We start from the raw sequence: 288,358 nt of genomic DNA on the forward strand, positions 1-288,358 counted from the left end.
CAGAATTAGCAGAGGTTTAAATGAATAACATACAAGTTATACTAAACCTTTTCCCACAGAACTATATATCAATCTGCTCAGCTCTTCCTGGTCTGTAACATACTGCCAGCACGTTCAAGCTGACAGGTTCCCTTTAAACACTGCAGTCCCGACAATGGTACTTGCCCATACTTTAGACTCAGTAGACAGTCTGCATAGGCGGCTATGCCTGGTACCATACTGTAGCCCAGTCAATGCTTTCTGCCGATTGGTGGGGGCCTGACCCCCAAATAAACATTGGTTGTCGTCCATAATAGGATACAATAACAGAAAATGGCCCTATACTTAGACTAAGAAGGGCAGATAGCTGCATCCTCTCATCATACAGGTAGCAGACTACCAGATGAGGGAGCTAATTACACCTGTGAGGGACACCGATGAAACAGCCACTCACACAGCCTCCTAATATAGAAGGGGGTAGCTGCTTGTTGTATACTCCGGCACAGTGTGGATACAAAGTGGCAGATCTTCTGATACATGTAGTGCACCATGCAGGCTAGCAAACTATTAATTGCGCCATAATAGTTCGGCGGGTTGCCCGGCATCCCAAAAAGTGAACCACAATAGTACTGTCACCCTGGGCTACCCCTGGTGTTTTAAAGCCACACTGCATGTGAATAATAGATAATAAATGCAAGGCATTAGTTGGATTTTGGCTAAGAAGCATCAACTCACTAACTGCGTCAAGGTTCCTTGCTTATAGTGAGTCCCTATACTACTATAAATACGTCACAGAAGGGGAAATCTAAAAACACTCACCGAAAATGGCCATATCCTTACTGACTAAAGAGGGCAGATAGCTGCATCCTCTCATCATGCAGGTAGCAGAATACCAAATTAGGGAGCTAATTATACCTATGAGGGACACCGATGAGACAGCCACTCACACAGCGTCTTAATATAGAGGGGGTAGCTGGTACTTGCCCATGCTTTAGTAGGCAGTCTGCATAGGCGGCTATGACTGGTACCGTACTGTAACTCAGTCAATTCTTGCTGCCGATTGGTGGGGGCCTGACCCCCAATTGAACATTGGTTGGCCATCATAGGATAGATCCACAATGTTTGCATCCCTTAAATCTCCTTTAATCAGTTGACTGAGATTGTTCTCAAATGTCTGTGTTTGTGCTTTGATGTCTGTCAACAATATTCTGTATATAGTGGACGAAAGCAGAACAAATAGAAATGGTAAATCAAGATGTCTTCTAGTGGTTGCTTCTTTCATTATATTTCACGCATCTGTTAAATGTTTGTATTCATCAGAATGAACATGTGTTGGGAGAAGCAGTCGTCTGAATATTGCAGACAAGATTTATCCTTTGATTTGTCTATTTCAGTTTTTTTCTAGCTTAGTATTGGCCCCTGACTAGTTTCGGACAAACACATTGCACACTAGTCTAGCAGTGCGTGTTACGGATCTTACACCAAGACCCCCCTTTGTTCCTACTACATAGAACTTCATACATAGTGTTCAAAAGTCAGGAATACGGCGTGTTAAAGATGGTTGCAATATGCCAATCTAAAATTAGCTTTTGGCAAAGAGCTCCATATAAACTATTTCTTTTGTGAAAGCTGAGTTTAAAAAAACATTAGCTGAGAACTGCGGATTTACTCTGCCAGCTCCTTCAGTTGTTCTGTTGTTTCTTTAATCCCTTGAGGATGCGGCCATTCTTCATTTCTGTTTTCTCATCCCTGCTTTAAAAAAAAAAATCATACCTTTTTTTTCCTTTTCCATAGCCGTATGAGGGATTGTTTTTTGCAGGATGTGTTGTATTTTCAATGTACCATTTGATATACCATATAATGTTCTGAAAAACTTTCTAAGGCCGCCTGCACACGGGCGGAAATCCAGCGGCGGGATTTCCGCCACTGAAAGCCTGCATAGGAGTGCATTACAATACGCACTCCTATGCAGACGGCCGCGGTTTGGCCGCGTGAAATATCGCGTGGCAAACAAACCGCGCCATGTCCTATTTTTGTGCGGGGCTCGCAGAGCCTCGCACAGAAACGTCACTCACCTGGCCGCTGGCTCTGGTCTGCGCATGCGCCGGCTGCCCGGCAGCCGGCACATGAAAGAGCCGGGGCCGCTGGGCACGGGTGAGTACGCGCTCGTCTCTGCAGGCGCTCGGTTCGGGTCCCGCGGCGAGAATTCTCGCCGCCGGATCCGCCCGCTCGTCTGCAGGCGGCCTAAGTAGGGTAAAATGGGCAAAAAACACACTTGTGCCATTGTTGGGAGCTTCTTGTTTTTACAGGGAATAGGATATGGCAAAAATGACATGTTTTCTCTATTTTGTGGGGCAGTATGATTACGGTGATACCAAAATTATGTTTTTTTTGTTGTACTACTTTAAAAATAGAATACAGTGACAAAGTGATTTTTTATACATCTATTTTGAGTGCTTGTTTTTTGTAGGACAGCCTGTGGATTCTGCTGGTACCATACAGCTACTTTGATCACTTTTTACTAAATATTTTCATGGAGAAGGCGTAACCAAAAGAAGTGCCATTCTGTCATTGTACATTTTTTTCTGATCGCATTCGCCATGCAGGATTAATAATTTATTATTTTAACAGATTGGACTTTGACAATCAAAATTTAATAGGCAAAAATCCATTACAGTTCTGGGGCCTTCACAGGGTGTCATGACAACCACGCCATGACACCTTGCTACTTCATTTCGGCGGGACCATTTTTGGAGACAGAGGGAGCCCCATCACTCTTTCAGGGCCATTTAAATGCCACTGTCATAATTGACAGAGGCATTTACATGGTTAATGGCCATGTTGTAGTTATCGAAGGTAGCAAAATGGTTAATGTCAATTTATTACACTGTTTCTCTGCTCTTTTTTGTATAATACAGATTTCTGTAGATACTTTGATATTACCTTCTTTGAAGACTACTTGGCCTCTCCATCAAGCATGGTATAAAAGTATCTGCAGAAACACACATAATATGTACATATCTGTAGATAGATATATATTTAAATAAGCAGAGGCATGTTATATTGGGATTCTAAGGAATGTAAGAGAACAGAGTAGTAGGTAGTAGAATAACATCAATTTTCTCTATATTGATGTTAGGTCAAAGACCTGATTGCCCCAGCTATCTCTGGAGTAGGTTTCCCAGGTGTAGTATGCCACAAATCCTTGGGACAGATTCAGTCCTGTGTTCAGTGCATCAAAGATGATTGTAAATTTGTATTCCTGTACCTTCCTCTGTCTTTGGGATTTGAAGTCTTCTTTTAACATAACAGCCCTCATATATTTTAAATTGTGTTGTTCGACACAAAGATGTTTAGCACCGGTAAATGTGTTTTTTGGTCTTGAACTGTATGGCGATGAGAACTTATCCTTGATTTAAGTTTCTGTCCGACTGCTCAACCTAAAGACCCCCAATAGAGTATTTAGTGCACAAGATTGGATATAGAAAATGTGAATGTCTGAGGAGTCTTAGTCCTGTAGTGTGTTATTGAATCATTTTGATTGCAACTGTGTGTCAATAAATACACAGCATTGTGTCAAGCATTGATTTGAAGGAATGCTGCCATCCAATAGGTGGTGCTGTAGAGGTATTGCTCCATCTTCCTTATTTGCATATTTCCCAGAGGAGCATGGATGGTCTTATAAGTCTCTTCACTTACCGTCTTGGTGCTCTCCCTAAGGAGAGATGATACCCTTCCCGACCCACATCACAGGCCTCTCACTAGCCAAGCCAGGGTCCTACTGCACACTGATGAGGGGCAAACCCCCCAGAAATAGCTGTCTGTGTATGGATTTTAGTTTGGTTTTCAATTCCCAAACCTTGCTCTACAGACCTGTATAAAGGGTCAAGGATTGATTGGAAGGAATGCTGCCATCCAATAGGTGGCGCTGCAGCGTTATTGTTCCATCTTTCTTATTTGTAACTAAATATATATACACATAAACATGTGGGGTTACCCAAAAGAAACGGGAATTAATTTATTAAGAATAATCTATGTGTTCATTTCGAAACGTCAGTCTCTGAAACAATACATTTATCCAAACATTTTTTCCACTGCTCAAAGCATTTTTTAGACTCGTCGTTATTGATGTCTTTTAGTGCCGTTTTTGTTTCACTTCTTTAATATCATCAAAACGCTTTTCTTTGAGGACTCCTTTAACCCGAAAAAAGAAAGCTGCATGGAACAAGATCGGGTGAATAGGGAGGTCGAGGCAAGGGTGTCCTGCCATTTTTCTCAGTATAGTGTGATGCAACCTTTTTTAAAAAAAATTAAAATAAAGACTTTGGTTGACTGTTTCACCCCGCGTTACGAATTCTGAGTGCATTATCCCTTTCCCATCAAAGAAACAAATGAGCATTATTTTTACCCTTAACTTCACTTGTATGAATCAGCCTTCACAAAATAGGCAAAAAACTAAAAAGCTTCTTGAACAAAAAAAATTACTGGAGCCGAATGCAACCTTCCCCAACAATGTTTGTGTAACACTTTAGAAGGGTTCCGCAGATAATAACCTAGAAAGAGAAGCCCTTACTGGTAATGTCCCAACCACCAGAAGAAAATTCCTGTACCTTTTCGGTACCCATATAAAATTCCAATTCCAAAAATGTTAGTACACTGTGTAAAATGAAAATATACATACAGAAAAAAAAATACAATTATTTGGAAATCGCATATAACCATGTTTGATCCACAATAGAACATAAAACACACATCAGAAGTTGAAATTGAGATCTTTTTCTAATTCATAAAAAAAGTAACCCCTTTTAGAAATTGATGGCAGCAACACAGCTCAAAAAAGATGGGCCAGGGCAATGTCTACCATTGTGTAGCATCGCCTGTTCTTTTTACAGCAGTCTGTTAACATCTGCGAAGTCAGGAGACCAATTGCTAGAGTTTTGGGAGAGGAATGCTGTCCCAATCTTGTCTGATGCAGGATTCCAGCTGCTCAACAGTTCTGGGTCGTCTTTTTTCATTTCATAATGCACCAAATGTTTTCTATTGGTGAACCTTCTGGACTGCATACTATTGTGATGGATGCAATATGTGGTTTAGCAGTGTCTTGCGGAAATATGCAAGATCTTCCCTGAAAGAAACGTCTGGATGGCAGCATCTGTTCTATGCTTTATATATGCTTAGAATTGATAGTTCCTTTCAGTATGTGTAAAGTGCCCTTCCCATAGGCACAAATGCAACCCTATATGATCAGTGATGCAGACTTTTGAACGGTGCGCTGACACAAGCTAAATAGTTCCTCCCCTCTGGTGTCCGCTGGACACAGCATCTGTGGTTTCCAAGAAGAATTTCAAATTTTGATTCATCTGACCACAGTAAATCTGCAATCAAAAGATACAGATTAGAAAATGAAATGTTTCACTATCTAAAGGGGTTGTGCCAAGATGTAATCCCTTCAAATGCCCTATTAAAGCATATGAATGCCAGAGCGGGTCCCTTGGTTGTGATTCCACCCTATGTCCCAGAACAAGCCGTTGTCTTATCTCAAGAGAGTCATTCATGTGAATGGCTGTCCTGTAATAGTAAATTTCCTCCACAGGGAGATGTCAGGCTGTCTGTGGATTGCCCCGACAAAATTCGTTTTTGCCAGGGGTACCGGCAGCAGAACCCAGGTCGATTGAGCCCCCTAGGAGTTGTGTATCTTGGCACAACCCTTCTAAAACTGACATAGTAACTATCTTGCTACAGTTGCAGACCATAGGAATGTATGTTGCCTGCACAGTGCACAACACTATGTCATCCCATGTATTTCTTACTGATAAAGATTTGCTGAAAAGATCTCAATGATCTGTTTTATGTCAATCCACAAATCAGCCATTAAAAGTTGTGGCAGTGCATTTTGTACTGTAATTGTTTGGAGATCAGTATGCACTGCTATATTCCATTAAAAAAATGGAAACATAATAGAATGGAATAAAACTGAAAGAATTCAATTTTTTTCAAACCCATTGAAATCACTGGGAAAAAACTGAAAAGTTTAATCCCATTTCAGTTCTGTTTTTCTGCTCCACAATCGGAACAGAGAGACGGAAAGCCCTAACTAACACGGATGTGAATTAGCCTTTAGTCTTGTGATGTAAGACCAATACTAATTTGAAAGGTTGGTACATAAAAAGAAAATGCTGTGAATAAAGGATATGTGTAAATTGGTTAACAAACATATGGCTAAGAAACAAAGGGTGGTTATTAATGGAACATACTCCAACTAAGTCACAGTAACCACTGGGGAACAGAGGACAGTATTGGGTGCTCTTCTTTTTAACATGTTCATAAATGACCGTGTAAAGGAGGTGGAATTTCAATTTTTGAAGATGATGGTAAACTCTGTAAAGTAGTCAACACAGAGAAGGTTTGGGGGAATTGCAGACTCGGGTGAAGACCTAACAGAGTTTAATGTGGATAATTGTAAGCTGATGCACTTGAGCCAAATAAGCTAAATGTATTTATATTTCTGGAAAAAACTGTTGTTGGATAATAAACTTAGTGCCTCTGAGGTCCCTAAACTAATGCCCACTTAGTGTTTTCTTGAAGGATATAGTGTACCAAGACAAGATGCAAAATGTGAATCGTCTATAAAATTGTATCAACAAGGGGGTGCTGATAAAGCCTTGGCTTTGACCACAAAAAATTGCCATAGAACAATGAAATTTCACAGTTAATTTAATCTAGATAGTCCCCTCAGATATCAATGTACTTCTGACTGTAGTGTTGCAACTTCTTCAACCCTTCATTTGAACAGCAAACCAGGCATCAACTGCTGCAATTGCATCAGAAATGGAGACTAATTTGTTTGCCTTGAGGTGTTTCCTCAAATTAGAAAAACAGATGATAGTCTGGAGGTTCCAAATCAGGTGAATAAGGAGGATGATCCAGCACCTCAAAGCCCAGGTCAGACAGTTTGCTCCGGGTAATGGTTGTTGCGTGGCATGAGGATTTTGTTGTGCAAGAACGTCACCTACTTTGGATCAACTTTCCATGCTTTCTTGACTCCTAAGCCTCCTTCAGGTTATCCAGAAGTGATGTGTAATACACAGACATGATAGTAGACTCCTTTGGATGGTAGTCCACATGCAGTATGCTATTTCCATCTCAGAAGATAAATTAAACCTAGATGACAACTTCTACCCTCTGAGCTTCTTTGGACGCTAGGAATCACTGTCTTCGTTTTTGTGAGTGCTCTTTCGATTCAAGAGCATGCATAAAAATCCTCATCTGATCCATCATCACCAATCAAGACAGGAAAGCATCAGCATCCTGTCAAAAGTGCTGCAGAATTCCCCGGGAGGCTTGCACTTGGGCACACTTTTAATTTGCTAAGAAATATTTTGGGACCCACTTGCAGACACCTTACTCATGTCTAGGTGATGGTGAACTATGGACCCAACACTTTCTCTGGAAATGTTCAGATCCTTGGATATCGTCTTAGTAGAAATTCAACAGTCTTCCAGAATTATGTCAAGGATGTCTTCTGTGGTTTCAGTAACGGTCATTACTGGAGGTCTTCCGAAACAGTCGTCATTGTCCGTTTTGAAGTGGCTAGTTTTTAAATTTGGCAGCCCAATTTTTCACTGTGGAGTACAGAGGGCACTTGTCTTCTAATGTTGTACCATGTCAGCATGAATGTATTTGGCTGATATCTAGAGATGAGCGAGCATACTCTGTAAGGCGATATACTCGGGAGGGCAACACTTTTTTCGAGTACCTGCTGGTTCGTCCCTGAAGATTCGGGGGGGGGGCGTGGTGGTGAGCGGGGGGTTGCGGAGGGGATCAGGAGAGAGAGGGATCTCTTTCACTCTCTTCCCCGCTGCCCCGCGGCGCCCCCGACCCCGCGGCGCCCCCGAATCTTTAGGGACGAGCCAGCAGGTATTCGAAAAAGGCGATGCTCTCTCTCGAGTATATCGCCTTACCGAGTACGCTCGCTCATCTCTACTGATATATCCCATTCAGAAATTGACACTACACCACTGCTCTGCTTTTCTTTGCAGTAAAATCTGCTGCACATTCTGCCATGTTGTCTTCAAACTTGTATAACATAAGAATGGCACATGAGATCATGCCAAGATTTGCTCACAAAGTATTGCAAATATTGAGCTTTTATTTTATATAACTCTCATTGATGTGAAAATGAAGATCACAAAGTCAAGGTTAAACCCAAAGCCCAGTTTGTTACTTCCCATCTGCTGTTACAATTCACTGCATGACAAAACATCCTTTGCATTTTTTCTAGAATGTTATAAACTGTATAGTCGTACTCCTTTATCCATTTTTGTCTATTATACCAGTTTTTACATTCTTGTCTATCCTGGTACCTAAATTGTCATTTAGTAATGAGATACATTTGGCTTAAAATATTCGTAATCCATTATTACACTATAATATCCTAAAGTCATTGTAAAACATCGTACAATGGATTGTAGATAAGCACATTACATGAAAAGGACGTCTATATAATTTTACCTACATTTATTGCGGACGCTTAGAAAACATCACAGGGTTTCTCAGCTTAAAATGAGGTCATATTAGCCTTTGTAAAGAAATTGGAGCCTTGATAAAGATCTCCCTATTTTTTTTTAGTAGAGTTAATTGAATTAGACATTGTCACTTCAAAACAAGAAATTTGGCAGGGTAATAACTCGATAACATTGCGTTAAACACTAAAGTAATCATTAATTCTCATCCAAGACTCTTCTATTACATACAATGTATTCTCTTTTTTCTTTGCCAAAGGGTATTTCTTTTGCCTCACTGGATAGACTATTATTGGCACATTGTAATACAGCGTATTCTACCTTGTTTAACTTGATTTATAAAAGTTTAAGTTGAAACACAGTGTTGGTAAACAGCATAGGGGCTCTTTAACATGAGCGTATACCGGCCGCGTTTTCACACCTGGCCGATATATGCTGTCCATCTGATACATTGGTTTACAATGCAATAGTTCAGATTGGCGTATTCTCGTGGCGTAAAAGCACCAACCAGCCAAGATGGCACATATGGTGCGCATTCCGGTCGGGCGTTTTTACGCCAGCCAGAAAAGATAGTTCAGGAATTATATTCTGGCCAAAATACCGTGGCGGCTCTCATAGACTCCTATGGGAGCCTATGGGCTCTGCCAGAGAAGGGAGGTGGGAGGAAGTTTAGAATCATATCTTCTAAACTCCCACCCCCTTTCCTCCTCCTTTTCACCCCCTGCCGGCTGTTTGCAGTGGGAGGGGCGGGATGGGAGCTAGTTGCTAAGCTCCCACCCTGTCCCTCCCATTACTGGCAGCCAACAATGGGCAGAGAGGGGACGGGAGCTTAGCACACTAGCTCCCACTCCGTCGCTCCCCCTCCCTTTGCCGAGAGCCAGTAAGGGGGCAGAAAGGGGGAGGCAGTTTAGCAGAGCTAAACGGTCTCCCTCCACCCGATGGCATGCAGGGCTCGGCGTGTACTCGCCACACCCGGGCCATCTGAACAGGCTCACAAATGGGAGATTTGTGCACCCATTCAAGCAATTTTCGGTCACACTGTGGCCATGACAAGGCCGACTGAAAATTTCCTACACCTGTGGGAAAGAGCCCTAAGGGTAGTTTTACATGGTCAGATTTTCTGCCAGTTAACAAGCATTTATTAATAATATAGCATCTTGATTGGTGCTCGTTATTGTCATTTACATGCAGCAGATCATAGCTAGTATAGTATTTCCCCATACAATTTGCAACATATGCTCTGCTTATATAAAAAGATGTGCTTCCTACGAGTGCACGTTTGTTAACCACATAAATTATGTGATCAACCAACAAACAAGTGATTGCTCGTTTGTTAACTAATTGCAGACATGTTTACACAGACCAATCATCAGAATCAATCACTGGCCCATGTAAAAGAGCCTTAGGCCTTATTCACATGGCCGGTGGCGTTTTTATGTGCGCCCACCGGCGGTGTAAAAACGCGTGATCGGGCGCATAAATCTAACATTTGAGCAACTGTTTAGATGGCACAGGCCCGGGCGCATATACACTGAGCCTGCTTTGTCGTCTGGCGGGGGGAGACAGTTTAGCTCTGCTGCTAAACTCCCTCTCTCCTCCCTTCTCCAGTAGCTGTAATTGGCTCCCATAGGAGTCTATGGCAGCGGACATTTTCCTGCCAGGAAAGATTGTTCCAGGACTATCTTTCCTGCGCGACGTAAAAGCTTCTGGTGTCATATTGGCCGGCCAGGCGCTTTTCTGCTGTGGGTATATGCCTGTGTGATCTCATGCAAATTGGACAAAGGGGGACATTATTTCTGAAAAGGGGGTATTAGTGAATGGTGACTAAAAGGGTAGTATTACTGAGTGGAGGCAGGAGGGGATATTGGGTGTACTTTTACTGTGTGAGGTTCACTATAAGCAGCACTTACTGTGTGTGGCCTACAGAGCGCACAAAAATGTGAATAGTATTACTATGTGGGGTACCACAGGTGGCATTATTACTATCTTGGGTGCTATAGAAGGGGTATTGTGTAAAGGTGTAGATAGTGTAGGGAGAGTGTTGGAAAAGAAAGGAGTCAAAGGTGTCTGTGCGTCAAATTTTGCAGAGATGACTTGTGGCTGGGAGAAGTTGTCATGGCGGTCTGGGTCGGTTACAGAGGAAACTGGAAACTGAACAACTCCAGTCAGAGAGGGCATCACCTGTGATCACTGAATATAAAGGTACTGAAATCACTTATATGGTCTGCAAAGCACCTGTGTAGAGCTGGTATCTACCATTATATGGTCATTGTATACACCATTACAGATTTGCTGCTGCATGTGTTGTGACACACTGCAAAGGGGTCCACTGAGCCTCTGTCACCTAAGGGCCTGCATAAACCTGGAGCTGGCCTTGCATTTGTTGAATAAACAGGTTACTATACCTAGAGCTGTAAGAGCCATCACCAGCTAGTATCTATATATGTACAGGTGCATTAAGGTGTAAGAGGTATAGGGAATACAGTGGGATGAAGGGAAATGTAGAAGAGCAGTAGACAGAGAAGAATTATATTAGGGAATGTGGTAGGCTTACCTAAAGAGGCAATAAGTCAGTTCCTGAGAGCCCATGGCTCTTCTGTCAGTTACATGCAAAGGCAAAAAAAGAAAGATAACAGTGATACTTTCTCCTCAAATGCAATTAAGTGACATAAATCAAGTATATCACAGCTATTGTAGTTAGTGAGAGGCCAATGAGCATTATTATTCAGGTTTAAATATATCCTATAGAGTAAATGCTTTTGGTAATGACTGATGCAATAAAAGCAATTTATCAATCTGTTCAGTTTTCAATGCATAATCTGTTGAGGGTATTTGAAGACTAGAGTTGCGAAACGCTAGTGTAGACTATGGACAGACCTCCTAAAATCTAATTTTATAGCTGCATCTTTTGCGAGGGATTGTGGCTTCATACAACAAGAGGACAGTAGAAGACTTGCTAATTACATTGCATTAGTAATTTGTCAACATACACAAAATCCACTGCCCTGCATTTATTATATATAATCTGGCCAACTGCTTTAAAGTGGAATCCCCATCTGAGACTTTAATGCCATGTCCACAAGATATGCCATGAATGTCTGATAGGTCTGGGTCCCAGTGGTTGGACCTACATCTATTGCTATTTCTGGTCCTTCTGCTCTCGGCACAGGTGAATGAGGTGGGTAAGAGTGGCCAGAACCTATGGAAACCATCAAGTGAAGTCAATATAAGTTACAGAAATAGTGTAGTACAGTGAGCTGTGGAAGTAGCATTGCTAGCTAGCTTGTTGTGCTATGCTTTTTCCGCAACTCCCATTAATTTTAAACAACGTAGCACAACCTTCACAGCCATTTTCTATGAGTCCCAACAAACCCCAGCCACCAGTTTCAGATGACTCAGGGCAATTGGGGAGAAAACAAGGAATAGGTCTGAGTTTCAGTGGTGAGACCTGTATGTATTAGACTTTCATAGCATATTCTGTGAATATACTATTGAACTCTCATATGGAAATATCCCTTTAATTCTGACAAAATACATACCCGTAGACTTTTGTTTTGAAAAGAATGGAGGTGTTTTATCTAAATCAGTGGTAGACTGGAAACTCCGCTTAGTGTTACGTGTGCTGCTGGGATCTGTAGTTCTAAGCTTCCTAGTAGCACAGCCCTAACAGGCTTAATTGATTGAGCTGGCTGGGTGTGGTGCTTCCTGCTAGCCAATCTCCTGTGTCTGTGCTCACATATAAACCCAGCTCCTGGTGAGTCTCTGTCTGGTGTTCAGGGTGAGCAGTCATGAATCCTTGTCTGTTGAAGTTTGCTGTGTGTTCTGTGTCTTCCTGGTTCATGTCCGTTTGTTCGTTTATATTCTGTCAGTTTAGGTCAGCTTGCTGTGTGACCTGCTATCTGTGTCCTGTCCTGTTGCAGCGTTCTGTGTGAATTCTGTTCGGTTCTGCTGGACTCCTGGTTAGTGTAGAGACTAGCGGTATAACCAGGAGCTGGGAAGTTTGGCCCGCTAGCTTCCACGTTTTGTACAAAATGTCAACTAATACCTGGTATTTATATTCAGTTTCCTATCTGTTACCAGTGGTTGCATTTTGTCTGCTATATGCTGTGTATTCTGGCTCTGTGTATCCTGTTGTTCTGTCCCTGTCATGTGGCATGTGAATGCATCCTGTTCTGGTGCGTGGTTCCTAGGATCAGCTAGGGCCCAGATCCGAAGACCACTGGGCTGCCCTTATTGGGGCAATGTCCCTGCTTAGGTAGGGCCAGATCAACCTCCCCAGTAGCACAGGGTCAGTTGTCTGAAAGCCGTGTGCACCCGTGTGCATACCCAGTCCCCATTTGGTCATGATCGTGTGGGCCTCTTGCTTAGTTTGCCCACAGGATCGTAACACTTAGCTGGACACACACATGAAATATTGGCTGAACGCTCGTTGGTCCAGCAGCTATTTTTCTCGATTCCACCATGAACATGCATGCTCAGATCAGCTAAGCATACATGTTTATTTCATTTGAGAGTCCAGTCTGACAGCACGTTCTCTTCTACAGGAACAAAGGATCCAAGTTGACATTAAATGTGCATGATTCTCCTTTCTTCAGACATCCACTGTGGGGGAAGATTGCTGGCTAATATTGCTGAAATCAGCCGGTTGTCCAATTTTTGTCTCATGTGAATGCCCATCTTTACTCTTCATAAAAAAGTTTTTACAGCAGCTGAAGTGGTTGTCCATTTAAAAAAAAATGGTTAAGGGGAGGAGGGGAACTGTATAAAATAATAAAAGACCTGTAGGTAGCATCAAACAGGTGGTGGCAGAACAACATGGGTTTAAGAGGTAAACACAGTGGGGCTTATTTAATCTACAAAATCTGATACTTTTCCACTGCAAATTACACCAGAAATCTGTTTTACATGATTTGTGCAACATTTACTATGTATTTTTAGACACTTTCATGGTCTTTTGTCTACGGTAGTACATAAAAGGGACATGGCCTAATTTGCACTAAAAATTGTGCCAAAAGTTTGGCACACTTTTTGGAGCAAACTAAGCCAACTAATAGGTGATCTAAACTTATGCCCTGTTTAGGTGTACAATGTTACCCTCTGAACAACAAGCAATAGAGCATTGCATAGCAGCATCGTTCCTGTGCATACTGAATTTTTCCCTAGAGGTGGTAGTCCGTGGTTTACGATCGACTTCCTTGGGTGATTTGTTTTTTTTTTTAACCATGCCCAATAAGACAAACCATGCAAAATATAGCGGCTGTTTACATGCATTTCCGGCTGTTCAACCCCCAGTGAGCTGTTCCCATCAAGGTTCCTGAGGTGTTCTCCTGGACATACCCATTTTGTCATGAGTGCTTTTTTTTTAATAATGCTCATCTTTTCATGATTTTGAGTATTTTTACAGTACTGCAATTACAGATAACATTTCAAGCTAACTGAAAAAAGAGTTATCTTATCAAGAGTCAATCTAAAGTACATCATTATTATTTTTATGAGTGCAGTTTCTTTTTTTTAATTATAAAAATTTTTTTTAGAAAAAATTTTGTGGGGAAAAAGGTGTTTTAGCAAGTAATATCCGGGGAGCTTGTTTGGATTAAAGATGGAAGGAAAAGAAATGTGGCCCATTGCAGTTCATCTTTTCGCAAAACCCCTATTTCTTTGTTATGGTTAGACTTCATTTGTTTGTTTTTTTGGGTCACATAAAAGTTTAGTTTCCATCGTTTTTCCATTCAGTTCATTTTACCAAGTACTGTACATCACATATTATTTAACGATACTTTCTTTTTTTCAGTTAATACAGACATGTCAACTTGCATGATTACTTTTCACACCACTCAGGTTCACAATGGATATGTCATCACACTGCACTAGTTTTCAAATTCAATTTCATATATAAAAGAATGGCTTCAACAGTTTGGTCAAATTTCAACAAATTTGAGATAACAAGCAATCAAATCAAATAAATTTTGTTCTTTCCACTTCTGAGACGACAATTTTATCATAAATGCCAGCGGTTGCATTGTATGTCAGAATGCTTCACCAACCATTTTTCATCACAAATACATGAAAATGTATCTGAAAGGAAAACGTACGAAAGAAAAAGAGAAAATAACAACATCAACTGAAACATGTTTAATTCCGTAGAACCAAGACAAAATCCATCATTCAAAATCAACCCACAGTCATTTGAATCAGAAGAGTTCCTCTCTCTCCAATCTTGCTTTACTTTTAGAGAGAGAGTTCAATTGGAATCAGCAGTTAAGAGAGCACATTTTCAAAGCACAGAAACTCAACTTGACTTCATCAGTGTAAAATCATATCATTATAGTTCATGCAGAAGCAAAACCTCAGATGTTTGAGAGTGTTAATTCCTGATCAGTCGCCAATCATGCTCCATTCGACCTCATCATCATTTTGTCTTTCGAATTCTAGGTATGTCTTTGAAGAAGACATTGAAAAACCAGAAGTGTGTCAAACTTTAGAAAATAATACAATTCAAAAGGAAGAAATGCTGGAGAGGCTATAGTTATATGACAACCTAAGTGGTATATTTCCCTTTGCTAGTCACCCAGAAGCTTTCCATGACAGCGCAATATGATACATCCTTGGGATTAGAAAGTGGTCCATCAAGCTTGTTTACATGTTTACATGTTTCTAACACAAGATGATGGACCACTTTCTAATCCCAAGGATGTATCATATTGTGCTGTCATGGTAAGGTACCGGTCCTCTGAAAGAAGTGCATTTACAACTTTTCAGCAGTATGAATTAAAATCTGCATATATTTTAGTAGAATCGGATGGCCATAAAATTGTCAATGACCAAAAATGTATCGTGTTTGAGAACAAGCTAAGCTGGTTAATAAAGCTAGTAAAATGGAAAGATGGAGATGGATGTAATCAAACAATAGAAAAAATCAGCAGTGAGAAGAAAGGAAAATGCAGAAGTGGACATAATACTCTCCTCTGGAATACTGTCAGATTCAGTGGATGTACTGTAGATCCACTTTGCTACAAACTGGTTTGTTTCAGGACCAAATACTAATGTGACACTTGAGAAACCCAGGTCTGCACCCTTTTACCTCACCAATCGGGATGTGGACTTCATTGTGGGGTCCCCAAACATTTACTCTGGAAGTGGTCGTAGTAATGCGGTAGGGTTGCAACAGTTCTGGGATTGCTGCCATGCTGATAGTCTGATGCAGGTTTTTTATGTGTTTCACCATCTTCTGGCCCTGGTGGGTGTGGTATTAGGTGAGACGTGTTTAACCACACCTGTGGGTAATTGTCAGGGCTATTTAGTCTGGCTGATGCTGGACTGAATTGCCATTGAATCTTCAGTTTAGCTCTGACTGTGGTCTCATTAAGAGTTTGGTCCTGGACGTATCGTTTGCCTGCTGAATCTCAAAGCTAAGTTTGTGTTTTGTTTTTTTTTTGGTGTTTTTTATGTTATTCCCCTGTCCCTCATAGGGTTAACTAAGGACCGAGGTGTGAGGTCAGGTACGTCCTTGTTAGGGAAAACTGCATGCGTTTAGGCAGATCCCCATCCCTGAGGTTATTTAGATAGGAAAAGAGTTCCCATGTTTTAGTTTATTATTGTTTTGACGCAGGTTGTGTGTTTGTGTGAGATCTGTGGGTTATGGTTCCAGCACGTCCTGAGTGGATGTGGCAGGTAGCTGATGCTACTATAGACCAAGGTGTAGTACCTGAGGGTGCGAACAGAGGCCTAGTCAGACAGCCTGAGTTGGAGCAGGCAGCACAACCTCAGGACAAGAAACAAGCCACACAGAATGAGTTGAGCAAGGCACAATAAGCCAGACTACAGGCAACCGAAACATGGTCCATACAACAAACCAAGGTCAGGAGTTGAGAATTCAATTAAGTCAAGAATAGAGGATGTCCAGAACTGGAGAATTGGAACACATTTTAGAGCACCCTAAGCAGGACCAAAGGACCACAAACTCAACCACACTATATTAGGAGGAGGATGCCTGTGTCAGAACCGGCAGCTCTCGGGGCCTCTGTGCCCACATTGCCAGTCCTACCACCCGGGTTGCAGGAGTGCGGTGCAGGGGAGCCCCGGTTCTAGTGATATCCCCTGGCCGCTGTAACTCTGGTCGCCGCCGGGTTGCTAAGGATGCAGCAGGTGCCGCCCCTCGGTGCGTCCCCATTTCCATGACTACAAGGCATGCTTCCTCGGCATCCGTCTGCTCAGCTAAGCTGTGGGCGGTGTTCCAAGCATCTCCTTGATTGGGTCCTGCTGCTGTCAGGCTCCCTGCCCCAATCAGCTGCTGGGGCGGTAGTTCTGACAGCATTTAAATGTGTTTGTTTCCTTCCTGTATTGTCAGTGTTAGTTTGGTCTTCCAGCTGCACCTGCGTATTGTTTGACTCCTGTTGTGACCCAGGCTTTCTGGACTTGACTTCGTTTTTGCCTGACCCCTTTGTACCATGTACCCTCCTATTGCAGACACGGATAGTCTGACCATTCTACTGTTTGTTTATCTCCAGTGTCTGTTTGTCTCTCCCGTGTCCTGCTTCCCTAGTGAGTGTAGGGACCGCCGCCCAGTTGTCACCCTGGGGGTTAGCCCAGGGGGGCAAGTAGGTAGGGACAGGGGTTGTGGGTTTTCTCAGGGACTTCCATTATCCCGGACCCTGTCCTGACAGCCTGATATAGCCAGAGATCCCTAATGATTGGCACGGTAAGACCTTGCAACCATGTAGGATGCCCTGTTTCTACTGCAAAAGATACAATACACAATTCTGGAAAAAGTAACACAGCATAAAGCAATTTCTTCCTGTACTACAGCCAGGTAGTATGGCAGTTACCCAATGGGAACTTCTTATAGTCAATAGGTTCCTTTGGCCATGACCTATCGCTCTCATTCATGATCCTATTTGTTCCGCTCTTATGACGGAGTTGTACATTGGAAGCCATAATGACAATATGAATGAAGCATATTTTTTACCTTTTATGACTGATTATACTGTTATTGGGTTACATACAGTATATATGTTAAAATGAAACAGATTTTAAAAACTTTTGAGTTTTATGTAAAAAACTTACCAATTCAAATCCTTATTTGATGGAAGTTGTCGGATTTCACCAATCACTGGTATGGATGCATGGATATGTTTACAGTTTCTCTATTTTGACAAAATTGGTTGAAACACATAACAATTCTGTTATACACGTTATTCAGGTTTTCAAGAAATGGTTCAGTGTTCATTATTTCTTGACAGCTGCTTGCTTCCATCACAGTTGACATAGAAATATAATTTGTATTGACGCACGAAACTCAATTTCCTAATCTTCTTTCTTTGTCCAGCTCTGTGTTATCCTCACTTTACGTATCTCGCTGTAAAAGTTTACTGGGAAAGCAATTAATTTCATCATCTGGTGGTCCAAACTTTCACAGCCGACCAATTTTTAACCATTGTAACTACAGAGAAAAATACTACAAATCTACAAAAGGAAAATTTATAGTATGGTAATAATATATATAAATATTTTCATGCATTAGCAGGCAGTGGAGTTTCATTATGTTTCTTCTCTGTGGAGTCCATGCTATTAGAAAATTGTATCTAACACAAAAAAACAATCTTGGATATAAATACAAATACACTGCAGGAACATTTATGTAGCCCACTGTCAATGCTAAAGACCATGTAAAATACAACCGCTCATGAGTCATGACCCCAAGCAACAGGTAATAGTCCAATGACACAAATCGGGGTCCAAGGAAAGCGCTGCAGATCCCGGGGAACTGATAACGACTTTAGAGAAACGTCTGTAAAATGGGAAGAGTTCATGGCTTGTGAAAATTTCTGAACCCCCTGTAGATTGCTGATGGTGGAATAGGTAACAAGTTTTTGGACCTGGGTAGAAGCCCATCGCCTTAAGCTTATTGCTGTAATCTAATTATCAAAGGATTACTGCAAAGCTACAAAAAATGTACTTGCTTGACTTTGATTCATGCTATATGCCCATAGACTAATGTTGCTGTGCAAGGCTCAGTTGCCCAGGATATAATACTGTAGGCAGAGACAAATGCAGCGGTACAAGGGCCTATCACTATACGCCCTGGGGCTAACACTGTATGACCGAGACACAAATGCTGCTATACTACATCCAATCTCTGGTAGCCAAGGGGTAATGCTGTATGCCCAGAGACTACTGATGTACAATGCCAAACTGCTGTATGCCCTAGGTTAATGATGTATGCCCAGGGAAAATTTCTGTTGTGCAAGGGTAATGCTGTATGTCTGAGGGGTAATGCTATACACCTAGGGACTAATGCTGCTATACTATGCCCAATTGCTTGCTTCCAAGGGGTAATTCTATATTTTCAGGGTCAAATGTAGCAAAGCGTAATCACTGTATGCCACTGGGTTTATGCAGTATGCCCATGATCAACTGCTTCTGTAAAAGGGTCATTCGTTGTAAGGCCAAGGGCAAATACTGCTGTATAAAGGTCAATTGCTGTATGCCCAGGGACTAATACTCATATGCAAAGCACAACTGCTGTATGCCAGAAGGGTAATACTGTATACTTATTGAAAAATGCTGCTATACAAGGCCCAATCGCTATATAGACACAAAGACACATTTTGCTATACAAGTTGCCACTCCCTGGATACACAGAGACAAATACTGCTATACAAGGCTCAATGGCTGTATGCTCCTGGGGTTCTGCGGTACGAACAAGGCCAATTCCTACCATACAAGAGTCAATCGCTATGCCCAGGAGGTAATGCTGTATGCACAGGGACAAGTGCTGCTATACAAGGGGCAATTGCTTATTAATGAAGGGATAATATTGCTTTACAAGGGGCAATTGCCTGTTGATAAGGGACAAATGCTGCAAGTCAAGTGGCAATTGCTCGATCCCCAGAGACAAATGCTGCTATACAAGAGGCTATCGCTCATTGCTAAGGGAATAATGCTGCTGCATGGGGACTAATCATTCGCTGACCAGGGACAAATGCTGCAAGTCAAGTGGCAATCACTCGATTTTTTTAGGGGAAAAAATGCTGTTTAACCATAGGCAATAGATCATTGCCAAGAGGGTACTGCTGCTGTACAATAGGCTAATCCTTGTTGTCTGGTGGGTTGCTGCATAAGAGACAATTGCTTGTTACCCAGAGACAAGTGCTGCTATACAAGTGTTAATTGCGTGTTGAACAGAAGCAAACTCTGCAACTCAAGTGGTAATTAGTCATTGCTAAGGGAGTAATGCTACTGTGCAAGGGAATATCGCTCATTTCCAAGAGGCTTTACCTATGGCACAAAGGGCAATCGCTCATTGACCAGGGACAAATGCTGGAAGTAAAGTGGCAACTGCTCATTGCCAGGGTGGTAATGCTGCTGTTCAAGGGGCAATTACTTGCTGCCAATGGGGTAGTGCTGCTTCACAAGGGGCGATTGCTCGTTGCCTAGGAAAAAGTGCTACAAGTCAAGTTATAATCACTTGATACCCAGGGAAGAGTGCTGTTGTTCAAGAGGCAATGGTTCATTGACCAGGGATAAATGCTACAATTCAAGTGGCAATCACTTGATCCCATAGCGACAATTGCTGCTATACAAAGAGTATAATGAAAACAAAGGTTTGGTACCGTGTTAGCCAGTAGAGCTTCTCCATTTTAGCCTGACGAAGAGTCCGAGAGGTTCGCAAGCTCGCTGTAACATCATGTATTTTTGTTAGCCATTAAAAGGTATCATATCTACAAGATTACGTGGTTTCTCTAGCTGGGAACAATCACATTTTGCTTTACAAGGAGTAATCGGCTGCTGACAAGGGGATAATGCTATTATACAAGGGGCAATAGCTTGTTGACAAGAGGGTATTGCTGTTGTACAACATTCAATCTTTCAATGCCATGGGGATAATGCTGCAAGGGGCAATCATTTGATGCCCAAGAACAAGTGCCGCTACACAGAGAAAAATTGCTTAATGCCAAGGGAGTAATGCTGCTCTAAGATGCAATCATTCATATCAAGGAGGTAATGTTGCCATAAGAGGGGCAATCGCTCATTGCTCATGGAGTAATGCTGCTGTAGATCACTCAATGACCTAGGACAACTGCTACAAGTCAAGTGGCAATTGCTTGATCCCTCTGCGACAAGTGCTGCTATACAAGGGGCATGTTAGGTTGTGCTTCTGGGACTTGTAGTACTCTGGGTTTCAGGAGCACATCTGCACAGGTGAGGGTTTATTGAGCTGGCTGGGTGTGGTGATTCTGGTCAGCAGATCCCCTGGGTTTGGGGGTGGATATATACACCAACCCTCTCTGCAAGAGGAAGCTGTATTTCTTCAGTCTTGTCTGCCTGTGTTTGTGTCATGTCAGCTTGCAGCTTGCTGTGTATGTAGTGTCTGGTCAGCTTGCAGCTTGCTGAGTGTTTGGTGTCCTGTGCTGCCTGTTTGTGCCTTGCTAGAGTAGGGACTGCAAGACATGAGGAGCCTTGGTCGCAGCCTTGCAGCTTAAGTTCATTGGCCAATGTATGACCTAATCCCTCGTTTTTATATTCAACTTTACCATCTGCTTTACCGAGTGAGTTTGTGCATTTGGTTTGTCCGTTCTTGTTCTGGTTTCGTGTACCACCTATTATGGTAGAGCCAGGGCTGAGGTTCCAGCGTAGGGCCGCCTTTATTGGGGAGATTGCTCTGCTTGTTAGGTAGGGTCTCGCCATCTTCCCTTCAGCACAGAGTCAGTTTCCCCTTCCGTGTTTTGTATGCCAGTTTTGTTGTTTTCCCCTCAGTCTGTCGGTATGTCAGTTGTTCCAATTCCCTGTCCTTCGGCCAGGTTTGTGTGGGCTTGGTGCTTGTTTGCCCACACGAACGTAACAGGGCAGTCGCTAGTTGTCAAGGGGGTAATGCTGCTTTACAAGAGGCAATCGCCCATTGCCAAGAGAATAATGCTGCTATACAAGGGGCGATCAATCGTTGACCAGGGACAAATGCTGCAAGCCAAGTGAAGTCACGTGGCAATCAAATGTTGCCAATGGAGTAATGGTATCTTACAATGAGCAATCATTCAGTGCCAAAGAGGTAGTGTTGCTGTACACGGGGACTTGTCAGTTGTCAGGGAACAAATGCTGCAAGTCCAGGAGACAATTGCTCAATACCCATGGACAAATGCTGGAAGTCAAGGGGCAATCTCTTGTTGCCAAGGAACTCATGAAAGTGTCCAAGGGGCAATCGCTCATTGACGAGGGACTAATAATGCTGTACAAGTAGGGTTGTCACCAGGCTGGTAAATTACCAACATGGCCAGCACTTTTAATGTGAGTCTAGCACCAGTAATAAACTCTGCAGAGCATGTACAACAGATACTGTACAGTTTATGTGCTGAGATGTAAGTTACATATGTCTCTAGGACAGCTCTATAGGGGGACTATATGCTGCTATAGAGTCAAATCACACTCTGAGCAAAGCCACACTCCAAATCATGTCCCTCTTTTACCTTAGCTGCTATTTCTTTGTGAGAAAGGTAGTAACCCTATGAATAAGTAACAATTGCTCATTGCCAAGGGGTTAGTGTTGCTGTACAGGGGCCAATCACTTATTGCCAAGTAGGTAATGCTACTGTACAAAGAACAATCACTCATGGCAAGGAAAAGATGCTGCAAGTCAACAGAATATTTTGCTCGATGCCCAAGGACAAGTGATGTTATACAAGGGTTATATGTTCAATGCTAGGGACAAGTGCTGATGTACAAGGGGTAATTGCCCATTGCCAAGGGAGTATGCTGCTGTACTGGTGGCAATTGCTTGTTGCCCAGAGACAAATGCTGCAAGTCAAGGGGCAATCACTTGATACCCAGGGACAAACGCTGGAAGATAAGGGGTAATTGATCACTGCAATAGAATAATGCTGCTGTACAAGCGCAATTGCTCATCGCCAAAGGCATAATCCTGCTTTAAAGGTTTAATCTCTTAATGCCCAGAGAAGTGTTGCTATGCAAGGGCAATAGCTCGTTCCCAAGGAAGCAATGCTACTGTACAAAGCGCAATTGTTCAATGAATAGGGAAAAATGCTGCTATACAAGAGGCAATTGCTCATTATCAAGAGAGTATACTGTTGTACAAGGGGCAATTACTTGTTGCCAAGGGAAAATTCTGCAAGTCAACGGCATCAATAACTCGTCACCAATGGGGGAATGCTGCTTTAAAGGGTTAATTGATGCCCAAGCACAATTGCTGCTGTACAAGGGACAATCGCTCATTGCCAAGAGGTTATGCTCCGGTACAAAGGACAATTACTTGATGCCCAAGGAAAAATGCAGATGTACAAGGGGCAATTACTCATTGCCAAAGGAGTATTGCTGCTGGCAATTGCTTGTTGCCAAAGGAAAAATTCTGCAAGTCAAGGGGCAACCAATCAATGCTCAGGGACAAATGTTAAAAGTCAAGGGCAAATTAGTTATTGCAAGGGGTTAATGCTGCTGTACAAGGAGCAATAGCTTCTTCCCAAGGTAATAATGCTTCTGTACAAGGGGCAATAGCTTGTTGCCAAAGGGATACTGCTGCTGTACAAGGGGCCATCACTTCTTGCCCAGGCACAACCAGTGTGATGCAAGGGCATAGAGAAAAAAAACTGAGCTGGCATCAATAGAGCTGCAACTAGGAATCACTAATGAGAGCTCCAGTTTGGGGTGACATGATAGGTCCTCTTCAAATACCATGAATGTGTCAAATAACAAGTAGCAACAAAAAAAAAGCATTTTCAGCATATCTAAAACTTTTCTGATTAGAGTAACAGATTTCAGAATCTGCTTAAATCCCAGTCAGATCTGCAGAATCACCTAGCAGATTGCTAGCAAATCCATACTATAAGAAGAGGAGCATAAGAGAAGTGGAAAACTTGTACTGCACAGAGTCACTGCTGCCATCAGAAGAAACTCTGGGACTTTGCTAGAACTCAGGACAGAAAAGAAAACTTTTGGCTTGTAGCAGCGATGCCCATAGTGCTGGAGACTGGGTGGGACACGTCCACTATGCCCCACCTCCTGGAGGATCAGGGTAGCAAATCTGGAATTTCCTTCTGCCACTCCTGCTGTAGAAATCACTTCAAGCTGCCTGGCAGTCAGAGGGACTGAGCTCCATTTCCGCTGTGTGTGAGCTGCAGCACAATAACAAGACAGTCCCTCCTCATCCTTTGCACATCCCTGCCCTCAGCCTGCAGTCCCACTCCCAGCACAGGACATCTAGGAGGCTGCAGCCGTGGACTGGATTCTTGCTAACAACTTTGGAGCCCCTTATGCCCCCTGCTGAGATGCCCATCTACCCCTCCCTGCCTGCTGTGGGACTTTGAAAGTTTGCAGTGAGCAGGGTGCCTGGGATGCGGATTGAGCCATCGGCTTCTCTGGGTCGGATGGGGATGAGGAGAGGAGGAAAGTTCTCTGGGATGGAGGGAACATGTGTGAGGGAATGGACTCTGCTGCTGCTTAAACACAAGGGGACACCAGGGTCTCACTTAATCTTTGTGGTGATTTTAATGCTTTGCTGTGTGAACTGTGGAAGTGGGCAAGAACTCAATCCTAGAGGAAGGAATGTATGCAAATCTCCAGGGTAAGAGCCTGTACCACTATATTGTACTCCATATGTTCTCTTCTGTATGAGCCATATGTGTTCCTTAAAGGGAAACTTGTATGTTATTGATGCAGTCACTTAAACCAATGCAGAAGTATTCAAGGTAACTGCAAAAACTGTCCTCAGTACTTTATAAGATCCTTTGAAAAAACTATTGACGAAGTTCTGTTGCTTCAACGGATAAAAAAAGATGTTGGTAACTTTGTATTAGTTGCATCCACAAAGCTATTGCAGAAGTATTATGTTCATTTGAAGGGAAACTCTGCAAAAACTGTTATAAGTATTTTATGGGTACATTGAAAACGATGGAGGAAGTTTTGTTACTTGGAAGGTAAAACAAAAGTTGTTGATAACTTTGAATTAGTTGCATCCACAAAGCTATTGCAGAAGTACTGTGTTCTTAGGGAAGCTCCAACCAAGTTGTTTTTATGACTGGCAAGTTTAGAAAAACATTTCAAAGATATTGTTACCTTGAAGCTAAATCCCTGCAGGACTGTTTAGAAGTTGTTGAAGTTGCATTGCATTAAAGGGAAACTGAGAAAGTTTACCATAATGTCTAACTTGTATGTAACTTCTAAAAATAGTTGCCTTTTTGCTAAGTAGTATTTCTGCCTTTCACTGTTGCATCACCACATCACATGTTAGGGAGAAGTGACCACAATAATACACTCAAGCTGAAGAGCCACAGCAGTGGTCATCTTGCTCTTGGATGCCACTGTGGCCAGAGCAGAAGACCTAGATGCCAATGAATAGTAAAATCAAAACCTACCTATAGATCAGACATTAAATGGAAGGTAGTGCTTGCTCAAAATCGTCTGGATTTGTGAAGTCTGAGAATATTCTGAACCTTCCTTCACCATATCCCCTCTTCAAGGTATTAGAGTAGTGCAGATTTATAGAATGGAGCCTGGTATATTAAGTAAGGATGTGGGGGTGGGGGAAGTGTTTGCATTCAATATTTTGAGCATTTCACTAAATAGCACACAGAAGCAATAAGAAGTGGCCAAAGCGAAGAATTTGAATAAGTCACACAGCATTAATAAGTTTCCAACAGGAGGGGCCCTAGGATTGCATAACTGGATTGATTGATTCAGTGTGTTCAACACGTCTAGGCAATAGCACTGACCACAGGAAGTCTGTATCTCCCACGCTAGCTGTGTGCTGCGCTGTTTAATGAAGAGTGACAATGAGCATGGCGAGAATGGATTTATCATTGACAGGGAGATAATGACTTAGAAAGTCATTTCAAAAATTACCGCCAAACAGCAGTCATTTCCAAATGATGTGAATTGCCATTTCCTTTAATTTTTTTTTATAATAACTAGCTGTGCCTGTGACTTTTCTAACAGTTAATTATGTGACTTCTCCTCAACACTTCAATTATATTGCAATATATTGCTTTGGGAAGGCAATAAATCTCAGCTAATGTGATGAATATATCCTTTACCTGAATTCTTTATGGATTCTGGAATGAAATCCTTGAAGGTATAATTGTAACAAGTGGCAGAACTTAATTAGGAGATTAATACTTAGATTTTTGCCTTAATAATTCACGTAGTGACAGTTTTTTTTCCTGTTGGGTATGGTTAAAAGAGTGAATGGAGAGGTCAGGCATAATTAGCAGCTTTGACATTTGTCTACCCCCATTCATATAGATGTTTTCCTTTCTCTAGACTATAACTTTTTTCACCCTGCCATGGCCTCTAGGCCAGAAATGCAGCGCCAATACTATCATGTGGTAAGATTGGTTGGCATTGTATACCCAAGACTACCAGCTGCAACTTATAATCAAAGCCTGTTGTATTATCAATGTCACAGTATTCATTACTACAAGGCTCGATGTCACTAGGTGACGTCCATTGCTCTAGGACATGCAGCCAGAGTGAAATTTTGGCTCCATCCAGCCTTATAGACAGGATCATTTAAGAAGTGACCATTAACAGGAATATCCTTCAGTTGCTCATAGTATATCTTCATCTGTGCCTTTTATACTGCAAAGATGCAAGTTTTTTTGCAAGGTCATGGATTTTTATGATTGAGGGAAAGGCTTGCCTGGTAAAATGCAGAAATTGTTGCTGACGTAAATATAATATTGCTAACCTTTGCGTTTGTGACTTTTTGGCCAGACATGGTGTGTAAGCATGGAGTCATTGTAAAAATGTAGTGGAAGCTTTAATGTCCTCGGGAGGGCCTGCTAAAGGGGAAATACAGAGTGTTAACAAAGTTATTGCTGCCTTTTCCTTACATTGTAGCAGTATACTGGCATTAACTGACAGGCCCAGCATGTTCACTTGTCAACCAGGGGAGTATTTCATCCCTTCTCATACAATGCAGGTTATTTAACTCTGGATTAATAAAAGAATTGCTACTCGTAAGTAATATTAAAGAAGTATTCCGGAACTTTAAAAGTTTTTCTATTGATGACCAACAGGTTTTCTTTTAATGACTGACAGTTCATCAGTAGATAAAAGGTGGGGACTCTTGAACCCCCACCTATCAGCTGATTCCCAGGGCCACTGCTATCAGCGCAGGAAGTAGAAAGCGCTCACCATAGCGCAGCAGTTCTGATTGGCTTCTATTGAATTCAGTGGGAACTGTGCTGTAGTACCAACCCAGGCTGCTACATTCTACTTCCTGCGCTGACCGCAGTGACAGCTGCCCCAGAAATCGGCTGATTGATGGGGATCTGAGTGGTGAGTCCTTATCAATTATCTATTTATGACCTGTCGGTCATCACTTGAAAAAGTTTTAAAAGTCCTGGAATTCCTCTTTAATCTAGTCTGTACTAAGGCAGTGGAGATTTACTAAGAAAATTGCTCCAGAACTGTAGCCAAAATTGTGCCAGAAAGGTGAAATAGAAGGTATGAGCCAAATTCATTATGCACTTTGGACATTTTTTTCACCTCCCTTGACAACTTTGGCAAGTGTCTGAAAATAAGAGGATGCATAAAATGAACCAGATTATTAACAGTATGTGTCATTTTGGCTCAAAATGCCGGTGTAAATTAATCCAACCAACAGGTGGCATAAGAAAGAAAAAAGTGTCTAACCTGTCTAGTAAGAAGCGCTAAAGTTACTACACAACATGAGCCATTGTGGTAAATGTGTTGCCTTTCTGGCTTCGTTTTACCCTATCTAAAATGTATTACAGAATGCGTAAATCCTTTCTCCATTGCGTCCAGTCTATATAAACAGTTTTGACACTTGACCATGCAATAACCAGTCAAGTTGTTTGCCCAAACATCAGGGACATAAATTTGATCTCATGGCCTCCAATGTAAAATCCCTAAAAGGGTCCCCCACATACCATGTGCCATTTATAATACTGTTGTCTTCTTATGCAGCTGTCCGCCAATTTTCTTTTTTAATGTGTGCCTCTTCATAGAATAGGGCATCAGACTATGCTTTCCTGCACAGCGAAAAAGGTAAACTGATGCTTTCCAGTTCAGCGAATGCCAAAAGGACACACTTTTGGCATCCATCAGGTAAATGAGACCCTGTGGATACATTTGACATATGCCTGGGAACTTTCCTGATGCATAAGCAGAATGGAGTGTATAAATACTATGTGAAAACACTTTTACTTGTATAGGGAGCATTGCCAATAAGAAGTATGTATTAGGGAATGCTGATATATCACTGTAGGTTTACCTAAGCCGTGTAAGACATTCCTTCTCATTCAGGCATACCTAAAGGGATTACAATATTAATGGCCTATTCTTAGGCTAGGCCGTCAATATCTGATTGGTGGAGACCCGACTTCTGGCACCCCTTCCAATTAGCTGACTGACGGGGTTACAGGGCTCTCTTCTGTTTACCAGGCAAGCCTTTCCCTCAATCAGATGTTGATGGCCCGTCTTAAGGCTAGGCCATCAATAATGTAATCCTGGAAAACTCCCCTAAATGAAAACCCTGGTTTTAAGCAATTTTCCACAGCATATAAAATATTGAATAATCCTATACTAAATTTGCAATAAATCTAAAGAAAAAATAGAGAACAGAACGCGTCCTTGAAGTCAAGTGGAAATCCACACCAATTGGCCAAAAATGAAAAGGTGCTCACCTTTTTGTGTTGTGTACAGATGTGTGCGGCCATAAACCAGGTGTGCTACGTTCATTGTAGACTGCTTTGGACGACTGTCAAGACTGGATGTACAGGTGGCCAACACCTCAGAACAAAGCAAGGATAATGTGTTACCCTCTAACATGGATCCAAAAAGTTATCTGAATCAAATTTCGCAACACCCCCCCCCCCCCCCCCCCATTCAAGTGAGATAGAACATCAGTGATGCTGTGTTGGGAGAAGAGACCTCAATACTTTCTCAAACTTCTGTGGTGCTTTTGGGGCACTTTCACATGCGATGAAATATTCCGCGGGATGCCACAGAAAAAAAACATGAAAATCTGCATATCTAATAAAAATAGCAGAATTCTGTTAGCAATTTTGGTGCAAAATCTGTATTTAGACCTGCGGATTTTGGTGCACATTTCGACAGTGGAATATTCAGCCGCATCTTGTGAATTATTCTGTCCCGTGTGAAAGCTCCATCATTATTGGTGGGGATTTCAGAAGTCTGACTTTGGGTGGTTTCACATCTGCGTTGAAAACTCCAGACTGAGCTTCTGTCGCAGATTCAGCTAAAAATACCAGAAGAAAAGGCACGGCATGCAGGGCTTTTTCTTCCATCCAGAAGTCTGACAGCTGGGCATAAAGTGTGCAGACCCCATTATAGTCAATGCACCCTCCCCTGTGCTGTTCTGTTCCGTCCAGAGATGGAACCCGTCAGCTGCAAGGATTCCCCTTTTCTGCTTTTTCAAGCGGAGCAGGAAAGTGGAATCCACAGTGCTGATGCGAAAGCTCTCTTTGATTGATCTGACATTTATGATATGTCCTAGCCAGTGATGTATGATATGGAAAGGAAAGAGTTAAAACAAGATTCTATTGAGGTTAGTGAGCCCAATAAAGGGGCTTTCAAATAGGCAGAATATTTCTGCAGTACTGTGGTGTAGAAAATTTCGCACAAAAATCTGCTTGACTAACGTGCATAATTGGATGCAGAATTAAAAATGATAGAATTCTGCTGGCAATTCCGCTAAAGTACCGCATTTAGGCAAGCAGAATTTGGGGCCGAATTTTGTACTCAGCAAATTCCATTGGGTGTTGCAGAAATATTCTGCCCATGTGAAAGGTCCCTTATAGATCTACATGTCTATATAGTGAGGATTTTTAACTCTATCATTTCCAGAGGACGCTTCAGATTAGAGGGAACAGTGATGACGTGCCATCAATATATTTGGTAGAAAAAGCCATTGACCTAAAATTTTAAAGGTTAATTGAAGAATAGGTTCTACCATTATGGTACGTGAACCATTATTTTTTTTACTAACTTATAGCACTAAGAGTTAAGTAGCACTGAGGGTCCCTTTAAACATGATGATTCTCAGGTGCTAAAGTGCCTGACTGTCATCCCAGTGAGTATCGCTCCTGAACTTCTACAGAGTAGCAATGATGGCTCAGTGAATGGCCGTGAGACCACCTCCATTCACAATTAACAGGCAATCGTTCATAGATGAATGACTGGATGCTCACACAGGCTGATCGTCATTAAGTCTTTATCCCTGCCTAAACTGATTGGTGAATGATAAGCAAACAAATTATCGTTCGTCTTTCACTCGCTGGCAGAGTTTACACTGAATGATTCTGATTGTTCAGAGTCCCGCAGTCCAATGAGAATGTGAATGATAATTGTTCTGTGTAAAAGGTCCCTAAAAGCCCATTTACTCATAACGATTATCGCTCAAAATTCATTCAAAGAACGGAAAATGAGCGATAATTGCTACATGTAAATGCGGGCATCGTGCAGTTTTTGCTTGAACGATGATTTTAAGGTGAACTTAAAATCCATCATTAAGCCGCAGAGAGATAATAATCTTTATTTGTATAGCGCCAACTTATTCCGCAGCACTTAAAATAAAGTATCTCTCAATAGACCACATGCTATTATCACCATGGCAGCCAGCAGATAGCATTGTAATCTGCCAGCAGCCGTGAAAATAACAATACAGCTGTTTGCACAGCTGGGCATGTGATTAATCACAAGCTGGGCCCTGCAAACAGCTCCTGGAGACCCTTTTACATCTAAATGAAGATGATAAAGTGTTAATGGCCATTAACACTTTTTGTAAATCGATCGCAAAATCTTTTAGTTTTTCAGTCGTTTGAAAGATTATCTTTGCGTGTAAATGGGCCTTTACTGTAGGCTTGTGACAGCTTATCTAGGGCAGGTATATGTACTACTGTTTTCTTGCTTGAAAAAGTTTTAAGGTAATGAACTTGGTTATGGATACTAGGTGAATGAGTTGGTGAACTCTGAAAAGTACATACACAGATTCTTGCAATCTGTGACCATGAGCGAAAGGTGATTGTTCTCAGTAAGAGCAGCCAAGTAATCTTGTAGATATGATATCTTTTAATGGCTAACAAAAATCATGATGTTATAGCAAGCTTTCAAACCTACTTAGGGTTCTTCCTCAGGCTCAATATAATAGATCCAAAGAAGCATATATACACCAGTCTCTGCTATAGAGTTTCCAATGATGCATGAATCCTCTTGAGATGTTGATGCCTTCCTTGAGTGTCAAAGATGGTTATAAACGTGTACTCCCGAATTCTATGACGTTGAGTCTTCAAGTTGTCTTTTATTATAGTAATCTTCATATATTCTATGTTGTGTCTGTGGCTAGAAAAATGCTCAGCCACAGGTACTTCTGTCTTTTTTTCAATTGTGTGGCGGTGAGATCTCATTCTGACTTTCAGTTTTTCTCCTGTTTCTCCAATATAAAAACTCCCAAGAGGACATTTACTGCACAGGATCCAGGACACAACATTAGACGTGGAACACGTGAATGTCCCAGGCATATTATAGTCACATATGGATTCAATGGATTCACACATATGGATTCAAAATGGAAGCCATCCACTCATTCATCAGCGGTGAATAGAAGTGACAAAATCATGATATGCAAGAACATAGAGGAGCTATAGGAGGGTCACATTAAAAACTTCGGTCTTGGAAAATACTAAAGTCTCACAATTTCTAAAAAGCAGAGATAATCCCCAAAAACAGAGGGATTGTAGAATTTAGATATGCATGACACTCATGGCCCTAAGTAATGGTCTTCCAAATGCTAATGCCACATCCTATTACACATCTTCAACTCAAATATGATGCACAAAGGGTTTAGGATAGTTTCAAATATAGCATTCTATGTGTGTAGGGGGGGGGGAGTGTTTTTTTTTCTCTGTTAGGCTGTTCTCACACATGGCATCAGTAAAACACCGCATGTCACTGCGTTCGACACCACCTTAACGTACCCCAGTATTGGGATGGCTGATGAGGTGCGTTAAAAAGCATGCAAATACACGAAAATAGAGCAGACAGCGCTCGAAAATGGCGGCGTGAAAAATGCCACATTAAAACGCTAGTCTGCAAGGCCCCATTGAAATCACTGTGAGCGTTTGATATAAATATTGCATGTTCTAGGTATGTTTTTATTTTTATTTATTTATTTTTTATTTTTATGGACATTTCTGTAAGAAAAAAGAATGCCTGATAAAGACTCATAAAAAATGTCACCAAAACAAAGACATATAAAACACTTGTAAAAAAACAGCATGACATTCATGCATATTTTTACAAGTGCAAACAAAACTGCTACAAAATAAATGATTCTGTGTGATTTGTTTTAATGTTTTGTAAACTAAGTGACCTTATTTTTAAATATTGTGTAAAGACTTATACCAGTTATTTTCATGATACTTATTAAGTTCTGCTTCTGTCTGCTGCAGCAAACAATCAAACCTTTCCCTGAATGTATTCCTGCGTGAGCTCAGAATGAAGCTGGTTGTGTTGGAGTCTCAACTCCTGAAAAACAAACATTCCAAGTTCAATATTTTCAACAGCAGATAGGCGGTTAGAAAAAACGGCAGAAAACTGGGAGCTCATGTAATGCGGTGTTTACCTGAAGATGCAGCATTTATTGAACATGCTGTATTTGCACATAAGCCCTTGTATTTTGCTTGATATGAGCAGATCATCATGATGTAGCAGGAAACATGGTGAGCACGATACAGCAAGAGAAGATTTTGTGGCCGATAGCGAATAAAAGATTATAAGATAGTAAATATTATAGAACAGGACTCCCTGTATATGTCCTACCACTGTAGGCGCATCTGCATTCAGTATTCTCGATTATGTTGTTTTTGGAACTGGTAAATAAACATGCTAATAGACAGCAAACCCTTACAAGTCACTGAGTATCTCTAATACTTCGTCACATCTATTGGGTTCCATGACTATTCCAGTTTGCCCATTTGACATTTCTGAATGGAATAGGGCAAGAGAGGTATCACCTAGGTGTAACATGAATTATTATATAGTAAGCAGACAGAGAATAAAGAATGAAAGGAGAATGTAGTTTTCTGGCTTTAATACATATAACACTGCCAGATTGTAATATGCTCACTCATAAACCTATAGAATTGTTGGAAATTCTCGCTAGGTCATGGTTCTAATTGCTTTTGGAATGCACTGCAGCAAAGTGTTATGTTGCTGAACGTGTTTAATGTAAAATGTTGTGCATGGCCCATACTAGAACACATTCCATATGGCATATTCTCCTTGCTTTAGAGTAATTTTGAGTATCCCCACATGTTCCTGAATTTTTATGTAAGACTTCATTAAAACAAAGAAGGGGCTGATGGAAACATATTCTCTATTCTAGTAAATGTTCCATTCTGCTTATGGAGATGAAAAGGCAATAATTTAGTATTTTGGGAACCAGGAAAACGCCGGTTCCTACTGAAATGACACTTTAGCTCAGTCAGTTAAGTATAATTCATAGTTTGAGGCTGTTTTATTCGTTTTGCATTTTCTTACTGCCCTTTATTGCAATGCTTTTTGTCAAATAATGCATGCAAAGATATATGACAGGGTATGACAATAAACATTACCAAATCTGCAACGTATGGAACATTTCTGTGGATATGGAGGATGGTCAACAGAATGTGGATCAATTTTCACAGATAAAAGAAAACATTTCTGCATGCACACGTGACCCGGTTTGTTTTTCCAAAACTTAGACTTGTTTAACAAATAGTTTATGGTATTTATAATGTGTGGCAACTTGGGAGTATTAAACGCATGGGATCACCATCTTTCTTCCACCGAGATGGGTGGTCACAACTCAGTAACCCACGTCCAGACCAAATGTTTGTTAGAAGTCCATAAATCCGTCTTTATTACGGTAACATAACACACAGCAAAAGTAACATAACCTTTGCACTGTTACAATACGTCACAGTACACATGTACATATCAACACATCCCTGACGGTCTGGCCCCTCAATAACATACTGCTTTTGGCCTCTCTTAACCTAGTTCTAGTGCTTTAAACACGGAGCAAAAGTCCATTAGCTTTACCCAACGAGGGTGTCAATCTAGGGGGCGTCCTCCCCTGTCAGACTCATGGTAGCACATTGATCTGCAACCAACTACTCTCATACCCAGGCAAGTGTTTCCTGATTAATGAGCAGGTTACACCTTTTCTTTGCAAATCTTTGTTTGGAAAGCTTGCTCCCAGCCCCCTAAAGGCCATCTCTGGTATTGCACTTGTAGAAGTGTTAACAAAAAAAAATCTCTAAATAGACATCGGTCTCCCTCTACTTGACAGCTGAATTAAGAACCCAATATCTTACCTGAAAATCTTGAGAACAGTTAATCATCTTCCTTCTTTAAAGTGATGGCCTTGGCTTAGAAAGGCAGCCCTTTTTTAAATTGAAATTGGCTTTTTTTTGTCACTTTTGTTTACCCAGAAATACTTAGAATACAAAAATATATCTCAGCAGTTTAATTTTGGATTACAGTATTTGACTTGGATAGTATGGATATTAGACATCAGCAGCTGTGTGTCTTTCCACGGCTGTCTGTGTGATAGTAGCATTGCTTCTGACATCTAGCTTGACATTTCTTATGTATATTGAGTATGGAAGTCTTGTTGTCACTTATGCAGAATTGATAACTAGAAATGAAATGGAAGCCACTGAGATGTGTTCTGATGAGAATCAATGTCACCTTTCTACAGCAAAGTCAGCAATGAAAAGCTGAGGCATGTGTATAAAGTCTATCATTCAGAGTTTTAACTATTTCTAAGACTTTAGAATAATTCATACATTTATTTGAGCATATTTGGTCTAATTGGGAGATTCCTTTTAAAATTGCAAACATATACGCTATGTTGACAAAAGTATTGGGACCCCCATCAATCATGCGCTGTCTAGCAAAGGGGATGTACGAATCAGATGTGTGAGCATTGGGTATAAAGGAGAGCATCACACAGGCGTATCCCAGTACAGAAACCATCAGAATGCCACGAGGTATAAAGCTGATAGACTTCCAACTGAGTATGGTGGTGAGATGTCACCTGAGCAACCAATCAGTACAGGACGTTGCAGTGCTTATGGACCTTCCAAAGTCCATTGTTCGCAGTGTTAGTTGAAAATGGAAACTATCTGGTGTGTTCAGTACAGCCATGTTTGTGGAGAACTTGTAAATTGACAGAATCTGGACAACAAAGCCTTGTATGAGCTGTGAAGGCATCACACTCACTCAGGAGGTCCCACAGGGCATTGAAACATCAACCAGCACCATCCATAGGGAACTGCATGCAAATGGTTACCATGGATGAGTGGCCACACACAAGACCAACATCACAGTAGCAAATACATGGAGGCATCTGCGATGGTGCTTGGAGCATTGATCTTGGACTGCAAATGAGTAGAAGCAAGGGTTATGGATGGCTGAAGCAAAGCACACCATCTTCCGATTAAATGGCTGGTTTCTACCGACTGCATCATCCAAACAAAAAATTAAAGATGAGGTGGATGTCAGCACTGCAGCAAAGCTTTATTGTCAAGCAGAAAGTACTCCAGCTTACTTGACCAAGAAAGCTCTGCCGCATGGTGTGCGGACGTCCACCTCATCTTTTCCAATTTGTGAATGGATATAGACTGATCTATCTGGACATCTTCTGCACCTTTTTTATGATGAGGACATTGATGCAACTACTAATTGCTGAGTGAAGAATTATGCATCATCCCAACACAGAAATTTGGAGGATGTTCTTATAAGATGTGGGAGTGTTCCTGTTGGCAAAGACTAGGGTCATTGGTTATAATAAAGTCCACCTTCAAGCCAAGGACATTCCAGACAATGTGACATTACCTCCCCTGTGGCAATACTTTGGTACAGTTCCATGTCTCTACCAACATGACCCAGCATCATGTCATACAACACACACTGTTGAAGCTTGGTTTGAGAAACAGAACATCTGCAAACTTTATTGGCCAGCCCAAAGTCTGAATCTCAATCCCATTGAGAATCTTTAGGATGAGCTAGCCTGTATATCTACCGTAGTAACCACCATATCAGTAATAGATCAGGTTTCATGTTGATTTTTGTCAATTCTGTTTTCTTTAGAGGACCCTGTAGTTTTATTCTCCTTAAAAATGTAAAAAAGCACACTTCTGGCAGCATGTTTTTTTGTATAGTAGTTGGAATTGATGGGACTTCAACTTTCATACAGTTCACTTTAAATGGGTTTTTTAGGAAATGTCTTAGTCTATGCCATCAACATGTGATCGATGAGCCTCCTCTGGAATCTGGCTGGTCATCAGAAAGAATGGGCCATGCCACAGGATCTTCACTACATCACCAGACACTGGTGGCAGTAGAACTTTAGAATCCCCAGCTGATTATAATCTTTCCCAAGGACAGGCCATCAATGCGACATCCCAGGAAAGCTCTTTAGAAGTCAATGGGCAATCCACACTAGCAGGTGAGCAAGAGTGTCATTTCCCATTGACTACTATAAGGTGCAGATCTCACTCCTAAGTTCCAGATCACCTGAAAGTTGCAGTCAATGACAGCTTTTAGTGACTGATGCATGAAATGTACAGTACTGAACAAGAATTTTAGGCAGGTGTGGAAAAAATGCAACAAAGTAAGAATGCTTTCAAAAATAGAAGTGTTAATAGCTTTTTGTCAATTAACAAAATGCAAAGTGAATGAACAAAAGAAAAATCTAAAGCGAACCAACATTTGGTATGACCGTTCTTTGCCTTCATAACAGCATCAATTCTTCTAGGTTCAGTTTTTGAAGAAACTTGTCACTGTGGGTTTTTCAGACATTTGGAGAACTAACCACAGATCTTTTGGGGATGTTGACTTGCTCAAATCTTCCTGTCTCTTCATGTAGTCCTAGACCGACTCGATGATGCTGAGATCAGGACTGTGTAGAGGCCATATCATCACTTCCAGGACTCCTTGTTCTTTTTTTCGGTGAGGATAGTTGTCAGTGACATTGGCTTTATCTTTGGGGCTGTTGTGCTGCTGTGGAAAGAATTCAGTCAATCAGATGCCTTCTATTTAAAAAAATGTATATTTTTAACGGCATTTTTCTCACACCTACCTAAAACTTTTGCGCAGTACAGTCAACTGACCGCTCCTGAAGCGGAAATTGTGTGACAACAGTTGTTGCCTAGCACTAGTCTAAGGCTGTGTTCTCATCTGATTTTGGGAATTCCATTTCCCTGTGCTGCCATAGGTGCAGAAAAAAGGAATCCCTGCTGGGAATAAATCCATTCTATGATGGAACAGTGGTGGCAAACAAATCCCATTGACCATACTAGGGTCTGTCCATCTCTTCACCCCCCCCCCCCCCCATGCCCTCCAGCATTTTTTTCTGGACAAAGTAGCACAGTATACTGCAAAATTTTGGGATGATCTACGCCAAATCCAACACCGATGTGAACAGAGCTTAATTGTGTTCTATGTCCTGATTAATTTAGAATAGCCCCAAATACTTGGCATATTGATTTAGAAAATCCAAAGTCTAAATCCAATGTCTGAAATATTTTCTTTCAATGTTTTGGTATGTTATGGTATGTTAAATGTAATAATGTGGTTCTAGTTTAATCCCCTTAGTGTGATCGGATACCTGGCTAAGAATACAGCATCATAACTAGATCAATGTGAAACATGAGTGCCATTCCTACAGCATCCTCTTCATAACCCTATCTATGGGATAGAGTGTCAGGGCATGGCATTAGGATTATTCTGTAACTTTTCTGAGCATGTTTATTGAATTGTTCTTATGCTTTAATCCAAGCAGCTGCCATATTTGAAAATAGTGTATTGTGGAATGCATTTTAGCATATAGTATTTATAGTATAGTCTGCCTGCTGTCCTCAGAGACTTGCACTCTTATGTGGGGTGTAAAGTGAATCATCCAATCATTCTGCTTGGGGTTTTGTTAGAAAAATGAACATAGGTGCTTGATATGTTTCATATATCAAAACTGGTCTTGTTGCACATAAGAGCTGGATTCAAAATTTTGGAATATTTAGCCCGGGCTCACACGATCGAGTGGGATTCCACATGTGGCCATCCACGTGAAGTCCGCGATAAAATAAAGCATGCTGTAATTTTTCTTCCACTCGCAGAAAACGCAATACGTACCTGCGAGTGTGAACGAAAAGTCAGAAATACATGCCTTTCAATGCCGGCGTTAACTGTGGATCTTCACCACGGATGGCACTTGCAGATTCCGCAATTAAAATCCATTCGTCTGAGATTCCCCGTTACTCTGATTGCTTGATTTGAGCATAAGGCCTCTTTCACAAGGCCATGGGCGTTTTTACATGCGCCCACCGGCTCTGTAAAAGTGCGTGAACTGGCGCACAAATCTAACATTTGTGTGCCCATTCAGACGGCCCAGCGCATATATGCCGAGGCCCCAATGTTGTTATGCATGGGGAGACAGTTTAGCTCTGCTAAGCCATCTCCCCCTTGCCAGCTCACCTCCTCTCTCCTTCCCTTCATCTGTTTCAATGGGAGGGGGCGGGTTGGAGCTAAGGTACCACCCCTTGCCCGCAGCCAGCAATGGGAGCCTCTGCCCCATCCTGCCCCCTTCCAGTGCAAACAGCTGGGGGGGAAGAGAGAAGAGGGAGGGAGTTTAGCAGTCACACTGCTAAACTTCCTCCCACCTCCCTTCTCTGTCTGCTGTCGTTGGCTCTCATAGGAGCCCATGCAGCGGCCGACGTATTCTGGGCAGAAAGATAGTGCCAGGACTATATATTTTCTGCCTGGCATAAAAGTGCCCCGTGCTTTATCAGCCCGGACAGGCGCTTTTACGCCGTGGGAATACGCCTGTGTGATCTGATGCATTGAAATCCAATGCATTAGATGGTAGCCTATATTGGCCGGCCGTGAAAACGATGGCCGATATACGCTCATGTGAATAAGCCGTAAGGGAAATATTTATTTTAGAACATTTTCTTTTGTGAGGATTAATACTTCGTTGTTTTTTTTCCTGACAAGTTCACACATACAGATTTTCTCCTGTGGACTTTCTAATGCAGATTTTGAAGTGAGTACGCAGTAAAATCCATATCTGTGACACACTGATTTGTTATAGATTCTGCTAAGGATTGCACCCTAGACATTGCAGAGGATGAAGTCCGCTGTGAAAAACTGTGGCATAAATTGACACGGTGCGGATTTAAATTCTACACAGATTTTTTTCCAATTTATAAAAATCTCATTAATTTTGCATCTATTGTAATATGCAAATGCAGATGGAAAATCTGCAGCATTTCCATCCCATGTGAACATATACTAAAGCTTAAAGAGGTTGTAGCAGATATGGGATAACTTGCTTATCAGTGGGGGTCTGAGTGCTGAGAACAGGGGTCCCAATTTCCTTGTCCTTCTCACTGCGGGGTTACTGTATATTCTGCAGTTAGGGGGAGACCGAATGAAGTGCTGGTCCCACAAGCACACCAGCGCAGCTTTCACCCTTAGTGGGACTGCCAAGGTACCCGAGTGACCCCCGCTCGGGCATTTACGTCACTCCCCATTGAAATGGATGGAGGGCTGACCACACATGCTTGGCCAAGTGCCCCATTAAAAGTGACGTCATGCAGCCGGGAAAGCAACTCCCACAGTGGCAGGAGAGTGGGACACAGGAGTTCCATTCTCCAGATCAGTGGGCGTCTCAGCAGTAAGTTATCGCCTATTCTGTAGATAGGGGATAACTTGAAATTCTGGTACAACACCTTTAACCTGACATTCACTAGGGCCCTGGAAAATGTCGTTTTGAAGCAGATTAGGTCACCTTTGAGAGATTAAGCTTTTATTAGTGGTTGCCTATGATTTTGTCTTTCTGATAAAATAGTGGCAAGAGTCTAATATATTCTTTTAACCAGTGGAACCACTATTTAGCTAGTCATGCAAAGAAGTTCACTGGTGACCATCATATCTCCACTTGTCTTTCCTAGTTGTGAATGTGTGAGCGTCTCAAGTGGGTGAGGTAGTAATAGGGTGGTAATTGGTTGGAGGTGAGAGATCTGGTGGTGACTACCCCACAGGGAGTGGTGGCACAGCGGAAAATAAACTGGCAGTTATGCAAGTCCACTTGCATATGACTTAACTTCACTTTCTCTGGGGAAAACAAGCTTGATGGTTAGGAGGAATACTGTATATAACCTTAACAGGCTTGGCAGCTGCATTGCTCTTGATGGAGGGCACAAACTTGGTGGTTGACAGGTTGACGGTTTTATCTTTGAAGCAGCACTCATAGGTGATTCATATAACTCTGTTGCAATGGGAGGAGAAATGTTTCTCGATCGGTAGTATGTATAGTTTATATTTCAAGGTCAACAGATGCTCCAATGCAATAAGCAGGAGTCTTTCTCGTCTCTTCTTGTGTCTACTAAACCCAGCTTTGTATAGCATGCTAACCCTTAGGCTAGCACTAGCTTAAGTGTGACTGGACTGCAACACAATCTCTCAGCACCTTAACATTGTAAACTATGCTGAACTCTGAACCCTTACTGTTAGGAAACCAGATGTTTTATTAACTTGCAACAACTCCTAATGACATCACCATGCCCAGACAGTGCATTTCATGTCACTACAGGGCTCTCTCAACTATGGACCCTGACTGATGGGCTTGAACAACATGGTGCTCAGCAGGGGCGTAACTATAGGGGATGCAGTTGCACCCGGGCCCAGGGGCCTTAAGGGGCCAATCAGGTCTCTCTTCCCCATGTAGGGAGCCCAGTATTATGAATAAAGATTATAGTTGGGGGCCCTGTTATACATTTTGCATTGGAGCCCAGAATCTTCAAGTTACACCTCTGGTGCTCAGGGCTCCATATGTGGCGAATGCAATAGTGTTTGCAGCCCACCATTACATAAACTGTTATCAACCGCCATTGCAAGTGTAATATTCAAGCATATGTACAGGGTAGATAATATACATCTGTAACAATGCTTCACTGCACTTCAAAAATGAATATAGGGCTTTCTGGGCATTACCTCCTGCATTCAATTTCCTATGGATATTGTGTCCAACAATTGACTCAACATAAATATAAATGAAAGTAAAATTTTAAAAAGTCCCATTTTGGTTCAAAAGAAACCCAAACACATTGCAACTCTTAACATTCACATTTTCTTTTAAGCTGGGGTTTCTTTTAAAGGGTTATCCCGCTTCTAGCTGTTTTTCTGCAAGAAGGAGACAGCTCCGTACACTGAGCAGTGGCCCAGATTGGTACTGCAGGCTGAGACCTATTGAAATGAATGGGATTCAGTCTGCAATACCAATCTGGGCTACTTTGTAATGTACAAAGCTATCTGCTTCCTGCAGTGGGACAACCCCTTTAAAGAAACTGAAGAATGTGGGACAACTATTTCCGAAAAAGCTTCTGAAGGGTATAATTTGCAATTGGCCTATCCAGCTTTTACACTGTCAGACCTTATAGTCTTTGACTTCACAGAGCTACTTCTTAGTAGAAAGTTTAACAGGAGCCAAAGAGGCACTGTGCTTTGAAGAGTGCTACAGCTCCTTCATTCTAGTAATAATGGCGATCTTACCACCTACATCCCTGGTGAAAGTCTTTTCTGACATGTTTCGGGATATAGAAGATATGGTTTGGAACTTCTGACTTGACATTCATGAACTACGAGATTCAGGATGAGCAATACTTTGTGTCCCTGCCAGAGAAGGGATTAATGCTATATATCCAATTGTGGAAGTGTATAATAAGATGTAACCATTTTTTAAAAATAAAATCTACAATTATGCGTAAAGAGTGGCGAGCCTGTAGCTGTGGTATATAGGATGCTTCTGGATAAGCATTAATGAGGCTTTGGTTCTACCGATGTTTTGCATTACTTTTACTATTCACTTTGTAAAGCCTGAGAGACGGAAGGTTTGTAAAATGTAAACATTTTACATTGAGTTGTACCTCAGATTTCCTGCTACCCTCCTATTCTCTGTGGACCTCGCTGGAGCTGCAGAATAATTGTAGCTGACAGCATAGGCTGGTTGCACACACATCAATATTTATGTACAGCTTGGAACATTCGCTTCCTGCATCTACTTGTATTGTTAGAACTCTTCTCTACTTTTACAGAAGCATGTGAATGAAAAGTTAACTTCACTCTCAGCAGAGTAACACACACGACTGTCTGTGACTGAGGCCATGTTTCTTCTCACTCTTAATAAACTCCTATCCAGAAATGCTAACACACTTATACAACTCTCAATTGCTTCTTTTATGGCACTACGAACCACTGTGAGCTATCTGATGGCCTATGCATATTCATATACTATGTAAGTTCACCGGTCTTCCATACGTTCCTTATGACTGCTGGCGTTGTGCGTGTAAATTAATTACTGGCATAGGACAAAGGTAGCACACAGAAGGAACTTGTTTCCAGCTTGAGAAGTTATTTAAAATACAGGCAGGCTGTGGATTAATGGAGAACTGTTACCTGGCCAAAACTGAAGGGTTGTCCGATTTTGTAAATCTCCTTTCATGCTGTGGGACCCTAGAGACAAGCCTGATCATGGGGGTTCAGCGGCTGGAAAGCACATGATCGGCTTGGGAGACACTTTACAAGTATTTATATTACCTGCATGGAAAAGGTAGACTATTCAGCACAAATGAAATAAATGGCCTCTTGCCATAAAGTTTCCACTTCACTCCGTTTTATTATTTGATTTTGAGATTACTTCTCTCTATTGCTACTTCTGGTGAAATTTTGTGCCATCTAGAATATAGTGGTGTCTGATTGGTGGAGTCCAAACTCTTCAGAGATGGTTTTGTAATCTGTAGCAGCCCGATGAGCATCAACAACTCTTCTTCTGAGGTCCTCAGAAATCTCCTTTCTTCATACCATGATAGACTTCCACAAACGTGTTGTGAAGATTAGACTTTGACAGATCTCTGTTCTTTAAATAAAACGGGTCATCCACACCTGATTGTCACCCCATTGATTGAAAATACATGATTCTAATCAGAGGCATAACTTGACACTCCCAATGCAAAATCTGTAAAAGGGGCCCAAACTAAAATTCTTTATTCATAGTACTGGGCTCCCTATATGGAGAAGAAAGGCCTTATGGGCCCCCTAAAGCTCCTGGACCCAGGTGCAACCGCATCCCCTGCATTCACTATAGTTATGCCCCAGTATTGGATCATTTTCCTCAATCAATAAATGACGGACTAATATTTTTGATTTTTTTGTTTGATTTGGTTCTATTTATCTACTTTTAGGACCTTTGTGAAAATCTGATATAGTTTTAGGTCAAATATAAGCAAAAATATGGAAAATTCTGAAGGGTTCACAAACTTTCAAGCACCTCTGTAACTGCCACGATGCTTTCCTGCATGTGTATTGAGGTGGAACTTTCTAGGAAGTATGGGTCTCATATTTTGCACTAAGCATCTAATTCATTTTTTTTTATTATGAAAGTGTTTTTGTTTTCCTTAAAACCATTTCATGGCCCAGTATGTGAAATGTTAACTTTATTTCCAGTGAATTCTAACATAAGTATGCCGAGGTCATTTTTAAGCATTTTTGCTAAATTTTAAGTCTATTCTGGAGATTCCCTATCTGTCTTCTACTAGGCCACAGCTGAAGCCTCAGCTAGCCATAACGATGGAGCAGGATACAAGAGGCAATAGTAAAATAGGAGAAATAGATGCTCAGTCAGTGCTGGGGCTGATAGCCAGAACTGTTATGGTAAGGAAATAATAACTTACATATACAGGGACAGAGTAATAATCCCCTATCCACACAACACCACCACTACAAGTCCACAAATGAAGACAGAGAATCTTCATTACTAGAATACCAACGCCTTTCAAGGATATTACAAAAGAATCACTTTACTCAAGGATATACAGAACCATATCCTTGAGAAAGAGGATTCTTTTGTATATCCCCAAAATGCATCGGTGTCTTAATAGAGAGTCTCCATCTTCATTTGTGGACTTGTAGTGGCGGTGTTGTGGGGATAGGGGATTATTAGTCTGCCCCTGTATATGTAAGTCATTATTTCTTTACTTTTATTCCTAAAGGTTATTGCTATTAGCTCCAACATTGACTAAGCATCTATTCCTCCTATTTTCCTATTGTCTCTTGTATCCTGCATTCATTATGGCCCCTGTTGGTATTGTAATAATTAAGATTCTCTGTCTTCATTTGTGGACTTGTAGTGGCAAAGTTCTCTGGATAGGGGGCTAAGGTATTACTCCTCTGTGCCTGTATATGTAAGTCATTATTTCCTTACCATAACAGTTCTGGCTATCAGCCCCAGCACGGACTGAGCACCTATTACTCCTATTTTCCTATTGTCTCTTGTATCCTGCATTCATTATGGCCCCGGTTGGCCCATTGGAGGTGGCTTCAAGTCCGATAGTGGTATGGTTTGGTATCCATGCTTCTGGATGTGATCCTATTGGTTGTAAGGCTTCAGTGGATTTGGGTGTGGTACCAATGAGTACCACACACTTGATACATATAAAACATTTGTCTCACCACCATATTTCCGTGGCACTGTTACTTGGACATATTTTGAATTTTGCATAGCACTGTTATCATCTGGTGTGAGTCACCATTGGAAACATTCATGAAAACTGTCAACTGCATAACAGTATGATAAGTGCTTAGAGGTGTCCATCGGGAGCCACATGCTAACAGTGATCCCAGATCTTGTGATAGAATGGTCTATAGTGTTTATACGCTGCCTCTCTGAATACATTATCAGCCACCTGAGCAAAAGACCACATGACATAGTAACAGAGATGTATGCAGAATGCTATATATTGAGGCAGATTTTCATGATTTAATACATTTTTTAAAATCCTGAATTCACCGACAAAGCAGAGCTGCAGGACCCGACACCGGGTTACAGGAGGTTCCCAGGATGAATAATGCAGGCAATAAATAAAAAACGAATCCGTGCTCCTTATGTGGTGATAGAGATGTGTAAAATGAACATATGAAAATCACTACTTCTGAGGGAGCCTTCACCGTGAAGGCCCCCAACAGTGTGAAGAAGGCTCGCTCAGAAGTAAGTGATTTTCATATTCTATAGAAAGTCCTATGAAAAAAATGCCTGAAAGGATGCCATACTCGGAGCTCGCTGGATTTTTACAAAAATATCACAGATGCCAAAAATGCAGCAGAAACAATATTGCTGTGTATGTAGACCTTCTAATAATTTGCTATAGACTTTAACATATGACCACAGCATTTATGACCTATAAAGAATGCCATTAAAAACAGCAACAGACTCTGCAAAAACATCTTACGCCCAGCAGAGGGATGAAGACTTGAAGAGGGATTTCTGTTTTTTACAATCCCATTTAATATTTCTTCTGATAGTCTCCTACCCTAATAGAGAGTACCTCTTTACAGTATTCTTCATGAGCTAGAACTGAGAGCAGGGTAGCTCCCCCTAGAATAAAGCTAATCATGGAGGCCTCTAACAAGGGGAAGGACCCACAAAAATTTTAACTTTTTTGTGCATATGTAAGAGCTGTTTTTAGCTTACATAAGGTATTAAGTTCCATTGTTCTTTACAGGAGTATTCCAGGCTTTTACTGTTGATGACCTATCCTCAGGATAAGTCATCAGTAGTTGATTGGTAGGGTTCTGCCGTTTTGGATTCCCAGCTGATCTTCTGTCCCAATGACAGTGCAACAAGGTTGGACATTCACAATGGTGGTCAAGACTGGAAGTTTAATAGACCGCTTAACTCCCATTAAAATTAATGGGAACGATGCCTTCTATTACACTTCTGGCTCTGACCACAGTGAGGAGCCGGAAGTGTAATAGGAGGCATCACTCCCACTAATTTCAATGGGAGTGAAGCCGTCTATTACACTTTCAGCCTTGACCACTGAAAGATCAACTGATCAGTGGGGATTCTGCTTGACAGATCCCCTCCAATCAACTATTGATGAACTATTCTGAGAATACATATCAGTAGTAAAAGCCCAGAATACCCCTTTAACTTGTTTCTAAACCTGACATATCCCGAGATGTATGGTGCTAAACAAGAGTGAAAGTCTAATCAATAGCTAAGGAAGCCATGTTTCCACTAATCTGTGGGTAATTGCTGTTAGCGACAAGTAGCCTGTGTCCTACAAACTGTCACATGGTCGGTTAATGGCCTCATTGTTGAATATACCCAGGTTTCTGGATATTAAAGACTTTAGTGAACTGTGGCATTACTGATATGGCTTTAACTGCCAATTTGCATATTGCATCATTAATAAAAGTTCTCAGCATTCAAGATTTTGGGTGATAATAAATATATTGAGTGTTCCAAACAATATAAAGCTATGGAAATGAGCTGTCGGGAGTTACTGATGAAAAAGTATCTAGCATGCCCTAACTTGGAACCACCTGAACCAGGGCATGAGGCCTATTGTAGTCTTTTACCACAAACCGCAGATAAAAAATATATATTTAGATATCTCAGAGAGTGCCTGAATTATCCGCTACTCCTGCAACTCCCCTGGTGGATAGGGGGCTGCCTTAGCCTGCCCCTTATCCCCACACAGCTACTAGAGTTTCCTCAAATGTAATTTTCAATTCCTGCACTGATATCAATGTTCAGTCTGGGAACAGACAATGCAACTGCCTTCTAATGACTGCACTCCATTCTCTTTATCAGCAACTTCTTTTTGATATCCATGTATTTCTGAACCATCAGGATGTAAGCTGAGCTCAGACTCACCAACTGGGCCAGGGAAGATGGGACTGGCAACCTCTGCAATGACAGGACTACTCAGGGCAACTGCAGGTGAATCCAACTTCATGAACCTACATTGGTCATTGGTTGTATCTCGCGATGCGAGGCAGCTTGGTAGTGGCGGGAACATATAAGCTCATATAGTTTTGCTTGAACATATCTTTACTGAAAAACTTAAACCACAACAGTCTCTTTACTTAACAGCACAGCAATACAGGTGCTCTGTGGTTGGTGGCAGTGGTGCATGGCTAATGGCATTTAGTTGGCTTTGCAAAACATCCATGATCATCCTTCCCAGGCAAACGCTTCTAGTGGAGTTCAGCTTGTTTACAGATGTATGGCTCGGCACTCTCAAGGGATGAAGCCACAATGCCAGCTGTGTCAGCACACATACAGCTCTTAGCAATGCCACTGGCAGAAGCACAGGTCAGCCGTTCCTCCGCGTCCAGAATCCTCACTGCAGGAAAACACCCATTTATGGAACTCCCAACTGGCATGCATCAGCCACTCCTACTCATATGCACAGACACCCCTGCCATACACCTATGCACGCTATTACAATGCTTAGCCATATTCTTATAGTAACAGTCCAACAATTACAGACTTTGTAATCAACTTATTATTTGAACCTCCAGAAGTCCCATATTTGCCGTCCCAAAAGATTAAGCATATATTCTGCTGAACTAAATAATAAAGTAGCAAACATGTTTGGAATTCAGTCTGTTTGGGAAAACTCCTTCAAGGACACCTACAAGCATGTGCGTTTCCTGATGGTTGGAGCCAGAATGGCACTGTTTGCTGCATATGGGTCCTGGACCATAGGTTGTATATTACTGCGGTACAGTGAGGGCACAAATGGGATGTGTTACACCCATAACCCCTTTGTGTACACCCATGTGCCGATGTAGAGGCTCCCATGAGGTTCTGATTCTCCTTACGAAGATGTACCTACTAGGTAGTGTTTGGCTTCATAACGTAGCTCAAGTGTTATGAAAAGTAAAAAAGAAAAGAATCCACACCACCTGCTTACTAACGCTTTAGATCAGTCGTCTCCAACCTACGGCTCTCCACCTATTGTGAAACTGTGATTGGCAGGGCATGCTAGGAGTTGTACTTTCGCAATAGCGGGAGAGCCACTTGGAGACCACTTTCTCAGATGAAAGCCTGTTTCATAAAAAAGGAATTTTACATCGTACAGGAAATGCAGTATTCCCCTTTAATTGAATCTCATTGCTTTCACATGACACACAAAGGATACAAACACAGACATTTTTATTCAATTCAGGTATTTTCAGTCCTGGTTAGAAAGTGTAGTCTGGACAGCTCTGTACAGACCTCTTAATGTAAACTGGAAAGTTTCTGCTGCGCACAATGTGAATGTTTAAAAATAGCCGGCTGTGGATGGGATGACTAATGGGCACTTCTGTTTTGCAAAGCTTTCTTTATTTCACTTTGGAAGGATTGTAGGGACGAATAAACTTTTAGATTGAAACCAAATGGTCTCTACTTTTAAAGGGAAAGCGCTTAAAGTTAGAAAATTAATATTTTTCTAAGTTAGATAAGGATGTAGACACGTTAGACTCCTCCACTAGTGAAAATTAGCATATTTGGGTAAAACTGTGTCGTGGGTACCTAAGTGGTTGTTAAAACTGCACTAACAATACTATTTGACATACACTGCTGCACAGACTATCAGCTATTATGTTGGACAGTCTTGTCATGACAGCACTATACTTGGGGGCTAATGCATAGGTGTCATTAGTGTCACTGTATGAGTGCTCAGAGAAGATGGTATTGTTTAGAGTCTGGGGAGTTAGTTACATTGAGGACATGTGCTTCTGTGCTTCCAGGATTGAGGCTCTTCAGTGCCTGACATTTTGTGATTTACCTACACATTCTAATACTGCAGGTCTTTGCTAATCCCATAAGAATAAAAAAAATGTTGCCATATAACATGAAAGAATACTGTATCCAATTAGGTGCAACATGGCCAACTGAACTCCTCTCGTTTGCCAAGCTTAAAAAAAGCAAAGAGAATACTACACTATATCATGTGGAGAATATTACATTGAATAAGTTAATTACAGATTCTGCCATAGAACATGGAAGATATCCTGTGAGAAAAGCCTCATTATACACATCAAGCAACCTCTGCAATAAAATTGGGCCATATCAATACATACAAAAGTGAACATTTATTTGTATATTTGTTCCTTTGTTCTTCCTAGGCTCCTACATACCTTGATGAATTTCAACCAAATGTGGTACACATAGTCTTCATGATCCACTTTTAAATACCGGGGGAGGGGTGGTTCAAGTGTTTGTTGCTCATAGCAACCAATCACAGCACAGCTTTCATTTTACTAGAGCAGCTTGAGGAATAATAATTGGTTGCTATGAGCAACAGACCCAGTTTTTTTGCACAGTTTCAATAAATAAGTCCTATAGTATAATCTATGGTAAATTAAGATACTTTGTGATTCAGTGTGGTGAATAATTTAGACATGTAATGGATCTGAAATGCCTCCAAAAAACTGGAAACCCATCAGACAAGTCCAGCCGAAAGCAAAGCAAGTAAAATCGCTGCAAGCAAGTGAGGCAAGGGACCAACATGGCCAATGACTTAAGAATGAGGGGAAAAGAGCCAGGACATCAAGGGCTGCAGAGACAAGGGAGCAACATGGCCAACGACTTAAGAATGAGTGGGAAAGAGCCAGGACATCAAGGGCTGCAGAGACCTTGGAACATCATGAGGCCCATGGAACAGCGTGAGGCCTGACTTCAAGTATTGTGGGAAAGAGCCACTACATCAAGGGCATCAGAAATAATGCACAGCGTGAGGCCTGAATTTAAGTATTGCGGGAAAGGGCCATTACATCAAGGGCTGCAGAAACCCTGAAACAGCATTAGACCAGAATTCAAGAGAGGGAAAGAGCCAGGACATCAAGGTGTACCTGGACAATGCTGAGTATATAAGCTAGTTCTCTATAAATTTCATTAGGAAAACCATCAGAGCCTGGAGACAAATTCCCTGAGATCCCCTGTAACACTTTTTTTTAGCTCCTTAATTGTTATAGTGCATTTAGAAGTTTTCTTCTTTCAAGGAAGGAAATAGAATGCTCTGTAAAAATAGATCCGCTTCCTCTTCTCTATGCTCTGCCGTGGAAGTACATAGACTTGAATAATAGGTCTCAAAGTCTGTCTCCATAGCCTGATGCTCACCACTGAGCTGGCCATGGTGTAACCTAATAGTAGATATTATATTAATAAACTGTACTTTGTGGTTTTTATGATGCTGCAATATAATTTTCTATAGTTCGAATGTTCTAGGAAAATTTCACTGCAAATATTTCCTTTCCAGAACAGCAAGAAGCCCTCATGTATTTTCATAAGTTTTTGCTACACCATTACCTCTCTGTGTGAATGTTCCCTTGCGGCTTTAGAGAAGATTCACAGTAAATAATAATCATTATTGCCCTTCCATAGTGAGAAGGATCTATGATTTTCCATCTAGCTGAGGTTTATTCCCCCCTCCTCTTCTCTCTCTGACAATCTTTGTACCTGGCACTGAGCAGGCACTTATTAGTTGTAACCTTTTCTTCTTCATTTGAATAACTGTCTTGCTTACAGCGGGGCCTCTGCAGGACGATTAATACAAATTCTGTGTGCTATTCATCATTACACTTGCATAGTTTTCCCAGCTGCCCCATAACACATGGCTTCTGTACAGAAAGACAAACAGCTGCATCCTGTCAGACCCTGCTCTTATTTTATAGATGGCTGCTTATAGAATCAAATAAATATTTCCTCAAGGTTGAGTATTAAGAATTGTCACCGTGCTTCAGATGCCACACTATGAAAAGCTTCACCATAAATTCTGAGATTTCAGGCCCAGCACAGAAGAAAATATGGACAGCTGGCATACATAATGCAGATTTTAGGATTAATTGTAGTCACTTCCTTTCTTCTACAGTTTTAGGTAATCAGAGGAAATCAAAGCAATGCTATAAATATTACCTTTTTTTTTCTTTTAGAAGACAGGCGGAAGGGCTGTCTTGTTGGAAATAAGATCATTTGAGCTGCTGTATATTGTATGCTAATACATGAGGAGGCTAGGAGAAATGGAAACAGCTTTGTTGTGTAGCATTCCTTTTATACCAATGCATTAATCATATGTATATAACAACCATATCCTCATGAATTTTTCCAATACTAAACAAGAAAAAATATACAAACATGAGATTCAAGGTCAAATAAGGACATCGTGTATGCAAGGAATGGGTGAAATAATGTAAACACGAGGAGGCAGGCGATGTATAATGGAAAGGGCAGGCAATATACAAACATGCAGATATTTCATCTTTTTGGTGGCTAGGAAGATATTTTTTCATTGACTTTTAGGGGTTGTCTGATGAAAAACTATTTATTTTTAAACAAGTGGCCATGTCATAAAATAGCAAACCATACTCATCTCTATTTTTGCCCCAGGAAATGCTGCAGCCGATCTCTTGTCGATGCCGATCTCTGTTGACAGTAGAAGATATGAGACTGCTGCAGCCTATTACAGGCCCCATGTTGCCACTCGTTCCACTGGCACCAACACTCACATCCTGGGACTATGGTGCCAGAAGTTCTGAAGGGTGACACTGCAGCCTCCTATTGGCTGCAGCAGTCATGTGACTTCCACTGTCAACAGAAATCGGCATCTTCGTAGGAGGACCTGCTACAGGGTTTCCTGGAGGGAGAAGGGGTGTGGATGTGAGGTAAGTATGTTTTTTTTTTTAATTTTACAACGTGGTCAATTGTTTAATTTTTTTTTTTAGGCGAATAACCCCTTTACCGGAAAGGAAGTAGTTATTATCGTAAGTGAATTGACTTCACAGATCCAGAGATTTGTCCAACTGACAAATGACTTTGTGCAACATGAACCTAATGACCTTGATTTATCAAGACAGGCATTTCTTACGCTTGTGTTGGTATAAACTTTGCTGGAGTTTGAGTCCTTTTACATCAGCTGAATTGTCAGTTCAGTATAACAAGTGCTGATCCACATGTACATCACTCAGCGCTCATTCACTTTTGTTTAACGCAGAGCAAGAATCAATCACTAGAAAAATTGTTTGTCCCCATCGGCCAACTGGGCATCGCTCCGTTCACACAGCGAGATGTTATATTTATGCCTGAATATCAGGCCCATATAAAAGGACATTAATACGGGGCAAATTTTCAAGAGGCAAACATGTTAGAAATGTAGTACAATTTAACGGCAGTCTATGCGGCAAAAATCAAATCATAGAATGGTAGAGTTGGAAGGAACCTCCAGGGTCATCTGGTCCAACCCCCTGCTCAGTGCAGGATCACTAAATCATCCCAGACAAATATTTGACCAGCCTTTGTTTGAACACTTCCATTGAAGGAGGACTCACTACCTCCTGTGGCAACCTGTTCCACTCATTGATCATCCTCACTGTCAGAAAGTTTTTTTCTAATATCTAATCTGTGTCTCCTCCCCTTCAGATTTAAATCTAATTATGGTAAATATGTTGAAGCATGGGAGGCCATGCCTCCTTCTCTATGTCACACACACACTTTTTGAAAAAGGTGGTAAGCGTGGCTTATAGAGCTAAACTGTTGAGTTTTTTAGCCAAAAAAGTAAGTACTAAAATTTGTGACTTTTTAACATCAGAAAAGTGGCGCAAGGGCATTGATAAATCAGGACCTCTGCATGACTCGAAAAGGGAGCAGTGTTTCTGCTGACTTATCATCGTGAAGTTGCCTATTTAGTGAAAGCAGCTACACTATTCTTTTGTATAGTGGGGTCTTATGTTGTAATGAGTGGATGAAGTACATTATGCTGTATCTAATGCCAAATTGGCACTTATGCAATAGTGTTAGCTTTAAACCTACTTAGGAAAGAAAATCAGTGGGTCATGAATATGGCAGACATATAACTCGGAGTGCCAGAAGCAGGATAATTGTCGGAGGTTGTCCAGAATTATTTTTGTCTACAAAGATTTATATAATAAAAACTTTTCAACACAATGCCTAGGGCCTCAAAGATACTATATCAGCTGAGACCACCCCATAACCTAAAGTAATGAGTGAATAGTAGAAAAGACGCTGAGTTCAAATCTGAAATGTGTATACTTACGCTCAGTCTCATTCCCCCACCAGCAAACCGTCCTTTCGCAGCATGTTGAAACAGAAGAGTAAGGCCTCATGCACACGGGGACAATTGAGCAGCGGCTTCCGCGCCTGTCAGCAGGTGTGGGTGATCCACTGTTCATTGTGCTCATTGATGTGTGTGGAGATTTCTCTCTCCAAGCACACCAGCAGATTTTATTTGCGGGGAGATCTGTACTGCGCATGTGCGCTGGCGGCACATCCACATATAGAAGAAGATGATTTTCTGATAGGTACGCAGGGTTGCAGGCAGCAGGTACAGGAGGATCCCGTGCGGGATTTTCCACACGAAATTTGTGCGTGCCCGGGTGCATGAGGCCTAATAGTTCTGTTCATTATGTGCGAGCACTCAGTAGTTCACCCTATGCAGTGAATGCCTGGTTTGCAGGTGCACTGTTGGGGGAATGAGAATAAGTATAGTAATTACAGATTAGAAGTCATTAGGGAAGATTGATCGTAGCAGTTTTAATGTAAACAAATCACAAAGCTTAGTGAAAGCCCAACTTGTGCAACAATTTAGTGACTTTTTGACAATTATGCAGCTCTACCCCAAGATGGGGGCACGACTTGTCAGGAGGAGGCGTAGTCATCCGAGACTGCCACATTTATGTATAATTTATGTCAGTAACTGGTTTAAAGTATACCATAAATCTATTCCAGCTCCTAGCTGGCATAGATTTGTCTTTGGATGCATGGAGGAGCCGAGATGCGCCTAATATATGAGACGTGCACCTCTTCATATATTAGGCACATGTTAGTAGATCTCCTCCATTGTCTCTTAAACTATTCACTCATTCAAGTTATGGGGGTTGTCCTCTTTAAAGGGGATTCTCTGTTTCAGCCAATACCTACCTGTAAGAGAGGTCCGTTGACAAAAAACAGATCACAAGTGTCCCCCTACTGAGTCCACCAAGGCCAACTAGGCAACGAGATTTTTGTGTCTAAGAAAAGTTTATTTGTTCCTGTTAGCTTATTGTAAAATATAATGGAAAATAACTTTAATTTCAAAAAAAGTTTACTCTTGTGGTCAGGACATCGATATCAAAAAATTTGATTTTGAGTTTCGAATGTTTCAAGGGCATACGCAGTGAGAAAAGAAATTACTTATAATTGTGGGCCAAAGTCATTGTACAATGCAGAGTATGTCCATACAGTTCAAAATCAATGAAAATGTCTGGTTGTTTTCGATTGACGATTGTGTACTTAGTCACTTTCACGTGCCGGCCCCCAGTTGTAGTCGCCCATCATATTCTCGTTGTATTGTCCTTGATAGCGACGCTCAATCTGCGGTATATCTTGGTGGAACCTTTCTCCTTGTTCCTCGGCGTATGCTCCCATGTTCTGCTTCAATTTATGTAGATGATAATCCAGAATATGAACCTTGAACGACATCCTGCAGCCCATAGCGTGGTATTTCTTCACCATCGTTTCCACCAACTCCACATAGTTGTCTGTTTTGTGATTTCCCAAGAACCTCTGAACTACAGCAACAAAACTGCTCCAAGCTTCTTTCTGTGAGCATGTCAGGAAAATTCGAACATTCTATGATCCTCTTGATTTGTGGTCCCGCAAAGATGCCAGCTTTTACCTTGGCCTCAGTTAGCTTCGGGAAGAAGTTTAGTAGTTGGTTTCAATACTGTAGATTCTTTATCTAGAGCTGTGACAAACTGTTTCATTTGTAACACTTTTTAATGCAGGTACTGGTGCTATCTTGTCCAGTATCCAGAAGAAATTTCAATACTTTCCTCATCCCATGTGTCCTCACCAGGCATCCTTTTAACCTTTAGGAACATATTCCAGAATTTGCATGTGGAAATGGAAGCAATTATATATTTTACTAGTTGTAAGCTGTTAGGAGCACCTTGTCGGAATAATTGCTATGGTTTTTAGAGATCCAACTAATGTGATGTAACATGTTATTCTTATGTCCGCTCTTGGCTGATGTAGACGTATAAATCATATATAACATTTTGTATAATGTGACTGAGGTCTTAAAGACACAGGAAACAATGTGGTTAAATTCTATTGTCCGGTGAATTAACTCTGCAGAGTTCAAACAACATCTGGAAAATAAAAAGAGCTCATGGCAAAATTCCAGCTTATTCTAATAAAGCAGTGGCAAAGATTGATCCCCTTGTCATGTTAGAAATAAGCAGTCTCTCTAATGCATTACCGCTAATAGCTAGCTCCAATGGTGCTAGAACCGACGCAATTAACACAGAAGGATCTGGCACCGCCATAAGCTTGATCAAAATGTCCATTTTTATTCCAAATGTGTAAAAAAAAAAAAAACAATGCATGCGATAAAAAAAAAAAAGTACCAGGAGATAAATAAGTTATGTGTTTCAAAAAAAAATATCCATCTTCTACTTCTTCCTGTCAAATAGTCTTGGCTTGATTGACTTTTCAAAGGGCTGGATATGTGATTACAAGCCAGCTCTGGTGAAGCATGGCCTACTGGTATGCACCAGACGCCATCAGCGCTGCCTTGTAATGACATATCCTAGCCTGTGGGACATCGATCAAATCAAGTCTGCATGACTCATCAGGGGACCCATACCACCCCCATGACTCTTCTCACGTAATTTACATACAGCACAGGCAGTATTAGAAGTTCTTTCTTAAGTTTCGAAAGTTGTTCCCCAGCAGCATAACAATATGGTGGTAGTCTTGCGGCCAAAAATGTAATGACAGGGTTCCTTAAAAGGGGATATTTTACATATATATTATTAATTGGAATGTGCCTGTATTACACTGTATGCGTTAACTAGATGCTTTTAGTTGCTCTCTTGGACTACAACTACACAGATAATACTGTCATTGCAAAGCTGATTTATGAATGTATTGTATATAACACTGTCACCTACCTATTTGAATATCTACAGGAGTTATATTTCAAGCTTCACGTGCTTCTTTGAACTTATTCTGTACAAAACCTGCACTGAGTTTCCATGCTTTAATGAAAGGAATTGCGATAAAGTCCACATAGTATTATAGTCCACATAGTATTATAGTCCACATAGTATTATAGTCCACATAGTGCATTTTTCCATTGGTGTCACACTTACGTAACAGGATGCAAAGTATTAGCATATCGTCGGAATGAAGCCAAAACAGTGAGTATCATAGTCCTTTCCTACAGTCAACTTAGTGGACAAGTTACTGCCATCCAAATAGTGATGAGTAAACTTTTGAAAATTGAGTTTGGCTAATTTGCCGAACTTTTACAAAAATTCAGTTTGGTCCGAATTAGTTCAAACTGAGCTGGAAGTTCAATAAAACCTCTAAAACTGGTGTATAACACTGTCTAAGAGCCATAAAAGCCCCGTATAGCATACTGAGCCTGTTATACAGGGCTTTTATGGCTCTTAGACGCTGTTATACACCAGTGTTTAGCACTAATATTGAGTGAACCATGTTTCGAATAGGACTAAGCTAAAAGCTCAGTTTGTGTATTGTACTGAACTTTTAACAAATTTCAACCTGAAACCGTATTCTACTGGTTTGCTTCACTCAACACTAATCTACACTATCAAAACACGTGACTCTTAAATGCTTGGTGCAGGAACATGTATACTTTCTGCTTTTGACAAAGCAGGTTATTGCAATACGGACTATTATAGAACTTCTATCACTTCTATGACAATAGAGAATGTATTTTGTACTCTGCCATATGATAATAGTAGTGGATTATATACACTCTTCTCTGTATCCTATATGCTTTTAGAATGTATTTCACTTTGGGATACAGCAATGGATTAGGATGCGTATTGCTACTAGCATGCTTGAATGCAATGACACTTATGTGCTGTTCTGGCATATACAGAATTATCAAACACTGATTTATTAAGCTTGTGTTTGTAGACTGGACTGTGGGGGGGTGACTTGTCCCATCCCTGAAACAACCCAGCTCAGGAGCCTTTTTAATGAATGTTTAAAGCAGGAACATGTGCACATATGGACCTAGAGATCATAATTTACAGTTTCCTGTCTCACACACTCAGTTTCATGCTGTGAGCACCGCTTAGTTAATGAAACCAAATCCCGCTCAGAGTTTTTGGTTATTAGCACAGTTTTACCTCAAAGCAACAGTCCTGGGCTAAGATTGCCTGAGTTTTCAATTTCAGCAGTGTGTGGAGCTTGCCGAAATAATTTGAGTTGGCATCCCTCCAGCGCTGATAAATTGGCCTACAGTGCTGACTTCATGCTGTTTCAGTCTAGGTGCAGTTAACTCCTGGTGCAAAGCCCAAGTCATTGTGGATTTTCACTGGTGGGATCCAGGGAGCTTTTCAGGGAGGTTGTCACTATAATGTGGTTTAAACACAGCATTCACAGTAATATGGAGCATTTTAATTATTGCATTAAAAGGATTGACGTAGACAACATAAACAGCGAGTCATTTAAACAACATGCAGAATTAATTGTCTTTGTAGAGAGAGCTACAGTATTACAATAGTGCCTCATTTATTGCAGATCTAAAACTCCACTTAAAGGGGTAGTCCCGTGAAATAATGGTGTTTACTAACCACAAAACACAAGATAATGATCTGATTGGTGAGGTTCCAATTGCTGGGGCCCTCAAGATGATGAGAATGGGGTTTAGAAAGTCCCAGAATTAACAGAGCTAGGAAATAGAGAGGATACGGTGGAACTATCCTATCCTACAAGTGACCTATGTGAATTTTGTAGGAACATAGAACAGGATGGAGTTGCAATGGAGTTACTGCCCAACCAGACAGACGCTCTGGAAGTAGCAGGTATAATAGAAGGTACTAAATGCAAATAAAAGTGGCTGGAGAAAGGTGCAACACTCCAAATTATAGCAAAAAGTTCACAAGGGATATAATCCTACTTTTTTTTTTTTTATTCGCCGAATCACCAGAGCATTTTGGGGCTCAAGACCTCTTCATCAGTGATGCTGCGTACAATACTGTGGCACTGCCTGGCTCCCCTCACTCATCTATGGCAGTACCCGGTATTGTACTTTCCTCACCTGCCGGGCTCTTTCCCCCTTACCTGTCGCACCATTCATTTCTATGAGACTGCCAGAGGTAGCTGAGTTGAAGCACTTGGCTATCCCCAGCAGTCCCATTGAAATTAATGGAGCACCTATGCTCATGGGTGTCCACCGCTACATTCATTTGAGGATCTTTGGCATCCCCATTCTCGGTGGGAGTCCCAGCAGTCAGACCCCCATCAATCAGATAGTTTTCCCTATCCTATGGGGATAACCTTATTTTGTGAAACAATCCATTTAAAGGGGACTGTCAGCTCTCCTGCAGTCCTTGTAAAACAACTATTTAGAGCATCTATTTTTGAAACTCTCTGTTGTGCCATTCCTCTATTATTCCTCCTGGAAATGTATGCTTCAGCTATAAGTTCTCTTTTCAGTGGGACAGCACTGCTCTTTATGGACTTTATAGACTGTGTGGGGATACAATTTATTGACAAAGTCTGCATTTAAGAAGTCTATCAAAAAACAGTGGGAGTTTCAATCAAGTCTATTCAGACAGTTGCTTCACTTTTGCAATAATTTTTAGTGCTTCGCCATATCAAAAGTGCACCTATTATGTTATGAGGGACACATAGACCGCAGTCACAAAAACATAAAATTCCTGTGTTTATTTTTCCCTCAGAACTCTGTAAACTGTAGCACAGTTCCAGATTTTCTTTGTGCATGAATAGAATGCAAAAAAAAAAAAACACAGTAAAGACTGACACTTTTAAGGATGGAATATCAGGCAGAAGTGCTGCAACTTTATAGCAGAGTAGACCTATCTACTATTCTGAACCCAAAAATTGTAATTAAGGGCATCAGCGGTTGTCTGTTGGGCAAAGATAACTCCAAATACAATTTTACACAAGACTTGGCACAAGAGGACAACATGGGACTTCTAGCACTTACTGTGTGTCTTCCATACTTTATAACATTGCTGCTTTCTGTACTCTGCTTTAGTAAAGCTCCGACTACTAAATGTAATTTTCTAGATTGCGGAATGTCTTGTAGATAAATTCCTGTATTGTAATTTCTGGACCTTTAATTACAGAGCTGTGCACTGCAATTACCTTTCCTAGATAACTCAAATGATGAAGGGAAAGGGAATAGTGTCCCAAAATGCTTTGATCCTTTTTTTTGTCACTGTATGATTGTCAAACACACACAGTAAAAATGAAATATTACAGTAATAATTACTTTAATCTAGCGCTAGCTGTGACCTGAATAAGTCATTTTTGAATGTCTGCCATTGAAATATGATGTGGAATTCTCTGCATTTTTAATACTACATTAGTTTGTCACAGTATTTCAGTGCAACAAAACAATAACGGTGCTTTATTACAGCTCTACAAGATATATCACTTAACAAAATGTATGAATGACTTCTAAAAGAGCGGCAATTTCATTAATTAATTTCCCAAAGAATTCTGCGCTACTCCCATTGGACAGCCTATTTCTATCCGTGAGCAGCTTCTGCCGTGTCCTAATAATAATGATGCAATTTTACAGGCATAATGAGAACATCCAGCACACAAGAATCATATCTTCAATTAGGTTGCTTTCCCATTACTGTCTAGTTTTCAGGAGGATGATACCGGTATGGCCTACTGGGAGAGAGATGTAGACTTCAATGAGATGTCTGGTGTTTAGAAAAGGGTTCACTTTTTTCCACACTTGCGCATACCATTCAACAGAAGGTATATAAATTGCAAAAAACAGATTCAGCAAATTGCACTTTTTCTGGTTAAAAAAGAATGGTCTATTGATGGTAAATATGGGATAAAATGGGCTGCGGACTGTATAGAAATATTAGATGATTTGGCACACGCAGCATGTAAGTGTGTAGAAGTTTTATAGAACTGAGTGGGAATGCATCCCCATGTAGCAGTTATACTTCACTACAATATTACTATTAAATCTTCTATTGCCTCTTGCGGTATGTGTATTAGCGAATTCCTAGCAGTGGGCAGCCACACACATCAATTGAAGGCATGTATACTAAAAAGTTAGATTTTGTTGTTAAATGACTTGCCTCACTTAAGGTGCAAGCACCGAGTCATGACAGACTCCCAGGGTAACATCACAATGTGATGTTTTCTCAGCAGACTGTTTTTGCGGGGTGGTTTGCCACTGCCTTCCCCAGTCATCTTTTACTCCCCACCAAGCTGGGTACTCATTTTACTGATCTTGGAAGGATGGAAGGTTGAGTCAACCTTGAGCCGGCTACCTGAACCACACGGGGATTGAACACTCTGTGCCATACGAATGGATTGTTAAATGAATTGCCTCACTTGAGATAACCCTTTAAAAGGCCACACCAGCAAAAACACATTTTTCCATCCCTGCACCCCTCACCTAATTGCCTGTCACACTCTGGATGCCTTCTATGTATATTACAGTCATTTCCCCAAAACACATCATCTTCTCTGATACTTATCCGAAACCATTTTGACTTTTACATTTCTTTGTGCTTTCTTTTCCTTTCTGCTGTGCCAGCAATCCTATGATGCATCAGCACAGCATCACATGACCAGCTAGAGCCAGTACCATCTCCGCCTGCTGGAAGAACAGTGTTATCATTACCTTCTCTGTTTATCTAAATAAGTTATAGACCATAGGTACACAGTGAGGAGGATGAATTATGATGTTCTTCATTGAAAGGGGACACTAACTGTGATAGGAGTTTTTATCTCCCCCTGTGATAAGCATAAAGAAATGTAAAAGTCAAGATGATGCCTGCTAAGCATCAGATAGGATGCTGTGTTGCAGGGAAGTGACTTGTGTGGTACATTACATCTATTATTATCATGCAGCAATTATGCTGACTGAAAAGTGATGTCTTCGGAGGGCACAAAGCTAAGTAATTCCCAGGTAATCACAATGAGATCACATGACCACCTGAGGAGAAGGACTCAGGAAGTTTCAGATACAAAGGAATAACTAAACAATGTAATACTGTAGTGACCCAGTACATGCTTTCCTGGCCCCCTCCATAATGTTATACATGTCATGTCTTTTGTTGGTGCACTGTGCAAATCTGTCTAGTCATTCTGTTATATGTATTGCACAGCTGCAGTGTGTGATGGATTAAGTGTTTGCAAAACCCTGCAGAATGCCTGTGAATGTATCAGTTTATGCCCTGTCATGTGGTATGAGTGAGGCTATAAATGTGAGTGCTTGAGAGCGGGAAAAGAAGTTCTATGCCTTCTGGGTTCCTGATCAAGAGTGCCGGCTGCATGAGGGTACCTTTAACCCTCATGCAGTGAAGGATGGAAAAGGAGGAGAGGTTCCCTGGATTACCTGTTCAAGCATGAGAGAGGAGTAAGTCCCAAAGAGAGAGAGCATTAGTGAAACGTGAGTGTTATTCTTCAAAGCCCAGCGCAGAGGTACACTTTGTCATTTGTTCACACCCGAGCGTCCTCAAGTCTGGGACCGCCGGGTGGAGGTACTCTTCTTCAATTGTTCACGCCCAAGCGTCCTGAAGTCTGGGACCGCTGGTTGGAGGTACCCATCTTCGGTTGTTCACACACGAGCGTCCTGAAGTCTGGGATCACCGTGTGGAGGTACTCTACTCCTAATCAAGTCTGTCTAAATGCCTGTACTTGGAATATTGTCTACTTTGCCTTCTACCATTGGAGTTATATTAAAGTAAAGTTTTGCCAGGCCCTGACCATTCCCAGGTATCTGAGGTTTGTTATATCTGTCTACGGCTCCTTTATTCTCCGCTGAAGGTCATTTCGGTATGTGACAGAATGGTGGCGTCACCCGTGACAACTACTATCCCTGTTCTACCGTTTATTGGGCATCCCTCTCCTAGGGGTGTCCGGAAAAGGCCCAGCGGTGCCCTGGCCGAGGCTATGTGCGTCCCTCCGTTAGGGAGCCTGGTATTTGCCGCCCTGACAAGCCAGTATCTTACCCTCCCCACTCCTCAATGTATGCCCTGTTTCCGGGCTCACCCTCTTGGACGCTGCAATACTAGTTGACTTTTATATAGTGAGAGACTAGTTACATAATGAATGAAAAAAATCACTGGAATGCCCCTTTAAATCAGTTCCCTTAGAATCTGGCTTCTTAGACCCTTGCATACACATTTTGCTCGGGGAAGACATGTTCAGCTGCTCATGAAATGTAGTATTACAGAGCAGTCCACCAGAGAATGGCATTCATACACCTTAGTAAGGTATATAGGACAACCTCTGTAATGCTGCCCATCTGCTGACAGCTGCCACTTGAGGGAGTTGTCTTCTTCTTGTCTCCAAACATATTTTGTGCCCCAGACCTGTCCTTGAATTCCACCCACCATTACGCGTAAAAACACTTTACAGAATATATATTAAATCCTTCCTTTGTATAGTAGTACCTCTGTTCAGTGTTACCTTATCATCGTAAATCATTATCCTTAATTATCATGATATGCCATCACACATCTGCACTGCCAATAATAGCACGGCTGTCTTCTTACGTGAGAGAGGAGCCTTTGGGCCCCCTCAGGCACCAGGCTCCCTAACAGACATTTATCATTTCATCCAAATACACATCTCAGACTTTATTCTTGCAGACAACATATAAAATACATTATTAATAAAATATAGTTAGACTTCAGAAGAAATATCACAAATTAACATTTTGCCATTCTATGATCTACTTTATATTTAACATATATCTCAGTCTATATGCCTTAAGTTATTCTGCTAATGTGACCTAAAACTAATTTCCATTCGCTTTCTTACTAGCGTTACTTTTTTATGCTTCGTTGCATAATCGCATTGGAATTAATTTGGTTATATTTGACACTGGTCAAAATTACTGCTGGTTGATCCATAGTCTTAGCAGTTGCATAACCCTGGCAAAAATGACTAGATAATCACAAAAACAATTCCATGACATGGTAACTGAAAAGTGCCAGTCAGGGAATGAGGAGAAGTTCTACTTTATTCAACAGCCCATTATAAAATGGTCTGTGTCTTACAGAGGGCTCTTATGACCTGACGATTGCAAGTTCAATCCCCGCATGGTTCAGGTAGCTGGCTCAAGGTTAACTCAGCCTTCCATCCTTTCAAGGTCAGTAAAATGATTACCCAGCTTGGTGGGGGTTAAAAAATAAATTACTCAAAAATGCTGCGGAATAATTTGTTGTTTTTTCCAGTTTTTTTTATTTGCATCAGTGCGTTGATTCCCATTTTTAATGGAATAGAAATCAAAATGGAATGAAAGTGGAAGAAATCAAAAATCATAATTTCCATTTTTTAACAGATCCAGTAGAGGGTTCCATTAAAATAAGGTCCATCAGTTTGTTTCTGTTTGCTTCCAAATACATCCATTTTACCGGATCCATTTTGTATCTTTTTGTCTTTGTAATCTGAGCATGCTCATTAAAAAGCAGATCTTTTAAACAAACATCTAAAGCGGAACCAAACAGAAAACTTTCCATTTAGTTCTGTCACCCACTGACTATTATGTAAAAAAATAATGGAAGTGTCCTTTCTGTTTGATTTCCTTTTTTTATGGAGAAAATAGCGCAGTAGTCTGCAATAATATTTCTATCTAGAACACGGAAATCAAATAGAACGGAGACAAACGGAACTGCAGCACTTCAGTTGGCATCGAAATCAATGGGGTCTTAAACAGAACCATTGTTTTCCGTTTCGCTCCTCCTCAGACAGAACAACCAAATGGAAAACAAAGGTTCAGATGTGAATGAGCCCTAAGCTACCAACTGAAGAATGTATTTCCCCCATTCTTGCTATGTTCTGCCGAATTTCTCCTTTTTTGTCTTCCCTTATTGCCTCCATAGAAGTGGCGGGATTTCAAAGTAATTGTCTGGCTATTGCTGTATGATTATTTTCATAAACCATAAAAAAGTCTACCCTTTCCCAATGCCCTAGGCATCGAGCTGTGGGTGCCTTTACATAAGTAGGAACATGCTCTGCAGATGTATATCCATTTTATTCCTGATATACTATAGAGTTGGCAATAGAACAATGCTTGTAAACAGGCTGCATATATAGTTTGCTTATTGATCTGTTGACCAACAGGAACTATTGAATTTCAGTTCACAATAGCACCAATGAATAGGGGGCAACAGGGCCATGAAAGCTAGAAGCAGAACACATGCTGAGAATTGTAGTTTCACATTGGTAGTACCTAAATAGATGCTGCACTTTTAACATACTGTGCTTTTGTGATAGCCAATGTGATAGCTAAGAAAAGTGCAAATCAATTTATTTGCCTAAAATGATGGTTTTGTGCTGAAAAATCATTCTAAAGTGGGTTCTTGGTCCCTTATTTCTAATTAGCAGTCTGCTGTCTGTTTTCATGTGAAGTCTGTCTCTAGAAACAGAGCTACTGAGACAGATTAGATGAAGTGTGGTGGGTCTTATCTCATATTGCCAATAGTCTATCGAGAGAGGAGCTGCTAGAGGGAGAGAGAAACAGACTCGTAGACATGCTGCTGCAGTTAATAGTAAATGCTTACTACATAACAGCTACTGCAACCACATCTACACTCCTCAGTACTGCTGTAAACTATCTTCCATGCTGCTGTTACTTCTGAGGGCTACAGAGAGACAGAGAAAAATATATCCTACTGTCCTATCTGTGCAGCATATGGGAGACATCATAACAGCTAGTTTTGTGTGCCCAACCATCCCAGATTCAGCGGAACAGTCCCAAGATTTGGCGGCTGCCCAGCTGTTGTGCAGGGCATAGCACATGTCCTGATGCATTCAGCAACAGCAGTGACTTCGAGCTCTATACAGAGCATAACTTGACTTCTCTCCCTCTCCAGTTCTGGGTATAGTGTGTCTGAAGATGAGGGAAGAGTCAGGTTTTGCTCTGTATAGGGGGCAACATCCACTAGTCCTGTGTGAGGGGTGGAGATGATTTCACTACTGCTGCTGGAAGGACTGTTCAGGGACCTTGAAATAAATCTTGGGGGAAGGGGCATTTTAGAAAATGAAGCAACAGGGGGAGCAATATTAAGTGGGGTCACAGAGGGGTGCACTATTAAGTGGGGCCACAGAGGGAAGCATTATAACTGAATGGAGCAGCGGAGGGGGCACCTTAAGTGGAGCCACAAAGGGGGTACCATTAGTAGGTTGTTTTATGGAATTTATCTTTTTTTTTGCAAGGGGGGTAGCAGGGGCTGGGGGAGCCCAATTCTAAGTTCTATTTATGCCCCTGTTGTGACTTCTGCTGTATGCAGTATGTATTAGCCTGCGACAATGTTATGGTGCTCTACTACTAGGAGTCACTAGCGTGCTTTAATGCCAAGAGAGGACACAAAAGGTGTGGCTTAACGTAAAAGGGGCATGGCCTAATGTAAAAAAAATGACAGAATTGTCCTTTTTGTTGTCTGGAAGTTTGGCTTTTTTCTACCCATCAGTTCAAGGTATACTGACAATTAGATATAGAGCCTGTAGTGGGAGGGGGGGTGATGAATGCAATATACCGTAGAAGCCATATAATGGCCAAAAACAGTGTTATACCGCAAGTACACACGTGGCAACTTATTCTGAAAAGTCACCTGGATATGTAGGTATACTTTAACTACCAATCTGTGGGCAGGTGTTTCCTTCTACCACTTCTTCAGAGTAAAGCAGTGCTCAGTATGATGTTATACAGCATCACAAGAGTGGGGGGTCACTTTATGCCTGCCATCTGAATCTGAGGTCTTCAGACTGTGTATGTTTTGAGAACCAAAATGCACAATATTGATCTTGGAGGCTATTGCAGTAGAAGCTGCTATTTCTGACAGTATTATTGGTGGAACCACACTTACGTAAGATGACTGAATAGAAAGCAATTTCTATAAACACTGTAATATTCGGCCAGCAGAATACAGGCTGTCACTTCTATCAAGTTTCTAAGAAGTTGTCAGGCTGCAGTGATGAATTTCTATTCCCTTCAACTTTCCTGCTACAAATGGGATGATTTCAGTAGCAATTCCACAATTGTTATTTTGTCATTCTCCTTGGTGGACCTGTATAACATCTCCAAGAGAAACCACATTTTATATTTTCTATCAAGCATGTGACAAAAGCGAAGAGAGTAGACTTTTGTAAGGATTTTGTTCCTTTTCATCAATAATATTGAGGAACCTTTTTTTTTCATTTTATGGTGCATATTTTTGATTGTATTCACTTCTTTTATTCCCATTGTTATGAAAAGTAGGCTTTTGTGTATTCTTTTTCCTACAATGCTTTCTAAAGATATAATTCATTCCGATATGAAATAATACGCATTGTGTCACACAGGTTGGACAATGGTACTTGTAAACAAGCGTAGGATAGTGCTCCAAGAATGCCATGTAACACAATATAATAACAGGGATGATGGATGTGAAAACTATTGTTGTTAAAATGCCCTTTTAGTTGAAATTTCTCTGAGATAGGATTAGAAAATGCCCTTACCTTGGCACTCAGCAAGCGAATATTGTAGTTATTCACTTTATACAAAGAGAATTTGTAAGGCTTACTGCTGCTTGGCATCAACGTGGCAGTGAGCCAGCATCTCTTACTTGTGGGCTTCCAGTGCTGGCATTGACGCTCTAAAAACACTTGGTTGATGGAGCGTGGCCAATGGCAGAATGCCACAGCATCCTCCTAAGCCTACTGCTCCACCCACCTCTTTTGTACTACATCAGTTTGGGAGACACAAAGTCATATACTCAGTTGCATTTAATCACATAGCTCATACAATATATGCTCATACAGTTGTGTTTGTGAATGCAGTAGAGGTGGTTATGTGTTTCATATTACATGTCGTTTTGTATTGAACCATCGGTAACTTATTGAGTTATTAACATGAAGCAAGCAAATAGGTGACAAGTTCAGTTCTGCTACATTTTAACATTAAAACCAGAAAAGTTGCATTCTAAAAATAATCACTAAGGGAAAACGAAAATAACAGGGCCCGCCATAGCGTACACGGAGTGCTAATTCAAAGACACGCAGACAAACCGCCGGTTATCTGCTCTCCTGATTAGATGTGCAGTGTGAGCACAATATTGCTGCAAGCTTAATACAGAGCCTTAAGGCCATCTATGCAGGCCAATGATTGAGGACCAACGTTCACCCAAACGCTTGATAATTGGCTATTCCCAATGTGCAAATATCAGCTGATCTGCTCAGTTATGCAAGCATCAAAATATTTGCTAATTGGCTGTATATCTCAAATGACAGTGACAAATGGGGACAAACAAGGGCTTCCCCGTAAAGCTGATCATTTGCCGAGTGTGAGCATGCTTTGTTGATCAGTACGCATTACAGTGGGCTATTCCTCAACCTATGTAAATGGACCTATAGTCTGAAATCTAAAGCTGCACAGCCCACTTTCTGGAACAGTAGCAGATTTCGTCCTTATACCAAGTAACAGGGAAATCAAAATTGGTGGTTACCTTTAAAGTTGATGGATGTACAAGCCCAATTCCAGAAAAGTTGGGATGTTATTGTTATCAGTACACAGTTCAAAAGCCTGCATCTCTGATCAGAGGCAAAACTTGAAGCTCCTGGGCCCCAATGCGAAATCTGTAACAGGGCCCCAACTGTAATGCTTTATTCATAGTACTGGGCTCCCTATAGGGAGAGGAGAGGCCTTATAGGCCCCCTAAGGCTCGTGGGCCTGGGTGCAACTGCATCCCCTATAGTTACGCCCCTGTGATGGTATGTGGTTGCATTAGAGCCTATAGCTTGGGCTTCTTCCACTCTTGAAAGGCACTATCAATGCTCAGCAATACGTAGAGGTTATAGAACAGTGGTGGTGAACCTGCTGGTACGTGCCGCTGTCGGCCGCTCACCACGTTGGTGAAAACCGGCAGGGGCCGTGGCTCCCCTGCCGGTATTCACTCAACAGCACTGCGCACACCGTGACGTCAGTGTGCAGCCGGGATCCTCCTCCCCTCTCCCCTGACGTCTCCTCTTAGGTTCTGCGAGAGCAGGGGAGGAAGCGTCTGGCAGCACACTGACGTCAGTGTGCACCTGGGATCAGCCCTGCTTGCAGCACCAAGTAGATGAGCAGCGACGCCTCCATGAGGAGGAGGGGGTAAGCATATGGGTCTCAGGGGAGCACTATTACTACTGGGGGTCATTGTGGGATGTTACTATTACTACTAGGGCCTGCTGTGGGATTTCACTATTACTACTCGTCTGCTGTGGAATGTCACAATTACTACTGGGGGCCACTGTGGGATGTCACTATTACTACTGGGGGCCGCTATGGGATGTCACAATTACTACTGAGCTGCTGTGAGGGGTCACTATTACCGCTGGGGCTGCTATGGAGGGGTCACTATTACCGCTGGGGCCGCAGTGGGGGAAGTCACTATTACCTCTGTGGGGGAGTCGCTATTACTGCGGAGGCTGCCGTGGGAGGGGGTCACTGTTACTGCTGGGGCTGCCGTGGGGAGTCACTGTTACTGCTGTGGCCACCGTGAGGAGGTCACTATTACCGCTGGGGTATGTTTACAAGTGGCTGAAATGCTGCAGAATTTCCTCAGCGGAAATTTCTGTGGCAAATTCTGCAGCATTTCCGCATCCAAAAAATCAAAATCTGCACCCCGTCTATTTTTAAATGGCCCTGTCCTTTTTATAACGATGGAGGTAAAAATCATACACTGTGATAAGCCCCGCCCCCTGATGTGTTGGCACTTTGCGTTAAATAAGTGGGTTTTGGGTTGCAGTTTGGGCACTCCGTCTCTAAAAGTTTCGGCATCACTGTTGTAGAACAACATATGCTCCTATCCAGACAACGTCTCTTTCAAGGAAGTCTTTGCATATTTCAGCAAGACAATGCTAAGCCACATACTGCATCCATCAGAACAGCATGGCTTCACAGAAGAAGAGTCCAGGTGCTGAACTGACCGCCTGCAGTCCAGACCTTTCACCAATAGGAAAACATTTGTCGCATTATGAAAATGAAAAATCCAGCAAAGACGACCCGGGACTGCTGAACAGCTAGAATCAGACAAGAATGGGACAACATTCCTCTCCCAAAACTCCAGCAGTCATTTGCTCAGTAATGACTGAAAAAGCTGGAATTGTCACAATCCAATTACCTAATATACTGTACTAACATAGTTTCAAAGCAAGAGCCCTCTAGAGGTCACACGAAATGCTATGCATTAAGTGTTAGCAAAAAAAGTGCAGATTTACTGAGTGTAATGTACAAGTTTTATATGTAAAAAAAAACATTTTGGTTTCAGTGGAAACTGTTCAATTGAGGTGAGAGTTTTCTTTCCTTAGCGAACTGACTGGATGATGCATGGCATGAAATTCAGCACATAAAAGATAAAAGTATGCAGAGATATATGCAGAATGTGCTGTTCTTTCTTCTTGGAAGTTGTGAGTTCACTGGGAAAGGAATGTACCAGTCGGAACAGTAAAGCTGTATACATCTGCAAGTAATTGCTATTTTCTTCATAGTAACCCATTAAGAACCAAGCACCGTAAATTTACGGCACTTGGTTCTGGGCTTTAATCCCGGCTGATAGTAAGAATAAAGCTCTTGCTTCTGCAATGCAGCAGGAGCAGGTCAGGTTATCTGCGTTTTTTAACCGCTTCTTTCTTGCAGGCTACATAGCGCTCAATGAGTGCTATGTAGTAAAGGGAGGAAGCAGAAGTGTCACTTACGCTATTCAACCTGGTGATCACGTGACCACTGGTTGCCTCCTGCCACGGCAGAGCTGCAGAGTCTTAGCAAACCCAGATCAGTTCTGTTAGTGACAACTGTCACACCAACGCAATGTTTTCCCCTGTAACTGCGGCTTCTATGAATGCTCAATGGAAAAGTGTGAACAAAAAAAAAAATGACAATATGACACCCAGAGGTCTTATATGACATCATGGTGGACATAGGAAAAAAAATTGTTACAAAAAAAGTAAAAATAGAATTATAGAATAAGATAAAGATATATTGTGGCAAGGGGGATTCACTTGCCTTCGAATTGACGACCTCTTGGCCCAGACACAGGCACCACACTTGTAAAAATGGCTCGGGAAACATGACTTTCTTTAAATCTGGCGACTGCCAGTTTTATTCCACAGCAAACACAGCATGGCAAACGTATTCAGCTTATCATACAGTTCATGCACAAAGTCCAGGGTTTACAACCCCCAGGCTCCCAAACTAGTCCGCATCGGATCGGACCTCAGGCTCCAAGACCCTGACGCGACTTCACACTGCCTCCACTGGTTCATACTGGACCTCAGGCTTTCAGCCTGTCCAGCTCTGCTTAGCTGCAACTTCCTCCTCTGAGTCTGTTAGGAACTGAGTGTTTATCTAGTTCCTGCTCCACCCATAGGTGCTACCATTTCTTTGCAGTACCAGAAGTCTTGTCTGCAGCCCTCTACAGGCCCTTCTGTCTACTGCACTCCCACAATGTAAAAATAAAAACGACCCACCGCTGATACCAACCTAAACCGTCGCCATATGCGCCCTCTAATCCAAGACTATACAAGTTATATATCAAAACGTCTGAAACAAAATTATAAACCCATTCCTGTACTTTATTTTAGCGTAAATATACTAATTTTGAAGATAAACCACTCTAGATTGTTTTTTGTGTTTTACCCTATAATAAAACAAAAAAATGTGAAAAAAGAAAATCAGTGAAAAAAAAAGTTATTTACAAAATGGCTTTATATGTCACAGAAAAAAAATTCTGCAAAAAATAATTTTGGTAGCTGAAAAAAAGGGCTGGAAAACCACCACATGGATAAAAAGTGTCTAGTCCTTTTGGGCTGAAACACCCTGGTCCTTAAAGGGGTTGTCCCGAGGCAGCAAGTGGGTCTATACACTTCTGTATGGCCATAATAATGCACTTTGTAATGTACATTGTGCATTAATTATGAGCCATACAGAAGTTATAAAAAGTTTTATACTTACCTGCTCCGTTGCTGGCGTCCTCGTTCCCATGGAGCCGACTAATTTTTGGCCTCCGATGGCCAAATTAGCCGCGCTTGCGCAGTCCGGGTCTTCAGCAGTCTTCTATGGAGCCGCTCGTGCCAGAGAGCGGCTCCGTGTAGCTCCGCCCCGTCACGTGCCGATTCCAGCCAATCAGGAGGCTGGAATCGGCAGTGGACCGCACAGAAGAGCTGCGGTCCACGAAGACGGAGGATCCCGGCGGCCATCTTCAGCGGTAAGTATTGAAGTCACCGGACCGCCGGGATTCAGGTAAGCGCTGTGCGGGTGGTTTTTTTAACCCCTGCATCGGGGTTGTCTCGCGCCGAACGGGGGGGGGGTTTAAAAAAAAAAAAACCCGTTTCGGCGCGGGACATCTCCTTTAAGGGGTTAAAAGAGTTATACTCGCACAGACGCAGAAAAGGCGTTTGATAGGGTGAATTGGACATACATGAAAAGAGTACTGCTTAACTATAATCTACCTCCAGATTTTGTATCTGCTATATTTACACTCTACGCCAAACCCCATGTGAGACTGCGAGTAAATGACGCTATGTCCCCTCCGTTTGAAATAAATAACGGTACACAAAAAGGGTGCCCTCTCTCCCCCACACTATTTGTTCTAGCTCTGGAACCTCTCCTGGTCGAGGTGAGGCAAAATCCGAACATTAAAGGCCTTTCTATTGGGGACAAGGTATTGTCTACAGCAGCGTTCGCCGATGATATTGTTTTTCTGATCACCAACCCTATTGAGGGCCTCCCCAGGCTAGTGCTGAACCTCTTCAGAGAAATTTCAAATTTCAAAATCAATTTCCATAAATCCACAGTATTAAATATCTCTATCCCCCGCGCCCTCTCTAACACCCTATCGACATCCTCCCCCTTTACATGGTCAGAGGTCTCACTGGACTATTTAGGAGTGATAATAACAAAAAGAGCAGAAGACCTGTTCAAAGCTAACTTTACACCACTTGTAAACAAAATTAAGAACCTTCTGAGATCATACGATATACCAGTTATATCGTGGTTCGGTAGAAAGAACATCCTGAAGTCTTATATACTTCCCATAGTGCTATATAGAATAAGGATGCTTCCTATTCACCTTCCTACAAGCTTTTTCAAGACCCTGCGCACCATTTTTTCCGGCTTTGTATGGAGGCAACGGAGGCCGAGATTGGCCTACAGCCTAATGATAAGGAGGGGGCCTGAGGGAGGCATCGATTTACCCAACATAAGTGATTATTACAGGGCTTCACAACTAGGTTACTGGATGAATCTAGTGAACCCGATAGGAGACAAATTACTAGCAGCAATGGCCCTGCAATATAACAGGGAGGCTTCGGAGGGGGATATATGGCTACGGGAAAAAAACGCTATAGAGCAAAGAACTTTAATCCTTTACTGAGAGGTCCGTGTGAAGTATGGGACGGGGTAAGAGAAAGATTGACTCCGTCACCCTCACCAACCTTCCCGCTGAACACAATACACAAATTACTGGACCTCAGGGCAGACCCAGTCACTGAGTCGATCTGGAATAAATTCAGAACCCACAAGATTGGAGACTTGCTCTCCATAGCGTTTCTATCCCCTACGGAGATACTCCAAACCCTCCTGCCCTCGTCTAAGCTATCTTTTCTACACCAAGCAATGGTGACCAGGGTAATAGGAGAATTCATTAAAAGATATAAAGTGGCTAGACCTATGCTTCCCTTTGAGACTACTCTGAACAATAAAGACCCGAAATCAAGGAAAATTGCTCCTCTACGTAAACGCTACATAATACCTCAGAGTATAACTAAACCAGCTTTCGTTAGCTCTTGGGAGAGGGAGCTTGGCGTTTCCTTATCCCAAGAAGACATCAATTCAATATTAGCAACATCATTTGGTATCTCCCCCTGCATTACGGCTCAAGAAGCGCACTATAAACTGCTCGTAAGGTGGTATAAGACCCCGCAGTGCCTCCACGCTTATAAATTAGCCTCCCAAGATAAATGTTGGAGGTACGGTAGAGAGGAGGGGTCGTACCTTCACCTATGGTGGAACTGCTCCCCCCTAAAACCCTACTGGAGGGGAGTTGAGGAGATCCTGAGAAAAATTAAACCAAACTTTACGCTCTCACCAGAGATATTGTTCCTCTGGAAGCCTTCCGCAACATTCCACCCCAGAAAGGACAAACTGATGGCATTCCTGATAGACTCAGCTAAAGCATTAATACCACTGGCAATATGCACTGGCAATGTGAAGCACCCCCCTCGTTAAAACAATGGAAAGAAAGAGTAGATAGTCTCTTTAATCTCGAGGAGCTATCGAGTTGGAAGAACAGCACACATGACAGATTTACCAAAATATGGAACCCTTGGCGTAGCTTGAGGCTCTCGGACATCTTTTCCCATGGAGGTTCCCCTCCTACTACCACCAGCACCACTTGAACCCCCCCTCCCTTCCCTTCCCCCCTCTCCTTTTCCTACCGCCTCCCCTTCCATTCACCTCTCCCCCATTCCTTGCTTAACTGTTTATTGAGAATTTTATGTTTTATCTCACCGCCCCGCTTTCAGGACTAGCGCTAGGTGGCGCGAAGAACCGGGATGAATGAGATGCAAAATGCTTACTTAGTGTAAATGTAAGCAAACAGCTATACCTTAACATAAGCTTGTAATATGAATCAAACGAATGTTTGTTTCTTGCATTTAGCGAAAAGCTTACTTGTTTTTGATATCCTATATGACTTGTTTGTCAGAAAAACTTGAATAAAAATTGATTTGAGAAAAAAAAAAAGAGATATACTCAACAAAATTTAACAAAGTAAAGGAAAGCCACTATTTCAGATAACATGACTGCATTGGGGACAATTTTAAGATGGAGCGGGCACATTGACCCTTATATACAAAATAGAGGCATTGGTGCTTCCTGCAGGCTGTGGTCCATCTCGGGGTAGGTAGCTGGAACTCTCAAAATTCTCCTAGTTGAGACGTGCAAGAGCCACTTATATTGTCATCAGGGGCGTAACTATAGAGGGTGCAGGGGATGCGGTTGCACCCAGGCCCAGGAGCCTTAGGGGGCCCACAAGGCCTCTCTTCTTCATATAAAGAGCTCAGTACTATGAATAAAGCATTATAGTTGGGGGCTCTGTTACAGGTTTTGCATTGGGGCCCAGAAGCTTCAAGTTATGCCTCCGTGCAGCATGGTTTAGGTATGGGTACGGGTACAGATACAGATAGCCCCAGCTCACCTTTTGCATCAGGGCCCCTGAGCCTTTAGTTACGCCCCTGCTTGTCATACAAGATTTTCAGCCATTTCATGTTACTGTTAGCTGGTTCTGTCATCGTGAAGCATTTCCTTCATCAGTCCTTACATTTCTTTTATTTAACAGATGCAAATACAAGATGTGCTATTTAACCCACGCGGCATCATACAAATACAGCGATCAGCACCATGCTGTAAATTCTGTTTGCTCTCTTGGATGGAAATCTTCCCCTTTGTTTTCCTAAGGGCCTACAGGAACATGTATACCTTATCTTCAGATTCAAAAGGCATCTTTTATTTGTACTTGATAGGAGAAGCCCTGAGGGGATTGCACTTGCTTAGCAAATTACCATGTCTTGGCAATCATTTCGGAGTTGAATAATTCCTGATAATAGATCACCCATAATAGTTCACATGTTACAATTGGATGAGAGGATATTGGTTACAAATAAGGCAATTACTTAAAGCCCTTGTGACTAGTCACTAGCCTACAATGCCTTATCTGTTTCCACTATGCATTTGTTCCTGTTGTAGATAATTAGGTTATCAAGCCAAGCAATAAAATGAATACACATCAACTGTAGTTATCTTCCCACTGAGAAGTTTGGCTGACATCCCTGCATGTCATTAGAAGCAGTATATCACCGAACCCGCATGCAAATGTATTATATGATGTAGGCTGGGGTTATAAATACAAACGCGTTGTATTGCCCGGGGTGGACGATCAGTAGAGTGTCTAATCTCCACATGCATACTGACACTTTGCGTCTGATTGGTTTCCGTGGACAACACCACGGGACAGATGTATAAAGCTGTCTAAAAGAAAAACGGTCTTTGCTGCCCGAAGCAACCAATCACAGCACAGCTTTCTGTTTTCAAAAATGCTATAAGAAATGAAAGCTGTGATGTGATTGGTTGCTACAGATAACAAAGAAAGTTTTTCTTTAAGACAGTTTCATAAATCATTTCCCGTGTTTTTATTCGTATCAGTATTATACAGGATTGTAGGCAGATTTATGAAACCGTCTAAAGGAAAAATTGTTTTTGTTGCTCATGTCAACCAATCACAGCTCGGCTTACATTTTTCAAAAGCAGAATGCAAAATGAAAGCTTTTCTGTGATTGGTTACTTAGGGCAATAAAGACCAGTTTTTTTTTCAGACAGTTTCATAAATCTTCTATGTTTTGTGGCCAGTATGATATATTTCTCTATATGTGCCTCTATTTCCTTTTCTGTTACGGAATATATTATTATTGCCATTTCTACAATAATGCCCCTAACTCCAATGCCCTAACCCTGAAAGCACTTTTACATGGAACCATTATAACTTTATCGCTAGATTGAGGGAAGCTGAATGATGGTTATTCAGTGTAAACACTGTTGGTGAATGAAAGACCACGAATAATTTGTTTGCTTATTGTTTGTTGTTCGGTCTCAGCAGGCATAAAAATCAAAGGAATTGGTCCGTGTAAACAGGCAGTCATTCATCTATGAACAACAGCCTGTTTACTGTGAATAGAGGTGGGCGGATGTAAGCAATCTCCAGCACACTGCACCTCCATTCACTGAACAATTACAATTGGGACAGCTGTCAGGTGCTTAGAGGGGTTGTCCGGGGACATAGTGTTACGCAAAAGCTTGTAGCAGCAAAATAACTGAACACATACTCTACCTTCCGCGATCCTCTGTGCTGCCGGCTCTCCATTCCCCGCTAAACTTCTTTTCCAGTGGGAGAGCGATGATGACCCGACACTGGGTCACATGATCGCTGCAGCTAGCCACCGGCTGAAGGCAGCGGTCACATGACCCTTTTGTTGAGGATGTCACTGCCGACTCCCTGCATCCAGTAGTAAAGACCAGCGGGGACTGGAGAGCCGGTGAGATGGCAGTGGCGGCGGAGCACAGAAGGGTGAGTATGTATTCTGTGATTTTACTACTACAAGCTCAGCGATCTTTGTGTAATACTATGTCCCTAGATAACCCCTTTAACTACCTGACAAACATCTCCTGTAAATTCCTACTGTTATCCTTCCTCTATTTGAAACAAGTTGTAAATGTGACTGGTAATGTGCTGTATGTGCACAGGGATATATTGCTATTGTGTACCCTTCATTTGCATTTAGAAGGAACAATTATCATTCGAAAATAGTTTAATAGAGCGAAACTGAAAGATAATCATTCAGTTTAAATGTGAGCCAATAACTGAATGATGAAGAGAGTCACTCAGTTCTCGTTCATTGTTCAGTTTCAGATGGTATAAAAATCATCACTGGCTTGTTCCCTTGTCAGGCAGTTTAAAGACTTATCATTCAGTGTTTCACATAGGAATGTGGGTCGGGACGGGTAATATCTCTCCTTAGGGAGAGCACCAAGAAAGTGAGTGAGGAGACTCATAAGGCCATCCATGCTCCTATGGGTAATATGCAAATAGGGAAGATGGAACAATAACTCTGCAGCGCCACCTATTGGATGTCAACATTCCTTCAAATCAATGCTTGACCCTTTATACAGGTTTGTAGAGCAATGACTGGGAATAGAAAACCAGGCCAGAATCCATACACAGATAGCTGTTTTGGGGTTTTTGCCCCTCATCGGTGTACAGTAGGATCCTGGCTTGTCTAGTTAAAGGCCTGTGACGTGGGTCGGGAGGGGTAACAACTCTCCTTACGGAGAGCACCAAGATGGTGAGTGAGGAGACTTATAAGGCCATCCTAATGATCAGTGAATGAGAACTGCATGATTCTCAGCAAGAATTGTGCAATCTAAACACGTTGCCCAATTGCAAATGAGCTGAGAAGAGACTTAATAGCTGTCTACAAATATCTGAAGGGCTGTCACAGTGCAGAGGGATCAGCCCTATTCTCATTTGCACAAGGACAGATTAGAAGCAGTTGGATGAAACTGAAAGGAAGGAGACACAGATTAGATATTAGAAAAACACTTTCTGACAGTGAGGGTGATCAATGAGTGGAACAGGTTACCACAGGAGGTGGTGAGTTCTCCTTCAATGGAAGTATTCAAACATAGGCTGGACAGACATCTGTCTGGGATGATTTAGTGATCCTGCACTGGGCAGGGTGTTGAACCCGATGACCCTGGAGGTCCCTTCCAACTCAACTATTCTATGATTCTATGAAATAGCGCTCTACTATCTAGAAACATAAACTACCTGACGGTTGAGGACAGGGGGTTGGAGCAGAGACTGCTTCTACTGCTGTGCTTGCTACTTATGCTGGAGTGGAGGTTGGGAATACCCTGTAGTGTCACTATGTATCTTGCTCGTATAAGGGTATAGCTATTGTGTCTATTTTGTTTTGTTTCAAAATTGCTAGACTGACCAAGGAAAAATAACCTTATAAACCTTTGTTTTGGATGAACTTTACATGAATCACTACTCTCAATTGTATTTTTGTTGTTTTGGAGAGTCATTAGGCTCTAGGCTTCTGTTTACACTATTCTATAGTCTATATATGGGAAGCAGATGACATATTGTCCTATAAATGATTGCATTCTGCTGATGAGGTGACAGGAAGCTGTGGGGAGAAGCTCCACTTATAACCATATGTATGTAATATTATATAACCTTTTTATTGTATGGAACATGCCTTACAATAAGCGGGTAGGGTTTTTATAGTTACTGAATGATCTTTTCTATAAACCCTCAATACAAAGTGGTTGTTTGTGTGATTTCCATAGTCTTCATCGACTGTTCTGTACATTTGCATTTTCCATTATGCTTGCTTTGCATTCGAGAACTTTTTCATGTTTCTTTTTTCTATTGTTCTGTGAAATTCCTTAATCTTATATTATTTAAAATGTCTCTCTAACACTTAATTCCTAATACGATATCTAAACATTTTTCATTCACCACTTTTATTGTTTTCTTTGGCTTACAGCTGACTACATATTTCATGAGCCCGCAGTGTAGCTCAGTAATATTTCACTTTATCAGGCTTGTATTCATTGGTTTTTCATTATCAGCGGAAACTTTGAGGTGATTCACACAACCATCATGATAATCTTTCATTAATTAATTGTGAGAGCTTTTCACATCCAACTGTTATTATTCATGTATCTTTCTCTCTTCTGGATCCTCGTAGATTACACAAACCCAATTCATTGTATACCGGAAATTGCTGAATAGTGTAATTTGAGTCTTTTATTTATATGGTGCTTTCTCATGTCTACAGAGGAAGGCCTCTTGGAGGTATCACTGGTTCCTAGAAAGAATAAGAAGTTCAAGGGTTATTCCCATCTCGTAAAGTGACTGCATTTGGCTAAAATATTTTATCACTGTATATTCTGTGGGGTCTGACCTCTGGGACCCCCGCTGATCCTGAGAATGAAGGAGCAGCAGTATTGCCCCTTTATAGTCTTTCCCTGTACAGTGCTGTTTCTCGTCTATTCGTTGTGCAGGGGAACTGCAGTACATCTTCATTTATGTGAATGGAGCCAGCTGCAGTAGCCTGCACAGCTGGGTGGCCACGAGCAGTGCTAAATCAGCTCTGCAGCCCTTTTAATCTCAAGATCAATGGAAGCGACAGAGGTTGGACCCCAACCAATCATAAAGTGATGGCATATTCTAGCATTCAGTTTGTCAGTATTAGTCATTATCTTATGTTGGTACTAACCTATAGTATTGTGGAGTAACACTATAAGTTGGAGGAGCTCCACTGGTTGTACATTGACTCGACCCAAAGCTCATGACTGGACCCTAGTCAAGGAATTTTAAGACACTGAAACTTTTTCTATCCCTCTGCATACTTTTTGAAAATGTTATATCTTTTGTGTATCAGTTTAATACCTCCCATGTCTCCTCCATTCCTGTTATAGAATAAAAAGAAAAAGGGACAGAGTGTGAGAGAATACAGAGTAACATGCTGTGAAGGAACATTGTAGTCTATATCTGATGGGTACCTGATAAGATAATGCAACTTTGTTAGGCAGGAATGATCCGGCCATAGTTGTACTCTACACAAACAGAAACAATGTTGTTCAATTACTATAGCAGCAGTATAGACCATCAAACCACTGTGAATTTCTGAAGCTAAACTGATACCCTGGCACAGTTCGCCTGGTGGCCTGCAAATGAGTCCCTGTGGGCAGAGCTACAGACACAGGATGCCTATATCATGATGTTAGCACACAACGATGGTCAGTGGGTAACCATAAAATAGTAGACAGTGGAGGAAACAGATTTACCCAGAAGTATAAAATAACATTGGCTTGTTCTAAAAGAATAAGGAGAACTTTGTCAACTTTATGCAATTCTTTTTCACAGTATTACTACACTAGACCAAGTGTATACGTTAACATATTACAATATTACAGTTTTACAATACATTGCTTAAAGCAACCCTCCAGGCTCCCCCTTAAGAAGACTTATTACCTTCAGTATATATGCAGCGGTGTCCTGATAATCTTCTTTTTCTCACTAGTGATTTAGTTATCTGTACTTTATAATCAATCTGCATTTTCTGTAATAAGAATAAGCTCTCCATGCACTGACTTCCCGGTGATCATGAGATAGACATGTGATGAGTTTATATACAGCAGCAAATCAGAGGATGCAGATCTGCAGGAGGAGGGACAGAACAGCAGTCTGAACCAATGATAAGTAGGGGTGTGTCTTAGACTACCTTAGACATCCCTTTGGCAATGTAGTTTAGGTGCAGTCACGGATCACAGCTCTGTAGTGGAGCTTGGATAAAAATCAACCAAGCTTCAAGATTGGAGAATGGTAAGTAGTGACTTACATACAAGTTTTGAGAATTTCACAGTTGGTTTAAAGTAGCACAGAATCAGTAGCTCACAGGTTATGATTGTAAATATCCATAAATATGTATCTAAAGTTTTGTAAAGGGTTTCAGCACTGGAGATATCAACAATAAAGTATCATGGGGCTAACATATTTTTGGACTTCCTGTCAGTAATTCCTTTGAACAAGATTACCGAAAACATTTCCCAAGCTAGAGATCACAGATTACTGGAAACATAAGATTACATTCAAAATTGATACTTTCTGTTACATTTTTTATGCTAGGTTTAGGCTCCTTTCACACACAGTTTTGCTGGTGCCAATTTTTCTGTCTTCTAAAAAACGCGTGAAATTCACAGTGTTTATAAAAAACAGAAAAAACATCACAAACTGTGTGTGAAGGAACATTCCTTTGGTGCCATTTTTTCTTTATATTGACATGCGTTTTCAATGGGCTTTTTTTTCCTATAAGGTCTATTGGAAACGTCATATCTACAGCATGCTGATTTAAAATAAAAAAAACAGTGGACCCCAAAAAGTGAAGAAAATGCCACAACAAAAACAAACACTGTTTGTAATGCATTTTCTAACCCTCTGTTGACCTTGCACTGTACGTTAGCACTATAGTTTGCAGATGGGACTCTTCTTGCGTTGTTTATTCCCAAGCTTTTTTTTTACTATTTGGCAATCTCTTAGTAAAGGTTTGTCAAGCCGTGCTTTTTTTTTGCTTATTTACGTCAACTATAACTACGCTACATTCATAACTTGTGTGATGAGTCTCTTATCCCCATGATGTCAAAATATAAAGCTGATTTGAAGACCTGACTTGGACTTCATATTTTAATAATTAAATACTGTACACACTTTAAACATCAGTGAGCAGAATAATAAAGAGAGAAGAAAACAAAGTTCATGTTTCATAAAATATTGAGCAGCAAGTAAATGTAAAATAAATGTACCGAGATATGGAGATATTACAACAAGAATGAGTATTTTGGTTTATATTCCCAGTCATGTTACAAAGCCTGTTAAAAGGTCAGACATTGACTTGTAGTACAGCTACCTTCTAATAGGTGGCACTACTGAGTTATTGCAACATCTGCCATATACATACCAAACTTCCCAGAGGAGGATTGAATGGCCTTTTAAGTCTCCACAAAGAAAAACAGTACTGCTCCCAAGCAAAAATAAGGTAACATGAACTGAATTTTACATGCTGAACATAGTGCCTGTCCTGGAGAGTTGAGTCTGGCATATTCAGGTTTCGTCCTCCAACCATTCCATTTCTCCTTGATTGATGGCCCTCAGCAGGTCCTGTTCCCACTGCAAATCCTATATGTGTGTGCCTGCTCCTTGTGTGTGTTATGGTGCAGGAGTAGCGATTCCAGTGCACTTTCTTGGTCCATAGCGGATTTGGGTACTGGTTTATCTTGACTGAAGCTAGGGGTTTGACAGGAGGAACACCCCTGTCATGCCCCTTAGCTCCTGATTGGCAGATTTGTCAACGCTCCTAGCAGCAGTGTCGGCCTTGATTTTTGCCTGGCCTGGAGGGTTAGGGTGAGTGCTTGTGTTCATGCGGAAAAGTAACCCTAACCCTGCAGGCCAGGCAAAAATCAAGGCCGACACTGCTGCTAGGACCTGTGGCTCTCCTGCCACCGCTGCCGTCGGGTCTCCTCCTGGTGCCGCCACTCCCTCTCCTCCTGCCGCCGGTGGAGGCTCTCCTCCTGCCACTGCTCCCTCTCCCCTTGCCGCCGGCATTGAGTGTTGTCCTGCCGCCGGCAGAGGCTTTCTTCATGCCGTCGCTACTGCCTCTGCTCCTGCCCCAGGCACAGTGTCTCCTCATGCCACAGACGCCCCCAGCCAATCAGAAGCTGGGGACGTTACTGTGTGTCAAAGTGCTGTATTATGTCGCCACCCCTAACTTCCGGTGGCGACATAATACACCAGTACCGCGAATTTGCTGGTGGAGGAGAACACCTTGGCAGTATCATATAACTTCGCTTGATGTGTTTCAGGTGTCTTCTTTCATTGGTACATGCGAATAGACCGAGGAATTCCGCTGGGATTTTTAGCTACTCTTGTGCCTGCATATAAAAACAATATGGATGCTACATGTGTATTCACTGCATTTTTTTACACATGTTTCCAGGAGACAGTGAAATAAAAAGTGACATCAACTGGGCCTTCTTATGGTTTTCTTTTGGCACACATGAAACAGTGAATTTGGATGCAACACAGATATTTAAAAAATTGCAGACGCACCAAAAATGCCCATAAACACGTACTGAAAACCTTTTTTATGGACCAAAATTGCATATGCCTGTGTGAATGGGCCTTTACATTTTTTGCCATAGCTAACCTTAGCTTAAGGGCTTAAACAGACTGGCCATGCACTAATACGCTCCCCGCTACATACGAGAACGATAGAACAAGTCCTATCTTTTCTCGAGCCTAGTATTAACGAGCAAGAATCCTGATAGTGAAACAATTAAAGTCATTAGTTTTTGTTTCATCCCGTTTTGCAGCCATGATTTTCACGGCTGCAAAAAGGGCAAAAACACACCCATGTGTTGAAGCCCTTAGTAAGTTGTCAAAATATTGACAGTACTTAGGAACTGGATATTCGATGACATATCTTTTTTTGGTAGTTGAGTGTTACAAGAAAAAAATGGGAATGATCCAATGTCTTTTGGGTTTGGGGAACATTGAAAAAGAATATGCTGAATGAAGGATTAAGCACTCAAGCAAATCTGGGATTCATATCAGACAGGTTCCAAATATGGTGGTTCCTTGAATACTGCTGTATTAAGCCAGATGACGTATATCAGTCTACTGTATGTAGGAGAAATCCCAGTCCAAGATACAACACTTGACACGTTATTATGTAACCTTGCACAATGTGGTTCCATTTAGTGGTATTATGGGAAAACAATGCACATGGTTATGCGTATGAAGCAAAATAGAACAGATGGCGCTTAGTTGAAATACAATATTGATAAATTGACCCTACTCCACAAAAAAATGTCTTCACCATTCAAAATCTAAAATATTTTAGCGGCACAGCTGATAAATCTAAACGTGTTAATATTCCAGACAGCATATTCTGACCCATGGATGGTATTTGTTAAATGATTACATCATGGGTAATCCATTTTACTCTAATCGCTCTGAATTTAGCTGTACAGAATTCACCTTTCATCGATTAGAAAGAAGCTTACATGAGAAAGCTGCTGCAACTTGCATTTCAGATCCATAAATCATTTCTAAACCTATTCAACATGGATGAAGCCAAATCTAATCACTGTGAGAAATTGTTTCAAAACCATCATTTGACAATGTAGATAAAAAGGTAGAGCAGATCCTTTATTGTTCATATTCACTTTTACTCTTACATTAATGGGAACCTGTCATGTCCTTTATGCTGCTCTCATTGAGGAGAGCATAAAGTAGTGACGGACGTGCTGAATTCAGTGATTTGTCACTAATGGGGTAATGTGCAGTGGTTTTTAAAAACTTACAAGTTGTTACTGCAGCTCCCAGCAAGAGATGAGTCCAGTTAATTCACAAGGTGCTGTTAGTCCCACCCACCAATCATAGAGGGTAGGTTGAGCTAGAAGTTCCTCATAATTTAACGGTACTTCTCTCTTGCCAGGAACTGCAAGAAAAGTTTTATGCTCTTAAAAACCAACTACACTTTATCCCATCAGTGACAGACCACTGAAATCAGCATGACTGTCACTACTCTCAGTGAGAGCAGCATAAGGTACCCTTTAAATGCACATACAACTTTATTTTGTAGGTTTCCATGTTTCTTCTTTACTCAAACTTTTTGTTGAAACTTGTTCTTGGTAGTCCCAACATTCGAAGTCAAGTCCCTTTAAAGGCATTGTTCACAATTAGTGGAAGATGGCTGCTTACTTCCAACAGCAGCACCACACCTGTCCACAGGTTGTATCAGATATTGCAGCTAAGTCCCATTCATTCAATGGAGTTGAGCTGCTATGCCTGGAATAAGCCATGGACAAGTGTGGAACTGCTTTTAGAAGAAAGCAGCCATGTTTTTCTAATCCTGCATAACCCCTTTTATATTTAACCATACTTCTAAGAAAAAAAAGAAATCTAAGCAGGATGTAATCTAGTGTTCATAAGCTGTGAGCTCAGGTCATCAAAGAAGAACAAGGGTAAAGGTACACATAAACATTAGACTCAAGTTGATAAAAGTGGACGATATGAACTAAAACGGTCATTCATTGCACAAAACATTCAAACATGGCCGACTTCCTTCCAAACGATGACTATGTCATCAGTTGACTGTAACAATCATTCACTGTTACATTTTTTCCCCAATGAATAATCATTAAGGTTGAAATTGCTCACTTTAATTAAATTTAATCTAATGAGTATAGGTAACTTTAGGGGAAAAGGGAGTAACAGCAGATCACACTGAAGCCTCATTTCTTTTCAGAGCAGTGTGCATGGAGCCTGTGTGAAGGCACATGGAGTAACATAGCACATGCCAACGTATAGCACCTCTGTACATCTTAAGGAGATATTCTCTCCAACTGGCAATGCATCCAGGAGAGGATTCTGTCAAACTCAAACAGAATACATTAAGAAATAATATCTGTATACCTCCATATGAAATTGGGTTCATGTGCATTAGGGCCCAATAGTTTTTTGGTACGTGCCATGCTGTAGCTTTGTACTATTCAATGGATGTTTGGAGCCATGATATGACCATGTGTAAACATGTCCTAGTTAGACTGCGTTATAATGGAACAATTCTTGGTCAAAAACTTGTCACGAAAGCGACTGATAATCTTCACACTAAACGCGAGCCAATGACTGAACAATGAACAAGAATCATTCGTTATCATTCAGTTTAAACAGCACTCATTCAGTCCCTCTCATTCACTAATAAAAGGGACTGGACGATTCTGAATGATTCTCACTGGACGAGCCAACAATGCATTTGCCTGTTTAAACAGGCTGTACGAATGCGAACAAGTTAGCAATGATGTCTCTTGCTCATTCAAATTGAGAATCGGCTCATTTAAAAGGACCCTTATGCTCCTCTGGCTGTCTGTAGAATTGCTTCATCATAGGTGGTGATATAATGTTTCAGAAAGATTCTCTGTGATGCAAAGTTGATTACTGTCCTATACAAATGTTCAACCCAGCAGCCTCATTAACTGCTTGTAGAGCAATTGGGTTAAGGCTTGTTCACATCTGCATCTGAGTTTTGGTTCAAAGCCTACATTAAAATCCAGAATGAAATAGCGCTTCATGCAATGTTCCATTCAAATTCATAAACTCCAAATTACGGTACTTTTTAGGCACCAGTGAGCAGTTCTTGGTCATGATCAGCATCCTTATGACAGTAACCTCCCAGTTCAGTGTTCTGATTTAGAAAGACGCCTTTTTACGGTAAGCTTCATCCTATGAAAATGTCAAAAACATAAGAACCATAGATTAGCTGTGTCACAGTGCAGTCATAAGTGTGGCCATATTATTGCATCATGTATATTCAAATAAATGAGAATACTACATGTTCTTAAGTTTATTGTGTAATAGGTATTACTGGGAAGAATCCAAGCCTGTTTTCTAATTGTAGCTTAATTTTGTTTTATGGAAGACAAGAAGGATGATGCAGTTGAATTGTGCAGGGTCTCAAAGGCCACAAACACCTTGTGTAAGCTTGTGCTAATTCATTATGGAAAAATGCCGAGGCAAGTAAAAGGAACAAGAATAAAAACATCTAGCTAAGATGTATACAAATTCAGATTTATTGCTGTAGAGGAGGATTGTGGAGATGCAGTTGGCAAAAGAGCCTAAAAGGTTTGGGGGTAAAATAATTGCCATGAAGCAAAAGGAAAATGACCACAAAACCTGCTGCAGACTGCAAGAGAATTGCAAGTTGAAATAGTATTGTTTTGCAAGACGGTAACTCTTAGGACCAACCCTTTAAAACAATTTTAGAATCCTGGAGTGTGCAACTCTCATTTGTCCTTCAGATCAGCTGAGAATGTGGGGCTTGACTTGAATAGCTGTTCGTTCTTTGTCCCTATTCAACTTTATAGAGTTTGTACAAGTTTCCCAAGAAGGGTGGAAAAAAATTGCAGCATCTACTTGTAATTAATGGAGCTGATACTAGGCACTACAACTTACTAGTTAAGTTCCCTTCAGGGCTCCTACTCACTTGTTTATTTTTAATACGAATGTCAATGGGACTTTCTAATGTTAAAATCGCATCACACAAAAATCGCAAAGCACAAACTTGCAATGTGTTTTTAACATTAGAACGTCCCATTGACATTCGCGTTAACACAGCGTTAAAAAAACGCAAGTGGGTAGGAGCCATCAATTAGAGTCATTTATAGCATCACACTTCAGATGAGCGAACGTGTTCTCATTTTATTATGTGAAGGTTGTGCTCAAGAACAATCTTTTTTATTGGAGTAGATCATCGTAATCGTTAAACCCAGTGCATGACCAATTAACCCTTTTACTACTAGAAGTTAATTGCATACAAGCGTGCTTTAGATTTGTACAAGACAGACGGTATTAAGAGAAACACATGTGCTGTTTTATAATTAGGTGTCAGCCTGCGTGACATATCTTCAACTCCCAGCCAATAACAACATACTGGAACTGGACAAAGCTATCTTGTGAATACTAACTTGGAAAGGTTAGAAAGTTAGTGTACTTAATTCAAGCTCTGGAGACAGTTTAGTGGGAAAACACCAAATTCAGATCAAGCAGTCGGACGGGAAAAATAACACCCTCTGGCTATTCCTGACTTTAGAGTTGGGAATTGCACAGTGTGACGAGTCTCTGTCTGGGTTTAAACCCATCATTGGTACTTACTGCAAACTTGGAACATTCTTGAAGAACTTTCTGAGTATGAGGTTTGTAATGCTGCCAGACTAACTGGCTCTTACTTATGCTTTCACAATCCTCACTGGACAATCATAAACAGATTTTGCATTTCTGCACACTTAAGAAGGATGGATTTGCGAGTTTTAAAAGAAGTTATTTTTTTCTGTACTGCATAGTGTATGATTCCCACTGACTATGTATAAGGAAAGCAGAACAGAATTGAACATTACTATCAGAGGCGTAACTTCTTGAAGCTTCTAGGCCTTAATGCAAAAGCTGTAAGAGGGCCCCCAACTATAATGCTTTATTCATAGTACTGGGCTCTCTATATGGAGAAGAGAGGTCTTATGGGCCCCCTAAGGCTCCTGGGCCTGGTGCAACCGCATCCTTTATAGTTACGCCAGTGATTACCATAGAGACACAAGTATAGTTGGTATTCTCATTCCTGGCTGCCAGGGTTGCCAACATGTTTTTTTTTCCCTTTTTTTGGACAATGTATCCAAAAATCAGGGTCAGTCAACATTTTTATTGACACAGTTGGAAACCATAAAAAAACCTTAAAGAGTATAAGTGATACATGTATACAGCCTACAATACTGATAGGAACACGCTAGTAGACCTTACTTTGAGTTATAAAATTATGATCATTACAATCACAATTATCTATACAAGTTCCTCCAGCTTTGCCGGGCCACTGTTACAGTGTATGGAGCAGGAAGCTGATAGCATCATTCATTTCGGCATTGTATGGCGGGAATATATCTCATTGAAGTGACTATATGCTTAGTCTATAGTGAGAATATTTGAAAGCTAGAGAATGATCAGTTATAAAAAAAAACAGCAATCTATATAGATCTAGAATGACTCATTACATATATAAATAGCTTTATTTTAGAAGGTGACCCAATTTTGGTCGCCTATAACTGCAAAAAAAAGTTGTGTAAAGAGCATGTATGATGTTAGCAAGGGTTGATCTGCGTCAGTCTATATCTACTGTACAGCACACACACACATATATATACATATATATATATATATATATATATATATATATATATATAAATTGGTCATATACCACATATTATATATATATATTAGAGATGAGCGAATATACTCGTTTCGAGTAATTACTCGATCGAGCACCACGATTTTCGAGTACTTCCGTACTCGGGTGAATAGATTCGGGGAGCGCCAGGGGGGCGGGGGGAGGCGTTGCGGAGCGGGGGGTAGCAGTGGGGAACAGGGGGGAGCCCTCTCTCTCTCCCTCTCCCCCCACTCCCCGCTGCAACCCCCCACTCACCCACGGCGCCCCCCGAATCTTTTCGCCCAAGTACTGAAGTACTCGAAAATCGCGGCGCTCGGGCAAAAAAGGGGCGTGGCCGAGTAGGTTCGCTCATCTCTAATATATATATATATATATATATATATATATAGTATATGATTCAATTAAGTTGCTCTTAAATATCAACTCAATGATGGCACAGAAACAATGCTATGGGGAATCTTTACCTTATTCTGCAGCAGTGTGCATAAGACATTTATATTTGTTTCGAATACATATACTGATAACACAATTCCTCTTTGTCTTCCTCTCATGTAGTTTGCTGAAGTGATTGGACTTCTTCAATGACAATTAACCTAATAGCTAACTAATGACTTTCCTATAGAAGAATTGAGGAACCTCTCATAGCTGCATTACATCAGAGGCTGATTAATTTATTAAAGTTTTACCCTATGGGTATTTTTTTGCGAATGAACAAAAACTCTCTTGTGTGACTTATCAAAGGGACTCTATGTAATCCATGTGATTGTATTCTGAGAAGGATCAGGATGTGCTTTACTTGCACTCGAACTCAGAATAAGTATCTACAGGCAAAAAAAAAAGAGAAAAAATTGCATAGTAAAGGACTGCAGAAGTATTCAGTCTAAATTTTTTTACCAGATGGGTTATTGTAGTGAATCCACTCTTTGACCCTTTAAATGTGAACATGCTGGATGCTATATGTATAAGATGTAAACAAGTGAAAAGTATGCCCCATATAAACTTTTATTAGTCTGAAAACTTCGATATTCTGGATTTCTGGAAATGTTTTTGCTGTCTACCAAAGAAGTTCTATGCGCGTATTCATCTTCATAGCCACAGTTTTTTTCTAGGCTCATGTGTTTAATGCATGTATTGCTTATGGCATCAGAATATGAGTGTAAGCAAGTTTTCAAAATACTGTTTCTTATTTAATTAAGAAAAAGAATATAGAGTCCAAAACAGATGTTTTTCAATGCGGAAAAAAAAGCACTAGGTCAATAGAAATCTTATATAGTCTGGAATAGTAGAATCTAGCACTAAATGTACTGGACAGCTTGTAACAAACTTAGAAACTTTAGTTTCCAACCTAAGATCTTAAGGACTACAGCTGTTTACATGTGCATGACTTTACTGCAGGGCATGAGGATGGATGGCATACATTGATCAATCATGGGGTTTTCAAAATAGGAAGTTGTTTATAGCTCCATTAGAAAAAATCCAACACTTCAACCTTGGCTGGGACTTTGTCGAGCTTTGGCTTGACAAAAACAAAAGCCACGGTTGAAATATTGCATTTTTGAAATGGAAAATAACAATTTTATGTCTTGACAACCTCAGTAATGCGAAAAGAGAGGCGAAAATGCTGGCACTACAGAAAGGTACAAGAACGGACTGATACATAAGTGAGCCACACGCTCCCCAAAATATATACAATAGTCCATTTTCTTGTCAATAAAAAAGGAGGCAGCAAATAATATAAGAGCATTGAAAATCCCAAACAATTCAGACTAGGGATTTAAAAAAAAATAAAAAATTATGAGATTTCATGTGACGCAAAGAGAGTTTATAATAAGCTAGAAAATGCATGCATAAATCGTGGGTGCCAAAAGCTTCATAGAAAATGGGGAGAGCTCTAGTAAAGTATACTTGTTAGAAAAGAGCGAACGAGCTCGTTTAGAGCAGTTACTCAATCAAGCATCGCTTTTTTCAAGTAACTGCCTAATCGGGTGAAAAGATTCGGGGGCGCCTGGGGTGAGCGGGGGCTTGCGGTGGGGAGTGGGGGGGGGGGGGAGAGAGAGATACCCTCTGTTCCCCCCTGTTACACCCCGGAGCTCCCTGAATCTTTTCGCCCGAGTAGGCAGTTACGCGGAAAAAGCGATGCTCGATCGAGTAATTGTCCTAAACGAGCACGTTCGCTCATCTCTAATACTTGTGCAATTAGATAAAGTGTCAATGATATAGCTATTGTGAGACAGATCCCACTAAGAAAACTGAAGCCGATGTATATTGTCACATCATTTGGATTTGTAGATATTGCTCAGTAGATTCCTGGTGAAAGGAGAATTTTACAACAACTGTTTTATCATTGACTGACAACTATATGCAGTTTGCTATAATTCCATTCTCATTTCTGCTCATAGGGAGTTTTGTGCATAAAAGATGGAAAACAGGATGGAAACATCACTAGACTCCAAAAATATAATGTAAAAGAAGCCTTGCATCATCAATGGGGTGAAACCTTTGGGATCCCTACTAGTCCTGTGAACAAACTGGTTTTGATCCCTCTTTTTATTGAAATGGGTAGGATTTATGGAAATGGTCAACTGAGATCAGAGAAGACCAAAACCAACTCGTTCACGGGATCAGCAAGACTGCCAGCGGCTGAATGAGTTTTGTATCTTATCATTTTTAAAGTATCATTAAATCCTCATTTGGTGAGATTTCTTTGATCTCATTGCTGGGCAACCCCGAAATATGCACTGCTTCACCTCAAACCCAGTGTTTTTTTTTTATTCTGCAGCATGTCGTGATTTTTCATTTGCGAGCGGAACACGCAATTGGTTTCCACTCATCTGCATGAAGAATCACTTTTCCATACCCTGCTATGGGCGGTATTTACTCTGGAATCCGGAGTAAATACCCGCCCGCTCCAGATTCTGCAATGCTAATCCGCCTGTTTGCATTCACCCTTATTGTGTATACAGCTCTATTGCAGCCCTATGTGTCTCCATGATTACAGACTACAAACAATCCCTACACGTAGTCTGGTCCAGCAGCCATGTGTTACTCCATTACATCTATGAGTGATAAGGGTTTTCATCTCTATACCTTCTTTATTAAATGTACCTTTTACTGCTGCTTAGGTATGCTGTTCAATGCAGCCTATACTTCTGGCTTTTCATAGCAATAAAAGCAGTGAAGAATGAGAGAACACATTACAAGGGCTGCTACACATTATATTTTATTGTGTTTGCTTTTTCTTTTTACTGCTTAAAATCTACTGGGTATTTTTAATTAACATACATAAAAGAAGAAAAATATATGTTTTACAGATCATCAAGATCTCAGTCAGTGCATAGCACAAAATTCAAGTTATGACTTATTGGCATCGGCCACGTGTTCCTTTTCTGTCCATGATTGTGCATAATCTGTTCAGTATTTTCCATGTGAGTTGTGCGAAACCCCATCAGCCTGTGGCAGTTTGGCTGTTGCCCAAGTTGTAAATGATACTTTCCATGTGTAATTCTTTGAATGGCAAATATCTAAAGGAGTCATTTGGTGAAGTGAAAATGAAAGAATACGTTCTTTAAGTTCTGCATCTTTACAGACCAGGAGGTAAAGAAGAATCTTCTTGTCCTCACCAAGCTAATCTAGTAGTAATCATAACTTTCATAGTGTATTCAACAAAGAAAGAATGTTTAGTCGTACCTAAAGAGTTTGTCTTTTTTATGTAACAACCCTTGTCTATATGATCTATTAGAACATATACAATGTTTCCCCAAAAATAAGACCTACCCTGATTTTTCAGGATTTTCCGGAGGCTTGAAATATAAGCCACACCCCAAAAATAAGCCCTAGCTGCACTACATAAGAAAAAAAGGAATACATTATCTAGCAGACTCGGTTCAGGTCCCTTCGGCTGCTCTCCAAAGCTCTGACGTGCTTCTTCCAGTCCTTGGCTGCCCATAGAAGATCACTTCCTGGTTATAGGATTCATAAATCCTACCTACAGTAAGTGATGGCTCTGATTGGTTCTTGAGCACTGCTCAGCAAACCAATGTAGCGCTCAATGAACCAATGCGATGGCTGTGATTGGTTCATCGAGAGCTGCAATGATTGGCTGAGCAGTGGTCGAAGAACCAATCTCATTGCATTGTGGAGGCGGGATTTATGAATTGGCTAATCAATGCCACGGCTCAGCGCATTGGAGCTCCAGAGAGCAGTGAAAGAGACCTGGACCAAGCCTGCTAGGTAAGTATAATAAGACATCCCACGAAAATAAGACCTAGCGCCTCTTTTGGGGCAAAAATTAATATAGGACAGGGTCTTATTTTCAGGAAGCACAGTAAATGTCATGGTGGGGTATGTTTATGTGCCACAGTGGAGAGCCACTGGAGTAACATGGTTTGCCCATTCATTTTTAATAAGCGACCGCTTCTATCTTTGCGCGGCAATATCAACTGATTCTCTAATATGTAAATTTCTAATATACTTTATTTTCAATTCATCTTTATTTTCAAGATCTCTGTAAACATAAAAATTCTCACAGCTGAAAGTTTGTTACAATTCTTTCAGTAGGCAAACTTTCACATGGGCTGAATTTTTCTGAATTCCGCATGGCAAATCTGCACCCTAATCCATCACAGCGAAGTCTCATTGCGCATTTGCTGGCGGAATTAAGCCATTTTCATTCAGTGCTTAGAAGCGTTTGTCCGGTAAGGCCTTGGTTAGACGAGCAGAAATTCATGCGCTTTTCCACGCAGGGTAAAAAACGCACTGTGTGCGGAAAAAAATTTGCATGACCGCGTCCATTGCCACTCATATGTTCTTTTTTTTGTAGGTGCAATTTTTTTCCCACGAACGCAGTGCATTTTTTTTTCCGCTTGGAAAAATGTGCGGATTTCCGCTCGTCTGACTAAGCCCTGAGAGCTGCTCTGTGCACTGCAATGAGGGGCTACTGATTGCGCGGTGAGAGTAGTGGCAGGACAGAATCAGCACTAAAGATGAGCGAGCGTACTCATTAAGTCAAAATACTCGAGCGAGTATTGCCATTTTCGAGTACATGCCTGCTCGTGAGAAAAGATTTGGGGGCTGGCGGGGGTGAGCAGGGGGGAGCGGGGGGGGGGGGAGAGAGATCTTCCCCCCGTTCCTCCCCGCTTTCCCCCGCCGCCCTCCCGCCCCCCCACAGGCCCCGAATCTTTTGGCACGAGCGGGCATGTACTTGAAAATGGCAATACTCGCTCAATTATTTTGCCTTAATGAGTACGCTCGCTCATCTATAATCCGCACCGTTTCCGCTATGTATGAATGTTCCCGATTTGTGCTGCTGATATAGTTAGCCACAAGAGAAACTATAAAATACACATAAAAGGTAAAATAAGTGGCTGTTAAGGATAACTGCTGCACAGCTCCCAGCATCAGGGGCTTTGGGGGTAAATGGCGTTAGTGTGTCTTCACACATTAAAAATCTCATGATTTGACCACATTGTGTGAATAGACCCTGTGAGTGGTTTCATGCAACATTTCACCTGATTTTTTTGCCCCCTTTTTTAGGATGTTAGCTGCAAGTCAATAGGGAAGTTAAAGCTACAATTAGTGCATTTTTATGTGGCTTTTTTTGCCTATCATTCATTTTTTGGATCAGCTGCATCTCTTTTGCGGTAGCAGCAAGCTGTAGTTCTATAGCTGCAGACGTAGCATAAGCTTCTCTACAGGACATGGAAAATGGCAGGAAAATGTATGACCAAAGAGTTACCAGGGCTGTCGAAGTGCCTTCTATCGTATACCTATGGGTCTGTCGCCTTGAATTTCTTTTTAAGTGTTGCAATTTTTGTGTTGATAGATTTCTGCATGTTTTTTTTCTCTATAAAACGATATTTGAGAAATAAAAAAAAATGTATGACTTAAAAAAAGCTCCCAAGCTCCTTTTATAAGTGTATATCATTAAAAAAGACCTCTGGTTTTTATATGCGTATTTCTGGGTAAAAACTCCTGCCACACAAAGCGCGTGTAAAGAACGTCTTATTGGTGTTTTGCTGAATAGAGCATTGAGGAGTACTAGTTGTTCCTTCATCCCAATGTTACAGGCTATTGTCTAAAGTCCGCATGACTCATGAAAGCAAGGCTTTAAAACATAGAGGAACTGCTCAAAAATAGAATTTCCTATTATATTGTTTCAAAGGTGGGTCGTCAAAGAAATTCAGATTTCCTGCGGCTGTCTTGGATATTATTAATCAAGCTATATAACGTTTCCTACAGATCTATGCCTGTAGCTTCCTATGGTCTCTAGGCTGCTGAAAGCTTGCAGAGAAGCCGCAGGGAATTTGACTAGCAATTCCCCTAGACTCTTGCCCCATTTTCACACTCTTCACTTCTGATGGTACCTATTCTGTTAATAGCAATACATTAGAGATTTACTGCAAATGTAAAGTCGTAAGGTACACTTTATAGAAATGATTCCTTGTCAAAAGAATAGGAAATAACTTGCTGATTGGTGGGGGTCTCACTGCTGAGAACCCGGCCACACTTGAGAACAGGACTCCTGTGTCTCACTCTTCCAGTCACTGCAGGAGTCACTTCTTCCCTCGCACTGACGTCACTGTAAATGAAGCACTGGCCAAGCAGCGTGGTCGGTGCTATGTTCATTTCAATGGGGCTGATGGAAATAGCCAAGTGGGTGCCATTGAAAGTGAATGGAGCACCTAGTGCACTTTTGCAACCTGCACTTTATTCACACTCCTCTTTACTGCGGGGGGTGCAGTAACCCAGCAGTGAAGAGGACGGGGGATATTGGACTCCCATTTTTGGGATCGGTGGTGAGACTTCTTTTCATCAGCAAATTATCCTCTATCCTGTGAAGAAATGATTTTATGCTGTAAATTACTATAAAGCAGAGAAGATTGAATAATGGAAGTGTCACTGACATTTTGGTAGATAGTTCCATATTCTCTGTAGATCTGTCCCTATGATAATCAGGCAGTTCTATTGGTACCGCATGCATGCTTGTATGTTGTTTCTTGACTTACATTAAATGGAACTTTCTCCAAAAATCAACATTCTGCTCATGTTTGCAACCTCATTGTGTATAAAAAGTTATTTCTTTCTACAACACCCTTAGCATTTTACAAATATACAGCTCAGTACTTGGAAGGATTGCTGCAGCTGGTTCACACACCAATAATTCTTTAGAATTTGGGATCAATAGACTCTGAATTGCGCAGTTGCCAGGAGCACTATTTTCTTACAATTGGAAAGATGCTTGGCAGGTTTGAAAAACTAAATGGATACAGAGTTCTCTTCCATGTATCATAAGAAGAGCTAAGAAATAACAATATATATAATGCAAATCTCATAGTCAGTCATACACTACGGTTCTTGAGCTGGTAGGTTATCTTGGTGGAAGTATTCCCATAATGCAGGAAACACTGACCTAGAAGGGATGCACCTGGCCAACATCAGTGATTTGATGTGCAATGACATTCAGATGTGGTCCAACTGGTATCAGGAGACTGAATGTCTACCAGGGAAACACTTCCAAATAAATTACACTATATCCACTATGTATCAGAATTCATGTTTTCAGAGCTCAAGCTGTAAAAACAAACTGAGAGCAAGGAAGCATGGTAAGCAAGGAAGTTAAATAAAAATATCTTCTAAATTAAAATACAATTGGTTTAAGAAGCTCTAAAATATAGAACACTTATTGTAAACTCTGCAAAATGACAAGCTAAACTAAAGGACCCACCAGGAAAACCCAGCAAACCACACCCCGAATACCACCATTCTACTTCCAAAGTGTAGCTAGAGGCAGTGGCATTGCTGGGGTTGAATTCGACATGAGTCATAAAGGGTGAAGGGCTAGAAGTAGTATCACGTAGGGCTTTACTGTAATGTCCTATATTAATGCCAAATCCATTATTGTCCACACCCTAAAAATTCTAAAAACCATGACTCTGATTTCTGTTCCCTACTACTTGATGGCAATTTATATGTGAGGAAGTCACATAGATGGCCAGGTCTCCTACTAGCAATATTAAAGAGGGTGCTAAGTGGTAACTCCTTAAAGGGAATGTGCCATCAAAAAATGACTTATTTTATAGATCACATTTTTTGTTGATTTTTCTCAACATTTTTATTTAGAAACCTAAAATCCTGCGTTTTTAACACTGACCACAGAGCTATATAGTAGTCTGTTATGTCATAATATGTAAAAAAAAGTTGCAGCAGTTACTAACTAACTAACATCACAGGCAGGATTACACTGAAAGGTAGACCCCTATATGTACAATCCCAATTCCAAAAAAGTTGGGACGCTGTGTAAAATGTAAATATATGTATAGAAAAAAGAATGCAATGATTTGGAAATCCCATATAACTATATTTTGTACATAGTAGAACATAGAACACATCAGAAGTTGAAAGTGAAACATTTTTCTATTTCATTTTTAAAAATTTACCTAATTTAGAAATTGATGGCAGCGACACATCTCAAAAAGTGGAATAGGGCCATGTCTACCATTGTGTAGCATCCTCTCTTCTTTTTACAGCAGTCTGTAAACATCTGGGAAGTTAGGAGACCAATTGCTGGAGTTTTGGGGTAGGATCTTTGTCCCATTCTTGTTTGATGTATGATTCTAGCTACTCAACAGTCCTGGGTCATCTTTTGCTAGATTTTTTGTTTCATAATACACCAAATGTTTTCTATTGGTGAAAGGTCTGGACTGCCGGCAAGCCAGTTCAGCACCTGGACTCGTTTTTTGTGAAGTCATGCTGTTGGGATGGATGTGGTTTAGCAGTGCCTTGCTGAAATGTGCAAGATCTTCCCTGATGTTGTCTTGATGGGAGCATATGTTGTTCTAAAACTTTTATATACTGTTCACCATTGATAGTGTCTTTCAAGATGTGTAAACTGCTCATGCCATATGAACTAATGCAACTACCATACCATCAAAAATGCAGGCTTAGGAACTGTGCACTGATAACTACCTGCATGGTTTCTCTCATCTTGAGTCCACAGGACTCAGCGTCTGTGGTTTCCAAAAAGAATTTCAAATTTTGATTCATCTGACCGCAGAACAGATTTCCATTTTTGCCTCAGTCCATGTTAAATGAACTTTGGCCCAGAGAAGATGCCAGCGTTTCTGGATTGTGTCAATATGTGGCCTCTTCTTTACATAATACAGCTTTAACCTGCATTTGTGGATTACATAGTGAACTGTGTTTTGACAATTATTTCTGAAAGCATTCCTAAACCATGAATTTCTCTACAGAATCAAGCTTGTTTTTAATGCAGTTCTGCCTGAGGAACCAATATTTACTGTCAGCCTTGTCTCTTGTGCACATGAATTTCTCCATGAAGATTCTATGAATCTTTTGAAGATATTATGTATTGTAGATGATGGGATATTCAAAGCCTTCACAATTTTACATTGATGAATACCGTTCTTAAATTTTTCCACAAATTTTAGATGGAGTTTCTCCCAGATTGGTGAATCTCTTACCATCATTGCTTCAGAGAGATTCTGTTTCTCTAACATACTTATTTTATACACAGTTATATGACTTAGTAGAGAATTGACCCAGCAGCTGTTTTTCATTAGTACCACTTACTTTTCCAGCATTTTGTTACCCTCTCCCAACTTTTATGACATGTGTTGCCGCCATCAGGTCCTAAATGAGTTAATTTTTTAAAAATGAAATAGAAAAATGTATCACTTTCAACTTCAGATATGTGTTCTATTGTGACTAAAATATGGTTAGATGAAATTTCCAAATCAATGTGTTCTTTCTTTTTTTCTTTACATTTATTTACATTTTACACAGCGTCCCAACTTTTTTGTAATTTGGGATGTAGACTGCTCTAAAGCATATCTTCTAAATGTTGTTAAATGAAACTCAGGCAAGATGGCCTCCTCAATAGTCATACAGAAAACGGAATACAAAATTCTACAATTAGAAAATTAAAACAGATTAAGTATTCTATGTTTCTCTATCTGGTTTCAATTAATAAATAAATTGGGGAGATAGTCCATTTAAGCATGAAATGTCCAACTTTAATTTCACACTCAGTGCTATAAGCTTGTCTTCTTTAATATTGCACAAGAAAGTGTATATGTTACAGTTTTTTTTACAGTCTTTGTTGTTTCTTTCTTTGTAGTGGTTCAAATTTTGTCTGCTGCGCAGGCTGGAAACAGCTGGGAGAAGAGTGTCCAAATGGTGAGCATAAATATATTGGTGTACTAGAAAATGTAATTCAGGTGATGTTCTGAAAACTAGAAAAAGTATTGAAATAAGCAGAAGAGTACGGTTAGTGGGTATAAGTGAGTCGTAGTACCTGACCCTCACAATGAACCCAACGTAATTGATATGTTTCTGTAAAATTAAAACATGCTGATGGCACTCGTAAAATTGAATAACAGCTAGCTAGCACATCTCACTTTCATTACGAATCATTCCCTTTTTTTAAGATAACAGCTTGGACGTGCCATAATATTACTATTCTACTGTTTTTGGTGGAAAATGACGCTTGGATCTTGACTTCCTCCTGTAAGAACCATTACTTTCCCTTTGTAAGAACCATCAAGAGTCGCCCATCATATTCGGATTGTACTTCCCTTTGTAACAGTCTTCAATGACCGAGATGTCTTGTGTGTGTAATACAAAGTGAATAGAACCCATTGATTTCAATGGGTTGGCTCACATGAGTGTGTTGGGGCGTATTACACAATTCAAGAAGCCATTGAAGTGCAAGTATGCAGTGAGTACGCTTATTTGCACACCATTTCAATAAGCTTGTCTAAGTTCTTTTTTAATGCCCAACAATGCCTGACACTCTTCCCTTCTACATGGCACAAGTGTCGGGCATTTTTTGTCCGACACTCGTCCACTGTAAAAGGGCCATTTATTTAAGGCCTCATGTCCACAGGGAAAAGAAGATTTTAAATCCACAGCGGATCACCCACACGCGGATCCGCACCCCATAGGGATACATTGACCACCCCAGGTAGATAAATATCCGCGGATGGTCAATAAAAGTGAATTACAAAAATCCTGGACCATGAAAAATAATGGACATGCTCCATTTAGGTGCAGGTCTCCCGCGGGGGCGGCTCCCGCAGGCTTCTATTGAAGCCTATGGAAGCTGTCCGGATCCGCAGAAGACCCGCGCCTGAATTAAACTCACCTGCTCCGGGCGATGCAGATCTTCCTTCCTTCGCGGCACGATCTTCTTTCTTCGGCCCGGCGGATGTGCCCGGCGCATGCGCGCGGCATGCTGCGGCGTGCCGAGCACATCCACCGGGCCGAAGAAAGAAGATCCGGCCGCGAAGAAGAGAAGACCTGCATGGTCCGCTGCGGGTAAGTTTATTCTGATTTAATGCCTCATGTCCGCGGGGCAGGAGGGACCCGCTGCAGATTCTCCATGGAGAATCCGTAGCGGGCCTGATTTTCCCCGTGGACATGAGGCCTAAATCATTGTTTTAAATCAAGAGCTTTTTTATCACAGAGATATTTTTCTGAACATATTCCCTCCCTCAGGAATTGCTCATTGGGAATACTATTAATCAGATGTCTCAGATGGAAAGAACTAACATGCATTAGTGGATTCACTGCTATGTTCTTCCTGTGCAAATCAGAATGCAGGCAGCAATCTGTATCAGCCCCAAAGACAATATCCAAAAACTTCCATGTTAGCATGTCCACACTTGTACATTAGTTTAACATTCCAATCTTTTGTATTAAAGCTTCCATAAATAAACAAGTTTGCATGCAGTCCCTTGCCAAATCATCATGTTATTAATATAACAATCACAGAGATCGAATTTTCAGCCAAAGAACCAGAGTTGATTTAAAAAACTCTCCTCTCCGACAGCCCAATGAGAAGATTTGTGCACACCACCCTCATTGCAGTTCCCTTGAGCTCTAGAGACAGGAATTCCCTAAAAACATGAAAATTGAGTTTATTTTGCCAGTATATGCAATGCATTTGTAACATTTAGCGACGTGATATCTACTTCTTTTGTGTTTTCCGCTCATTTGTTTTGATCGTTTTTTAAAATCTCTAGAGATGAGCGAGCACCAAAATGCTCGGGTGCTCGTTACTCGAGACGAACTTTTCGCGATGCTCGAGGGTTCGTTTCGAGTAACGAACCCCATTGAAGTCAATGGGCGACCCGAGCATTTTTGTATATCGCCGATGCTCGCTAAGGTTTTCATTTGTGAAAATCTAGGCAATTCAAGAAAGTGATGGGAACGACACAGCAACGGATAGGGCAGGCGAGGGGCTACATGTTGGGCTGCATCTCAAGTTCACAGGTCCCACTATTAAGCCACAATAGCGGCAAGAGTGCCCCCCCCCCCCTCCCAACAACTTTTACTTCTGAAAAGCCCTCATTAGCAATGCATACCTTAGCTAAGCACCACACTACCTCCAACAAAGCACAATCACTGCCTGCATGACACTCCGCTGCCACTTCTCCTGGGTTACATGCTGCCCACCCCCCCCCCCCCCCACGACCCAGTGTCCACAGCGCACACCAAACTGTCCCTGCCCAGCCTTCAGCTGCCCTCATGCCACGCCACCCTCATGTCTATTTATAAGTGTGTCTGCCAGAGGAAAAGCAGGCACACACTGCAGAGGGTTGGCACGCCTAGGCAGCGACCCTCTTTAAAAGGGGCGGGGCGATAGTCCACAATGCTGTACAGAAGCAATGAGAAATCCAATCCTGTTCCACCTCCATCTGGAGCTGCACACGTGGGCATAGCAATGGGGAACCTATGTGCCACACACTATTCATTCTGTCAAGGTGTCTGCATGCCCCAGTCAGACCGCGTTTTTTTATAAATAGTCACAGGCAGGTACAACTCCGCAATGGGAATTCTGTGTGCACCCACAGCATGGGTGGCTCCCTGGAACCCACCGGCTGTACATAAATGTATCCCATTGCAGTGCCCTGGACAGCAGAGCTAATGTCAGATTAAATGCAGGTGGGCTTCGGCCCACACTGCATGCCCCAACCTGACCGGGGTTTTTAATTCATAGACACAGGCAGGTACAACTCCCTATTGTGAAGTCCCTGTGGACCGACAGCATGAGTGAGTGCCAGGAAGCCACCGGCGGTACATAAATATATCCATTGCATTGCCCATCACAGCTGAGGTAATATCATGTTTAATGCAGGTGGGCTTCGGCCCACACTGCATGCCCCAGTCAGACTGGGGTTCTTTAGAAGTGGACACATGCAGTTACAACTCCCTGTGGACCCACAGCATGGGTGGCTCCCTGGAACCCACCGGCGGTACATAAATATATCCCATTGCAGTGCCCAGCACAGCGGAGGTAATGTCATGTTTAATGCAGGTGGGCTTCGGCCCACACTGCATGCCCCAGTCAGACTGGGGTTCTTTAGAAGTGGACACATGCAGTTACAACTCCCTGTGGACCCACAGCATGGGTGGCTCCCTGGAACCCACCGGCGGTACATAAATATATCCTATTGCATTGCCCATCACAGCTGAGGTAATGTCATGTTTAATTCAGGTGGGCTTCGGCCCACACTGCATGTCCCAGTCAGACCGGGGTTCTTTAGAAGTGGACACATGCAGTTACAACTCCCTGTGGACCCACAGCATGGGTGGGTGCCAGGAACCCACCGGCGGTACATAAATATATCCCATTGCATTGCCTATCACAGCTGAGGTAATGTCATGTTTAATGCAGGTGGGCTTCGGCCCACACTGCATGCCCCAGTCAGACTGGGGTTCTTTAGAAGTGGACACATGCAGTTACAACTCCCTGTGGACCCACAGCATGGGTGGCTCCCTGGAACCCACCGGCGGTACATAAATATATCCCATTGCAGTGCCCAACACAGCTGATGTAACGTCAGCTGTAATGCAGGTGGGCTAAAAATTAATTTGATTACACTGTAGGCGAGGGCCCCCAAAAATTGGTGTACCAACAGTACTAATGTACCTCAGAAAAATTGCCCATGCCCAACCAAGAGGGCAGGTGAAACCCATTAATCGCTTTGGTTAATGTGGCTTAATTGGTAACTAGGCCTGGAGGCAGCCCAGTTAAAATAAAAATTGGTTCAGGTGAAAGTTTCAATGCTTTAATGAGCATTGAAACGTATAAAAATTGTTTAGAAAAATTATATGACTGAGCCTTGTGGGCCTAAGAAAAATTGCCCGTTCGGCGTGATTATGTGAGGTTTCAGGAGGAGGAGCAGGAGGAGGAGGAGGAATATTATACACGGATTGATGAAGCAAAAAGGTCCCCGTTTTGGATGGTGATAGAGAACGATGCTTCCATCCGCGGGTGCAGCCTACGTATTGTTTAGGTATCGCTGCTGTCCGCTGGTGGAGAAGAGAAGTCTGGGGAAATCCAGGCTTTGTTCATCTTGATGAGTGTAAGCCTGTCGGCACTGTCGGTTGACTGGTGGGTACGCTTATCCGTGATGATTCCCCCAGCCACACTAAACACACTCTCTGACAAGACGCTAGCCGCAGGACAAGCAAGCACCTCCAGGGCATACAGCGCGAGTTCAGGCCACATGTCCAGCTTCAACACCCAGTAGTTGTAGGGGGCAGAGGCGTCACCGAGGACGGTCGTGCGATCGGCTACGTACTCCCTCACCATCCTTTTACAGTGCTCCCGCCAACTCAGCCTTGACTGGGGACCGGTGACACAGTCTTGCTGGGGAGCCAGAAAGCTGGCAAAGGCCTTGGAGAATGGTCCCCTGCCTGCGCTGTACATACTGCCTGATCTCTGCGCATCCCCTGCTACCTGGCCCTCGGAAATGCTCCTCCTCCTCCTCCTTCTCCTCCTCCTCCTCTGGCAATACACGCTGAAAGGATGACAGGCAAGCAGCATGTGTACCCTAAGCAGTGGGCCAAGCTGTCTCTTCCCCCTCCTCCTCATGCTCCTTCCCCTCCTCCTCCTCCTCCTCTGGCCATACACGCTGAAAGGATGACAGGCAAGCAGCATGTGTACCCTCAGCAGTGGGCCAAGCTGTCTCTTCCCCCTCCTCCTCCTCCTCAACGCGCTGAGATATAGACATGAGGGTGCTCTGACTATCCAGCGACATACTGTCTTCCCCCGCCTCCGTTTCCGAGTGCAAAGCGTCTGCCTTTATGCTTTGCAGGGAACTTCTCAAGAGGCATAGCAGAGGAATGGTGACGCTAATGATTGCAGCATCCCCGCTCAGCATCTGGGTAGACTTCTCAAAGTTTCCAAGGACCTGGCAGATGGCTGCCAACCAGGCCCACTCTTCTGTAAATAATTGAGGAGGCTGACTCCCACTACGCCGCCCATGTTGGAGTTGGTATTCCGCAATAGCTCTACGCTGCTCATAGAGCCTGGCCAACATGTGGAGCGTAGAGTTCCACTGTGTGGGCACGTCGCACAGCAATCGGTGCACTGGCAGATGAAACCGATGTTACAGGGTCCGCAGGGTGGCAGCGTCCGTCTTGGAGTTGCGGAAATGTGCGCTGACCCGGCGCACCTTTCCGAGCAGGTATGACAAGTGTGGGTAGCTTTTCAGAAAGCGCTGAACCACCAAATTAAAGACAATGGCCAGGCATGGCACGTGCGTGAGGCTGCCGAGCTGCAGAGCCGCCACCAGGTTACGGCCGTTGTCACACACGACCATGCCCGGTTGGAGGCTCAGCGGCGCAAGCCAGCGGTCGGTCTGCTCTGTCAGACCCTGCAGCAGTTCGTGGGCCGTCTGCTTCTTCTATCCTAAGCTGAGTAGTTTCAGCACGGCCTGCTGACGCTTGCCCACCGCTGTGCTGCCATGCCGCGCGACACCGACTGCTGGCGACGTGCTGCTGCTGACACATCTTGATTGCGAGACAGAGGTTGCGTAGGAGGAGGAGGGTGGTTTAGTGAAGGAAGCATACACCACCGCAGATACCACCACCGAGCTGGGGCACGCAATTCGGGGGGTGGGTAGGACGTGAGCGGTCCCAGGCTCTGACTCTGTCCCAGCCTCCACTAAATTCACCCAATGTGCCGTCAGGGAGATATAGTGGCCCTGCCCGCCTGTGCTTGTCCACGTGTCTGTTGTTAAGTGGACCTTGGCAGTAACCGCGTTGGTGAGGGCGCGTACAATGTTGCGGGAGACGTGGTCGTGCAGGGCTGGGACGGCACATCGGGAAAAGTAGTGGCGACTGGGAACCGAGTAGCGCGGGGCCGCCGCCGCCATCATGCTTTTGAAAGCCTCCGTTTCCACAAGCCTATACGGCAGCATCTCCAGGCTGATCAATTTGGCAATGTGCACGTTTAACGCTTGAGCGTGCGGGTGCGTGGCGGCGTACTTGCGCTTGCGCTCAAACAGTGGCGCTAGCGACGTCTGGACGCTGCGCTGAGTGACATTGCTGGATGGGGCCGAGGACAGCGGAGGTGAGGGTGTGGGTGCAGGCCAGGAGACGGTAGTGCCTGTGTCCTCAGAGGGGGTTGGATCTCAGTGGCAGGTTGGGGCACAGGGGGAGAGGCAGTGGTGTAAACCGGAGGCGGTGAACGGCCTTCGTCCCACCTTGTGGGGTGCTTGGCCATCATATGCCTGCACATGCTGGTGGTGGTGCCTCCCCAGCTGATCTTGGCGCGACAAAGGTTGCACACCACTGTTCGTCAGTCGTCAGGCGTCTGTGTGAAAAACTGCCACACCGTAGAGCACCTTGACCTCTGCAGGGTGGCATGGCGCGAGGGGGCGCTTTGGGAAACAGTTGGTGGATTATTCGGTCTGGCCCTGCCTCAACCCCTGGCCACCGCACTGGCTCGGCCTGTGCCCACACCCTGACTTGGGCCTCCGCGTCCTCGCCCGCGTCCACGTCCTCTAGGCCTACCCCTACCCCTCAGCATGCTGTATTACCAGTAGTACAGAAACAGAACGCTGTAATTAAATGTGCCGCTTATTGGCCTGTGGTTGGAGGCTGACTTCGCTTACGGAACGCCAGGAAATAATTTTGCGCAAGCCTGCTGTAACACTTAGCTGGCTGCGTATGAATTTGGAGAACTACTACACCCAGCAGAAACCCAGAACACTGAGGACAGTGACAGGCAGCCCAAATAGATTTTTTTCCCTAAATTTTTTTGCAAAGGCCCACTGCCTATATTCAATCAATATGTCTTCTGTCCCTGCCTAAGCGCTTCTGGCCCTGGAGTATGTCAAAGAACTGCAGAGTGTTGCACTGTGAACTGCAATACAGCGGTGATTTCACAGCCCAGACAGAGCCAGGAAATAATTTTGCGCAAGCCTGCTGTAACACTTAGCTGGCTGCGTATGAATTTGGAGAACTACTACACCCAGCAGAGACCCAGAACACTGAGGACAGTCACAGGCAGCCCAAATAGATTTTTTTCCCCCAAATATTTTTGCAAAGGCCCACTGCCTATATTCAATCAATATGTCTTCTGTCCCTGCCTAAGCGCTTCTGGCCCTGGAGTATTACTGCAGGGTGCAATGCTCTGCACGGCCGATATACCAAAAAAAAAATAATGTGCAACACTGCAAAAAGCAGCCTCCACAGTACTGCATACGGTTAGATGTGGCCCTAAGAAGGACCATTGGGGTTCTTGAAGCCTAAAATACTCCTAACACTCTCCCTATAGCAGCTCCAACAAGACAGCACTTTCCCTCCTCTATGTCAGAACAAATCTGTGGCGAGCCGCGGGAGGGGCCGATTTTTATAATCGGGTGACATCAGATCTCCCCAGCCACTCACTGCAGGGGGGTGGTATAGGGCTTGAACGTCGCAGGGGGAAGTTGTAATGCCTTCCCTGTCTTTCTATTGGCCAGAAAAGCGCGCTAACGTCTCAGAGATGAAAGTGAAAGTAACCCGAACATCACGTGGTACTCGTCTCGAGTAACGAGCATCTCGAACACGCTAATACTCGAACGAGTATCAAGCTCGGACGAGTACGTTCGCTCATCTCTAAAAATCTCCTTTTCATATGTAAATAAAGATTGTCTATTTAATGCCTTTTTTATGCTGTGTAGTATTTGTTGTAGGAGAGATATTTCTAATAGAGTTACATAGGTTTACGAGAGTTTGAAAAAGCCAATAGTTATATGTGGAGTAGAACAGAAGGAGATTAATCATTACCCACATCCAGTCATCCATTACTTTTTGTTTTATGTTCTTCTGATAGTCCAGTACTAAAATCAACAATATAAGAGTACAGTATCGTATGTCTGTATGAAACAGGGATTTTATCAATTGCCCAAGCTCTCACTGTATTATCCAATGTACTGACATTTCAGAATCCCCACAGTATATTTATATAGCATATCAGCAAAGCTATTTTGTAGAAATAATCCAGCATATATTTATTTGGCATTTCTTAATGGAAGCCTCATTTATAATTAAATAGTTGGAACTTGAATACTACCATATAATAGTTACACATTAGATTCATCATCTTGTGCCACAAATTGCATTTCTGGCAGATCATTAATATCCGGATACTGAGTGGATCCAAGTCAATCAGTGAGACAATTTCCTTTCTGAACCACTAATGTTAAATTGCCAAATCTAAGGTTGATGATATTGTTATGTAATGAGTCCAAGTTACTGCAGTCTGCACTGTAATTTGCATCTTTCCTGTACACATAGCAGGAGGTTCATGCTGAATATAGTGCAAGGCACAGGTTAGTTTAAGCTGTATGTTTAATACATTGTATTCATCAGTACCTGCTCCAGCACATTAGATTAAGACTAGAGATGAGCGAGCGTACTCGGAAAAGCACTAGTCGCTCGAGTAATGTGCTTTATCCGAGTATCGCTGTGCTCGTCCCTGAAGATTCGGGTGCCGCTGCGGCTGACAGGTGAGTCGCAGCGGGGAGCAGGGGAGAGCGGGCGGGAGAGAGGGAGAGAAAGATCTCCCCTCCGTTCCTCCCCGCTCTCCCCTGCAGCTCCCCGCTCCGTGACGGCACCCGAATCTTCAGGGACGAGCACAGCGATACTCGGATAAAGCAAATTACTCGAGCGAGTAGTGCTTTTCCGAGTACGCTCGCTCATCTCTAATTAAGACCCTTTTACATAGAACGATTAACAGTTACTCTTTGTATCGTGCGAAAATGAGTGATAATCGTTCGGTGTAAACGGTCAACGAATGAACAATGAATGATAACTTGTTTGATTATTCTTCATTGTTCGAATTATGGCGGTATAATCGTCCCATATAAACAGGCAGTGGTTCATCTATGAACGACTGCCTGTTTACTATGAACAGAGGCAGATGAGATCCCTGCTGCACTCCGCCTCCATTCGATGATTGTTGGAACTACTGTTGGGTGCTTAAGTGCTCGACAGCTGCCCCGTGTAAAATGGCCGTAATCGAAAACGTCTTTGGGTATGATACCGACATTAACCTAGAAGTTAACATTCATCGGTTTGTCAATTTCATTGTTTATCAGGAACAGTGCCATGCATTTTGAAGAGGCCGTGCTTTGTACTGCAGCTCATTACAGTTTAGTCCCATTCAATTAATGGGACTGAGCAGTGGTACCAAGCACAACATCCACAATCAGCTGAGTTGGACCCTTACCAAACTGCTATTAATGGCCTATTAATGACCTTTCCCTTGCAAGGGAAAATGTATTATCTCATGAATGGCTGTCTATGTAATTCTTGATGATCTTGAGTCCGGCGGAGAAGGAGCATCTCCAACCCCCCCATGTCCTAATAGGGCATATCGATAGCTTGACATCATGACACAACCTAAAGCTTGCACGTCTTCCTCTTGTTTATATTATCCCAACGGGCAAGTTATATATCGGCTTAGATGCATATAGGGGATTCACATTCATTGCTGAATTTATCAGCACTTTTCCTAAATGCAGACCTCCATGAAAAATGTGGGTTTTTTTGCATTCTGTAGTTTTAATTTTAGCAGTGTCCTGTAGTCATATTATTACAAAAATATATTGAGCCTATTCTGAGGGGAAATTTCATTGCTTCACTTGACTGATTTTAATAGATATTTTAATCACATATATGGAAAATACCCTTAGGATAACTATTGTTCCGCTGAGTCATGCAGAATTGTATTTGACCCTAATGTAATGCCACATAATTGTTCATTTATTTATGCAATAAACATATCAGTACGGAGTATGGAGCAACGGATTTCAATGGGGACGATTTACAATTGCAAATGCAAGTTTTCTGGCAAAAATTGTGCTGGAAAACTGTCTTATATGTTTTGCACCATGTTTATGATGCACGGCATTTTGGACACTATTTTTGTCATGTCCAAAAAAGGAACATGGCTTTGCTAGAAAGTGGCGTAACCTTGTGGGGCATGGCCTAAATGCTACCTCTTGTGTCAAATAAAATGCCAACATTTTGAACAAAAAACTGAAGTTAACTACCGTGTTTCCCCGAAAATAAGACAGTGTCTTATATTAATTTTTGTTCAAAAAGGTTTAACTTTTTTACATGTATAGCTGCCTGGACACTATTTAAATTGACTTTTTTAATTAAAGGGGTTGTCCCGCGATAGCAAGTGGGGTTATACACTTCTGTATGGCCATATTAATGCACTTTGTAATGTACATTGTGCATTAATTATGAGCCATACAGAAGTTATTCACTTACCTGCTCCGTTGCTAGCGTCCCCGTCTCCATGGTGCCGTCTAATTTCAGCGTCTAATTGCCCGATTAGACGCGCTTGCGCAGTCCGGTCTTCTCCCTGATGAATGGGGCCGCTCGTGCCGGAGAGCTGGTCCTCGTAGCTCCGCCCCGTCACGTGTGCCGATTCCAGCCAATCAGGAGGCTGGAATCGGCAATGGACCGCACAGAGCCCACGGTGCACCATGGGAGAAGACCCGCGGTGCATCGTGGGTGAAGATCCCGGCGGCCATCTTGGTAAGGTAAGTAAGAAGTCGCCGCAGCGCGGGGATTCGGGTAAGTACTAAACCTTTTTTTTTTTTAACCCATCCCTTGGGTTTGTCTCGCGCCGAACTATTGAATAAAAAAAAAAACGTTTCGGCGCGGGACAACCCCTTTAAGTGTTAGCAGGGCTTAATTGTGGAGTAGGGCTTATATTTCCAGCATCCTCAAAAAGCCTGAAAAATCATTTTACATCCTCAAAAATTCTGGAAAATCATGCTATGTCTTATTTTCAGGGTATGTCTTCTTTTCAGGGAAACAGGGTAATAGGGGTATAAAGTCAGGTGAAAGAACTTAAAGATGTGGCAGATTTATCACCCAGCATGAACCACTGTGATCAGCATGGTGCATATTAAGTCTATCTAGTCTAAGGGCCCTTAGTGATAGTCAGGTGCAGAAGCATCCGACAGTCATTCCGATGATAATCGCAACTATGCTTTCACACATATCTCATTATAATTTGCTTCCATCGTTTCCTTGTAGCGATTTGCTCCTCTTTTTACAAAAATTGCACAATATTCACACTTGAAATTCAGAAGATTATAGTCGTCTACTAAGTCTGAAAGGAGTCACAATTCCATCAAGTCCAAAATTTCATTTTCTTGGCTTGTTCATTCCGAAAAAGAGTAAATTCTATTAGGAAGATGGCAATTATCCTTGTGTGAGGATATTAATTAGGATATATAAACATGGCAATTTTTGCAGTGGTTTTGACACAGAATTCACATGGAACTTGAGAGCATTCCGCGTCAAATCTGCATCCAATTACCTTTAATAGGAATCCATCCTGGTGTGAACTTTTTATATACGCAAATTTGAAGTAAGGAAGTAACATGTCACTTCTTGATGTGCATTCTGTGCTGAATCTACACTGGGAAATTCATAGGTGGGTTTGCCCATCGAAAAAGCCTAAATCCATGTACAGATCCGCATTATACCGAAGTGTAATCCAACACAGATTCTGCTGTGTGAACACTGCCTTAATGTTCTTGCTCAATTAGTAGTAGAATTATCTCTTGTACTATTACATTTACTAACTGTTCTGTAATGTAACGGTCATGTTAATTGTTTCCTAGCGATATGTGAAGGCAACTTTACCTGTAAAGAAAATGAAGTCTGTGTCCGGCCAAATGAATGTCGCTGTCGTCACGGCTATTTTGGTGCCAATTGTGAAACAAGTAAGTATTGTTTGCTTTTTTATATAATGCTATTATATTGACTGTATAAAGAGTTTTATATTTCTTCATGTATTAGTGTAGTAACCATCACCCTGTCCTCCATTTTTAGTTTGGATCAGTTGAAGGTGACAGCATGTAAAAGGAGTTTTTATACGCTAATTAGTTATCAGCTATCCACAGGATAGATTATAAATTTTTGATTACTGGAATCCATACCACTGGGACTCCCACTAATCACTTGCATGAAGGCCCCAAGCCCCCCATTCCTATGCTATTAAAGGGGTGTTCTTATTTCGGACAAAAATGGAAGCAATGGGGACACTGCTCTGTACAAGGTGGCAGGGAGGATGGAAACAACTAAGTGCAGCTGGGCCACTTTGTTTCCATAAATCCCCCTCTGTATTCATTAGCTTCTATGGGAGTTTCACAAAAAGTATAGTAAAGCCACTTGGCTGTTTCTGTAATCCCAACCACCCCAGCCACCTTTTACAGCCAAGCCATAACTAAAAATTTGGCAAAAAAGGTGTCAGCAAAAGCCTCAATAAAAATAATTACATTGTATTAAATAGAAAATATTAAAATATCACATAACAGAAGAAATGAGTTTCCAAACAAAATGAAATAATGCATCAAAAATGGAAGGCATATAGCATGTTAGTTAATAGAGAAATGTCTATGCAAAAGATATCCAATGCTATCACAATCATATTACCAATGATGACTATAATACAACCAGTTATTAGCATTATTTATAGTACCAGTGTCTCTGGTGGCACAATGCGACACTTACTAATATAATAATATATAGTGAAAGGGATTGTTTCAACACTCGGCAACGGTTGACGATTAGATGAAGGCTGGACTGCTGTTGGCGGCATTAGCACTTGAGATGACATGATATCACGTTCAGGAGATGTGAAGATAGCAATGAAGGACTATGCTTCAACATTGTTGGACAATATGCACCGCCAGTTATGTATGTGGACATTTGTGAGGTGTAATTTATTGGAGTCTCCACATAGGTGTGCAGCTGTCTCACAACCAGCTACAAACTGCCAAACTGAGTACTGCTGTATCCATAGCAACTGAGGCTGCAGGCGTTTGTGGGGGATACAGTCCGCCCATAATCCCTCATTTAGTGCACAAGGATAAAAGACCTGTGATGATGTCACAGTCATGTGGTAAGGGGGTAATGCTAAGAGCCAGTAATTGATTATGTGATGGTGACATCATCACAGGTGCTGTCAGGCTCTGCATGTAACTCACACAGCAGACACAGACTCACATACAAGTGATTGTTAGCACTTTGAGAAGCATATTGAATAGAGATGAGCGAACGTACTCGTAACGAGTACTTACGCACCCGAGTACCGCCATTTTCGAGTACTTCAGTACTCGGGCGTAAAGATTCGGGGGGCGCCGGGGGGCGGGGAGAGGCGCGGCAGTGCGGGGGGGAGCAGCGGGGAACAGGGGGGAGCCCTCTCTCTCTCCCTCTCCCCCCCACTCCCCACTGCTACCCCCCGTGCCGCCACGGCGCCCCCCGAATCTTTACGCGCGAGTACTGCAGTACTCGAAAATGGCGGTACTCGGGTGCGTAAGTACTCGTAACGAGTACGTTCGCTCATCTCTAATATTGAATACTACATATTCACATGTGCAAGACAATAATAAGAACATGAACATCACAATAGTGCCAACCTTATAACCTGCACCTGATGCACATTTCACTAAAGGTACCCCTTGAGGAAGATGCGCAGCGGGACGCAGGGTATAAGGTTGGCACTATCGTCATGTTCATGTTCTTCTTATTGTCTTGTACATGTTATCCTCTTGCGATCACGATATCGCTGCATTTTTTTTTACGTGAATGTCAATAGGACTTTCAAATGTTAAAAACGCATTACACAAAAACTGCAAATTTGTGCTTCTGCGATTTTTGTGCGATGCGTTTTTAACATTAGGAAGTCCCTTTCACATTCGCATTAAAGAAAGGAGCGATATCGCGATTGCATGTGTGAAGGCCCCTTACTGTAAGAGCAGTAAGACTGAGAACGGGGTGATGGCAAATTTACGAAAATAATTTCTGGAGTCTAGTTTCATCTTTTAACAAACTAAATAAAATATAATGGGATGGTAATGCATTGGTAATAGTTAATCAGTTTCTATAAACTAGCAAGAGATTACATTGCTAAGGACATCTGAGAAATAGGAAGATTTCATGCATTTTGCAGTTAGCTGTACATCATAGATTGCTCCATATAGATTGTGTGTAAATTTACCTGGTTTTAAAAGATTCTTTATTCAAACATAAAAATAGAATAGAAATAGGAGTCTATCTAGAAAGGTGTCTGTCGGCTTGCATATCAATAAGTATGGACATTATAAATGCATTATATCCATGTGCTTTCCATAAAAGATCTCATCTGTCACAGTAAAGGACCATTTAGATGGGACGAATGTCGTGCAAACGATGCCCGACACTCTTCCCTACATACTTTCGCTCCTGTGCTGTTGCACGGGGCTAGTATCGCTGGCTCGCTCATTGTCCATCGTTTATGCTGCATAAACAATGGGCGATGAGCTGAACGCTGATCGTTCAGTATGAATAGCGGCCGTTCAGTACTGAATGGCTGCTATGTTAAGTCAATGGAGAGGGGCGGGGGAGAGGGAGGAGAGAAATCTCCTGCAGCCTCCCTGCTGTGATCCAGCGATACTAGCTCCTGTGCAGCAGCATGAGATCGAGTATGTGCGGGGACGAGTGTCAGGGATCGTTTGCCTGACATTCATCCCGTCTAAATGGGCCTTAACTTTCTTCTACTTCACACTTGCTATGTATTGAATCACAACTGCTTTAAAAAGTGATACAATGTGTGGTGATAATATCAGAATGGATAATATGTTCTATTACTCTTTTGTATACTAGAGTGTCCGAGACAATTTTGGGGTCCAGACTGTAAGGAAAAATGTGCCTGCCATCCTCATGGACAATGTGATGATGTAAACGGTCAATGTACCTGCAATCCAAACCGATGGGGACCCAACTGTGAGAATGCCTGTCTTTGTAAACATGGCAAGTGTGACCAAGAGACTGGGAAATGTACTTGTGAACCGAACTGGTGGGGACCTCAGTGTGCAACTGCCTGTTACTGTAGTTCCAATTCACAATGTGACCAAGCCACTGGAAGATGCATTTGCCAGCCAGGATGGTGGGCCCGGAGCTGTAACAACCAGTGCACATGCAACAACTCACCTTGTGATCAGTTGACTGGACGCTGCTTGTGCAGAGAGCGCCTGTGGGGCACACGATGTGAGCGAGTGTGCCAGTGTTTCAAAGGAAAATGTAATCAAGTGGACGGAACTTGCACTTGTGAGCCTGGCTATAGGGGCAAATATTGCCGTGAAAAATGCCCAGCTGGATTATATGGACAGGGCTGTAGGTGGCGGTAAGGACTTCACTATTTTAATTATTTTAATTAAAGGATGGGCGGTTTCCAGTTTCTGAGAAATGACATAGAAATACATTCTAAGCTATCTGACTGATATTTTCACTGAGTTAAATGTGGATTAGTTGATGGTTGTATAGTAATAGTGACTTTTCTGAGTCTTTTGCATCATTTTGGTGTGTCCAAGATCATTTTCAATTTTCATCACTTTACAACTATTCCACATCATTTTATGGATCTGTATGTACTTCAGCAGCAAGCTGACAACATTAAAGGGAGTTTTCTCCTTAATGGGATTTCCTTGTCAATCAGTTTTAAATAATGAAAAAAGGTGTTGGTACGGTGTTAGCCAGTAGAGCAAAATGTGATTGTTCCCAATAAGAGAAACTAAATATTCTTGTAGATATGATACCTTTTAATGGCTAACAAAAATACACAATGTTAGTGCGAGCGTCCGAACCAACGCAGGGCTCTTCTTCAGGCTTAAATGAAAGAGATCTGAAGAGGCATGCATATTTATAATACTTATGACAAGGCACAGACATGGATGTGATTGATTTGTACTACAACAGAAACACAAACATTTTTAAATAGACACTGATAAGGGAGTAAAGGTTTTATGGTCCCTGAATTGCTGTTGGGATGGGAAGGTGGGTCACCAGACCAGCAGTGTTAACTGGGGGCATGGTGACCCCTCCAACAGTAATTCAGGGTCCATAAATCTTTCACTCCCTTATCAGTGTCTATTTAAAAATGTTTGTGTTTCCGTTGCAGTATTCTTTTAAGTGCAAATCAATCACATCCATGTCTGTGCCTTGTCATAAGTATGTATGTTATAAGTGTGTATAAATATTCATGCCTCTTCAGATCTATTTCATTTAAGCCTAAAGAAGAACCCTGCGTTGGTTCAGAAGTTTGCATTAACATCATGTATTTTTGTAAGTCGTTAAAAGGTATCATATCTACAAGATTACGTGGTTTCTCATGCTGGGAACAATGAATTTTAAATAAACTGTATATTGGTATTGTATATTTTTTTTGCGAAGCTTGTACGAGTATATATATGCAAAGTTATGGTTTACAAAACTATTGGGGATTTTTTTGTATCTTGGACATGGGGTACAATGATGGTCTTAGCAGAAGATGACATATTACTCTGGAAAATATAGTCACCTGCTGATCTTGAGTGTCTGATAACAAGGACCCCCCAGCAGTTTGGCATTTCACTGTACAGTGCTATTCTCATCCAGGCACTGTGCAAAGAACTGGGCAGCTCACAGCTATTCAAGTGAACCATATTACAGTTTTTGTAGCAGCTATATGTAGTGGTGCTTTGCAGGGGAAAAAATTACAGAGTGCCACAGATCCTTCAGAGTAGCAATAAGTGAGGTCCCAGCAATATCTTCAATTTACGTCCTTGTAATGTCAGCTGAAAAGCCCTAGGACTATCCTCTTCTCTATTTTCCATAGAGTCCATGTTATAAGTGTTTATAAAGATAATCCTTGCAACTTGAATGAAACAATCAGATTTTTTTTTCTTCCAGGTGTGGTCAGTGTAAGGGAGAGCAGCCTTGTACCGTTTTTGATGGGCAGTGCAATGCATGTGAACCAGGCTGGAATGGAACAAGATGTGATCAAGTTTGTTCCCATGGTTTCTATGGTATCGAGTGCTCCAAAATATGCCCTCCTTGCAAAGATGGACACACCTGCAACCACATTAATGGGAAATGTTCACATTGCAATCCTGGCTGGATAGGTGATCGGTAAGGAGAAGTATCTTCTTTAGCTATACTATATGAAGTTAAAGGGGTTATCCGGCCTTTAATGGCTTATCCTGTGATATCTATAACAGTAGGGCAGAGGCGGCAGCATCAAAGTTGTAGAATAAAGTTTAAAATCCTTTTATTGCTTCGATATAGTAAAAGGCAACGTTTCGACTACATGTCTTTTAAAAAGACGTAGTCGAAATGTTGCCCTTTACTATATGGAAGCAATAAAAGGATTTTAAACTTTATTCTACACCTTTTATGCTGCCGCCTCGGCCTTAGGCCGCCTGCAGACGAGCGGGTCGGATCTGGCGGCGAGAATTCTCGCCGCGGGACCCGACCCGAGCACCTGCAGGGATGAGCGCGTACTCACCCGCGCCCGGCGGCCCCGGCTCTTTCATGTGCCGGCTGCCGGGCAGCCGGCGCATGCGCACATCGGAGCCGCCGGCTGCGTGAGTGACGTTTCTGTGCGAGGCTCTGCGAGCCCCGCAGAAAAATAGGACAAGCCGCGGTTTGTTTGCCGCGCGAGATTTCGCGCGGCCAAACCGCGGCCGTCTGCATAGGATTGCGTTTGTTAACGCAATCCTATGCAGGCTTTGAGCGGCAGAAATCCCGCGGGATTTCCGCTCATCTGCAGGCGGCCTTACTGTTATGGATTGACCAGGATTGGAGGTCCAGGATCCCACTGATTGATGGCTGTGCATATATCTACCTCGCCCATTTGGAAAAGCTGTGTTTAAGTGCTGCCGGACCTCTATGTATTCGATATCCTGTGATATCTGGCATCAAGACACTAGCAGCCATTCCGTTGGCTCCTGTAAGTTTGCAAAGTGGGACATCTAAGGATGGGCCCTGCTTTTTTAGCACAACAGATACTTGATCAGATTGTGATCTGAGAGATTGGGAGGCCAAGTTATTGCCTTGAATTCTTTGGCATGCTCCTTAAACCATTCCTGAACAATTTTTGCATTGTGACAGGGTACAATATCCTGTTGAAAGAGGCCACTGCCATTAGGGAACACTGTTGCCATGAAGGTGTGTACTTGGTCACCAACAATATTTATGTAGGTGGTACATGTCAAAGTAACATTCACATGAATGACAGGACTCAAGGTTTCCCAGCAGAACACTGACCAGAGCATCACACTGCCTCCACACGTTTGCCTTCTTTTTTGTTGCCATCTCTACTCCAGGTAAGCAACACCATGCTCCTGGTCATCAACACGATGTAAAAGAAAAACATGACTCCTCAGACCAGGCCACCTTCTTCCATTGCTCCATGATCCACTTCTGATGATCACATGCCCATTGTAGACAGTTTCTCAGTGGACATGGGTCAACTTTTGGCACCTTTCTATCGTACTCAGCATTAACTTTTTCAAAAATTTGAGCCTCAGTAATTCTACAGTGGAAATGGACCAAAAGAGCTAGCCTTCACATCCCATGCACCAATGAGCCTTGTTCACATGACCTGGTCAGTGATTCACCAGTTTTCCTTCCTTAAGACCAAACAGAGAAAAACCCACAAGACCTACTGTTTGGGAGATTTTCTGCTCCGGTCATCTAGCCATCACAATTTGGCCCTTGTTAAATTCGCTCAGATTCTTATGCTTGTCCATTTTTCCTGCGTCCAACACATCAGCTTAAAGAACTGAATGTTGACTTGCTGCCTGATGTTTCCCACCCATTCATAGTTGACATTGTCACAAGATAATTAGTTACTCATATCGCCTGCTAGTAAATGTTATGGCTGATAGTGTGTAAATACAGGATATAAATTGTATATAAGCACGTCCTACTATATTTATTGTTGTTATTTTAGCTGTCTACAACAGTTTGAATTAAAATTAAATATTATCCTTCAGAATAATATGTAGATGACTTAATAGGGCAGAAATTACAACTGCTTTCATAAAGACCTTCCTTTAGGGGCTCTAAAATAGTTGGACAGGTGGCTCCTCATCTTTTCCACGGCGACGTGTGTTTTTCACATTATTTCAATTACAAGTAAGCAGATAAAAGATCTGATTTGATTTCTAGTGTGGCATTTGGATTCAGAATTAGTTGCTATTAGCACACCATATGGAGTCTATAGAGCTGTCCCTGCCAGTGAAACAAGCCAACGTTAGGTGGAAAACAATTGTGGATGACAGAAGAATTTGTTCCTTGATGAAGAGCCCTCAAAACAGTTGGCTCGATGAAGAACTCCCTCCATGCGGTCAACGTATCTGAGTCAAAGTTAGAAATTCAACAAAGACTTCTCCAGAGTAAATGCAAAGGGTTTACCACAAGATGTAAATCATTGGAAAGCCTCAAAAACGGAAAGGAACCAGATTTTAGGGAAAACAAAAATCTGTACAAATTTGGAATATGTTCTGGACAGATAAGATACAGATCAACCACAATTGTTATAGGAGAGTAGTATGAACCAAAAAATGTCAACACACTTACCAATCATGGTCTAGATAATGTTATGGTGCAGGGAGGTATAAATGTAAATTGAACTGGTTCCCTTGTATTTATTAATGATATGACGAAAGTAGCGCAAGGAATTTTGTGTTGCATACAGCTAAATTATCTGTTCATATTCAGTCAAATTCAGCACTCTCCAGTGTACTTGAGCAATGGCCAGAACTGTGCAGTAAAGGCAACCCAAAACTTTTTAAAGATAAAAAAGTGGAAGGCTCAGTAATGACAATAAGATAATAACTGACCTCAGCCCAACTGATCATGCTTTACACTTGCTTAAGGCAAAGGATTTAAAATCCCTGCCTGCTGAAAAAGCTGATTGTGATTGGCTGAGGCGCTCAGCCAATCACAGGCAGCTCTCGCCGAATGAATGACAGGCGAGAGCTGCCTGTAATTGGCTGAGCGCCTCAGCCAATCACAATCAGCTCTTTCAGCAGGCAGGGATTTTAAATCCCTGCCTGCTGATAGATCAGCACTACAGAGCCGGAGACAGCACGGAGAAGACGCAGCTGTACCCCGGCAGCTGAAGGGAGGGGTGTATCTATTTTTTTCTATTTTTTACACTATTTTTCCAGTTTTTTCAGGGAAGAGCTTATATTTAAAGCCCTTCCCTGAAATCCAATTACTGGGGGGCAGTCAGCAGGATCCTCTATCGCAGCTGTCATGTGTGACAGCTGCGAAAGGGAATTGAAGAATTCCTCTGCTGCATCTGTCACAGATGTGGCAGATGTAGCAGCAGGGAATTCTTTTTACTAGCGGGGATGAAGGAAACATCTGCCGCATGCGGCAGATGTGTTCTTCGTCCCTGCGGGGGACACAGCAGGGGTAAGTTTTTTTGTTTTTTTTTAACTCTAAAATTATTGTTTTTCAGGGAAGGGCTTATATGTAAAGCCCTTCCATGAAAAACAATTCAGGGGTGCTGGCAGACCATTGTTTTCAACGGAGCTGCTGTCAGCTCCATTGAAAACAATGCAGAGCATGGGCGCCTTGAAAAATGCTGGAGTCTCCCATTGACTTCAATGGGGTTCATTACTCGAGCCGAGCTCTCGAGCATTACAAAACGAGCACCCGAGCATTTTGGTGCTCGCTCCTCTCTAATTGCAGGACAGAAGTCCTGCAATGCTTTATCATGAAAGTGATCAAAAAAGCCGCATGTACGCCAAAATGATACGCATAAAAACTACATGTCGACATACAAAAAAAATCAAGCTCTCACACAGCTCCCTTCATGGAAAAATAAAAAAGTTATAGGACTTTGAATGCAGCAATTTAGAAAAAAATACAATTTAAAAAAAAAAAGGGTTTTTATTGCAGAAAAGTGGAAAAACCTAAAAAAAAAGTAAAAAGAATTTTGGTATCATTGTAATTGTACCGGCCCGCAGAAAAAATGTATTGTGTCATTTATGCTGCGTTATTAACACTGTAAAAAAAAACAATGGCAGAATTGATGTGCTTTCTCTCCCTGCTATCATAAAAAAAATTAATAAAAGTTTTACAATAAAGTCTATGTACCCAAAAATGGCACCAATAAAAACTACAGTTCACCACATAAAAAACAAGCCCTCATACGACTGTGCGGATGAAAAAATAAAAAAGTTATGGCTTTTAAAAAATGGAGATAAAAATACCCCAACAATCTTTGCTTCCTTATGCCCAAAATAGGCCATGTCCATAAGGGGTTAAACCTCTAAAATTAAGCAGGATGAGAGGGACTATTTATGTAAATGGTTGTCCATGTAGTTGCAGTGTACCACACAGTACACAGAGTAAACAGGCTCTGCAGTGGGCGGACTCCAAACAAACTTATGCCAATTGTTCTTCAATGAAACATTGTGTGTCCCCAGCTGGATCCTGTTAACAACCTCTGTCTTATGTTTCAGCTGGACACTATTTCCTGGAGTCAAAGCATAAGTCCTGAATCCCTTTTGGCAAGATTGTGCAGTCTATAGAACATTACTTTCAGTGCGATCGCTGTTCGGTGTTTTACTTAACCTCCTTCACTTACTGTACCAATGTACTCCTGTCCTGCTTGGAGTCTTGGAGATGCACAGTTTCTACACTCCTGGCCTCTTGTTGCCCACCCTTTCTCTCTCTCAGCTTCTTGGGTCACATGTCAGCCTTCACCCACTTGCTGGCACGTTTATTATAACGTTACAATTTGCAAAATACCATTTGGCCACATGGTGGCAGCAGAGCTTCAATACTGCTGATCGAGGGGTTATACAATAATTAGAAGCAAAATACAATAACAGAAAATAAAGCTGTTTCCTCCGACACATAGGGTGTACCCAGAAGGCATCCCCCCTTACATTAATCTTAAACTATTCATTCGATTTGAATTTAAATACCCCAGTAATTGCAATATTTTAATTTTACCTACAGTGGAAAGAAGGCTTAACTCTGTATAAAAACTCAATTGTAAGCTGTAAATATTTCTAATTAAAACTTATATATACATATTTTTGCACCAATTTTGAAACCTGGAAAGTGTATGTGCAACCTATTTTCAGGATCAGCCAAAAATGTGACTGAATATCACCAAGTATCTGTTTTACATCAAACCATGTTTATATAAAAAACAATTCATACTAATTAACCAAAATCACAGTGAGAAATATGTGCATTGTACTGACCCGAAAGCTGCAGAAAGTTGTTTAAATTCTATATAATGGTGGAAGGACAACAGGTGACAATATTACAAAGGCAAAGCTTGTGGTAAACTAAGGTTGGGCTTGGCCACTCAATACCAATCTCAATATTATCACTGTACTTCCCTAAGTCCACCTGCACACAGGCGGTTTTGAATTGCGGAATCCAGAGCGGGCATCCACTTCTGGGTTACGCAGCAAATGCTGTCCATAGCATGCTTTTTGCTGCATACGAGTGGATATCAAATGCAGTTTTCTGCTCGCAGGGGGAAAATTACAGCATTCTCAATTTTTGCGTGGATTCTGCGTGGACGGCTTTTATTGAAGTCAATGGAAGCCATCCAATCCGCAATCGACATTACGGAAAGGTCATGGATTCTACAGGAATAGCAGAGCAAACATTACGAAAAAAAATCTGTACTGCACATGACGAAATGCGGAATCCGACCCGCCCATGTGCAGGCGGCCTAAATCTCAGTTACTTCTTGCACCAGATGCTCTTATTTAGCTAGAGTCATGCTAACTTTTATCACTGCTGAAACCTCCAGTATAAGGCCAGGTGTTCTTGGGTTTCTGTTCAAGACTGTTTCTGCGTCTCTATCATTGTTCTTTTAGTGGCCAGCACTCCTTTTAGAATTATAGAATAGTAGAGTTGGAATGGAACTCCAGAGCCATCAAGTCAACCCCCTCGCTCAATGAAGGATTCACTAAATCATCCCAGACAGATGTCTGTCCAGCCTTTGTTTGAAGGAGAACTCACCACCTCCCATGGCAACCTGTTCCACTCATTTATAACCCTCACTGTCAGAAAGTTTTTTCTAATATCTAATCTATGTCACCAAATATCTGATTTACATCAAACCGCATTCCCATCAAAAAGAGTTCCTACTAATTAACCAAAATCAGAGTGAGAGCTATATGAACTTCACTGATCAGAAAGCTGTCTGGGTTAAAATTTCTGTCTTGAAAAGGACTCTGGTGCTCCATGTTGTGGGACATGAGTATGCCTGACTTACATGCTACAGCAGCATCTGTGCATGCTACACATTGGTGTGAGTGACACGTTGGTCCAGTGAAAACTCATTTCAATAATCTATGTGAAAGTATATTGAGACCCAATTACAGTTCTATTTGATCCCTGTATATCAAATAGTAGAAGATGAAAAATAACTACTATTTTATATTTTCAGGTGTGAAACAAAATGCCGTAATGGTACATACGGAGAGGGCTGTGCTTTTGTCTGCTCTGACTGTTTTAATGGAAGGTGCCATTTTGAGACTGGAAAGTGTCTTTGCAGTGACGGCTTCTATGGACTATAGTAAGTATCCGTACTCTCCTTTACATATCTGTTGAAGAGGGATTCCCTCCACATCAATATAAAACTTATAATAATAATCCTTATTCGTATAGCGCCAACTTATTCCGCAGCGCTTCACTATACTTTAGCCTCTATTACTTCACCCTGCTCTGTACATGTGCAGCCTCGTGTTTTGTCTCCTCTTCTAAGCATTCTTCGGGCTAACATCTTAGGAATGTTCACTACAATGAACAGAAAGAAAACACAGTAATATAGCTTGTGTTCATTTTATTTTATATGATCCCCAGAACTTAGTGGTAAACGTTTCTAGAACAGCTAGAATTTTATTTGGGTATTGCATGTATAAAAAATAGTGCAGATACGGGTTATGGGAAATCTGTCTTCTTGGCCATGGTAACGGGGCAGAATCCAACTGTCATTTAAATGCTTAAAATGGAATTCCAGTTGAAGTAAATAAAATATATAGAAGCCAGTATTGCATGGGTAATACTTATCTAGCGTTTTCGTTCACTATTTTTTAGCTTCCATTAGGGCGCTACAAAGACTATTGGCATGATAGTCTGTAAAGGATTTCTAAGGTAGTCTGAATAACTCACTAATAACTCAAGCTGCACAAACTCTGCAGGAAGCCAGTGTATTTTGAGATGTTTCTCAAATGACAAAATGCTAGTATATTAAAAGAAACCCATGAAAAGTTACCCATGAGACATAGCAAAACTAACATGTTATTACCACATATCATACTGAGCCAAATGAGCTTGAGTTAGGGGAGAGCATGCAGATTAGAAAATGTAAGCATGCATCTGCCTAGTCAACATAAGGTAGCACCACTGGTCGTCTTCTTCTGTAGTCTTATCCTCCGATTTTTAACCCTTACTGATCCACTGTCTGACGTCCTCCTACATTCTGATTGAAGCCTGTACAGCTCCAGTGTCAGAAGACGTCCGACAGGGTATTCTTACCATCTATTGCCAGCCACTCTGCTGTTGGAGCCTCTCTGGCGCATACACACTGGCTTTAGCCAGCAGATGGCACCATTGTATAACAGCAAAAAGAGAAAGTCTTTTAGGAAACCCTGAATCCAAATTTGGATTAAAAAGGGTTAAAGGGCACCTGTCAGCTTAAAGACACAAACTTCAGGCGGTATATTATAGAGTAGGAGGAACTAGTTATATATATAGTTTTATGGGGAAAAATTTAATATAACTTGTATTTTATTCATTTATATCCCTGCTCATTCTGAGATAAATAGTCAAGTGGGTGGAGCTATCAGTGACTGATCGCTACCTGTGTATGACTGTACATACAGGAAAAGCTATCAGTCACTAATAGTACCGGCAATTGGACTGTTCATTTCAGAATGAGCAGAAATGAATAAAATACAAGTTCTACTGATTCTTTTCCCATAAAACTATAGATCAATCTGCACAGTTTCTCTTACTCTATAATATACTGCCTGCAGTTTGAACAGTACATTCAAGCTCACATATTCCCTTTAAGTTAATATTCTTTACTGACATTGACATGTGATATAGACTGCCGCAAAGTTAAATGAGGAACACTGGCCTACTAAACCAAGAAACATGCAAAATGTAGTTGGCTCTATGCAGTATTCTTCACATTTTTCCTCTAATGGTATAAATAGCTACGGACTGGTTTGTTTGCAGTTCTAACACATTTTACAGTCTTCATTTCGGTGCCAAAAGATATTAGACAATCATTCATGTTTAGTGCATGATGTGCGGCAAAGGTAATGAACTTAATTTAAATATAAATGACTTGTGCAGAGATTATCTGAAGGTCTGAACTACTTCTATGTATTTTGTGAGTTTCTAGGGGAGTTAAGAAGGTCTGTTTTGCAGATTAAAGTTAGTCATATAGAACAGATGAATACAAGTCATGGATTTCTAAGCAGAAACATAGGATAGTCAGTGACATTTTTCTGTGCACGTTATGGGAACGTTACCAAATAAGGTCAAGGGTTGAATAACGGAATCAAAGCAGGCTTTATGGTAATTTCAACAACAATGACTTTAGTTCATAAAATATGATTCTTGGGTTAAAAGATTAAAACACTGAAAGTTGTCTACAAATCTACTCAGTTATGCATCAACATGGCAGCACCTTCAGTATGAAGCGTCCACCAACACCGATCCACCTCGAAGCAAAGCATTATCTTTGAGTACGTAGAAGGTATTGGACTGCAAGGTTTATGTGCTGGTCAAGCCATTACAGAACATAAAAGGTTCAGTAATTATCTAACTTAATGACTCCAAACGAGAAGGAGAAGAGCAGCACTCCAGGGAATTATCTCAAAGAGTTATCTTTATTGTGCCCACAACGTTTCAACCCTAGTTACACGGGTCTTTGACAAAGACCTGTGTAACTAGGGTTGAAACGTTGTGGGCACAATAAAGATAACTCTTTGAGATAATTCCTTGGAGTGCTGCTCTTCTCCTTCTCTTTTGGTTCTATTATACTTCTGATCCAGGATTCAGGATTGTGGTGGGCGTGCACCATTATACCCAGGATTATCCTTCCTTTCAACACAAGGTGATGTGTGTGCTGTGACAAATTGGATATTAATCATTACGGTAACTTAATGACTCCCATACAATGGCTGTTCATGCCCTTATGGATTTACCCCCATGTTTAACCTAAAATCAAAAGACGGCACCAAAAGTTTAACAACTTGAGATGTTTAATATTCAGTTGAGCTGTTCCTGAATTATAGCTGTTTGTCTCTTTGTGTTTTATTTTTGCACCCATTTTCCCCATACTCTATATGATTGGCAGATTATGTAGTGATAGATTTCAGGCCTCCATATTGTCAAAAAACTAGGCAGTTTTGCAATTTAGAAGTTTGAAAAGATAGGTGGCAATCTATTGTAACGGCTGATGATTTTGTTTTATTTTTGGTAGAAACGCCTTGTAAATATTGCTCCAAAAATTGCAATTGGAGGCCATCCTTACATTCAAAAACACTTACAACCCCATGTAGAAAAACAGATAACTGGCCTCTCTGTAATTGGTTTGTGAAGACAAATAAACTTTCTTGCAGATTTTAATAATTTTGTATTGCAACTAGATCACAGTTCTAATTTGTTATTACATTGTCAAAAATTAAGCACCTAGAAGGAGTCGTTGGAATGGAATGAAACTTTATATGTGTGATTGCTGACGTTGCTATAAGTATGTGATTACAATATCCTGTGACCTCCTTGTGTGTGCAACCGAGCATTATACTGCTAGAAAACGCCTCTTGGAAGCCGCCATGAGAGCAACACATGTGGCTGCAGGATGTGGTGAACATATCGTTGAGCTGTCATTGTCCCTCATGGTATTATTAGGGGACTGACTGTTGTATGCAATGGCCACCAGACCATCATACCAGTGTGCCACTCCACTGCAAAGTTAGCACTGAGACACTCACTCCTAGGTCTCCAGACAGGAACACAATTGTCATTAGTGCTCATATTAAACCTGAATGTGTCACTGAAGACAACCCGGTTCCACTACATAGCAGTCCAGTTACATTTTTCATGACACCACTGCAAACGGAGGCGACGGTGGGTGTCAAAGGCTGTAGATGTAATGGGTGCCGAGAGACCATACGTTCTTCAGCCAGGCACCTTAAAATGGTTTCAACAGACATAGGGGCTTGTAAAATTGGTTTCACATGTCTCTTCATGGTGGACAATGAAACAGATGGAGCTGCTTGTGCTTGTCGGATGATAAGACAATCCTCTCTACTGATGGTCTGTCAAGAGTGTCCTGAGCCTGGTCGCCTTGCGTGCATGTCCTTACATGTTCACAAGCAGAAAAAGAGGTCCACTACACACACTAGCCTCTGAAAGCCTTTTTATAGGCCATGGGTGGGACCACTTTCAGAGCCTCAGGTGGCAAGACTGTTCATCTAATCACACCACAAGTCTAATTATTTGCATATCTGCCTGAAATCTAACTGCATGCCAAGTTTTGCAGCAAAATGATAATTAATCTTCTATTACAGAGTGCTGTAAATCATGGGTGAATTTTCTGCTCTTAGTAGTGAAGGGGAATAGGGCTAGTGGCTACTCAGAGAGAGGATCAATTAGACAAAAATATGTAGTGCGCATGGTTATGTTACACAGACTCTGAAGCATGACAGAGGAGAGGGAGCTGAGCTTCTGCATGTTCATGAGAGAGACCAGCTGATCAGTGCTGGGAATGCCAAGGAGCCAGAAACTTAAATGTAGGAGAGCCTGAAAACCAAGTATGAGGCTTTCTAAATGCATTAGAAGAAAAACTCAATGTAGAAAAAAGCTAAGTGCATCATTTTTTTCTCCAGGGACTTAGTATGATGTGTATATTTATTTTTTATGCACAAAGGTTTCCATAGTCTTTAAATGCATTATGTAAATAAAAATTTGTACAATAAGCATGAACTGAATAAGATACAAATTGATACAATTGGGAAGGACCCAGTCTGCAAGGGCTCACAATCTGCAATATATTACCATGGTAATTGTGAGGACCTAGATTTAAGCATATCTATCACGTTAGGTGACTTTTCAGAATAAGATGTGTAAAATTTTAGTAGCACTATTTCTGACCCTTATTTGACATATATATGGAATTTTTCACATGTTTTCCCCTCTGCAGTCTTCATTTCTATTTGACAGTCTATCTTGAGCTACTGGGTAGAGACCCGGTGCTATGATGTCTTCCACAGACAGCACACACAAAGGAGAGGAGACCCTGTTCCCCAATTTCTCTGTAGCACACCCACAAAAACAGCAGCAGCATGGAGCCCATTAGACTAAAATTAAACAGCAGTAAAGAGCAGGGTAGCTGCAAATCCAGCAGTAGGGTAAGATAAAACACTAGAACTGTCTACAGCAGTATCTTTCTGTATATTTCTGCCTGTCTGTCACTCTGTAGCTGCTTTCTTCTACACCTTTTCCTCTCCATAGATGTCTGTAGTTAGCTTGTAACCTGATCCCTCAGTAAACTAATCCCTGGCAAGAAGAATTTTAGGAGTATTTAATAGTGAATGTGGAGAAAATATATCTCCACATTCTAGTTTGTGTCTTTGCTTGTACTATTGATTTATGTAAAGGTTATTGAAACAATAGCGCCTAGTTACTTAGTGTTATCCTCATCAGTGTCCTTTCTGGCCTTGACTTTAGACCACTTGTTCCTTTCTACTGGTGCAGTTTGTCTATATTATAGTTTTATATTTCATTGTTTTCCTTGACACTTTAAGTAAGGTTTCCATTTTTGTGAAATTTGTTTTAGTTCAAAACATAGGTCAGGAACACTATCTTTTCTCCTTAGGGAGAGCACCTACAAGGTGAGTGAGTGAGAAGACTTGTAAGGTTATTTATTCCTGCAAGTCAATGTTAGACTCTTTATACAAGCCTTGTAACATTGGCTGGTAATTGAAAGTGAACCCAGAATCCATACACAGAAAGCTGTTTTGGGGAATTCGCCCCTCATCAGTGTGCAGTAGGTTTCTCGCTTGGCTAGCGAGAGGCCTGTGATGTGGGCCGAAAACATGGCTCACTTTTAAGCAGCATACCATCTAATTTGATTTGTCTCTGCATTGCCATCTGTCATGACAGTACTTTTCCATCAGTATTACAATCTTAATACCATCATCGGTGAATATTTATCTGCTATAGGGCTTGTCCAGAATGAGAACAATAGATAGCCTGTTTACCGGACACAATGCTACCATGTTCTATGCCCGGCATTGCAGCCATCTGCATCTGTTGTTAGTCCGATCTGCAACCTGATCATCATCTGCAGCCATTGCATCTGCATTCATTTCATCTGCAGCCATCTCTTCGGCAGCATACCTGAAGACTCCCTCTCCTACCATGTGTAATACTGCTGTCATTACTTACTGGCTTAGGCCTCGGTCACACGGGCGATTTTTCCTGCGATTTGTGCATGCGCATGCGATCTGCGATCTTTTAGAACCATTGCTTTGCAATGGTATCGGACACACGGGCGCTTTTTATGTGCTTGTCTGATAAATTATAGGACACTAGAAATTGCAGATCGCGCCTATCTGCGATTTCTTGTGTTCTATTATATGCGCTCAATGGGGCCGGCGGCAGCAGCACCGACCCCATTGAGAACATATACCACAGAAATCATTCTCCTGTTACAGCTGTGGCAGAGAAGAATGATGTTCGCCCATTGAATTCAATGGAGCCGGCAATACAGCCGGCTCCATTGAAAGCAGTCGGCTGCGGGCAAGCGCGGGATGAATTTTTGAGAAGGGCTTAAAAATATAAGCCCTTCCCTGAAAAGCATCCAAAAATGTGTAAAAATAAAAAAAATATATATACTCACCTTGTCCGTGCAGTCGGAGTTCAGCCGCGGCCGGCCGGCAGTTCTCCTGAACTGCTCTGGGTGGTATTCAGCAGCCGAGGATTTAAAATCCCTGCCTGCTGAATGGGCTGCCTCTGATTGGTCCCTGCGCCGAGCCAATCAGAGGCAGCTCTCACTCACCCATTCATGAATTCATGAATGGGTGAGTGAGTGCTGCCTCTGATTGGCTCGGCGCAGGGACCAATCAGGGGCAGCTCTCAGCTGTCATTCAATAGCTGAGAGCTGCCCCTGATTGGTCCTTGCGCTGAGCCAATCAGAGGCAGCACTCACTCACCCATTCATGAATTCATGAATGGGTGAGTGAGAGCTGCCTCTGATTGGTGAGGGCTGTAACCAATCAGAAGCAGCCCATTCAGCAAGCGGGGATTTTAAATCCCCGGCTGCTGAATACTACCCAGAGCAGTTCAGGAGAACTGCCGGCCGGCCGCGGCTGAACTCCGGCTGCACGGACAAGGTGAGTGTATATATATTTTTTTTATTTTTACACATTTTTGAATGCTTTTCAGGGAAGGGCTTATATTTTTAAGCCCTTCCCGAAAATTCATCCCGCGCTCACCGCCAGCCCATTGCTTTCAATGGAGCCGGCTGTATTGCCGGCTCCATTGAATTGCAATGGGTTAGACAGCGCTACTTTGATCGGGGTCTTTTCCCCAAAAACGCTGCTAGCAGCAGATTTTTGGGGAGATTTTTCGGCCCTGGTCACGCGATTTGCGGATGCGCAGCCGTCATGCGATCCGCAAATCGAGGCAAAAAACGCCCGTCTGACCGAGGCCTTACATGCAACAGGGAAATTCCCTGTCCTCCTGCAACCTCAATAGACTGCTTTTGCATGCTACTCATGTCCTACAAGTGCCCACATTACACCAGTAGAAAAAATAATCCCTTTCCTCCTGCACCTAGTCCCTGTGGCAGGCTGCCTATAGGTCCCTGAAACCCCTATTGTGTTACTGCTATCTTCCCGCTGCCCTTCCTTTACTGCAGCATGCCCATACAGTGCTCACTCCGAGCTTGTGGATGACCGCATAGCTGTATTCTTTCTAATAGCACCACCTGATACTTAGATGAGGTTCTTCCTGAGCATTTAATGCACCATCTAGTAACTATCTCACATAATAGTGCAGCCGCTGCTTTTAAACTGATCATTGTACTGATGGGATGGCTTGTGGCATTAGATTAAAAGCACCACATATTTTCTCATAGAAAATCTCGTAAGGTAGGTTGCCTTTGGGAGAAAAAGCTCCTCCACTCCCTTATACCCTTATGCGGCTGTAAAAACTAAAACAGCTATACATTTCCTACTCCGTATTGTTCCGTGATTAGACATATTAATTCTGTAAGACCTCAGAATTGTTGTCTGTCAACTAATTTGGAACTATATTCATAATATTTGTTGTCACTCAGCATTCTCAGAGTCTGCTATGACTAAGGAAATGTTTTTTCTTTTTTTTGTGGGGATCCGTTTCACAGGATCCCCAACGATCAGCCAATCCTCCGGTCCATTATCAGTGCAGTAGGACCAGACATTGTCATCAAGACCAGAAGTGTAATAAACAGCTTCACTCACATCTACACTGCTGATTAAAGGAGTATTCCAGGCTTTAACTATTGAAGACCTATTTCACGATCGGTCACCAATAGTCAGGATAGGTAATCGTAAGGGTCCACTGATTGGGATCCCTGATAATCAGTTGATCCTCCAGCTTGCTGTCACTGCAGCAGGGCCGCACATCATCATCAGGGTCAAGGCCGAAATTGTAATACCCGGCTGCATTCCCATTGAAATCAATGGGAGTGATGCCTTCTATTACACTTTCGGCTTCTCATCGCGGTCAGGGCCAGATGTCTGACAGCTTATTCTAAAAAAAAGTCACCTGAAACGGCAGGTAGACTTTAACATCATTTATGTAGTTTAGTTTGACTAACTCCTCCATAGAAAAAAAAATGAAGATTATTAATAACTCAGATGATAAAATTGAAACTGGGAAGTTCATTAGGAAAAAAACACTTTGTTAAATGTTCTGACAGATTTAGGGCAACTTTCAGAACTCCTCCACGTAAAGCAACAGTTTGTCAGATTTCTCCACTTCAACTGAGTTTTGTTTTTCATACATGATATTCTCATACATATGGTTATGATTACTTCAGTATTTATCTAGCACAACCTCCAGGTTAAAGCGCAGCTTATAAATTAGTTCTATAAATTTTCTCAGCAGGGATTGCTTACATGACTTTTTTTTTTCTAAAGAAAAAAACAAAACTTTCAATAGCGTAGCTGTACAATATGTGAACAGATGAGGGAATGCAGAAATGGCATGCAAGCCTTCCCATACCATACACACTGCAAACATAACGGAAAAATGACGTTACATTGATGACTTTTTATTTGCATCACCTGTATATTATTTATGAGGAAAGAAAAGCTCCTGGCGTATTATAATGACTTTTCAATGTGTTAAATAATATTTAAGCCTTTGCAATCCAATTTTGGATTCAGGGTTTTCTAGGGGGTTTACTCTTTCTACCATTTTACAATGGCACCATCTGCTGGCTAGAGCCAGTACTGCGGTATGTGGCATGCCGGAGAGGCCCCCGACAACAGAGCGGCCAGTAATATACAGTAAGAATACCCTGACGGACGTCTTCTGACATTGGAAGCTGTACAGCCTTTAATCAGAATGTCTTCAGACGTCAGACAGTGGATTGGAAAGGGTTAAATCAAATCTCCTGTTTTATAGAGCTTTTAAATGATATTAATTCCTCTATATTCAATGATAGCTCAATAATGTGAACATTACTTAAAGGGCTGCATAAACTGAACTATGACTTGATTCTACAGTTGCAGAAAAATGAAATGAACTATTTGGCATTACCTGGATGTCTGTTTTAACTGCTAATAAAGTGTGGTCTGAGGTCTAAGTTAGGGCAGTTTCACACAAGCGCAATTTGCTGCATGCCGCCAGCATATGACAGTCACGAGGAATGCATCAAGTATGCATTGCTATTGTGTAATTGCCGCCGGCAGCTGATCGTCATACACTATCTTGCAGTGTATGCACATGTAATACGTGACAAGATAGAATATGCTGCAAGCTTTATGGCGTGTGTATTTCGCGTAATATATGTAAGCAGTAACATGGGAGCCTACGGGAGATTGGTACATGCACACGGAATACACTGTAACAATACATTGGTATGAAGGAAACTATCTAACTAAACTAATAACATGCAAACTGTTGCATCTTTCATCTCTCTTGTTGAGCACATGGAGTAAACATTCACAGTGCAGGGAGAAAAAGTAAGTGAACCTCTGTGTTAATACATAGTAACATAGTAACATAGTATGTAAGGCCGAATGAAGACAATGTCCATCTAGTCCAGCCTGTCTATCCTACTGTGTTGATCCAGAGGAAGGCAAAAAACCCCAAGGCCAGAAGCCAATTAGCCCTTTTGGGGGAAAAATTCCTTCCCGACTCCCTAATGGCAATCAGACTGTTCCCTGGATCAACCCCTAATAGTTCCTACCTGCCTATATACCAGCATTGACACTTAACCTAATATTTATATCCTGTAATATCCTTCTTCTCCAGAAAGACATCAAGTCCCCTTTTAAACTCCTCTATGGATTTTGCCATCACCACTTCCTCCGGTAGAGAGTTCCACAGTCTCGGTGCTCTTACAGTAAAGAACCCCCTTCTATGTTGGTGATGAAACCTACTTTCCTCTAATCGTAGCGGATGTCCTCTTGTTACTGTCGTGGTCCTGGGTGTAAACAGATCGCGGGAGAGATCCATGTGTTGTCCCGTCATGTAATTATACATGGTTATTTGATCGCCTCTTAACCTTCTTTTTTCTAGAGTAAATAGTCCCAATTTTGATAGCCTCTCTGGGTATTCCAGTCCCGTCATTCCATGTATTAGTTTAGTTGCCCTTCTTTGAACCCCCTCAAGCACTGTGACATCTTTCCTGAGCACCGGTGTCCAGAATTGTACGCAGTATTCCATGTGAGGCCTGACAAGTGTCTTATATAATGGAAGGATAATGTTCTCGTCCTTCGCCCCTATACCTCTTTTAATGCACCCCAAGACTTTATTTGCCTTTGCAGCAGCTGACTGGCATTGGTTACTCCAGTTTAGTCTATTATCCACTAATACCCCCAGATCCTTTTCCATATCACTTTTCCATAGTGGTACCCCATTAAGTGAATATTTGTGACATCCGTTCCTCCTGCCCATGTGCATAGTCTTACATTTTTCAACATTGAACTTCATTTGCCATTTTTGCCCAAGCCCCCAGCTTATCCAGGTCCGTTTGTAGCCGCACATTGTCCTCCGTTGCATTAATTATATTGTATAATTTTGTGTCATCTGCAAATATTGATATTTTGCTGTGCAGCCCCTCTATCAGGTCATTGATAAATATGTTGAACAGAGTGGGGCCTAATACTGAACCCTGTGGCACCCCGCTAGCGACTGTGGTCCAATCAGAGTATGAGCCATTTATTACCACCCTCTGCTTTCTATCATTGAGCCAATTGTTTACCCACTTACACACGTTTTCGCCCAGTCCGAGCTGCCTCATTTTGTATATTAGCCTATTATGTGGCACGGTGTCAAAGGCTTTAGAGAAGTCCAGATATACAAGATCAATAGATTCTCCCTGGTCCAGCTTAGAGCTTACTTCATCGTAGAAACTGATCAGATTTGTCTGACATGAGCGACCCTTCATGAATCCATGCTGGTGAGGAGTTATTCCCTTAATCTCCTTGAGGTACTCATCGATGGCGTCTCTCAGAATCCCCTCGAAAATTTTTCGCGTTACTGAAGTGAGACTTACTGGCCTGTAGTTACCAGGCTCACTTTTGCTCCCTTTTTTGTAAATTGGAACCACGTTGGCAATGCGCCAGTCCAATGGTACTACTCCGGTCTTGATAGTGTCTAGAAATATTAGGTATAGCGGCCTAGCTATCTCGTCACTTAGTTCCTTTAGTATCCTTGGGTGTAATCCATCTGGGCCCGGCGATTTATCAATTTTAGTTTTCTTTAGACGCTTCCGCACCTCCTCCTGCGTTAGGTATGAGATATTTTGTGAGGAGTTCGTTTTATTCCCCTGCATCTCTTGTGGCATTTCCTTTTCTTTGGTGAATACACTTGAGAAGAAACTGTTTAGTAGATTTGCTTTCCCTTCGTCATCATCAATGATTTCTCCTGCATTGTTTTTTAAAGGGCCAGCGCTCTCCCTGCAAATCCTTTTGCTGTTAATGTAGTTGAAAAATAGCTTCGAGTTGTTTTTGCTCTCTTTTGTGATCCGTCTTTCTGCTTCCTCCTTGGCAGTTTTGATCTTATCTTTGCATATTTTGTTTTTTTCCCTGTATGATTTTAGCGCTTCTTCGCTGCCTTGTTGCTTTAGTAGTTTGAACGCTTTCTTCTTTTCGTTTATTGCCCCTCTTACCGTCTTGTCGAGCCACATTGGTTTCCTTTTAGTTGAGTTTCTTTTATTTTTAAAGGGAATGAACTGCTCACATGAGGCGATTAGGATCCTTTTGAACTTTTCCCATTTCTCCTCCGTACTGATATTTTTGAGGATGTTGTCCCAATTAATGTTACCGATAGTAGTTCTGAGCTCATCAAATTTTGCTTTACTAAAGTTTAGTTTCTTTGCCACTCCCTGATAAGGCTTCAGCCACTCCCTGATAAGGCTTCAATGACCACTCAAAGAGCCTGTTTGGCAAAAAGTGTTCCGAATAAGAAGATGAGATTTGTTATGAGAGTTTTACAGATGTTTTACCCATTAAAGACACACAAAGTCTGGTTACTGACAAATCTGTTTTCTCAAGAAAGATAGGTTAGTGTGAACCATGCCTCAATGCAAGCAAATTTCAGAAGACTTGTTCTACACATGCATACATTTTGGAAAGTACACAAAGCTAGGACCTGGGTGTAAGTCATTCCATGTTTAGACAAATTATCTAAAATGGAGGAAATTCACTACTGTTGCTCATTTCCCTAGGAGTGGGCATCCTGTTGAGATCACTCCAAGAACACAACAGGCAACCCTGAAAGTGCTAAGAAAGAACCCAAGGCTAACAGTAAGGAACAATGAATTTTTAGGTGGAACAAAACATTTTAGAGTAGAATGTAAGGGTAGCAGTTCATGGCCTCAAGCTGAAGAAAAGCCAACAAGTAAATGAACTAAAGAATGGTTGAAAAGAAGATGATTTGTGTTTTGGAACAATCAAGTCCAGACCTTTATTTTAAATCTTTTTTTGCCCTTTAAAAACAATTTTAGTGTTTTTTTCTACCACCATTAACAGCAGAGTACCATCTGGTAAAGGGGTTGTTCCAGGGAGAATACTATTGATGACTTAGCCTTAGGATAGGTCATCAATAGTTGATTGACTGGGGTCCGCTGCCTGGGACCCTGACCAATCAGCTGAATGGGCACATGGTGTCAGCACTGCAAATACACAGAGGTCAGAGCGGAAGTAGCGGAAGTCTCCACAATGACCTCTGTGTAGTGGCCAGCGCTTGTAACTGCAGACACAGGTCGTGTTGATTTCAATGAGAGCTGTGCCTGCACTTACAAGCACTAGCTACTACACGGCGGTCGGCAGCAGAGACTTCCGCTGCTTCAGCTCTGACCCCTTTGTATTTGCCATGCTGACAGCGTGCACCCGCTCAGCTGATCGGTCAGGCTCCCGAGTGATGGAGCCCAGCCGATCAACTATTGATGACCTATCCTAAGGATAGGTCATCAGTAGTATTCCCCCTGGAAAAAACCCTTTACCATATAAAAGATTATTTTAGACCCAATGGAGTAATTAATGAAATTAAGAAATAATACTGAAAAATCATAAAGTACAATCAAGAAAGGAGAAAAACAAAGGTGCCCCTGCCCTCCTCCTTCAGGAGTACATGCATAGTGATATGGCGTTAATATGACAAAAATAACATGACCGACTTCCTTTATAAGATATCCATACAGGTGAATTCCTAACGTTATATAAAATCAAAGCTAAGAGACAGATCCTAATTAAAGAAACTCTACCTGCCATGGTTAAACTGAGCTTTCTTTATAACTTAACCTTCCTCCTGACTTTGTCTGCAGCAAGTTCAACCATATAAAAGTACCAACTTTTAAGGAGGTTTTTAAGCCTAAATGTTTAATAGATTGACCCAGGGTGGTAATAGGTCTTTTTTTCTCTTTTCTTTTTTACATTGTTAGTTTTTATTAACTATCTCATGTTATGCATTAAATACTTTCACTGCTGTCAAGCTGTACCATGGCAGCCAAAACCTAAAATGTTGGAAATTTGTAGAACTTTTTGTCAAGGCTTGTTTGTGCTATACCCGGAGCACATATTTGTTTTGTTGTCTCCTTTCCTGATACCATTCTCCTGGGAACAAGTATCCATATACAATGAGAGACAATGGGGCAGATTTACTAAAGGCTAGAGATGAGCGAACACCAAAATGCTCGGGTGCTCGTTACTCGGCACAAAATTTTCGCGATGCTCGAGGGTTCGTTTCGAACAACGAACCCCATTGAAGTCAATGGGCGACCCGAGCATTTTTGTATTTCGCCGATGCTCGCTAAGGTTTTCATGTGTGAAAATCTGGGCAATTCTACAAAGTGATGGGAACGACACAGTGACGGATAGGGCAGGCGAGGGGCTACATGTTGGGCTGCATCTCAAGTTCACAGGTCCCACTATTAAGCCACAATACCGGCAAGAGTGGGCCCCCCCCCCCCCCCCCCGCACTGTCAGCGTAAAGATCGTTCTCCTCTGGCACAGCTGTAACAGCTGTGACAGAGGAGAACGATGTTTGCCCATTGAATTCAATGGAGCCAGCAATACAGCAGGTTCCACTGAATGCAATGGGCTGCCGGCGATCGCAGTATGAATGGTCGGGAAGGGGTTAAATATATAAGCCCTTCCCTGCAATTCATCCAGAAATGTGTTACAATAAAAATATATACCGGCGTATAAGGCGACGGGGCGTATAAGACGACCCCCCAACTGTCACCTTATACGCCGGCAATACAGTGGAGCAAAGAATAAAAAGCATTACTCACTTCTTCAGACGATCTGCGGCGCTCCTGCAGACTGTCACTCCTTCCTGGTGTTTGTAGGCTCTTGCTCCCTCCTGGTCCACGGCAGACTATAGCTTTCTCTACGAAAGGCTTGAAATCCACGCCTCCAGAAACACACGTGCCTTCAGCCAATCACAGCCAATGACAGTGATGTCATTGAATTGCTGTGACTGGCTGTGTTTCTGGAGGCGGGGATTTCAAGCCTTTCGTAGAGAAAGCTTTAGTCTGCCATGGACCAGGAGCGAGCAAGAGCCTACAAACACCAGGAGGGAGTGACAGTCTGCAGGAGCGGCGCAGATCGTCTGAAGAAGTGAGTAATGATTTTTATTCTTTGCTCCGCTGTATTGCCGGCGTATAAGGTGACAGTTGGGGGGTCGTCTTATACGCCCCGTCGCCTTATACGCCGGTATATATTTTTAGTGTAACACATTTCTGGATGAATTGCAGGGAAGGGGTTATATATTTAACCCCTTCCCGACCATTCATCCTGCGATCGCCGGCAGCCCATTGCATTCAGTGGAACCTGCTGTATTGCTGGTTCCATTGAATTCAATGGGCAAACATCGTTCTCCTCTGTCACAGCTGTTACAGCTGTGGCAGAAAAGAAGGATTTGTCTTCTATATGTTCTCAATGGGGTCGGCGCTGCTGCTGCCGGCCCCATTGAGCGCATATAGAGAAGATTTATGGCCTTTAGAAGGACCGTTGGGGTTCTTGAAGCCTACAATACACCTAACACTCTCCCTATAGCAGCACGATAGCACTTTCCCTGAACTAATGTCAGAATGCATCCGTAGCGAGCCGCGGGAGGGGCAGATTACAATACTCGGGTGACACCTAATCTCCCCAGCCACTCACAGCAGGGGGGTGGTATAGGGCTTGAACGTTGCAGGGGGAAGTTGTAATGCCTTCCCTGTCTTTCAATTGGCCAGAAAAGCGCGCTAACGTCTCACAGAGGAAAGTGAAAGTAACCCGAACACCGCGTGGTGCTCGTTAAGAGTAACGAGCATCCCGAACACCCTAATATTCGCCCGAGCATCAAGCTCGGACGAGTACGTTCGCTCATCTCTACTAAAGGCCCATTTAGACGTACCGAATATTGTTGAAAAAATTGTTATAGCGGCAGAAAGTGCACGATCATCGTTATGTCTAAATGTGAGCCATTGTGCTCTTTTCTTTACTTTTTGTTCGTCGGCCAGTTTTAGCCAGCTCGTTCGGCGGCTCGTTTACTTCTTGTTTGTTTAAGCACTCCCCGCTCTGTTTCACATAGTAATGTGTAGCACTCAGCGAGACGGGAGCGATTCTCAACGATGATCTGCCTGTCTAAACAGCCTGCACAAATGCAAATGATTGCGAACATGTTAGGCGTAACATCACTGGCTTGTGCGCTCCTTCAAACAAGAATTGGGTCACATAAAAGGAGCATAATCCTAACTACAGCTAAACAGTGTTAACTTAGCCAAGCAGTCTAAAAACATGCCAAATTTACCACAGTGGCTCATGCTGGATGATACATTTGGTGCATCTTTAGATACTTTTGTCTAACTCTAGAGCACTATTATTCGACTTTGTGCACACCAAATTGTAGCACGAAAATTTGGTGCACAGTGTCGCATATAAGCCACAACCCATATAAGGACAGTTTGGGAATTGTATGCACTTAATACATTAGAGCATCATAGATAGGAGATCTCATATATAGTCCCTGAGGTAGAGAAAATCAGTTTGCGGTTTTCCTTTGAAAAGAATATGCCACCATTATAAAACCATGAAGAATGTGATGCCCCTTTAAAATCCGGCAGTTTCTGCTGCTTTTCTATTATTTCTGCTCAGTATTTATAACATACCTTAGCAGAATACTGATATGGAGATGTGGCTTTAGGGCTCTTTCATATCAGCACTCAAGAGTTCCATTTTCCTGCTCCTTTTGGGACTCTGATGTGAACGAGCCCTTATAATCAACTTGTCTCTTGTGGGCTGCCGGAAATAACCGTGAAGAAAACCAGTTTTGTCATAAATTAAGGCTGGATTCACACTCAATGTTTTGCAACATTTTCCGTGGCATTTTCAATCTTTTTGTCAAAAACTTTGATGTTACTTTAGAATCTGTAACAAATTATTGAAAAGTCCACATATGCAGTGTTTGTGTGCCATTTTTGTTGTTTGTGGGATTTACTGGGAAAAATAGGTTGCTCTGAGAATGGTGTTTTTTTTGGTTGGTTTTTCCCCATAGGCTCCTCTATATGACTTTAAAGCTTCAGAAAAAATTTACAAACATGACAAAATGGAAAAACTCTACCAAAAACTCTTGGTAAAATGCTTGAAACCACAATGCTTCTTATACCCAATCAATCGTGTGGAAAATATTAGAAAGACCTCCTTAATCAAGAATGGACAAGAAGTAAGAGGGGTACAATTCAGTGATTTGATGCCTATGATAAGATACAAATCACAGTAGGGACAGATATAGTTAATAAACGACAAGTCACCAATGTGTCAAGTCATTAACGAGTAGATTTGTCCTCATACATAATGTATACTTTTGGTGTCATTTGAAGAGTCAAGAACAGCTAGATGTTCACAAAATGTGACTTGCTAAATGCTACAAATGACAGGATCACTCTTAAAAAATAATAATATTTGAAAATAATATTGGATGTGTTTTTTTATCATAGAAATGCTAGAAACACTAAGCCCTTGTGTGCTTAGAATGGTAAATAGTCCAGATGGAACATATGTGTGAGGGCAGGATCGCACATAGTGACCGCCGCACAGTCGAGAGGCAGCTGGGTTGCGACCACTGTGCAGATAAGGGCTCTATATTCCTGCAAGCTGGCACAGCTTGAAATTCAATTTACTGTTAACTAACGGTTTATCTGCACTTTGCGGGTCACATTACACCCATATTCATTTTGATTGTGATGAAGACAGTTCAACACTGTGATGTTTGGCTGTGGGACCCGGGATCTATCATCGTATGAGTTTGGGTTAGTGGAGTCATAGCCGGGCTGGAACACTGAATATGCTCACCTGAAAGTAGCTTTAAAAAGATTAATAAAAAATTAAAGGGGTTGTCCCGCGCCGAAACGGGTTTGTTTTTTTTTCAATAGCCCCCCCGTTCGGCGCGAGACAAACCCGATGCAGGGATGAAAAAAAAAAAACGGGTAGTACTTACACGAATCCCCGCGCTCCGGTGACTTCTTACTTACCTTGTGAAGATGGCCGCCGGGATCTTCACCCTCGGTGGACCGCAGGTCTTCTGTGCGGTCCATTGCCGATTCCAGCCTCCTGATTGGCTGGAATCAGCACACGTGACGGGGCGGAGCTACGAGGAGCCGCTCTCTGGCACGAGCGGCCCCATTCAGAAGGGAGAAGACTGGACTGCGCAAGCGCGTCTAATCGGGCGATTAGATGCTGAAAATTAGACGGCACCATGGAGACGAGGACGCTAGCAACGGAACAGGTAAGTGAATAACTTCTGTATGGCTCATAATTAATGCACAATGTACATTACAAAGTGCATTAATATGGCCATACAGAAGTGTATACCCCAACTTTGTTTCGCGGGACAACCCCTTTAAGTCAGCAGCCATCAGGAGTGGGAAGAAATATTTGTTACTGCACAACCAATTCCCAAGGTTTTAGGCTGGCAGCACATGAACGGGTTGGATTCCACATGCTCGAGCATGCAGCGGAATCCAGCCCTGTGCCCGGCCAGCAACCATGCGTACCTGTTTAAATCTGCATTTTGGATGGCTGCGGCGAGCCACCGTCAGAAATGCAGAGTACAGATTTTTTTTTTCAAAATTCTGTTTTTCCCGCAACGTTACTAGGCGATCACGCATGTACCCGCAACATATCCGCAATCTCAACTGCAGATGGGCCACGGGTCGGGTGGCTTTCATTTACTTCAATGGAAGCTGTCCGTGCGGAATCTGCACGAAAATAGAACATGCTGCAATTTTTTCTCCGCTTGCGGAAATCGCAGTTCATTTCCGTGAATGTATAGGAAAAAGCGATTTTACATATTATGTTTCGAATGATATTTGCTGCGGATCCACGGTGCGATGCAAACCCGCTCGTGTGTCACCAATCTTATAAACATGTGGCAGATTTGTTACAGAAGTTTTTGCAACTGAAAGATCAGTTCTATCCTGCAGAAATGGGCTGCTTCAGCAGCAAACACATGGATTTATAGAAGCCCTATTTAGATGAATGGGGCAGTCGCAGAAATTACTGCAACAAATCTGCCCCATGTGAATATATACCGTCCTTAGAATGGTCGTTTTTAAAACTTATATGCAACAGACTACTTATGAAGAAGGCTTTCTTGTTATTTATTGAAGGATTTGTACCAAAATCAACTTTTATCATCTATTCATAGGAGTCCGATCAATGGGAAGCTCACTACTGAAACCCCCACTAATCCCGAGTATGGGGCTCCAGTGACTCCCTCTTCTCCTCACTGTGAGCTCCTTTTACCCACCCGCAGCGATGTGCAGATTGAATGGAGCGGCGCTTGCACATCTACTGTGCCATGTCATTCATTTCAATTAGGCTGATGGAAATGGCCAAGTACAAGAACTCAGCTATCTCCAACAGTCCCAATAAAAAAGTCAGTGGAGTGGTATCCATGCATAGTCGAACATCACTCTATTTAGTGTCCCTCTCACTGCAAGGGGTTCAGCAAGCCTACAGTGAGGAGAAAAGGGCAACACAGGACCCCCGTTCTCCGGATCAGTGGGGGTCTCAGTTGTGATATCCCCACTACTGACTTTTAACACCTATCCTATGGACCTATCCTAAGTCAACCCCTTAAAGGCTTAGTTGCTTGACTGCTCCTTTATGGCATTTGTGTACATTATTTGCACATTGAAGTATTTTGAATTAATTTTCTTCTCATTAGTGACTACTTCTCTCCCAATTTTTACTCTGTAGCTCTGCCTGTTATGACTGGCTGCTGGGTATAGAAACAAGCCCTTGAAAACTACAGTTGTGGGATCTGTTACAATTTTGCACAATATAAACAAGATAAGGACCAGTTTCAGATGGTCACAATACAGCTGAGTATTACCACTGGGTGCAAAACATGGACTATGTCAGTGAATTTTCTGCGATCTGCATGTCGCGGTTATGTAACACATGAGTTGCGCTGCAACCTTATGGACTTCAATGAGAGTCCCCCCGCCGCCCCCGTCAGCACCCGAATCATTGCGGGTGAGCAGGCAGGTACTCGAAAAGGACGATACTCGTTAAAGTATCAGTCCTTAAAGGGGTTGTCCCGCGGCAGCAAGTGGGTCTATACACTTCTGTATGGCCATATTAATGCACTTTGTAATGTACATTGTGCATTAATTATGAGCCATACAGAAGTTATAAGAAGTTTTTCACTTACCTGCTCCGTTGCTAGCGTCCTCGTTTCCATGGAGGCCGTCTAATTTTCGGCGTCTAATGGCCAAATTAGACGTGCTTGCGCAGTCCGGGTCTTCTTCTTTTCTCAATGGGGCTCCGTGTAGCTCCGTGTATCTCCGCCCCGTCATGTGCCGATTCCAGCCAATCAGGAGGCTGGAATCGGCAATGGACCGCACAGAAGCCCTGCGGTCCACCGAGGAAGAAGATCCCGGCGGCCATCTTCAACCGGTAAGTAAGAAGTCACCGGAGCGCGGGGATTCAGGTAAGTGCTGTCCGGTGTTCTTTTTTAACCCCTGCAACTGGGTTGTCTCGCGCCGAACGGGGGGGGGGGGGTTGAAAAAAAAAAAAAAAACGTTTCGGCGCGGGACAACCCCTTTAACGAGTACGCTCGCTCATCTCTAATAACCATTATTCTGCAGGAACATTCTATGAGAACCATTTGCTGTGCATAGCTGAATAAAATATTAATCATAAGGAAGCACGCTTCTCGTACAATCAATGTCACATGACAACTTAATTCCTGCGGCCCCCTCCTCCCCGCTTCCTGATTGTTCCAGCATGCCGTGCTACACATCTGGATTCTGCTCTGTACAATTTATGTATTTGATTGTTCGTTTATTCATTGTTTTCCTAAATAAGAAGTGATGCCAACATTAGCTATGGCTGTCCGCTCTAGTAGTATACATCATCCACATATGGGCCTCCAGACGTTTATCAGAAGATCGTTCCGCAAAAATGTCAGAGTCCATGGGAACTAGCCTAAACATGCCAGGGAGCACAGAAATATGTTTAGCGTTGGGGCGCACCTTCATTTCTCTTTGTTATTGGGATTTATAAAGCAATTTCATGCACAGTTCAAACCTTGACAATACTACAATTTACAAAATATTAACCTGTTAATAAAACATATGGAAGTTTAGAAAGTACTGTAAGTATTGTGCGTTTTTCTCTAGGGTATTTTATAGCCGCCCTTTGTTTATTAGCTCTATGTATTCTGCTTGTGCTGGTACTGCTTCTCGCATTATATCTGTGTTTCATGTATTGTGTTTATAAATATTGAATATGGAAGCTGTGGCGCATACGAATACCAAGAGCGCTCATACATAAAGCAGATTTCATTTTAACCACTTCACTCATTCATAGCGACATATGTAGGATTCCAGGAAATCTTCAGAAATAATCCGAATGCTGTCTATAACATTTCATCTGCTTGGTCATGGCAGGAAATCTGATGACAACGGCTTTTTCAATACATTACTGTTAGAATATGGCTTTCAAATCAATGCATTTATTAGTTATAGAAGCTCTTGTTACAATATATGCAATTAAAGGATCTAAATATGACATGTTGAAGTACATTAGAGATGAGCAAGCATACTCGATAAGGACAATTACTCGAGTGAGTATTGTCCTTAGCGAGTACCTGATCGTTTGGAAGAAAAGGTTCGGCTGCCGGAGTGGGAGAGAGGTGAGTTGCGGCAGTGAGCAAGGGGGAGCGGGGGGGGGGGAGAGAGGGAGAGAGAGATCTCCCCTCCATTCTTCCTCGCTCTTCCCCGCCGCCTGCAGCCGAATCTTTTCTTCCGAGCAGGCAGGTACTCGCTAAGGGCAATGCTCGATTGAGTAATTGCCCTTAGCGAGTATGCTCGCTCATCTCTAGAGTACATGCATTCTACAAATATGATCAAAGTGTATTGTACGACTTGAAGAATAACAGTATTTCTTGTTTCCTTTGTAGTTGCAACTTAACGTGTCCAGCCGGGCAGTTTGGAGTTAATTGTGAGCACTTTTGTAATTGCCATGATGATAAGTGTGATCCTTTCACTGGAGCCTGCCATATGGGTAAGTTTGGGACATGCTACTGGTAATAATGTATGATCAGCATAGGTCATCAATATCAGATCGGAGGGGGTCTGCCACTGAGGTGATTGAAATTGTTGCAGGGCTCGGATGGGTGCGTCTGTCACTTTACTGCATACCTGGCACAGCCGTACATTTCATAGTGGCTATACCTGGTATTGTAGCTCAGTCCCATTCACTTGAATGGGACTAAGCTACTTTCAGGCCATGTGATCGAAGAACGTAACATCACAGGTCTGTGAAGAGGCTGTGGCACTCACCCCAGCGCCACAGCCTCTTCAATCAACTAATTGGTGGGGATCTGAATGGGGGACCCTAACCAATCTAATATCGATGACCAATCATGAGAATATTTTGTCAATATCTTAGCCCCATAAAACTCCTTTAAGGGATCTTTTACACAGGCAGAATATTTCTGTATTCTACGGCTAAAAGCGCATTAAATTACACACCAGATCTGCATGTATACATGGGGGTAATGGGAGTGGAAATCCATAGCAGCAGATTTAGTTGCGTCTTTGGCGGCAGAATGCGGAAATATTCCGACTGTGTGAAAAGTCCCTAATGCTGATAATACTATAATGGTACTGCAGTTGTGTTATGAACTCATTTCCTACATAGAAATACTACTTCTGTCAGGTATAGTACATAAGGGGTTCACTAGTCAGGACATCCCTGTGTTAAATGCACTTTTGGCTAACTTGCACTTAATAGAAGGGCTTGTCCAAGGAGTACGTCGTCAGTAGACTTGTTATCTGAAAACCCAACCCTTTATTCTGAGGCCACATGGACAAGTTTAGAAGCGTGACTACACTTTTTACTATCCAGCTATAGCCGCAGTCCAGGGGAGACTGTAAGTTGCTTGCAACTTGGTGCACTACTATGAGCTGCAGCTGTCACTCAATAGTTAAATTGAACTGCCAGGCCTGAACAAACAAAGATGGCCGTTCCTGCTTCTCTACCTTCTTGACGCACATTGTACATTTCTATGTCTCATTAGTCTAAGGGCCAGTTTACATGGGCTGATCATTGTTTAGATTCTTGCTGGTTCTCCGAAATTTCAACGATTATCATTCAGTGTAAATGCCGACAGCGACTGAATAGCGAATGATAATTCCTTCGTTGTTCAGTTAAACGATGATTGGCCTGTGTAGAGAGGCAGTCATTCATCTATGAACGATGACCTGTTTACTGTGACGGAGGCGAACACCTGGAGCCATCTCTGGCCCGCACCACCTCCATTCAGTCAGTGATCCTCGATCCTGTGTAAAAGCACAGTAGTGATTATTGCTGGGACGACTGTTGGCCTCTGAAGCGCCCGACAGTCTTCCCGTGTAAAAGGGCGCTAAGACACTACTTTTATTGATCAGTGCTGCCCACATAAGCAGCACTGGCCAGTTAGATCAGCATGTACTGTCTTCGACTACCAATATATATTAATTCACAGTGTACATCAAGTAGTCAGAGAAGCGGTGTGGCCATCTTTGTTCGTCGCTTTAAAATTAGAAAGCTATGCTACAGGGAGTCTCCATGTAGCCCCAATCTTAAGGTTCATGCACATGTGACTTCTGCATTGAATGGAGCAGAGGTATGTCACATATAGCTCTGTATGACTTCTTTTATATATAGTTTTATATGGCATTTTTTCAAACCTGTAAAAAACACTACGAATTTCATGCGTTTTTTAGAAACATTAAAAAAAGCAAGTGAACCCAAATGCACTGACATAACCCTGCACTGTTTTGTAGAGTGTTTCATAACTTCCTATTGACCTACAGCTAACATGTGGTCACATGTTAGCTGCAAAAAATATTGCAAAATACGTCGAGAAAAACTCAGCAAAATACTGTGTTTTTCCCAAAAGCATTACATGTGAAACAACCAAATGTCTCCAATTTTAAACAGAGCCATAGTCAAGTTATTTCTGTCACGTTCACACCGAATGCGGATGTAAAATACGTTGGTGTGTTCCATCATCTCCGCTGTGTGCAGGATGCATAAAGCATACGGCCAAGTTTACTATTAATGTTACATTTTAGCAGATAAGATTTATATATATTTTAATTGATTATCTATCCTACTGTTCTCTTGCTGATCAGCCAATATGTCACAGTCATAAAGAGGAATGATAGACAGGAACACAGTCTCTTCTAATTAAATAGTGCTCCTAATCTCATTGAAAGTGTAATTACAGAACTAAATAAAAAATGCATGCAGGTGAAGGAAAGCTGTTCTGTGGTGGTTTATTCTGTGCGGATGTAAATGAGTTGTCCTGAGGCTACCGCACACTCTCCTGCTAATAATAACAGTAAGAAGACACAAGCTTGCTAAAGTTTGAAAAACTAGCTGATGAATTAAGGACACTTGGAGGAATTAATGGCACCACCAGTACATTGGGACATATTTGTTAATGCTATTGCGCCATTGTTCTCGCACAATGGCGTTGAAAAGGATTGTGTTCAGGCACTCTGACACATTTATCAAGTCACTTTTTCAGATTTTTGCAAGGCGGTGAAAAATAGGAACCATTGCTGGCTGGGCATAGACACTGCAGCTTACTTAAAGTAGTTTCTCCCTTACTTAACCCTTTGCAATCCAATTTTGGATTCAGGGTTTTCTAGGGGGCTCTCTCTTTCTACCATTACACAATGGCACCATCTTCTGGTTAGAGCCAGTACTGCGGTATGGGACATGCTCAGGAAACTCCCAACAACAGAGCGGCCAGTAATCTACAGTAAGAATACCCTGCCAGACGTCTTCTGACATTGGAGCTGTACAGCCTTCAATCAGAATGTCTTTAGACATCAGACAGTGGATTGGAAAGGGTTAAAACTGTTTCACAACCACCCTGTCTTTCCTGGTTACTGCTGAGCAGGAATGTGACTGCTGCAGCCAATCACTGGCTATAGAAGGTCACTGATGTGGCCAGTGATTGGCTGCAGCAGTCACATGTCCTGGTCAGCAGTAACCAGGAAGGGCAGGGTGGTGGTCAAACAGTTTTATGTCATGTGGAAAACCCCTTTAATAAATAACTGCCATGTTTCTGTGTGGAAAAGTGACAGTGAGGTATACCAGGTGCACCAGCTACAAAAACAGACACAGATGGTTTAATAAAAGAAAATGATGACATCCCTTCCCTTTACAGTAACCCTGCAGCATACCACCAAAAACATGGTCTGTATAGATGCTATTGAATGACAGGGGATTGTGAACATTTTGAGAGCCATTATTATTGTAGTCTTGATGTGGCAATGAAATAGTAGCATTATATGTTAAGCTGAAAAAGACATATGTCCATCCAGTTCTTCCTATCACCCCCAAATGTGAATCCAGAGGAAGGCAAAAAAATCCTCAATGAGGTAGAAGCCAGTTTTCCTCATTCAAGGAAAAGCAAATAATAATAATCTTTATTTGTATAGCGACAACATATTCCACAGCACTTCCTGACTCAAGTCTGGCAATCAGAATAATCCCAGGATCAACAACTCTTAATTAGTGACTAGAACATGTAATATTGTAATGCTGAAGAAAAGCATCCAGGCCCCTCTTAAAATTTTTTTATCAAATTTGCCATCACCACGTCCTCAGGCAGAGAGTTCCACAGTCTCACTGCGCTTACAGTAAAGAGCCTCCTTCTATTTCAGTGTAAAAACCTTCTTTCTTCTCGACTTGTATTTCCACTGCCCATGTGCATAATTTTACATTTTTCAGTGTTAACCCTCATTTGATACTTTTCTGCCCAATCCCCCAACTTATCTAGATCCATGTGCCACCGCATTCTGTCCTCTCTTGAGGTAATTACTTTACATAGCTTTCTATCATCTGCAAATATTGATATTTTACTCTGCAATCCTTCTACCAGGTCATTAATACATTTATTAAAAAAGAATAGGGCTTTTTACCCCCAATGAAACTGATAAACGGGAAACAAAAATCAGTCAAAAATTATATAAAAATAGTAATATATGTCATGGGAAAAAAAGCAGCAATAATAATATTGGTAGCTGAAGAAAAAAAACAGGGCAGTTAAACCTCCACATGGGTATAATTCCTAAAAAGTGTCTGGTCCTTTAGGTACAAAACAGCCCGGTCCTTAGGGGGCTAGTAGAACCTATACGCTCAGAACAACATAAACAAGACATTTGATTCATACATGAGAGAAATCACTTAAGCTGCCTGTGAACTGCACCATGACAGAAACGAAATTCTAAAAGCTTGTTACCGCGGCTTTTAACTTCTCAAGGACATGACCTATTTTGGCCTCAAGGATGAAGCCTTATTTTTCAAATCTGACATTTGTCATTATATGTGGTAATACATTTTGAATTCTTTTACTTATCAACATAATTCTGAGGTTGTTTTTTTTACATTTTGTAGTTTATGTTAGTGGTAAATTTTCATCAATACATTCTGTATTAAGAAATAAAATCAAAATTTAGTGAACTTTTTGAAAAATTCACAATTTTCCAATTTTTAGTCATTCCTCTTGTAAGATGCTTTGTCAAACACCATAGAATAGTTAATAATTAAAATTTATCATAGACCTACTATATAGTGTAATCATTTTTTAAGCATTATTCATTTTTTAGGACTTCACGAAGTATGTGTTTAGCAGTAATTTTTCACATTTACTAGCAGATTTCAAAACCTGATTTTTTTAAAGGACCAATTCAGTTCTGACTTGGATTCTAAGAGCCTATATATTAGACAACCCCTATCAATCACCCCTTTTTAAAAACTGCAACCCTCAAAATATTCAAAGTTTATTAATAGAGATGAGCGAGCGTACTCGGCCACGCCCCTTTTTCACCCGAGCGCCGCGATTTTCGAGTACTTCCGTACTCGGGTGAAAAGATTCGGGGGGTGCTGTGGGTGAGTGGGGGGTTGCAGCGGGGAGTGGGGGAGAGGGAGAGAGAGAGGGCTCCCCCCTGTTCCCCGCTGCTAGCCCCCGCTCCGCCACGCCTCCCCCCGCCCCCCGAATCTTTTCACCCGATTACGGAAGTACTCGAAAATCGCGGTGCTCGATCGAGTAATTACTCGAAACGAGTAGGTTCGCTCATCTCTATTTATTAACCCTTTAGGTGTTTCACAGGAATTAAAGAAAAGTGCAACAGAAATTAGAACAGTTCTATTTTTTGGCAGTTTTTTAATTTAAAACCATTTTTCTATAATACAGCAGGAGTTAGCAGGTGAAAAGCTCAGAATTTATTACTTGGATTCTGCAGTTTTTAATAATGCCCCATGTAAACTGCTGGGCATACACTGCTGTTTGGGCACATGGCAGAGCTAAGAAGGAAAGGAATGCTATTTCGCTTTTGGAATACAGACTGTGCTGGAATAAGTTTCAGACAACATGTTGTGTTTGCAGCCCCTGAGGTATCAGTACATTTGAAACCCCCAAGAACTGACCCCATTTTGGAAACTAGACCCTCAATAGTGGAGTCAGGTTTTTGATCCCACAGGTGTTTTGTGGATTTTTTAACATTTTGATTTGAAGATTCCAATGTTTCTAGTAATATGTATATTTAGCCCCAAAGTTGTCGTTTTGATGCAAAACTCGACATGCAGTTACAGGCAGATATGCAAGTGATTAGAGTTGTGGCAGGATTAGATGAACGGTCTTGCCACTTGAGGTCACAAAAGTGGTTTGACATTTGGCCTATGAAAAGGCTCTCAGAGGCTACTTGTTTGTGGTGGACCTCTTTTTTCACTTATGTAGGGCTTGTTCTGACCAGACTCTTAAGAGGTGTTGGGACCAGTGAATGCGTAAGAACACGCACACAAGCTAACCTCACTCAGGATGCCCACAACAGACCAACAGTAGAGAGAATCATCTGATCGTCTAACAAGCATGACTAGCTCCAACTGTTTTCCAGTGACAGATGGCACCATTGTTATAGACCCTTATGTCTGTCGGAATCATTTCTAGGAACTTGGCTGAAGGACATTTGGTCTCATTACATGTACTTGCGTTTGGTACCCACCTACCATAATGTCCATTTGCAGTGGTGTTGTCAACGACAAAACTGGATTCATACGGAGTGGAGCTGGGTTGTCTTCAGTGACAAATCCAGATTTAGTTTGAGGACTGACAATGGCCTTGTTCATGTCTGGAGACCTAGGGGTTAGTACATCAATCCTGCCTTTGCCGTAGAGCAGGATAATGCCGCCACTGCTGGGGTGATGGTCTGGGGTCATCACATATGACAGTTGGTCACTCCTAGTAGTGGTATGAGAGACAACGACAGCTCAGTGATACGTTCAGGATATCCTGCAGCCACATGTGTTGTTTCTCATGGCAGGAGGGTGCAAGAGGCATTTTACAGCAGGATAATGTTCAGCTGCACACAGCAAGGATGTCCTACGAATGTCTCCACAACATTGTCACACTTCCGTGGTCTGTCCATCCACCAGATTTATCACCAATAGAACATGTGGGACCATCTGTGATGCCAGCTTTGACAACCTACAAGTTTGTATGATTTAGAAGGCTCAGTTACAGCAAATGTGGACCAATATGCCACAGGATAGCATATGGAACCTGTATGGATCCATGCCTACCTGTATCACATTTTGCATCTAAGCTAGAGGCGGCCCAGCTGAGTACTAGAGCCTCCATGTCTGCCCGTATCACATCTTACATCCAAGCTAGAGGACGTACATCAGGGTACTAGAGCCCTCCTTCAGGTGTTAATTTTTCTGCAATAAAGTAACCTTTTGCTCTAATATTGTAGTCACTTACTTATATCAATGTTACAATCACATATATAGTTTCATTTCAAGTTTCATTCAATTCTGACAACTCTTTCTAGGTGCTTGATTTTTTTTGACAATGAGTGTATTTCTGCAAGATGCACCTAAAGGCGCAGAAAGTTCTGCACCAAAATCAGCATGTATACATCTGGGATATGGAGCAGAATATGCTGTGTCTTTAGGTGCATCTTGCAGAAATATTCTGCAAGTGTGAAAGGTTCCTAAGGCAACACACAGTGATTCCTGCCATTCTGTATAGTAGAGCCAGTAAAATACAAGCAATGATACTCGGAACCCTTCCTAACTTAACTCTCATCTGTACTAATGTCTCAGCCAAGGAATACGTAGGGAATATTTTGTCTAGCCCTCTTCATTTTATGTCCAGTTTTGTTTATTCACGGCGGGGGTGACCACAGTGTTGGTTGGTCATTGATGGCCAACTCCGTACCAGTAATAAATGGTAGAGCACTTATGTCAGGGTGACGCTCATTTAGTTTGGCAGCCGGATCAGGTGTATAAGGAGCAAGCATTAGCAAACACCAGATGTGTGCAGCATCTCATCCACTTACACAACACTGACCACATATGCACAGAGGGTTATTTTATACCTAGCAGAACCATTCCAGCATTAGAGGGAGGAAGTGTTTTATCCAGCAGGCAACATAACAAGCATTTTATTTGCTCCTCCTGGGACACTGCTTCTTGGCTCGACTTGCTTGGCTGAAATTGTAAGTCTGATATAGGGAAGAGTGTGGAAAAGAGTTAGATTTGCCAATTGAAAGGTTGATTTATTGGACGCTAGAAATACTTGTTACCGTAATCCTTAGTACAGTAAATTTTGGTAGGTCTTAAAATATGCTGAAAGTCATTTTTTATTTGATCACAGGGCAAACACTTTCTGCTATTGACTTGTTAATGTTTTAAGAGTGTTTTATAATGGTATAAAAGTTCATTGAGAAGAAAGTGTTTTTGGGAAAGAGCCTGAGTGTTGATGTCATACTTGGGGAAATAATTGCTCAACTAATTTATTTGGGGTGTTTTGATACAAGACTGAATTGTTCATTTATACAATAACTGTGTACTTGGGTCATTTTCAAGTTCTCTTTCTTTGACTAGTTATGAATTATGTATCATCTGCTATCTATCTGTTTTGACAGTTTTACTGCCAATACAAGTTAAAGGGAACCCGTCATCAACTATAAGCACTATAAACTAAGTTACAGTGTTTGGAGTTTAGTTGACGTGGAGACTAGGGAGCTGTCGCTCACACTAACCTGGTCCCCGTTCCTGCACTGTCATCCCGCAAAAGTCAGCGCACACACAGCAGCATGACTCCTTTAAGAAGCCTGAGCATGCACATTCTCATTCATCTCTATGGGAATGCATGCACATAGCCTTCTAAAAAGAGTCGAGCTGCTGTGTGTGCACTGACTTTGAGCACATCCCAGGAATGGGGGATCAGGTGAGTATGAAAAGAGTCTTCCCACCTCAACATCACATAAACTATTAGCCCCATAACTTAGTTTATTGTGCTTATAGTTAATGATAGGTACTCTTTAAAGGGATATTCCCATCTCATACATTTATGATATATCAACATGATATGCCATAATTGTCTGCCAGATGTGGGTCCCATCTCTAGGATACACTTATCTAGAGACATCCCCCCCGCCCTCCTTCTCCAACACTATACTAGCTTACCTCCTCCTGCTTCTTGCCACATCCAAAGTGTCTGGGTTTTAATTGAACAGCCAAGTAGAATCTCTTGCTTTCATAACTTCCAAAGAAAGCGAATTGGAGATACAGAAACAGGGTAACATAGCAAACTCTACTGTTTCCATAACTCCTATTCACTTCTATGGGAGTTATGAACACAGTGTTCTTGCATTTTATCCAGACTGATTACATTGGGTAAAACTGTACGTAATAATGCGGCTTCTAAGTAACATGAATTCTCTGAGCATTTCTGGGTTGAGCACTGCAGTGTCATTCTCTCCTGTGATGTCATTCGTGTCCATCAGTCACATGGCCTTTCTGCAAATCTATCCCAGGCAAGTGAATGGGATTGAACTGCACTAGCAGGCATAATCTCTACAAAATGTATGGCATGATTCCTGATATACAATAAAGGGATTACAGCTCTCACAACACAGCTGATTGGTGGTGTCTTGAGTCAGACCCCCTACTGCTCTGAAATTAATGACCCATCCTACGGAACCCCTTTAAATACAAATGTATCCACAATTTAACTCCATGTTACACATTCCTGCTCTACAATAAGGGTTGGTTTCATAGATCAGAAACAGTGAATCACAGTAGTTGTTTACTCTTAAAGGCAACGTGTGAGAACTTTAAGGCTTCTTTCACATGGGTGGAATTTTTCCACAGTACACAGCACAGTTGCAGATTTTGTCTCATAATTCAGATTTTGCAGATTTTGTCTCATAATGCAGATTTTGCAGTGTTTGTAAGTATGGAATACATTTTGCAGAACATCTAGCAGAATTTCTTGCACTTTATTCAACAGACTTTAATTGCAGAATTACATCTCCTGTATGTTAGAAATCCCCATCAACAATTCTGCAAGACACCATTAACTCCGCAATGGGAACCTTTTCCACTAGTCAAAAAAAGAGACTTTGTATTAAAGACAAGCTGATTTCAAATTATGTGGATTTCAAGCCCCAAAGGGTACAGAATTAATTGTCCATTTGGACTAATTCAGGCCCATATGAAAGCTCCCATATGCGGACCCCTCCTAGGTCAGTATGCAATTGTAGCAAGCACGCTGATTGCAGTGGTTTGTCTTTCTATAACCAGCATGTGCATTTTGGCTAAACTTATAGTTATCTGTTGCAGTATACTGTCAGTGCTGTAAACGCAAAGTCCGATGCATTTAAAGGATGCAGAGCCCCTCTGACCTCCAGCCCCTGATTGAGAGTGTTCTACTTACTACTATGTATAGGCACTAAAGATGAGCGAGTATACTCGCTAAGGCACATTACTCGAGCAAGTAGTGCCTTAGCCGAGTATCTCCCCGCTCGTCTCTAAAGATTCGGGGGTCGGCGCCGGTGACAGGTGAGTTGCGGCGGGAGCAGGGGGTAGCGGGGGGGGGGGGGGGGGGGAGAGGGAGAGAGAGATCTCCCCTCCGTTCCTCCCCGCTCTCCCCCGCCGTTCCCCGCCCCCCGAATCTTTAGAGACAAGCGGGGAGATACTCGGCTAAGGCACTACTCGCTCGAGTAATGTGCCTTAGCGAGTATACTCGCTCATCTCTAATAGGCACCATAAATGTCCAGACAGGTTCCTTTTAAATCATTCTTGTCATGAAATAATTCACAAAATAATATCAAAACACATGAAACATTCACCAGAATGAAACCATTAAGACCACCACCCCTCCCATGAGTAAGCAGCCAATTTCCCACGTTTCACAAGAAAAGCACATACAACTAAGAATAGATCCGTGGGCCTCTTCCTAAATGACATCGTTTATGCTGAACATTCTGCTCCTCTCTCTCCATGCTTTGATTTAGGCTGCAAGATGTTACTTTACTACTTTGACATTATACAGAATAAAAGGTTATTGCAAAAAACAACTTTGAAGAATTCATAATACTAATTCAGATGAGTAATCAAATTACTTGCAAATTGCATTTTCCCAGAGGTGGAACACCCACACAGCAGAATAAAATTTAACATTAGACAAAGCAGACGACATCTGAATGCAATTTCCAGAACCGCTAGTTGTTTGGAGACATTTTGACTGTCTCAGTTTGCTTATAGGACAAAGCAGGAAGGACAAACGGCCATAGGAATATAACAGGGAAGTCTGATTGGTCAATATAGGCAAACAATATATGCAAACCCTCCAGGATTTTTCTGGTATGCAGTCTTTTATTGTACATTAATGTTTCTTTATTACTAGGTCCACAGTTCTGCGCTGATACATAATATATCTGGAAGGTGAAACTCTGTATCTACATTGCAAAGCTTCAAAACCACTGCTTTGTGTTACACAGCTATAGAGTTAAAAAGATAAAATTCTGGCTTCCAGCAGTCACTATTATGGGAACTTACTGAAGACAGATTTATTAGAGTACTTTCAAATGTAGCAGAATATTCTGAAAGACACTGAAAAATACACATAAAAACCACATGTTTAATTTTGACACAGATTTGAAAATGGGTTAATTCTGCTTGCAATTGGGCAATATTCTGTTACATGTGAAAGCACTCTAATTGAGTTCATTTGAGCTGTATAACCTATCCTAGGGAGAGGTCATCACTATTAGAGTCCTGGAAAACCCCTTTAGCTACTAAGCTACTTGAGTCCCTCCTGGGTATGGTAGTAGTACTAAAACTTGTTACTTCTGCTCACAATTGAAACTGGCTGCACTCCTTTATAGCTGGCTTTTTGCTGATTGCAGTGTTGTGTTTTTTCTTCTAGCCCTCTCTCTTCGCTGCAGTCACTCCTATCACTTTTTTGAGTCGAGTACTGGTAAACCATCATCAAGGGGGGGGGGGGGGTCTACACTGCCCAATAGAACGCTGGGGTGCTGTTTCATTGACACTGGGGAGTGGAGACAATTATGTGTATTTGTACAGCTAGTTTCTTGTACAGGAGTGATGTCCAGCTTCAATAGTGTGTAATATTCCTTAAGAAGACTGCAACGACCTCTCACAATTGAAGCTGGCTACATTCCTTTTCACTGAGGTTGCCAAGCATTTGTACTCAGCAATTCCTGGCACAGTCATTGAAATGCATGAATGTCCGCTACTCCGTTCATGTGGGGATCATCGGAACTCCTGTTCTAGGGATCGGTGGACGTACCAGCAGTTGAAACTCCACCGTTCATAAAATTATTCCCTATAATATAGAGCACCAAATGTTATGTCGTAAGAAAAAGAAAGAAAAAAAAGCTCAACACCAAGTGATTCTTTTTCAGAGACACATATACCCTTTTTTATAGGGAGCTTTCTGCATTTCATGCAGGTATATAAAGTATTCAGATTTACATGCAGTGCACAGTTTCCTAAACAACAAGACCCAAAGGTCTTCATATCATATGCTATTGGCTTACACTGCTGACCATCTATATCTCATTCACTTTGTTGGCATGCCTCTCTTTTTTTCTTGACCTGCTCTATTCTGAAGTCAACAAGAAGGAGAAAGATGCCTCAGGGAGTGGAAATTGTTTGGACTGATTTCATTTTAAAAGTTTTGCTTTGGCTTTGCAGATGGCTTGTGTATGAAACAAGTGGGGGTAGAAAAGATAAAATGTGAGAGTCCTCAGTTGTTGATACTTTTTAATGGATAGCTGAAAAGATGATGACAAATAGCAAACTTTTGAGACTACTTAGATGTTCTTCATCCGGCATGATTTAACACAACTTCAGATGAGTCACATCGTTATATACAAAATGACTTGGGGGGTAAATAAGACAGTTATGTAAAGCATAACCATCAATGCAAGAATAGGAAGAGCAGAAAATAAATTGGTGCAGTTCATTGATAAAGGCGTGTGCAAATTTTTACTGCCCTCTGATTAAGATCTGGTCTGTGCTTTTGATGCCCCCTCAAGGTTGGATTCATTAAGCGATCTAAAATGACATAAATCCATGTGACACATTCATAACTAATCTGAGTGCATCATAGTTTGTCATGAGCTCCTACTCTTCTGTGCCTCTCAGATTTTAATTTAGCTATTAATACCAATATGCTCATGTCTATGATGTCGCGGTTAGGGCTACAGAAATGGTTTGGCGCGGGTAGGTCTGTCCTTTTTTCATTTATTGTGTGACAATGAGAGTTCATTCTTGTTCCAGGCTTCTGTCCTGATTCATCTACACAGAACACCCCAGTAGGACATTTGGGACATATACTTAAGTGGACCACATTTGAAGGTGAAGATGTCTGGAATCTTGTAATTCCGATGGCTGCCGGGAATCTTTTTTCTTGTCCTCTGTCATTATGTGTGGCCAGGTTTTTACATTTGCTCTGGTTGCAGGCAAATGTTCCTGATGCTGTTGGAGAGGATAGTGAGCTTCTGACCATGATGTTTCTCAGATTACAAACTGCTTATAACACAGAGCAGAGGGGTCTGGAAATATGTATTTTAAAGGACGTAACAGGGAGCTAGGTGAGGTGTTTTTTATTCTCACCCGCTCTCACGATTGCGCCACGTCACCCGCCGAAGATCGTGCTGCCACTGCAAATCTGACTGTTTTCAGAGTGCCATGCGCACACTCTCATATACAAGTCTATGAGAGAACATGAGCACTGCACTGTGAAAAGAGTCAGATTTACATTGGCAACCCGATCTTCAGCGGGTGCCATGGCTCGATCGTGGGAGTGGGCGAAATGCACATCTCCTCAAAGACAGAAGCAAGACTGTCAACACCGGACAAATGGGAAATGCAATGTTGCAGTAAAACCCCTATTCAACAATGGAAGGCACAAAATAAGAGGGAAAAATGACCTTGCTTATAACTGGGAAAGATCCCTACCTAAAAGCAGATTGACTGCTCTGACAAGTTCGAACCTGCTGATTGATTCTTGGCCTGTTACTTGACCTTAACGGGGCAAGACAGAATACCAAATCACAGTAGGAATAACCAAAAATCAGGGAAATAAACCACAACTTAACTGATAGATGCACAGCTAACTCCAGGAGGGCTTGGGCAGCTCCAACCACTACAACCAACTGAACTGCAATAAACAGCAATAAGCTAAGGGAGGGGTAGGAATGTAAAACCCTCCCTACCTGCTGATAGGTAGACCAGAGAAGAAACTATACCTAATGAAACCCCTCTCACAGGCGAGGGACTCTGAGGGAAATACCAACACGCAACTATACCAATACAGATAGTAGCAGGCAACCCCCACACAAAATGTGTCAACCAGTAACCTTTATAGGAACAGAGTGACTAGTGTGCTTCCACATACATCATGGTTAACGTACCACAACACCATCGTGACCGACAAGCCACGACGACCTGACTTCTTGTCACATCCCCTAACAGCACCATAACTTAGTTTATGGTGCTTTGGTGACGTGACAGGTTCCCTTTAAGTAGTCATCTCAAGAAGTGGACCGTAAGTTGTACAGATAGAACAAAACTGAGGAGGTACAGGAAGAAAAACATTTGTTCAAGCAGCAAACCAACAGGTCACAAGAAAAGCAGGACTTACGGCACTCACATAAAAAAACTTCACTTTTATTGCATCTTCTGAAAGGCAACACAGTGGGAAGCAGAGAATAGTCATATGACTAAGAGCCAAGATTTTATGGCTTGAAACATGTGAGTGTTCCTGTTTTCATCCTTTACTTCCCACTGTTTGCCTTTTAAAATATGCAACAAAAGCTATGTTTTATGTATGAGAGGGATGTAGGTTGTACCTGAGGTACCTCATGGTTCTCTTGTTTTGTATTGTAGAAGATGAACTCTTGCTATTTTAGTGGCTACAACAACTCAGTCTTCAACTGTGCTTGGATAATAGTCCTGATTCAAAAATGATATTTTAAGGCCACCAAAGTGTCTGTCTCCATCTGTAGAGTTGGAACGTATGTGGTTGTACCTAATAGCTGGACTGTAGGGATAGTTGTTTTTTTATATGTTTGGGATGGAATTTGTCCAATCTGTGGTAAGTTGCGTAAGCAGTTGGCTTCTGTATAGTGATATCTTCATTGCACGGTCATCTATTTTGATGGCGATGTCCAGAAAGTATATTTTAGTAAAGCTAAGTGTTAAGTTGATGGTGGCACAAAACTGATTGAAATGCTCAGAAAATGTTTTGAGCTGTTGCTGAAACTCAGTCCAGATGATTGAGATATCATCAATGTAATCGTAGTAAAGGCCTGATTGGGCAGGAGGACAGGAAGTCACTTTCAATCTTGATCATGGAAAGTTCATATTGTGGTGGATATTCATATTTGGTGCTGTTTTATTTTCCATTGCAGTACTGGTCTGTTGAAAATATATGCTTTCGCCAAATGAAAAGTACTTATAAGAATTCTGTAAGTTTCACTACAGATTTAGTGCCAATTTCTTTATCTTACATTAACCCTATCCACTCCAATTTTGCATGCAGGGTTTCCTAAAAGTCTTTCTCTTTTTGCTGTTATACAACGTTGCCATCTGTTGGCTAAAGCCAGTGTGTGTGCGCCAGGAAGGCTCCGACAGCAGAGTGGCTGGCAATAGACAGTAAGAATACCCTGGCGGACATCTTCTGACATTGGAGCTGTACAATCTTCAATCAGAATGTAGGAAGATGTCAGACAATGGATTGGAAAGGGTTAAGATCTGGCAGGTTCTTAATCCATACTGGTGTAAGATATTTAAATATAAAGCTTCCATATCCATGGTAGCCAGGAGGAGACCTATTGCAGATATTTTATTTAATAGGTCAGTTGAGTTTTGAAGGTAGCTAGATGTGTCCTTCACTAAGGGTTTAAAGTGGCTTTCCCTCTAATGAAATTAAAATCTATCCAAAGGATAATGGATAAATGTCTGATTGCTGGGGTCTGACATTTGTGCACTTCAAGTTCCCCAAGTGAATGCACATGTGAATCCTTGACTTTCAACACCCAATTCTTTTATCCCCCTGGAGATAAGCTGTCGCCAGATTTCTTTACTCTCCTCGCGTAAAACGCATTAACGCTCGTCAAGCCAAGAGTTCATGTGTATGGGAAATCCGGAAGAAATAGCCGTGGTCAATATGAGTGTTTGGCTAGCAGCCATTGAAGGTGTATGAGCACCTGAAGTATACCGATGGACTCTACGGCCGCCTGCAGATGGCGGGGTCAGATCCGGCTGCAAGAATTCTCGCAGCGTGATGCGAGCCGTGCCCCTGCAGAGACCTGCGGCTCACCTGCTCCCGGCGTTTTCATCTCTGCTATGTGCCGACTGCTGCCCAGCTGGCACATGCGCAGTGTGGAGCCAGCCCTTCACTACTGACGGGCCTCTGCGAGACCCACACAGAAATAGAACATGCCACAATTTGTTTTCCACACGTGTTTTCACGTGGACAAATCGCTGCTGTATGCATAGGATTGCATTTTCTAATGCAATCCTATGGCAGCAGGCACAGGCGGAAATTCTGCAGGAAATCCCACCACGGACTTTCTGCCCATGTGCAGGGGCCTACAATAGAGGTAGTTTTTAATTAAATAAGTTGAAACACACATATTTGTCTTTACACTCCTTTCTTTCATCTCCTCTTGCTTCAGTAAAAAAAACACATGCATTTATGTAGAACTTTTCTTTGAAACTTTTATTGCTGTCCACAGATGTGGTTTATATCAGCATTTTACTAGAAAAGAAAAAAAGAATGAAATAACTTGTAGGTCCTTACAACAACGTCTTATGATCACCAGTGTAAAACAAATGTCTGGGATATATTTAAAACTAAGGATGTTCTAGAGGTTGTACACTTGGTGCACACCAAACATTACTCAGATTTGGAAACATTGGCTCCTAATGATAAGTTGAGATCAGTGAGCTCTGCTAAAATAATGCTTTCTCTACGCTAATTAATGGATATGTCGTTGCCGCACATATGCGATTATTAAGCTAGCAGGGATACCCTACATTGCTCAGGACTAAAACTTGAACCAAAGACACATTAACATTGATTGGGTTTTTTTTTAAGAAAATCTGTGTTGCCCATAGCAACCAATCACAGCGCAGTTTTTATTTTAGTGTCATTTTCTACTTCTAAAAAGTTTAATTAAACTTTCATTATTAAACACAATTTTACTATACAGGTTTTTACATTCTACAATACAGTATCCCTTTATTTTCAGTAAAATGTTCATTTTTGGTCAACACCGTGCGTGAGTCATCACATTGCCTGTGTTCTCTGCCACCTTTGTTCCCAATTAAATTGCAATTTTTCACTTCTGTAATTTTGTACTTGTATTTAATGAATTTCTTTTCATATTTCACTAATTGTACTGAGCTATAAAAAGGGATGAGAGCTGCAGAAATACTCGATTATTAGGATTATTCATAATACTTTGTTTCATTTTCTTTCTAATGCAGAAGCCAATCAGCGAATGGGAGTAATAGGAGCTGGGGTACTTGTGATAGTCCTGCTAATTCTCCTGCTATCACTGTTATGTTGCTGTTGTGTCTGCCGTAAGAAAGAAGAATCAGCTGAGTAAGTTTACATTTTGAATATTTAATATGTTGACCGTGAATTTTTTGTATAGCAAATTACAATGTGTAGCATTGCCTCAGTACAGACAATCTATTGGCTGTCAATCATCGTTGGACTGGGGTCTGTATAGAACATCTATATAGAACATATGCACATTCATTTTAAATTGCATTATAATGTCTCCCTGATTTCTGCACTAATGTCCCAAAAGAGCTCTTTAAGGGCATGTTTATATGTAGTGGAAATGCTGCAGGCTTTCCGCAGTGCAAAATACCACATGAAACCGTAACAAAATTCGCAACCATTGGTGCATATTTTCACTAGGAATCAGCTACATCTACAGCACTCCCCTCACCTTGCACCTGGCAATTACTAGGGAGCTCCACCGGTCAGATGATGCCACTTCCACATTACCTGACCAGTGGCGCAGCGCTCACTAGCATCTTCCAGGTGATGGTTTTCACTGCCTGCGCTGTGCTCCTGTTGTTGGCAGCACAAAACATTCAAAGGTGAGAGGAGCGCTGTAGACGCTGAAATCAGTTGTGGATACGCAGCTGATTTCTAGTTAAAATCTGCACCAATGCTGCAGATTTTTATGGGTAAATGCTGTGGATTTTGCAGCAGAAAATCTGCAGCAGTTCTACTATATGTGAACATACTCATGCAGTGCTTTTCAGTCCTTCCTTACAGTGCATGGGCTGAACCTCTGTACTGAAGACCTGGGCCATTATTTTAAAGTTAAAATTGACAACATCTGGCATCATTTCCCTTCTCCCCAAGTAGCTTTGATCCCCTTCCCTCCTGCACCATCTCTGGTTCAAAATCACCATTTCATCTAGTAACAGACAAAGACGTCTCCAGGCTTCTCTCTTCTGCTCATCCTGCTACCTTCATTATTGACCTTACTCTCGCACACATTCTGGTATCTTTCCCTCCTCTTTTAAATATCCTGTTATTACCAAATTATTGAAAAACCATATCTTGACCAATCCTGCTCTGTTAACTATCAACCTGTGTCTAATCTCCCCTTCATATCTAAGTTCCTGGAACACTTTGTGTTTTCTCACCTGTTCATCTACTTAGAAACAGCCAACAATCTTAAACTAACTTTGTTGCCCAAGACTTTTCTTGTGCTGCCCCAGTTCTCTAGAATGTGATATCACTGACAATCAGATTAAAGGCGTGATTAGAATAAAAGATCAGCTGTGTTTGGAGTACCCTGTCTGCCCATGAATTGTATCTGTTATTGCCATTCAGCTACATTCACTTGACTTGAGATGAGGAGCAATTACAGACATAGCCCATGGATAGACATTGCGCTTTCTCTGGAAAAACAGAAGACTCTTTTTTTTCTAGACCTGGACAAACCCCTTGTAAGTCTTTTCCCCACCACCCTCCCACACACATTGTTCCTTGACCCTTTTATGTATATTTTCTTAATTGTTCATGAAAGATTGATGGACCTACATACAAAACAAAAACCTTTACATTTTATGTCATCCCTATTTCTCACAGATTGTAAGCTCTTGTGAGCAGGTCCCATACATTTCTTGTTTAAATTGTTAATTGGTTTATTACTGTGGCTGATTTTGTCTGCATGCGTACCCACTGAATTGTAAAGTGCTGCAGAATATATTGTCAGTCTATAAATAAAGGTTATTATTGGTATTATTAATGCTGGCTGTGAGTCAGGCCTTATTGCCCAACAGCAATGCCTGCACAAATGCCTACAGCTATGTTTCAAAACCTAGTGTAATGGCTTCATAGCGGCAAGTGAGTTATCTGCTCCATATTTATATTTGTGACTTTGGAATGAGATGTTGAAAAAGCACATATAAATGTGATATCCTGATGGTTGTGTGCTGTAAGCTTGTGATCTTGTCTGCTGTACAGTACACAGTAGAATTTGTGCAAAAGTATACAAAGGATCTGAGTTATAGCATACACAGTTTGCTAATTCACAATCTACCAGTCAAAATTTTAGGAAACCTAAATTTTTCCATTTTTTTTTATATTAACACAGTTGACATCCAGCAAATAACATGAAATGGTTCAAAGGTTCAAGAAGAAGTTAAACACATAAAAACATTATGACATTTTAACCTGAATCGTAACAATAGTCTGAATTTATGATTTTAACTAAATGGCTTTTTTCATGGAACACATCAAGGACAGCTGCTCTGCAGCATAGAAAGCAAATTATGGTTTGAAATAGGACACAAACGATTTCTGTCATTTTGTAGATTACTTTCAAACGCTCTAGCACAGGATTTGGACAGTTTTGCTCTTTAGGACAGAGCACATTGCTATCATAATGGCAAGAAAATAATTAACCAAAAAATACAGACAGACAATTATAACCCTTAGAAGTGTAGGTGTTTCCTACAGAGGAAAACTTGGAAACTGGAGGAAACTCTGACAGGAAGAGGTTTGGCAGATCAAAGGCCACTACAAAATCAAATGACAAGCTTTTGAGAGTCAACAGTTTGCCTGATCGGCGCCTCACAGCACAGCTTAATGCCACAAAAATAAACAAGTTTCCATTTCAAATGTGAAGAGAAGACTTCTATGTGCATTTTTGACAAGAAGAGTATCAGTAAGAAAAACACTACTAAAATTGAAAAATAAAAAAAGACATTTGGGGCCAAGCAGGACCTCCAGTGGACTATTGAAGGGTGGAAGAGGATATTATAGACTGATGAATCAAAATGTTACATCTTTAGTACATCATGTAGGATTTTTGTACGAGGATTCTCGTACACCGACAAGTCATTGAAAAGATCGTTCCTGAGTGTATGACACCAACCGTCAAACGTGGAGGAGGAAACGTGACGGTCTGGATCTCTTTTGCTGGATCCAGAGTTGGCAACTTGCACAGAGTAACTAGCACAGTGGACAAAAAGAGCTACCACAGCATTTTGATTCGCCATGCACTTCTCTCTAGTGTACACTTAGTTGGTCAGGGGTTCATATTACAACAAGACAATGATCCAAAACATACTTCTAGGTTATGTCAGAACTACTTGAGAAGACAAGAAGAAGCTGGTAACTTTCAAAAAATGGAATGGCCTGCAAAACTCTGAACTTAAACCCTATTGAGCTTGTTTGGGATGAACTTGATAGAAAGGGGAAAGCAAAGCAACATACAAGTGCAGCATATTTGTGGGAGTTTCTTCAACAATGTTGGGAAGATATTTCTGAATGCACTTGTAGAAAGAATGCCTTAATTGTGTAAAACTGCTTATGTCAGCTAGAGGTGGCCACTTTAAAGAGTCAAAAATCTAGATTTAATACATTCTAAAACTTTTGGCCGGTAGTGCAACTACAGTTGTGTATGTTGTATCAGTCTACCCCAGAGGTCCCAAAAGCTCTCCAAAGAAGACAATAGTATTATGAATGCATGCAATTGGTGAGGAACCCCCCTATAAATGTTACATTGGTGGCAGGAGCTTAAAGTATACCTCTGTATATACTTCAATGTTAATCCATTAGTCAAGAAGAGCACAGTTACTAATGATCATTATAAGTCTGCACAGAAATATGCTTCATTAAAAAATGTTGTATCTTAAGATAACTACATATATTGCTAGTCATTACTACGGTTGTTACTGCAGTGTATAATACTAAAATCTCTAACATGACAACTTTTTTCTGCTTTGCAGTGGAAATCAGGAACAGGTAACAAGCAAAAAAACACCTCGACGCTTCTGTGGGCGTTTTAGTCGAATCAGCATGAAGCTACCTCGAATTCCCTTGCGCAGACAGAAGCTGCCAAAAGTTGTTGGTAAGAATATTTATAATGATTTTTCAAGCTATTGCTCCAGCGGACCTGCAGAATTCAGCATTTTTCGGAAATAGATGAGAAATAATATATTATAAAGATGTAGGATTTTAGTAACATGGTACTGAAAGGATATTTTGGAGTTAATAGGATTTGGCCGACTGAGGTTAGGTCAGCAGACCAAACGGAGGAGGACCTGAATTTGTTACTGCAGAGTAGCGGAAATCGTGCTTCTTCGTCATCTGTCATTTTTCACAGGGCTACAGGTAAAGTAAGTGAGCTACTCAGAGGATAAAAAGGGCCTATTCATGCATTGTTCTTTGTTTCTGTTGGAGGTATACATGAGCAGTGTTCCCTAACGTGTACCTCTAATGGAAGTACATCATACATCACTATTTAAGCATACAGTGACATATGTCAGCCATTGATGCCTATGGTATAAAACATATATCGCATAGTATATGTTTTTTTCTTTTCTTGTGTTCCTTTGCATAGCAAAGTATAGAAGACTTTACTGTCCTATGCAGTAAAAAAAAAGGTACACTAAAGCGTACCAACCCCGCAATTGCCAAAAGAACATTTTTTAACATACACTGAATTCATATAAGTTTATGGATACATTCAACATATGTGCTTGGAGTTTTTTTCCTGGCACATATGCTGAATGGTAAGGTAGAAGTAAAATGGGAACAGACCATTGGATCATTAATTCCAGTGTTGCTACCTATTTATGAGGTGTCCTTGAGAACACAAATTTGGTACCAAAATTGTGTTATTCTGTAGCGGAAAACAGAGTAGTGTCACTATCTGCTTGCTTTAATGTAGAACTGAGTTTGTTGAATGCAATACAAGACAACTGACACTCAAGAAGGTGGTCAAAGCCATAAGCCCTTCTTTCTCTCTAACTGCTTAGATGCCGCAGTCAGCCTTAACACTCTCAAGTGATGGCACAGACACAGCTGAGCCTGCGCCATCACTGTACTGTAATAGTATGGCGGCTTACTGGAAATTTGTAGCAACTTTCCAGCTATTGAGTGGGATAGGAAGGAGTTAATATCTGTGTACCAGTTTGATTGGTTGCATGAAATGAAATAAATGGTAAGGCTGAAGACAAATCCTAGCTGTCCAGCATGTAGTAATTGAAATATACACTAATCAGCCATAACATTAAAACATTTTGTGTAGGTTCCCCTTGTGCTGCCAAAACAACTCTTGGGCTGTTGACTTCATAAAACCTCTAAAAGTGTCATGTGGTATCTGGCACCAAGACATTAGCAGACGATCCTTTAAGATCTGTTAGTTGCAAGGTGGGATGTTCGCTAATCAATCCTCTTTATTTAGCACAGATGCGCAGTCAGATTGATATCCGGGGAATTTGGAGATGGATATCAACAAATGATCTGAGGCATTGGCTCTTGCATAAAAATTCTTAGTCATTATTCAGATCTTCTGTAAAAGCCGTAATGCAAAAAAATGACATTTCGACAAAGCAGGGTCTTTTTCACTCTTTCAAGCCAAAGAAATATGTATAAATATATACTATGACCCTTTAGAATGTCAGCTATTTATATCCCCTAGGCATTAACCACACTTCCATGTCCACTACCTTGGCCATTCCTCCATCGTCATGGCTACTATACACAATAAAAGAAAACTTCTTTAAAAACTGGCCTTAGATTAGAGACAAAGAGCGGCATGGTCATGGTACAGCTAAGAACCATTCCAAGATGCTGTTTGGCACAGTTTCAAATTGATTGTAACCTAAAGCAGAGGAAAAGAGCACTTCATGTGTAGAGAACTTTGGACAGAGTGCTAGACATGTGCAGGTACTCAACAATACAGCGGCTGCCAACTCCTTCTACAGCAGTAAAAAACTGTCTGGAACAGGGAAGAAAAGGAGAACACGATGCTGCTGATAGGAGTGGATTCATCATGGAGATTCCAAGCAATATGTTTATTCCAGCAAACAGGTGTGGCAAGCCAGGGTTCACTCGCCTATTGGATCGCCAACCTCTCAGACCAGAATGGGCACCACACATGGATTAAGGCTCAAGGATAATTCACTTTCTTTTGAAATGGTGTCTGCCAGCATTTATTGGTACAGCACAGAAAAACGTATGTGCACAGCATACAACACAAAGTCCATAATTTCAGGGTTCATCACCCGCAGGGTCACTGTCACTACCCGCCGGGGCATCTGGGGGCATCCTCCTCCATCAGGTGCGTGATGATCCCAGAATTGGTCCGCACCGGACCTGACTAGCCCAAACTGGACCTTGGGCTAGCAGCCCTTCTAGCTCCACTGAGCTATAACTTCCCCCTGAGTGTGTCAGGAACTAAGACTTTTATGCCGCTTCCTGCCCCACCCATAGATCTTAACCCTTTCTTTTAGTATCAGAACTTTTTCACACAGGTGCTACAGTAAATCTTCTGTTGGATCGGCCCAGACAAATGATCTTTCCCTCCATGTAAACGTTAATAAGCCTTGTGCGTCCATGATCCTGTTGCCAGTTCACTGGTTGCCCCTCTTTTGACCACTTTTGATGGGTACTAACCATCGTATACCGAGAACATTATTTTCTTATATACCGTATGTAAGGCCTTGTTCTGAACAATTTTGTTATTGTACTGTACATTTTTCTGTGCCATCTGCTCCTAGATTTCACAATACAACATTTATTTTAATTTTAAATCCCATATGTTCCTGAAATTAAGATTCATATAGCGTCCCATAATCTTCACATATAGTTTTTCTAAAACAGCATTTAGTCATTGACTTATGTAATGTGAATAAATGTTACAGGGATTGTTCCAAAAAGGTATCCCCGATACACAGAATAGGGGCTAACTTTATAATTGGTAGGGGTCCAACTGCTGGGACCCCCACTGGTCCTGAGTGAAAAATAATTGCTCCCTATGAGCACCTCTGGCTGGGCAGCAACAATGGCAGCAAATAATTTTTGCAGGTCCAGTCTGGCCACTGCAGCTTTGCTCTTTCCCCGGCATGTGCGTTCCTGTCCCGCGATTGCTGTACACCGAGACACTGCTTACTTCCCCAGTATCTGTGCCGCATACTGTGCATTCAGAAATGCAGATGCGGGGGGAGGAAGCAGGGCCTCTATGCTCTTGTCCCATGACCACTGTACAGACGCGTTGAGAGAGTAAGCAGGGTCTCTGAACGGCCAGATGGGACCTGCTAGGGTGAGTAAACTACTTGCTGCCATAGTTGTTGCTGAGGGTGAAGAGGACGCACTTTTACCACTGGGGATGCTATTACTATTGGGGCCACTAACGGGGGCACTATTAATATTGGGGTCCCTAAGGAAGCGCACTGTTACTACAGGGGCTGCTAAAGGGGATGCAATAATATTGCATGGGCCATTAATGAGGGCACTATTTCTGTTGGCCACTTTGGTCTGCATTATTACCACTGGGGCCACCAAGGGAGGTTCACTATTGCCATCAGAGCCAAAAGGGGGCACTATTGCTTCTCGAGCCACTGAAAGGGCACTGAGAGGGGGTGCCATTACTATATGAGCCATTGAGGGGGGCGCTATTACTATAGAAGGCCACTGGAATAACGGAGGTAATATTCTACGTTGTGGTAAGCTAACCACCTAGCGAGTGGGCAGGAGCCCTTAGTGTAAATTTTGATCAGTCCATTTTGATTTGGTAGACCAGAGATCTTCCACAGGGGAAAATCTGCTTATTTGCTGTCCTTATACCTCTTTCAGCAGCACTAGGACCAGGCTTTAGTATAGCATGATAAGGACTAAACCCTTGATTTGTATTACTCAGACCCAGGGGACAATCCTTGATGTATTATTACGGCATAATTCGAGTGCTCACTGGGCCCTTGTAAGTGTGACATGAGAGGTGTGGAATATGGATTAAATGAAATCATACTATATTTTGAGAGCAGTCAGGCTGACAGAATGCGTACTGTAGCATTAAGTCCATATTTACACAGGCGAGTTAACTGTGTAAAGTTTTTGTGTGTTACGAGACTCACTAAACTCGCATGGAAATAGACCCTATTGTTTTCAAGGTTTTGTGTCTTGCAGCGATGCTGTTGGATAGAAACGTCACAACATGTTCTATTTTTCTACAATTTGGCAGAAAACTCACCCGATATTTCCTATGGCAAGCTAAAATCGCATCGCATGCAAGTCTCATGCGGGTGTCATGCGATTTTTAAAATTTTCCTATGAAAACAAATGTGATTTTCATACATGTGAAAATCACATGTTCAACTGTGCAATGCAGTATGCAGTCCTAAGCTCTCGCTCACGACCGGATGGTTGCAGGTTCAATCCCCGCGTGGTTCAGGTAGCCGGCTCAAGGTTGACTCAGACTTCCATCCTTCTGAGGTCCGTAAAATGAGTTCTCAGCTTGCTGGGAGGGCAATAAATAAATTACCTATAAGCGCTGCGGAATAAGTTGGTGCTATACAAATAATAAGTCCCTTTCCCCTCCCCAGTGTAATACTATTTTCTCGCAATTTGCTTCGCACTTACATTGAAATTCACAATTTGACGAGTACAATATCGGTCTGACCATTATCACATGTAAATATAGTGAAACAGGTGAGTTTCACACACGAGTTCCATCTGACTGCGATATGGACGGAACTTATTTGTGACAAGTACCTTTTGATTTTTAGCTGTTTATTCACATGAGCGATTTTTTTCTTGGACTGATGGTCCAAAATATAAAAATCGCAAAATGTCCTATTTTTGGGTGATTCTCACTTAAAAATTGCCCATTAATTCCTATGAGAGCGAAAAAAATTGCATTGCACAGGCAAGTAGATTCCATTTGCATACAAGTGCGATGCGATTTTTACCATTTTAACTATTGGAAGTACGTACAATTTTTTTAAAATGCATGATAAACAAATGTGAAAATCACCTGTACATAGATGCAATGCGTGTTTTTACGCTGAGAAATCGACGTTAAATAAAGTGTGTTGTAGGTCCACAAGATGCACAAAACCCGCATGAAAACAGAACCCATTATTCAAACTAGACCTATTTACATAAGCGATCTTTCTTTAGCAGCGATATCTTATTTTTGGGCAATATCGCCCATTATTTTCAATGGACCTACAAAAAAAATCGCATCATATGCCATGCAACGTGCATATTGACTGTGATGCCATGTTTTAATTTGTTACTATTGGAACAACAAATTATTTTCACATGTGTAAAAAACACAGGTTGCAGCAATGTGACGCATTTTTCTTGCAAAGCGCATTGCAATTACTGGAGATTACAGGTTCACAAGATGCTAGAATAATCGCGCTCGCCCATATAACAAGGCATAGCAGTTCGCCAGCTCCCAAAATCTGTACTTTCACTCCTGTCTGGGAGACGGTGCAAGAAAGAAAGAATGGCAGAAGAAGGATCCAGCGGCAGGCGGGGGTCGGATTCTGTAGCACTACATCTGCATAGGAAATGAAAGGAGCTGTAACTTTTTCATTGCTAGTACAATAAGGAACCACACGTTCCATGTATCAGTGCAGTCGTGTTTTCAGCATATTCTTGCTGGGTGGAGGGATATGATGAGGTGAGAGGAAGTAGTAAAATCAGCTCGTTTACTATATCCTGTTTGCAGTGTTTATTTTGTTCTTTGCTAGATCCAGCAGCGCTGTACTGTTCTCGTGAAATTGTCCCTATTTTATTACATTTCCCCCTGTAGAAGCAATAAAGAAGGAAATGGAGAACATTTAACAGGTGACTTTTTTCAGGCTAACATTATTTACTTTGTCATTGCCAGTCTTCGGGAGCGAACGCTCAGACTAAACAGTGGTAGATGTTCTAGATTTCCGGCTTTCAGCACAAAATTACTCATTAAAAAGCAATCCAAAAACACTAATCTCTGTGTGATGATTTCCGTATCAAAGAAAAATAATTAATTGGTTTAGTTGTATGAAATAGCTTTGCCTGGGGATAAATGGCTATTAATCTCTGTAAGGATATTGTTTACAGATTATGTGTTGCAATTACAAAGCGGGATATCACACACGCAATGCTATCATATCCTTGTTCCCCTAATCTCTTGGAAGGCACGAGTACAATACCTATAGAAACCATAGATGTCGTAAACTCTACACGCTTCCACTTTCATGCCCTAAATAATAATAGCTTTATCAGAGGCGTAGCTTGAAGCTTCTGGGCCCCGGTGCAAAATCTGTAACAGGGCCCCCTACTGTAATGCTCTTTTTATAGTACTGGGCTCCCAGAATAGAGAAGAGAGGCCTTATGGACCCCCTAAGGCTCCTGGGCCCGGGTGCAACCGCATCCCCTGCACCCTCTATAGTTACGCCCCTGAGCTTTATTGTTCTCTGACACCATGTAACACTTTCTACTAAATATGGTTATAATATAATATACCAGCATATTTCTTGTGTATAAATGTACAGAAGTTTATTGGTCTTCTGTCTAAAATTAAAGTATACCTGCGTTTTCAGCGTTTGCTGCTGTTTGCACCCTCTTTGCATGTCTAAGTTCCGATTTTCAGGTGGTCTTTCACATTTTTATGCTATCCTGCTGTTTGCAATCCACTTTCAGGGAGCGAGCATTCAGCAAGCCTAGCATTCTGCCAGTAGTTTACTGTCCTGACTTTTTTGCCCTTATTTCCCATGCTGCAGTGCACAGACTCTGGTCCAATCAGCAGAGAGGTAGTATCTGAATACCTGTGCCTCTTCTCTCCCAGGAAAATTCAAGCATTCAGAGAAATTCTGGCAAAATGGTTAATAAATCCACTATAATGTGCATGTAATGTGTGCATACACACAGATACATACACTGTAATAAGAGGAGAGGCAGAGACTGTGGAGATTGTTATTACCGTGTCTGCAGATCTGTCAGCTTGCAGCCTGTGAGTTCAGGGGAGCCATCTGTGAAGATAGCTCCGCCCCCTGTTGTTATGGAAATATGTGTGTTCTTGTTACTATAGAAGCTCTGTACCTAATGACAGAGAGTAGATTGCAGGGAAGTTGGAAGGGAGACCCCTAGTGGAAGCCACTTCAAATGTGATTTACAGTGGTAAAACCCCAACATTTTTAATGCAAGTATATTACAGAAATAATGAGACTAACACAAACGCAAAAGTCATGGAGGCATTCCTGTGATATCCTTGCTGTGTACAGCCGGGCATTATCCCGCTGGAAAATGCCCCTTGGAAGTCCTGCCATGAAAGGAACACATGTGGCTGCAGGATGTCCTGAACATATCAGACTAAGATATCAGCCGAGTGCGGGGCTGTATTCCTATGCAATTTGAGGTGTTTGGGCTATGTTAGGGACCTTCTGGAGGATAACTTACTAAACCCAATTTTTACTGCCATTGCCTTTGATTGCAGTCAGAATCGACCATCCTAATTCATGATGATTTTGATGAAATTGGACCGATCCCGACCCGAACCGATTATTTCACTAAGCGCTCATGACTAATGATGAGTAACAGAGTGTTAGTACTGGACAGTAACATTAGATAACACATTCAGAGCAACTACATTTGTTACAAAATTACAAATTGGAAAGGCCTTTAAAGGATTTAACTTGTCTGGCCTTTCAATTACAGAAGGCCAATGAATTGCTTCCTTTAGCTTTTGACTGCTTGGGAAAACTTCCCCAGATTATATTTTGTTCTCAGATGGTAATAGGACAATATATTATGTTTGCACAGCCGCTCACATGATGATTAATTAGTTGTGAGCATAAAAAGGCAGATGTTCTGAGACCTTTCTCTACTGTCAACCCCATAGAAGCGGGATTGACTAGGCCTTGAATTGATAACAGAAAAACTATTTATTAGGAGAAACAACAAAAGCAGGGTTATCTGTGTAAGCGGGAATTAAGAACTACAAAGTGATAAGGAACTTAATGTGTTCTTAGATTCTTTTTCTTTCTTTTTTTAGCATACAGTAATATGGATTGGTTTAGTCAGATTCAAGAGTTATTATGTAGACAATTTTTAATGCCAGTTTTCTGGCAGCTTCAAGATGCAACATTATTATCAAATGTTTCATGACTTTGTTAAATTTGTTGCGCATTTTTACAGAGGTTGACCGAGTATATAAAAAAAACATTTAAACATGTGATAAATTAACAAAAGACACAGTACGTACCTCTTTCCTGCTCTGGGCTCCGCTAAATATCCTGCTATTAGCACAGACCAGAAGTCAGGTGACAGCTGTAGCCGATCAGAGGTTGCAGTGTCAACGTTCCAAACTCTTGGCATCATGGCACCAAGGATGTGAGCGATGATGCCAAGAAAACACACAAAACATGAGCACAATAGAACATAGATATACCAAAGTAGATGTAAGCATTGCAAACATGGGGAAAACAGAATAAAAGCAGTACACAAAAAATGCTCTCTCTCTCTCTCTCTATATATATATATATATATTCCAATAACAGTACATACACCATATTTGGTGCACACATAGACCAAATAAAACCCTTTGTCAGCAGTTTTGAAGCTATAGTCCCAATACAGTCTCAGTAGATAAGACAGACCCTGAAGGGAAGGAAGCTGTGCGGCAGTGGTTGGACTATAAACCAGCACAGTTCTGGCATTCGAAGCAGGCACTAGAAGAGTAAAGGGCTGTGGGCACTGGGGCTACAAACCTGAAGACACAGAGAACCCAAAAACAAGCCCTGAGACAACACACAATACTCAGGAAGATTAGCCAGCACCAAAAGAAGAAACAGCCCGAGGCACCAGAAGAGCAGAGCATGCACACACCGAGATCATTAGCTGTAAGCACCAGGAACACCTACTACAACCCTGAAGACTTTCAAGGAGAACATTCAGCCTGCAAGCATGGCAGGATGGCAGCTTAATACAAAGCAAGCTAAAAGCTGCTAGCATAAAGGCCCATTTAGGCCGCCTGCACACGGGCGGAAATCCCGCCGCGGGATTTCCCGTGGGATTTCCGCCACTGAAAGTTTGCATAGGAATGCATTACAATACGCACTCCTATGCAGACGGCCGCGGTTTTGCCGCGCGAAATCTCGCGCGGCAAACAAACCGCGGCATGTCCTATTTTTGTGCGGGGCACGCACTCACCCGGCCGCCGGCTCCGGGCTGTGCAGCAGCCGGCACATGAAAGAGCGGGGGCCGCCAGGCGCGGGTGAGTACGCGCTCATCACTGCAGGCTCTCGGGTCGGGTCCCGCGGCGAGAATTCTCGCTGCCAGATCCGACCCGCTCGTCTGCAGGCGGCCTTAGGCCACCTGCACACGAGCGTTCCGGATTCCGCTAGCGGATTTTCACGCACGTATGGTACCTAAATGTGCTTGCGGATAGGTGCGGATGCGTGAAAAATCACGCGCTGATATATGCGGATGTGTTGCGGAAAAAAACGCGCAGAAAAACCAGCAGACACCCCTTATTGTAAACCCAACCCTTAGAGAACTGCCCATTCCTTGGAAAACAGCTTAAAAACCAACACCCAGACTCCGTTTTGTCCCTCTTGCTTGTGCGAGCACCGTTAAGTTATTGATGTCTTTGTGGGCATGGTTGATCCATGTAACTTTTTTCAGGCGCTTCTCCAGCGTGACTTTATTTCAGTCACTGCAAAAAAATTCACAAGAGGAATTCATTACTACAGATTTTGCATTCTTACATCCTGCATTGGCAAGAAATACTACCTATCTCCCTCTACACATTTGCCTGTGAAGCTCTGCTGTGTGTTGGGACGTCTCCTACCATGCCTACTTCCTGTAGTCATAGCAACCAGTGACTCCATCCGCAGCTGCACTGCAGATGTACTGCGTGAAAAAACGCACCCATTCACTTGTATTGGAGGCTTCACGTGCAGAATCCGACCCAAATTAGAACAGGTCGCAGATTTTTTCAAGCGCGTGAAAAAACGCGATACAAATCCGTCCGTCTGGGGACAACTGCGGATCCTCATAGGAGTATATTGGCTGCGGTCTGGGGCAGATAATGTGCCTAAAATAACGCGCTGGAAATTCCGTTCGTGTGCAGGCACCCTTACACGCAACGATAATCACTCAAAATGTGTTCAAATAATGGTGCATGAGCAATAATCGTTGCATACAAATGCTGCCATCGTTCACTCTTCGGCTGAACAATGATTTTAAGGTGAGCTTAAAGGGGTTGTCCCGCGAAAGCAAGTGGGGTTATACACTTCTGTATGGCCATATTAATGCACTTTGTAATGTACATCGTGCATTAAATATGAGCCATACAGAAGTTATTCACTTACCTGTTCCGTTGCTAGCGTCCTCGTCTCCATGGTGCCGTCTAATTTCAGCGTCTAATCGCCCGATTAGACGCGCTTGCACAGTCCGGTCTTCTCCCTGGTGAATGGGGCCGCTCGTGCCGGAGAGCTGGTCCTCGTAGCTCCGCCCCGTCACGTGTGCCGATTCTAGCCAATCAGGAGGCTGGAATCGGCAATGGACCGCACAGAGCCCATGGTGCACCATGGGAGAAGACCCGCGGTGCATCGTGGGTGAAGATCCCGGCGGCCATCTTGCTAAGGTAAGGAAGAAGTCGCCGCAGCGTGGGGATTCGGGTAAGTACTAAACGTTTGTTTTTTTTAACACATGCATTGGGTTTGTCTCGCGCCGAACGGGGGGCCTATTGAAAAAAAAAAAGAAGCCGTTTCGGCGCGGGACAACGCCTTTAAAATCCATCGTTCCGCCATAAAGAGATAACAGGGACCACACGCTGTGTTCTGCATGGGAGTCAGAGATTACATTGTATTCTGCAGACAGTCAGTGTGAGAACAAAAGAGCTGTGTGCAGAGCTCAGACCACATGATGTGCTCTGCAAACAGCTCTAGGAGGCCCTTTTACATGCAAATGAAGCTGATATAGTGTTAATGAACATTAGTGTCCATTAACACTTTCTGAAAAACGATCACTAAAACTGTCAATCTTCCAATCATTTGAAAGATTGTCTTTGCATGTAAATAGGCCTTTACATGGCCATGTGAAGGCAGCAAATGGAGTCAGCTAGAGAAGATCACAGGGAGAAGAAGGAAGCTGCCATTTGCATGTCGTGTCCTCACAGCATTACACACTTAACATAAATTTGAATACACAAATGACAGGCTTCGGTATGCTGCAGAATTTTAAATACCAAGGTCTCTAATGATTCTCTTAACAAATGGCTCTTAAAGCAGAGAAAATACACCAAATCGGAAGCCAATTCAGACTGTTTTACTTATTAGAGGGAATTTTTATTATCTTATGTGCAGATGGCTGCTCAATCTATCCAACTTCTCTCTTATTTTCCTGTAATATTTCCTATTTGTTGGCAAAACAGCAGATATTTTACTTTGCTTATCAAGTAGGAATGTCAAAAAATTAAACTGCTTTGGATGAACGATTCTGCTCTATTCACACAGATTACTGACTTGGAGTTTGCCCAGAACCCATTGGTTCCTTACGTGATAGTTCCAGTAATGGATGGGAATTCACTGAAACATTCTGTGCATATTTTAAATACAAACAGATGCTCAGAAGATGAAAATAAGCAAGCCTTGTATTATGCACACATGCAGTTTAGTACTTACTGTAGATCTTCTGCGTCTAAAGGTAGCTTTACACGGAGTGATCAGTGCCCAAATTATTGCTGGAAACGGCCACTTAGGGCACTAGCTGTGCTGTGTACACGTGGCCGAGGACAGGCACGCTCACCTGTCAGAGTTGCTTGTTTTTTAGCAATACTAAATACCAAGCGACTGTTGGGGCATGCAGACAGGAGCGAATCCTGTTTACTGTGAATTGAACAATCCTCGGCCAATCTGCCCCCATTCACTTGAATGACAATCGCTCCTGTGTTAAGCACAAGAGCGATACTCGGGCACTATGCACCCAACAGTTGTCTCATGTAAAGGTACTTTTAGATGTGCATTCGGGAATCATTCATAGGTAGAAATGGCTGCGGTTTTTAATGAATTTATTTAGATAACCTTGAAACCTAACAGAATTGCAGTATAAAGAGCATACAGTGCACTTTCCAAAAATAGTGGCCTAATCAGCATTATTCCTAATCACGGGTCCTCCAAAAACAAAATAAAACACTCTAATGGCTCAATATCCTTGGCACTCTTAATCTTCTTGACAGGTAAATTGTGTTTCGCTTTCAGTTAGACCAAAGCCCTTGCACATGGACCAGTAGCCCCTCAACCGCTTGCTATGCCAGCCAAAAATTTCAAAACTTGACTGCGCTCTTTATGGGCATTATGCAATCTTTTGAGTTCAATTCTTTTTGCTTAAGGCCCAATGTCCACGGGCAGTTTTGATTTGCGGAATCCAAGCAGGAGATCTGCAAAGCAAGATGCCCTTACGGAAGCATGGGTGTCTGCAATTAATTAAAGCATGCATATTTGTTTTGTGGACCTTTTGGTCTGGAAAACAAATCACAGCATGCTCCATTTCTCTGCGGTTGAAGTCAATGGAAGCCGTCTATCCAGCGGCTCTTCCGCAATCATCATTACAGAATGGCCGCAGGATCCGCGTCATCGCCTAGCGACGGCGCAGTCACATCTGTACTGCACATGTGTTAGCTGCCACATCCACGGTAAAGAAAAAAAAGCATCCGTATGGGTATGCAGGGCACACCAGCCGGGCACCGGGTCGGATTCCGCTGCGGGATCCCGCATGCGGAATCTGACCCAGTTGTGTGCTTTCAGCCTTAAACAAACAGACAGCTGTTTCAGGGTATTTGCCCTTCAGTACAGTAGGAGTCTGGCTTTGCTAGTGAGAGGCTTGGCACGGGGGTAAGAAACTCTTTCTTTTTCCTTAGGGCACTGATGAAGGGCAAATACCCTGAAACAGCTGTCTGTACATGGAGCCTGGCTTTGCTTTTAATTCCCAGTCATTGTTACAAGGCTTGTATAAAGAGTCTGACTTTGGCTTGAAGTAATGCTGCCTTTCAATAGGTGGCACTGTGGAGGTTTTATTTCATCTCCCTTATTTGCATATTACCCAGAGGAGCGTGCATGACCTTGAGTCTCCTCACTCACCGTCTAGGTGCTCTCCCTAAGGATAAAAGATAGCATTCCTGAGAGCTACTTGAATCACATCTAGATTGCTCAGTATTTCTCTATAATGTCTTCCATACTGCTTCTCTGTATATGAGAGTCAATGATAAAGGAACAGGATCTCCTCTAATTTCTGTACATTATAGCAGCTAGTCTCCATCCACAAGTTTAGAAAAGTGAGAATTCATTCTGGAACCTGTAGAAGAAATTGCTAAAAAAATGCAGTATATGTGTCATATAATGGCAGATAGTGTTATTCTACATGCACACACATCACAGCTTATTCTGAAAAGTCACCTGAAAGTCTTGGTATACTTTAAGTATGCGGGCTGCTTAACAAGAACTATACGGAAGTGTTAATTAGTGACATCGACACGAGAAATAATGGCTGAGGTTCATGACATGATAAAAAATGTGAGACTTTAAATGTACAGTACTCTGACTCTTTAATATGTATGAGTATGTGAGTTGTAAAACCACCCACATATCACCTATTCTGGTGAAAAACAACATAATAGGTGAAGGGGATTGAAGGTGAAAAACAACATCGTTTCACTCACACAATGTATCAAGTCTATCATTTCTGTAACCACAAAAAAGATAATTGAAGACTATATGTGACCGAGTGCTATGAGGCCTTTCTTGCAGTTCTATTTTGCTCTTGATTTTTTATGTTAAACTCTTGTACTTAATTCTGAGCTTTTCAGCCTAAATCAATCAAATGACGTTTTAAAACACCATAAAATAGTTCACATTTTCTATGTATCTTCCCATCTAATAACATCCCTGTTAGATGGGCCATCTTGTCTTGATATGTAACACATAACTGTTTTTCATTAGTGAAGTCAAGTAAACCACAGTTCTTGTGGTTTTCTCAAAAGAGACCTTTTCATGAGGTTCTTACATTTTTTTCATCACAGTCATTTTGTTTCACACAACACAAAGGGAGAGAAGGCGAAATGCTATCCTAAATGTCTGTTTTTATTGCCAGAGGCAAAGTGTTATTTCAGTGGAATAAAATGTTTGGTCAGAGGCCCTGTTTTCCTTGGCAGCCGGTCTTTGCCATGTGTTTGTGTTATTATACAAAGTGCATCTAAAAACAAATCTAAATATCAGTCAAAGTACTGTAATGTAAGTAATTCATTTAACAAAAAGATGCTATATAGGAAACACAGTATGTACAAGAACGTATAGGAGCTTGCATATCTGACAGATTAAAAGGGTTTTCTGGGTCTAAAATACTGATGATCTATCCTCAGGTTAGTTCATCAGTATGTGATCATTAGAGGTTCCACTGATCAGTTGTTTGAAAAGGCCCCAATGCTCCCCCAAGCACCGCAACCTCTTTAAACAACTGTACGGCAGGAATTCTGAGAGGCAGACCCCCATCGTTCCAATATCAATGAGCTAGGATAAGACATCAATACTGCAGTCCGTAAAAAGCCCTTTCACTTCACACAAAAGGCATATGCCTTATGTTTATGAAGTGGAGCATTTTATCCCAAAAAGAGTACCATTGTAACAGGTAGTCACTTTTTAAGAGTTTGAGTTTTGAGCTGGACTGGATGACCTTTAGTGGAGTTCAAGCAGGTGCCAGAACGTGGTGGAGGTGAATGATCGCGAGCTTAGTTGCCATGAGCAAATCACTGTTTTTATGAGGGCCTCACTTTATCTATAGAAACGTATTGACATTCTTATTTAAACTGGATACTATATGATTTTTAATCTCGAGTATAAAAGTTAATGTTTATTTGTAAGATTATCTTGTAATTTAAAATGTTTAGAAAGACCTTTTTCATAGCACCGCATTGAGTATAATGAGGTCTGTTGAGGTTCTGTCCGGCTGTTCGGAGGTTCTGTCCGGCTGACACGCATCGATTTGGTTTTGGGCTATCTGCGTAGACATCATCTGGAGTACCCCGGTTTTGACCCTTGACTCCTACGAGCAGGATAAACCTCTGCAACTATTACTGCACAGATAGTCCCAGTAGTGTGGCTGTGGACACTGCATTATTCCATATAGTAGTGCCTGAAGGTCTGAATAGACTCAACCCTTCTTTAAATTATTTTTTTCAGTCCATGAGAATTTCTCAAAGATGCACATCTTTTTTTCATTGCTTGCTCTCTAAAAAGAGTGCGAGGCGGTTATAATGCCAAATACAAATTATTTGGCTTGTTTAATGGTACATGAAAAAACATGCAAAACCCAGCTGTCTAGTTTTTCTAGAAATGTATGAGATTTCATATACTTAGATCTCATTGCAATGCATTCCACCCATGTGCAAACAGGTGCGATGCATTGTAATGCGGATGTGTTAATAGTGGGCAATTACAACTGACTGTTTTTGAGAATGAGTCGTTTTAGGGGTGCAATTATACAAGTGCTAGTAGCAGCCACCAGTGTTCACGTTCTGCATTTGCTGTAATAGTGCCAATCGCCAGGCAGTACCTGCGCTCCCAGGTGCCACCCAGCAACTGTCGGGAAAACATGAGCGCTAGTAGCTTCCACGACTTCTCATGTAATAGCGCCCTTACACAAGCCAATGATCGCAAACAAATGTTTGTTAGAACGTTTGTGGACTTGATCATTGCCCCATGTAAACAGAGTAGTGATCAGCTAATGGACAAGTAAACAAACATTTATTTGTTGACTGATCAGTTTATTTGTTCATTGTCATAAATAAACCTCCCTGTGTGAATGGAGAATATGCTGCTAACAGCAATGAAGTCATATGGGGCATGAACGATCGTGTAAAGAATCGTTGGCGCCCCATGCAGTTTGAATTGGCCCGTGCAAAGGCCATTAAAAAGAGCGTTAATCTTGTTAATCGGCGCTTCACATCTGCCTCATATTGATCCATAATAAGCAAACCAAATTTAATCCCAAACAATAGATGGATTCTTCTTTCTGACATTCCAGTAAAGAACTGTACAATCAAACAAACTCTTGATAGATAGAGAGATAGATAGATAGATAGAGAGAAATGAAACTACTAAACGACCACTTGACCGTGAGTATGTATGTTTGTGTGTGGGTGCTTCTCATGTTCCGCCCCTGGTGATGTCATCATTCCACCCCTCATGACATCATCACAGGTCCTACAGCATATATAAAAAGTCTGACCGCAGAATAACAACAAATGTAGGGCTCTCGGAAGGGGGGGGGACAAAAATGAGAATACAACTCAGTGGTCCTGACATAAGACACCAACCTACCACCAGCACAGAGATATGGTGGGCTGAAGAACCTGCAGTAATGTCACTGCTGTGGGAGGAGCCATTGTGCAGTTTGGTAGAAAGTAATGTATACTGGATAAGCCACCAGGACCTGTGATGACGCCACCGTCATGTGATCACCTGTGTGGGTGGAGTCAGGGGGATGATCACTGCATCCAGGAGTCTGCTGAGCTGGTGATGTCTTGAAATCAGCATGCATGTACCACAGCTATATGTGTGTGATGTGTATGAATCAGGATGCATGTACCATGTAGCACAGCTCTGTAGTGCATTGCACCACCAGAAACACTGGTACTATAATTTCCTAATCATTACGAGTAGATATTAGATGGATGTGAGATAGATAGATGGATAGACAGACAGATTCATGAATAGATTTATATTAAAGATACAGACAGGATCAATAAAGCTGTATAATAACAATATAGAGTGGATGCTTCATTTGGCCATCATACACTGTTACTGGGTGTGTAAAGTTAAAATGCACTTGGCACTGGATTGCATCCTAGATTTCTTCATGAGAAAATAGCTGTCTGGATTGTCTGAAGTTTTCCCTTTTTTCAACTATTGAGATAACCTCGGCCTTAAAAATGTTTTCATTTTAACAAATGTCTCTACCCAACAGCTGGAAATATTTATAGCTCTGGTTGCAAGTATATCAAGATTCCCTTACTGTCTTCTTGTATTTACTGGAACTGTACATTTTGTTAATTTTTATATTATTTTACTAGTATCCCTGCATATTGATGACTTAAAATGTCCTAAAATATAGCCCTCCCACTGCCTGCTACAAGAGCTACAAAGAGAAAAATACAAATACACAAAAATATGAAAATTGATATAAAAACACGTAATTACACCCTCTACTGGGCATAAGAATTCCCATTTGTAGCCAAGTGTGGACCTCAGTGCAATTTAGAATTTGTGGTTAGACTAAAAAAATAGCTATTCATTCGTTGCCTCCATGTATTCTAAAAGTGGCTTTTTCACTTGCCTGAGTAAAATCGACAGAATATAGATGTGTAAAGCTAGGGGAAAAAACACCAGATATCAAACTATCCAGCCAGGCTATGGTTGTAGTTAAAGGTCCATAGTACACATCTAGCTTGGTGTTATAGGAGGTGCTAAGGGCTACACAGCTAGGTAATTGTTACACAGAGGACTACAGACTACACAGCTAGACTACTGCTATTGGGAAGGGGGAAAGACTACACAGCTAGACTACTGTTATTGGGGAGGGTCCAGACTACACAGCTAGACTACTGTTATTGGGGAGGGTTCAAACTACAGAGACAGACTGCTGTTATAGCTGTATGAAAAAGGCTCTAATGAGGAGCTGAAATGTTTCTGTAAAACCATGGGTGAAAAAAACTTACACATCTTATTGAATTTATTGGAGTATTGCTTCTTCTTTCTTAAGTTGGTCTCTTCTGCTATGGGGCGTGGTTCAGACTACACAACAACAATGCTGTTATTGACAGCAGTCCAGGCCATACAGTAAGACTACTGTTATAGCCCCAACACAAGGGGATGGACAAATTGTGTAGTGACCACTTAATAGTTTACTCCACCTAGAAGTTTCTGTAGGAGACAAAGATTAAAAGGTTATCAACACGTATTTCTTATTAATGTATTAAAATACATTTTAAAATAAGCCTACACTTTAAGCCTGGAAGCTAGTTAATTATACATTCTAGCATTATAACTTCTGGTATAAACATGTGATTCGGAGGTTGGGTGTACCCGCTGTGATCAAATCTCATATGAGTAAGCAACACAGGTTTTATCCTGAGCACCAGAACCCGATTTACTACCCTGACAGTAAGTGGCATTTGGTAATTCTTTGATCAGTCAGCAAAGGAGAATCTTGAAGTTGTCATTTGTAATCTATGCAGATGACTGTAATTTAAGCCTCATTTTATTGTATTTGTCTTTATGAAAATGTATGTGGGATCAACATGCATATTTATTATTCTTGTGAAAGAAACATCAATCCTCTCAGCAGTCGCTACCCATCATATTTTAGAAATAACCTTACATCAATATTATTATTGCAACATAAAGTTACTACTTCCCTCTTTTCTTGCTGTTCAATATATATTACTTTTAGAAGTTTGCTGGTAAAATGTATTATGAATAATGGCCAGGGTGCACACAGGAAATAAAAATTCTATAAATTGTCACAGTTCTTTGAATATATATAATGGTGAAAAAAACACTTGATTGATTTAATATAATGTCTGAAATTTGCAGAAATTGCAGCAAATCAAATAATTTTAATAGTAGAGTAACTCTGGGGAAAAACTGATTTTTTTCTTGTTTTACACACTCTCACACATTTACTAAACCTGGCTATTCAGTGTAGATAAAATGGCAAATGTGCTTAAAGGGATTTTCTATGATTTTGTTGATGGCCTATTCTATTGCAAGTTAACCTTGCATTATACACTTTATCAATGAAAATCAAGCCCCCTAGAAGGAGTTCATGTTACTCTGCAAAACTTGGCATGCGGTTACATCTCAGGCAGATATGCAAATGATTAGAGTTGTGGGGGGATTAGATAAGGACCTAAAAGTATTTCTACCCTTGGCCTACAAAAAAGCTCTCAAAGGCTACTTGTGTGTAGTGGACCTCTTTTTCCGCTTGCATAGAGCTTGTTGACCACTATATGCCTCTATGATGCAATCAAAGAGATTTTGCTCAGTTAACAGTATGAGAGGGGGTGCATTTTTGAAATGAGCACCGATGATGACCTTGTGCATATCTGGAGACCTTAAGGTGAGCTCCTCAATCATGCGTCTGCTGCGGAGTGGCACATTGCCCCCACTACTGGTATGATGGTCTGGAGAACCCTTGCATATGACAGTTGGTCACCCCTAGTAGTGGTGCGAGGGACAATGACAGTCAGCGATATGTTCAGGACATCCTGCAGCCACATGTGTTCCTCTCATGGCGGCTTCCAAGAGGCATTTTCCAGCAGGACAATGCTCAGCTGCACACACAAGGGGGTCACAGGAGCCTCCACAACATTGCCATGCTTGTGTGGCTTGCCTTATTGGCAGATTTATCGCCAAAACAACATGTATGGGACCATCTAGGACACCAACTTTGACAGCCTATGATTTTGCATGATCTAGAGGCTCAGTTACAGTAAATGTGGAGCGATATGCTGCAGGATACCACATTGATCCTATATGCTTCCATGCACGCCGACCCTATCACATCTTACATCCAAGCTAGAGGCTGTACAACAGGGTACTAGAGCCTCCATGCCTGCCTGTATCACATCTTGTATCCAAGCTAGAGGAGGTACAACAGGGTACTAGAGCCTCCATGCCTGGCCCTATCACATCTTACATCCAAGCTAGAGGTGGTACAACAGGGTACTAGAGCCTCCCTTCATGTATTCAGTTTGCTCGTGTTTATACAGACAGATACATCGTTGGCTCGTTCAAATGAGAAATTGCTCACTCGCTCACATTCATTGATTTTTATGCCTACATAAAATCAGTGATGAATGAAAAGCAAACAATTTATTGTTCATTGTTGGATTGTTGGCTTCTTTTATAGCAAACGATTAACATCTAATTTTGCTCGTTTAAACAATTTTTTGAACAATAATTGTTCAGTGTTCAGTGTGAAAGGGCCTTTACTTATATCAACCTTACAATCACACATATAAAGTTTCATTCGATTCCGACAACTCCTTCCAGGTGCCTGATTGTTTTGGACAATGAGTGTAGCAATAATGTTATACAGTTAGAAACTAGCAAAAAACAACAGCTGAGATAAGAATCTAATGTGATTCTAATCTTTATAATTTGTTAGACTGAATGGGGTATTCTGGTCATCTACATTTATTCATATCAGTTTTTTATGCACATTTTATGTGTACGGTAGGAAAGCGCCCAATGTGCATGCTAAATGTGTTCATAGAGGTCCATTAGTCAGATGGAAGCTAAAAGATTGCCCTTTTGCTCCATCTGGCCAGTATACATTAGTATATAGAAACGAAATAGTGTGGGCTACGCTACTCCAATAAAATAAAAGCATACCTTACGGTATGCGTTATTTACATGGCATCCATTAAACATAGACGTCATGAGCTTTTCATGGAGCAGCCATTGAACAGATGCTATTATACTGTAGCTTAGGGATAACTGATGGTGCCTTATGCCATCTGTCACAGGCATTTGCTAAACATATACGTCATAAGCCTTTCATGATGTGTCCATTTAATGGACCCTAGTATGCTGTAGCATATTGGTGACTGACGCTAGTGTAGGGCATGCATCACAGAGTCATTTAACTTATACATTAGGAGCTTTTCCCAGCATATATGCTAATCATGAACATGCTGGATGTGAACTCAGCTTTTTCCATACCTCCCAGATGTATGTTTGTAAGTAGAAGAAAAGTGGAGTATCCCTGTTATGGCATGGTGGTAAGGGTAGAGCCGTAACCACAAAGCATGTAATGTGATCTAGCAATATGAAGATGCTGCCCAACCAGATGGAAATCTGCGATGTAATCATGAGCTCTATGTTTAGGTCTATGCGTGTCTTGCAGTATGGAATAGTGGTTCTTTTTGATGACCAAGTAAAGTTGGCACAGATAGTATTGTCTCTCTACATGCAAGTGCATTACATGCCAACCAATACCGTAGCTGCCAAGTACACTAGCTGAGTAGTCCCATGTGTCCTTGTTTTCTTAGGACATAGTAACCAGCCTGAGTAACACAATTTGAAGAATTATATTCCTACCATTGTTTCATACTTCAATGGCATCCAAAAGGAAGGGCGGGAATATTTGTGAGCAAATTTTATGTAACAGCAGTGTCTGGTGTTCTGTTTCTACGTTATGGGAATCCTGCTTTCCTGAAAATCCTGCTCACAAAGCATGACGTGTTTTGTTCGGACGGATATTTGCTTCCACTCACTTTGGCTCTGTTATGTTCAGATTTAAAAACTGGGATACTGCCAACATGTCCTCTGGATTCCTTGTGCATTGAGATCATATGACCTGCTTATGATTAAACAAAGAGTTATGGCTTCAAATGGAAATTGTGTAAGCTAGCTAATATATGTCATCTGGTGCTAGAACATTGCTTTGTTCCGCTACTTTGTATGTAAGGAAGCATATGATTGAGAAAAACATATCAGACAATTAGTTGTTCAGTTACAAAGGGACAATTACCAATAATGACAAATCAAATGGAATTTACTGCGAAATAGAATAGACTTAGGGTACTTTCACATGGGAGAGAGAAGTCGTTCACCCGAGGGAACGAGCAAACGATGACACAGAGCTGCACGGGCGGTAACTTTAAATACAGAGAGAAATTCTTTATTGTTTAACACATTTGTTCAGTCATTTAGTTTGCTGTATCGGTGAATGAGAACAATTGGTGTTTAAATCAAACGATTAGCGAACGAGCCAACCATGATTTTATGTCTGCATGAAATGAACGATGAAGGATAAGCATACATATTATCGTTCATCATTCAAGTATTGACCATGTTTAGGGTGAAGTCACACCCTAGGCGGGGCGGGGGGCGGGGCTAAGTTCTGAGAATTAGCCCCGCCCCGTCCCACCTTTTCCCATTACAAATAGTGCAGAGGGGCGGAGAGGAGGCGGAGAGGGGGGCGGGAGCTCAGTTCCTGCTCCTGGCTCTTCCATCCTCCCCCCTGCACACGAGGACAACGTATATTGGCTCGGCATGAAAACCGAGCCTATAGACGTTCATGTGACTTCACCCTAACACTGAACAATTATGTTTTTTTTGAACAGTAATTGTTTTCTGATTAAGTGCCCTTAAATAAAGTAGGCACAGATAGTATCATCACCCTGTCTTTCTCCGTGTGGTGACGTATGCTGCAGTCTCTCTTTATGCAAGTGCCCTTAAGCAGGGGTGTAACTAGAAGAGAATAGGCCCCATAGCAAAATTTACCAGCCTCATGTACAACTTCATAGGATCGAATACTATCAGCATACTGCTACTGAATAAAGACCACTACAAAAATCACTATGAGGCCTTAGTCAGACGGGCGATTTTTCGCACGATTTGCGGATCGCATGACGGATGCGCATCCGCAAATCGCGTGACCGGTGCGCGCAAGTCGCCCGAAAATCTGCTCCTAGCCGCATTTCATTAGAAACGGGCCGGAGCTGTCCAGCGCATTGCATTCAATGGAGACGGCAATACAGCCGTCTCCATTGAAAGCAATGCGCTGCGGGCGAGCCTGGGATGAATTGTCGGTAAGGGCTTAAATATATAAGCCCTTCCCTGCAATCCATCCTAAAATGTGTTAAAATAAAAAAAATTGTATACTCACCTTCTCCCGTCAGCCGGAGCTCCGCATGGCCGTCCTGCAGTGGGTGTGAAGGGGGTGTAAGTCAGACCTGCCCCCTGATTGGCTCAGCGCTGAGCCAATCAGAGGCATGCCTCACTCACACCCATTCATGAATTCATGAATGGATGTGAGTCAGACCTGCCCCTGATTGGCTCAGCGCTGAGAGGCAGCAGTCACTCACCCATTCATGAATTCATGAATGGGTGTGTGAGTGTTTTCAGCCTCTGATTGGTCAGGGCTGTGACCAATCAGAGGCAGATCATTCAGCAGGCGGGGATTTTAAAGCCCCGCCGGCTGAATAGTGCCAAGAAGCAGTTCAGGAGAACTGACAGCGGCCGCTGCTGGACTCCGGCTGCAGCGGAAAGGTGAGTATACAATTTTTTTTTATTTTAACACATTTTAGAATGAATTGCAGGGAAGGGTTTATATATTTAACCCCTTCCCGAAAATTCACCCCGCGCACGCCGGCAGCCCATTGCTTTCAATGGAGCGGCTGTATTGCCGCTCCATTGAATTCAATGGGCAAACATCATTCTTCTCTGCCACAGCTGTTACAGCTGTGGCAGAGAAGAATGATTTGTCTTCTATATGTTCTCAATGGGGTCAGCACTGCTGCCGCCGGCCCCATTGAGCGCATATAGAGAAGAGAACAGGAATCGCAGATAGGTGCGATCTGCGATTTTTTGTTCTATAATTTATCGGACGAGCGCATAAAAAGCGCTCATGTGTCCGATACCATTACAAAGCAATGGTTTTATAAAATCGCCGGACGCATGCCCATGCGCAAATCGCGCGAAAAATCGCCCGTCTGACTAAGGCCTTATTAATCATAACACTATATGATGGCCAAATAATACCACCAGATCGTGACCACATAATACCACAGCATAGTGTCTGATAAAAAAAACACTGTGCAAAGATCAATATTGCCCCCAAACAATGATCATATGGTTATAGATACAAAATCTACACAGATGCTCTGCAGATTGTATAAGTGATTACAGTACAATTACCCCCAGTGATCAAATATAACGTTCTCTCTGACTGGCATTGTTTAGTTTTCCCTTCTTTTTCATCTAGCCCTGACCGCTATGACAACTTTTACTGGCCACAACCTGTCTCTGCAGACATCTTTGACTCTTTGGTCTAACAGCACTTTCCCTACTTTTTAATACCTCTACACAATCTGTCCATCCATAGTGCTCTGCATAGTAATAATGCCATTTGTAGTGCCACACACAATAATAGTATCCTCCTTTTGAGACGCCTGTAGGCCCCACACAATAAGTGCTGCTTTTAGTACTCCCCATATATAAACAGTAAAAGTGCCTTTGTGACTCTGGTTTGTAATAATGCTTCTTCATACCTGACTCCGTAATAATATAATAATGCCTCCTTATGCCTCTGTTCAGCATTTGTGGCCGACTTTATCCTCTACTTAGTATTTATACCTCCTTAATTCCACTGTCTGGTATGTCTGCCCCCTAATGCCCTTAATGAGTATTTGTGCCTCCTTTATTTTCCCACTCAGTATTTCTGTTCCCTTTATGTCCCCACTCAGTATTTCTGTTCCCTTTATGTCCCCACTCAGTATGTATGCCTCTTTTATTCTCCCACTCAGTACTTTGTCTCCCTTTATGCCCCCACTCAGTATTTAAAGCCCCCTTGGCTGCAGTCAGTACTTTTGGCACCTTTGTGTTGCAAAATAAAAAAGGACAGTATACTCACCTGTTTTTAAAATGGTTGTGTTTTTTCTCATAGAAGTCTCTCTAGTGCTACCTAAAAAGTAAAGTCGCCTGGTGCAAGCACCGAGTCATGACAGACTCCCAGGGTAACATCACAATGTGACATTTTCTCAGCAGACTGTTTTTGCGGGGTGGTTTGCCATTGCCTTTCCCAGTCATCTTTACCCCCTAGAAAGCTGGGTACTCATTTTACCGACCTCGGAAGGATGGAAGGCTGAAGTCAACCTTGTGCCGGCTACCTGAACCAGGCGGGGATTGAACCCACAACCTTCAGGTCATGAGCGAGAGCTTAGGCCTGCATTCTGCTGCCCTAAAACTCTGCGCAATATGGGGCTCCTTAGTGCTACCTGCTGCAGTCTAAATACAAACCAAAAACACAACAGCTATAAAACCGCATGCTCGGCAACCATATGACATTCACATGCTGGCCAGATAACTTTCATACTGCAATGTAAAATAAACTCCCTGCAATGCAAATTACACCACAGCTACTCATCAGGATTATCATTAGGGTGCATTCACATGGGCGATTTTCACGCACGAGTTCCTTACAATTGCGACATGGATGGAACTTACATGTGAAAATAACCTATTGATTATATCTGTTTATTCCCATGCAAGTTCCATCTATATTGCATATTCACTCAAAACATGCATTGCTGAAAAGTTGCCGGTTCAGAGTGCAATGGAAATGTACCCTTAAAGACATCATTCCATTTACTTGTAGAAGAGAGGTGCTTCCATCATCAGTATAGGAATGTTCATTCCTCAAAAAACTAATGTGGGCCAACAGAAACAGACATACAGTGGCTGCAGAGAGACTGCTACTGAGTTGATTTTTAATATGGTGGAATCACTGTGGGCATTCCGCAATGGAGTACTCACAACAAATCTGCAAGAATTCCACAGCGGCTGCTAGGTAATGTATTCATTTTTTTGTATGTAGTCTAGCTAGGGGTTATCTTCTGGGTAGGGCTTATATTTCAAGCCTCCCCGAAATAGCCATAAATCAGGGTAGGTTTAGTTTAGCGGTAGGTCTTATTTTTGGGGAAACATGGTAGTTCCTGCTTTGTAACCATTCATTCAGTCATTAAACCTCTTACAGAATTCTATCTTACTATAATTTCCTTATTTTGTATATATTAATATATAATTATATATGCACCCCACCCCCACCCACACCCTCAATTTTCCAAAGACTGACAAGAACTAGCTAAGTCAGGAGGACGGAGAAGGAGGAAACCTTGTAAATTGAATAATGGTGGACAACTACATAGATGCCTCCATTATAAGCCCTACATCATAGCATTATAACCTATAGGTAAGTGACTAATAGTACAATAGGGACTCCTAGTAATTGTTTAATAAGTGCAGTATAAAATAACAGAATTTAGTTACCTTGTCAGTTTTGATACCTTTTGATAAACAATGTGTATATAAAACCCCATTTTACTCATATATCATAGGAAGTTTAAATTGAATAAAGACCCTTTAGCGAGCAAAGGTAAAAATTCATCATGTAGTTTAATCTAGTGTATGGAGAAGTCCCATCAATTGTACACTTGAAAATGTCTGTGAGTCGTGAAACCTCTGTACCTTGCACTATTATTTATGAAGACCTTAAGTGTTTATTTGCTGAAGGGTGTCCGTACCTACTACAAATCATCTTCTCTACAGGACCAATATCTTTACTGGGACGTTGTAAATGTACAGGGAGCTCCAACCATTCGAGCCTAACAGTAGAGAGCAATGAAATATTCTATAAGCATGCATTTTAATTCAAATATTTTTATCTGCCAAGTTCTAATGTTATTTCTCATTGCTCATATAGTGGCAACATATTCTGCATTGCTGTACTGAAATTGTCACCAATCACATACTTCCTTGCCCCCAATTGCTTTCAAGATCGATATTTTTCATGGATCGGGAAGGGTATCATTTCTCCTTAAAGAGAGCACCTACAATATGTATGAGGAGACTTATAAGGCCACCCATGCTCCTCTGGGAAATATGCAAATAAGAAAGATGGAACAATACCTCTGCAGCGTCACCTATTGGAAGACAGCATTCCTGCAAGACTCTTTATACATGCCTTATAACAATGACTGGGAATTGAAATCCAAGCCAGCATACCATACCCAGACAGCTCTTTCGGGGTTTTTGCTCCTCCTCAGAGTGCAGTAGGTTTCTGGCTTGGCTAGTGAGAGGCCTATGATGTGGCTCTATCTCCTGGAGACGCACATTAGGACCAATTTAATGTGAAAACAATTAACCTATTAATATGTTTTTGGGGCATGGGAGAAAACCCTAGAATACATGGAAATAACGCAGCAACTCCATGCAGATGGAGTCTGGACAAATTCAAGTACCCACTGGTGCAGGCAACAGTGCCAACTTCAAAGCCCCCGTGTTGCCCTAATCCGCATTTAATATTTCAGTATAAATTCATCAGATGTCGCAGTGCTTATATACCTAATAAACTCACTATATAATTTCTGGTGGTTCCTGTGCCACTGCTCATCACAGGTCCTCTGTGCCATTCTGATGTGATGCCAGCAGTGGTGCAGTGATTTCTAAGATCATGGTGCAATGATATTACAAGGTCGTCACCTCAATGTGCTCATGAGGATAGTAGTGTGGGAAACACATCAGAGTCCGGATGCATTCGCATTAACGATTTTCCTACACGATTTCTGTATATTGTGGAATGCACGGAATAACACAGTAAAGGGACCCTTTAACCCCTTGAGTGGTGGGTTTCCTACCACCCTGTCGTGCCCACCAGGGCAGGTTTTTTAAAATGGTCTAATCATTGAATTTCAACTAGTTTTGCAGTTGCGTCTCAAGAGCCATAACTTTTTCATTTTTCCATTGACATGGCCATATAAGGGCTTGCTTTTTGCGGGACAAGTTGTGATTTTTTAAACAGGGGGGAGGAAAAAAAGAAATGGGGAAAAAAGAAAAAAAGGGGCCATGTCATTAAGGGGTTAAACAATGCATTAACTTCCTTCTCTGGGTCATTATGACGCATGGATACCACGTGTGATTTTATTTTTGATTTTTTACAAAGTAAAGGGAGACAAGTGTTTTAATTTTATTTTTTTTATAATTTTTTAACTTTTTTTTTTTTTTTTAACTTTTTTTTTTGGCCCTTTAGGGGACTTCCACAGGGACCCATCAGGACCCCTGATCACATTCCGGGGGTCCGATGGTGACAGCCCTTTACATGCTGCAGTGACAGCCCTTTATATGCTGCAGTCACATAGACTGCAGCATGTAAAGGGTTAACACAGCAGAGATCGGAGGTTTTCTCTGATCTCTGCTGTAAGAGCTAGTACCTAGCTGTCCTCTCACAGCCAAGCACCAAGCTCTCCCTGCCACAGAGACCATCGGCTTGCTTCTGACAAGCCGATGGTCTCTATGGCAACCTGTAAACAAACCAGTGCAGGAGATTGCTGACATATCGGCAATATCTTCTGCTGGTTTCTCAAAGCCCTTGCACTGCTCTCTGTGGGTCTGTGCAGGCAGAGTGACACTGTCACAGCTTGTGGCATTGTGCTCTGCAGCTCCCATAGTGATACATAGCCCGGAAATCTTCCGGGCTGTATCGCTATGAGCAGTGGAGCTCGTCCCGGAAAATTTCCGGGCGTGCCACTCAAGGGGTTAATGGGTGTATTTACACGCGCAATTTTTATCTCACAGTGATACAAGAAGCTGCGATGCGAGAGAAAAATTACAGCATGTACTATTTTTGGGCAATTCTGTTTAAGAATCAACCATACTTCTCTATAGAAGAAGAAAAAATCACATTCGCATGTTCAGGTTCGTGCTTGTGTGATGTGTTTTTGCGCCCACAGAAAATAATGGGCATTTTTTTACACATGTAAAAAAATCAGAAGTCCTGCGATGCAGTTTTCGGACTCGAATAAAAATCGCGGCTTTGCAAGTTCGATGTTGGGCTGAGTTTCTTGGACCAATATCACACTTGCCTGCAACTCGCCTGTGTTAATTCACCCTCAGTAAGATGAGTACAGAATGTGGGCTTTTGCACACGTTTTTACGGCTGACGATATACGCAACCATCTGAGCCCTTGGTTTCCAATGCAGCCATTCACACGGGCGAATATACGGCGTGTATATACATCAGACCGTGAAAAATCAATCACTGTAGAAAACCTAATAAAATGTATACTGATTATGAAGCTTAAAATGTAGCTTTTATTATTCTTAACGATAAAAAAAGTCTTATACGTACACTCACAAAAACATAAACTCAACAAACATGTGAAATACCCTTTTGCCTCTATGTCTAAGTTGGGAGATTGAGGTTTTCGGTATTGTGTATATACCCGCACCAGTATACAAGTACCCCTTTAGAGATTATCAATAATACATGTACCCGCAATTGCTCAAATGTGTGCGGATTTATTTATTTTTTTTGAAAGGGTTAATAGTTGGTCACTAAGTCCAGGGAGTGGCAGTACTTAGACTGGTAATGAAGCTACTTCTCTCCTCACTTATCTGGCCTGATATGCGGATATGTGTACCACTAATTTGTGATTACACCGTATTTCACTTGTAAGTACTTCCACAAAGAAGGCATAGGGTAGTTAGTTTTTCAGATTGGACTTATCAGTCTCAGGGTGTTGGCCCAATAGATATTAACACTTAGGTAGATCAGTCAGTGGTTGAAAATAACCCCATCAGTTGTATCCACCGACCCATTACGTCTTAATCTTAAAACCACTCTATTTTGTAGTTATCGTGTAGGGCCCAGAGTCGTATTGCAATCCTGGGTTGTTGTCCCTAGATGATCTAATTCTCAGTCTAATGTACAGCTCAGATAGTTTTTCTAGCTTTTTTAAACGGATCTATTGTACAGATCTTATATACGGATCAACGCGTTTCCTTAGCCTGATTTTTAGGCTAATTCATCAGGATCCATAGCTTGCTTATAGTGGAAAGATGGCATCTGTTTCCACTAGATAAAGAGGTATTTATGTCAACACAAGAATATGTCCTACTAAGGATAATTGAGGCGTGGACTTGCCTTTGTAGTATATGCGGGGGTGAATATTATTAGAACAATAGATCTTTGGCTATACAGCTTTACTATTATGCTGGCACTCGTTCCCAGTATACGCACTATCAGGCACTGAGAATCCGTGCAGCCTGTTTAGCCGTGGAAGCCAAAAGCAGATGGGCTTACTACCATGTGTACACCTTGGATACAATAAATTATATATCACATGGGAGTCAGACCATATTCTTCAGAACCCGCTCAGAAGCACCCCAGGGCTTTAGATACAACGTACTGAAAATTTTGATTCCAGCACATTCCCTGTTAAAGTTGCTAACAGGGACTGTCTGAGCTGACACAAGCACATGCTGTGTCCAGCTCCAAGCACCATAGCTAGTTAATGCAAATGTAGGCAGACACCACGAATAACTGGTCTAGCGATGGCTGGCAAATAAGCACCAGAATGTTAGAAAGTGGGACTACAGCAATATAGCATGCTAGCGACTTTAACAGGGAATGTGCTGGAATCAAAATTTTCAGTACGTTGTATCTAAAGCCCTGGCGTGCTTCTGATCGGGTTCTGAAGAATATGGTCTGACTCCCATGTGATATATAATTTATTGTATCCAAGGTGTACACATGGTAGTAAGCCCATCTGCTTTTGGCTTCCATAAATACGTCTTTATCTAGTGGAAACAGATGCCATCTTTCCACTATAAGCAAGCTATGGATCCTGATGAATTAGCCTAAAAATCAGGCTAAGGAAACGCGTTGATCCGTATATAAGATCTGTACAATAGATCCGTTTAAAAAAGCTAGAAAAACTATCTGAGCTGTGCATTAGACTAAGAATTAGATCATCTAGGGACAACAACCCAGGATCGCAATACGATTCTGGGCCCTACACGATAACTACAAGATAGAGTGGTCTTAAGATTAAGACGTAACGGGTCGGTGGATACACCTGATGGACCCCTTATATTATGGGGTTATTCTCAACCGCTGACTGATCTACCCAAGTGTTAATATCTATTGGGCCAACACCCTGAGACTGATAAGTCCAATCTGAAAAACTAACTACCCTATGCCTTTTTTGTGGAAGTACTTACAAGTGAAATACGGTGTAATCACAAATTAGTGGTACACATATCCGCATATCAGGCCAGATAAGTGAGGAGAGAAGTAGCTTCATTACCAGTCTAAGTACTGCCACTCCCTGGACTTAGTGACCTACTATTAACCCTTTAAAAAAAAAAAAATCAAAAATCCGCACACATTTGAGCAATTGCGGGTACATGTATTATTGATAATCTCTAAAGGGGTACTTGTATACTGGTGTGGGTATATACACAATACTGAAAACCTCAATCTCCCAACTTAGACACAGAGGCAAAAGGATATTTCACATGTTTGTTGAGTTTGTTTTTGTGAGTGTACGTATAAGATTTTTTTATCGTTAAGAATAATAAAAGCTACATTTTAAGCTTCATAATCAGTATAAATTTTATTAGGTTTTCTACAGTGATTGATTTAGTTGAGTCGGAAACCTACTGTCTCAGTGATTAGACCGTGAAAAATGGAACATACACGACTGAAATGTGCGCTGACGCATATACTGCGGGTAAAAAGATAGTTCTGGAACTATCTTTTGCCCGATATATGGCGGCAGCTCCCATAGACTCCTATAGGAGCTGGAAAAAAAAGAGAGGGGTAGGCAGTTTAGCAGTGTCCAATGCTGTGAAAAGCTTACAGGTGCCTCTGTATAGGCATTGGAAAGCATCCAGAGGATTTTGGCAGAACGAGGGTTTTCCAGGGTGCAACATATTTTTTTGCTAAAAAACATCACTCCCAATCATATGAATGGGTGAGAAACCGCTGGCCGTGAGCATGGGAAAAGTCCGTTCATGTAATTTTACATCACGGCCGAGAAAATGTAAAAACGCATTCGGCCCTGTGATAGAGCCCTTTGACAAAAGTCTGGACACACCCATTTAACTGGTGTAATAATGGGAAAATTGACTCCCAATGTGTAAAAGTATTAATTGGGAGGGAGGCTGCATTTTTTGGTGGAGGAGACTTTCCAGTTTGAACTCTACTATATTGAATTCAGCTTAGTTTTTCAAGTGGGAAGAGGGTCATATGATATATCGATCTTGGCTAAAATGTTTTCAGAAATACTGGAAGTTGAATTTTGCTTGATCTTTACTTGTTTAGAAGTTAAACAAGGACAACCTCCCTCCCAATTAATGCTTTCACACATTGGCATTTCTAATTATTGCACCAGTTAAATCGATGTGTCCAGACTTTTGCTTCACTCCATAAACTTCAGTAAGTTTATTTTTCTTTCACATCCCAAGCCCATACAGCCTCAGTGCTCTCTAACATTCTTTTAAAATGCATACTGCACCATGAGATCATAAGTGAAATGGGTAAATGGGCATGAGGGCTAGGTGTCATTCATTACACAAACGTGATTAGAGAGGTTCTTGGTTCACTGCCCAATCTGACAATATTGATAGAAATACATGTTATTTGAAACTATCACTGTTGGGTTTGGTTTCCTTTATGCTGAAACTAGTATATCAGCTATCTCTAGTGCTGGAGGCTACGTCAACTGACTTCATACTAATAAAAAAATAGATGCTGCTCTAAGCTCGACTATTTCTTACATAAGGAACAGAATAACTTTTTGACACCACTCAGAGTCATTTATAGTTCATTTTCCTCTAGAGAATTGTAAAAAGTCCATGTTCCTATTTCTTCACCAATATTAGAGTGCAATATACCATAGGTAATCTTGTTTCAGACCATATCTTGAAATGCGCTTTCTTTAATGTTATATTGTACTTTTCACATCACAATTCTTGCCTGAATTACTTTTTTGAATTTTTTGGCTATGGCCTAAGACTTTGAATTAAAATTGAATTTTGGGCTCATAACTTCAAAGATGAAGTTTATTTCTATTAATGTAATGATGTTCTGTCCGGACCTAGTTAGAAGTCAGGGAAAGCTACAAGTCAATGTCAAGTTGCTATGGAGAAAAAATCCCCTCTTTCAACTACTGTTGCAACGAAGAATGCTCCTTTTTTGGTATACTACTTTTTAAAAAAAACATTGTTTTGGAGAATAATTGTGCGAGAAATAGTGCTTTTTATCTACCGTTCATATAGATGCTGTGGTGCAGAATAGAATGTAAACAGCGACATTATAATAAGGGACTTTATTCTCATCTTACCATGTTTTCATTTACTTTATGGTCCTGTTTGGCATCAATCGAACTCAACATCTGATTCACTGTTGCCAGGCATGCTAAGTGCTCCAACATGGAAATGTTCTTTACTCTACTATGTGCAGACTGCCTTTGTCTGGGGCAGCTTGCGGTTTCCCGTGAACACACTGCTGCAGAACTCATTTCTTAGCTACAGGTGCTCAGGATTATTTTACCACTCTGCTGGCAGTTTGTCAAGACCAAAACTACAAGAACAGGTGGAGGTTGGACAGTCCTGTCTTTGCTAAACTTTTTACATTTGAAAAAACAGATTTTCCGCTATATGAGCAGCGTAACACACCGTGCTGCACAGTTTATGTGGATTAATCCATGCGAAGGGCAGACATACTCATTATTATGGTACAGTATTGTTGCAGTGTCTGCCTGTTTTTATTATTTCGCTTACTGTGCTAAAATGAAATGCCGTTTTCCTGGGGTCAGTGCTTTGATTACCTCACCTTGGTCGCTAAGTCACACGAATAATAAACTAAATCCTTCTTCAGGAGCTGAGAGAGTTACGTTGGAAGACTGTTTGCATCCATTAGAAAGGTTAATCATCAGAACACAAACATAGCAATCTAATATTGAAGATAAAGTACAAGTTCTCTTTAATATGCTTCATTCTAACCCTTTCCAATCCAATTTTTCTGCCACCTGCACACTCCCCAGCTCCATCGGAGCGCTGTCCTGTATACTGTAGCATACATATGCAGAACAGCCTCCAACATCGGAGCAGTGTCCTGCATACTGTAACATACATATGCAGAACAGCCTCCAACATCGGAGCTCTGTCCTGCATGTTGTTAAAAATATGTGTCAGCCCTCATCCAACATCGGAGCTATGGAGGGAAATCTTTTTGTCAAATGAGGGCCAACACTAGATTGCGAAGGGCTAAAGCTGGATGAAGATGGAGTCCTTTGCAGTGTTACAGTTTAGGAGTCTCATTCCAAAGTATTACAGGACTATTGAGCAAAGAGTGCTAATTATGATGTTATCCTACATAATTTAATGCATATAACCACTTGGTTAGGGTGGATTTACACAGGACGACTATTGTCCAAATAATCACTCAACAGAGTAAATGCAAATGGCAATCGCTCCGTGTAAACATGGACACCAACAGGGAGACAAGCGATAATTTGCCCACTAGTAACTGGTCACTTTATTTCTGCTCACATCATTTATAGTCATCTGGTGTAAAGTCATGGTCATTTGTATTTGAATGACTTACTGTTCGTCGCGCACAGCTTGGTCTTCCACGTTTTGGGGACATGGCAACAGTCAAACTGGTAAGCACTTGATATGAACATCACTCAGCAATGCTTGACTCTCCCTAGTGGCTCTATTGGCTGAAGCACAACAGCGCCGCTAGACTTAACATAGGAACTGTGACCTTGCCTGATGGGTCGTTCAATGTATCAAACTCAAATTTAATGATTTTACGGTGGTGGTGAGGATGTCACAAATCTAATGACGCCAAAATCATCCGCCAAAGGGCACGCAAAGGGGTCAAAGTGTGGTGCAAGAAAAAGTATCTAGGGATTTTTAGATTAGTTTAGGTTACAACCTCCTGGCATTCAATAATGTATATAAAGTGGTGGGCACGGCCTCAATTCCTAGGTGGTCACTGATCCTCTGTATGTTGGTGGCAGATATAAAGGGTATTTCTTTGCTGGTGTATAGTGAATAAGCTCTGGTGGTCATTAATGTGCAGATGCTCATTTCTTGTGATTAGTGGCAAAAAATTACTTGGACAAAGATGGCCGCGTTGCATCTCTGACTACCTGATGTTCCCTGTGTATTAGTACGCATCAGTAATCTCAGACACTACATGTTGATTTGACTGGCCAGCGCTGCTCATTCTGTGTCTGTTTCTGAGTTACTGATAGTGCAGTATACACTCATCTCAATGATGTTGGTTAACAGTAGATGTGTGCTTTATTTCCCTGGTGGTCAGTTGAATGTGACTTTAATTCCAGGTGTCAGTAAGTAGTATATGCAGCATACAATAACTGATTACAAGTAAATATAGCTAGTGTTACCGTATTAGTCTAATGACGTCACTTAATTTGTTCTGTTTAGTGAGAACAAGAACTCAACCTTGATGACAACCTTGCCAACCTGAATTTTTCATTTTCCTGAACAACTTATCCAAAAACCACGGACAGTCAATATTTTTTACGAACAAATTGGAAGACCATACTAAATGATAAAGATTATTAGTGATACATGTTTATAGGTCAGATGCTGATGTAAACTTATTACCAGCACTTACTGGGAGCTCTAAAATGACAATAATTGCGGTCACAATAATCTGCTCAAGTACTACCAGCCTCAAAAAAAATCACGGGCGCAACTATTCTTTTTCACGGACACTGGAAAAAGTGCCCTATTTTTACAGTTGGCTGCCATGCTTGGCAGTTGAGCAAGCTTCACATCTTATCTGGCTGGGGATGAAGCAGAGACATCATCTGTCTAAGTGCTAAAACTAACTAGTTGGTGAGTTAGCTGTATATCAGAGCCAGGGGTGTAACTATGGGGGATGCGGTTGCACCCGGGCCCAGGAGCCTTAGGGGTCCATAAGGCCTATCTTCTCCATATAGGAAGCCCAGTACTATGAATATAGCATTATAGTTGGGGTGTCCTTTTACAGATTTTGCATTGGGGCCCACGAATCTTCAAGTTACGCCTCTGATCAGAGCTTTATGCCATTAGTTCTATAGCTAAAGAAAAGTTTTTCAATTTTGCTAAAAACTGAATGACTATTTGAATGCTTACTACTGCAGAACCCACAACTCTTATGGTATTACAGTATACATCAAGAAGTATTATAGATTTTGTGTTTGATTGATGGCAGTAGAATAAAGGAGGAACTGTGGTTTTGACTTTATCATGAGGATTTCTTGGTAATTCCAGCTTCAGTATTATCTATGGATATAATCCATATCGTATTACTAGCAATAAAGAGGTCTAATCTAAAACAATGGATCTATAGTCTAGCACCAGATCAGGATTTGTTGCTGCAGTCACTTAGGAAACATATGCACTTGAAGAACTCAGAGGTGGAGAGGGTCTAAGGAAAAGGAATTATTTTTCCAAAATATGAGACTATATTGAAAGAATCTTGAAGGAAGATCGACAACGGATAGTCGCTTCCTTCTATAGATAAACTGAACATGTATTACGTATTTAGTTGAGGGTACATAGCGCCGTGACACAGGAGGAGGGAAGGGGGACAAAATATAAAGATATTTTCCTTGTACTTTTTGATCTCTTTATTTCTGTGTTTGGATGTTTATGGAAAATGTTATAAATAAATGCCTAATGGATTTACATTTTTTTTTATATTTGTGCTTTAAAATAGCTGGTAGATAGCACTGATATACAGTTAATATAAAGTTGGACAGCTCCATGTCAAGGCCATAAAATACATTCTTATTTAATGTATTACATGAAATGATAGCATTGTATCAAACCATTATTAGTCCAAACAGCAAGCTCTTGGGTTTTCCCCGCCACATCCTCAAATTTCATTTTTCTTCATTTCAGTGGCTCATCATGACATGGAGAATACATTTAATTGCAGCTTCATTGAACCACCATCTGTTGTTGAACAACCATCTCCTTCATGGTCATCCCGTGGTTCTTTTTCATCCTTTGATACCACTGATGATGGACCAGTGTATTGTGTGCCTCATGAGGGTGAGTGAGACGGGAAATTCTCCTGTAAAACTATTCACATGTAGCATTATATCATAAGAAAGAGGCACTTTAAAAAAAAGTATTTATAAGATGCCTATGAGCAGTTAAGACCGTGTTCAGAACAGAGGCTCATGAGGGTTCTCTGCCGCTTCATCAGAGCCAATGAAAAATATATGTGGGCGGAAATTGTAGAGAAGAACCTTGTCAGTCAACGCTCATCCAAAATAAGTGGTGCCTTGCATTCTAGTGACATAATGTATCTACTATCTTAACTGCTCATAAGCATCTTACAGATATAGTATTTCTACCCACCTACTAGAGTACATATAAATAGCATAATCAAGTGGTACCCCGTTCTCTTCCTCTTCATATTATGAATGTGACATTACCTTTGTTCATGTTATTGATACTAATATGTTAATATCATACTGTTTTATCTTTTAGATTCAATGACAGACTGCAAACAAAAGGGAAATGTCAGTGTTCTGGAAAAAATGACACCTCCAATTAATGAGGAGGAAGCTGGGGAATATACGTACTTAAAAGATTCTGGATCTCCTAAATCATCCCAGGTGGATAATAGTGAAACTCCATTACTGAAATCATCTGACAGCGAAAGGTCGTCTTGTGGCTCAGGATCAACTGGTGGTGCATTGTATGCTAAAGTTGCAAGATTATCTAAGCAGTCTAAAGATGAAGATGACAGTACCATGGATAATAGAAGTGCTACAATAGGTGCAAAACCCCCATCTCCCGAGAGAACAAAACCTCCTCCACCAGATCCTTCTACAAAGCCTAAAGTTTCTTGGATTCACGGCAAATTTAATTCAAATCAGTCCAATTCCCTACCAGCATTTAATAAATCTCCAGATAAGACATCCACTAGTACTGAGCCATCGGAACAAAATTCAAACATTAAAGATCATCATAGAAAAAGAACCCCCAGTGATACTTGCCCTGCTGGTCAAGGCAGAAATGAAGACAAAGTCATCATGAGGAATAAGGACAAGGGACAAAAGCATGTGAAGGATGTGAGCACAGCCGAAAGCAAACCTGATGAATCTCTGTCTCCATCCAAGTTAAAGCACAGAAACAAAAGCCATGACCACATAGAAAGTATTAATGGGACAGTTCAAAATGCCCTAAAAAGAATAGGAAACCTGCATATCGACAAAAAGAGTGCTGATAATAAGGATGCTCCAAAAAGTCCAGATCACAGCAAGTTGCGGGGTGAGGTACTTCATCCTCATTTGTCCTCAGAGGCAGCTTCCTTGCTAGCTGCTCAATTAAAAGAAAAAACACAAAGCCTCAACAGAATAGAAAGCAGCACCAATCAAAATGGTATAGGCCCCCTAAAAACACAAAAAGAGAAACCTACCCCTCCACAGAAAGCCAAGCGATCTGCTGCAGCCATCAATCAAAAGTGCAACAAAGCAATTCTGCCCACAACCACCAATCTGCAAAAAATGATCAGTCCAGTTACGGAGCCCGTACCAGCCACCAACAATCTGCTTGAAAAGCAAAACTCTAATAGCAGTCAAGAGCCGCCTGCAGCTGTAAAGCAAGAAACAGGCGAACAGGTAGTAAAGAAAACACCTATTAAGAAGCCTCCTAGAAAGAAAAGCAAAGATGCTTCTTTGGACACAGATGGAAAGGTGCAACCGAAGATGGCCATAATGCCACCGCAGTCCGTAAAATAATGATGGCAGAGTTGCTATATACATTATCATTTCAAAAGGGGCATTACAAGGAATTCTCTTGACTCCTGCAATATACTTTGATGTTTTTTGCTGTAGCCACATTTTGAGCCAAAGAAAACCGTCAGTGCCTTCGTGATAAGGACACGTACATGTGGAAACAAGGTTGTCCAATTAAGTTGTTCAGAGACCAAGGAGACATTTCAGAGGTCAAACTTTCTTTGGAACTAAATCTAGAATACCATATATGTGCCTCGATATGTGGATTCTAATGCCGTTGCATACAGGATCCATGGCAAACGAACCAGGGTTAAGAGGGAAGGACGGTCTTAGAAGAACGCATATCTTTAAACACATGGAGAATGTGTTATAAAGACACCAGCAACTATGATACCGCCATAGTATTGGTTTGTCAAACAAGACTATGCAGCAACTACCGTAGTTACAGTTCTTATCTAATTGCCTACTGCCAAACCTTGCCTTTATTATTTAGACGCTTTATCATAATTTGTTTGAAGCAACTAAATTATTTAAAGAAATGCTTATTTTTGTATTCTATTGAAAAGTGAAGATTATGAAGGATCTTTTTGCAAGAGGGATCATAAAATGCTTGCCAGCAAAATGAAATGCCAATGCTCAGCATAGCTGTTGACACTCAACCTTAGCATCTGTCTTGTAAAGTGCATAAGCAGTGCTTATTTTAATATAAAATACTTTATGAATCTATTGCAGTTATGCAGTAATGGATAAGCTAGCTTTTTTTTTATTCTTTTACCTTTTTTTGGTTATTTTAGACCAGGATCAGTATTACCATGGTTAGAATAGCCTGGCTTAAAATGCATCGGCATGCCGTATATTAGGGCATGATTGCTACGTATGGATGGAACACCACAGTAGATTTATATATATATATGAATATTTAACGTTTGCTCATTTTTCGACATAGTAAAGGCAGCCTTATCTCAGAATGTAAACTGATCTTTCCAAGAATAGAGATTAATGAGTTCAGAGGGGAGTAAAGCTTTACCCAAATGATTTGATAAGCTGATTTGATAAGTCTCTTATCTTGGTTGTTCCGGATCTCTAAAAAGAGGTTTGCCATGGCTGGTATCTTGTATTGCAACTCAGTCCCATTCTCTTGAGTGGATATGACCTGCAGTTACAGAAAACGGACCGTAGACAACAATAGTGCTGTTTCTAGGGACCAAAAAACCTTTTTTTGCTTATTCTGAACAACCACTTTAAGTATTGGTTCACCAGACTGTGTACAACCATGAGTAGAATTCATCAGTGTCCCTTTAAGTCTGTTTTTATTTAGAATTTAGAGCTTTAGGCATAAAATGAATGGCTAATATTTGGATGGAGTTGACTGTGTGTAAAATGTAATAGGAGGAGTAGTAGAGGTCTCTTATTTGAGAAATAACACTTTTAAAGTCCTCAAAACTCAAGTTTAGTTTAGCACTTATTGTATTGTGTATCAAAGCACAACTTATGGAATGCTTTCAAATGACTCTTTCAATCAGATTTTAATTTAGACATTCACTGATTAATCAAGTAACAGGTAGCACTATTAAATGGTATGGGACATAATGTTTCTAAAAATCAATAGGAAGCTACTTTATTGAATACTAGTAGATAGGTCATCTCAGGATGGTGCTTGTAACAGAAACACAGGTCTTGCCACAGGACAATGACTCACACAAAAACTAGTGAGCACCGCCCCCTCTCTTGGTACCGCCCACATCCCGCTGCACATCTTTGTACAGCGCTTCGATGTGAGCGCTGAATGCAGCAAGAGCGGCTAGCCACAGGTTGGTGAAGTAGAATTAGCTGAGGCAAATGTGCAGGTTAGTGTAGCAGGAGTCGCTCTCTGCAACACTGTTGAGTGCAGGGCACAGTGGAATTAATTTGGATGTGGGTGCTGACTGTTAGTGTAGTAGGAGTTGCCCTCCACTACACTGGTGAGTGGTTGGCGCACCATTATTCTCCCTCAACCCCCACCCCCAGCTGGTGAGTGCCGGCCACAATGTCCTCTACAGTATAAACAATTAGTTGTCAAGTCCCCCTCAATTGGCCCACATGTATAAATGCCTTAGCATCTCAAGTGGTCATCCAACCACGTGGTGGCAGTATTTTGGTTACAAACTGACACAGGACATGCTAAGACATATATATTAGATTACCAATAGAACATTTTATATTTGCATACAAGGAGACTGAACAATAAATCTCAACGTCAAATTGGATCTAAAAATTGTGATAGAAAGCCATAGCTATCCTGAAATCAGTGACTGAGACAGCTGTTGGCCAAAGACTCCTTCAGCCAACAGCTCTTTCTCCCGATCTCTATAAACATGCATGCCTAAGTTCCAACAGTGGCTTATCTCCCGGCAGTTAAAGGGGTTGTCTAGTAATTTAACAAAATTGTGAGTGCATCTCTGGACTGAAGAGGGAACAGTATGTGGCTGGGGACAGAGCCTTACATCACATTATTCATACCTGATAGGCTGAATGGTAAGTCTGATTGAAAGGAAGAGTGGGGTGTTAGGCTTCACCCCCTTCCACTCCAATCTACAAATGCATTCACCAATCCTAGAACGTGTTTCTAACACACTGCATGAACAGAGGCCTTTTTGTTGAATTCCTGTACAACTCCTTTAAAGTGGTGTAGTCTATGCGTAATACTTGGCACCTGCTCAGTAGTTGACAGCAACATGCTAATTATTTGATGACTGTTTTTGTACTCATGATATTTTGCTTGGTAACTACCAGATATTACATAGAGAAGTCAGTAAGCTATATGTGCATCGAAGTCAAGCTGTTTTAAAAATTTGTATCAAAAGTCCCGTTACAAAATGTAGAACATATTCTCGGTACTACAACTCCTCTATTTTTATTGTATGTCTGTCTGATAGATTTTTCAAGCCTCATCTGTATTCATCTATAGTAAGTTTATCAAATCAGCATATTTATAGCTGCTCAAACTCGAGATCCAACATTATTTCAACTGATTTTATGGAAAAGGCCCTCCTCTAGAGTCTATATTAGAAATTCTGAAACAGTTTCTGCCAATGTGTGTGTTTTGCTGAAGTTACAATAACATTTTTGGACAGGTTCCCACATGTAAAACAACCATTTGAGAAAATGTATATATTTCTTAAGTAACAGTAATTTTAAGTAGAGTGAAAATTCAAGATTCCTATCCAGTATTTCAGTTGACAAAGCAAGCACTTTGTAGAGTAGTGTCAACAGAAACAATGGCTTTAAATTATAATTAGACTTTTTTTTTTAAAGTATGGTTAGAAATAGGGGGTGCAAAACTACCCCTCACTGGAACTGTGGAGGTACTTATCGATCCCCTATTTGCATAAATTTTTTTCCCAGGGAGCATTGCATGGCCTATATATAAATTCTTAATACTAATTTGGTGCTCTCCTCAAGAAGAAACTTTATCTTCCCTATACCACAGTAATGGCTAAAGTGAAATCCAAGCTTTCTTATCCATCTAGACTGGGAAGAGCTTGATAATTTGGCATCAGTAAGGAAATAGATCTGGTCTATGGGGTGGTGGCCCATGATGCATCACTTATCACTATTGAAGGAGGTGCCACTGATTCTAATGTCCTGGATACATTGGTACTTACGTGCCCAATCACACACATGTTGCGCAAACCTATGGAAAGTGAGCTGCACAGAATGTAGTTTAATTGCTTAGTTTATTTGATTGATTGGATAGCGTTTATTGATTGGACTGTGTTGTTTAGTCAGCTTTTAGGCAGTGTTACTTAGATGCCTCACAGTTATTTATATCTAGACAGGGCACAATTGTATTAATTGGGAACTATGTGGTACAACGTAAGAGGGGGGTCCTGCACAGGAGATCAACCAACCACTCATACAATTCTAGGTTCAAAGGAATCGGTTAAATTATGCAGCCTTGCATCATTGATTTTATACATGGTGACTGCCTGGGCCACTTTAGCTTACAAATATGTTTTTCCTCCTAGTAATAATGTTAATAATGTTGGTCCAAAAAATAAAAGTAGTTGACGGCAAGGCCATTGCCTCCTATATATATATATATATATATATACATATATATATGTATATATGTATATATATATGTGTATATATATATATATATATATATACATATATATATGTATATATGTATATATATATGTGTATATATATATATATATACACATATATACATATATATATATATATATATATATATATATATATATATATATATATATATATATATATACATACATACTGAACATATTGGTTTGTAGGTCTCTTTATTCCCACAGCTTTCATACGATATTACAGTGCCGCTTTCGCCCATACTTCCAGTCACGCAGATCTTCCGGATGCTAAAATCATAAATTTTGGAAACAAGTATTTAAATGTTGGTGCTATGCATTTGTATTGTATTCTCTTTGCACATAAGGCCTGGCTTTAGGTATAAATTATAGTCATTTACAACTCAGTTTCTAGCATCTTACTGCAAACTGCAGTTTTGCTCTACTTGATAACAGTGGTTTCTTGTAAGTACTTTTGGGTTAGTGATTAACAGCTTGTCCTTTTGGTTCCTCTTATTTAACAGCCTAAAGGATCAGATTCAGCACAAAGTCATTTCCATGTTTGTGTCAAAAATATTCTAGAAATATGAGACTGGTGAGGGTTGTGGACACCTTTGTTCAATTTTTATAAATCCATATATTTTTACACTGAAAAATAATTTTGGTAATTGGAATTAATCATTTTCTCCATTTCCCCCGTGCTTACAGTCTGCAGCTATACATTGCAAGCTGGAGAGCTCATTTTTTTTGCGAAATCCGTCAATCATGCTGACTGAAAGGTTTTGCAGCTAATGACGGGGTATTTAGTGTACAATTTACAGCAGACAAGGGGGAAGATATGATGCATAAAGTTTACAGTCAGGAAGCAGGGGGGAATCTATAACCAGCAGATATTATATCATAAATCATTATTATTACTTCAGTATCTATCCAGCATTTCTAGCTGCTTTACCAAAACAGAACTAAAAATATATAGCAGCCTATTGTAAAGAAAGAACCCTAAAGAGGCGTATGTAAAGCAGATTGGCACACCAAATTAAAACAAAATACTCAAAAAATTACAATCTTTATTAAAGGGACACTGTCACCACGGAACAGCAGCATAAGGATATGTTCAAACGGGGGAAAATGTTGCAGAAATTTCGCAGCATTTCCACCCCATGTGAACATACCCTAAACTAAAGTATGGTGCTGTTTCAGGAGGTGACGGAGAGACGGGGATGTCATTTTTATACTTATCTGCTCCATGGTTCCCACGGTGTCCTTCTATAAAGTTCACACACCGTCTGAAAATTTGACTCTTTTCAGACCGCTGTAAGCACACTCTTCTATAGAAATCTACGGGAGAGCACACACAGCAATTTTGAAAAGAGTCAAGCCTTTAGACAGGAGCGTAACTATAGAGGATGCAGGGGATGCGGTTGCACCAGGCCCAGGAGCCTTATGGGGCCCATAAGGCCTCTCTTCTCCATATAGGTAACCCAGTACTATGAGTAAAGCATTATAGTTGGGGGCCCTGTTACAAGTTTTGCATCGAGGCCCGGGAGCTTCAAGTTATGCCTCTGCCTTTGGACCACTCTCAGACTTCATGAGAGGACTCTGCGGGAACTGGGGTGCGGTTGAGTATAAAAACCACATCCCCCAGTTCCCCATCATCTCCTGGAACGGCTCCAGTAACTTAGTTTATGGGGCGTTCCATGGTCACAGTGTCCCTTTAGGCCCTATTACAAGCACTGGCCACTAGGACCTGGCTCTTGTGAACAACGCAAGCATATCCTGTCAAAAATGCTAATGATTGATTTCTCTGCTTTCCACTGCTGCTGCTCATGCTGCCCCACTTCTCCCCAGCCACCTAGTCTCTGGCAGCAGCTATACACTGCAAACACAGGAGAAAAAATCTTTATTTCCTTATTTTTTAAGTAAAGGGGTTTTCCAGGGAGAAACTATTGATAACTTATCTTTAGGATAGGTCATCCACATCAGATCTGAAGAGTCCACTGCTTGGGATCCCTGCCGCTCAACTAATGAGAATCTTCTACGGATTGCTAAAATGTTCAGAACATTGTCTGCAGTGCTGTGGCCAAGTTTGGTATTGCAACTCCCACTCATCCACATTGGCACCATGTTTTTCTAAAATAATTCTGTATCTAATTCTGTACACTTTTTACTTCTTTGTAGATGAGAATGTCATTAAAATATCCCTTTAAGGAAAAAATAATTCCCATTGAAGATGCACAAGGCAGGTGGATGGTGGATAGTGTTAGAAAGAATTCTACAAGAAGTATAATGAGAAATCGATCAGTATTTGATTGATCAATTAAAAATTGTTCAATCACCTATATTTTCCGTTAGGGCTAACTTTCATGGGAACAACTGTGATTTGAGAGTCTTTAGTAATCCAATCTCAAACGATCTGCTGCTAATCATTACCTTTCACTTCTTTCAGTTGTAAAATAGTGATCTATGCATTAGTATCATGTTCTGCCTACAGGTATAGCAAAAACAGGTAGAAAACTAGCAGTAATATTTATCAAGTATTTTTTCAGTTGCCTTAGATTTACAATTCAAACGTTCATAATTCATGATTTTTACCCAGGAGCTTATTATTTTAGATCATGTCTGTCCCTATTGGCATGTGCACCATACAACCATTTATATAACTATCATGTCTGCTATGCATTTTTCATAAACATTTTTTTTCTGGTTTTAATTGAAAAGTATATATGTTGCTATACTGATAGCTGATTATATATTGCAATTACTGTATAGCGTTGTGGATATTTAGGAGGGACAGCTTGAATATGTAATTTGAATGCAATTTCGCCTTTGTTAGTTTAGGGTTTTTTTCATGTTTGTCATCTCGTGAATGTGTCATTGTGGGTCAAATCAAGGTTAGGGTGGAAGGTCAAGCTGGTTTTGACTGATGCCCTTGTACCTGAGAATATAAAATACTTTCTAGTGAAACTGAAAGCTATACACAACCAATATTGAGATATTGGTGATGGAAAAGTCCTATTTATAACCTGACAACTGAACTGAATGTTTAAGTTGATTTTTGTAAAGTTGTTTGCTAGTAGGTTTAGCTACTTACTATTTTGTATTAAAAGACTGGTACTGCACCTGATCTTGTTGCCCCAAGGAGAATCTTTGTTAATAAATTTTCTTTTGTTTTACTTTTGTCTGAAATGTTTTTAATTTTAATGATTTTTTAATGTCTTACTTTTATGATATTAAACTTTGTTTTAATATATATGGATGTAGAATTAGTAAAAATAAGTTTAAAAACAACCAATACTTCTGTTATAGCATTTTTGCACAAATAATTTGTGGATCAATGACAAAACATGGCGGATTTCAAAGAGTTTCTTTTATGGCAGTGGGAGGACAGGGTGACGGGGCAAGTGGGTTGGTAAGTGACCACTTGTACCATAGTCCACTGCAAACCAAGGACTAGGGCACATAACCATTGGACATTAGAGATTGTGGCACCAAACAACTTGAAGCAGGAACATATGCAGGATTTTTTCAAGGGAAGGGGGGTTTAAGAAAAAAATTGAGAACCTCTGGCTGGACTCAGATAGAGATGAACGAGCGTACTCGCTAAGGCAAATTACTCGAGCGAGTATTGCCTTTTGCGAGTACCTGCCCGCTCGTCTCAAAAGATTCGGGTGCCGGCGGGGAGCGGTGGGGGAGAGCGGGGAGGAACGGGGAGAGACCTCTCTCCCCTGTGCTCCTCCCTGCTCACTCCCGCAACTCAATGCTCACCCCCGCCGGCACCCGAATCTTTTGAAATGAGCGGGCAGGTACTCGCAAAAGGCAATACTCGCTCGAGTAATTTGCCTTAGCGAGTACGCTCGCTCATGTCTAGACTCAGAGCGTTGTGCATGTTGCACTCCCCCCCCCCCCCCCCCCTATTCTCATATAGTAGAGAGACTGGGAGAAATTCTAGTATAGTATGGCGACTGGGATCCTTTCTTCCCCACCAATGGCAGCTATACCCTCTACTCAACAAAAGTCTGCTGTACTGCATATTCTTCCCTGCCTGTCCCATTGCTGCTGCGGGGGGAAAGAATACTTGCTAACAATAGAAATAGTCAGGAAGTGTTCTCTCGGGGCTAGTAACAATAAATTGATTTATACACAATTGTCCAATGAATTAAAAGCAGAAAGACGCCAATAAGATTTGTGCTTGATAAAGGAGTCAAACCCCAAAACGCACTGTACCTACCCATTTCTGATTTCTGTTATAAAACTCATTAAATTGAATTTTATCCCACACCTTCTGTTACTGAATTCCATCATCATCTGTCCAGAGCACCTCCTCACCTGGAAAAATTGTGAGGTAAGAGGTTCTCTTGGGCTCCCACCCAGACTCCACCTCCCACAAAATTAGCATCATTTACGGACTACTGCATGAGTGGGGTGGCACCCTGAGCACTGGAGGACTTTTCTCCATAACCATTTTCTCTTGTAAATTAATTGATATAGTCTACTTAAAGGGGTATTCCAATTTATTTATAGCATAATCGACAGATTATGCTATAAATGTCTGATAGATGCAGATCTCACCTCTGGAACGCATCTCTAGAATGAGGGTCCACCAACCTCCATCCACTGTGATGCCAAAGCCAAGTTGGCTGGCAGTGTGGAACAATCCAAGCTGGCTGAGCTAATCAGTTTCTGGAACTCCCATAGAAATAAGTAGAAGTTACAGAAACAGTATAGCATAGCAATCTACACTGATTCCATAGCTTCTGAGTTACAGAAACGACGTATCTTGCTGCGCTATACGTCTATGGGCATTACGGAAACTGCATTGCTCAGCTCATTCAGCTTGGCTGTTTCTGTACCCATGGCCAGATGGCCAGGGTATAGCTGACTATTATGGGTATACCCTTATAAGTGACAAAGACAAAAACATACAAAAAATAAATATTACATATAATAATATTATTAAAAACAAAACAAAAGATATAATCGAAAGAAGCATACATGACAAACTCAAAGATGCATACAAGTGATAGCACCCTTTGTTACCTGCAAACAAAAATGTCAATCTTAAGAAAATCTTGTTTTCAATTCATTCTTCAAAAACTTTAGTATATATGGTATTAAATAAATAAATACATTCCTTTTCATTTTAAGTACTTGTCCCACAAAAATATTGTTAATATCTAAATACAGCCCATAATTATAAACATTTTTTGTATTTACAGTACGGTGCAAAAATGTAAGGCAGACGTGGAACAAATGCCCTCTTATTGCCCTCCTGATAGTAATAGTGCCCCTTACAGTGCTTACACAGTAATAGTGCCCACTTAGTGCCTAACTCACAATAATAGTACCTTCTTAGTGTCCCCTTCAAAGTAATTGTGCCTCTTTTAGTGCCCTCTTAACAGTAATATTGCCCCCTACAGACCCTACATCAGTGATAGTGCCCTTTTTGTGCCCCCCTCCCCCCCCCCACACACACACACACAGCTAAAGTCTCTCCTTAAGAATTCACACACAATAAAAGTGCTACAAAAACCAAATATTAAAATGAATACTCACATAGCCCTGTTCCAACTATGAACAGAGTTGCTGACAAAACAGGCCATTTCTAGACAGGGCCCTGTTCTGTCAGAGGGAAGTATGATAGCATAGGCAAATACAATGACATCACTGTATTGAGTTTCCAGCAAGTCATAGACTGCACAGCCGAAGTGGCCGGCATCCTAACAATGCGCATGATGGGCCAGGAAGTCAGTGGCTGGGTGCAAGTAGGTGGTGTAACCCTTTCCATCTTGTGAAGTATGCTCCTGCATTGCACTAGAAAGAAAAACAATGCACAGAAAGTAGGGGACACCAATCCACTAAACCACAAGAAAATAGGTTACTCGGCTGCAAAACTACTAGACATCTGATTACCGTCTGCAGATCTAAGCTGGCCCGTCATTGGTCCACATTGGACTAGAGAACCTTAAGCCCCAGTGGACATTATTATGGGGGTTCATTATCCATTTAGACAGAAACAACTCCTGTCCATATTTCATTGCACAGTCAACTCTATAGTCACAATTTAACATAAAGAGCAAAGAAGTAATAATTAGTAAACTAGCACCCCCCATAAATAAATCAACAAAACCCAGGGTCATTTAAACATATCCATTGTCTGCTTATGGACTATTTCCTGACCGGACCCCATTATAGACCACCAGAGAATTTTCTATTTTTCTGTCTCTTTGTCCAAACCCTTGTTATGTATGTAGATCTTATGTTTACTGTAATCTCAAAAGCTAGTTAATTTGACCATTATGTACTTCCTATAGCTAAGATGAATAACTCATTAGTTTCGAACTTGTCGTTAAACTAAAAACCTTCTTTGCTGTGGATATTCAAGATATGCATGCATAGTAAATTAGATGTATAAGTCTATAAGGAAAAGTTTAGCAGTGACTTAAATACAAGCCATTAAATACAAGCCAAACACATCAAAGCGATCCAATTTTTAAGAGGGAAAAACAGGAAGACCAAACCAAATCACTTTAATGAAAACAGGCCAAATCACTTGTATAAATATAAGAAAAGTAGGCCAGCAGATGTTTCTCAACTACTTAAAAATACAGTAAATTGCATTGCACACAAGTAAATGTTTGTCCCAATGAAAAGAAGTCATTCATAATAAAAATGTGAACTGACTGCCATTAAGCAGTAAATACAGTCCCTGACAGCTATTATTTCAGATGAGTTCAATAACAAAGCATTCATCCAACAAAATGTGACATTGTTTCTCAGTAACCTTCAGAAATTATAAACTGTACTACCCTGCCTTTGCATCCCTCAGATCTTTCTTACCCACCCTCAAACACAACTAGTCTCAACCCACAGACATGCATGAAAATAAAAAAACACCAGCTAGTTAAAACCAACACCCGACATAAATAGTCTTAAAATAATTAAACACCTACAAGACAAAAGAGGCAAGAAACATAAAGTCCTTATTTACGAAGATGCTGTAAGTCTGCTGAGAATCTTCGATAGAAGCCTGAGCCAGTATGGTACTATGCAGTGTCATAGCTTTAGGGGTCACAATGATGACAATTCAAACTGCGCCCACCCAAGCCTGGGGACACACAGGGACCAATATTACTCCATGGGGGAGGATGCACAAAGGAACTACTTTTATTACAGGGGAAGAATGCATAGAGGGACCACTGTTATTCCATGTGGGGGGAGGGGTTGAAGAGGAACATAGAGGGACCAGTATTACACCTGAGGGGAATCCTCAAAGAGGGACCACTATCATTCCTTGGATGAAGAATGCGCAAAGGGATCACTATTACTCCAATGGGGGGAATGCACTGAGGGACTACTATTATTTGAGATGGGAATGCATTATTTCTCTGTGGGTGGTATGCACAGAGGAATCTCCATTACTCTTGTAGACACACACACAGGGACCACTATTACTCTTGGGGTATGTACAGAGGAACCACTATAACTCTTGGGAAGAAAGGGGAGAGCCACTATTAGCTGAGGGTGGGATACACAGAGAGACTATTATTACTTGGGGGCATAGAGGGACCAATATTATTTGGAGGTGCACATGGGGGCCACTATTAGATTGTGGGCGCACAGGAGGACCTCTTTTACTTTGTGGAAGCACATGAGAACCACCATTACTGTACCTTGTCAAAAGGGACTTACTACTTTGGGGCACAAAGTGAGTATTATCACTGTGCGAGGGCACAGATAGGGGCAATAAGTGTCATGCACAAAAGGAGGTCAATGACACTGGACACTAAAGGGCCGAAAGGAGTAGTAAAAATAAGTTTTATGAGGGGCCCAAGCAGAACTTTTGACCCCAGGGCCCATAAGCCTTTAGCTACAGCCCTGGGCTCCATTGTGCAGGACTTGAAATACTGTGTAAAGGCCCATTTACATGGAGTGATAATCGCTCAAAGATCACTCAAATGACAGTTTGAGTGACAGCTCTGAGCGATCATTTAGCATAAACTATTAAGTAGCTACTCAGCTGTTTAATAGCTTATTAGCATGCAAATGAAGCCTTTAGCTGAATGCAGTTAGTAGCCGGAGGCCTCTTCTCTGCTTTCAGTTCCTTTGTTCTCTAATGGGAAACAATGCTATCAGCACTACCCGTGGAGAACTGCAGATAAGACCACATGACAATTTTTAGGTTTACCTGAATTTAACAGTCAACTAGCAGTGCACGAAAAAGTGCACGATGGCTGTGCGTTTAGATGCAACGATTATTGCTCAAACGATCGCTTTTTAGCGATTTTTGAGTAATCATCGCTCCGTGTAAATGGGCCTTAAGAAGCTGTATGAAAATGCATGTATTTACCTAACACGGTATGCGGGTAAATGTCAGTTTGAGAAGAGTATTCCTTTAAATTTAGACTATATGCACTGTTTACATCCAATTAGGAAAAGAAAACATTTCACATAAAAATGGGCCAAGTACTCAGGCATCCTGAAATGCTCCTTGTGTTCCAAGCATGATTTATGTTTCAATATAGAGAAGGTTTATCCAGATCTGACAATTCATTTTGTGAAACTATTGTTTACGATGTTTTTTTTCCCTTTAATACATTGCTTGAAATATAACCTAGTTTACATTTTTGGAGATTGAATACAGAAACCCAAGTGAGCACCAAGTGACCTTTAACTTTCATGATGAGGGGGTCCTGATTACATTTAAGTATGTTATTATTAATATTAAATTTTTGATAATAAGACATAGATGAGCTACAAAGTGTTAGAACTGTGCTTTACACCACCATGTGTAGATTCTCCCCTTCAGTTTATTATCCCCTGTACCATAGGGATAGTTAGAACCATGTGATTGCCCCTTTGAAACAGAAAGGGAAGTGAGGAGCATGGTGGTCAGCTTAACTCGCCAATCCTCTTCTGTTCCAACCCCTAGAACATAGTTTGTGGCAGCGCACAAACATCCTGTTGTTGGCTGGCATCAGGAGGACTCAATGTCATTGTGCCTGGAGCAACAGAGCACCAGAGAGCAAGGGTATAAGTAGGTATATGATCTGTGGGGTGGTGGTAGGGGGTCTGAAAATGTTTTTTTTTTTTATTAGAGGCCTGAATTTAGTAATCTAATCTAAGGTCTGATTTATTTGGGGGTCTGTATAAAATATTGTGTCCATGCTTTAAAGCATGGACTCACCTGGTATGGAGCCTGTCAGATGGCTGGACTCCACACCTATGGTCCAAGTTAACACCAAATATCCTCTTAAATTATCCCGCTATGGTGGAGTAAGCCAGAAGAGCAGCACAGGAGGAGGAGGATCTGTGGTCTGTCAATCTCAGTAATAGGAAGTATAGTAGTGCTCACTTCGGTGAACCCTAAAAGAACCTTGCGCTACTTGCAATATAAGAAGAGAATATGGAGGAACTTACTTCACCAGGAGTCATTTGGATATTACCAACTTTCCCCCAAATCCAAGTCAGCCAAACGCAAATAAGGCAGATAGTGGAAGAAAACTTCATCCAGGTGTTTATTGATAATACAGACGATACATCACATGTAAATCCATGCAGACAATGAGTTTCAAGGTGTACGGAACCCCTTTTTCAAGGGGTCCAGTACCTTGCTGCCACCTGTTCTGTTCACTTAAAGACTAAGTCGTGGCTGAGGTGTCTGCATAACAGGTAAAAGACCTGTCATGAGACCACCCCTTTAATTAGATGTAGAAGAGAAATTATGTCTCTGTTCTTTTATTAAATGCTGTAGCAATTTATTTTTTATCTTCAAAAACTTCCCTGCGGGCGGCCATATTTGGGGCACACACTTCTTTCTTGCATAATCTGTATAGCTAGTACAGCACGGTGTATATGATTTATGGTAGCTGCAATGAATAAAAGGTATCAGTAGACTAGTACAACCTTTAAGGAAGCGATCCAGTACAGCTCCGTCTCCTAGAGACCAAGCAGTAGCAGGAGAGATGTATACACAGCCTTCTCTAATTTCATAGTGTTATTATTCTGCCCTATGTAATATTCCAGCAGTATAATAGAACTGCCATTAAGCCCTCATCTGACCCTGCCTCAGACCATACAGCAAAGGTAACAGGTGTGCTGTAGAAAACAGGAAAGTTCAGGGCAATGTGGGCTCTAGTGGGCCATGCAAAAACTGAAAGATAGTTTTATATGGATAGTTACGCAAAAATAAGCGTTTCTAATAAAAACCTTATTAAATTGATTTTCTGATACATTCCCTTTGATAGGTTAATTGTTCTTAAATTTGATTGCGAACATATCTATTAACTCTGTCCAAATTAAGAATTAAGAACAAGAACATACTGCACTGCAAGTTTTTACTAAAACATTAAAAAAACAAGAACCTATTATGGAACTATTGAACACCTCTTGGGTAGAAAAATATAGGTTAAATAAAGTTAGTATAGACATTAAAGAGTATCCCCATCACAGTCAAGATGAGAATATACCTCTACATGCCACAGCCAGAAAGGCCAGAAATACGGAAACGGCCAAGCAGGCTGCACTACACTGTTTCCGTTACTCCTGTAGAAGTGAATAGGAGTTACAGGTACAGCGTAGCAAAGCAATCTACACTGTTTCCATAGCTCAGGAACTATGGAAAAAAACATAGTTCCTTTCCCTTTCCAACCACCCACAGCCACTACATACCGCCAGGACTGGGTTGAGATATAGGTACAGGTCCATTAGGTGGGATCCACATCTACCAGATTTTTTATCAGACATAAAGTCCTAGCTGGGAATATCTCTTTAAAGTCAAAGAGCCTAAAGTCAAATTCAAGCTATGAGCAAAGACCCCTTTACACACATCAATTATCGCCCAAATTTCGGTCTAAAGATGGCAATAATCGTTGCATTTAAATGCGCCCATCATTCACTTTTCTGCCGAACAATGATTTTATGTTCAGCATAAAATCCATTATTCGGCAGAAGAGCTGATAGCAGGGACTTCCTCCTGTGTTCTCTGTGGGGAGCGCTGATAACATTCTCTCAGCTGTCAGCCCCATGGCAGAACAAAGGGAATATATTCAGAGAACAGACCACCCTTTGTTCTCTGAATATAGCTCCCGGTGGCTCACACTCATTAATAAGCGACTAATTGGCATTAGTACCAATTAGTAGTTTATGCAAAATTATCACTCAAAAGCCTTTTTTTGAGTGATCATCTTTGTGTGTAAAAGGGCCTTAAGGACCCAAAGAGTCATAAGCACATAAGCAGGGCATGCTTCCATGTGCATTGTCATTTTTCACATGTTTTATAAAAACTTTAATAAAGACGAAACAATTTTAAAGTTACCGAAGTGCCAGTCTTCATTCAAGTCTGCTATATTAAAGTCAAAGACCTACTGCTGCTTTAAGCTGAAGACAAGAGGACCATTCATGGTCTAACAGCCAATGCTCTGTGCGCGGGTCATTTAGCTAATGTATCATATGCAGAATATTTGCACTCTCAAGGGGAAAAGCATGGCAGTAAAGAAAAAGAAAATGCCGATCATGTGGCTCATAATTGGATCCAGATGCTGTCAAAGTGATGACATAGTGCTGTGCTTTCCACACGAAGGCAGACTAAACAAGAAAAGAACCCTTACAATTTAGTTCTTTTATTCAAGCAAAAAGAAAAAAATACACCAGCCACGTATTTGTACTTTTCAGAATCCTGTAAAACTTATACACTGAAAGACCAAGTGTAAAAGCTGTCCAGTGATTCTACTTACATTTAATTGTACATTGCCCACTATCCCCACATCGAGATTACATTGTCAAGTGAACCTTTGTTTGTCCTTTCAACTTAATCTGAACCTTCTGGGACAACAATGGGGCAAATGTACGAAACCTTCTAAAATAAAGACTGTCTATGTTGCCATAGCGACCAATCACAGCCCGGTTTTCATTTTTTTAAGAGAACTATAGGAAATATTCATAATTCAGTCTAATTGTAAGATATTCTTTATCGAGAGTACATGCTATAAATAGTGTGTCTGACATGTGTAAAGGCCCATTTAGACTCAATGATTATTGCTCAAAATTCACTCCAAAGCCGTCTTTTGAATGATAATCGTTCTGTGTAACTGCACTGACATTGATTTCGTTAAGCCGTCACTAATCATTGTCTTTCAGCGTGCTGAAAGGCAACGATCAGCCTTATTAGGAATTCACAGCGGGATACAGCTGATACTATTGTTTCAGCTGTATCCCGCTCCCTGATAACAGTCTGGGTATGAAAAACAGAGCGGTCCAGCTGCGTTCTTCATCCCTTGCTCCTGCATCCTCCACTCTGAGTGCTCGCCTGTATAACAGCTGGATGCTCCGAGCGGGGAACAACTGGCTGCAGAAGACAAGCGGTCCTGCTTGTCTTCTGCATCACCCGCTTGGAGTGCTCGGCTGTATAACAGTCGGGCACTGTGAGCAGGGAACAGCTGGATGCAGAAGACAAGCAGCCCCGCTTGTCTTCTGCATCCCCCACTCAACGTTTGAGCGATCACCTTTCGCTGTAAATGGACACAACGGCTATCACTTAAAAGTTGATCAAAAGATGTCTTTTGAGCGATAATCGTTGCGTTTAAATGGGCCTTTACTGACCACACAAGGTCAATTCTCTATTGTCTATATGGGAACTGCAGTGAATTCCCCATTATTCACAAACCTTGGAACCACTGAAGCGACAGTTTTTCAGGTTTCTGGACTGATATAACTGACAACACTGGGGAACAAAAATATAATTTTTTCTTGGTGCCTGGAATTTTCGACTTAATTCTGGGTATTTTTGTGCTGCAGATTCCAAAAAAATGTTATTCTTTTCTTTGTAGGAGTGCTAGTTTTTGAGATATTAATTATTATTACTTTATTTTTGCAGCAGAATTAGTTTACTGTTCATGTACATTTTGTACATTACATCCCTGATTTTGCTGATGTTCATATGTGTTTTGTTTCCATTACAGACATAGATACGGCTACATCAAGAAGCAAATGTGTGTATCATTCTGATGTTTTTTCTTTTATTTGCAGAGAATACACATTCTCTCAGCAGAGACAAGCTATAACAGACTTTGTGAAAAGAGCTTCTTTAGCTTACTTTGCAGTGTACTAAGACAAGCCTTGGGCACCACGTATTGTGTGCAAAACATGTACAGAGCACCTGCAACAATGGTGGAATGGGAAAAGGAAGTGCATGAAATTTGGTATACCAATGGTGGGATGCGAGCAGAGCAATCATAGCGACAGCTGTTACTTTTGTTTGATGAATATAAAGGGCATCCATGGGAAAAACCAGAGTAAGTGGACATATCTGGATTTAGCCTCCGCTAAACACCATGTACCACATTCAGAAGATATACCTGTCTCAACATGTAGCAGCTTTCCAGAGCTCTCCGAAGAAACAGATGAACCGACTGATGGGAAAGAAAGCTATGCTAAGCAACATGACAGTGATTTCGAAGGACCATCAGGTTTCAATCAAATAGAACTGAATGACCTCATAAGAGACCTAAATCTTCCAATGAAAGCCTCTGAGTTGTTAGCTTCCCAGCTGGCAGAAAAAAGTTTACTGTTACCGGGAACCAAAATCACAGTATACCGCAACAGAGAAGAAGAGTTTCTGCCATTCTTCACAAAAGAAAATGATGTTGTTTTCTGCAACGACCGGCAAGGGTTACTCATGATACTGAATGTGAGCGAATACAGACCAAGCGAATGGCGGTTGTTCTTAGCTAGCTTCAAACGTAGCCTAAAATGCGTACTTCTACATAACAGAAACAGATTCAGGTCAATTCCTATTGGTCAGTCAGTTAGTATCCTGGAAGGTCAGGCAATAATAGTCACAGTTAGGGTTGAGCGAACATACTCTGCCAAGCTTGATGCTCGTTCGAGTATTAGCATACTCGATGGTGCTCGTTACTCGAATGAGCATCACGCTGTTTGACCCCGCCCCAGTTTTTGTCTCCTCCCCGCTGTGACGTGCCTGTTTTGGCCCCGCACCGACATGACACAGCGTGCGGGTCAACGGCAAATTTTTTGGCTGGCAGGCAGAGAGAGAGGGAGAGAGAGAGAACACACAAACCCAAAAAAAAAAGCTCGGGACCGGGCGTCCCACATGCAAAAATGCTCGAGTCTCCCATTGTAGTCAATGGGGTTCATTACTCGAGTAGAGCTCTCGAATTTCACGAAAAGCTCGACTCGAATAACACGGACCCGAGCATTTGGGTGCTCGCTCATCTCTAGTCACAGTCATAAAGAAGATAACGTATCGTGATCACCAATGGATCATCTGTGTGGATTAAAAATGATGAATTTCCTTCTAGGAAATCAGGGCGGGTACATGAAGTACCCATGTTTTCTATGTCTGTCGGACAGCAGAGTTAAAGATCAATACTAGGCAAGAAGACAGGGTTCCTGGAGAAAAAATATAATCACAGAATCTTTGGTTGACAGACAAAAGATCATATTGCCACCATTGCACATTAAACTTAGTTTGCTGAATCAATTTGCAAAGGTTCCCAGGAGAAATGGAATATGTTTCAACTACAAATGTAGAAAATTCTTGGGCTGAGCATGAAGAAACTAAAAGCAGATATAATCAATGGACCGCAAATCAGGAAATTAATGAAAGACCGGCGTTTTCAAGATTCTGTGAACAATATTGAGGCACGTGCGCGGTCACTGTTCTGTATAGTTGTACAGAATTTTCTTGGAAAGAACAAGGCCACTAACTACAAGTTGCAGTATCTGTACAGTCATTTAGATCGATTTCCATTGTGTCCTGGTGATTTTAGCAACAAACAGCGGGAACAATTTTACCAAGAAATAAGGATCATGGAAGAATGGTACCATGCACGATGGGATATACATATACTAGCAGACTACTGTTGGAGCATCCATTGCGAATGTCCCTGAACATTGCATCGTCGGAAATCATAGAAACGAGGGTTCAATGACGTGCCAAAAGAAGAAACTTTTGCTAGGAGTTCATTTTCTAAGCTTCATGAGATATATACTTCCAATATCATATATTTTTAGTTATTAATAGTTAATTGTGGTATAATATTGAAATTAAATAGTTTGTAGTAAAAAGGAGACCTAATGAGCAAAAATGAATCTACAACCCAGAAATGTCACAAAAATGTTCTAACGTCTTAGGCCTCGGTCACACGAGCGTTTTTTGCCGCGATTTGCGGATTGCATGATGGATGCGCATCCGCAAATCGCGTGACTGGGGCCGAAAAATCTGCTCTTAGCCGCGTTTCCTTTGAAACGGGCCCGAGCAGTGGAGCGCTGTCCAGCCCATTGAATTCAATGGAGCCGGCAATACAGCCGGCTCCATTGAAAGCAATGGGCTGCCGGCGATCGCAGGATGAATTTTCGGGAAGGGCTTAAAAATATAAGCCCTTCCCTGAAAATCATCCAAAAATGTGTAAAAAGTTAAAAAAAATATATACTCACCTTGTCCCCGCAGACGGAGTTCAGCCGCGGCCGGCTGGCAGTTCTCCTCAACTGCTCTGAGTAGTATTCAGCAGCCGGGGCTTTAAAATCCTTGCTTGCTGAATGGGCTGCCTCTGATTGGTCACAGCCCTCACCAATCAGAGGCAGCTCTCACCCATTCATGAATTCATAAATGGGTGAGTGAGTACGCCTCTGGTTGGCTCAGCGCAGGGACCAATCAGGCGCAGCTCTCAGCTATTGAATGACAGCTGCCCCTGATTGGTCCCTGCGCTGAGCCAATCAGAGGCAGCACTCACTCACGAATTCATGAATGGGTGAGTGAGAGCTGCCTCTGATTGGTGAGGGCTGTGACCAATCAGAGGCAGCCCATTCAGCAGGATTTTAAATCCCCAGCTGCTGAATACTACTCAGAGCAGTTCAGGAGAACTGCTGGCCGGCCGCGGCTGAACTCCATCTGCGGGGACAAGGTGAGTATATATTTTTTTTTACACATTTTTAGATGATTTTCAGGGAAGCGCTTATATTTTTAAGCCCTTCCCGAAAATTCATCCTGCGATCGCCGGCAGCCCATTGCTTTCAATGGAGCTGGCTGTATTGACGGCTCCACTGAATTCAATGGGCAAACATCATTCTTCTCTGCCACAGCTGTTACAGCTGTGGCAGAGGAGAATGATTTGTGTTGTATATGTTCTCAATGGGGTCGGCGCTGCTGCCGCGGCCCCATTGAGCGCATATAGAGAAGACCAGGAATTGCAGATCGCAGATAGGCGCGATCTGCGATTTCTGTTCTATAATTAATCGGACAAGCACATAAAAAGCGCTCATGTGTCCGATACCATTGCAAAGCAATGGTTCTATAAACTCCGCGATCGCATGCGCAAATCGCGCGAAAAATCACCTGTGTGACCGAGGCCTTAGGCACCAAAAGTTCTGTTCTCCAGTTTAATGAGCTAAAATCTCTCTGTGTACCTAGAATCCTACCCCCTATCATCCAAACAAAAATAAAACGCTTTATTTATGATATGATGGCTGGGTTTTCTTAAAGGGCCACTCCAGTGATTTTTTATTCATTCACTATGCAGCTATCTGCCTGCTCTCAAGTACCTTTGCAAGTCAGGAGCAAGGAGATTTTTTATTTTTCGGGCTCCCCAGCTCTCGGCACATGCGCCCAACATTTTACGTCTGACACGCATGTGCAGAAGACGGCGTTAGGTCCTTGGCAGACCAGAACACCATGGGACATCACTGAGGACGAGGTGAGTAGTTTCAGCTACCCTCATGGATCCGATCCATGAGGAGAGATGAAACTTTAAGTTTATTTAACTTTTTTTGTTCTTTTATGCAATCACCGTTATCTATTGAATAATGGCGATCACTTGACTGGGGGTCGCACACCGCAGCCCCCGATGACAGCTCCAGGCTCTCGGCTACCTCCGGCAGCTATTAGCAGGGAGTAGTCACACTCCAAAGCCCCGTAGGAAAGTAGCTCTGCGTCAGGGTGATGTCGAGAAAAACTACAATCAGTATTCTTAGCATGGAAATGGAGAAGCATTCAGTTAATTCAGTTTCTTTCCATTGATCATTTTCTTAAGATTAGCAGAAGTTCAACAGTTAGCAATGGTGTATGGAATATTTAGCAAGCACTTTTTTGTGTCCTGTTAAAGGAGGGTCTTATTCTCAACATCTCCCACTATAAATCAGGATAGAAAGCTATTTCAAAGAGCATACACAACAGGACCATGTATCACATGACCATTCATCAATTTGAATAAGCAATGTATAATTCTATACTTCCACCTGCAACAATAATCAGTATTTGGGGAGAGGCATGCTTCAAGTAATAATAGGAGCAGTAGGAAGAATGTGGTATTTGATTTTTTATTTATGTTTGTAATACCATAGATGGGTAAAAGAATACATTCTAAAAATACATAAGGACATACAACCATCAGAAGCTAGCATAGTGGGCTACCTGCAGGAGCTTATGTATGTACAAGTGGAGCTCTTTGGTGTTGCCCCATGTTACGTTCTCCTTTTTATACCACCCCTGCAAAACATCTGACAGATGTATACAGTGTATAAGGGCCATGGTGCAGGGAGTGATGCTACCTTTATTAAAGTTCAAGCTGTCCAGTTCCACCTCTACCCGCAAGAAGCATAATGCAGTCATTCTATTCAGTGATGAATTCATGAAGCTTTCTATTTCTTATCTTATCATCTGGCAAGATTTAGATGTGGAATTTAAAACATATTACGTATCTCTTGGATTCTGCAGCCTTTCGACTTCAGAGCAAAATTCTGTCCAGGGACCGGAGGGTAAGCAGGATATATTACCTGCAGTTATTCTTCTCTGCAGGCTCTATGGGTCCTGCTTTTAGCCATTCAAGATGACAGACAGAATCTTCAGATTACTTATCCCCACAGTACAGTGTTAGACTTCCAATGCACTATACCTGCTCTCTGATTGGCAAGTTCTGCTCAAGTGATCAGTTATAGCCAATTAGAGAGCAGTGCACAGTGTACCTAGGTAGTTAGAAAATTTCAAGGGACATCTTGAGCAGCCAAAAATGGAACCCGGAACTGGTGGTTTCATGGGACGACAGAGAAGAATAATTACAGGAAATATATCTTCACCCCCTTGCAGTTCCTGGACAGAATTTGATCCTTAAACTGGAGGTTTGCTTTAAGTCCAGGTTCTATCTGAATTGATAAAAACTACCAGTAATGCAAAGCTGAACATTCACAATTATATTCTGTATTGTAATGAAAATAAAACACATGTATTTAGTCGCAACCACTTGCCCATGTAAAATGTGAATTAAGTTGTCAAAATCATGGAAAATCTCACAAGACAAAGAAAGTATAGAGAAGAGTTTTTCTTTCCCCTTCAGTAGAACTTTAAGGTCTACAATGGTTCCCGCCATCTCTCTGATCTGGGATACAGCTCCTCCTGACAATTTAATAGACTACATTTTATATCTTACTTTCATATTAAAAGCAATTAAATTATAAATTAACACCTGTCCTTGAATTGTAGGGTTAAATCTAATAACACACTACAATTCACAAAACACTGTTTGGTAAATAAGGGAGGAATATGATAACGAGCTCCTTTCAATTAAAATTTCAATTAAAACTGAATCAATTTGCTACCGCTGTGCTGAAATTACAAACTTTTGATGAGAAACAGCACCAGTGTACTTTGACAATCAATTTTACTGCACTGATTATGCTTCTCCGATAATTTGGAAAAAAAACTTTTCAAAAACTGTCTGAAAGTAGTTTAATAAATCAACAATATTGGTGTCAATAAATCTCCAGTGCAGTAAAGATAATGAGAAAATCCTGTGGTGAACATAGGATGTTCTAAACTGATTTTAAAGGTGTTTGATGGACTGCTGTGTTTATTACGATATCTTAAATCGTTAAATGAACAAAAAACTACTTAAAGGGGTTGTCCGGCCATAAACATTAGGTCTCATTACTTCTGTTTGCCCATTTCCATGCACTTTGTAATATACATTGTGCATGGAAAATGAAGCAAACAGAAGTTTTGGACTTACCTGAAGGGATGCCCCCCCCTGTGTTGCTCCTCCGTCGTCCCTGGTTACCACAAGAATCTTCTCTTCTTGTCGGGCCAGCTCTTGTCGGCGCGGGAACGAGCCCCTTCTCATCCGCGCATGCGCAGTTCTTCTCTCTGCAGCCGGGACCGATATACGATCTCCTTGTGTGCAGGGGGGGAGGATGGAAGAGCCTCAGAGCAGGAACTGAGCTCCCGCCCCCTCTCTGCCTCCTCTCCGCCCCTCTGCACTATTTGCAATGGGGAGAGCCGAGACGGGGGCGGGGCTAATTCGCGGACCTTAGCCCCGCCCCCGTCCCGCCTCTCCTCATTGAAAATAGTGCAGAGGGGCGGAGAGGAGGCAGAGAGGGGGCGGGAGCTCAGTTCCTGCTCTGAGGCTCTTCCATCCTCCCCCCCTGCACACAAGGAGATCGTATATCGGTCCCGGCTGCAGAGAGAAGAACTGCGCATGCGCGGATGAGAAGGGGCTCGTTCCCGCGCCGACAAGAGCTGGCCCGACAAGAAGAGAAGATTCTTGTGGTAACCAGGGACGACGGAGGAGCAACACAGGGGGGGGCATCCCTTCAGGTAAGTCCAAAACTTCTGTTTGCTTCATTTTCCATGCACAATGTATATTACAAAGTGCATGGAAATGGGCAAACAGAAGTAATGAGACCTAATGTTTATGGCCGGACAACCCCTTTAAAGCTTTCAATTACTGTTATTTTTGTTTTCTTTATAGGAGTTCAGGCCCCAAACCATATCAGTTGCTGTGACTTGTATCTTTTTTGTTTTCTATTTACAGTTTACATTCATAATTGTATCTAAACAATTGTATCATATTATATAAATATATATGAAAGACATTCTGTGGCTGAACTGGAGGGGGCGACGTGAGTAATAAGAGGATGGTTAGACTGCACATCTGTCATCTAAAGGAGGGATATTAGATTTGGGGAAAAGATGGCTTGGGGAAGGTGTTCGTAGTCTGCACAAATTTGCCAGTGGTCAATATAAAGATTAATCCAATAATATTTTAATCCCCTGGACAGTAATCATGAGATCCAGCCTAGAGGATAACGGCTTTCAACATAAATTAGAGGCGGATTGGGAACTTTGCAATGAAAAAAAAATCTAAAAATGGCCTCATCATGTAGGTGGGTCCAAATAAATAGCACAGGGGCCAACACAAGTACTACCTGATGTGGATCTGTGCTTTCAGAGGTCATCCATTTGTTGCTTGTTTCTCTGGGCCTGGATTAGCTGAATGTACAATTACACCAGCTTACCTCTTCCTCATGCCAAAAAAGGAAGCAGACGGGATATTTAACCCTCCAATACCTTCAAATTGGAAAAACCTCCAGAAAATGTCACTTTTTATTGTAGATATTGAAATTATGCCTCATGTAAATATAATCGACGCAGAACTCAGTCGCCTTAAAGGGGAGGTCTCGCGAAAGCAAGTGGGGGTATACACTTCTGTATGGCCATATTAATGCACTTTGTAATATACATCGTGCATTAAATATGAGCCATACAGAAGTTATTCCACTTACCTGTTCCGTTGCTAGCGTCCTCGTCTCCATGGTTCCGTCTAAATTCGCTGGCAGCTTGCTTTTTTAGACGCGCTTGCGCAGTCCGGTCTTCTCCTTTCAGCACGAGCCGCTTCAGTGTGCTCCCCGCTACAGCTCTTCTGCGCATGCGCAGACGAGCTGTCACTGCTCGGGAGCGCGCTGGAGCGGCCATTCTGTACGATCCTCTGTTAGAGGAAGGTGCAGAAACTAGAGCTGCCCAGCGGAGAAGCCCAGCAGCCCAGCTGTCCCGAGAAGCCGCCCAGGTAAGTGATGGGTCGGGGGGTGATCTTCACTAACAGGTGAAGGTCCCGGGCCACAGCGGTAGGCCCCGGAGCCCAGCGCTAGGTTCCGGAGCCCAGCGCTGGGCTCCGGGGCCTAGCGCTGGGCTCCGGGGCCTAGCGCTGGGCCGAGGGGGCCTTCGTCTGTCAGGGTCTAGCGCTGGGGAGCCGGGGCGGTAGCGCTGGGAAGCCGGGGCGGTAGCGCTGGGGAGCCGGGGGGTAGCGCGGGGGAGCCGGGTCTAGCGTGGGGGGCCGGGGGCTAGCGCCGGTTACCTGCTGCCTGGCGGTGGGTGACTGGTCGGCCGTGTTCACTCCAGGGGTCCGGTCGGCGGCTGCGGGGCGTCGTGTTGTCATGGAGACACAGCTGGCAGCGTCTCGGGAGCGCGCACGTCGGGCTACAGCAAGCGACGGGAAAAAAGCCGGCGGCCATCTTGGGGAAACTTTTAAAAGTTGCTGAAACGCTGGAACGGTAAGTTACAAACCAGCTAGAAAAGTCATTTACAGGGGGGCTTAGTAATGTATGCTTAATTAGGGGGACTGGGCAAAAAAAAAAATTCACTGCTTCCTCGAGACATCTCCTTTAAGTGCACTTTGAACCCCTTAGTGAGTTAACTAATTTTAGCCATAAGACCGCTGTCCACACGCATAAGAGGTGCTTATTGGTTCCTATAGAAACGTACACATGGATGATTGTTAGACGTTCAAATCGAATGTCAGCTCCGAGGTGCGTGCAAAGATACGACCTGTCCTATCTTTGCTACATGCTTTCCATACACTCCTATGGAAGCTGGAAGGCACGCATCTCGGATGGTGTGAATGGGTTATTATAAAGTAGTTAGATATGGCCCGTTCACATGATCTTTAGAGCATAGCTTATGGCTACACTGCAGCCGGACAGCGCTCGTGTGAAAGAGCCCTAAGAGCCAGTAATTATATCCCCTTTATTGTTCCAATGGTCATAACTTTTTTTTTTTTCGTTACAACATGTCATACAACTATATTATTTTACAGGATGAGTTCTAGCTTTGAACCAATTTCAGGAGCATATAGTATATTGTTTAGCTTTTATCATTTTATTCTGGGAGCAAGGGGGGAAAAAAATCACACCATTGTTTTTTGTGATTTAATTTTTATGATGTTCCCCACGTGGTATACATATTATGTTAACTCTATTCTGTAGGTCATTACAATTATGACAACAAATGTAGAAGGGTTTTAATATGTTTTACCATTTTTGCACAATAGAAGCACTACATTCCATTACCAGAGCAGTTTTAGAGATATTCACAATTTTTAAATTATTTTTGTAAGCTTATTTTGGTGAAACAAGATCATCAGAAAACGTCTATTTCGTCAGTTTTTAGGGAGTTTACCATGTTGGATAAGTAATGAGATATTTTATAGTATTGGTTGTTATGGATGTGGTAGTACCAATTATGTGTAGATTTATTGTTCTTTTAATTTTTTTTCAATATTTACAGGGGTTTTGTCATAAAAAAAAAATACTATACTCACCTATTCCTCCACAAGCAGTCTTCTTCTGGCATCCTCTCCTCCCTGAGCTTCCACAGTCACTGGGGTCACGTCTCCTCCAGCCGGGGCCGGCTTGTTATGAAGCTAGCATTCCTCACATTCTCCTTCTGGCCGGGTCAGTGAAGGTCATGTCCCTGTGACGTAGCCTTCCATGGCAAGGAAAGAATGCTGATCTATTGCAAAGACAGCACGGATGAGCAGTCTCTGCAATAGCTCAGCCCTCCCCTTCCCCCAGCTAGGCTGTGAACTGTGACATAACGTACATTGCCGGGCAGGAAGTAGACTGCCTGTGAATGTACGTAATGTCACAGGAAGCAGAGGAATCAGCCAACTGGAGGTGAGGTCACACCCGCCCTTCCTTCACGGGACTACAGGAGATGGGAGAAAATCAGTTAGGTGAAGATCTGGTAAGTAGACTGACTGGGGAGGAATAGGTAAGTAAAGATTTTTTTTTTTTTTAATGACAGAACCCCTTTAAAGCCTTGTGTAAGAGGAAAAAAGTTTTACATTTTTTTCTGCAAAAACATTTAGTTGTCATGATCAGCAATGCCTGCAGCGCCTGAGGGGTTAAATAGTACTCATCATTTCACTCTTTTTCTGGAAAAAAAAGCATATGTGACAATTAGAGAGCAAATATGCTCTCTGATTGATGGGGGTGAAGACATTACCAAAAATTCATGTCACCCCCTTCCTTTGGACAGGGAGCAAGACAGGACAATCATAGATCTTCTCTGCTGCGACTGGAGAAAAGGGGGGAAGGGAAAGAAATAGGAACCGCTATCTGTGTGTAGTATTTGCAAAATGGTACATGGATCACAACTAAAGAGGAATCGCTCTCACCTGATGGGTTGTGCAAGACCTGGGCGCTAACCAAATTTGCATTCAGTAGACAATTGTACGATCTCCAAGCTTAAGTTGCAGCTTATACCAGGGCAGTGTTTCCCAGGACTCCTCAGCCAGTCATAGCATGTAGGATCGAGAAAGGCGAGACCCAGTGTTCCCATCACCTGGCAACAAGACACTAACAGGAATAACATCTTGCCAAGACTGCCCAAATGTGGCAATCATTTTTGTCCTCTGGAGGCGTCCATGCTATCCCCATTGCCAGGCAAAGAGACGCTACTGTAGGATTTGTTGTCCATTGGAGATTCTACAATTTCAACACAGGAAATGTGACAGTTTGTTCTCTAATTGTCTGGCATCCAGCTGGGAAGGTTTAAGTTAATAGAGGAAAATGTGTCACATACAGCCGTTTTACTTTAGGGTAGTCCAGAGGTTATGGGAAGGAACAACAGGATTAATTTTCAAGCATTCATAAGATGTGATATAAATGTTAAGATGGTATTATGGCGAGTTTAACTCTTTCCAATCCACTGTCTGACGTCTAAAGACATTCTGATTAAAGGCTGTACAGCTTCCGATGTTGGAAGACGTCCGCCAGGGTATTCTTACTGTAGATTACTGGCTGCTCTGTTGTCGGGGGCCTCTCCAGCATGTCCAGTACCGCAGTACTGGCTCTAGCCAGCAGATGCTGCCATTGTAATCGCAGAAAGAAAAAGCCCCCTAGGAAACCCTGAATTCAAAATTGGATTGCAAAGGGTTAATACTAGTATACCCTGTTATTTTTACATGCATTTTATATGAATTTTGCTTCAGTTATGTAACATGCATGTGACATGTGACGTCATGTAATGCTGCCCACGTTTTAATGGAAGTAATGCTATATATATGTATCATGTATTTCATGCCTGAGAAAAGTATCACTCCAAGGTCAAAAAGCAAATCAATCAAAATAAAAATTTTATATCCAGCCAGGACATGTGGGCGGATATTCTTTCTACTGAACAGCGCCAAGAATCATCTAGGTTTTTTTCTTCCTTAATTCCACAGCAGCAAGTTAGATTGCCAAAGACACCTTGCTACTTAGTAACAGCAGCACAACACCTATAGTGGTGAACAGATGCCTTAACAGCCAATATTACATAATAGTCTGAACTAGAGCTGTCATTATTATATTCATTTTTACATTGTTGGATTCTTCCCACAGTAATCCATGACATCATAGAGTAGATCATGTGACCTGCTGGAGTGCACAGCGCTCATGGTCCAGATGATGCAATCATGAACAGCCTGTAGAGGGAGGATCTCCTTCAACGCCCTGCATTCTAGCCGGCTCAGTACAGACCAGCCAGACCACTCCACAAATAATTACACTGAGTGTAACGTCCGAGGAGTGGGCCCCAGCCTAGGAGACAGCGGGGAGTGATGTAGGCCTCGTCATGGTGGCACTACCAACTCTCACCCGGAGGGCAACCAGGGACATGTCCAATGGGCTATCGGCAGGCTATTAAGATGAAGGGTAACCAGAAAGCGGGTTTACCTTAGTCCACTTTTGTTATGGGTGACGCCACAGTTTTTTCCTCCTCGGTATTCTCTCATTGAAAGAAATAAGAGTTCACACACATGGGGTGAAGTTTAAAGGCTAAACCAGGAATGGTCCGTGAAGCCATTTACTGAGAATAACTTGTAACAACTCCAAATACAGTTTAGTTTTACATCCACCAGCAGGACAGGCAATGCAGAAGAACACGTGATGCGCCAGGGAGGAAAACACGGGAGAACAGAGTGACTTACACAGGCCAAGTTATCTGTGGTTTTTTCATCCCGGACACCTTCTCATGAACAACCTTGACAATTCTCTACCAGTCCACGCTCACAGAATTGTAGACTTGCACTCCACACTGCTTGGCGGGAAACTCACACAACTTGCAGCTTGTTACCCTTTGCACACTCTAAACAGGATAGAAGAAGGGGTTTCACGGCACCAATAGTCTATCCGTTCGGCCTCCTCCATCACCTCTACACTCAGACCAAAGGTGTCTGCATGCAGGCCGACCACAGTCTTTTGCTTTCCTCTCTCAGCATCCCAAACTCCTAAAGAATACTAATCCATACATGCACCTTGCATCCACATATATAAAACTAGGTTACATGACAGACAAATAGTTACATTTCCAGGCATGACCCAGACTGTAACCCATTCAGTGCTGCAGCTATACAATAAACATCAAATTCACTCACATGGAACACATTGACAGTACACCTAAGCACAAGACTACATAGATCATACAGAAACTTCCACATACATTAACTTCTGTACACTACACTGAGAACTGGCTTTATACTTACTATACAGGTACATCCTTGCAGATTCTGCACCCATTCTGCACAACTGTTCATCCAGGATAAACTGCACAAGGGTTTTTGCACTGAACGTTGCCGTCTTGATGTTTAGGATGGCGCATAGCGAGAACAAGCTGAGTATACTCTTTGGGCTGTGCTCCAGTAATAATGAACAGCTAAAGAGCATACTCCAGAGATGCCCTGGCATTGATGAACAGTTTGAGCATTTGTTTTGCACTCTGAGCATGCTCGTATTGTAAAAATGAATATGCCTTTTTTGACAATAGTTAATCAGATGATCAGAATACTGTGACATCATCAGCATGTGGCACAGCAACAAGTTAAGTTGCTCCTAATACCTATAGTGGTGAATAGATGCCATAACAGCCCTTATCACAGTATGGTCTTATTTGACCCTTTAAGGACAAACTACCATAAATTTATTAGGCTTGGCCCTGGGTTTTAATCCCAGCTGATAGCAAAAGCACGGCGTGGGTTAGGCATAGCTGAGGTCCTGAAGAAGAAGCCAGAAGCAGTTTTTACAGAGCGCTATGTAGTAAAGAGAGAAATTTGGAGATCACATGACCACCGGGTGCACCCTGCCAAGGCAGAGCTGCGGCATCCAACTGACCCAGATCAGCTCTGTTAGTGACTATTGTCACTACAGGTAGATGTTTCCCCCTGTAATATGACCTCATGAGGGACACAGGTGGTTAAAAAAAGTTACAAAAATAAGTAAAAAAAAGTTACAGAATAAAATAAAAATCTATACATATAAAAAAATGAACAACCAAAACCATTAGTATGTGCGCCTTGTAATCCAAAACTACACAAATTATATATCAAAACATCCAAAACACAATCAGGAACCCATTTCTGTACTTTATTTTAGCATAAATGTACTAAAAAGCCCTATATGTCACTGAAAAAATGCAGCAAAAATAATTTTGGTAGCTGGAGAAAAAAAAGGCAGTAAAATCACCACATGGGTAAAATCCCTAAAAAGTCTCTGGTCCCTTAACCCCTTCTTGCCACAGTACGTAAATATACGTTCTGGCAGAGGGGTACTTACTGCAAGAGGACGTACATTTACATCCTAGGGATAGCGCAAGATCATAAGAGATCACGCGCTATCCTGCAGTGGGAGCCAGCTGTCACTGATAGCCGACCTCCTGCTGCAACAGTGGGGGTGTATCGGAGCAGCGATCCCCGCTGTTAACCCCTTCCCTGTCGTCATCTATGTAGATCTGGCATGCAAATGGTTCACAGAGGGAGCTGGCTCCCTTTGTGACATTATCGGACTCTCATGATGAAATCGCAGAGAGCTCGATGCGCTGCCATGGCAGCAGGATACCAGATACAGGTGTCCTGCACTGCCATTGCCTATGATTGCTGTAACAAGCGCTAAGGCATTGCAGGACAGAAGTCCTGCAATGCCTTATCATAGCAATCATAGGTGCTATGGTGCAAGTCTCCTACAGGGACATAAAGAGTGTAAAAAAAAGATAAAAATAATGTAATAAAAATTAAAAAAATATATATTAAAACCCTTTTTTTGCTTTGTCCCATATTAGCATAATATTTTTTTTTTTTAATTAAAGTCCCACATATTTGGTATCGCCTTATCCATAATGACGCATACAATAAATTGTACGTGCTTTTTATCCTGCACGGCAAAAAGCGTAAAAAAAATTTGAAAAAACAGAGGCAAAATGCTTATTTTTTTCATTTTGCCTCACAAAAAACGCAATGAAGGTGATCAAAAAATGGTACTAATTAAAACTGCAAAAAATAAGCCCTCACAGAGCTCCATCCATGGAAAAATAAAAAAGTTATAGAACTTTGAATGCAGTGATATAGAAAAAAAATATTTTCCAAAAAAAGGGTTTTTATTACGGAAAAGTGGAAAAACCTAAAAAAAAAATAAGAATTTTGGTATCGTTGTAACCGTACCGACCTGCAGAAAACATATAGTATGTCATTTATGCTGCATGATTAATGCTGTAAACAAAAAACCCAAATCTATGGCAGAATTGATGTGTTCTCTCTCTGCTATCATAAAAAATTAATAAAAGTTTTGCAGTCTATGTACCCAAAAATGGCACCAATAAAAACTACAGTTCACCATGCAAAAAACAAGTATAGCTTTTGAAAAATGGAGATGAAAATCTGTCAAAAATCGTTGCGTCCTTATGCCCAAAATAGGCCATTTCCTTACAGGGTTAAGACCCAAACACCCTGGTCCTTAAAGGGTTAATAGGTATTTTATTAAGTATTATTTATTACCCCTTAGGGCTTATTCACACAAGCATATATCGGCCAGCCGTGAAAACAGGTGGCCGATATACGCTACTATGTGATTCAGGGTCCACTGTTTGCAATGATAGGGGGTGGTACGGGGTAGAGTTTAGCTCTGACCCATCCCGCCCCCTCCCACTGCAAACAGTGACAAGGGGCGGAGAGGAGAAGAGGAAGGAAGTTTAGCAGTCAAGCTGCTAAACTCCCTCACACCTCCCTTCTCTGGTAGCTGTCATTGGCTCCCACAGGAGACTATACAGCGACCACTGCAAGCGTGAAAGTGACCAACTGGGCGCTTTCACTCCGTAGAAATACGCCCTGTGCCCTGATGCATTGTAAATCAATGCATCAGAGGGGCAGCATATATTGGCCGGGCGTGAAAACCCAGCTGATATACACCCGTGTGAATAGGGCCTTAGACTGAAGTAATTTTTGCAAAGCGATTGGATATATAGTGTAAACATATATAACAACATGAGATAATTACTCATGTGAAATGATGTTATGTACAGTAAATAAGCCATATAAAGCAAGCAGTGTATATTACATAACCCTTGTGTATTATGGTAACACTCCATTGAATTCACCAATTATATTAGTCCATATATGGCTGCTCAAATTAATTAATGAGTGAAATAACACAATCTTTTTTTAATATCAAAACTATTTTTTAAATATTAATTGCTTCCATTAAATTAAATAAATGCACTGAAAGTAAAACCTTCATTGAGATCTGTAGGATTTCGGGATTTCAGCCAAAAAATCCATCTGGCTTCCTTTCTTAATAAGATTTCCTGGGTCCTAATGCACATTGCCAAAAACAAAGTTTAACCCCTTCTAGTTACAACCTTCTTTTGTGTTTATCATTTTAATTGTATTATCCCCACTTTCAAAAAATCAGACCTTTTTTTACTTTTCTAGTAACATTAGGGCTTTCTTTTTGCAGAATAATTACCATATAATATATTGGAAACTTGTGGGGTGCCATTTTCTTGGGGATGTTTTTACGGCGCTCACAGTACAGTAAAATTATCTACATTCTTTTGGTCAGTACAGTTTTACCAATACCAAATTTCTATAGTTTTTTATGTTGTACTACTTCAAAAAAAATTATAAAAAATTGCTTCCGGCCACCAATGTTTGACCCCCATAACTTTTTTTATTTTTCTTTGATGCAGCAATTTTCATATTATAAACTGCATTGTCTCTAACTTTGTTATGCTGCAAATCTAGTGGGGTGTTGCCAATACTTTTTACATGATCCTCGTAATTAAAATAGCAGATTATTAATCCCACATGGTGAATACCATTAGAAAAAAAATATACAATGTCAGAATTGCGCTTCTTTTGGTCACTCCTTCTCCAGAAAAAAAAAGCAATCAAAAAGTTTTATTACTCCAATATAGTACCAATAAAAACTAAAGGTCATCTCTCAAAAAGCAAACCCTCACACAGCTGAATTAACAAAAAGCTGTGGTGGTCAAAATTTTTTAAATTTTTTTTAAAGTAATACTACATAAAAAACTATAGAAATTGGACTTTTATGGATGTAATTTTAAAATTACCAATTTTAGGACTTTTACGTGCGCCCACCGGTGCCATAAAAACGCCTGAACAGCAAAGGGCCCGGCGCTTATATGCCAAGGCTGCAATGCTGTAGGGCCTGGGGAGACATTCCCCCCTTCCCTCCCCCTCGCCGGCTCACCACCTCTCTCCTCCCCTCCGGGCGCTTGCAATCGGAGGGGAAGAGCTAAGCTCCTGCCTCTTGTCTGCAGCCAGTAATGGGAGGGGGGAGCTTAGCTCCACCCCTGTTCTGCCCCCTCCCATTGCAAACAGCGGCAAGGGGCAGAGAGGAGAAGAGAAGGGGAGAGAGTTTAGCAGTCACACTGCTAAACTCCTTCCCACCTCCTTTCTCCAGCAGGTAGCATAGACCCCCATAGGAATGCATGCAGCTGCCGCCGCCGGCATTATAGCATCCGGTCAGGCACTTTCACACTGTGGAAATACACCCCTGTGCACAGATGCATTGTAAGTCAATGCATTAGGGGGGCAACGTATATTGCCCGGGTGTGAAAACCCGGCCCATAAACGCCTGTGTGAATATGCCCTCAAACTTATTTGTATTTTTTGATGTTATGACTTGGAAAAGAGAGGGGGGTGTTAAGCTCTTGTTATAATCGCCCAAATGAATAATCCCTTAACCCCTTAAGGACCAAGGTCCTGGGCTTTAATCGCGGCCGATAGTGTAAGTACAGCACCAACCAAAACCGTCGCCATAAGCGCCCATTAAAAGAAGACTACACAGATAATATATCAAAACATCTGAAACAAAACGAGGAACCCATTCCTGTACTTTATTTTAGGGTAATTAATTATACTAATTTCTTTTTTTTTAGCTTTTTACCACTAATAAAAAAGTCATTTTTTTTAGCTTTTTATCACTAATAAAACTAAAAAAAAAAAGACAGTGAAAAAATAAAATAAAAAATAGTCCTATATGTTGTGGGGAAAAAAACAACAAAAATAATTTTGGTAGCTGAAGAGCAAAACATAGGGCAAAATCACCATATGGGTAAAATCCCTAAAAAGTGTTTGGTCCTTTAAGTACAAAACACCCTGGTCATTAAGGGGTTAATGTTACAGAGAATAATATTATTAAATGATCACATATCTTTATTTAAATTCTAGTGTATTGAGACTTCTTTTCATTACATGTGTATCGATATTGTAGAAGTGGATTGAAGAGAAAGCATACAACTGTTTTTAACCAGAGCAAAAATACCCGAATTATGCAAATAGTAACTTTTTTTTATCATTTTAATCATCACATCTATTTGAAATGCAAATGTTAAGTTGCACTCTGACAGATAAACAGTAACAGCAAACCCGTCCTGTGGTCTGTGGTTATGATTCATAGCAAAGTCAGGAGAGACAACTACTGGAATTGCTAGCAAGCATTTTATGTTCCTGTACTGTAAATAAAGACATTGGTGCAGCTAGCTTTCATCATTAAATTTAACTCTTTAGAGATCATCTTTTATAGAATGATCTTGTAGCTTACTTGCTATAAATGTTCAATTCAATTGCTTTAAGCTAGTACCTGCTATTAGAGATGAGCGAGTATACTCGCTCATCTCTACCTGCTATTCAAAAGTCCCAAGGTATAGCTTTATTTTATATCTACTAATTGTGTAGACGTTGTGGAGATTAGGAGGGCGTATTTCCACCATCAGTTGGGAATGTCTGTGCATTGGTGTGCAGCTGTGAAAGTGTCTGCGTGTTTACATGTAATAGATGGTTGGAATGAACTGCCTAAAACCACCATGCATTACATCCTTTGTATGTAATGGATGGTGTATCTCTGACCTGGTGGCTAATGTGTCATGTATGTTCTGCCTAGTGATATGTGCTATTTGATAAAAAGAAGAAACTTTGCTACTGAGTTAGCATTGTAGGGTCCAATGATACCCAAACTGTTTCTTCAGAAAGCGTAGACACTTTATTGTTCCAGTATGTTCGCTCAGTGGTATCACCTCCAAAAGTCTGAACACCCAACAAAAGGAAGCATATTCTCTTATAGAATCCACACCAAGATGTTCCTTAATATCTAAAAACAAACTGATTGATTACATTTTATTACAGTATTACACAGGCGCAGTAAACCCTTTAACCCTACAATTACTGTCTTATCTCCTCGCCCTAAAATAGGCATACTTCCACCCTCCATTTTACAACACCACCCATCTTAAGGAGCTTTAACACATAACAGTGTTGGGCAAACGATGTAAGACACTCATCCCTGTGTATACTCGCTCCCGTGCTGCTACACATGAGTGAGTATCACTGGATTGCTCTCAGCGCGGCCAGCAAATGTCAACTAAAAAAAAAAAGACCACGGGATTGTCACACAGAGGTTTTATATGACATTATGGGGGACATAGATAGTAAAAAATAATTACACAAATAAGTAAAACAAATTTATAGAATAAAATAAAAAAATTTACATAAGAAAGAAGATAATCCAAAGCCAATGCCAACCAAAATCGTCACTGTATGCGCCCTATAATCCAAAACCATACAGATTGTATATCAAAATGTCCAAAACAAAATGAGAAACCTATTCCCATACTTTATTTTGGCATAAATATAATAATAGAAAAAAAAACTATAAATGTCAAAAATATATTTTTTTTTAGCTCCTTAATGCTATAAGGGCAATCTTGCTCCATACATTGTGGCTGCCAGCTATTTCTTACAGCTGACGCATCAGCCCTGATCAGCTGCGCGGCTCATCGGAGCTGTTAACTCTTTAAATGTCCCCGTCAAGTCTGATAGCAGCATTTAAATTCCCCAACCAATCTTCGAGGATCCTGTATGGCCCCCGCACAATGAGATCGCGGGTTGCTGTGCGGGTGTCATGACAGCCGGGGGCCTTCTGAAAGGCCCCAGGGCTGTCATAGCAGAATGCCTATTAAGCTGAGCCTATGGCATGGCTTGAGAGAATGCCTATCCGACAGTAGTATAATATAATGCTATTGCATTACATCATACTGCAGGAGCGATCAAAGCATCGTAAGTTCTTGTTCCCTCTGGGGACTAAAATAAAAAGTAAAAATAAGTTGGTGGTGCAGCATAATTTATTGAGCTAGATTCTGATGCCATATTTATGTTAAATAGGTAACAGGTGAAGAGTAGAAGGGCATAGTGGGGATGGCTGCACATGGTCAAACCCTGCCTACCTGCAGTGAACAATGGGCACATAATTTTGGCAGTAATTTGTGTTGCCATGGTTTCCCTGGGTGCCATCAGCTACACTGGGTGTTTTCACAGTGAGTTTCAGAGTGAGTACTGCATTTTTTCTGTAATTGAAGGGGTGAGATCTGGTGTCAGGGCTTAAACCTAAGAGCTCCTGTGCTCCATACGGAGGCTGCCCATGCTGAGCTATCCAGCCTTGGACAGCTCCTCTGCTGGACATTAGCCTGGTTCCCATGCCCCTGATCCAGTTCCCAGTCTTGGGTCCGCTCTGCTCCTGATTGGACTTCCTATGTAAGCCTGGCCCTTCCAATGTACCATTGCAAGATTATTGTGCTCTATGCTTTTAGTCAAGCTTACTATATACAGTTCCTTCCTACATGATTGCTGCTACCTGTTACTGACCTCTGACTAAATCCTGACTACACTACCTGCCTGTTCCCTTGTACTGCAACAGATACCAACCCATTACCAACTATTGGCTAAATCCTTACTATGCTGCCTGCCTGTTCCCTTCTACTGCAACAGATACCAACCTGTTACCAACCTCTGGCTAAATCCTGAGTATGCTACCTGCCTCCTCCCTTGTACTGCAACAGTTATCAACACGTTACCGACCCTTGGCTTTCCTTGACCACGCTATCTGTCAGCTCTGGTTACAACACAAGGCTCCGAACTCACTCCAGACCGTAACATCTGGCGTGGATCCGCACCAAAATACATGTAACATTCCACACCAAGTAATATGGACTTTGATGAGCATTTGATGGGGACTTTTTCCACTGTGGAAAATCCATAGTAATTTCGCAATGTTTGAATGCACCCCAAGGCCTCGGTCAGACGGGTGTTTTTTTCACGCAATTTGTGCATGCGCATGCGTGTGACCACTAGTCATGGGCCAATGTTGTGTTCTTGCTCCCCAGGCTAAAATTTGCCAGCCAGCTCCTGCTTGTATCCTCTGTGCTTTATGGCTCCTATATTACTGCTCTGTCGGCTCTATCCTCCACTGATGACTTCAGGTACGGATCAAGGACCACATCTAGAATTGACCCTCTTACATACATGTGAGCAAGTAGAGTTTTTAAGATGTGCATCTACAAGCTTTATCCAATATAACAAAACAGTAATTTAGAAAGGCAAAACCTCTGGTAGTAAAATAAAAATAGTTTCCCACAAAAACTTGAGTTTAATAAGGTAGATATAAATGACAGAAACTTATCTGTGTCCCATCAAACTCCCATTGTAGAAGAGTTCAATATTGGATTAATAATCTTGGATTAAGAATTTAAATGTTCCAAGACTCACTAATGGCATCACGTAGTCTTTCAAATATCTTAAAGTATGCCTAGCTTTTCATAATAACCTGCCATCTGTGTGTACATGAGGGATAACATTCTTTCAGACCATCACATGACTTGTATCCTGCATTTTTCATCATTTCCCCCCTCTGCAGGCTCTTTCTGCAATTCTCAATTTTCTCTTAACTGGTGGGAGGAGTCTTAGCTATTATGCTGTCCTTTATCTACTGCGCACAGAGAACTGTAGATTCTGCTCTCTTTCTGTAACATACACAGACATAACATCATGTAGTATAGTAGTACAGAGCAGTATTAAATCACTCACCATTAGCTCTAGCAGCACATCTGCTTCTGTCTCTGCACCTCCCTCTCTGCTCTCATAGACTTCCATGAGCAGGATAAGTCATACCCCTACCACACTTTCTGATTTCCATCCCGCCGACTCAAGTAACAGAGATAACATAACTTTACAGCAGGTAGTGGATGTCAAGTTAAGAGGAAGAAAGAACCCTAGTGTGCAGCACTGGAGGGATTTTTCAGCACCAAAACTTAATATTAGGTAAATTACACTTTTGCTACTTATCACATTGGCTATCCTACAAGCACAAGTTGTTTAAAAAGTTAGTGATTATTTAAGGCCCAATGTCCACGGGCGGATTTTAATTATAGAATCCATTCTAGTCTCCCGCGTGGGAGATCCGCAGCTCTAGGCGCCCAGCATGTGGATGTGCTTTTTTTTCCCAGTGTTCGGATCGCACGCGCAGAAAGAAATTGCATCATGTTCCATTTTTCTACGGATCACGCTGGACGACTTCCATTAAAGTCAAAATCCACGGGAAAGCAGAAGATTTTTAAAAAATTGCATTGCACATGCATCCGGCATGTCTGAACACATCCGCCATGCTGAAGAAAGAAGATACAGCCGGCACGGAGGAGACCCGCGCTGGATCTGGTCAGGTAAGAAAACGTATTTTTCTGTCCATGTGTGCGGGCACGGACGGATTCCGCTGTGGGATTTGGCAGTGGAATCCATGCACGCAAGTGGACATTGGGCCTTAAGCAAGTTAAACAATATTATTAAAAATAGGGCTGTGGAGTATGGCCTAACCATTGAGCATGATACTCAGTTTTGTCCTGTCAAGATGGATGACAAATTCCAGAAGAAAGTCACCTTTACAAAACTGACAAGTAGGAACGGGCTTTGTTAAGAATACTGCACAACACTGCAGACTCTAATAGACCTTTTTAAATTAAGGTTAATATGGAAAGTGATTTCTCCAGGTTGGCTTCAGGAACCAGATAATTTAACTGCATGAGCCGAAGTCCAGTAACCTGAAGAACCAGGTGAGCAGCATGCAACTTGAAGCTATTCCATTCCCCCTTTCTTGATCTTTAACCCTTTCCAGTCCAATTTGTATCCTGGTTTTCCTAGAGGGCTTACCCTTTTTCTGCAGTTATACAACGGCGCTATATGCTGGCTAAAGCCAGTACTGCATGAGGTGACACGTTGGATAGGCTCCAACAGCAGAGAGGCTGGCAATATACAGTAAGAGAACCCCGATGCATGTCTTCCAAGATCGGAGCTGTACAGCCTTAAATCATACTGTCTTCAGAAGTCAGACAGTGGATTGGAAAGGGTTAAAGGAGTTCTCTATGATTTAAAAAAATGGTCTACTTTATTTGCAGAAACAGAACCATTCTTACCTAAGGCTTTCCTTGTGCATGAGGACCTATTATGGACTTGCTTTGATGGCATGCTACCAAATATGCTTGTGATTATATAATAGCAATCTATTCAGCATACGTCTTGGTCTATACTTTTAATGTACATGCAGATGTGATGCACATATGAACAGCATACTATAGCAAAAATGAAGCTGTGGAGTCTGCAATTACTGCTAAATCCTATATATACCCCGTTTCCCTGAAAATAAGACATACCCCAAAAATAAGCCCTAGCATGATTTTTAAATAGTGTTTAGGCAGTTATACACGTAAAAGAATAAATATTTTGGAGCAAAAATTAATATAAGACCCTGTCCTATTTTTGAGGAAACACAGTATGTACAAAGTATGCATGGAACTCGAACAACAGTATCATCCTAAGACAAAAAGACTCTAGAATCGAAAATGCTAAATGTTTTGAGTGAGGAACAACACAAGAATCCTGTTAACGTCTTTAGTCTGAAGTTCTATCTGTAAATGCAAGTTCCAGTTGTCTGTCCAATCCCATTACTGTCTTAAAGGGGTTGTCCCGCGGCAGCAAGTGGGTCTATACACTTCTGTATGGCCATAATAATGCACTTTGTAATGTACATTGTGCATTATTTATGAGCCATACAGAAGTTATAAAAAGTTTTATACTTACCTGCTCCGTTGCTGGCGTCCTCGTCTCCATGGTGCCGACTAATTTTCGCCCTCCGATGGCCAAATTAGCCGCGCTTGCGCAGTCCGGGTCTTCTGCAGTCTTCTATGGAGCCGCTCGTGCAGAATGCAGGCTCCGTGTAGCTCCGCCCCATCACGTGCCGATTCCAGCCAATCAGGAGGCTGGAATCGGCAATGGACCGCACAGAAGAGCTGCGGTCCACGGAGACAGAGGATCCCGGCGGCCATCTTCAGCGGTAAGTATTGAAGTCACCGGAGCGTGGGGATTAAGGTAAGCGCTCCGGTAAGCTTTCTTTACCTCCCTGCATCGGGGTTGTCTCGCGCCGACCGGGGGGGGGGGGTTGAAAAAAAAAAAAACCCGTTTCGGCGCGGGACAACCCCTTTAAGACGTTATAAAGGTTTATAGTAGAAGCTTTTCGTTCCGTTGAAAGTGCTATATTTGAAATAATGCTGCAGTTGAAACCAGGGCACTACTGTTAGTCAGAGATGTACTTTGCAGAAGGCACTGGGCTTACTCCATGTTTATGTCATGGTTTTGGACAAATGTTTTATTTTTTTGACAGGAATCCATATAGTAACAGAATGGGGGAGTCAAAATGAAACAAAAAACACAAACTTGTCTCCAAGTTAAACATCATATTACTCGGCAGGTTTCGAGGCAATGCCAGTTCTCACATAAAAATAGGTCCTTCAATAGTCCTGTACTAGAGCCAACTAGTTAGGCCTAGTAGAATAATGAGATCTTTCGGTTACTATGGAAGTTGCAGCATATAACCCACCACATCTGCTAGTTATTGTGAAAGAAAAATATGGCTGGGATAAAAAAACAGATTCAACTGTTTTCTGCAAAGGCAAGCATAATGTATGCCAGAGAAACTTTAACACTTTAAAAAAGAGTCTTTTATGGTTCATTACTAACTTTCTATCCTTACGTCTACATTGAACTCAATTCTCTTCAGCACACAAAATAGTACATTGTTAAACCTTCAATGATTGGGCAAAGTGTTCAATGTCAAAACACTAAGGCCCATATATTTAGGATAGAGACCTCTTATATCTCACATGTGATATGAAACTGTAGTATGCTACATGAGGCACAATATTCTGTTCTAGAAACAATTCTTCAGCAGGGAATACCTCTGTAGTATGACATTGGTCAGTTTCACATTATGGCACATTTTTATGCCCATAATACAGAAGAGTATCCAGGCCCATTTACAGGTCTAATGACCTGAAATCACAGCGTCATAGGGAAATATAATGCTATGAGTGCAGGCCATTGGACCCACATTTGAGCCAGGACACTTGCCTATGTTATGGGCACAAAATGTGCTCCTAGTACACTCATCTGAAGCTGACCTTTTCATGTAACATGCATAGAAACATAGAAATTGATGACAGAAAATCACCCCATGGTCCATCTAGTCTGGCTATACATTACTTGGAAAAAAAAACACCTTTCTGCTGCCATCTTCTGACAGCCATAACCTTTTTGTTTTTCCATTGACGTAGTTTTACGAGGGCTTGTTTTTTGTCCTGTAGTTTTGTTTGTTAACATTTTGGATTACTTATACATTCACACACACACACATATATATATTTATCAAGCACCTATAAGGAATTAGCATTTGCTGCAAAACTTGGCATGTGGTTGCATCTCAGGCAGATATGCAAATGATTAGACTTGTGGTGTGGTTAGATGAACAGTCTTACCCCTGGAGGCCCTTAGAGTGGTTCCTCCCTTAGCCTATAAAAAGGCTCTCTGAGACTGCTTGTGTATACTGGGCCTCTTTTTCCATTTATGTAGATCTTGTTGGCCACTATATATGCTACTATGACACAATTGAAGAGATTTCACCCAGTTAACAGTCTGAGAGGGGACACATTGTTGGAATGCGAGAAGCTGGAAGGTCATATCAATGAAATGCCCAGCACATGAGCTGTTCTGACCAGACTCTTAGGAAGTGTTGGGGCCTGTGGATGTGTGAGGAAACGCACACAAAGCGACTAAGCTCAGTATGCCCTCTTCATACCACCAGTAAAAAAGGATTTTCTGATTGTCCAACTAGCATGAGCAGTTCCACCTGTATCATTGTCCACCATGCAGAGGCAGGTAGCACCACTGCTACAGACCTCTGTATGTGTCTGAACCATTTCCAGGTTCTTAGATAAAGGACATTTGGTCTCACGGTGCCGTTAAGTGTCTTACCTTTGATACCCACCATCGCCTCCGTTTGCCATCAGGATAATGCTCGTAGACAAGAGTGTCATAAGCATGCCTCCACAATATTGGCACATTGCTATGGCCAGACCCGGTTGCCAGATTTATCATCAATAGAATATGTATGGGACCATCTGTGAAACCAATTTCGACAGCCTACAAGTTTGCATGATCAAGAGGCTCAGTTACAGTAAATGTGCACCTATATGCCACAGGCCCTTGTTACAGTCACAGTCCTGGGTATAAATAGATAGTGAGAGAGATCTCTGTATTTTCCTCGATATATTTATACATAGTTATTAGGTCACCCCTCAGCCATCTTTTTTCTAAACTAAACAATCCAAATTTTAAGTACCTCTCTAGGTATTATAGTCCGCCCATTCCATTTATTACTTTAGCTGCTTGCCTTTGAACCTGCTCAAGCTCTAATATATCCTTCTTGATAACCGGGGCCCAAAACTGTACACAATTCCATGTGTGGTCTGACCAGTGACTTGTAAAGAGGAAGAACAATGATCTCGTCATGTGCCCCTAGATCTCTTTTGCCAACTTTGCAAACTTGTTGGGGTGTGCCAGTTCAGAACTTGCCCCCCTGGATCTCTTCCCTCTATCCCTCCTTCTGTCACTCAGCTAGCTGCCTGATCATACTACACTCCAATACTACCATCCACCCCCATATGTACACCACTGAGTGCCTGCTCAGTGAGTAGCAAACTCCTTTCCATGGTGCCAATGGATCTCAGTGTTGCCGGCCACGCATTTAGATCCAGGATCTGGGCTACCAAATTTCGTACAGCATTATGCACCCTGAATGTTCAAGGATGGCATACATAGCATTAGATGTACACTGGATGACTTTGTCAATAATGGAGCACATTCTATCTTGGGATCATACAGATAGATTAGATAAAAAGAATAAATATGCAAACATTTCAAATACATAGGCATTAATTAAATTGTTACTCTTCCAAAGTCTCTGACTCTAAAATTGCTAATCTCATATCACACACTTAAGACACAATACACTTAGAACATAGTAGAGTTAGAATACAACCACGCACACTCACTTAGGTTTAGATTTATATAGTTCTTATATATAGTGCTTCTGCTCCTCCTCTGTTTGGAATGGAATTTGTCATGAAACATTTAATTTCAGCCATTTACAGTTTTTTCTGATTAGAAGCATGTGTTGGGCAATGCTATTGTACTAGATTCCATGATAGAGTATTTATCCCACAATAAAATACCACCTCTGGGTTTATGATTGCAAGCCAGCTCAGGGGATTACCTAAAGCACAATTAAATGCAATGATTTGTAACTGATCCTGACAGAATGTTAATAGGTCCATCAGATTTCCATTTTCTTTGATAGTAGTGTAGCAATAGAAAATTGCTTTAAAAGAACTAATGGTACTGTGAACAGGGTAGCCAGGGGAGTAACTATAGAGGGTGCAGGCGATGCGGTTGCACCCGGGCCCAGGAGCCTTAGGGAGCCCATAAGGCCTCTCTTCTCCATAGAGGGAACCCAGTACTATGAGTAAAGCATTACAGTTGGGGGCCCTGTTACAAGTTTTGCATCGGGCCCGGGAGCTTCAAGTTACGCCTCTGAGTGTAGCCAGGCTACTCTTACTACATAGCCCGCTAATGTGATTTGCGTTAGCGCTGCTACATTTGTACATAGTCTAACAAATGTAAAATGTGAACCTAGCCACGGCAACCTAACAGCATTTCTTCAGGGTATCTTCTCATGACTGGCATTGCTTCCATGACAGCTATGACTGATTCATTTTGGAGCAGACCTCAACTAATTCTGATGGACTCCATTGGCTTATCATAGAGTCCATCAGGTTTCTGTTGAGGTTTCACTGACTTTAACAGCAAGACCTCCGACAGGACACAATAGAATTCAAATGCGAACACTGACTTATATAGTTTACAGGGCATGACGGTATATTGAATCTTCAACTGGCTTTAGTAAATATATACCATCCTGGTGATGCTTATTTCCTTGATAATTAGACTTAAAAGTAATCAAAACAGTGATATGGAAAAACTTCACAAAATTTTATAGACTAATTAAGCCTAACAATTTACTTTTTCTCCATTCAGAATAGAAATGGTAAAATATGATTTCATAAATCTGTCAAAAGTGCAATATGCAATTTTATTTGTTTCATTTAGAACAGTTTTATGAAGGTTGTAAAATATTTTGTCGGTCCAATTTAAAAGTGATTTCTGTAGCAATCAATAACTTTTATACATACACTGAGTAACATAATAAAACCTGTTGTGTACTTTATGTAAGTGAACAACATGAAAAGTCTAGTCACAGCTTCACGCTGCTAAATGGAGGAAGTTACAGACATATTATTACAAGGTGTCTAGAAAATACATTAAAAGCATTTGAAATTGGACTTATGTGATTGTCTGTCTGAGACATGAAAAACAGAATCTGAGACCTTAAGGCCCCCATACGTAATAGACTTAAGTCATAGGACTGGATGATTGTTGAATGTGCATGGGGACCTTTCAACTTTTCCCCAACAGATGATGTCACAGGAAAGAAGAAGAATCGAGAAGCCAGAATTTCAATGCTCAGTCCTTCTGTTCCCCCTGAAGATAAGGCACCGCCAATGTTGTCTTTTTGTCACTTTCTATTTCTGTGCTTGGGGGAGTCGGAAGATTTAACTATAGGTTGAACGTTCATCCAGCAGTTACTGAAGGTGTATGGGGACCTTTACTGCTCCAGCCAAAATGTCAGGCCTCTAATAGTCTTATCTATTCATATTGCTATTATGTAACAATAGACCTCATCAATGAAACCAAGTTGACAGGGCTTTTTGCTGTGAGTACATCAGTTGTAAATTTGATGCAAATGCTCATCCAAATATATATTCAATGTAAATGTTAACGGTCAACTTGTCCATGTCTGTGATTAACAAAACAATAAAGCCTACATAAAGGTACGTTATTTACCAAACCTTCGATCTATAGCGAAAGGGCCATCAATGATCTAGACTAGAAAATGTTCTGTGACAAATGTGTGATTCTCCTATGTAATAAGGACATTGGCCTCTTTGAGAAGACCACCCCGTAGAAGAACATTTTTCAATTTGCAAGTTACATGGTTGTGCCAAAGACTATATTTTCACTATATTTCTGGTCCAAAAAATCCCAATTAAAAGTTTAGATTAAAGCCTAACCAGTACCAACTTTGGCTTTATTGATTGATCTCAAGAAAATTTAATTTGGTTCACTCATATGTAATGTTTTAATGACAGTTTCTAGTATTGTACATTCTAAACCCTGGTCATTGGCTTTCCATATATATCTCACCTGCTCTTATTTCAGAAGCAAACTAAGCCTTCCATCATAAGAAGTCACTTTGCTTCTCCATGATGACTAGTATATTCTGTTCATTAGGTGTTTAACAGAAGCTTACGGTAAACACATATGAAAAGTTGTTCATAGGTGTATATACACATTAAGGGGATATTCCAGTGATATTGAAGGGGTTGTCCGGTTTCTGTTGTCAGTCCTTCAATAGGACTGACTGCAGTAAAATAGTAAAACTGAACGTTTGGTATGATAGCTGCTGTCTCCAAAAGGTCAGATGACTGCTGCCGCCAATCACAGGCTGCAGTGGCAAGTTCCTCAACTCCAGCCTCTAATTGGTTGTAGCAGTCACTTGACTTCTGGTGATGTGAGCTTTACAAGTAACGCCATTACAATCCCAGGGCTGCAGCACTGGATCCCGGCGGTAGTGGAGAGTAAAGTAATTCTCAGTTTGTTATTTTACTACATCCAGCCCTATAGATAGGATGTTTTCCAGTAACCATACAACTTCTTTAGGTTATCCTACAGATTGGGGATAACTAGCTGTTTGCTGGGGATCTGATCACTGGGACCCTTACTGCTCACCAGAATGGGGGTCTCATATCCCCTGAGAGACTTGCAAAATGAATGGAGCAGCAGCGCACATGCTCGGTCACCACTCCATTCATTTCAATGAGAGCACTGGAGATTGGCAAGAGCTTTAACTTGGCTATTTTCAGCAATCCCAAGAAATGAATGGAGTGATGGCTGAGCATGCGCTGACGCGCTATTTATTTTCCAAGTCTCTCAGGGGAATACAGAACCCCCGTTCTGGCAATCGGTGAGGATTCCAGTGGTCAAAATCCCAGCAATCAACTAGTTATCCCCTATCCTGTGGATAAGGGATAACTTAATATCACCAAAATACCCTTTAGAACTTTCACTATCTGACCCTAAGTGGTGTTTTTCATGATTGTGTGACAAATACCTACTGTGCCCGAACCAGCATATCTTCTACCTTTATGCTCCTTTTACACGGGATGATAGTCATCTAAACCAGTGGTCCCCAACTATTTTTGCACCAGGGACCAGCATTCTTCCATGGCCCGGCAGGGCGGGTGGGGCATGGGCAGGGCTTTGGTCATATGAGGGCGGAGTTTCAGTGGCTTTGGTAGCAATGCTATTACTACTGGGGCTGATATAGGGGACACTATTACTAATAGTATTCCCTATATCAGCCTCAGTAGTTATAGCGCCCCCCCTAAAAGCCATATACTTACTCCTTCTTCCTCGTGCAAGCGCTGCTACTCCTCACTGCTAGCGGCGCTGATCCCGGTGCACACTGTGACGTCAGTGTGCTGCCAGATGCCTCCTCCCCCTGCTCTCGCAGAACCAAGTAGGAGACATTAGGGGAGGACATCACAGTGTGCACCGGGATCAGCGCTGCTTAGTGAATATCGGCAGGTGAGCTACTAACTGCTAACTCACTACTAACTTGGTGAGCAACTGACGGCGGTGCCGCTGACGGAAAATAAAAACCAACGGCCTGGTCCTGGTCTGCAGACCAGTGGTTGGGGACCCCTGGTCTAAACAACTGTGCAAGCACTGACATCACCACCAAGGTAATTAGCGCTTGAGCAGAGCGTTTAGACAGACGTATCGCTGGATCGCAGGCTTCTTGCTGGCTGCTAGCTTAATCCTTCATCTTTTATGTGAAGCACCAAGTGTGGAGTATTATATGTAACAAGAGGACAGCAATCCAGTGATAGATTTTTCACTGACTGAAAGTCAGCAATAACGGCAAGTGGATGAATAGTAAGCAAATGTTTTTTTTGCATTTACACGTAAAGATTATTGCTCAAATCTGTTCGTTCGGCCAAATCTGGGTGATAATTGTTACATGTAAATGGCCTATTAGTTTAGCTTCTGTCCAACTTGTAATGTACTACACCCACTTTCTACATCCTAGATCCTGGCTTGTTCCATGTCTCCACTTGTTCCCTAGCATCATCTGGCTCTGACCACTGTCTTGTTCCACCCAAATGTTGGTCTGCTCCCTGAAGATTTGTAACTCATCTCATTTTGATCCTCGCCTCTTGATTACTTATCCTTACTTATGAATTCATAAAGTGATGTCTATAGTATTTAGGTAATTATTAAGTGGCTTGCTGGACTCCTACATTTCATAGTATCTACTATAGCTGTTATATTTAGAGTCTCTGCCATAAGTTACAGGCCAGGAACACACAGTGAGACTGCTGTGCTTATATTGTATGGCTACTTTATGTCACTGCTGTAAAGTTGCAAAAGTGCACGCTCAGTGGTATTCATTATGTAGACTTCAACATTAGCAGGGTTATTTGCTGTTTGTTTTTTTTTTACTAAAACCCCTTAAACAATTCAGTTGAGCAATTCATTAAACAACTGTGGCACAAAACAGCGAATAAAACAGAAATTCGCTTTCCTTCATACACGGTTTATCAAATCACCTAGAGTTTATTTTGATGAAATATTCACATGATCCAAGAGAACACATTCATCCATTATGTTGGTTGATACTGAGCTGTAATAAATAGATATAAATTAAGGATTTTATTAGAATGTGCTATATTCACTGATAAATTGCAATTTCACAAAGTAGAGTTGACTCGACCGCTAAGTCAATAACAACCACTTTATTTCTGTGCTTGATTAATGAAAAAACTTGATAGGGTTATAGATTAGAAAGTTGGCATGTACATATTAAAACATGATGGCGTCTGCAAATATACCGTAGGTGCATCAGACACAAGTATAGCCAGCCCCAACACTGTGCAGGATAATTAGACTCAGGGTTTTCTGGAGTCTGATTTTTTTTATGGCATGGTAGTCTCATAAGCTTTATTTTATCTCCCTTGTAGAGTGGCTTGTTTTTCTTGAGAAGACTGGAGAAAATTCAGTTGCTCAATACCCCATAGGCCACCTGAGGATATTGGCAAGGGAAGTATTTAATATAAATTAAATCTGGACTGCTGCTTGGCCTACTTTCCTATTATACTAGCACGCTCGATTTATGACTATCTTTTAGTTTGTTATTGTTTTTTAACCACTGATGAGGTACTTAATGTTTTACGGACTTTTTGTACAATCGAATACAAATAAAAAGTGCTGCTAAAAACACTTGGTTTACCTTATTTGTCCTTTAGTTGTTATTGTACTATTAAAAGAGTGAGTTATTTCAATAATATTCCATTAGTATAGCAGCAGAGTAACAAGTAGAATGTTCAACCAGCTTGGAAATCTAATATAAAATAAGCAACAAAATCTGCATGTGTTGCCCAATATGTTGCAATGATGCCCATAGCTTTTTAGTAATCATTTTGCATCAAATTGATACAGTAGTGACAAGAGATTGGTCATTGTCCTATTATTTTTTAGTTATGATACCAGCATTATCACCATATTCTGAAATAGACGCTTCTGAAAAGTTTTTTAAAAATCTATGGGTGACCGTAAAAATTTAAAGAGTTAGGGCTCTTTCACACAGGTGTCGCTTTAATGCTCTTCGATAGCCGCACTAAAACATGTCGCGACTATTCTCCGCGATGCTACCTGGCTGGCTGCAGCGTCTTGCAGTGCACTGAAGCCGCCATCCCGAAATCACTTGGCTGCCAGAACAATGAAGGGACTCCCCAGGGGAACTCCCTTCGTTGTTCCAGTGCTCTCTGCTGCTAAACTCTCTGTGCATCCCTTTTTTATGCAGGGAAGGAGAGAGTTCATCTGCAGGGGGCAACTGTCATTGTTTAACAGTGCTCAGCACTGCTAAGCTCCCTCTCATAGGAGACTATGGAGCCGCTGGCGTTGTGCCGTCAAAAGATAGGACTTATCCTATCATCTGACGGAAAGAAATCTCTGCATCAAAAAATCATGCCTATTGTGATCTTTTGACACAATGTTTTCGTCGTGTCAAAAAATCGTACATCTGAAAGAACTCATAGGAAACCATGGGTTCTCTTAGACGCAAGGTGTTTAAACCATTGCCATGTCATTGTACTGCTAGGTTAGAACCTTCTAAGCATGGTCCTGTTAAAATCAATCTGTTTTAGTGTTATGTATATAAAAAAGTTATATCATAGTGCATGTTATATGTAAATTGCTCACCAAGAGTCATCTGGGTGGTGCTAGTGTGGTGAAAAGTCATGCGATACTGACTGTAGTCATGCCTATTCTGATTTGGTTAGTAGAGCTATAGCTGACATCCCACATTTAGCAGGAAATCAATCAAGACTAAATAGATGTAATTACATTCAGAATTGCATGGCTCTTCAACACACTGGCACCATGCGCTATATTAATTGCTCACCAAGAGTTATCTGAATGGTACCGGTGTGCTGAAAAGTAATGCAGTCCCAACTATAGTCATACCCATTCTGCCTTAATTGCGGGGGTGACCGATGACATCACACATCCAGTAGTACATCAATCAAGGTAAAATGGATGTGATTACAGCCAGAAATGCATGGCTCTTCAGCACATTAGCACCCTCCAGATGGCTCATTGTGAGTAATTTACGTGTAATGCGTGCTAAACTACAACTTCTTTATCTATATAATGCTAAACAGTCAATTTTAATAGGGGCATATTTAGAAAGGTACTACCTAGTAGTATATCAACATGATGGTAATCTAATCTCCTAAAATCTAGTGACAGGTTACCTCTAATGTAATGGAAATTTGACCCTCTTCCCTATTAAAAGCCGAATCTGTTTGCAAATTGCACAAAGCAATGAAAAGAGCACCAGTGGCTTATTAATCACAGTGCAAAGATAATATTGGATTCTATTGGTCCTGTCTATGGATAAATAAGTTGACCTACAGTACAATACACTTTATTACAGTCCTATTACATGGGATGAGTGTTGAGGGCCTAGGCCTTATTCACACGGACTACAAAATTGCGCGATTTTGTAGCGCTACAAAATGCAAGTATGTGAAGCCCATGGTTTCCAATGCATCTATTATCGAATTATCCTTCATTGTTCAGTCATTGGCCGTGTCTATACTCAACAATTAGATCAGTTTGACACAATCCAGCGCCGTTAGTCTCCCCACTTCAAGTCTTAGGGGCTCACAGCAGATGATTGGGCGTTGAACGGAATGGTATATTTATGAACACTTTATTTTTGACAGTAAATTATTAAAACTAGTACATTATAGTCATCAGTGTAGCAATGTAATGAAGAAATGTATCTGCTTTAGTATATTTATCTCAGCATGTCACGCTGTATACTGCAGTTGTGCGTTATACATTACTCTGGATACGTGGGCACTGGTTCAAGTGTCTGACTTTGCTATATTCTTCACATTCTTATGCATACGTATTTATTTCATTCAATTATATGCAGTCACAATAACAGACATCCGATTAAAGCAAACACCATATGAATAGTCGCAGATTTGAATTATTAAAACCTTAAACTGACTTTGGGATGTTCTGGATTGATGCCCAGAATCCAAAAAGTCTAACTTTCCATTCTAGCATTAAAGTATACCAACATAGTGCCAAAGAAGTACAAAACTGAGGGTGTAATGTAGCCACTTTTGCAATGCAATTGGTTTTGACTTTAAGACCTCCAAGTCAGCAGCTATCTCTTATGGGAAACTCTGGCGCCAGGCAGATAATTTTGGTGGTCTGTGCTTGAATGTATAATTGATAGAGAGGTCTAATATTTCAATTTATGTAACAATTGGCCTAGTATGCTCTAAAACCTGCTGTTGGTGTACTTGTAGAGGCTGATGAACAAATCGGACAATGCTGCACAGATGGTCAGTATGTATATCATCATATACAATTCATTACATTTTGTAATGAGGGTCAGAATTACACAAATACTGTATGGAAGCAGATGGGGAATATAAAAGAATCACTGATTGAAGTTGTTTGCAGTGCGTCTGTTCCTGCTTCTTCATGGCAATACTCCACCCCCTGTGCTTCAGTGTTGTCATAGGGATATTGTGAAGTTTCAAATATCTTTACACATTAACATTCATGCTTAGTACTATAAATTCCTTTTGCTTTACACTGAAGCTCTATATGCACAGACTGGCTGCTGTTTAGAAGAACAAGCCCAGCACCCCAGTCAGTCATTGTCATTACCAGTCAAGAGTAGGCCGGCAGGGCCGTTGGCGGAGGCCAGACATGACAGGGTTAACGGGGAGTAGGAAGGAAGCAGAAAGCAGAGGGGGCAGAGTTAGGAAGAGCAGGAAAGAAAGAGGAGAGGAAGCATGAAAGCAGGAGGGGAGCGTCAGTTAGAAGAGGAAGACTGAAGAAAGAACATCAAAGGAGATTAAGGAAGTCCCGCAAGTCTGCCCAAGGGAAGAGATAATGAGGGGTGGGGAGGGTGATTGATGAATGTAGAAGGAAAAAGGGAGGATCAGCGCATTGTCATAGCAGCATGGGGGGGTCCTTGGAGTCAGCATAAAAGTGGGGTAAGAGGGGTAAGCAGGGGCTGGGATGGCCACCTTCACCCCTTCCCCCTTTTTATTAATGGTTATTGTGGGTCTGTCACTTCTTGGCTCTGACAGGGCAGAGTCCTTGCAGAGACGGTGGAGTGGCTAGCCTGGTCATAGCTAGCGGGTCTATAGTGAGTCTCCTGAGTCAGTTGGCTTGTGGCTGGAGGCAAGTTGGGTCTCCCAAGTTGGTTAGCTTGCAGCATTTAAAACAATGGGTCACCTGAGTCGGTTGGTTGTGGCAGGGTGGCAGTACGGATAGTTCCCAAATTGGTGAAGAAACAGATGGTGGGGCTCCAAGGACCTCCTCTCTTTTCGGTTGGGGTTAACAATATGCAATTGTTATGTTGTTACATTTGTAAATAAATTGCTGCTGTGGCCAAATGTATCCAAAATAATTAAGTGATGTATGTAATTATTTGCACATTTGAAGGGATATCGGGGAGGGAAAAGGTTTAAGGCTACAGCTGGGAACAACTTTGTTATACCCGGGTCGTGTTGTTGCAGGTGGTCCTAAGGAAGCTGAGGTTAACAACAGCAATATTCATGGGGTGATTCTCTGCACAGCACTAAACTTTGATATAGAATTGTTTTTGTATATAACACACTAGCACTTTGGTTACTTGATATTATCATATTTACGATTAATTAGAATCATAGAATAAATCCCTGCTCGGTGCAGGATTCACTAAATCATCCTAGACAAATGTCTGTCCAGCCTATATTGGAAGACTTCTATAGAATTCACATTGGATCCTTTATTATTACCTGGTCTTTGGAAGTGATATCTAGGGAATACACACCTTTTTCATGCGTTTTGTGTTTGGTCGCAGAATGTGTGATGTGGGTTTAGTGCATAAGTGGCACGTGTGGCTTATGTCCAGTCTATGAGTGAAATGTGGCCAATGTCTTAGAGGCATATGCGACATTTAGTCAGTGTGTTTTTCGCCTGAGCATAGGAAGTGTCCTGTGGATATTGTGTTCCTCCAATTTATTAGTGGCATGTGTGCAATTTGATTGTACATAATATATATATGTGGGATAAATTCTAGTTTTGTGCACTATGTTTGACATTGAATGGCAAGGTGCACAGACATACTTCTTACACAGAAGCCCTTTGCTTTCAGCACCCACCCCTGAGGTGGGGGTTCTGCTACAGGTTTTCTATTGGGGCCGAAAAGCTTCAAGTTACGTCTTGGCCCATTGTGACTCCATATGTAGATCCAGAATGGTTCTATTTTAGCTCAATGCAAGCTTTGGCGTTATATGTACTGCTTAAGAATTCATTGGTACCTCCTAAGGACTAAAGAAAAAAAAGTTTTGCTGAATAAATGTGGTGGCTGACTCTGCTAAGAGACTGGGCCTGGGACGGAGGCTTGGCAGTATTCCTGCACAGGCTTTGCAATTTGGAAATGTCAGAAGGGATGTTTTCTTGGAAAGTGGCCATGAGCGCAGAGCCTGCATACTCTATCCTAGGAGTTAAGGAAGCTTTGTTTAATGGGAAACAGATTACTTCTCTCCCTGCAAAGGAAGTTCTGTGGTTAAAGGTTTCAGCTTTCACATTCTTTTGGAGCTGTTCATGAACCAGAAAAAAAATACCCTTTCACCACTATCACATTTATTTAGTACATTTCTAACACCAGCCGATGAGTCCTTTATGGTGAGCCTACAAATACACACAGGGCTCCTCCGATTTCTTACACGTTAATATGGTCATATAACTATTTCCACCACGATCCCTTTATTTTTACACAGCCCATCTTCTAATCTATTTACCTTTATTTTGCTGATCTGTTTTACGTATCCAGTGGCGATTCCAGAGAATGTACATTGAAATGAGTGTGTTGCTATCAAGAGCAGTGGAAGTTTGAGACATCCCAAAAACTTTCAAGCCTGCTCTGAGTCTGAGCCGAATCATGCCATATGGTGGATAATTGATCAGCATATTCCTTCCACCATGTTACCAGGTACAACTTTTTGTTTGCAACCTCAAAAAAGTCAACATGATGTGCTTTTTTTTCTTTTAGTATTTTGAGTCATATTGAAGCACAGTTTTGGTTTCAGGAAATTGCAATTTTACATTTATATTCCTTATTCATACAGCGGCAACATATTTTACAGTGCTTTACCATGCAGCGGATTAGCAAGCATACAGATTTACAATTATTGGCAAGTTACAAAGCAGTAACAAAAAAAGAGATAATGAGGCACAAAAGCCTGAAATGATGCTTTTTTGAGTATTAGCATACTCGATGGTGCTCATTACTCGAACGCGCATAACGCCGTATTCGACCCCGCCCCAGTTTTTGGCTCCTCCCCGCAGAGAGAGAGAGAGAGAAAAAAAAATACAAAAATGCTTGAGTCTCCTATTGACTTCAATGGGGTTCGTTACTCGAGTAGAGCTCTCGAATTTGACGAAAAGCTCAACTCAAATAATGAGCACCCGAGCATTTGGGTGCTCGCTCATCTCTACTGATGACCGATGTGCTGGTAAAGGGAAGGGACTACCTTTATGACCTCTCTATCAGCCCTAGCATTTTCATTGCTGAGGATGCTGGTTTTATGCAGCCAGCCCACAGCCTGAAAAAGGTCCCAGACCAATGTTGTCCCAACTGGGAAGTAATGTAATGTCACATAGTTCATGTAAATGAAACATTAACTTATACTGTGTGTACAGCAAAGTGATGTTTAAAAAACTTGCATAGGTATAAATATAAGAAGGTTAAAGGGAACCTGGCATCAACTATAAGCACCCGGTTTCCCGTTTCTGCTGTGACCTCCAGCAAATTCAGTGCGCACACATCAGATTGACTCTTTTCAGAAGGCTTTGTGCGTGCGCACCCATTCATCTCTATGGGAGAACAAAAAAAAGGTTTGGTACTCTATGGAAACGAACGCTCACAGCCTTCTGAAAAGAATTAAGCTGGTGTGCAAATGCTGACTTCCCCGGAGAGCATGCAGGAAACAAGAGACAAGGGGTGTATGAAAAGAGGCTCCCTGGACCCCAGATCACCTAAACTATAAGCTAGTCTTCATTGTTTACTTCCAGTGGATGTAAAGTGTCCCTGTCATGTAAGGATCAAATAGGTGGACAATTGGTGATTTTAGAGCTTGATTTGAAGTACAATATATTATATCTCTACTCACAAACTTGCCCTCTAAACCTTTCCATTTGGCCAATAAAAGTACTTCACAGAAAATATATGTCCAAGAGCCTAGATTTCAATTGTAATATTACTGCAGACTTTGCCACTTGCAAGACAGATGGGGTGGTTTACTCATGCTCTTGTGATTGCCCACTAGACTCCTTGGGCAAAACTACAAAGCAGTAAGGATATCGATTTGCAACCACATATGAGACATTAGGAGTAAAACAGATACCCCATTTCCAATATCCTATAGGAGGATCCTATGGTTTTGCAGTTTAGTTATAATGGCAGTGTGCTGATTGCCTAGAAAGGGCAATTGGGTCAAAAATAGTTTTAAAAAGCAAGCAGCATTATTTTGCTTGTCATACAGACAAATTCCACATCAACAAAACAAAGAAAACTCTGGGGTGTCCGGCCACTAACTACACATCATAGATTCCCTAAGATATCCGGGAGAAATGCATACTACTTGTCACCTCAACACACTAAATCATCATGGCTCTCAGAGGCTAGCGTCACCTGTTGTTCCCCAGAGTGGGAGGACTGTGTGAGTAAATCACAAATTTTTAAAGAACGCTAATATTTTCAGGTAACATCATAATAAGCTGCCATGTGTGTGTACCTAACACTCTTTCTGGCTATTAAATGACTTGCATTCTGTATTTATCACCACTTACCCCCTATAAAGGCTGTATCTTTTGTTTTCAGTTATCTCTGAACTGGTGGGAGGGGATCCTGCTATGCTATTCTCCAAGCACTGCGCACTGAGAAGATTGCAGATGCTATTCCCTAACTCTCTGTACCATGTATAAATAATATCATCACATGGGGCAGTATATCCACAGACTGTGCAGTGGAGATGTGATTCCAGTACCTGTCAAACACAATAAATAACTCGCCATTAGCAGCAGCCATGTCTGTGTGTGAGTGTCCGCTTCTTTCCCCCTCCTCTCCATAGACTTGTATGGGCAGCATGAGTGATCACCCTCCTCCTCTTTTTGTTCTGTGTCCTGTTATCTATATTACTAGAGACAGACTTCACATGACAAAAGGCAGTGGACATATAACGGGACGTATAGTTAAACAAGGATCCCCGCCCTGAAATAATAGGGCGTCCTGGGGGGTTGGTTACACTTTTGTGAACTTTGGGGAGCGAATACAAGATAGGAACAATCGGAGAGTCAGGGAGTAAAAAATCCCCCAATTTTCGATCCAGGTCTGGTGGAGGTATATAGATGACATTTTCCTCATTTGGACCAACACAGAGGACGCCCTCATGGAGTTCTTTCATGAGCTTAACGCTATACATGAGGAACTTAAATTTACCATCTCTCTATCCAAAAACAGATACACTTCCTCGATGTTACTGTTAATATCACAGAATGTGGTTTTCAGACCGATTTACATGCGAAATCTACTGATCGCAACACCCTTCTTAGATACGACAGTTGCCATCCTGGCAACATGCTACGTTCGCTCCCATGGAGCCAGTTTCTCCGGCTAAAAAGGATTGTTGACGAACCCTATCTAGAAAAACGTTTAGACACTATGTGTAATAAATTTCTGTAGAGGGGTTATCCCCAGACATTGATCACACAACTTAAAGATGATGTGCGAGTGATCCCCCGTGACTCTGCCCTGAGTGGCAGGAATAAAGACACTATTTCTAAGCGTATTGCTTTCGTTTCCACGTTTGGCCCTTTAAGTGGCCAATTTGGCACCATCATTAAAAAACATTGGTCCATTTTAAAGGTTTGCCATCCTGAGATTGAAGAATTTCAATCATTCCCCCCTAATGAGTTACAAACGAGGCCCAAACTTACGGGATAAAGTCATGCTCACCAATAGAGATCCATCACGCCCTACCCCTGGCCATTGCAACATGTTGGGCAAAGGAGGTTGCTTCCCCTGCCTGAACTGTGCCAGTTGTGGCAATTTAGTTAGGGGAAACACTTTTTTCCATCCTAGCACTGGACAAAAATATTACATACGGAATAGGTATACATGTTCCTCTACTTATGTTATCTATATGATTAACTGCCCGTACGGATTAATATATATTGGTGAAACTACAAACGAGATCAGGAAGCGGATATCTCAACATAAGAGTTCAATCAGGACAAAAAAACATGGATTTACCTGTGTCCAGACATTTCAATGGGGCTGGCCACACGCCCAGCCAGCTACGTTTCCGCGTCATCGACAGTATACCAAAGTCGAAACGTGGCGGCAATCGCGAACACTTATTAAAATACCGTGAACTCATGTGGATTTACAAGCTAGATGCCCTACAGCCTAAGGGCCTTAATATTGAATACAATGTGACCCCATACCTGTAAGAATTGATTTTTGTATATATTTAAATATTTTAACATTTATAATTTTAATCCTATGTTTGCTCATTTTGTTCTGTCTTGTTTTGTACACAGGTTAACAGAAGAAGGAGGTTCCCTTCTTCCATACATTCCGGGTGGATTTTCTGCATGAGGCCTTCTCCCCCTTTTTTTGCTTTTTGTATTATTGCATCAATGGCGCTGATATATTTGCTTTCAAGATCTTGCCATATTTTTGTACACCTGGCTGGAGGGTTTCCATCTCTTTTCAATAAACACTTAATATGCATCCAAATGGCGCTTGTCCTAAAATATCTTTCTGCATACTTATGGTTTTGTGTACTGTTATAGAGATGCTACTATCTATGCCAGCATAGGTTACTGTGTGTGCATGTGTGTGTATATATATATATATATATATATATATATATGTATATATGTGTATGTACACATTTCCTACACAATAGGTTTTTCATTCCTTATACTGTTCACCTATTCGTGAAACTTGCAGGAATTTCTCCACTATGGCTCAATTCTCCGCTTTTGCGGTGATTATATTGGTTTCCATGACAACAAGCACTTGTCTGCGGCCTGGACACGCCCCTTCCGGTCTGATACCGGAAGTGATGTAGCGCACTGATTACTGTCCTTTTCCAACTTAATACCATCATAATATGCACTCCATGCGCTTTCATTTCGCCCCTTTGGGCGTTATAGATCATGACTGTACCCTCTGCTTCTTTGGTGTTACCCATTATGCATGTTGTATAGCTCTGCCGCATCACTTCCGGTTTTGACCGGAAGTGACATATCGTGATGCACTATACTTGAACATCTAGTATACATGGGTGTTCCGCACCTTAATTGCTTCCCCACACATCCAGCTCTGATGATCAGAGGATGTGGTGAGGCCTCTATGGCTGTGTTCTATCAGACCCATTTAGATGCCGGACATGGCACTTCCGGCAATGCTGCTGCGCCTCTGTCCCATCACTGACATTTTTTTCAGGTACTTATGGCCTCTATGCATTACACCTGATGTGCTGGGAACCTCCCTTCTTTTGTCCAATCCTGTTTACACCACAGTCGGGGGCTGTACCCTCTGGCTTTGTATGATTGGGGGGGGGGTTCATTTATATTCCTGTCTCTGTCTTTGTGTTAACATGCTTGACAAAGTCCTTTGCATAGGACGAAACGTCGCAAGTTTTTTATAACTCTTTTTTATTGACAATTAGGAAGATCATACATGTACAAAATTTCGTAGTCATCGCAGGTCATGAACTCACAATATACATTTACAATGGTGATGTCATCTATAGGTGTTAACACGTTTTTTTTTCTTGTACAATGGTAACAATGCATATAGTTTCGGTCCATACTTATATCTTCCATTTTTTCTTTTTTTTTCTCCCCCCCCTCCCTCCCTCCCCGATTTCCCCCCTCCCCTAACTCCCCAACTTTTTAATATTTTGGTTTGAAAATAAAGACCTAAATATCTATAAACATTTAACTTATTTGCGGTAGATCTCATCAGCACCCAGTCCCTCCCCAGCGTCCTATCATCGAATCTCAAGGAGTCCCAGTTGGTTTGTGTCCTTTTGGGTATAGTACCATGAAGTGTTGGTAAATTGGTTCATGCATTCGTATATTTCTTGAGGGTTAAGTAATTTTTCTATAAATCTTTTCCACTTTTTAAAGAATTTTGGGGCTTGAGATTCTACTTGTCTTTCTATCTCTATCCTTTCTACTTTCAGAAGGTGCTTTAATTGTTGTAGGATGTCTTTTAAGCAAGGGGAATTTGCTGCCAGCCAGTCCTTTAGAAGGCATCTTTTGCTGATCAGTAATATAGTGTGGGTCATTTTAGAATTTTTTGTCTGATTAGGTAATTGTTGGAAAATGTACGTCTGTGGAGTCAGTGGTAGGAGTTGTCCCCCTATATCCTGGATTAGTCTTTGAGCGTCTGCCCAATAATTTTGTATTTTGGGGCAATGCCATATGCCATGTAGGAAGTCGGATTTTGGTTGAGCACACCTAGGGCATGCTTGTATCCTTGTCGGTCCTTTTGGGTTTTGTGGCTTGTCAAATCCATATATAGCTCCATGGATTATTCTAAAATAGGTTTCCCTCCATCTTTCATTTAATATCGCCTGCCTCACCGAGGACCAGCTCTCAGTCAATTTCTCGGGTAACTCTATGTCTTGGAGTTCTCGGACCCATTTTTTGAATAGACTAGGGTTGAAATTATTTTTCATCGCCGCCCCCTCTCTATGTTTAGTGTAAAGTTTTGAAATTGAGTGTTTGTATGTGTAGTCCTTTACTATGGTATCTATTGGGTTGATTTTCGCTTCCTTTGTTATGTCCGCTAGCCTTTCCCGAAGGAAGTTTCTCACTTGAGCAAATGGCAGGAAGTGGGACAGAGGTAGGTTATATTCCTCACATATCTCTTTAAAGGTCTTGTACCTGGGGCTTTCCGGATGGAGGAGGTGTTGGACTTTCATAATCCCCTTACGTCGCCACATTTCAAACATTTTATTTTCTCTCCCCTCCTTAAATTCTGGGTGTTGCGACAAGTCCATGTGTTTGGAGAGCTTATACGGTAGTCCAAAAGCTTTTCGGACTATCTTCCAAGCTGCTATCGTGTCTTTTGCCATTACTGAGTGTTTGCACTCTATTGGAAGATTGGAATAATTTGTGTGTAGTAAGGCGTTCAAACTCCATGGAGTGAACAGTTCTGTTTCTATGTCTATGTTCGAGTAGTCCTTCGAGTTTCGTAGCCAATCTATCGAATGTCTCATGAGGCTAGCCACATTGTATAGTTGAATGTTCGGGAAATTCAGTCCTCCTCCGCTTATGGGGAGCATTAATTTTTTTAAAGCTATACGTGGTTTTTTCCGTGACCACACGAATGACGTGAATGCTGTATGTAGTTTTGCTAGGTCGCGTCTTTGGAGTAAGAGAGGGATTGTCTGCAGTAGGTAGAGGAGTCTTGGGAAGCTAACCATTTTAATCAAGTGGCATCTGCCCGTGAGGGATAGTGGGAGGTTACTCCATCCATTCAGTTCTTTTATTATTTTGATTATTATTGGAGGATAGTTTAATGTATAAAGAGATTCTGGCTTTTTACCTATGTTTATGCCCAGGTATTTGATATGTGTCTTTGCTACGCTGACAGGGTAGTTTCCAATGCTTGTATTTGTAAGATTACCTCGAGGGGAGATATCTAATAGTTCGCATTTCGTGGTGTTTACTTTGAATCCTGAACATTCTCCAAAGGCTTCCAGCATGGCAAAAACCCGTGGTAAATCGGATTTTGGTTGGGAGAGCGCTATCAATATATCATCCGCGAATAACATGGTTTTTATGGTTTTCTTCTGGACCCCTATCCCCCTAATCTTGGTATTGCCATCTAGCTTTCGTGCTAATGGCTCAATCGCCAGGTTGAATAAAAGTGGCGACAGAGGGCATCCTTGTCTCGTCCCTTTTTGTAAGGGGAAGCTTGGGGATAGGAAGCCCGAGGTGTGGATTCGTGCCTGTGGGGAAGAGTAGAGTTTCCACAGATAAGAGCAGAAGGGCCCTTTGAAGCCCATCCTATCCATCACCTCCCCCAGCCAGGACCATGAGACATTGAAACGTCGCAAGTTTTGTTGTTCATGCTGATGGAGTTTTTAACTCAATAAAGATGATAATTGGATTTGGATTCCCTGAAGATTCCAGGATGTCTTTCTGAAATAGCTTCTACTTGATGCTGCTCTCCATACACATTGTCTCTGTCCTCTACACTGAAAGACGGTAAGTCAGCAGTGAAATTCCAAAGTAGAGATTAAAATAATGTGGACTTAAATAAATATCCGCACCAATAGACAGTCTCCATCTAAAAAGATTCTACATCATGTGGATGAGATTTCTTCAAATCTGCTATAGATTGTGGACATACCCCCTAGAAGTTGTTTTTTAACTAGTGGTTTGGTGAGGTTTGCGATAATTAGTCAACCAAAGGTATCGCTTCAAATAAACCTTTTACTTTCAATAATAGCTAAAATGGAAGAACACTGCTGTGGATTCTCTAGAAAATCACATTAAGAAACAAAGGAGCTCCACAGTTATCCAAAGTTATATTAGAAAACAGATGAATCATAGGTTCTGGAGTAACCTCGTAAGAACCAAAAATAAGTAGAAAAAACTATGAATTACAAATAAATGAACATATGAAAAGATTAAGATAGTAATGATGTACAGTACTGCATATTAACCCTTTGCAATCCAATTTTGGATTCAGGGTTTCCTAGGGGGCTTTCTCTTTCTGCCATTTTACAATGGCACCATCTGCTGGCTAGAGCTAGTACTACAGTATGTGACATGCTGGAGAGGCCCCCAACAGCCGAGCGGCCAGTAATATACAGTAAGAATCCCCTGCCGGACGTCTTCCTAAATCGGAGCTGTACAGGCTTCAATCAGAATGTTGGAAGATATCAAACAGTGGATTGGAAAGGGTTAAAGCAACCCTCCGGGCCTGGAGAAACAAAGATGGCCTTACCAGCTTCTCTGACTACCTGATGCATGCTGTGTATTAGTATGCATCATTAGTCTAAGACACTACAACTTCATTGATAAACCAGTGCTGTCCTACACTGCCAATGCATGCTTTACAGTGTGCATCAGGTAGTCAGAGAAGCAGTTCAGACATCTTTGTCTCTCCAGGCCCGGAGGTCCACTTTAATATTAATCCTTTTTATTTATATAGGGATTTATTCTGCACCACTTTGCAACTGCAAATACACAAAATTAAAATATTTGATGAAAAATAGTTAAAAATAAAAGCCATGAACGGTCCAACTGCTTGTGTGTGATTAGCTGAGCTCCATTGTGTTCGTCTATAATTGTTACATAGATAACAAGCAGAACACATTTTATTAGCAATCAATGCAGAAATCCAGGAAATTCCAAAGGGTTGATCTAATTTTTATTACGACTGTGAAGCATTACACTCTGAACTGATGAGAAAGGAAGATTTTTAATGTAGTGATCAATAGTGTGTAGGACAAAAATCTAAATTATTAAAGAATATTACCTTCACAATTGGCATAGGATGATGGTACATTGATGCTTTTTCCACAACACATCGGTTTAAAAGAACTTTGAAGAATCTCAGCTAGGAAGAAACTGTAGAGTAGAATACAGAGAAACTGTGCAAAAGTTGGACTTTTCTATAGTTTAGAAAATAGATAAAAACACAGAATACAATGAAACAAAACCGATAATAAAAACATACATGAATAACAATGCTAACAAGTTGTAGTTATATAAACAAATAAGTAAAAATATTCAAATTAGGGAGAGGGAACAATAAATCTGCAGCACCACCTATTGGAAGACAGCGTTCCTGCAAGTGAATCTTAGACCCTTTATACAAGCCTTGTATAAAGAGGCTAACATTGACTTGCAGGAATGCTGTCTTCCAATAGGTGGCGCTGCAGAGGTATTGTTTCAGCTCCCTTATTTTCATTTTACCCAGAGCAGCATGAGTGGCCTTATAAGTCTCCTCACTCACTAACCTTTAAAGTGCTCTCCCTAAGGAGAAAAGATCGCATTCCTGACCCAGTAAAAATATTGTAATGGTTTAAAACGTATAGTCAGCATATGCACCTCTTTGCTTCCCCATTCCCTGCCAATGTTACTTAGTCAACAGTGCTTTGATATATAGTTACGTAGGTTGAAAAAAGACACATGTCCAAGTTCATCTTTACTCAGACATGCTATTTAAAACAGAGGTAGGAAAAACAAAACCTCCAGGGCCTTCGTGGTCAATTGTATCTCACAGGAAATTCCATTGTGTCCCACATTGGTCCCTGGATCAGGCCGACTCAAAATTTGTCTTATCAGTCATAACACTCAATACGATTACAGATAAAATTAATGTTCTTCATTATGATTTTCTTTAGCCATTCCTTCAGTACTTCTTGTGATACAGCATTGAAAAGTCTTAGGCTTCATGCACACGGCAGACCCTGTAGAGAGGCATGTAGTGCCTCCATAATGCACTGTATTATGGAAATATACTTCTCTAAAAGCAATACTACTTTGGAAGAATATCTAGCATCAAACATGGCATGACATGTATGTATGTATCTACATGAAAGTGAAGGCATCCCGAAGTACACTATGCCCCATAGACTTCTGTGGGTGCTGTATTACAGTTCCAGAAAACTCAGAGGTTGTACAGAGCCGTAATACCATGGAGTGCAGGAATCATTAATGGAAATGACCTCTTCCCTTACTCCATTGCACCTTTCTTGGGAGGAATATTCTACCTTATTCTTCAGTTCATCGTATTGACCCTGCAGGCATTTCTGCATATTAAACAGATCACCCCTAAGGAGTCTTTTTTTTCTGGACTAGCTGAACAAGCCCAATCTTCCAACCTTTTATTTTAAAGAGAGAAATTCTATTCCTCTTATCAACTCAGCTATGCATGTTTGAACCCTGTCCAGCTCTCCTAAATCTCTTATACAGTGGCCAAAGCTGAACCATATATTTAACATGGTGCAATGGAAGTGATTTACAAGGACATAACATCTTATTTTAATCACAGTCTTTTTGTACCATGTGCCCTCAGCTGGAATAGCTGGAAGGTTCACATTGCGTTCAGGCATTACATTCAGCAGGACCTTTCTATGAATTATGCCAAATGTATGACCTATACATATGGAAATGTATGCCTATACAGTTGCACACACTTGTCATTGACTTCCATTGAAATAAAACATATGGAATGTGAAATAGGTTTTTTAAGCTACGTTTGCTTGGAGGATACTCTTGGTATGCAACAAATTTGACTAATGACAGTCAACAGGCACACCAGAAGTAATGCACACATTGGAAGAAATCCCCATTGTAAACACTGAACGTATAGACTCTCCTTCTGAGCAACTGACCGTAGCAGCTCGACACTTACTTCATGCATATTCCCCAGTGTAAGAAACAAGGCAATATACTGTTTGTAAACAATGAGAAATTGGTTTCTTCTATAGGGTGGGGTCATATGCAGGGGCAATGGCATTTCTGAGATGGGGCACGATGTGGGCAAAAGCTCCAAGTCAGTGAGTCTAGCAAATGAATTAAATGTTAACGGACTGTAGATAGTAATTACGTTTTGCCTAAAACTGTGCAGCCATTAACAATCCACATAGAAACATAGTATGTAAGGCCGAATGAAGACAATGTCCATCTAGTCCAGCCTGTTTATTCTCCTGTGTTGTTGATCCAGAGGAAGGCAAAAAAAAAACCAAGAGGCAGGAGCCTATTAGCCCTTTTGGGGGAAAAATTCCTTCCCGACTCCCTAATGGCAGTCAGACTAATCCCTGGATCAACCCCTAATAGTTCCTACCTGCTGTATACCTGGATTAACAATTAACCTAAGATTTATATCCTGTAATATCCTTCCGCTCCAGAAAGACATCTAATTCCCTCTTAAACTCCTCTATGGATTTTGCCATCACCCCTTCCTCAGGCAGAGAGTTCCACAGTCTAACTGCTCTTACAGTAAATAATCCCTTTCTATGTTGGTGATGAAACCTGCTTTCCTCTAAACGTAGAGGATGCCCTCTTGTTACTGTCGCAGTCCTGGGTATAAACAGATCTTGGGAGAGATCCTTGTATTGTCCCCTCATGTACTTATACATGGTTATTTGGTCGCCCCTTAGCCTTCTTTTTTCTAGAGTAAATAATCCCAAATTTGATAGCCTCTCTGGGTATTCCAGTCCCGTCATTCCATGTATTAGTTTAGTTGCTCTTCTTTGAACCCCCTCCAGCACTGCAACATCTTTCCTGAGCACTGGTGTCCAGAACTGTACGCAGTATTCCATGTGAGGCCTGACAAGTCCCTTATATAGTGGGAGGATAATGTTCTCGTCCCTCGCCCCTCGACTCATTTGTAAGTCATGCTGAATTGCAAAACTACTAGGCTGTTGACCACAGGATGGCTGCAACCCAGCTGACGCGGCTTCTACATGAAACCCTAACTTCATTCAGTCTTATGTAGTCTTTAGTCATTCGAATTTCCAATTGCTATGTTATCAGCACTATAACACTCTAAATGTAATGATATTATAACCCCAGTGGGAATTCACTGTTGTCAATACAGTCTCTGAGAAAAGCCAGATGCATGTTATCATTATTAATTTTGTCAGCGTTTCCTCTAATTAGTGTAAATGGAACTCCCACCAAATTGTCTTTTCATCTGCTCTTGATTGGTAAACATGAAGGATGAAGAATGCTTTAAACCTATGGACATTTAAAAGATGATTGCGCACCAGAAATCAATCATTCTTCATTTTCTGGCCTGCAAACCACTGGCGATTTAAACCTTGTATACAAGTCCCATAGAGGATCTTTCAATTAGATTGGAATGTGGTTGTAAATCAAGAGAGCAGTGTAAAATAAGCATGCACAACCGCTTTTTTTCTACAGCTACTATAGTGAAATGCTATCTAGTGATACATATTTGATACCGAAAGGGTCAAAGTGGGGAAAGTTAAATGGTTTTCAAGAAAAGATCATTTATCTTGGGGATATTCCAAATATGTTCTAGCACTTGTTCTAACAGGTATACTGTTACAGTAGGTCTCACATCCAAAGGATTAGACGTTTCTCCAAACTGTAAGTGACACTTGGTATCTAAAATATATGTGTTTAGCAACTTTTCTCTTGAACTACAGATAATTCTAAACCTGAGTCTGTTATTTAATGGGGCTGTCCCATTTCAAGCTGTGTTACTGCAAGAAACAAACAGCTCCGTACATTGCACAGTGGCCCGGGTTGGTATTACAGGCTGAGTCCTATTCATTTGAATAGGGCTTAGCCTGCAGTGTCAACCCTGTGTCAACCCTGTGCCTGCAGTGTCAACCACAATGTACATGTCAGGCAGCTCTCAGGGTCTCCATGCCTGCACCACCGATCCTAGTTTCCGAGCTGCGGGGGTTTCGGCGCAGGGGAGCCCCGGTTTTAGTGACCTCCCATGACCGCCGTGATCTGGGGCACCGGCGCAGGGAGCGTGCACCTAGTTAGTCGTGTTCTGGGGACCTGGACGGTTACCCTGACAGTACAGAGCTGCCTGCTTCCGGCAGCAAAACAGCTAGAAGTGGAACAACCCCTTTAACCCTTTGCAATCCAATTTTGGTTTCATGGTTTCCTAGCGGGTTTTCTCTTTCTGCCATTATACAATGGCGCCATCTGCTGGCTAGAGCCAGTACTGCGGTATGGGACATGCTGGAGAGGCCCCCCGACAACAGAGCGGCCAGTAATATACAGTAAGAATACCCTGCTGGACATCTTCCAACATCGGAAGCTTTATAGCCTTCAATCAGAATGTCTTTAGACATCAGACAGTGGATTGGAAAGGGTTAAAGTAACAAGTTCACTTAACTGAAGCTCATTTGCCTTATTATGAGTGTAGTGATCCAGGATGCTTCAGGTTTTTTCACCAATGATGATCCTACCACTATGACAAATAATACTGCCATACAGTAATCAAATAATATCTCACTGCGGTGACTGAATAATACAACCTTACATTAACCCTTTGCAATCCAATTTTGGATTCAGGGTTTTCTAGGGGATTTTCTCTTTCTGCCATTATACAATGGCGCCATCTGCTGACTGGAGCCAGTACTGCAGTATGTGACATGCTGGAGAGGCCCCCGACAGCAGAGCGGCCAGTAATCTACAGTAAGAATACCCTGATGGACGTCTTCCGACATCAGAAGCTGTACAGCCTTCAATCAGAATGTCTTTAGATGTCAGACAGTGGATTGGAAAGGGTTAACTGAATATAATAATACCAACATATAATACAGTGACCGAGTCATAACAGAACACAGTTACTAAATTATGCCACTATACAGTCATTACAATAAGACCACCATCGGGGTCAGTCCGCAACCGCTGCCACTGGTAGAGTTGAAAGTATCTTCTTCAAGAACACACCTGCGGGGCCTGATGTCTGACACCATGCTATGTCTAGCCTAAGCTCGCTCCTCCCATCAGCTTCCTCATTCAGAATAGAGTGAACGCTGGATCCACGGGGTGGAGCGAGCTTAGGCTTCACGAGACAGTGAGTGGCGGCAGACATCAGGTCCTGCAGGTGTGTTCTTAAAAAAGGTACTCTCAACTCTACCAGTGGCCACACAAAGGGTTGGCTGGGTCACAGGCACAGCGGGACAGTCAGATATTTAGGTGTGGGAGCCAGGCATTTACTCGGGGTCCTGCCCTGGGCCCCATTGTGCTGTGTCAGAGGGGTTTTCATGATTACCAGAGCAAACATCATGACTCCAATGGAACAGTGCTTGTTATACAGCAATCTTAACACCACCTGCGTAGTGCTTGAAGTGTCATGTTGTATATTAGAAAGTTGTATCCAGACTCTACAGCCTGTTAGAGCACCTAACCAGCATATATAATACACTGCTCAAGAAATTAAAGTGACACTTAACATAATGGATTTCGATGAAATAAAGATTCAAGCTAACTTTTTTATGTCTGTCACGTGGACAGTTTGAACCCACTCTCATCTGTGTCAATGGTGGATCTGTCAATGCTGGTGTGCTCTGGTGAATGGCAATCGAGTTGCATGGTGCTCAGCTGTGAACACGTCCCACTAAATGATGTTGGGCCCTTATGCCACCCTCATGAAGTCTGTTTGTTAGCATCACACAGACTAGTAACCCACTGCAGGTCATTCTGTAGGGCTCTAGCAGTGCTCCCTCTGTTCCTCCTCATACAAAAAAAAACAGATGCTTGTCCTTATGCTGGGTTAATGCCTTTCTATGGCCCTGTCTAACTGCTTGAGTCCTGGTATCTGCGCCATGCGCTTGAGACTCTGACACAGCAAACCTTCTTGTGATGGCATGTATGGATGTGCGATCCTGAAAAGCAGGACTACCTGTGCAACCTGATTGGGCTGCAGACACTGGTGTAACCATAGAGGATGCAGTTGCACCCAGGCCCAGGAGCCTTAGGGCGCCCATAAGGCCTCTCTTCTCCATATAGGGAGCCCAGTACTATGAATAAAGCATTATAGTTGGGGGCCCTGTTACAGGTTTTGCATTGGGGCCTAGGAGCTTCACGTTATGCCTCTGCATTAAGGGATTAAGAAATGTCGGGGGGCCCCAAGGTAAACATTTGCACCCGAGCCCGTGAGCCTTTAGCCAAACCCCTGGCTGCAGGTTGCACCTCATGTTACTAGTAGTGACAAGTACACCAGAAATGATAACACAGGAAATGGCAAATGCTAATAACTGGACCACCTGCAAAAATAGTACATTTAGTATCAAAAATAGTGCTGGCATAAATTTTTCCACAGTACTGAAATATAAAGCCAACAAAACTCTCCAATACAAAGGGGTCCTGCAAAATATGCCTAAAGCTTGGTATACACCTTTTAAAAATGTGAGTCAATGGATCTTGCATGCAGCTGAATAGATCTACAACATAAATATAACTGCACATAGCAGGTTAGCAGAGGCAGAGATTGTGTACACACTGACTGCAGATCTGAGAGCAGTGTGAGTGCAGCCAGCTGATCCTGTCAAGAAGGTCCCCAACCCCCCTCAGCTAAGAAGACATCCTAACTTCTAGTTATTAGAAAAGCTGAATGCATAACATCAGGCAATGGCTTGCAGGGGGGCAGGAAGGGAGAACCTTCAGGCACTTCAAACTTGATTTCCAGTGGCAAACCAAAAAATAAAAAATGAATGAAAGTATATTACCAGATTGATAAGGCACACAGGAATCTAGATGAGTATAAGTTGTCTGAGAAGTTAGTGGCCTTTTAAAGAGTTTAAAGGGCTCATTATTGATTAATCATTTTCCTCAGCTCTTTGCATTGCACAGCAACAAAGATGAACTCTTACACAGAAGGTGACACATTCAGATCTCCATCCTTTTGCTGACTGTAAGTGCTGATGGTCTGTCTTTATATGTGCCATAGTCGCACCGAAAAATAACCACTGCTTTCCAGAGCTGAAACTAAATATTTAGTAAAGTTTCTTATAGTATACTCTTAGGGCTCATTCACACGACCGTGATTTTGACACGTTGAATGACCACGTAATGCGTTGTACATAGTGGCAATAGAAATTAATGGATTATGGTTGTTCGACTCACATTTGTGTATAGTCATCTCTTATGTCACACACGGAAGAAAAATCGCAGCATGCTCTATTTTTCCTTGTTTTATTCACGAAGGGCCTTATTGTTTTCTATCATTCGTAAAGCCTACACAATGTTGCTAGGGAAACATGCAAATGAATTTTAAAAAAAAACAAAAAAGTTCTAGCAAAGTTCAGGGCAGGAGTCAGCAAGGAAGATGGCAGGTACCTACAATATGGAGAAACACATTGCCTTGATGCGGGACCATCCTGCAATCTGGAACAACAACTTTCCTGAATACCAGGACAGGGTGGCGAAGGACTGCGCTTGGAATGAGCTGGCATCCCAATGTGGCAGTTGGCCTTCATCATGCTGAAGAAGGATATGTGTGAGTATTGTTTTGCTCTTGTTTTTGGTGATGTTTCTTTATGACTTTTGTCTATTAGCATTGCTTGTTGGCTGCGTTCAAAGCAATTTTTTGCACATTTTTTGGTCTGCAGGCTTTAGTGTAGAAGTAGTAACAATTGAAATATTTGTTGGATTTGCGTAGATTTATGTACGTATGCTTGCTTTTAATGAACTTCGGTTGCGAGGCTTTTAATGCAACTGTGCAGCAAGCCAACTAAATTAAACAGCTGAAGCATTTAAAATTATGTCTGATTTTGTGCATTAAGTTTCAGTGGAAGAAATGAAAAAGAAGTGGCGGTCCGCACAAAATCGCACGCACATGAGATTATGTGCAGGCAAAATTGAAGGGATACGCAATTCCAACATTGTGATAGTTGCACAGCGCTTTACACATACGGTTGTGCGAATGAGCCCTTAGGGATCAGGGTGTCCTAATGTAGGAATAATTTTTTGTAATACATTCAAAATAGATACATATTATTTTAGGCGTACAACATTGTCTTTCAAGTTACATAGTTGCACTGTAATTACGTAGTTTGTGGAATTATACATGAAGTTAATAAGGGTCCTGTTGTGGCAGTTCTGGAATTGCCACCTTGCTGATAGTCTGGTGCTAGTTTGGAGATGTTTCTACATCTTCTGCATCAAAGGGTGTGGTCACACCTGTGGATGATTACTAGGGCTATTTAGCCTGGCTGGAGACAGAGCTGAACTGTGGTTGATTTTTCACTCTCTCACTGACTGGGCTTGCAGTCAGAAGCTTTCTGCTGGATCATTCTGTTACTTGCTGCATCTCAAGCTAAGTACTGCATTTGTTTGCATAGTGATTTTGGTTTTCTGGTTTTGTTTCCTTTCCCCACATAGGGTCAACTAGGGGCCAAGGCACACGGTTTGGGGCCGTCCTTACCAGGGCGCTTGCCCTGCTTTCAGGCAGGGCCCTTTCCACTGTTGTATAGGGACAGTGTTTCCCATATTTTGGTTTCATTCTTGTTTTGTCTTTATTTATTTGCATTCTTGGTAGATCTGCATGTGACAGATCCAGCGCGTCCAGGTTGGACGTGACAGGTCCATTTACACTGAATGATAATTTCTTTGTCATTCAGATTGTGCAGGCAAAATAGTCAAAAGACAATCAGCCTCTCTAAACAGGCAATTGTTCATCTATGAACGACTGCCTGTTTATGTTTGCTGTGAATGGAGGCGGGCAGCCTGCTACGCTTCTATTCACTGAGCAATGATCGGATGACTGTCGGGCGCTTGTGCGATAGTCGTCCCGTGTAAATGGGCCCTCAATTTTAATAACTATTATCCGATATGCAGTGTTTACTTTTCAGGATGGGTAGATAAGATAGATTTTATTGTTTACAATAAACGAAAACCCAATTGCATATGCTTGTATTGCCTAGATCAATCATTCTGCAAAAACCTGTTTTATTTTTAGCTTTATCTTGGCCATTTCTTTCCTTTTGTGTCTTCTCATACAAACCTTTTAAGTTCCATGCGGTTAACCACTGTAATTTATAATTGTAGCACTTGTACAATGCTGCAATCTATATAATGTGATAAATATAATTTTAATAGTGCCATCTGCTGGCTGAGAATCTTCCCATCTGTTTAATTATTTTTGGAAGTGTGTATTCTACATTCTGCCATTTTACTTTATGTTTGTATTTTCTTCTATAGCGCTTTTAACCTCTATTTGTTTACTTTTCAAACTTTACGGGTCTTTGAACAATGATCCTTAGCAGCATGGGATCAGCCAATTTGTTCAGTGATAAAAAAAAGACTAAAAATGAATACTATATTTTCTCAAAGGTTTTGTTGTAATGCGTGAAGGTTAGTTATAGATGTCTTTTGAAATGGGATTTCATATTAAAAAACAGAACACGACAATTTAAGTACAAAAATTCAATTTTATTTTCATAGAAATTGTTGGCAAATGAAGGAAAAGACACAATTTGGACATTTTGTGCACTTTCTGCTTAAATACCAATTTATCTAGAAGAACAAAAAATAATAAATATGAAAATATCCAAAGTCAGTTGAGTATTACTCGCCTTAAATCCTATATTTCAATACATATCGATTAAATACTTTTATTGCAATAGAACAAAGGGTTGAATATAGAGATAGTATTGTAAAGCAAAATGCGAAGACAATGGCAAACTTTATTATTCAGTTTACAGGCTTATTCACAGGAGCATATAGCGGCCGCCATTTTCACGGCCGGCCAATGTGTGCTACCATCTGAACTGTCTTCCCCCTTCCCTTCCCATTGCCGTCTCTCTGCCTCTCTTCTCCCCTCCTGCTGTTTGCAATGGGAGGGTCCGTGGTGGGGGCAGAGCTAAGCTCCCACCCCTTGTCCACAGCCAGCAATGGGAGGGGCGGGGCTTAGGTCCACCCCCACCCCGCCCATTTCCATTGCAAACAGCTGGAGGCGAGGAGAGAGACAGAGAGCCGGCAAGGGGGAGGGAAGGGGGGACAGGTCAGATGGTAGCGTAGATCGTCCAGCCCATGAAAACGGCAGCCAATATACGCTAATATGAATAAGCCCTAGACCTGATATTTTTGTGGAAATTAGGTGTTCAAGCTGCAAGTACCTTATTCACATAGGCGAGTGTGACTTTGGTCAGTGAAAAACTGACTGTTTCCACTGCAAGTGCATGTGCAGTTTACATCAGTTTTCTTCAGTTTACCATCGAGTGTCATCTCAGTGCAATCCGTTTCTTACATGGATGACAAAAAATGAAGGTAACCTAATTTAGGTAATTTAAAACAACCATTGAAGTGAATGGGTGCATTAGAAAAAACAGAATGCACTCACATTTATTTTTTTTAACACACCCATTGACTTGAATCGGCGATTCGGGTCCACGAATCGCTCCAGAGTAAACCATGCTGCGATTTTCTTTTTACACAGTCCTTCAATCCATTACAAATGTCACTCATATGAATACACGTGTTGACTTTAATGGGTCTGAGTTCTGTCAATTTCAAACTCAGACATTAAAATCATCCATGTGAATAAGCCTTAGGCTACTTTCACAATTAGTGTAAAATTTGCGCTGTAAATCCATACTAAATTTTCACACTAAAATCCACAATGAAATCTGCTCATGATTTTATGGGGATTTTGTTACAGAAATAGCTGCAGATCTCACTACATCGAAAAGGATGGCATCCATTGTGAAATCCTGCAGGACATCGCAACAGGCAGAGCGTGCTGCAGATTGGTAGAGCCACAAAATGATTTAAAATTGCAGCCAATTCTTTTCTACTATAAATAAATGTAAATTGTTACAGCCTGATTAATTAACACTTTACTGTACTTAGTTGCAGGATTTCAGTGCGAATACCGCAACTAGCAAGCAATGTCAGAAATTTGCATGGATTTTGATGCAGATCTATTATGGCATATCTGTGGATTTTGCTCTTTGCAAATCCTCAGCAATTTCGCATCAAAATCCCCACTGACTATAATGGGGACTATCAGGCTACCATCATGCCTCCTGGCATCTTCCCAGATAAAATAGCGCAACATGTGCATGGGTTTTGTGCCGAATCTGCACTGAAGGCTCTGAAAGGAGTTGGCAACGCAAATGTGAACAAACCCTTAGCAGTGCAGTAAATTAGCATTGTTATCCAATGAGGTAATCACTAATTGATAAATAAAATAATACAGATAGCTTGTACAGTATTTATAATTACATTCTGCCATGGTCATTTCTGCACCAAAATCTACATCATTCCGATTTTGATGCATATTTGCTGCAGCATTTCTACAGAATTATTAATGGAAAAATATGTAGCAATTGCGCAGCAAAATCCTCAAGGAATTTTCTACCATATGTGAAAGTATGTATCACAGAAGGGGAAGTATAAAAACAATCACAGAGAAGGGCCATATACTTACTAATACAGGAGGGCAGATAACTGCATCCCCTCAGCATGCAGGCTGCCAAACTGCCAAATGAGGGGGCCAACTCATACCTGTGAGGGACACCGATGAGACAGCCACTCACACAGCCTCTTAATATAGAGGGGAGTAGCTGCTTGGTGTATACTCCTGCACAGAGTGGATACAAAGTGCCAGACCATTCTGGTACATGTAGTCCACCATGCAGACCAGCAACCTATTAATGACGCCATAATAATTCGGCGGGCTGCTCTGCACCTCAAAAAGTGGACCACATTGGTACTGCCACCCTGGGCTTCCTCAGCATTTAAAAGCTGCACTGCATGTGAATAATACGTAATAAATGCAAGGTATTAGTTGGATTTAGGTCAAAATACTGGCACCCTCATTTGGCGGTTTTGTCTGCCTGCATGCTGAGGGGATGCAGTTATCTGCCCCCCTGTATTAGTAAGTATATGGCCGTTCTCTGTGATTGTTTGCATGTGTAAAAGTACACTCAATGACAACAATAAGTGATTAAGGGCAAAACACATGGGCATATGTTCAACTGCGCTCGCCACTACGGAGCATAGTGGTTCATGAAACAGTTTTTTGGGTTTTTTTCAGGCTATCCAAACTCCGCTCCATAGTGCACAAGTTTGAAAAAAACTGCGAGAATATAAGACCTGCCCTATCTTTCTCGCATGTAGCATTAACTACGTGTGGGAAAGATAGGGCAAGTCCTATCTTTTCTCGCCTGTACTATTAACGGGCAACAATACCACTAATGAAAACTAAACCATTGAAATCAATGGTTTCGTATTGTCCCGTTGTGCGGCTGTGATTATCACGGGACTAAATCACACCCATCTGAAGATGCCCTAAAGGAGTTGTTTCATTATCCATGCCCTATTAGGACATATGCATGTCATAGTAAGGGCCCCTGCTCAGGAAACTGATCTATAAGTCAGAACGGAGAATCATTCTGGCATATGTGAGTTTTCCAAATAATAACCTGCAGTAATCACCCCAAAGGGTTTTAGAAACTGTTCCAAAAATTTGCATGGGTTGTCTAGTCTGTCACAGATTGACTTTTAAGTCTAAGTTCACAAACACAGCAGATTTGTGATGCAAATTTCTGTGCCTGAAAAATCTCATCTATACATTCGAATGTGGTTCTTTTTGCAGTAACTGCATGGTGTTCTGTGAGCCTCAGACTGGTGGAAGAGACACAAAATGTCAGCAGCAAATCAGCCATTGTTGAATATACCCTAATAATATAAAGATCACGAATGTCAGTGTGAACTCAGCTCATTGCCAGACAATCATGTTTTTGGGACGGTATAGCTCAGTTTGAGCTTTGCAAGAAAGAAATTCTCACAACTGTACAGCACAGGACTCTGAGTCAATCGCTGGTGGTATTTCTATTTAGAAAAAATCATCAAAAGTTTGCCTTTATAGTTTTTGCCAAAGTCTGAATATGACTTGTCCACTGTGAAAGTGTAAAAAATTAAACCTAACTATAAATTTGGACTGTTTAAAATACTATCCATGTTGGTATTCCTGCTTTAGACTGTCAATCATCAGTTTCCCGTGACAAAAACCATCTAGATCTATGACAGTTTTACAGGTTACTTACAATGAAAAAGCTCAGCCTCGAGATATATTTCTACATATTCCTTTTCTCAGCTTTCTGAATGATTGCTCACATTTCTACCTAGCGTATTTATTAAATAATACTTTTCATGGAAATGATCTTAAAAATGATATCACTTCCTTACATTACCTACAAGTTGTTTTGATAAGGCAAGAGCTGGATGGATTTGTTTAACTTTGAGCATAATCAAACAAAGGCCCACAAAAAGCCTCTTTGAGAAAGTGAAAAGGAAATATCCAAACACCTCAGACCGAGGAAGTGATGTCATACAATAGATGTATTCTAAATGGGAAGGTCATTATTATCCCCTGCTTAGTTAAGTATTAATAAGACTGCCAAGCTCCGCTTAGAAGCAGTGTCTAGTTTCCGTCTGTGCCAGGCATACAAAAAAGCCTCTGTTGAATATTTTGGGGAAACTAAACATAGTCAGAGACCTACATAAATTTATTAAACACTGATGGTATGTTCTACTGAAAAATTAACATTCAATATGTACTATATGGCATTAACCCAAGGCTAGAATTCTTAGTTATTATTCATAAATTAGCATTCTAAAATTACATGAAGCGATGTTTTGGACAACTTGATCATCTTCATTTACTGGAGGTCATTAATGACAGATAATCAACATGAGAATTACAAAGTAAAAAATACATCTATCAATTGCACTTCTGAACATCTTTCACAAAATGCAATATTAAGGCCCAATTCTAAAGGGATTTCCAGTTTTCTGTAAGCATCATTATATAATCCAAAGTTGCGTGACTTTCTAATACATATTCTATTTCAATTCATCAACACATGGGAATTGTTAGAAGCCTAAAATACCAAATCACAGACATGTTGATCTTGTGAGAAGGGTTTACCATGTATTTATACCTTAAAATAACAACTTCCTAGAGTGGCTGAATAATATTGTCATATAGTGACTCAATAAGGCCGGTTTTACATCTGCGTCAAAAGCTCTGGTTCACAGACCTGGGTCAAAATACCGGGCTGGGCGGAAAGTGGACGGAACCCATTATAGTCAATGGGGCCCGTCCGGTGTTGTTCAGTTCCATCCAGAGACTGAACCATAGGGCCGCAGGGATTCTCCTTTCCTGCACCCAGAATGGAGCAGGACATTGGAATCCCCAATACAGGTGTGAAAGCACCATCACTACAGTGAATAAATTATACTGCGGAACAGTAATAAATACTATCGTACAGTTAACCCTTTCCAATCCAATATGTATCCTGGTTTTCCTAGGGGGCTTACTCTTTTTCTGCCGTTACACAACTGCGCTATCTGCTGGCTAAAGTCAGTACTGCATGGGGTGACACGTTGGATAGGCTCCAACAGCAGAGAGGCTGGTAATATACAGTAAGAGAATCCCAACGGACGCCTTCCAACATCGGAGCTGTACAGCCTTAAATCATAATGTCTTTAGACGTCAGACAGTGGATTGGAAAGGATTAGTGATACCACAACAGGCTAAATCAAACCATCATATTATAATATTGCCAAATAGTAACCTAATAATACAAGATAGTCTGTGAATAAATAGAAATACCATATAGTAATCAAAAATTAACAGAAAGTGGCCAACAAATAGTGCGATACCAGCGTTCTGCATGACATTATGGCTGTTGTGGTGAAAAAAGGACAATGAAATACAGTACTGATTAGTTGTAGTCTGAGGCACAAAAAGCAATTAAATTCAATGACTGCCAGATAATGTCCATATTAGTACAGCGTTCAGTGTTCTCCAGCAGTAGAGAAAACGACTACAATTTTGTAAAGAAAACTTTTCAGCAATCATTTCATTATTATAACAGCTAGAATTACAGCAAAGATAGCACCTATATATAGATAACACAGGATCCACCATTCACAATAGGAGATGGTCACAGCATATCCACGTCCCCTCCCTACAAATTGACCCCTGTGCAGGTCACAAAGCATGTAGAACACTCTCCTATAGAAGTCCATGGGTCTCCTCCTGTCCATTGTATCTATGGTCCTTGAGGTTAATGTACAGAGCAGGAAGTTTTAGGCAACTGTTAAGCCTTGTGGCTAGAGTGAAAACAGCAATTATTAGATTTTTTTATATTTAAGATAACAATGCTTAAATATATTTAACACATTGACTGCCACACTAGAAAAAAAAAATCCTTGGAACCACAGTGGTTTATTGTGGCTCCCAACTTAAAGCAGCAGGTGAGTGATATATGCTTCATGAGGCCCAAAATTCACCCAAACTAGTGTGAGTTAAATACAACTCACTTGGCAGTTAATGTGTTAAACAATAGGTCACTTTTTGATGACACATTTCTTGTTAGCATGGCTGGGAAGGGGAGACAATGTTGCCTCTGGATACACTTTTGAACAGAAGCTGACATGGACAAAGCAATGCTTCGTATTATAGTTGAATCAAACTTCTGGAATTGTTAGACATACTAATATGACAATACAAAAATATTATATTGTAATAATGTTACAGAGATAACTTTAAAAAAGCCTTTTAAACCACGTGACTCAAGGCATTCAATCAACCAGTTACTTCCATTCAGGTGTCAAATTGTTAGAGAATATATATTTATGTAACAAGGCTGACTCCATATTTATATTCCTTTATATGATTATACAAAATTGTATGTGTAGCTTTAAGAAAATAGATATTTTATATTAAAGTGTTTTTTAGCAACAGGATGTAGTCTAGCACAACTACTTTGGATGTTTATCTAGATGACACGGCCAGAAGAAACACCTTTGATAAGAAACTAAGATGACATAGTATGTCGAAAACAAGATACAAAGCTCAACTAGTGATCTAAAAACATACACACTTGTTTATTGGCTAGGATGATAGTCGCACCTTTCGATTTAAAACGATAAAAGTTGCTGTATGATAAAATAAACCTGAGATCATCATTCTGATTACACCAAACTGAGTGTGACGTGTCATGATGTTTTGCAGAGCAGCTGCTATCCTTTTTAACACAAATTTGAAACAAGCACTGTATACCTGCTTTGCAGACTTTCCGACATCAAAATGAAGTGAAATACAAATCAATCACCATTTACCTATTAATTTTAGTGCATGAGAAGAATTATATGGTATGAAATTTGAAGCTCTTGCTAATTTAATATCTAATATATTCTGCAGCGCTTTACAAATCATAGCACCCATGCACAGACAAAAAGCAGACATTATATACAATATAAAACTAATAACCAAATTGAACAATAGGAGTGAGGGCCCTGCTCCAAGACTTTATAGACTATGACGAAATAGGGGAAAAGTCTTAATCCAGCAGCACTCCCTTCCAGTCACAATCAGTGACCAATATTGCTAGCCTCGTTCTGGACTGGATCCAAGTCCACAAAAATCATATGTAGAAGAATAGAGCTGCAGGACAGCAAAGTTATGGTGCAGAAAGCCCAAACATCCAAGAGGATGTGTCTTTATTCGCTCACAATCGGAAGATACAGCAACGTTTCAACTGCAAATAGCAGTCTTTGTCAAACTGATTGTGAGCGAATAAAGACAAATCCTTCTGGATATTTGAGCTTTCTGCACCATAATTTTGCTGTCCTGCGGCTCTATTCTTCTACATATAATGAAATAGGGGTGACATATGAGGTATAAGTGCTCGTTTTGTACAATGGTTCATACATCTTATATAAATAGGCTAGTACACATAAATCTGTATGAACCTGCACCAGCCAATATCTACATATGTACAGATATGAAGTGAATTACAGTGTATGGAGTGTAGGGATACTGTGATCAGGTTCGAACAGAGAGTATATTAATGGAATAAATGGGGAAGAGCTAGATTAGGTGATATGATATTCTTCCCTAAAGAGATGTTTTTAGGGCACACTTAAAACTGTCGCAGTTAAGAATTAACATTGTCTGTGGTAGAGCATTCCAGGGAACCAGAGCAGCTCAGAAAAAGTGTTGGAGACACCAGTGTAAAGTTTGGACTATGGTGAAATTTTGTACAATTTTGTTAACAAAACGGATAGATATGATATATGCCATATCGGCCGCATAAGATATATGCCATCACAAGAAGAATTTATAGAATGATATTGTATAGCCATCGTCTGGACTCTTATCCATCAACCCTTCTGCTAAGACTGGAGAATGAGCAGAACAGCATTTTTAAAGTTAACGAACAATAGAAGGAAAAATGATACAATATTATATATTTAATAACAAGCCTGAAGGGGCAGTACATGGCTTCCATCTTTGGTAATCTTTGCATTATGCGCTGCCCTTTAGACCATGCATTTGTAATAACATAGTTATCAGTTTTGCCCAGAATGCTCCTTAACCCCTTGAGTGGCACGCCCGGAAATTTTCCGGGACGAGCTCCACTGCCCATAGCGATATAACCCGGAAGATTTCCGGGCTATGTATCACTATGGGAGCTACAGAGCACAATGCCACAAGCTGTGACAGTGTGCTCTGCCTGCACAGTCCCACAGAGAACAAAGCAAGGGCTTTGAAAATCCAGCAGAAGATATTGCCGTTCTGCCGGCAATCTCCTGCTTCTAAGTCCCCTGCTTTGTTTATAGGTTGCCATAGAGACCATCGGCTTGTCAGAAGTAAGCCGATGGTCTCTGTGGCAGGGAGAGCTAGTGCTTGGCTGTCGGAGGACAGCTAGGTACTAGCTCTTACAGCAGAGATCAGAGAAAACCTCCGATCTCTGCTGTGTTAACCCTTTACATGCTGCAGTCTATGTGACTGCAGCATGTAAAGGGCTGTCACTGCAGCATGTAAAGGGCTATCACCATCGGACCCCCGGAATGTGATCAGGGGGTCCTGATGGGTCCCTGTGGAAGTCCCCTAAAGGGACAAAAAAAAAAGTTAAAAAAAAAACAAAAGTAAAAAAATTATAAAAAAAATTATAAAAACACTTGTCTCCCTTTACTTGGTAAAAAATAAAGAATAAAATCACACATGTGGTATCCGTGTGTCGTAATGACCCAGAGAAGGAAGTTAATGCATTATTTAACCCCTTAATGACATGGCCCCTTTTTTTCTTTTTTCCCCATTTCTTTTTTTCCTCCCCCCCTGTTTAAAAAATCACAACTTGTCCCGCAAAAACAAGCCCTCACATGGCCATGTCAATGGAAAAATGAAAAAGTTATGGCTCTTGAGACGCAACTGCAAAATTAGTTGAAATTCAATGATTAGACCATTTTAAAAAACCTGCCCTGGTGGGTCTGACAGGGTGGTAGGAAACCCGCGACTCAAGGGGTTAAATTAAATAAACTGTATAAATTACAATAAATATATAATTTAAAATTCTAACTACCTTCTAGTTTTTGGGTGGCTGTACCTGATCTATATTGATTCCAAATACAATGGTGTGACTATCAAATTGGACATATTTATTAAATATAAGTGATTTCAACTATTCATTAGTTTGAAGGCTATATTTTTCTCTCTTTTTAGTCATCAACATTCATAGAACATCATTTGCCAATTTCCATTTGCTGTACAGTAAAATCCTCCATGTATTCAAGTGTGATTTTTTAATCAAACTTACATTGTGGAAATTTCTTAAGCATGCAGATTGATCAGATGCTGTGGGATTTACATATTATTCAGATATCTTTTCCCTTAACGCTTCATTTTGTAATCAGCCCCAATGTGCAAAATTAGTTTTCCAGATGCTTACTGCAACTTATAAGCATTAATTATGTATGATAGGTGTGATACACCAGACTCTACAACATGACTCCTTCAGACCAGCTTTAGATTATGTTTGTTTGAAAAAGCAAACATCTGGAGACAGGTCTGTGAGCAAGTAGCAGACTACTCTACCATTACCTGATATAGCGTAAATGTCAAATACAGAATAAACATAAAATGAATTATGAGGCACCTGTCATTGTGCTGTTATGCATATATTATACATTGCTTTGAAAAGCACTATGGCAATAAAATAGCTCTCCAGACATGTTTGTTTTAATAAATATTTGCATTCCGCATTCGGTAACCATTCTAGAGCATCTTTTCTGTGATGTGCACATGTGTTTTGGAAGTTTGTGGATGGTCTATGTAGTTTTGTGTTACTGTGTTTTTCCACTGTTTTCTATGTGTATGAATATGATGTGTATTGTACCTTTGCAGCACTGTCTGGGTTATGTCTGGTAAAGTATCTATTTGTATGTCATGTGACCTCGTTTTATATATGTGGGTGCAAGATGCTTGAGTGAGGTCTTCTAGTCTTTTCTGCCAGCTGCGTGGTTGTCTTTCTGGGAGAGAGAAAGAGAGCCTGGCCTGTACTTAGACACCCTCAGTCTGAGTACAAGAAGGGATGGAAGAGGCTGAGAGGATACCCCTCTAATGCCCAAACCCTTTCTTCTACTTTTTCCTTGTTCTTTGGAGTTTTTCCCGCCGTGCAGTGTGAGGTGAAGAATGTCTCAAGTTCTGTGAGAGTGGACCGGTAGAGTGTTGGTGAAGTTTCCTAAGAGTCAGTGTCCGGGACCAGGGAACCACTGTTAACTAGGCCTGCGTAAGTCACCCTGTTTCTCCCATGTTTCCGACCTGTCGCTTCATGTGCTATAAACCCTCACTAACGTGCCGGTGGATGTAAAGAGGACTGTTGTGCATTGTTATTTCAAGTTGCTCAGTAAACAGCTTTACCGACCGTTCCTGGTTTGGCCTATTGAATTTTACCACATGTGTGGACTCTTATTTATTCTCCAGAGAGATCACCGTGGAAGATGGAATGGTGGCATCATGAGTGACAAAGAAGAACCACGTTAATCCACTTGTGGGTTTCCCTATTTAATATAGTCTGCCCATGCCCCTTGGACTTGTCCCTGGTTACACTCTGGGTGGGGGACAGTAGAGCCACCGTGACAAGTGAACTACTCTACCCTCACTGTGTCCTAGGCTGGGGCCTGTTTCTCGGACACTGTCCAGCCTATGCCAACAGTGTCAGACTCAATATTCCCTTTTCCCTGTTGATAAGAGGAATAGAAACACCCAGTTGTCAATGTATTTATACAATTCCAGATGGAATAGCAGAGAAATGGCACAATGAGGAGTGCTATTATTGCTAATACATCATGAGGAATGCAAGTGTTTACTAAAATTTAAAACCTAACCCATTTGGCAATGTCTGTTGTACAAGTATGACAGATGTGTGCTGAAATTGTATGGAGTGATCTCAGGCTGCTGCAGCCGCAATCAGATTTAACACTGATCACTGCTTTAAACTATTAAAATGCCTTTGTCAATTCTGACAGTAACCGTTTAATGTCTCGGTAGGCATTTAAATGTCTTGAAGGTCCCTCCATTTGTATGTCATGGCTGTCAGGGTCTTTGTTAAGGCTCCCAGGGTTGCCATGTAGTCCTGCCTATTAAAATGTGCCTGCGGCACGTCTTAAAAGATGCCTGCAGAAATACAATATACTGCAATACTAAAGTATTGCAGTATATTTTATAAGCGATCAAACTATCTCAAGTTCAAGTCCCCTTAGAGAACTAAAAGAAAAATAATAAGTAAAATAAAAATGTTAGAATTATTACAAAAGTATTATTACAAAATTTTCCCAGAGAAAAAATCTAGGGGCAAGTCGCTTTGTACATTCTTGGATTCTTTATGTACATACACAGTAGGGGCAATAATATGTATATTGGTGCTGTATTATGGCTCTGTAAGAAGCCTATGTGCCTGAGACCTTGATGTTAGATAGTTTTGTTTCAGTTTTTTACAATTTTTTTTCACTTTTTTTGCCACTTGGCTGAGCTGTTTGTTCTTTTGAACATGGAAAGGATATGAGATACACGAAAGTTTACAAGATAGGATTAACCCAGAAAGGACCTATGTTTCTTGTTGATGTCTATTATGGGTTGTATGAGGTCTGGAGATGTGTGCACCTGATTTTAATTATGACGTGTTCCAGCACATTAGGCTACACTATATTGTACTTTGACTCTAGTACAGATAATTCAATTTTCCTGCGAATCATGTGTAAAATATGGCATCTATCCAATTAACATGATATATTTTTAAGCCCTGAGGGGGTTAATGTTACATTATTATGTGGCAAAAACTCTAACCAGATGTAAGGTTCTAGTCCATCATGAAACAAACGCTTTGAAATACATTACTGACTCAGTTATCACAACCGGAGTGCAGCAAAAAATGACAAATGTCTAGGGTTACTTTCTGTGAGACATAGCAGTTATTTTTCTGCATGGCTTCAACCATGTACACGGCACTTTACAGAATTAGGATGTAAGAAATTATAATACCAGGCAGTAAATTAGATTCTTCATATTAAATACTGGCTGCCAAGTTCAGCTCTTACAAACCAGTACCCAATTAATGCCTCCCTGGCACCCAGCCATATATACACTCACAGTCATTCTCAGACACCCAATCACTGTGACACACTTTCCAAAACTTGCCTTTTTTTTTCTTTTTAACTCACACACCCTCACAGACATCCCGGCATATAGCCATCAACTGAAAATCGGAACTAACCCATTTAACAAATGCACTCAGGACCTGCCAAGTCTTCAGGTTTGTAGTAAAGAACAGCACTTGTCACCTGATCAATCATATAGCAGCTGAACAAGTCTTCATTTCATAACTCGAAAACAGCTTAATCTTACCCTTGACTTCAGTTATGCTGCCTTCTTTAGTTACTGACAGTTAATGAGTTCCTTCTAGGAAACTAACTTGTATATATTCTTTTTAATTGCCACAATGCTAAAAGTATGACGGTGATATATCTGTCTATGGGTCATATAAAATCTAGGAATGGGAAGATGGAACACTACCTCTGCAGCACCATCTATTGGAAGACAGCATTCCTGCAAGTCAATGTCAGACTTTTTAAACAAAGCTTAAAACAATGACTGGGAATTGTAAGCCAAAGCCAGAACAACCATACACAGACAGCTGTTTCGGGGCGATTGCTCCTCATCTGTGGGCAATAGGTTTCTGACCTGGCTAGTGAGAGGCCTGTGACGTGGGTCAGGAATGGTATTATTTCTCCTAAAGGACAGCACCTAGAAGGTGTGTGAGGAGACTTATAAGCCCTTATTTGGCTTACAATTCCCAGCCATTGTTATAAGGCTTGTTTAAAAAGTCTAACATTGATTTGCAGGAATGCTGTCTTCCAATAGGTGGTGCTGCAGAGGTATTGTTCCATCTTCCCATTTATATATTTCCCAGAGGAGCATGGATGGCCTTATAAGTCTCCTCTTACACGTTCTAGGTCCTCTTCTTAAAAAGGAACGACACCCTTTCTAACCCATACAAAATTTGGATTATGGGGGATACTGATGGATGAAAAGATCAGGTTCTGAAGGAGAATGTAGAATAGGAGTAAGTGGAGAAATGCTAGACTAGGAAATGTGATAGGCTTTCCTAAAGATATGTTTTTTTAGGGTATGCTTAAAATTGTGGATATTGTTGATTAAACTGATAGTCTGGGGTAGTGTATTTAGAAGAACTGGTTCAGCTGGGAAAATCTTGGAGATGTAAGTGGGAGGTTCTCATTAAAAAGGATGTAATTCTGAGATCCTTAGCACAATGGAGAGCATTGGTAGGGTGGTAGACATAAATAAGGGAGGATATAGGGTGATGCAGCATCGTGGAGAGCTTTATGGATGAGAGTGGTGAGTTTAAATAGTATTCTATAGTGGATATACAATCAATGCAGTACGTGGCACAGGGTGGAGGCATCAATGTAGAGCTTGGACTGAAAGACGGCTTGGCTGCAGCATTCAGAATAGATTAGAAAGGGAAGACTAGTAAGATCAAGACTGATCAGTAGTGAGTTACAGAAGTCAAGATGAGAATGGATAAATACAACATATCTTTACAGTTTCTGCAGTAAGCATAGAGCAGATTCTGGAGATGTGTTTGAGGTGCAGCTGACATGAACAGGCAAGTAATTTAGTGTAAAAAAATGAGACATTTGAAATAAAGTACATTTTGCTTAGAAAAATGTGTGTTACAACTGAGCACAATTGCCAACAAGAGGACAAAAAGAATTCTCATTATCATACAAATAAGCCTGTGACATCACACTTTTTATAGTTAAATGTTACTTTGTGTCGTTTTATGTCAACTACAACTGAACACTTCTTACTGAGCCAGATCTAACGAGGGCAAACACAAGGAATCTAATTGCTCATCTCTTCTTTCATTGGTGGGGTCACTGAATGACCTTGCGGTTTGTCATTCCTCTCCAACTAACCTCGGAGTCTAATTATATTTAATCTGCACCGGACATTTGTAAACATTGATTTTTTTTTTGTATTTATTTTTGCTACAATCCTTCAGAGCTGTGAAGAAGTGTGTGAAAAAGTGAGGTCTAATGAGAATGGGTCAGAGGTACCTTGCTCTGGAGTAGCAATCTGATTCACTAATTGATGGTTTGGGTGACATGCTGGAAATTTAACATAGGAGCATTATTTCTGATATAAAACAATGAAAGGCTAAAGCCAAGCACGATGAACTTGAAGAGCATTTCTTCACAAAATAAAAAATAACTAATAAATGTAAGTCCTTGAGTTGTCCTTTTCTGACAAGCTATGAAAAAATGCCATGCAACCATTTCTGAGTTATATTTAATGCTGGGAAAGCTGATTAATTATTTAATGGGGTTGTGCAGTGGTACTATGCATTTTTTCTATGGGCTGGCACATGTGAGAAACTGAGCTATATATGCACCTTTTCTGTGCCCTAACTACTCCGTCCTTGGTCGCTTCAGGTCCATCCAGGCATACTTCCACATAGTGTAGTCCCATTCCATCTAGGCTTATAACTGCAGTAGCCAATCACTGACCTCATTATTGATATCACGTAATTGAACGCAGCAATCAAGATCCTAGAGGCCACCAAGAAATATGCAAA

General features: G+C 41.4%; 1 protein-coding gene across 1 annotated transcript; it reads left to right on the forward strand.

Moving 5' to 3' along the window:
* Nucleotides 1–23,589: 23,589 nt before the first annotated feature.
* Nucleotides 23,590–205,530, forward strand: SCARF2 (scavenger receptor class F member 2). The gene is made up of 11 exons (XM_066603670.1): nucleotides 23,590–24,069; nucleotides 97,403–97,461; nucleotides 109,218–109,319; nucleotides 112,243–112,762; nucleotides 114,307–114,525; nucleotides 120,836–120,964; nucleotides 142,585–142,688; nucleotides 159,504–159,621; nucleotides 163,284–163,405; nucleotides 199,608–199,760; nucleotides 200,205–205,530. The coding sequence occupies exons 1-11, from the start codon at nucleotides 23,840–23,842 to the stop codon at nucleotides 201,458–201,460; spliced, it is 3,012 nt and encodes a 1,003-aa protein (XP_066459767.1). The 5' UTR covers nucleotides 23,590–23,839; the 3' UTR covers nucleotides 201,461–205,530.
* The last annotated feature ends 82,828 nt before the right edge of the window (nucleotides 205,531–288,358 follow it).

This window comes from Eleutherodactylus coqui, chromosome 5, assembly GCF_035609145.1.
Source record: "Eleutherodactylus coqui strain aEleCoq1 chromosome 5, aEleCoq1.hap1, whole genome shotgun sequence".
NCBI classification, from domain to species: Eukaryota; Metazoa; Chordata; class Amphibia; order Anura; family Eleutherodactylidae; genus Eleutherodactylus; species Eleutherodactylus coqui.

What these genes read in the sequence shown, in the direction of transcription:
- SCARF2 (XM_066603670.1), top strand. Translation starts at nt 23,840, where the DNA reads ATGCGGATTGAGCCATCGGCTTCTCTGGGTCGGATGGGGATGAGGAGA. An exon ending in TGGTGCCAATTGTGAAACAA is followed by an intron (nt 109,320 to 112,242) that starts GTAAGTATTGTT and finishes TTTGTATACTAG; the next exon opens with AGTGTCCGAGACAATTTTGG. An exon ending in CCTGGCTGGATAGGTGATCG is followed by an intron (nt 114,526 to 120,835) that starts GTAAGGAGAAGT and finishes TTATATTTTCAG; the next exon opens with GTGTGAAACAAAATGCCGTA.